Below are 288,358 nucleotides of genomic sequence, written 5' to 3' on the forward strand. Positions count from 1 at the left end.
TCGTGTGCTGGGAAAATTATTTTCACGCAATCAAATAAAAAGTTTATTAAGTGACTCAAAAAGGGTTAGATGGAGTAATGAAGACATTTGTAAATCAATTACTCTCCGTGCTATATCTCGGAAATGTTATAATTTTCAGAGGAAAAAAATCAGGTATCCTCTACCAGCTGTGCCGACGTTGAGGGCCTGGATAAACCGCTCTTTTAGTTGCAGTCCTGGCATTTTGAAAGATGTTTTGATTATGATGAAAATGCAGGCAGAAACATTCACTGACAGGCAACGTGTATGCGTTTTGTCCTTCGACGAAATGAACATCGACAGTAGGATTTGCTATGATCAACAAGAGGACAGGGTGTTAGGACCTCACAGTAATGTTTTAGTTGTTATGGTGTGTGGACTGTTTGCAAGATGAAACAACCTGTGTATTTTGATTTTGATGTTCGCATGACAGCTGCCCTCTTGCATGAAATTATTGTCGCCTTAGACAGTAATTCGTATAAGGTTGTAGCTTGTGTAGCAGACATGGGAACAAAAAACGCTTCTGTTTGGAATGAGCTTGGCGTGACGCACTTAAACAGTTGTTTCCCTCATCCTAGCGACACATGGAAACGTGTGTGGGTGTTCGCTGATGTCCCACATTTACTTAAGCTGTTAAGGAATCATCTGCTGGATGAAGGTATTATTGTAGAAAATTGCTTTAGACAGTGGGGAAATGAAAATGTGACCAAAGTTAACCCAGCAACACATCACTGTTAAGGGAAGAGACCGACAGAGAGTGCGTTTAGCAGCCGAATTGCTATCTCTCACAACTTCACAGGCCGTTCGGTATTTAATGCCAGAAGAAGGACACGCTAGTGACTTCATACAGCTGGTCGACGATACTTTAGATGTCCTCAATTCAAGGACCTCCGAAAGTAAGAAACCTCTGGCATGTGGATTCGGAATTCATTTTGAAGCACAAGAACAATGTCTGCGCAAGTTCTACAACTGCTGTGAGAGGATGCACGTTGGATCATCGACGCATTTGCTATCTTTTCAGAAAGGATTCATGAAGTGTATTCGGTCAATTTTAGGTCTATTCAGTGACTTAGAGAATACGATGTCAAATACATGTTTACTGCCAGGCTGAATCAGGACTGTCTCGAAAACTTCTTTTCTCTTATAAGGGGCCTGGGACATTTTTATGACCATCCAACTCCGATAGACGTAAAAAACCGAATCAGGCTATTATTGTTAAGTGAAAATGCTTCCGATATTCCTCTGTCTAATGCTTCTTTTGTTGAACCTGATGAAGAAAGAACATTTCTTTCTGCAGCAGTGTTCAGCAGCATTCTTCCTGATATGTCTGAAGCACTGTCGATGATTGAAGGGCAGAAAGAAATTGAGGGGATAGAACTGACAGCAGAAAATTATGAGAGTTCCTCAGCATCCGTGGGTTCGGACTGTAGCGTGGAGGGATTTCAGTACCTGGCCAGATATGTAGCCCATCGGTGCAGGCAGTACGACAGAACACTATCCACACCCACTGAAGAGCTAATGTCGGTCCCAGGGGGAAAGACCAGTCAGCTGGCTGTGTACGATTTCTGAGGGAAGCTTACCTGTGCCATCAGAAACTTGGCTTGAGACAATAAGCCAATCCGAGCTGACTTTTACTCAGCTCCATGGTAGTGAAAGTTTGTCTACAGAAAGAGGCATAATTAGTAAGCTGTGTGCAGCACTTAGTGAGCGGTTCCCCAATACACACAAAGAAATAATTAAAACATATGCTAGAACTCGCACATTTATTCGTCTGCGCTGGATTTCATCAAAAGAGAGAGCAAGAATATCTGAGGCAGCTCAGAGGAAAAAAGGGAGAAAATGGCATATGTCATCAAAGTAATCAATTCACTACATAGTGTAACTGTTTTGCAAATAAAAGTAGTGTATATAGGTACGTACATTTTTGACAGAACAATTGGATATAGAGTGTCGTTGCTTGTGATATTCTGTTTGTAAGCTTCTCCCTAAATTGTCATGGTGTTACAAGACATGTTACGAATGCTTTTGTATATTTGCAACACTGCTTCGCAGCTTCACTGCAGAGGAGAAATGGTGAGTAAACTTGTGTTTTTCTTTATATAATGATAATTTAAAGTAATTATGCTCTTAAGTAAATTCATTTCAATGCGATTAAATGAATAGCTTCTGATTTATTTGAGCCGAGGTTTCGAATTTCAAGTGTGTGTCGGTGTGGTTGTGATCTGATATTTTACCGATGTGTAAGGCATAAGCTGCGAAAGAATATAACTCATCAGTTTTAACTGTAATATTTTAGCAGCAGAAAAGCAGTTTAGACATCTCAATTCTGGTATAAACAAAATCTTACGCAAAAAACTTGACGTAAAAGTGCATGCCGTGTCGTCTGCTTGTGAGCGCTTGCTTCCACGCTGACGTCACTAGGCCAGCCAATGGCAGAGCAGAGCGCTTACTGCCCAACCTTACTATTTAGTAACCTTGGCAAGGCCCCAGTTCTCTCCAGACGCTGAATAGCACACCAACTGTGTCGGGAGTCGCGTCGCGTCGGTATCATTGCTATAAACAGCCTCGGATGCCGTATTAAGTTACTCGGGTTACGCGTAACCATGAAATCATTTTCAAGTGAAGTGTTGATTCTGGGATGACTTTAATGATCTATCTTCAGTTTGCGTATGTCGTATTTTCACGTGCCGTCGCGGGACAAACATTCTACCATTATTTAGCGTGGCGTTTGATGAACATTATCATCAAATTATGGCGAGCATTCACTTACACATTTAATTTGGACAGTTATAGTTGCATCAGCGCATTAAACTCTGAACTGCTCTGTTAGTCAGATTGTGTGGATTCTTTTTTTTCATCTTTGACTTTCAGAATATAGCGAACGTTTTTTCACGATCGTTTTTGATTATGAATCCCAGACAATCTCCTAATTCCTCAGAGCTATAAGCTGTAGCTATAAGTGTATTTCTCAGATGAAGTGGGCACTAGGAATTCTAATTACAGGCTTCACGTTTTGCTAATCACTTTCTGGTTGCCAAAATTGTAGTTAGAGAGCCAATGTTGAGAACGGCAAAAGACAGCATAAATAATAGGAACATTTTATATTAACAGCATAAAACCACCTGCCGCCCCACATATGGTTAATCGGCCGGGAAAAACAAACAAAACATTATTTCATTTATATAATAAGCAATTCATACCACCAGCCGCCCCACACACTTACACAATGTTCGGCCGTTTGTGCTGTTTCCAACAGCCCGGTGAGAGAATCTCGAAAAATCTCGTTCGTACTTGGAGAGTTTGTGCGACAGCCTAACGGTTTAGTGGTGTGGAGTTCACCATTACTGGTACTTTCTTGTTATTGTAATTGTACTTTAGTTTTGTTTCCTCCTATCCCCTAATATCATGGATCTTGTGTTCTCTCCCTCCACTCCCCCCGCTCTGTCTTCCCCTTTACTTCGCCACTTTCTTCATGTAAATATTGGATAAGTACTGTAGCACGGTTTTAGAGCCGTACAGTAAACAACACGTAAAACAACAAAAATATTTACGCTTTTCAAATAACACACTACTGGAAAAAAGATAGAGTACCTCGAAAGACGACGTCGACTTTGATCTGATGACCAGAGATGCCATCTATGGGATAGTGAAAAATGGAAATGATGTCCCATGCTTCTTTACAGAGCGTAGGGGAACGATGCGGGAGACCCGCACCGCCTTACTAGGCAGGGTCCTAATGCAGGTGGTTTGCCGTCGCCTTCCTCCGACCGTAATGGGGATGAATGATGATGATGACGACACAACACCACCCAGTCATCTCGAGGCAGGAAAAATCCCTGACCCCTCCGGGAATCGAACCCGGGACCCCCTGCTCGGGAAGCGAGAACGCTACCGCGAGACCATAATGGTTTCAACGTCGTCCGCCAACAGACAGCGCAGTGGCACAGTTACCAGAGCGCCATCTGTGTCTACTGTTTAACGGGGAATGCTGACAGCGAGAAGGTTCAGTGTGAAGCAAAATATGGTTCAAATGGCTCTGAGCGCTATGGGTCATCTGAGGTCATCAGTCCCCTAGAACTTAGAACTACTTAAACCTAACTAACCTAAGGACATCACACACATCCATGCCCGAGGCAGGATTCGAACCTGCGACCGTAGCGGTCGCGCGGTTCCAGAATGTAGCGCCTAGAACCGCTCGGCCATCCCGGCCGGCATCATCAGGTGTAATTTGTCTTAATATGTGCTTTATTTTTTCTCTTGATTGAAGTGAAATGCATGACAGGAATAGGCATTTCAACTCATTCAAGAGAAAATATAAAGCATGTATTAAGACAACTTACGCCTGATGATGGACTCACGGGGTCCGAAATGCACCGTTACGTAATAAAACATGAAAAGTTGTAACTGAAGGAGTTTTTTAATTCATGCATCCAGAGTCCGGTATGTTCAGAATATTGTCAGTGCCGTTCTTTTCCCGTTCTTCCAACAGAAAGGTTATGTGGTTGTTCCAACGGGATAATGCTCGCCGACACACTGCCCGTGATACTCAACAAGCTGTCCAAGACGTGCAGCAACTTTCCTGGCCAGCACGATCTCCAGACTTGTCTCCAACCGAGCACCTGTAGGATATGGTAGGAGGAGATTTGACTCGTGTGATTCGTCAACCAACAGCTGTTACAGGACTACGTCAACAGATCGAGCAAGCGTTGTATAACGCATCCCAGGATAGTATTCACCATCTGTACGATCGACTGGATGTCAGAGTCAGCGCCTGCATTGTCGCCCATGGAGGCTACACCAAGCACTCATTTGGTTGTTTTAAGGAACCATTTACACTCGAGCACAGACGATATTTAATTTACTGAACTTAGATTATATGTATCGATTTTTAAGACAAAAGAAAGCAAAACGAAGGACTTAACACCGCTCTCTTCTCGCAGCCAGTAGGCTCAGCACTCTTATGTCATTCGTTGTCCTAGAAGGACGTAATATTTTGTGTGGCTCCACAGTTAGACTTATTGGTACTTATTTGCAGAAAAGAGGCGCAGAATTAATAAGTCGCTCTCATTTGTGAATTATCTGCAATTATTTACCTAGAATTTTACGTGAATGTCATTCATATCGTAATGTATATGTTGAAATGAATACGTTTCATTTAATCGTATGTTTTTCTCTGTTTTAGTAGTTTTAGACACCCCATTGTCATGATTGAAGCTGAGGTCAGATATCAGACTTTGTCTACAAAAAATATATAATGAGCCCTGGCTACGTTCCGTACATCTTCGGACGTGCGAAGCTCAATAAATTCAAGGCGTAAATTGCATTTACTTTATTGTGTGACCTCAATGAACAATGCTACGTAAGATTTTATGAAACATTAAGAAATTCAATTTCAATCTTAAAGGCGAAAGAAACTTTAACCTCTCAATTACTTATCCAAACAATTATTATTATTATTGCAATTTATTATTATTTTATTTTTATTTGTTAAAGTGTTTCAGCATTGGTCGACGCCTGGTACCTCAGAATCACGTGAGATAATGATCTGTGCATGTAATCACTATATGTACTCGATATGCACTGTCGCAGCAATAAATCTTGAGAGAAATGGAAACCTCTAAAAGGGGGTACTACTTTTTTCTGGCAGTGTATTAATAATGGCAAACGCTAAGACACACACTCCTCACCTGTTCACTTGCTACAAGTAACTTGCTCCAATTACTTGGTTAATTTAATAATCCATTGATCATTAAGCCATTCTTTTTATCGAAATGATGTGTAAGGAGTCAGTTTACAACACACAGACGATGAGTTTCAGTTGATGGCTACGTACTTGGCATTCGTATAGGGCCCAGTGGCCTAAATTTAACATTAATGAGCATATTATTTATCAATGCTTCTATAACCGCACTTAAAACATGTTTATTTTTAGAGACTATTAGTTTTTATAATAAAAATTCATGGATAAAATATAAGTTCTCGGGAAGAAACGATTCTAAGTTAGATTTATAACTGGATTTAGCACGGTACCTGTCAACCTTATTATATTACTGGGCAAATAATCAAAGAATTTTGTTGATCCATATTCAACTCTTTTCTGAGAAACAAACAGTTTTAATAATGAGCAATAGAAGTACTTCTTTTTCTTCTAGTGTTGTAGATGTAGATAATCCTATTCTTCTCAAACTGTCATGAATTATTCATGGCGAATTTCATTAGCGAACTTGTTTACCGTGAAGGTGCAGTTAAAATGCCTTACTCCTTGAACGGGTAACTACGAGATACCTGCACCTGAACATCACATATTATTATTGTCTTCGCCTTTGGGCAATCAATAATTCCTTTCTAAATGATGATTTATCTCAGAAAATTATTCCATAAGATATTATTGAGAGGAAATATGCAAAACACATTAGGAGGTCGATTCGTTTCTTTTCAAAGCTAGCAATAACACGAAGAGCAAAAATAGCTGGACTTAATTATCCGAGCAACTAAGTAATATGTTTCTTCCAGTTCAAGTTTCCATCAATATTTCATTTGACAGGAAATCAGCTACAATCGCTAAATAATGGAAAGGCATCAGGACCAGGTGAGATACCTGTAACATTCTGCACAGATTATGCGAAAGAACTTTCTCTCATTTTGACAGCAGTTTATTGTAGTTAGCTGGAGAAACGAAGAATACTTAGCGATTGGAAAAAAGTGCAGGTCATTCCCCAAGAATAGTAGAACAGACGCACATAATTATAGACCTGTATCGCTGACGCCAATTTGTTGTAGAATTATGGATCATGTCTTAACATTAGGTATTAAGACCTTTTTTTGGAGAATGCAAATTTCATTCATTAAAACCAACACAGAATCAGTGATCAGAGATCTTGCGAAACTCAGCTTGCTCTGTTCTTTCATCAGATCCATAGCGCTGTAGACAATGGGGCGCAGTTCGATGCCGTGTTCCTTGACTTCAAGAAAGCGCTTGACAGTGTACCGCACTGTCATTTTTGGAAAAAACAATTCCGAGCTTATTGAGTATATTTGGTCCAATTCAGGGCTTCCTTGCAGATTACACGTCGCTCTTAACGAAACAAAATCGACAGATGTCAACGTAATTTCAGCAGTACCCCATGTAAGTGTGATGGGACTGTTACTATTTACATTGCATATAAATGAAACAGTTTCTGCCTGAGTCACTTGTTTATTTTGCTGCTACGGGTGTCAATAGTTCATACCATCATCTTCAGGTGGAGAATTGTTTATTTACGTGGCTGATGTTGCTCAAGAGTAAAGACGTATATTCACAGTCGCAGACCAAGGGCATGAAGGTTATTTTGCGTCTTTTTCTAATGAAGCACAAACTGCCAGTTTACGATTGATGATCCATAGGGCTCTAAAAATCCCACTGACTGATGAAAGCCTCCAGAATAAAATTGTAAAACAAATAGTTGCAGCCAATGAGTATAAATCCACACTTATAGACAATTTAGTTAAAAAGTAAAAACCACCAAGAACCAAGAAAATAAACTAACAACTTGCGTCCTCTTCCTTTTTTGCAAAAAATTGCCAATATGTTCAAGCGGCATAAAATAAGAATTGCACTCCAAACAAGTAATAAAATTTGCCAAAGACTTCCTCACAACTTAAAAAGCAGGCAAGATAAATTTTCATCCACTGGCATATAAGAAGTGATATGCAGTAAATGCCCAGCTCAGTACGTATGCCAAACAGACTGTAACCCCCACAGCAGATTCAAAGAACACATCAACGCCTTCCGATACGAAACACCACACAATTCTGCAATAGCCTCAGGTAGAAAAGATATAGGATATCCATCTGACAATGCAGAAAGCAAACTTGAAGTACTACATACACTGAAAAAAGGCCACAGAATGTTTCTAATCAAACACTAGACATATGTATACATCTAAAGAAATCTGGCGAACATTCAGTCAATGGCAAAAGTGAAACAGGCTCTGCCAACTTTTTCAAAGGCTTTGAGAAAGTACTTAAAGCATTCTCACAATTTACAGTTTCAATGCACGGCAATTAATGTAACCACTCCCATTATCCCTCAATAAGTTCAACCCACAATACATATGTGTGAACTGTTGTAATATTTTTATATACACGAAATTAATATAATAACTGAAGTGTGCACGTATTTATATTCTAGTGCAGCTCATTCGCATTTTTTTAAGCAAAAGGAAAACATATTTAGTATATAACCATTCAATGATTATTTTTGTACCCAATGCTACAGCACATTCATATTAAAGAAATGTATATGTAGCTGCCTAATATAATAATTGGATTGTTGCCCATGTCAAAATTCTGCTACAGCGCATTCATATTTTTAAAAAAAAGAAACATGTTTATAAAAAAACCAGTTAATATTTTTCTTTGTATCCAATGTAAACAAACATATCGGTAAGATGAACGTCTGTGAAGTGACAGTATAAATGTAATATGCAGTAAAGAAGACATACATCATGTAACAATATGCAGACGTTTTACAATTCGACCCTGCCTTTAAGTACAATTCACTGTCAGAAACTCATGTTTTTGTAACCTATAAAATGTCTTTTCTAAACATGCAGTTTTTGTCGTTACCTGAAGAATCAAAATAACCTACATTGGCCTGGGTCTGCGACTGTGAAAAGATATCTGTACCCTCCTCCAACACCAGACATGTAAATAAACGATGATGATTGTGTGAACCATCCAAACTTGCAGTGGAAAAATAAATAAGTGGCTGACGCAGAAATTTTTCATTTCTGTTTATCGACGTACCTTATGGACGAAATATTATGATCTAGTAGAAAACGTCGGAAGCCGCAGTTGTGCGGTTTGTATGAGAAGCTAGTAACGCCAGAAGATTGTGGCGAACTGCAGGAAAACCAACAGAACAGTGGTGACTGGTGCATGGACCGTCACTGCTGATCGATTAAATCAATGGAAACAGTAGCTAAAGTGAAATACCGAGAAGCAAGCATCCGGATCGACCTGCAGTGGAATGACGACATTAAACAAATACACACATCAACCAAAGTTTTGCTTCACCCCGGTTCCCAGAACTCCTGAAGATAGACGTTGACTGTGGTGGATATTGTATCACAGACACAGTACCTTTCACTGTTCAGAGTGTCAATAAACCCGCCCAAAGATGTAAACTATCATGCATGAGCAGCCTCTATTAGACGGAGGGGGTTCGACGTCCGATCAGTTCCAGTCAGTCCACCAGGAAGGAGGTACATAGCTCGTGTTGTCTGTAGTTCAACCATACCTAGACGGTCAATACCGCGGTTCGATCGCGTCCGCATATTAATTTGTGCCAGGAAGGGCTATCAACAAGGAAAGTGCCCAGGCTTCTCGGAGTGAACCAAAGCGATGTTGTTCGGACATGTAGGAGATGCAGAGAGACAGGAACTGTCGATGACATGCCTCGCTCAGACCGCGCAAGGGCTACTACTGCAGTGGATGACCGCTATCTATGAATTATGGCTCGGAGGAACCCTGACAGCAACGCCACCATGTTGAATAATGTTTTTCGTGCAGCCACAGGACGCCGTGTTACGACTCAAACTGTGCGCAATAGGCTGCATGATGCGCAGCTTCACTCCCGACGTCCATTGCGTGGTCCATCTTTGCAACCACGACACCATGCAGCGCAGTACAGATGGGCCCAAGAACTTGCCGAATTGACCGCTAAGGGTTGGCATCACGTTCTCTTCACCGAGGAGTGTCGCATATGCCTTCAACCAGACAATCGCCGGAGACCTGTTTGGAGGCAACCCGGTCAGACTAAACGCCATAGACACACTGTCCAGTGAGTGCAGCAAGGTGGAGGTTCCCTGCTGTTTTGGAGTGGCATAATGTGGGGCCGAGATACGCCGCTGGTGGTCATGGAAGGCGCCGGAACGGCTGTGCGATAAGTGAATGCCATCCTCCGACCGATAGTGCCACCATAATGGCAGCATTTTGGCGAGGCATCAATGCAAAAGGACGTGCTACTGAGTATTAGAGATACCTATGTGTACAGCATTCTGGACCACCACCTCTAAAGGTCTCGCTGTATGGTGGTACAACATGCAATGTGTGGTTTTTATGAGCAATAAAAATGGCAGAAATGATGTTTAGGTTGATCTCTATTCCAATTTTCTGTACAGGTTCCGAAACTCTCGGAACCGAGGTGATGCAAAACTTTTTTTGATGTGTTTAGTAAGAGAAGCAAATGTCAGTCTGAGATTCACTGGGAGAATTATAAGGAAATGTAATTCACTCCCGTAAAAAGGGCTTTCAAAACACTTGTTTGACTTCTTTTTGAGTACTGATCAGCAATTACGAAATAGTTCGGACGGTGCAAGAGCATTGCGGAGATACACAATAGACTTCAGCGACCGACGATTTATCACTGAAATTTCGAGAGAATACCTATCCGTAACACGTATTACTTCCTCCTGCATCCATTTTGCGAAATGACCACAACGCGAGCAAATCAGAGAAATTACAGCCAATATCGAAATTTACCGGCATTCGTAACACGTATTATTCGCGAGTGGAACAAAGGAAGGGAGCAATAGATAGCGGTACAAGAAGTACCCTTCGGCACACACAGTAAGGTGCCTTGCGGAATACAGACGTAGCACACTGGTGTGCAAAACCTAAGGATGAAAGCAACTTTCGCATCACGCAACACAGTTCGGTTAAACGTGGACCATACGTTGAAAGAACTGCAACAGTGTAATGCAGAAGACTTGATCAAGTGAACAACCGCAGCTGGGGAACAGACAACGGTATTTACAGAGTAAAAATCCATCCCACTTGCCAGTGATTTCTTAATTTATTCTACGTCTAGTTTCTGGGCATAAAGCTTCATCCTCAGGTACCATCAATTATTTACGGGAACGTAAATGTCTGGCTGGTCCGATCGCCACACATTTATGCTCCAATCATAATTATTTGTTGGCACCTGCAGATGAAGCTTTATGCTTCGAAACCAGATGTGGAATAAATTAAGAAATTACTGGCAACTGAAGCGGATTTTTATTCGATAAATGGTACAGAAGATAACTCAAAGAAATACGCAATGGGATGAACAGAAATGACACTGTTATTCAAAGACAATAATTATACTGAAGTCACTGCTATACATGACGGCCTCTGGACAATACAAAAGGTGGGACATGGTTCTTGATAGAGTGTGTAATCACCACGGACAGCGATGCATGCCCTGCAACGTTGGGGCGACATATCGCAGCACGTCCACATGCACCACAGAACTTCCAGAAGTCGTCAGTCGCGCTGATGGAGGAATGGAAGGCCCTACCACAGGAACTCCTTACGAACCTTGTGGCCAGCATGGGACCACTTGCAGAGCATGCATTGTAGTCGGTGGTGATCAGGGACGCTATAAAGAACGACGTCCTGCCATTCTGTAATGTCTAAGCGGCATGGGCCATCGGCCTTTCCGCAGTGGTAACACCGGTTCCCTCAGATTACCGAAGTTAATCGCTGTCGGGCTGGGCTATCACTTGGATGGGTGACCATCCGGTCTGCCGAGCGCTGTTGGCAAGCGGGGTGCACTCAGCCCTTGTGAGGCAAACTGGGGAGTTACTTGATTGTGAAGTAGCGGCTCCGGCCTCGGAAACTGACATACGGCCGGGAGAGCGGTGCGCTGACCACACGCCCTCCATATCCGCATCCGGTGACGCCTGCGATCTGAGGATGACATGGCGGCCGGTCGGTACCTTTGGGCCAGCATAGCCTGTTCGGGAAGAGTTTAGTTTTAGTTTTTAAGGGACATGGACTGTGGGAAAACCACAGCAGAAGAGAATCGAAGGATTTGAGATTCAGTGCTATAGACGAATGTTGAAAATTAGATAGATAAAGTAAGGATACTGAAAGGGTAATACAGTACGTAAAGAGAGATGGAAAGCTAATAGCCGTGGGTGGCTGCAATGTCGTTCTAGGGGAAGGAGTAGGTTACCAGAGAATATGGGCTTGGGACAAGGAATGAGAGAGGAGAATGACTAATTGAGTTCTGCAGTGAATTTCAGCTATTAAGCCAATACTCTGTTCAAGAATCACAAGAGGAGGAGTTACACTAGGCAAAGCCCAGGTGATATGGGAAGATTTTATTTAGATTACGTCATGGTCAGACAGAGATTCCGAAATCAGATACTGGATTGCAAGGCGTACACAGGAGCAGATATGGACTCGGATAACAATGTAGCAGTGATGAAGAGTAGGCTGAAGTTTGAGAGATTAGTGAGGAAGAATGAATAGGAAAAGAAGTGAGATACGGAAGTACTAAGGAATGATGAGGTACGCTTGAAGTTCTCTAAGGCTATAGACACACCAATAAGGAATACTTCAGCAGGCAGTACAGTTGAAGAGACATGGACATCTCTAAAAAGGGCGATCACAGAAGTTGGATATAGAAACGTAGCTACAAGGAAGGTAACTGCGAAGAAATCATGTGTAACACAAGAAATACCTCAGCTGACCGATGAAAGAAGGAAGTACAAAAATGTTCAGGAAAATTCAGGAATACCGAGATACAAGTCGTAGTGGAATGAAACAAACAGAAAATGCAGGGAAGCTAAGACGAAATGCCTGCATGAAAAGTGTGAAGAAATCGAAAAGGAAGTGACTGTGGGAAGGACTGACTCAGCATATATATGAAAGTCAAATCAACCTCCAGTGAAATTGAACGCAAGGTTGGTAACATTAAAATTACAATGGGAATTTCACTGTTAAAAGCAGATGAGAGAGCGGATAGGTGGAAAGAGGACACTGAATGACTCTATGAGAAGGAAGATTTGTCTGATGTGATAGAAGAAGAAAAAGGAGTCGATGTAGAAGAGATAGGGGATCCAGTATTAGAATCAGAATTTAAAAGAGCTTTGGAAGACATGAGATCACTTAAGACAGAAGGGATAGATAAAATTCTACCAGAAGTTCTAAAATTTTGGAGGTTAGATGCAACAACACCACTATTCATGTTGGTGTGTAGAATGTGTGAGTCTGACGACATACCATCTGACTTCCGGAAAAATATCTTCCATACAATTCCCAATTATCGCACAATCAGCTTAACAGCTCATGTATCCAAATTTGTGACAAGACTAATATACAGAAGAATGAAGAGGAAAATAGAGGATGTGTTAGATGACGATCAGTTTGGCTTTAGGAAAGGTAAAGGCACCAAACAGGCAGTTCTGATGTTGCAGCTGATAATGGAAGCAAGACTAAAAAATAATCAAGGCACGGTCATAGGATTTGCCGACCCGGAGAAAGCGTTCGTCAGTGTGAAATGGTGCAAAACGTTCGAAATTCTGAGAAAAACGGGGGTAAGCTATATGGAGAGACGGCTGATATGCAATATGTGCGAGAGCGAAGAGCGAATAATAAGAATGGACGACCAAGAACGCAGTGCTGAGGGTGTAAGACAGGGATGCAGTCTTTCGCCCCTCTTGTTCAGTCTGTACATTGAGGAAGTAATGATGGAAATAAAAGAAAGGTTCAGGAGTCGAATTAAAATTCATTGTGAAAGGATATCTATGATACTACGATTCGTTGATTACCTTGCTATCCCTAGTGAAAGTGAACAATTATTATATGATATGCTGAATACAATGAAGTGTCTAAGGAGTGCCAAATATGGACTGAGAGTAAATCGAAGAAAGAGGAAAGTAATCAGAAGTAGTAGAACTGTGAACAGCAAGAAGCGCAGCATCATGATAGATGGTCACAAACTAGATGAAGTTGAGGAATTCTACTACCTAGGCAGCAAAATAACCAATGATAGACGGAGCAAGGAAGAGATCAAAAGCAGACCAGCACTGGCAAGAAGCGCATTCCTGGCCAAGGGAAGTCTACTAACATAAAATATTGGCCTTAATTTGAGGAAGAAATTTCTGAGAATCTAGGTTTGGAGTACAGCATTGTATGGTAGGGAACTTGGACTGTGGGAAAACCGAAACAGAAGAGAATGGAAGCATTTGGGATGTAGTGCTACAGAAGAATGTTGAAAATCAAGTGGACTGATAAGGTAAGGAATGAGGAGGTTCTGCGCAGAATCGGAGAGGAAATGAATATATGGAAAACACTGACAAGGAGAAGGGAGACCCACCAGATTAGCCGAGAGCGCTAATGCCCTGCTTCCTGGGCTGGTGTGCTGGCCAGCCTGGATGTGGTTTTTGGGCTGTTTCCCACATCCCCCTAGTTGAATACCAGGCTGGTCCGCACATCCCGCCTCAATTACACCACTCGCAAGACATTTGAAACACGTTCGCACTATTTCATGGTTACACTAAATGCTGACAGCTGGGATACACTGATTCCGTCCTGGGGGGTATGGGGTGGCGGCAGGAAGGGCATCTGCCCACCCCTTTCCATTAACCACGCCAAATCCGATTGTAACAGAGCCGACCCTGTGTAAACTGCGGGACTAAGCCTCCAACGAAAGTAAGCGAAACAACTGACAAGGAGAAGGGACAGGATGGTAGGACATCTGTTAAGACATCGGTACGAGAGGGAGCTATAGATGGCTAAAACGATAGAGGAAGACGGAGATTGTAATACGAGGTGCAGTCAAGTTCTAAGGCCTCCGATTTTTTTTCTCTGGACTGGAAAGAGATAGAAACATGCGCATTGTTTTAAAATGAGGCCGCGTTCATTGTCAATACGTTCCAGAGATGGCAGCACCATACGGCAGATGGAATTTAACCACCAGCGGCGAGAATGAGAACTGTTTTAAATACTTAAAATGGCGACGTTTTCCTTACTTGAACAGCATGCAATCATTCGTTTTCTGAATTTGCATGGTGTGAAACCAATTGAAATTCATCGACAGTGGAAGGACACATGTGGTGATGGAGTTATGAATGTGTCGAAAGTGCGTTCGTGGGTGCGACAGTTTAATGAAGGCAGAACATCGTGTGACAACAAACCGAAACAACCTCGGGCTCGCACAAGCCGGTCTGAAGACAAGATCGAGAAAGTGGAGATAATTGTTTTGGGAGATCGCCGAATGACTGTTGAACAGATCGCCTCCAGAGTTGGCATTTCTGTGGGTTCTGTGCACACAATCCTGCATGACGACGTGAAAATGCGAAAAGTGTCATTCAGGTGGGTGCCACGAATGCTGACGGACGACCACACGGCTGCCCGTGTGGCATGTTGCCGAGCAATGTTGACGCGCAACGACAGCATGAATGGGACTTTCTTTTCGTCGGTTGTGACAATGGATGAGACGTGGATGCCATTTTTCAATCCAGAAACAAAGCGCTAGTCAACTCAATGGAAGCACGCAGATTCACCGCCACCAAAAAAATTTCGGGTAACCGCCAATGCTGAAAAAATGATGGTGTCCATGTTCTGGGACAGCGAGGGCGTAATCCTTACCCATTGCGTTCCAAAGGGCACTACGGTAACAGGTGCATCCTACGATAATGTTTTGAAGAACAAATTCCTTCCTGCACTGTAACAAAAACGTCCGGGAAGGGCTGCGCGTGTGCTGTTTCACCAAGACGACGCACCCGCACATCGAGCTAACGTTACGCAACAGTTTCTTCGTGATAACAACTTTGAAGTGATTCCTAATGCTCCCTACTCACCTGACCTGACTCCTAGTGACTTTTGGCTGTTTCCAACAGTGAAAGACACTCTCCGTGGCCGTACATTCACCAGCCGTGCTGCTACTGCCTCAACGATTTTCCATTGGTCAAAACAGACTCCTAAAGAAGCCTTCGCCGCTGCCATGGAATCATGGCGTCAGCGTTGTGAAAAATGTGTACGTCTGCAGGGCGATTACGTCGAGAAGTAACGCCAGTTTCATCGATTTCGGGTGAGTAGTTAATTAGAAAAAAAATCGGAGGCCTTAGAACTTGAATGCACCTCGTACATCCAGCAGATAATTGAGGACGCAGGTTGAAAGTGCTCCTTTGAGATGATGAGGAATTCGTGGCGGGCCGCATCAAACCAGTCAGAAAACTGATGACATGAGGCAAGTTGGAATTTTTGATCAAAACGCTTCCACCAAAAACGTCTGGGGCAGCTGACATGGCGGACGTCAGACTCAAGTTTATGACGTCGCCACAAGTCCCCTTATTATTCCGCCATGCAAAGACGAATATAGAACGAGCCGTCGGACCGTCGGGGCAGTAGGATAGGGAGGATGCTAAGTTCACCCAACCTGGATAAGATGTGACGTCATTATGACGTATATACGCTTTAGTCGATTAACACACCTATCGACTTTTACGAACGTCCGAGATTCTAAACTGTCGTCAGCTAGTGGTTTGTTATGACACATGCGATTCTGATAACAGCTCAGTGTGGCAGCGTATATGTATTTCGCCAAAATAAAAGTAAAAGAGCTGGATATTAATAGAAATATTCCTGACCCTGGCCTTGCAAACACGTTTCGTAAAAAAGTGAAGTCTTCTTATGTCCCGACCAGATTAGATTGTGTGATTGTTGTATTTAACGCTTACGCCGAAAATATTATTTATTTATGATCAATATTTTTGTATGGTTTCATACAATTGGTCTTGTCAGTACATATTAGATCGTAGCAGCATACTCTTGCTGACTTTTTTTTCTTAATTTATATAGCTGAAAGAGAACTCGTGCAAGTTTGTTAGCTAAGTAATTTATATGTCCATCCCAAGATAGTCTTTCATCAACCATAATTCCAAGTAATTTTACACTCGGACCGCAGAGACAGGTACCTTAGTGTCCAGTAATGACTGGTGTGTAGAATGATTGAATTTCGATCTTAAAAAGAAAAATATGAGGCATTGTTGAAGAAAAATCGTTGACCGGAGATGAAATACGAGGGGAAGTGGATTTCTCAATGTAATCTTAACCAAAGGTTAGTGTCCTGACGCATCTAAAGATTTTGGCTGCTGAGTGCTTCTTCTCACCGAGTACAAATAACCGACGCACTTCAGCTGGGTCAGAAATACATCAATTTCTGCTTGAGATTCACAACCACCACGCAATTGCCCGTCGTCATCGATGCTGAACTCGTTCAGCTTTTCTCTCATTGGTCTCTCGAATGCTGAACATATAATTAGAGACGAGCAAACGAAAAACAACGCACAGAACACAAACACAGTACAATACACGATTTAAACGCAAGGAACGCAAAACACGTTTAAACGAACGTCGCAGAGCACAGCGCTACCCTGTCACAACCTTCCGAAAGTTCACAAAAGTCGAATAGTCGATATACGGTTTCTATCATTTTCGATGTAGCGTGTATACGTCATAATGACGTCACATCGTATCCAAGTCCGATGAACTTAGCATCCTCCGTAGGATAGCGGCTACGGACGCGCGCGCTGTAGCCGGCACGTGTACGTGGCTGATGGCAGAGGCACGCCCCCTGCCGCGATTCCTGGCGCCAGAGAGCGTTCCCCTTCCAGGCGTGGCTCAGCTCTGCCGTGGCGCGGTACCCGGCATTCCCAGCACGCGAGCCTACCAATTGAGGGAGCTCTACACCCCGCTCGCGCACGTACGAGCATCCGGCCACAGTGGTTTCTCACGATGAGGCCGCCGCTCACGTTTCAAGCGAGCAGACGTGCCAGATTACGAAGAAACATGGCGTGACATGTACTGTCGTGACCGAGGCCCCATTCTAATAACACAGGTGGCTACGCCGCCGCGTATTTTAAGCCAACTGGAAACACATCGTGCTGAGTGATACGGACCGTCTGCTAGCACGAAATCGTATGTTTTCATTTGCCGCTGCGACCAGCGAGGTTTCTTCACTTATCGCCCGCAGGACGCGTTACGAGAAATAACTCCCAAGATGAAGTGCATCTTTCGTGTGGTGTGGCATCCCAAGAGTGATATTTGCGGCGGGCGAACTGCTCAGTTATTCAATTGACTATACTACAAAGTAAACAAGCACATATCTGTAATTAGCAATGTACCTAACCCGTAGATCAGTGGTCACCAAACTGCAGTCCCCGGGCCGCATGGGGCTTGACTCAAGTAATTCGTGTCGCCCACGGTTCTCAGCCTAATTTTACAGTAACACTAGTTGACAAACTGGACATCGCCTGGATATTCGTTTTGCCAATTTCTATTAGAAACAAAAACAACAAAAGCAGTTGTACAAAGAGATGTGCCTAATCTTCAGATGTACATGTTCAGCTGGTTCACGTGTCTACAACACGATTTTGTAAACGGCTCTGTGAGAACGCCTCGTCCTAGCACTATAGATGGCTATTGTGTCCGCCTGCGGCCGTTTGCACTTCGCAGTTGAAAGCTGTCAAAAGCGCTGCCAGGTGACGGGGATTTCTCTGAGTAGACTCACCTGAAACACTGTCTTAGAAGTGAAGAATAAATGTATCAAAACTCCATGCATGTTGCGGCAGTTTTTCGCGCATCTCAGTTTTTATGACATATCTTCTGAAATGTGCGTTTTACCACGCTATAATTTTGTGGATGCATTTGGCAGCGCATGAGAACACTTGAAACATCCCCTTAGAAAAATTAATGAATTACTGTGCTGATAAACCTCTACGTTATTTGATTTTCAAACAGCTGACATTTCTCTCTTTACTTATCCTGATCATCACTAAACTGGCACATAAACCTTTTTTTAGCGCAACGCAATCTGACTTTCAGTAATCCCTACAAAAGAATGGCCCTGAATAACAATAACCTGTACCTTTCATGAATCACTTACCTCACAAAAATCTTCGTTACTCAAACTACTGCAATAAAGCGTGCGCCAATACTGCCTGCTGCATAAAAGATTCTAACTACTGAAGGCACTAAGTACTGATAGGCATAGTTAGCAAATGAAAGATTTTGATAGAGAACAAACAATGTATTTACCTTAATAGTGTTCAAAAGTCATAATATATATATATATATATATATATATATCAGTTCATCCAGTCTTACAAATTTACTCCTTCTGACGGACACACGTCCAGATCGTCCGCTCTCAAAATTCTGCCATTTCTCTCCCCACATCCACCACTGCTGGCGGCTCATCTCTAACTCCACAACGCTACGTGCTGTTCACATCCAACTGCCCAACACTACACAAGCGAATATTACAACCATGAGTCCAACCAGCCACAGACTGTACACAGCACAGCCAGTGATTTTCATACAGAGCGCTACTTGACGTTACCAACATAAAAACCTAAACAGCCTACTTACACACTGTATGCGAAATATATTGTGAATAGAGCTACTAGCATAGAAGTAATAAATTTAAACGTCATGCGCGATGCGGCTGATTTTCGCGCAGCTTACTATCTGTTGTTGTGGTCGTCAGTCCGAAGACTGGTTTGATGCAGCTCTCCATGCTACTCTATCCTGTGTGAGCCCCTTCATCTCCGAATAACTACTGCAACCTACATCCTTCTGAATCTGCTTAGTGTATTCATCTCTTGGTCTCCCTCTACAGTTTTTACCCCCAACCCCTCCCCACACTTCCTTCCAATACTAAATTGCTGATCCCTTACGTGTCTCAGAATGTGTCGTATCAACCGATCCCTTCTTTTGGTGAAGTTGTCCCAAAAATTTCTTGTCTCCCCTGTTCTGCTGCTCAGTATCTTCCTATTAGTTACGTGATCTACCCATCTAATCTTCCGTATTCTTCTGCAGCACTACATTTCAAAAGCTTTTATTCTCGTATAAACTGTTTATCGCCCATTTCACTCATATTCATGGCCACGCTCCACACAAAGAAAGACTCCCTAACACTTAAATCTATTCTCGATGTTAACAAATTTTTCTTCTTCACAGATGCTTTTCTTGCCCGCCAGCCCACGTTTTATATCCTCTACTTCTGCCATCATCAATTATTTTGCTGCCCAAACAGCAAGACTCGTCTACTGCTTTAAGTATCTCGTTTCCTAACCTAATTTCCCCAGCATCACCTGATTTAATTCTATCACATTGTATTATTATTGTTTTGCTTTTGTTGATGTTCATCTTATATCTTCCTTTCAAGAAATTGTCCATTTCGTTCAACCGGTCTCACAAGTCCTTTGCTGTCTCTGACAGAATTACAGTGTCATCGGCACACCTCGAAGTTTTTATATCTTTTCCGTGGACTATAATTCCTACCCCAAACTTTTATTTGATTTCCTATACTGCTTGTTCGATGTACAGATTTTATGACGTCATACCTCCTAAATTGTGGTAGGCAGATGGTTCTTGCTCGAACAACGATTGTTCCTAATAGTAAGAGATCTGTACACCAAGTTTGGTTTAAATCAATTCAGTGATTTAGGAGTACGTACATTTTTATAATATGTCTGAATGCACTAGTAACTTGCAGTCGAATCGAAAAACATCAACTAATGTTAACAGCTTATGAAGAGTATAGTATTATTGTTCAGTAAAAGTACTAACAGGGACTGTGATAATTTAAAATGTGTTTGGTTTTAATTCACGTTGGTCAGCTAAGTAAATCTGGCCGCTTACGTCACGCGCAGAAGAGTAAGTGGCCAGGCACTATGGGGTACAGGATGTGAGAAGTGGGAGGGCGGGGGGAAGTTTGTTTGTCTTCAGGTACTGACGACTCACGGGCGTGCGTGGCTCGTATCAATCAACTGTTACGTTATAAATTTTGACATGAAAGTAGCATCGATTCTTTGATGCGTGTGAGAGAGATGGTCATCTTTAAATGCGCTACTTATTTGTAGCAAGGAACATTACATTAACCAGGGGTGTTGTAATAAAAAGCAGTGAGCAGAAGGAAACTGACATTTAAATCATGTATCAAATTTCTGTTATGGTATTTCATATTCAATATTGCATTTCAATACTATTACTAATCAGAGTTTTTCGCACACACAGAAAAACAACTACACTTATTACGCAACTGTTAGATAGTTGGCAGTAATCTGAAACAGACCAGCCAACAAGAAGTGTTCCGAATGGCGACGAATTTCAGCGATGAGTACTTGGGGCGGTGGTTCAAAATGGTTCAAATGGCTCTGAGCAGTATGGGACTTAACAGCTGTGGTCATCAGTCCCCTAGAGCTACATAAACCTAACTAACCTAAGGACATCACACACATCCATGCCCGAGGCAGGATTCGAATCAGCGACCGTAGCGGTCACGCGGTTCCAGAGTGAAGCGCCTAGAACCGCTCGGCCACACCGGCCGTCCGGCTCATAACATACTAATTTATGTTCTTTACCAGTTAATAATAATATCAGTACATATGCGGCACAATGTGTTGTCCCAAAATATCGGTTTTGGCTCTTGGGAAAAAACCTTTGACGACCAATGACGTAGATACTCTCGATTTTCTTTATAACGTTTATTTATAGTTGTGACACCTCTGACTTGACATTTTAGGAAATTCTGCCTCATCACAGGGATGTATTTATACAGGTCTTTGATAGTTAACAGAGAAAAAAAACGACAGTAGACATAATTACATATTTTAACACGTCATTCGAAGGCTTTATTATCGTTGCTTTTGAGGAGAATTTCAGATTTGTGGGCTAGAGTATTTTTTGTTCTAGCGTGTGCACTTCACCATTTCTAACAGGAGGTGGAACTGTCAGTTTTCAGGTCATATTGCGTTACCATTTTCGGTTGTCGGAAAACAGCAGTTACCAGAACCTCTGAGATAAGAAAAGCATAAACAGGGGGTGGACAAAAATATCGAAACACCACGAACACAACTCATTACCACGCCTAATACGATGTGGCAAAACCGTTCGCTTTCAAAACAGCTTCCAGTCGTCTGAAAACTGATACAGGTACTGTGTGGATTTCAAGGAAATATTATACAATTCTTCCCTTAAAAGAATGGCACGTGCAGGAAACGGGGGTGGAATAAGGTCACGCTCTCTTCCATCCGAAGTAGTCGAAAAGGGCTCAATGATATTCAGTAATGGTTACTGTTGTGGCCATGGGAAATGCGGTAATTCATCCTCGTGCTCACAATACCAGTTCTGGACTATGCGAGCTGTGCGAAGAGGGGCCCTGTCATCTTGGAATACGTCACCAATTTGGGAACAAACATCGTACCGTGAAATGGACCCGATCAGCCAAAATGGTCAAATGGTTCAAATGGCTCTAAGCACTATGGGACGTAACATCTGAGGTCATCAGTCCCCTAGAACTTGGAACTACTTAAACCTAACTAACCTAAGGACATCACACACATCCATGACCGAGGCAGGATTCGAACCTATAACCGTAGCAGCAGCGCGGTTCCGGCTGAAGCGCCTAGAACCGCACGGGTACAACGGCCGGCCAAATTGATCACATAAACACTGGCAGTAATACGAGCCTGCAGAACAACTACTGGGCGCGTGGAATACCACGATATGGCTGGTTAAATCGTCACCGAATCCCAGCCATGTTTCACCCTTGAGGTGTAAACTCGACCAGAAGTGGGAATCAGTGTGAAGCAAGCTATCACTTAAAACTTTCGAGCTGATAGACTGTGGTCGATGTGTAAAACTTTTTCCTACAGTTTGAGGTGGTGGCTGTGGGTAGTCTTTTCAGTCCGGTTGTGGCCTGTTTGTTTGTGGAGAATTTTAAACAGCGGGCGTTGCGGACTGCCAGCAAAAGACGAGCCAGATGGTACTTCTACGTCGATGATAGTTTCGTAGTATGGACACTTGGTGTAGAGGAATTGGATACCTTACTATTGCAGCAGTCCAAAAATACAGTTTACTATGGAGACGGAGAACAATGTCCAACTGAATTTCTTGGACCATAGGGTTATAGAAACGCCGCGAGTACTGACCGTTACCTACACACAGATTCTAACCACCACCCTGGACAAAAAAGGGGTGTGATTAAAATATGTGAACAAAATATGTGAACCGACTTATTTAAAAGACGAATATCTACGGTCGAGCCTCGTGATGACTGGGTGTTGTGTGATGTCAAATGGTTCAAATGGCTCTGAGTACTATGGGACTTAACTTCTAAGGTCATCAGTCCCCTAGAACTTAGAACTACTTAAACCTAACTAACCTAAGGACATCACACACATCCATGCCCGAGGCAGGATTCGAACCTGTGACCGTAGCGGTCGCGCGGTTCCAGACTGCAGCGCCTTTAACCGCACAGCCACCCTGGCCGGCTGTGTGATGTCCTTAGGTTAGTTAGGTTTAAGTAGTTCTAAGTGTTATGGGACTGATGACCATAGATGTTATGTCCCATAGTGCTCAGAGCCGTTTGAACCATTTTTCTACGGTCGATATTCAATAAGAATGATCATTCTAATGAGGGGATAGATCGAGCGCCTCGTCCTACGGAGAGAATCAGAATCGACGAGGAACGACGGTCGCCCAAAGGAAAAGTTTTCCTTCCGTTCATCAGTACAATTACAGATCGCACTGTGAAAGTGTTGAGCAAGTGTGATGTGGAAACTACGTTCATATCCACCAGGAAGATGAAACACTGTTTAGGATCGGCAAAATATATACGACTTCCTTTGGCTATACCAGGTGTATATAAAATTCCTTGTAGCTGTGGACTGCTTTATATTGGTACCACAAAAAGAAATGTTAGCACCTGTCTCGTTGAACACAAGAGGAACTGCCGCCTAGCAAATACGGATAAATCGGCCGTACGGAACATTTTTACCAAGAGGGTGACCATGAAATAAAATTCGCTGCAACGAGTGTCATGTCTAAAACATTCCGTTATCATGCCCGAATGTTTAGAGAGGCTATTTAGACTGACAAACGCCGTAACAATTTTAACAGAAAAGAGGAAGGTGTTAAATTAGACAAAATTTGGATGAAACATTACAAGGTAAAAATGATGATCAATTACCTCCAATCGAGAATGTTGTCACTACCAGAGATAATCACGTAGCCGACGTCACGTGACGGACTGTGGTGCCCTCTACACTGCCCACATATTTGCCACTCCCTCGAGTTCTGGTTGGAGTTCGCCACTTTACCCCTGAAGGTATCTCCCGCAATCGGAGAGGAAACGTTAGGAGAAAGTTTTATCCATCGACAATGGGTTATTAGGCCAGAAGGTTTAAGTGAAGTTAATACAGCTGTGAATGTTTACATCGTATGATCAGCGTGAAACACGATTCATCCGACCACTTGACATTCTTCCACTGCTCCATTTTGTCGAGGTTTTATGGATTCGGAACTACGTTTTCCCGTCTGGAGCACTTGGTTTACTGCTGAGTTGTTTTGTAATTCCCTGCGTTTCCCTATTACGGACTTCCGTTCTTGTTGTTTTGGTGCTGACAGTTCGCGAGTGCGACATTCAGTTCTGCAGTGATTCCTGCAGCTGTCGTGTTCTTATTTTTGATCAAAACCCTCAACAATGACTATCACCAGCACTCTATTCACTTTGCGATTTAACGAACGATATTGTTCCGCTTTCGCTATATTGAGCAGAAAAAATTCCGTACTGCGCTTCTTGTAACACCAAGCTCTTCTGCTGCTTTTGGCTAAGGAAGCACAAAACGAGTACCAACAATTTGCCCACGCTCGAATTCACTTGGCTACGCCATAACGCACTCTCAACTACAGAGAACACTGTCCTGACCACTACTAACGCTCGCAACGCGTTCAGGAAACTACGCAGGTCCCATTTGTGTTCAGATACAATCGTGCAACCTGCTATCTTGGCATTTCAATTTTTTGACCCCTCCCCCGCCCTATATGACCCAAAGGCAAAGAACACGTAAGAATATTTCATTCCGCTCTCTCTGTCCGCCTGCTTAGCTGGGTGGTAACGTACTTGCCTCCCATGCAGCAGACCCGGATTCGATTCCCGGGTGGGTTGGAGATATTCTCCGCTAATTGACTGGTTGTCTTGTTGTCCTCAACATCGTTTTATCCTCAGCACCGCCACGCAAGTCGCCCAATGTGGCGTCGACTTAAATAAGACTTGCACTCGGCGGCCCAACTTTCCCGGATGGGGCCTCCTGGCCAACAATGCCGTGCTCACTGAATGCATAGCTCATACGAGGTGCGGCTAGAAAAAAACCGGCTGATGCTGGAAAAAACATTTATTTACAATTATTTACAATTTCATGTTATCTCCTTCAATGTACTCTCCTCCTCGGTCTCTACACACCGCTCCATACGAATTTTCCACTGTTCATAGCAATGCTGTAGATCATTTTCGGTAAGTCCATACATTACTTCCGTCGCTTTTTCTTTTACTGCTTCAACAGTCTCAAATCTAGTTCCTTTCAAAGCTGACTTGACTTTAGGGAAAAGAAAAAAGTCACAGGGGGCCAAATCAGGTGAGTAGGGTGGATGATCTAAGATGGGAATGTTGTGTTTTGCCAAAAACGTCTTCACTGACAACGCACTGTGAGCTGGGGCATTGTCTTGGTGAAGGAGCCATGACTTTTTTCTCCACAAATCGTTCCGTTTTCTCCGTACTCCGTACTCGCTCACGTAGGGTAGCCAGGACGCTAATGTAGTAATGCTGATTCACTGTTTGTCCCTCTGGTACCCAATCAATGTGCACAATCCCTTTGATGTAAAAAAAAAAAAAAAAAAAAAAAAAAAAAAAAAAAAAAAAAAAAAAAAAAAAAAAAACAATCATCATTGCCTTGAATTTCGATTTTGACATTCGTGCTTTTTTTGTCGTGGAGAACCAGGAGTTTTCCAATGCATCGATTGGCGTTTAGTTTCGGGATCGTAAGTAAAAAACCACGATTCATCGCAAGTGATAACATTTTGTAAGAAGGTGGGATCACTTTCAATGTTTTCCAGGATGTCAGAACAAATCATTCTTCGGCGTTCCTTCTGTTCAATTGTGAGACACTTTGGAACCATTTTTGAACACACTTTGTTCATGTTGAAACTTTCATGAAGAATCTGCCTAGCACTTTCCTTGTCAACTCCTGTTAACTCAGACACTGCTCTGATTGTTAAACGGCGATCTTGTCGAACAAGTTTACCGATTTTTTCAATGTTTGCATCAGTTTTTGCTGACAATGGTCTGCCAGTGCGAGTGTCATCACTGGTGTCTTCGCGGCCATCTTTAAATCGTTTAAACCACTCAAACACTTGTGTTCGCGATAAACAATCATCGCCGTACACTTGTTGTAACATTACAAACGTTTCACTTGCAGATTTTCCTAGTTTGAAACAAAATTTGATGTTAACACGCTGTTCTTTCTGTACACTCAACATTTTCCGACGCACAGACAAAACGTCAACTACTTAAAACAGACGCCACGGGCAGACTGAGTGCAGGAGGCAGATGAAACTCGAGCAGTAGGCGGAGCGAGAGTCACGTGACAGGCCACGCGACTTTCAGCCTTATTGCACTCGTTTTATTGTTTCACCAGTACTAGTCCGGGTTTTTTCTAGCCACACCTCGTAGACGGTTGCGGGAAAAGAGGGAAATGCTGAACACGAGCCGGCCGCGGTGGCCGTGCGGTTCTGGCGCTGCAGTCCGAAACCGCAGGACTACTTCGGTCGCAGGTTCGAATCCTGCCTCGGACATGGGTGTGTGTGATGTTCTTAGGTTAGTTAGGTTTAAGTAGTTCTAAGTTCTAGGGGACTTAGTACCTAAGATGTTGAGTCCCATAGGGCTCAGAGCCATTTGAATTTGAGCTGAACATGAGTTGTTTAGCATCCAGCCGCTGACACTTGCTGACCTTCAGAAGCGTAATGAAATAAAGGCAAATGAAGTCGTAACAACAAAGGAGTGCACGCTGGGTGTTTGAGCTTCGAAAGCAGTGACAACAAAGGCACGCGCACTGCGCATTTCACCTTCACCAGCAGTGACAGCCATTATTAGATAACGCGTGATTCATAACGATGTTTGATCAGCGAGAAACGGCGAGGGAATACCGCGCTTGGTAGACGGACAGAACGACAGCCAGGCGGTTATACGAGCAGTCCCGTCCAGGTCGGGAAAGTCCGTAACCGCAGACCTGTTCCCGAACCGACGCTGCCGGAGGCTGTGTTACGATCTCTCGCTGCTTTAACGACCTCGTATTATATCAAAATAATCTCGAAATTTAATGACAACAAAACTGCTACTAAAATTGAACCTAAACTTGGAACATCTGAAAAACATCGTATTACACCAGCGAAAGCTATTTAATGAACTATGTTTTACCTGTCGTGGGTAATGAAATGTTACGCTGACGATCGTGTTCATCGAAAATAGCATCACTTATTGTTCATTCGACAAATTTTTCTTGGTTTACTACGATTCTCTTCAAACATTTGCAAATTATAGGGCACCGTCCAGATTACGAAGTCTGAAACTTGACGTGGACGCTACTTGTTGTTGTGGTCTTTAGTCCGAATGCTAGTTTGGTGCTGTTCTCCTCACTAATTTATCCTGAGCAAGCCTCTTCATCTCTGAATAACCCCCCATACTTCCTGTAACGGACAGTCAAATGAAAAAGACAGATAAATAAAGAAAGTAAAGTCTCTGTTATTTAAATAGTAATCGTCATAACTGTTAATACTTTTACCCCAGGGTGAGACAAGACGGTAAATGCTTCGTGTAAAAATGTTTGTGGTTGCTTACGGAACACGGACGTGCCTACAGGTTGTCAAAAATGGTTCAAATGGCTCTGCGCACTATGGGACTTAACATCTATGGTCATCAGTCCCCTAGAACTTAGAACTACTTAAACCTAACTAACCTAAGGACATCACACAACACCCAGCCATCACGAGGCAGAGAAAATCCCTGACCCCGCCGGGAATCGAACCCGGGAACCCGGGGGTGGGAAGCGAGAACGCTACCGCACGACCACGAGATGCGGGCTACAGGTTGTCAAGTGAGTTTGGACTACGGTGCTTATGTTTCGCTGGGAACCCCTTACTCATCATCCAAGCAGTCCCGATGCTGCCCAGTACGATTTCCACATTTTTGGAGCCCTGAAGAAAGACATTCGTGGCAGTCGATTTGCTTCGGACGAAGAGGTGCACGAATCGGTACAATCATGGCAACCCAGGGTCTACGATATTTCTGAAGCAGTGCAAAAACTTTATAGTGACGCCACCCCGCTCCTCCCGCTCGAGTGTTTGAGATAGGACATCAAAAATTTAATAAAAAGATTTTTCAAAAATGTGTTCAATTCGTAGCGCACATCTTTCTGAAGAGGTTGATATATAAAACATATATGTTCGAGAAAATGTAAGGCATGTTATTTGTTCTTCAATGTGCCAAAGTGCAGTGCCACGCCTTTTCACAGAGCATTTTTCTCTTGCAAGTCACTGCATTTTCCGCCTCTTCTTCTCCCAGTCAGCCCGTTTGACATCCTACATCCCTTTAAAAAAACTCACAATTAATACTGGTTGGAATTAAATGTAACCGGGAGAGTAAGAACACTTCAGAAAATTTGCACCCTTTATTGCCTATTAGTTAATAACGTTTTCTTTTGCTTGATATAAAAGTAAATGTAGGAAACATAAAACCAGTAAAGACAGGAGACAAGGAGGGTAGTACACATTTCTTCAGTCCTTAGGTCCCAGCATTTTTTCCCTCAAATCTTACTACAGTTTTACACGGTGTCCTTTCCTTCCTGCGAAAGAATCTGTTAAGTCGTCAAAGTTCGTCAAACGTTTTGCTAGATGAAAAATCAAAATGTCGTTTTCTAATACTGTTAATGCGAATAGTACTCAGACTGGTGTGGTTTTTCGATTTAATTATGTCTGTTTTGTTATTGTCTGCTAGATAAAACGAAATAGGCCTTCCTAATATTGCAGCAATTGTAATATACGCCAAATAAGGAGACTGTATTATCACAAATGGTAATTCTTATCTACCTCATTTACATAAACAACACGACAGAATATAACTGACGAAGTACCAGCATCAAATGTCTATCGTGCCTACTACAAGCCAAAAGTTTTATGTTAGGAAATGGTTCCACATTTGATTCATAGGTTCCAGTTCCTCGAGCACGAGATCGAAAAGTAATACTAGTAGTACGAAATTTTTGTACAAATCTGGAATCGTCATATTCTTCCATATAATTTGTGTGATGTACCCGTTTGTTTCCCTTCCTCGTTCTAATAAACAATCTCGTCATCACTAATTCTGCAACTATTCCTGCCATTGTCAAAACTTATTCTCCGGTTAACTTCACTAATCCTGCCAGACCCAGTGGTTCAGCTACCCCGCGTTTGTTCTCCAGTTAGGCATTATTACATGTTCGTACAACGCGTTTTTCGCGCTATTCCGTGAACAGAACATAAGAAGCTGCTAATCAGGGACTGTACAATCTGCCCATAGTAGTGTAGCGTTCTGGCAAAAAGTTTCTGTGAAAATTTCATTTTCTTCGATACACCGAGAAGACAATACGTAAATCTTCCTTCCCTGTAATTCCTGTTGGTCGTTTATTTAAACTTTGGTAGTCCGGATCTATGAATTTCACTAATTATTATAACAACGCTGGTCATTCGCACATCCAGTCAACCACATAAACAAACAGCAATTGGCTTTGACCTGTTCGGGTTTATTCGGCTCAGCTCGTATAGCCCCGTCCTCTTCCGTCCAAGGGAAAGGTTTTTACTTTTTTTTTTCATTTCTAGATGCGACGGCGATTCCCATGGCAGAGACATCACGAACACTAAGCACGCATTTAAAAGTCAACTTACGATTAGTTCAGAAAAAAACTTAGAATGTGTTGAAAAACGTTCAAAAACCAGCAGGGATGCATTTCAAAATCATACGAATAATCGATAGATAATGGCTCTAAGCACTATGGAACTTAACATCTGAGCTCATCAGTCCCCTAGACGTAGAACTACTGAAACCTAACTAACCTAAGGACATCACAAACATCCATGCCCAAGGCAGGATTCGAACCTGCGACCGTAGCAGCGCCTAGAACGACTCGGCCACAGCGGCCGGCTAATAATCGATAGACCAATGTGCACTGGATGCTAGGTGCTTTGTGAAACACGGTTTTTTTCTTCAAGAATATGAATTTGGTGCCCCCTGAAACTGCCGCCCGGGCAGATACCCCTGTTTGCCCCCCACCCCAACCCACATCCCGCCCCGCAGTAGATCCGGGCTTGAATCATGGTTGTGTAAGCAACCGCAAACATTTTCCCGTAAAAGCACAGATCGTCTTGTCTTATATTGGCGTGTGTTAATGTGTTAACAGTTGTGGTGCCGGCTGCGGTGGACGAGCGGTTCTAGGCGCTTCAATCTGGAACGGCGCTACCGCTACGGTCGTAGGTTCGAATTCTGCCTCGGGCATGGATGTGTGAGATGTCCTCAGGTTAGTTAGGTTTAAGTAGTTCTACGTTCTAGGGGAGTGATGACCTCAAAAAAATGGCTCTGAGCACTATGGGACTTAACATATGTGGTCATCAGTCTCCTAGAACTTAGAACTACTTAAACCTACCTAACCTAAGGACAACACACAACACCCAGTCATCACGAGGCCGAGAAAATCCCTGACCCCGACGGGAATCGAACCTGGGAACCCGGGCGTGGGAAGCGAGAACGCTACCGCACGACCACGAGCTGCTGACTGATGACCTCAGCTGTTAAGTTCCATTGTGCTCAGAGCCATTTGAACCATTTTGTTAACAGTTGTGGCAATTCCTTTTGATATAATTGACAGTTTACTTACTGTTGTCTGTCTGTTTTCATTTGATCGCTCCTTACAGGAAAGGAAGTTGAGGATTTCTCGGACGAGGATCAGCTCGGCTTTAGAAAAGGTAAAGGCACCACAGAGGCATTCCTGACACTGTGCTTAATTATGTAAGCAAGGTGTAAGAAGGAAACTGACATACGACCAGGAGAGCGGTGTGGTGACCACATGCCTCTCATCCTGTGACGCCTGTGGGCTGAGGATTACACGGCGGCCGGTCGGTACCGTTGGTCCTTCATGGCCTGTTCAGGCGGACTGCGGTTTGTAAGGTGTAAGAAAAATCAACACCCTTCACAGGATTTGTTGACCTAGAAAAAGCGTCCGCGAGTGTAAAGTCGTTTGAAGTTCTAAGAAACGTAAGAGTACTGTCACGACCTCAAAGTGCAATAACCACTTTCAGACGGGAGATGACAGCACTAGCAGTGGAGGATATATAAAGCCTGTCAGGGGGACGCGTTGCAGGCGTTGCCGCAATACAGAAAAGGGGCGATTTGATTGACATCCAAAACGGGATGATCACTGTATTTCGGGCCAACGGTGGAAGCATTTCCGAAACGGCTAAGTTTGTAAACGGTTAAAGTATTTCCTTGGTTAAAGTACACCATGCATAGCAAAATGGCGTTATGCAATGTCCGCAAAAACAAGTTGTTTTTTCCCCTCCAGAAATTCTTAAGCTGGTCGTACTGTAATGTCCGCAGCTCGTGGTCGTGCGGTAGCGTTCTCGCTTCCCGCGCCCGGGTTCCCGGCGAGGTCAGGGATTTTCTCTGCCTAGTGATGACTGGGTGTTGTGTGATGTCCTTAGGTTAGTTAGGTTTAAGTAGTTCTAAGTTCTAGGGGACTGATGACAATAGATGTTAAGTCCCATAGTGCTCAGAGCCATTTGAACCATCCTACTGTTACTAAAATTAAAATTACAAGCATGTATGGCGTATTAGAACATCGGTTAAGGTCAGGTTTGTTGCGAAAGGAGGAGGAGAGAGGGAGAGAGAGGGAGAGAGAGGGAGAGAGAGAGAGAGAGAGAGAGAGAGAGAGGAGTTATGGAGACGATGGATAATCTACAGTGTTCGTACATACTGAACAGCAGTAGAAAGCTGATTGTGGTCTCCCGGACAGCCAGTGGAGCTGTGGTTTCCATTTCTTGCACAATATTTCGATGACAAACGCAACCATCTTCTTCAGGTGCGGTGAGTTCTGCTGATAGATATACTAGGGGCCCAGGCTCCAACCAGACTGTCCGCTGTTATTGATCTCACACCGCTACTTTTACCTCTGCTCGAAGATGCTGCTTCATTTTTATGAACCCGCACTCCGTTCCGCGAAACGCAAAAGTAACTCTGGGCAGAGTTTAGTCGTCACTGTCGACCACTCCTCTCAAGAGGGACGTCAGTGATGAAAAGCTTTGCCGTAAATAGTAGACCAGCTACGTCCGCCGTTAGTCCGTCCCTGTCCACTGTGCGGCGGCTGTGAGGTCAGCGGCTGGCGCTGGCTACACTCTGCTGGGCGGCGCTAGGAGGGACGCAGTGCGTGGCGGAGGCTGGCTGGGAAAACCCCAACAGTCGCGCCGTGCGCCGGGCTGGCCCACACTGAGTCGCATTCTCCTCTCTCAAGAGCGACTGTCCAGCCAGCCAGACAGTAAGGCGGGCGGTGACAGCCTGCCCACTTCGAGAGGTGCTTCCTGCGCGTGTTTCCCAAACGGGCTGACCAGACGTCAAACGAGCGGCCCACAAGCAGGAAGGGGACTTCCTTCCACTCGCCTAATCCCAATAATGCGAGTCATCAACTGTAGGGTGCCCACTTCTTGTTCTCAAACTGAAATACTCCAAGCAAATTCATCTGCAGCCACGTAGTAGTGGTCTTCAGGCCGAAGAACAGTTTGATGCAGGCAGCTCTCCACTATACTGTGGAAGCCTCTTCACCTATGCATAATTGCCGCAACCTACATTAGTTTGATCCGTGTTCAAGCCTTCGTCTTCTTCTACTATTCTTATCTCTAAAATTTCTCTCCGTTACAAAACATGATTTCTTTAGTGCCCGAGAACGTGTCTTGTCAATTGACGTCTTACATTTGTGAGGCTCTGCCATAAATTTCTTTTTTCCCAAATTCGACTCACTACCTTCTCATCTGTTATTGTATCTACCGGACCAATCTTCAGCATCGTTTTACAGCACGAAATTTCAGAAGCTCCTTTTCTAGTCTGAGCTGCTATCGTCCTCATTTCACTTCCGTACAAGTCTACTCTCCATACAAAAGATTTCCTAACAGCAGGCCCCTCAGTTCCTAATCTAACTGCCGTACCTATGCCTGGTTTAATTCGATTACACTCCATTTCCCTTGGTTTACATTTGTTGATGTTCCGCTTTTCAAGATTCTATCCATTCCGATCAACTGATCTTCCAGGTATTTTGCCGTCGCTGACAGAACTGCAGAATTACGGGCAAATGTTGAAATTTTGGTTACTTCTGTCTGAACTTGAATTCCATTTCCAAATATCTCCTTGGTTTCCTTTCACTGTTTGATTTATATAAAAATTGAACAACATTGGGAATAGGCTACAACCCAGTCCGACTCCCTTGTCAACCACTGTTCTCCTTAAAAAAAAAAAAAAAAAAAAAAAAAAATGACACTACTTAACTAACAGAAGTGATAGGTTGAGAAGGCACGTCCTGAGGCTGTAAGTAGGCTGTTTATGTTTTCTTATTGGCAACGTTACGTAGCGCTCTGTATGAAAATCACTGGCTGTGCTGTGTGCAGTCTGTGGCTAGTTTGCATTGTTGTCTGCCATTGTAGTGTTGGGCAGCTGGAGTGAACAGCGCGTAGCGTTGCACAGTTGGAGGTGAGCCGCCAGCAGTGGTGGATGTGGGGAGAGAAATGGCGGAGTTTTGAAATTTGTAAGACTGGATGTCATGAACTGCTATGTATATTATGATTTTTCAACACTATTAAGGTAAATACATTGTTTGTTCTCTATCAAAATCTTTCATTTGCTAACTATGCCTATCAGTAGTTAGTGCCTTCAGTAGTTTGAATCTTTTATTTAGCTGGCAGTAGTGGCACTCGCTGTATTGCAGTAGTTCGAGTAACGAAGATTTTTGGTGAGGTAAGTGATTTGTGAAAGGTATAGGTTAATGTTAGTCAGGACCATTCTTTTGTAGGGATTTTTGAAAGTCAGATTGCGTTGCGCTAAAAATATTGTGTGTCACTTTAGTGAATATTTGAGTACGTTCAGTTTTGCTCAGCTGTTTGAAAAGCAAATAATGTAAGAGGTTTATCAGCACAGTAATTCAGAAATTTTTCCAAGGGGACGTTTCAAGGCTTTAAGGAATAGTCAATTTGACAAGGAAGTTTGTGTGTGTGTGTGTGTGTGTGTGCGAGGGGGTGGGTGGGGGAGGGGGAACACGGGGGGGGGGGGGGGGAGGAGGGGAGTTTGCACAGTTGAGGTGACTGATAAAAATTGTTGAGAGAGACCAACATGTGAACATGCAAGCAGATTGAAATTGATGTAAGTTGCGGTAGTTATTTGGAGACGAAGAGGTTAAAGGTTTGCACAGGATAGACTAGCATCGAGAGCTGCATCAAACCAATCTTTGGCCTGAAAACCACAACACCATTCACGATATCTGCCATGCGCGAATCTGTGTTATACTGGTATTGCACAAAGTAGAAAGTATCACACAGTTCTGTTTTATACGCACATCAAAATGTACATTGTTGTTTGGCCCTCGTTTGTTTTTGGTGTAAAATGACAGAAAAAAGAATTTAGGTAGCTGTGTCCACGAACAAATAATTAGATGCACTGCTCCATAGGCTGGCAAAGTTAGAACTGTTGAAAAATATTGCTGCTGAATCTGATGTTTAAGCATTTTCAAAGGGTTCAGAATACACAGACGTACGTGTTATATACGTAAACGACTAGGAGCGAAAACATAATGATACTGCCTACACTACGATTCCTTATGACGAAATCACGTCGTTTGTATATCTGCAGACAATGAAGATGACGGTGACGAAGTAGCTGAGAAATTCGATCTCAAGACACCACGACACATTCACAGGCAACAACGCAACTGGACAAAATAATGGTTTATTGTGAACGCCTGCGTAATCGTCTTGCATGTAAACGACATCTACATCTACATGATTATTCTGCAATTAACACTAAGGTTTTGTAGGGAGCACATTGTGTTCATGTGGAAGCGATCTAGATGCTTGTAACACAATAAACTGGTAGCCAAGATCGCAGCAATTCTTTTTATTCCATGATTACCGGCTTCGCGAAACTAAAGCCGCCATCATCGGATCTTAGGACACATACAGGTTACAACATCAAGGCAAACAATGATGATATTAATAGTTGCCTATAAGACGCAGGCCTTACAAAATTGTCGTGAGTAGGACATACAAGCGTACGCTAGGTACTAAATGGTTCAAATGGCTCTGAGCACTATGGGACTTAACATCTGAGGTTATCAGTCCCCTAGAGCTTAGAACTACTTAAACCTAACTAACCTAAGGACATCAGACACATCCATGCCAGAGGCAGGATTCGAACCTGCGACCGCAGCAGTCGCGCGGTTCCAGACTACAGCGCCTAGAACCGCATGGCCACCACGGCCGGCGCTAGGTACTACTCACAAGGGAACCTCCCCATCGCACCCCCCTCAGATTTAGTTATAACTTGGCACAGTGGATAGGCCTTGATAAACTGAACACAGATCAATTGAGGAAACAGGAAGAAGTTGTGTGGAACTGTGAAAAAATAAGCAAAATATGCAAACTGAGTAGTCCATTGGCCACATAGGTAAAATCAAGGAGAACGTGAGCTCAGGAGCGCCATGGTCCCGTGGTAGCGTGAGCAGCTGCAGAAAGAGAGGTCCTTGGTTCAAGACTTCCCTCGAGTGAAAATTTTACTTTCTTTATTTTTGCATAGTTATCATCTGTCTGTTCGTTCATTGACGTCTCTGTTCACTGTAATAAGTTTAGTGTCTGTGTTTTGCGACCGCATCTCAAAACCGTGCGATTAGTAGACGAAAGGACGTGCCTCTCCAATCGGAACCGAAAACATTTGATCGCAAGGTCATAGGTCAACCGATTCCTCCACAGGAAAACACATCTGATATATTAAATACGACACTGGTGACGGCATGTGCGTCACATGACAGGAATATGTTGTCGACCCACCTAACTTGTACACTTGGCGAATGGGTAAAAAGATTTTTCTACCATGTCCGATTTAGGTTTTCTTGTGGACGTGATAATCACTACCAAAAAAGTGATGAAAACATAAGAGTTTGTCACATAAACTGAAAATAAAAAAAACTCTTCACTCGATGGAAGATTTGAACCAAGAACCTTTCGTTCCGCAGCTGCTCACGTTACCACGAGACCACGGCGCTCCTGCGTTCCCAGTCTCCTTGATGTTGCCTATCTTGCCATGAACTACTCAGTTTGTACATTTTGCTTATTTTTTCACAGTTCCACACAACTTCTTCCTGTTTTCTCGATTGATCTGTGTTCAGTTTTTCAAGGCCTATCCACTGTGCCAACTTATAACTAAATCTGAGGGGGGTGCGATGGGGAGGTTCCCTTGTCAGTACTAGTAGTACCTAGCGTGCGCTTGTATGTGACGGAGACAATTAACATTTATAATCTCATCTCTCTTGGACGCCTACGTGCTACTTACGGCAATTTTGTAAGGCCTGCGTGTTATAGGCAACTATTAATATCACCATTGTTTGCCTTGGTGCTGTAACCTGTATGTGTCCTAAGATCCAATGATGGCGGCTTTAGTTTCGCGCCGGCCGGTGCGGCTGTGCGGTTAAAGGGGCTTCAGTCTGGAACCGCGTGACCGCTACGGTCGCAGGTTCGAATCCTGACTCGTGCATGAATGTGTGTGATGTCCTTAGGTTAGTTAGGTTTAAGTAGTTCTAAGTTCTAGGGGACTTATGACCACAGATGTTGAGTCCCATAGTGCTCAGAGCCATTTTTTTAGTTTCGCCGAAGCCGGTAATCATGGAATAAAAAGAATTCCTGCGATCTTGGCTACCAGTTTATTGTGTTAGTAGTGACATTAAAATGCCGGAGAGGGTTCTTCGAAGTGTCTTCAGACTATGTCTCTGCCGCTCCACCATAACAACGTGTAGGAAAAATGAACCCTTAGATCTTTCTGTACAGGCACTGATTTCTCTTATTTTATTACGTCGATCATTTGTACCTATGTAGGCTGGCGACAATAAAATATTTTCACATTCAGAGGACACAGGTTATGACGGAACTTCCGTGAAAAGGTCTCGCCGCAACGAAAAAGGCCTTTGTTTTAACGTTTGCCAGTCCAGCTCGCTTATTATAATTCTTGACACTCTCTCCCCTATTTCGCGATAGTAAAAAACGAGCTTCCCTTCTTTGGACTTTTCCGATTTCCTCCGTCAGTCCTATTTGCTAAGGATCCCACACTGCACAGCACTACTCCAGCAAAAGACGGACAAGCATGGTGTAGGCACTCTTTTTAGCAGACCTGTTGCTTCTACTCCCGCCAACGAAATGCAGTCTTTCGTTTGCCGTCCCCACATCATTATCGATTTGGTCATTCCAATTTAAGTTCTTCGTAATTTTAATTCCTAATTATTTAGTTGAACCGACAGCCTTTAAAAGTAAGGGATTTCTTTTGATGTGGACTGACAATGCAGCCAGTCCACAGTGACGGGTAGCCGAAAGAAAGGCACGCGTACACACACGCCGACTGGCGTGAAGTCTGGAACAGGCTAACTGTTGAATGCTAATAAGAAAAGTATGCAGCTCCTCGAATACTTAACTTTATTCTTTGTTGGTTTACAACGTTCTTCTTGAGACATTTATACGATAACTATCAAACTATGTAAGGCTAATGGCGCCTTGCTAGGTCGTAGCCATTGACTCAGCTGAAGGCTATTCTAACTGTCTCTCGGCAAATGAGAGCAAAGGCCTCGTCCGTATAGTCGCTAGCAATGTCGTCGTACAACTGGGGCGAGTGCTCGTCCGTATCTCGAGACCTGCCTTGTGGTGGCGCTCGGTCTGCGATCACACAGTGGCGACACGCGGGTCCGACATGTACTAAATGGACCGCGGCCGATTTAAGCTACCACCTAGCAAGTGTGGTGTCTGGCGGTGACACCACATCTTTTTGTATTTATGTTGATGAACTCACAGTTAGCCTTATCAGAACAATTACCACTGTATTCATCATACATATATTTTGTCTAAATCATTTTGTAATTCGTTTTGATCTTCTAATGACATTACTGTATGGTAAACGTCAGCGTCATGTGTAAGCAATCTAAGTGAGCTGCTCACATTGCTTCCTAAGTCGTTTAGGTAGATTACGAACAACACTTCCTTGGCGAACGCCGGATGCGACGTCTTTTTTACTTCATAATTTTCCCTCGATTACTATGTACTGTGACATTTCTGACAGCAAATCACGAATCCAGCTGCACAACTGAAGCGCTACTCTATGGGCATACAATTTGATTACAAGTTTCTTATCAGGAGCGGTGTCAAAATCCTTCTGGAAATCTAGAAATATGGAATCAATTTGAGATCCCCGTCCATAGCACTCATTACATTGAGTGAATAAACAGTTAAATGCATTTCACAAGAACGATATTTTCTGAATCCGTGCTATGCCAGTAAGCCCATTTTCTTTAAGATAATTCATAATGTTCAAACATAGTATATGTTCCATAATCCTCCTGCAAATCGACGTCAGTGATATGGGTCCGTAATTCATCGGATAACTCCTACTTTCTTTCTTCAGTTCTGGTGTAGACATCTGGACCAGAAGACTTGCCTTTATTAAGTGATTTCAGCTGTTTCGCTGCACCGAGGGTACTCGTGTTGGCAGCTGTTCTTGATTCGAATACTGAAATATTTACTTCGCCTTCCATGGTGAATTGATAATATTATATTACGGGCTTCACGCAACCGCTGTTATACTTCACATACAACCAAAATGTCTCTGGATTTCCTGTCAGAGTTCGAGACAGAGTTTCATTGTGGAAACTATTAAAAGAATGTCGCGTTATAGTTTCGATCGCCAATCTCAGAGCTTTTGTCTTCTTTTAAATTTGACATTCTTTTTTCTGTGCAACAGTGTTCCCAACTTTTTTGTATAAAAGGAAGATCAGTACCATCTTTTATTAATTAGTTATAAACCTCTCAACTTCCGTAGATGAAATTTCCTTGAATTTAAGGCACGTCTGATGTCCTTTACATAGTTAGTTGGAACGGAGTGGAGACTATCTGAAAGGAAGGCATCAACCGAATTTTTATCTTTCTTTTTCTTTGAATAAACATATTTTTCTTTTACTTTTAGTGGATTTAGATGTTGTGGTAGTCAGACACGCTACAATGACCTTGTGGTCAGTAGTCTGTATCCGTCGTAATGCCCCCAATATGCTCAGGGTTATATATTTCTAAGAAATCTAGCATGCTGTCGCAACCATTACACTTCGAGTGGGCTAGTAAATGGCGCACGAATCTGGCTTAAAAGTAACCAACCGATTATTTCAGTGAATAAACTCACTGTTTTCGTCAATAACTGGTCAACATTTATACAAAAATGCTTGGTATGTGTCTTTGCGTTAAAATGAATAGAACGTGGACGTTTATGGTATTTACCTCACGTTTTTCTATTTTTACCTGTATTCAGGAAATGAATGACCTAGGCTCCCATCTAATACGGAATACGGGTAAACGAGGTTCCAATATAGTGTACGTCGTTGTGTGTGTGTGTGTGTGTGTGTGTGCGAGAGAGAGAGGGGAGGGGGGGGGCGAGACAGAGAGCGAGAGACAGAACTATGCAACACTTTCGACTTTAGAAAATGTCATTCTGAATGAGGTTTTCTCTGTCTGTTGATACGAAAAGTTTTCAGCTTACATTTTTCTAGATGAGGGATGAATCACTGCTGTGCTTTCGCCCTGTCACAAAAATGTCTCTACGGCACTGTGGGTGCCCCACGCTGCACGTGTCGAGAAATCTTGTCGTTAGAAGACGGTTCTGTGATGACTGCCAGCTTTCCTATTTTTTTTTGCTTTCCATGCCTTCTATGCGCGCCTCAGGCGTGGGGATAACCCTGACTCAGTGTTAGTCATAATTTTTTTCAGCCATTATCGATATACACCCTACACACGTTGGTTTTTAACGAGGGCCCTGTAACTGAAACAAAATGATGGATGTAGTTCGCACCAGAATAATAGTAATAAAAAACGGTAAAGCATTTACAAAAATACTAGGATATGTCACAAACACTAACTTTTTTTGAAATTTTTAAACAGTGCTTAAAGGATGTCAAACAGTGCCTACAGACAATTCTGCAATACACTCAGAAAATCGGACAGAAGCAGGTAATTATATAAATCTTCTGAACATAACAGCGAATAAAAATGGTAAAAATCGATGAAAAATAAAAATTAATTCCAGTTAAAAATGCAACAAAATATAGTGAAACTCAACTAGCTTAAATAACGCGAGTTAGTAAATTTAAATATGTTGGAGGAACTATACAGCAGAATGGAGTAGAAAAGTCTGCAGTAGATGTAAGGGTTAATAAAACAGAACGAGCATATGGTTTGATAAAAAGTTATGTACAGCAAGAGTGAATATCTAGAAAATCAGATCTAAAATACTGTACCACAGTGATAAGACCAGCATGCTTTTTGTGCTTGCGAGTTCTTAACGATGAACTAGTAGTTTGGCAGGACAGAGGTTGTGGCACCGTTTTTAGAATCGTTAAATAATTTGAGAAAGATATTCATTTTTCAAGTCATTTTACGTATATACGAAGAAAATAAGTGTAGCTTACAGGGTTAACAAATTATGTAGAATGTTATGTTTGCCTAAGAATAAGCATACAATATCGAGCTAGCACTCGTGGCTTGTTTTATATTTTACTGTAGATACTAGTACACGACAATGAGTCGTCCATCGTAATTGCATTATCTTAACTGGTCTGAGCTTATGCTGGTCTGTACGACTGTCGCTTTATCCTGATGAATGTGAGTATAACTTCTGATTGAAGTAATAATTAGTGTAAAGTTTCAGCAAAACCCTCTTTACGGCTATTCCTGTACTTTATTATCCTGCTATACCTAAAGTTAAGTGCGGAAACTGGAAATTGGTGGTAAGATCTTATGGGATCAAACTGGTGAGGTCATCGGTCCCTAAGCTTACACACTACTTAATCTAATCTAACTCACTGTAAGGTCAACACACACACCCATGCCCGAGGCAGGGCTCTCAACCTCCGACGGGACGCCTGACACCACGCGGCTATGAAATGGTGTCACTGTGATTCTACTAGCGGAACCTGGTATAGTCTTGCGTAACGGTGTTATACAGTGAAAAGCCAGAGAAACTGATACACCTTCCTATTATAGTGAAGGGTCCCCGCGAGCACGCAGAAGTGCCGCAACACGACGTGGCATGGACTCGACTAATGTCTGCCGTAGTCCTGGAGGGAATTGACACCATGAATCCTGCAGGGCGGGTGGAGATCTCTTCTTAACAGCACGTTGCAAGACATCCCAGATATGGTCAATGATGTTCATGTCTGGTGAGTTTGGTGGCCATCAGAAGCGTTTAAACTCAGAAAAGTGTTCCTGGAACCAATCTGTAGCAGTTCTGGACGAGTTGGGTGTCGCATTGTCCTGCTGGAATTGCCCAAGTCTGTTGGAATGCACAATGGACGTGAGTGGATGCAGGTGATCAGACAGGATGCTTACGTATGTGTCACATGTCAGAGTCGTATCTAGACGTATCAGGGGTCCCACATCACTGCAACTGCACACGCCCCACGCCATTACAGACCGTCCACCAGCTTGAACAGTGCCCTGCTGACATACAGGGTCAATGGATTCATTAGGTGTCCCCATAACCGTACACCCATCCGCTCGACACAATTTGCAACGAGACTGGGCCGTTCAGGCAACATGTTTCCAGTCATCAACATTCCAGTGTTGGTGTTGACGGGATCAGGCGGGGGGGGGGGGGGGGGGGGGGGGGGTAAAACTTCGTGTCGTGCAGTCATGAAGGGGAAGGGTACACGAGTGGGCCTACGGCTCCGAAAGCCCACACCGATGATGTTTCGTTGAGTGGTTTTCGAACACTGACCCTTGCTAATAGCCCAGCATTGAAATCTGCAGCAAGTTGCGGAAGGGTTGCACTTCTGTCACGTTGAACGATTCTCTTCAGTCGCCGTTGGTCCCGTTCTTGCAGGATCTTTCTCCGGCCGCAGAGTTGTCGGAGATTTTATGTTTTACCGGATACTTGATATTCATGTTACACTTGTCAGATGGTCGTACGGGAAAATTCCCACTTCATCGCTACCTCGGATATGCTGTGTGCCATTGCTCCTGCGCCGAGTGTAACACCATGTTCAAGCTCACTTAAATTTTGATAATCTGCCATTGTAGCAGCAGTAACCGATCTGATAACTGCAGCAGACACTTGTCTTATGTAGGCGTTCTCGACCGCAGCGCCATAGTCTCCCTCTTTACATATCTCTGTAATTGCATACGTATGCGTATACAGATTTCTTCGGCGCTTCAGTGTATTTTCTCCAGCTTTAATAGTAGTTAATTGTATCTTCTGTTTAACAGAACCTGCACAGAGTTTATTTGTTAACGAAGTCCGATGTTCCGTAAGTTATGCGGTGTAGTTTATTTACACAGTAAATGTATTTTAAACGCAACCACACAATCGGAAACTACTCGGTAACTTTGGCTCGAACAGAAATTACTAAGTTTTTTTAAATAGAGAAATTAATTAATCCTGGTATGAGTGAGAAGCGAATTATAATGTACAGAATTTGCCCATAATATAAGGAACCGCACTGATATTGTTTAAGTCTGCTGACATTTCTGTCTGTTGCGACAATTCTATAGCTGACGCTCTTGAAAAGTTAATACAAGCGAGGAAGAAAGTTACATGACGTAATTTTACTGGTCAGTTATAAGGTACTTGAAAGGCAGATTATGAAATGAGAAATAACTAGGAGATTTACGAAAATACACTACCGGCCATTAAAATTGCTACACCACGAAGATGACGTGCTACGGACACGAAATTTAACCGACAGGAAGAAGATGCTGTGATATGCAAATGATTAGCTTTTCTGAGCATTCACACAAGGTTGGCGCCGGTGGTGACACCTACAACGTGCTGACATGAGGAAAGTTTCCAACCGATTTCTCATACACAAACAGCAGTTGACCGACGTTGCCTGGTGAAACGTTGTTGTGATACCTCGTGTAAGGAGGAGAAATGCGTACCATCACGTTTCTGACTTTGATAAAGGTCAGATTGTAGCCTACACCGATTGCAGTTTATCCTATCGCGACATTGCTGCCCGCGTTTGTCGAGATCCAATAACTGTTAGCAGAATATGGAATCGGTGGGTTCAGGAGGGTAATACGGAACGCCGTGCTGGATCCCAACGGCCTCGTATCACTAGCAGTCGAGATGACAGGCGTCTTATCCGCATGGCTGTAACGGATCGTGCAGCCACGTCTCGATCCCTGAGTCAACAGATGGGGACGTTTGTAAGACAACAACCATCTGCACGAACAGTTCGACGACGTTTGCATCAGCATGGACTATCAGCTCGGAGACCATGGCTGCGCTTTGCCTTGACGCTGCATCACAGACAGGAGCGTCTGCGATGGTGTACTCAACGACGAAGCAGGGTGCACGAATGGCAAAACGTAATTTTTTCGGATGAATCCAGGTTCTGTTTACAGCATCACGATGGTCGCATCCGTGTTTGTTCACATCGCGGTGAACGCACATTGGAATCGTGCATTCGTCATCGCCGTACTGTCGTATCACCCGGCGTGATGGTATGGGGTGCCATTGGTTACACGTCTCGGTCACCTCTTGTTCGCACTGACGGCACTTTGAACAGTGTACGCCACATTTCAGATGTGTAACGATCCGAGGCTCTACCGTTCATTCGATCCCTGCGTAACCCTACATTTCAGCAGGATAATGCACGACTGTCTGTTACAGGACCTGTACGGGCCTTTCTGGATACAGAAACCTGTACTGGCCAGCACATTCTCCAGATCTCTCACCAATTGAAAACGTCTAGTCAATGGTGGCCGAGCAACTGGCTCGTCACATTACGCCAGTCACTACTCTTGATTAATTGTGGTATCGTGTTGAAGCTGCAGGGGCAGCTGTACCTGTACTCGCCATCCAAGCTCTGTTTGACTCAATGCCCAGGCGTATCAAGGCCGTTATTACGGCCAGAGGTGGTTGTTCTGGGTAGTGATTTTTCAGGGTCTATGCACCCAAACTGCGTGAAAATGTAATCACATGTCAGGTCTAGTGTAATATATTTGTGCCATGAATACCCATTTATCATCTGCATTTCTTCTTGGTGTAGCAATTCCAATGGCCAGTAGTGTATAAAGAAAATAACAGAAGTAGTGGCAAAGGGAGAATTAATCCTCTTTGGACACTTCCAGAGAATGAATGAGAGCAGGCTAACGAAACAAATATTCCTGTACTTCTGGAAAAGGAAATGGACAATAGGACGGGTTGCATACATAAGAGAAGAAATAGAAAGAAACAACGTCGAAGAATCGGAATTAACAGGAAGCAACATTGTTAAGAATAAGATCTTGAAATTAAAAGGTTTTCAAGGCACAAAAAGTAAGAATTGAGAACGACTTAGACAGAAGAAAGTAGAAGGCGACATGGAGAAAAGATGGAGGAGAAATGGCAAGGCAAGCAACAAAGAAGAAGAGGAAGCACTTAATGTGTTACACCGTCCATGTTGGAAAATACGAAGATAAGAAAAAGCATTTACTGTGAGTGCAGCGACCGACGACTGCAGCCGCAGTAGACTAATCGGACAAAGCTGGGGTAAGCCTGTACTCTGGACGGTAAACACAGAGGCGATCAGCGGACGCCCCGCTGGAGCTGGAATGGGATAATGACGTCAGCCAGGGGCCGGCATATCCACGCTGGAAACTGCTGGCTGGCTTTCTTCTGTCGCCCTACGGCGGGCAGCGGCGGATGTGCAAGTATCGATATTCAAATATTTGCCGTGCGGGCGGCCGCTGCCGACTCGGGCAGAACATTCAGCCGAGGTCGCTTGCCACCCGCTGACCTGCGTATCCGAAATCAATTCTCCGGTTTGCACAGTTGTTGCCGCGCCGCGCTGGAATCGGCCCGGAGACTCCGACTTCGCGCTTTCACCTAATAATGCCATTTTTTCCCCTCGAGGCAAATTAATATGCAGATGTTCCAGGTGGGATATACAGGGTGGTCTACTGATCGTGACTGGGCCAAATATCTCACGAAATAAGCGTCAAACGAAAAAACTACAAAGAACGAAACTTGTCTAGATTGAAGGGGGGAACCAGCTGGCGCTATGGTTGGCCCGCTAGATGGCGCTGCCATAGGTCAAACTGATGTCAACTGCGTTTTTTTAAATAGGAACCCCCATTTCTTGTTACATATTCCTGTAGTACGTAAAGAAATATGAAAGTTTTAGTTGGACCACTTTTTTCGCTTTGTGATAGATGGCGCTGTAATAGTCACAAACATATGGCTCACAATTTTAGACGAACAATTGGTAACAGGTAGTTTTTTTAAATTAAAATACAGAACGTAGGTACCTTTGAACATTTTATTTCGGTTGTTCCAATGTGATACATGTACCTTTGTGAACTTATCATTTCTGAGAACGCATGCTGTTACCGCTTGATTACCTGTAAATGCCACATTAATGCAATAAATGCTCAAAATGATGTCCGTCAACCTCAATGCATTTGGCAATACGTGTAATGACATTCCTCTCAACAGCGAGTAGTTCGCCTTCCGTAATGTTCGCACCTGGATTGACAATGCGCTGACGCACGTTGTCAGGCGTTGTCGGTGGATCACGATAGCGAATATCCTTCAACTTTCCCCACAGAAAGAAATCCGGGGACGTCAGATTCGGTGAACGTGCGGGCCATGGTATGGTGCTTCGACGACCAATCCTCCTGTCATGAAATATTCTATTCAATACCGCATCAACCGCACGCGAGCTATGTGCCAGACATCCATCATGTTGGAAGTACATCGCCATTCTGTCACGCAGTGAAACATCTTGTAGTAACACCGGTAGAACATTACGTAGGAAATCAGCATACATTGCACCATTTAGATTGCCGTCGATAAAATGGGGGCCAATTATCCTTCCTCCCATAATGCCGCACCATACATTAAGCCGCCAAGATCGCTGATGTTCCACTTGTCGCAGCCATCGTGGATTTTCCGCTGCCCAATAGTGCATATTATGCCGGTTTACGTTACCGCTGTTGGTGAATGACGCTTCGTCGCTAAATAGAACGCGTGCAAAAAATCTCTCATCGTCCCGTAATTTCTCTTGTGCGTAGTGGCAAAACTGTACAAGACGTTCAAATTCGTCACCATGCAATTCCTGGTGCATAGAAATATGGTACGGGCGCAGTCGATGTTGATGTAGCATTCTCAACACCGACGTTTTTGAGATTCCCGATTCTCGCGCAGTTTGTCTGCTACTTATTTGCGGATTAGCAGCGACAGCAGCTAAAACACCTACTTGGGCATCAATAATTTGTTGCAGGTCGTGGTTGATGTTTCACATGTGGCTGAACACTTCCTGTTTCCTTAAATAACGTAACTATCCGTCGAACGGTCCCTTACATTTGGATGATGTCGTCCAGGATACCGAGCAGCATACATAGCACACGCCCGTTGGGCATTTTGCTCACAATAGCCTTACATCAACATGACATCGACCTTTTCCGCATGTGGTAAACGGTTTGTGAGTTAAAAACACGGGTAATGTATCACGAAGCATATACCGTCCGCACAGGCGGAATGTTACGTGATATCACGTATTTATACGTTTGTGACTATTACAGCGCCAGCTATCGCAAAGCGAAAAAAGTGGTCCAACTAAAACATGCATATTTCTTTACGTACTACACTAATATACAATAAAAAAACGGGGCTTCCTATTTAAAAAAAACGCAGTTGATATCCTTTTGATCTATGGCAGCGCGATGTAGCGGGCCAACCATAGCGCCATCTGGTGTCCCCCTTCAAGGAAGACGAGTTTCGGTCTTTGTAGTTTTTTCGTTTGATGCTTATTTCGTGAGATATTTGGCCCGGTCACGATCAATGGACCACCCTGTACACCCGAATGTACGAAACAGCTTGAAGGAGATTCGCATCGTTAGAGATACGAAAAAGCGGTCAGAGAAAATCAGGAGTGGCACCAATAAGTTTCTAAAATCTACGTGTAACATGTGTGCACAAGAAAGATTAGAAAACTTTGGTGGGGTAAAATTGAAAACGGAAGACAATCGTAAGCAGTTAACTTACTTTACTGATCCACATCCTCAGTGACACAAGTGTGTGGACTTATTGATCCACAGGGATGAAAAAAGTCTTCTCTATGAAAACTTGCACCTTGCAAAAGTTTGTGGCCCTTGGTCTCAGCTACCTTTTTTTTTTCATTCTTCTGACTGGTCTGATGCGGAATTTATCTCCTGTGCCAGCCTCTTCATGTCAGAACAGCACTTGCAACCCCACGTACATTCTCAGAAATTTATTCCTCAAATAAAACGCCAATGATTTGACATTAGCAATTTATTTTGTCCAGGACTGCCATAATCTGGTCTGACGAATTTGTATATGAATATGTGAGTGCCTCGGGAAACTTTCGTAATCAATTTATATTACTTTATGCCAACGGCCTTGCCGCAGTGGTAACACCGGTTCCCGTCAGATTAAACGAACGAACGAACCGGGCTTCAGCAGGGGCCCCCCGGCCCCTGGTCGGCGGAGTCCTAGTAGGCTTGCCCTACTTTGCCTCCAAGTCTTCTTTCTTTTGGAGTGGTTAATTCTTCTCTTTTGATTTGTGTCTACTTGTGGCCCTTCTCAGGTTGGTTAAACTTCTTGGCGTCTGCACTGCTGACACTGGGTGGGCGCATGACAGGCCGTCTTCGCTGCTCCCGGCGCGGACGGCGTAGGGAGCGCCTTGTTTCGACGGCTGTCGGAACAGCCGCCGGTGCGGCGGTCATCACTACTTCAGCAACTCTCTGCAGCGTGTCGGCAAGGTGTGTTACCTTGTCGATTGCCGCAGAGAGTGCGGAAATTGCTGCAGCCAGCCCTCCTTCTTGCGCTGTTGTAGTGGCGCCTTGGCTGGTTGCTGGTGGGTGACGTGAGGCGGCTGGCGCGTTACCACGCCTTTCGCCTCCCGTCGGTGCGAGGTCTTCTCTGCGCGCCTTCCCTTGGACGTGGTAGGCGCGCTGGTCTTCGGGTGTGCGCTCGCGCGCACGTTTTCTGACGCGGGTGCGCCAGCTTCTGTTGCCCCCTTCAGTGGGGACGGAGATGGCAGCATTGGCTGCCGGCGTCTGTCTTGCGTGTGCCGTACCTCGCCGTACCGTGTGAATCACGTGCAATTCCCTGCACGATTTGTAGCAGGTTAAGCAGATCAACTGCTGTTCCTGCGTAGTGGAATCTCTTGATAGATGTGGTCCTCACTTTGTTGTATGTCTTCTCGTAGTCACGGATTGCAGGTCAACCTCTCTGGCTGCATGGAGTTATTCCAGCAACCGGTCCGGCCATCTGGTCGCTGGACGCCAGTGGAGTTGGTTTCTCAGTCCACTGACCAGCGGGTTTCTAGACGTCCTCGCCGACTCGTAGAAGTTCCTTGCGAGCGCGCAGAAGCGGCGCTTCAGCATCGGAACTCCCGCGATGTCGTGGAGCATCCGAGTGTCGTAGTCCCTTGGCAGGTGGAGCGCCAGCCGAAGGGCTTTGTTCTGCACTCGTTGCAGCGTCTGGACGTGAGTGTCGGCGGCATTTCCCCACACCACGGCCGCGTACTCCAGCACTGGCCTGATTAGTGCTAGGTAGAGCGTGAGGCCGCAGTGGGGTGGCAGTGTCGTCGTGGGGTTGAGGAGGGGGTAGAGCGAGCGCATCCGTCCACAGCGCCCGGCCCCTCAGCTCCCTGATGTTTGGACCCCAGGTCAGGCGTCGGTCCATTGTGACGCCGAGGTACTTTACAGTACGCGACCACGGGATGGGGCGTCCCATGATCCGTACTTGCGCAAGCGCGTCGGGTATGCGGCGACGCGTAAACACCACCGCCTGGCTCTTGCGTGTGCCGGCCGCCTAGCCGGTTTTGCGCCTGGGCACGGACGGCGGAGGGAGCGGTCGGCAGTCGTCGTGGCCTGCTGCCCGTTTTGGCGAGCTATTGCAGCTTTGAAAACTTCGCAGCCGCGGTAGCTCGTCACGTGGGGGCCGCTGCAGTTCGCACACTTGGGCGCGTGCGACCTCGGTAGCGGACACAGTCTGCTGGCATGGTCCCCGGCACACTTCACGCACTTCTCGGGGAAGGAGGAGTGGCGAGCCACGTGCCCCATCCCCTGGCAGTGGAAGCATTGTACCAGGCCCCTCTTCTGCTTCAGGTTTTCGACGGTGACCTTTGTATTGGCCACCCTCGTCACCTGGTAGAGCCGCCTGTTTTCCGGTGTATCGGTGGCGATCACCAGAAGTGACGGAGACTCTTTGTGACTGACGTGCGACTTCACGCACGTCACATTGCGCACGCAGAAGTCGAGCTCCGTCAGTTCTTCATGTAGCAGCTCGGGTTGAGCTGCCATGGATAGTCCTTTGAAGACTATCTTCAGCAGTCGCTCGGGGACGGCGTCGTGTATGTACCAATGGAGGCCCTGATTTGACGCCTCGCTCGTCACCCGGATGTAGTCTTCGGTGTTGGCGACCTGTAGCCGCACAAGGTTCCTTGTCGCAGCTCGCAAGGTGAAGTCAGCAGTCGTCCACTGCCTCACGAGCTGCAGGAAACCCTTGTAGTCCTCTGCCACCTCGAAGACTATGGGCGGCGGCCTCCGGTGTGACCGTTCGGTGGTGGGGACGGCTACTTCATCGTCTTCTTCCTTCGAGCGGCCTGCTTGGGCAGCGGCCGTGGGCGCCGACCGAAGTTAAGGACTGTCGGGCTGGGCTAACACTTGGATCGGTGACCATCCGGTCTGCTGAGCGCTGTTGGCAAGCGGGGTGCACTCAGCCCTTGTGAGGCAAACTGAGGAGCTACTTGATTTGAGAAGTAGCGGCTCCGGTCTCGGAAACTGATATACGGCCGGGAGAGCGGTGTGCTAAACACGTGCCCCTCCGCATCCGCGTTCAGTGACGCCTGTGGGCTGAGGATGACACGGAGTTCGGTCTGTACCGTTGGGCCTTCATGGCCTGTTCGGGAAGAGTTTAGTTTTATGTATATTACTTTATAGGATTTCACGACCTGCAAAATCGACAGTGGATTATCGTACAATGTGTTCTAAATTGTCAGGAGAATAGTCGAAAGCAATAGCAAAGACGGGTAATATAGATTATGTGCAAGAATCAAGAAGGAACAATAAGAATGGAATACAAAGAAAGAAATGCTCGAATTAAAAAGGACTATAAAACAGGAATGTAATCTTTGTCGTTACCGATCTGCGTACACATCGAAGAACAAATTGACGGAAAGGAAAGAAAGGTTCGGGAGAGAAATTGAAATTCGTGGTGAAGGTATATCACTGATAAGATTCGCCGATGACATTGCTGTGCCCAGTGGGAAATGCAGTAGAACTACAGGACCTGTTGAATGGGCTGAACTGACTAAGGAGCACACACTGTCGATTGAGAGTATACCGAAGGAAGAAGAAAGTAATAATAGAGGACATATTGTTGTGGGAGACCCCACAACTGTATGTTTTTAATAAATATTTATTTTAGCACTCTCAACTGTAAACTGTCACAAATGATTACTAATTTCGATGACTTCATATTCATCTCGGGGTCTCATTAATTTTGAATTGTGAATAATATTGTTTTTGAGAAGGCTTACGACTGTGTTATTTTATGAAAATACTTCATTTTTCACTACTCGTCATTAATCAGAACTGATCGACAGTAGTAATCATTTTTGACAATTTGAACTCAGGCTGTTGTTCAGTTATGAGAAGCTGAAATGAGAGTAGCGATAGTCTTAATGTCAAAATTGCGGACCGCAAAATAGACTAAGTAAAGCAATTCTACCGACTTCTAAGCACGATATCCCACGACATTCAAAGCAGACTAGCACAGCCAAAGAGGGCATCCCTGGCCAACAGAAGTCTACTAGTATCAGACATACTACAGCACTATCGTGGTGACTCATGGACTGTGAGAAAACCGGAACGGAAGACAATCGATGCGTTTCAGATGTGCTGCTTCACACACACCAAAAAGTTGGCTAAATTCTGATACGTATTATTCGACACCGCTTTTACCTTCGATACGATTAACACGTAATTTCTAAATACCTGACAAATGTTTTCTAATCAAGTATGTAATATATGACCCTTTTTGACGACAACGTTTTTCTTACCTGTTTACAATAATGTGATCATGTTTGTCAGTCACATGTTACGGTAATATTTCTCAAAGGTTGTCATCCTATCCTTTCATAGTTTCGAAGAAACTGCACTACTGGCCATTAAAATTACTACACCAAGAAGAAATGCAGATCATAAACGGGTATTCATTGGACAAATATATTATACTAGAACTGACATGTGCTTACGTTTTCACACAGTTTGAGTGCATAGATCCCGAGAAATCAGTATCCAGAACAACCAACTCTAGACGTAATAACGGCCTTGATACGCCTGGGCATTGAATCAAACAGAGCTTGGATAGCGTGTACAGGTACAGCTGTCCATGCAGCTTCAACATGATACCACAGTTCATCAAGAGTAGTGAGTGGCGTATTGTGACTAGCCAGTTACTCGGCCACCATTGACCAGACGTTTTCAATTGGTGAGAGATCTGGAGAATGTGCTGGCCAGGGCAGCACCCGAACATTTTCTGTATCCATAAAGGCCCGTACAGGACCTGTAACATGCGGTCGTACATTATCCTGCTGGAATGTAGGATTTCGCAGGGATCGAATGAAGGGTAGAACCACGGGTCGTAACACATCTGAAATGTAACGTCCACTGTTCAAAGCGCCGTCAATGCGAACAAGAGGTGACCGAGGCGGGTAACCAATGGCATCCCATACCATCACGCCGGGTGATACGCCAGTATGGCGATGACGAATACACGCTTCCAATGTGCGTTCACCGCGATGTCGCCAGACACGTATGCGACCATCATGATGCTGTAAACAGAACCTCGATTCATCCGAAGGAATGACGTTTTGCCATTCGTGCACCCAGGTTCGTCGTTGAGTTCATCATCGCAGGCGCTCCTGTCTGTGATGCAGCGTCAAGGGTAACAGCAGCCATGGTCTCCGAGCTGATAGTCCATGCTGCTGCAAACGTCGTCGAACTGTTCGTGCAGATGGTTGTTGTCTTACAAACGTCCCCATCTGTTGACTCAGGGATCGAGACGCGGCTGCACGATCCGTTACAGCCATGCGGATAAGATGCCTGTCATCTCGACTGCTAGCCTTACGAGTCCGTTGGGATCCAGCACGGCGTTCCGTATTACCCTCCTGAACCCACCGATTCCATATTCTGCTAACAGTCATTGGATCTCGACCAACGGGAGCAGCAATGTCGCGATAGGATAAACCGCAATCGGTGTAGGCTACAATCCGACCTTTATCAAAGTCGGAAACGTGATAGTACGCATTTTTCCTCCTTACACGATGCATCACAACAACAATTCACCAGACAACGCCGGTCAACTGCTGTTTGTGTATGAGAAATCGGTTGGAAACTTTCCTCATGTCAGCACGTTGTAGGTGGCGCCACCAGCGCCAAACTTGTGTGAATGCTCTGAAAAGCAAATCATTTGCATATCACAGCATATTCTTCCTGTCGGTTAAATATCGCGTCTGTAGCACGTCATCTCCGTGGTGTCGCAATTTTAATGGCCAGTAGTGTATGATGGACAAATGTATTAATTAACAATCGTCGCAGGAAAATGCGAGGTTATTTAACCCTTATCTCACGAGGAGTGGTCTCTCGGACAGCGCCAGAATTTTCTCTGTCGCTCTCGTAGGTCATTTATGGCGAAATGGTTTTAAACACCACCTACACTCTTTTAATGAGTTGCGTTATCGGCTCATTTGATTGTTGTTGACATTTGATGGGGTCTCCAAGACCGCGCCTCGTGAACTAGTCATCTGCATTCGTCAGTTCAGTACAAAATGTGTTCGCAAGAATGTGACAATTTTACGCATTCTAAGTCCGCGGAAAGTTTTGGTGAGTGGATGGAGAATGATGTCAATGACAAGAACAAGAAGTAGATAAAGAAGGTAATGATTTTTCCAATAGCCAGTGATCAGAATTCTGCTAGCGAACAAAAGGCTCATTCAGAGGAAGAACTTCAGGACAATGGTGACGAGCACCTTCCTGTTTCTCCAATAAAATAGTTAGTGTGCTAGTTAAAATTACACGTGTTCTGAGTGATGATAAGAAAAAATGTAGATGTCAGTACTGAATATTAATTTTGCAGCTTTTCTTTTTCTGACTATCGAGTTCAGTTTTTATATGCAAGTTGAAACCTCAGAAATTAGTTTTATGTGAAAATTTGCTTTCTACTGAGATATAATAACTTTTTAGAACGCAAAATTCAGTTCTCTAACAGTTGGTTTATGTGTACTATTTAAAAATCTTCCCACAAATTTGTTATGCTTGAGTGATACAAGGATAAAATACTGCTGGATTTATTTAGTGCAATAAAATCAACAAGGAGTATTTTTTTAACAACACTTATATAGTCGTAACCATAAATGTTATATAACATAAATTAAATTTTAAAATGGCTTACAGCTTAAAACTTGGTTTAAAGATAGGGGTCTCAGAGACCACACCTCGTAGTATACTTTACAGAAAAGTCACCTCGTGAGTTATGGGTTAAGACCGAACGGAACCCCACTGATAATTCATTTGTTTACCAGAAACCAGTTGGTTCATAGCAGTGGAATGCGCAAAGTCTATGCTATTCTGCAGCTTGACAAATGGTTCAAATGGCCCTAAGCACTATGGGACTTAACATCTGAGGTCATCAGTCCCCTAGAACTTAGAACTACTTAAACCTAACTATCCTAAGGACATCACACACATCCATGGCCGATGCAGGATTCGAACCTGCGACCGTAGCAGCATCGCGGTTCCAGACTGAAGCGCTTAGAACAGCTAGGCCACAGCGGCCGGCGCAGCTTGACACCTGCATTTTATTTGTTTCTTACATTGTGACTTCTTTTAACAAGTACTTTGTGTATACTGTTCGGGTGAACTGTTTGTAAACAGTTATGATAAATGAAATCGTCATAATAAAAGATGATAAACAGGAATCATTTGAGTACTGAGTCTATCTACAAAAAGGACTCTGATGTTAAATGTTATTAATTAAGGAGCTGAATGACACTTTCTGTTGGACGCTGAAGCCTGAGCAAAAGATATGTAGTTTCCATTATAAGTTACATCACTCCTTTCGAGAAAATCGTAATTCATATGTAAAAGTGGTGTATACCACTAAAACTACATGCAAATGTTATGTATTATCTATTCAAATCACTCATGTTACACAAGGACCTTGAAAACTAAGTATAAAGTAGGAGGCCTAAATTTCGTCACGTTACTAGGTTAGGGCTTGTATAAGACCTGAAAGGTTATGGAAAAGGCTACATGTTGGTGTATATATATATATATATATATATATATATATATATATTCCCGAATTTATGATCCACTTCTAGGCTAGTTACAATTAAAGAGTCGTAACATACTAAAGCCAGGATTTGTCATAGACGTTACCACTGAAAAATCAGAAATACAATAAAGGTATTCGTAATACCGACTCCCATAAAAGTTTTCAAAAATACAATTACTTTAAATATTTCCAGAATGATACTTTAAATGTGTTTTTCCATTCTAACATTGCCATCACTTGAAGGCCATAAAGGAAGGTATTTTCAGCCTTCTAAAGACATGTCACATACTGTATGTCTGTCCAGATGAAAAGCATGTTTTCGTATTTCGATACCAGTGTCGTAAAGGAGAGTGACTGAATGAAATTTAGAACGTTTATTTGACACCACAAGCGGTCGTCAAGCCACAGTCACTAAAACAGTGAAATTTTTAAAATTTTCAAATGTTTATTTGACAACACAAACGGTCGTCAAGCAACAGTCACTAAATATTGAAAATTTTTAAAGGTTACATAAATAGTTTCGACGCAATGAGTCATCATTTTCAAATGTAATCACAAACCTGGAAAAGTGCATTAATAATTGCAACCACACTTCTTTCGAATGTTGTATAAGGTGTGAAGTGACTGATCAATATAAATTGTCATGAAGTCTTTTGCTGCCTTTGCTCCAGTTTACTGGTTCTCGAGTATTTTTCGCAATATTAATAATTGCAACCACAGAGGTGTAGTAGCAATTATTAATAGAGTTTTCCAGGTTTTTTGGTTACATTTGGAAATGATTACTCACTGCTTCGAAACTAGTTATGCAATCATTCAAAAATTTCATTATTTAGTAACTGTTGCTTGACGACCGTTTGTGTTGTCAAATAAACATTCGAAAAACATGTTTCCTGATAAGAAACCAAGCATTTCGAGCAACGAATCCATTTCTCTTCCCTTGCGTTTGCATTTTCCCACACGAAAAACATAAAGCTATCATTAAAAATAGCAAATAAAATCAATTTTCGATAACAGTTCCAAATTTCGTCCAGGAGATTAACACAGGGACTGCACAGGGAACGAAATCTGTAGCATCCCCAGATTTATTGTAATGGCAGCTACGCCAACATAGGCCAAACCCTTGACTGTGGCGAATACATAGCAGAAACCACAGCACGCGACTGAACTACAGCGAAAGATGTGAACACAAATCAATGGTCGCACCAGAAATAACAAGCTATTGAAAGGTCTCTGATGGATTCCTTTCATGTTAATTTCTTAAATCTGTTGTCATTTATGGCATAAATTCCTCTTCTAAATTTAATGTGTTGTTTCTGACTCCATCTGGGAGGAGACTGTGAAGTGGAACGCGTTACTTTTACACATAAACATGAACGATCTGTCACACTACTACACTTTAAAACGCAGTTTATATGTAATTCATGTCAGACAGTCTCTTACAGAACCTACATCTGCTTTCTTTTATATACTGTATATGATAAGATACTGTCATCCCCCTTCCCTTCTGTGTGAAAGGATGAATGAGCAGATGTATTTCTAGTTGCATGCTTGATGGTAGCAGACAAGCCTGTCTGCTGGAGAACAGTAGGACCAATGTCGGAACAGGTAGCTACGCTTTCTAAAAGCAAAGAGCTTTCTATTCTTGGTATGATCCTGTCCGTCCCTTGTCATGTTGGTATAGGAAGCTGCCTCTCTGGTCACTTCCGTTTGTATCTGTGAGGTACTCTCGGTAGGGGCCCAGGTCAGTCGGTCCGCGGCGAGTGTCTGAAGTGGTAAGATCTCCGGCTAAGCACGTCTCTGCTAAGTCCGTAGGACAATGGATTTCTTAAGTTCAGCCAAACTGAAAATTGAGTCACCTTTATTTCAGGTTTAGATCTAAAATATCTAATGTTATTTTAAATTGCAACACAGTGTAATTCGAGTGTGAAGTTCAGAATATCTTCCAGTAGTTGCTTTGTCACTACTTTGTGAGTAAAGTGGAACAACGTGTTGATGATCCTTAACTCTAACTAAGATCATCAATCTTAAATGCGATGTGCGTGAGATTATAACGTCTTGTCTTGACAATATTTTTCAATATAGCAACTTTTCTTTATGTTCAACCCACGTGGGGTGTACTTTGTGAGACCAGTACCAATTGCTTATACAATTGTTTGACCCATCAGGTTAAAAGTAAGACGATAGTAACCAGTTCGAGGTTTTTCTTTTGTAAATTGCGTTTCGATGTAATTTATTTTAATTATCAAAATTATTGTGGAGTTACACTCTTGGTGTAAACCAAGTTGACCATGTGAAGCATGTGGTGTAATCACCAAAGTAGCTCTCAGCTATTCTTTTCGGGAAGATTTCACAGAGAGTTAGTATGAATTTAGTATACCAGTGTGTGGTAATTTCATGATGGACAGGATTGCGCTACGAACGTAACTTCTTTGGGTGAAAATTGAATCGGTTGGTTGTGGTTAATTTCCTCTTGAATATGTTTCAATGTTCTTCGTGTGTTATTTTATGAATGCAGTGTTGTATGCAGTCTCCCAATCTTGGCTCCATATTTGATGTGTTCCGTAAGATTACAAACTCACATTTTCACAATCCTAAATAAGGCACCAGTTTAGTTATGAATCAAGTTTAATATGCTGAAATTTTAACATAACAATGATCAATGTTAAAATAAATGTCCAAATATAAACAGATTTATTTCTTTTTATTTAAATTCTCTTTTTGTATATATATATCATCGGTTGTTGTAAGATGACTATTAAAAGATTATAATTAATGTTAGTCTGCTTGGGAATTTGGTAAGCTAGACTGGATACCTGGTGAAACAGTTGCTCAGTAATACAAAGTTAACTTCCCCAGATAGCTCACAGCTTTTAACCCGCTTTCTTTAATATCAGCACCGCTTTCAGAACCACTTAATGCATCAACATTACACTACGAATTTGACAGTTGCACTAGATCATCTCAGCACAAAAATTAAATCATCTTGTACACGGAAGCTAACAGTACTGCACACAATAGACTCCCTCAAGAAAACAACGGACTGAAGCCACGCATGCGCGCGCAGCTAAACATTCATTACCAACTGAGGGACAGGAAATTCCTAGGGGGACGAAATTAGGAGCGGGGACAATATTACATCGGTGGTTTCATTTGAGAGTAGGGGACCAAACAGCGAGGTTCGCCCTTTCATAGGAACCATCCTGGCATTTGCCTGAAGCGAATCAGGGAAATCAAGGAAAACCTAAATCAGGATGGCCGGACGCAGGGTTTGAACCGTCGTCCTCCAGTACGCGTGTCCGGGGTGATAACTATTGCACCCCCTTGCTCGGTAATGATATTAGGGTGCTTCACCTTATACACTGGAGCGCCAGAGAAACCGGTATATGCGTATTCAAATACAGAGATATGTAAACAGGCAGAATAGTGCGCTGCGGTCGGCCACACCTATATAAGTCAAGTATCTGGCGCAATTTTTAGATCGGTTACTGCTACTACAATAGCAGGTTATCAAGTGAGTTTGATCGTGATGTTATAGTCGGCGCATGAGTGATAGGGCACAGTGTCTCCGAGGTAGTGATGACCTGGGGATTTTCCTGTACGACCATTTCAGGAGTGTATCGTGAATATCAGGAATCCGGTAAAACAGCAAATCTCCGACATCGCTGCGGCCGGAAAAAGATCCTGAAAGAACGGAACCAACGATGACTGAAAAGAGCCGTTCAGCGTGACAAAAGCGCAACCCTTCAGCAGATTGCTGCAGATTTCAGTGCGGGCCATAAATAATCGTCAGCGTGAGAATTATTTAACGAAATATCATCGATATGGGCTTTTGGAGCCGAAGGGCCACTCGTGTACCCTTGATGACTGCACGACACAATGTTGTACGCCTCACCTGGACCCTTCAATACCGACATTGCACTGTTGATGAATGAAAACATGTTACCTGGTCGGACGAGTCTCGTTTCAAATTGTATTGAGCGGATGGATGTGTACGGGTATGGAGACAACCTCATGAACCCATGGATCCTGCATGTCAGCAGGGGACTGTTCAAGCCTGTGGAGGCTCTGTAATGGTGCGGAGCGTCTGCAGTTGGAGTGATATGGGACCCCTGATACCTCTAGATACCATTGTGATAGGTGACACGTTCGTAAGCATCCTATCAGATCACCTGCATTAATTCAGGTCCATTGTGCCTTCCGACGGACTTGGGCAATTCCAACAGGACAATGCGACACCCCACACGTCCAGAATTGCTACAGAGTGCCTCCAGGAACACTCTTCTGAGTTTAAACACTTCCGCTGGACACCAAACACCCTAGACATTAACATTACTGAGCATAACTGGGATGCCTTACAATGTGCTTTTGTTCGGAAGAGATCACCCCCCCCCCCCCCCCCCCTCCCGGTACTTCTACCGATTTATGGACAGCCCTGCAGGATTCATAGTGTCCGTTCCCTCCAGACCTACTTGAGACATCATTCGAGTCCATGCTACGTCGTGTGGCGGCACGTCTGCTAGCTCGCGGGGGCCTTTCACTAATTTAGGCAGGTGTACCAACTTTTTTGGCTCTTGAGTGTAGATTGGTATATATCCAACAACGGGGTACGAAGGACGTTGGGTATAAGTTCTACTCTAAGATGAAGAGGTTGACGCAGGAGAACTTTCGTGGCTGGCCGCATCAAACCAGTCAAACATTAGTGGGAACTGCTGTTTCCTTCTAGACCTGACACAGAAACAGCGGAGTGTGTCTCCTGTAGAATCCTCTCTGGCGAGGGGAAGTAAAGCGTGTAACGAAGAGGCTCAGCGAGCGACACCAGAGTGGTGGTGCAGTAAGCAGTCCGCATTGTTTATGCAGCTACTGGCGTTAAGCGGACGTCATCTCCAAGTTTGCAGCAAGTGGGTCGCTGCGAGGCGGCTAGAGTTGCGCACAGTGGCGGGGACACGGACGCCATTGCGACCTCCGCCTGCACAAGTGGCTGTAGCGCGATCTGCAGCCGGCTCAGGGAACTTAGGACCCGCCACAGCGCGCGGCAGGAAGCGAAGTGCTCCTACAGCGGCGCATCGAGGGCTCTGTGTACCACAATGTTTGCATATGGTGGCGCTGTGGCAGCGGGATACAAGTTGAACGTCATCTACTATGAACGAGGTGCATGTTGAGAAACAAGTCGTTGTCTGGGTATTTATTAACTCCAGTTTTCTATTAGTCACTCTCCTCATGCCCCCTCTCTCCGTCCATCTCCTTCTCCCTTCTTATCTGTTCATTTCCTGTTCTCTTCCTCTCTGTCCATTTTCTCTTCCCACCGCTCTCTCTGTCCATTTCTTCCTCCTTTCACTCTCACTGTCCATCTTCTTCTGTCTCCTCTGTCCAGCTTCTCCTCCCCTCCTCTCTCCTCCATTTCCTCCTCCTCAATTTCTTTGTCTATCTCCTCCTCCAACCCTTGTCTATCCATCACCCTTCTACCACTCTCACTCCAATGCGAGTTTGCTGGTTTTTACCTCCTCTGTCTTTCTTTCCAGTTAATAAATAACATATAAAACTTCGACTGAAATAACTGTAGGGGCTTGTTGAACACAAGCATATGTGAAATATACACTAGGGTGACAAAAGTCATGGGATAGTACCTAATATCGTCTCGAAACTCCTCCCCAGAGTGCGGCAGCAACTCGACGTGACATGGACTCAACAAGTCATCGGAAGTCCCCAGCGGAGATACTGAACCATTCTGCCTCTGCAGCCGTCCATAACTGCGAATGTGTTTCTAGTGCAGAATGTTGTGCACGAGCTGACCTGACGCTTATGTCCCATAAATCTTTTATGGAATTCGTGTTAGGCGATCTGCCTGAACAAATCATTCCCCCGAATTATCCAGAATTTTCTTCAAAGAAGTCGCTAACGACCGAGGCCCAGTGACATGACGTCATTGTTTGGCAACACGAAATACATGACTGGCCGCAAGTGTTCTCCAAGTAGCCGAACTTAACCATTTCCAGACAATGATCGGTTTATTTGGACCAGAGGGACCAGTCCATTCCATGTAAACATAGCCCACACAATTTTGGATCCACCTCTGGCTTGCACAATGCCTTGTTGAAAACTTGCGGCTAAGGCTTTGTGGGGTCTGCGCCATACACGAAACTTATCATCAGCTCTTAACAAATGTAATCAAGACTTGTCTCATCATATCAAGGTTTTCCCGTCGTGTAGAGTCCAACCGATATGGTCACGAACCCAGGAGAGGCACTGCAGGCGTTGTCGTGCTGTTAGCAATGTTGGTCACCTGCTGCCATAGCCCTTTAACGGCAGATTTTGTTGCTCTTTCCTAACAGATACGTTCGTCGTACGTCCACATTGATTTCTGCAAGCAGTGTTGATTTCCTGTTAGCAGTGACAGCTCTACGCAAACGCCGTTGTTGTCGGTCGTTGAGAGAGGGCCGTCGGCCACTGCTTTGTCCGTGGTGAGAGGTAATGCCTGAAATTTAGTGTTCTTGGCACACTCTTGACACAGTGGATCTCTGAATACTGCATTCCCTAACGATTTCCGGAATGGGATGTCCTATGCATCTAGCTCCAACCACCATCCGCTTCCAATATCTATTAATTCCTTCGTACGTCCATAATCACGTCGGAAAGCTTTCACATGGATCATCTGAGTACAAATGACAGCTCCGCCAGTGCAGTGTTCTTTTATATCTTGTCTACGCAATACCACCGCCATCTGTTTATGTGCATATCGGTATCCCATGACTTCCCTCACCTCAGTGTGTGGCACACACTACTCCAGAGAGGGTCTTAAATTTACATCTACATCTACATATATACTCCGCTAGCCACCAAGCGGTGTGTGGCGGAGGGCAATATTCGCGCCAAAGCCATATCCCCCCCGCCCCTGTGTTCCACTCGCGGATCGCGCGAGGGAGAAACGACTGTCTGAACGCCTCGGTACGAGCTCTACTTTCCATTGTCTCAGACTGGTGATCATTGCGCGGTATGAAAGTTGGTGTTTCAAAAAATGGCTCTGAGCACTATGGGACTTAACATCTGAGGTCATCAGTCCCCTAGAGTTAGAACTACTTAAACCTAACTAACCTAAGGACATCACACACATCCATGCCCGAGGCAGGATTCGAACCTGTGACAGTAGCAACAGCGCGGATACGGACTGAAGCGCCTAGAAACGCTCGGCCACAGCGGCCGGTGAAAGTTGGTGGTAATGATATGTGATCTACATCCTCGCCGAAGATCGGATTTCGGAATTTAGTGAGCTGCCCCTTCCGTTTAGCGCGTCGTCTATCTGCAAGTGTGTCCCACTTCAAACTTTATATGAGATTTGTAACGCTCTCGCGATGGCTAAATGTACCAGTCACGATTATTACCGCTCTTCTTTGGACCCTCTCAATCTCTTGAATCAGACCCAACTGGTAAGGGCCCCACAAAGACGAACAATACTCTAAGACTGGACGAACTAAAATATTGTAAGCAATTTCCTTTTTTGAAGGACTGCATCGCTTCAGGATTCTACCAATAAACCGCAATCCAGAGTTCGCCTTACCTGTTACTTGTGGAATCTGATCATTCCATTTGAGATCATTTCGAATAGTCACGCCCAGATACATGACGGATGCTACCGCTTGCAAAGACTGGGCATTTATTTTGTACTCGTACATTAATGGGGATTTTCGCTTTGTTATATGCAGCAGGTTACACTTACTAATATTGAAAGATAACTGACAATCATTACACCACATATTTATTTGTGGTGTTCAGCCATAGATCCCGAAACACAGTGGCCTCCTACAGTGCTCATTACTGCACCTGGTTGAGACACTGAACAGCAGGAGTAAGACACAAATTGAAGGGATCAGGCCCTTCTCTCCATCTCACTCCTTCCATCTCCCCTCCCAAAGGAACTTCGAGCGACCCAGATTATGTCCTTCACCCTGATATTTATCCTTCCTTCCAACTCTGACCCTCCTCTTCCCCTCCTTTCCTCCCTTGTGCTCCCTTTCCTTCCCCTCCCCCCTCTGCTGTTTCCTACCTCTTCCCCCTGTCCTTCTCACTTCTCCTTTCCCACTCCTTGCGCTCCCTCCCCATCTCCTGGCCTTTGCTGTGCTTCCAACTCCACCTCTTCCCCCCCCCCCCCCTTCCTGCCCCCCCCCCTCGTCTGTCCACACTCATTTCTCTTTCCTCTCTCCCTCCCCTCCGACCTCCCCTCCCCTTCAAATTTTGCTGCAGTTACTTTGTCGTGTTTTGGTGCTCGCCATCTATGTAACATCAGGGCAGTGTGTGTTCAGTGTCGTCGTCCCATACTGAGAACGCTGGTTTCGATTGTGCTGTTCGTGCCACCAGTGTTAACGTGCTACATCTTCATTGAGTGCCATTTTAACTGTATGTTTCTTTTATGTAAATGTGCCTCGTCCAACTACCTCCTTTTTTGTATATTTTAACTAAAATTGCTTTCCCCTTCTCATGTGTACATTTCATCTGTTATCCCCCTATTTTGTATATGTAATGCGCTCCTGTGGTATTTTATGTAATCTCTTGGCTGAATAGCGGCGAATTGTGCCGCTGCCCAGTGGGGCAGGGGAATGAAATAACAATAAAGGGAAAAAAAAGGGGGGGGGACTGGAAGCAAAACTGAAGTTAAAGTTCACAAGGTTTCAGAATTGTCTTGAGTTTACAAAATGGAACTTCAATTTTTGTGTGTATTAGACAAGAAAATACTTTGTAGCACGTTCTGTGTGCATGTTGGAGTAACAGTTTAATATGATGATTTACATCACAATTTGTAAAAGTCTGCATGCACTTGAATTCCTTTGCTTCCAGTGTATCGTGATTTAAGAAGAATGTGACTGATGTTTTTTCTACAATTCTTTATTATTGGTTGTTATTAATTCAGTCACCAAAATATTGCTGTTTAGGGATATAACAAAATATTTATGCAGTGCTACATGAACAGCGTGCCTTTCACGGCTTCCAATAGTGCTACAAAATAAGAAAAAATACTGTTCAATGCATTTTCATATCTGAAAGTGTTTCGCACCGCATTGGTCATTTCCTTCTTCTGATGTATCATAAAAAGTCATTCAGTTAACACACTACATAAAAAAATCAGTATAACCCTACATGAAAGGAAACAGCTAGGTACAAGACTCCCTCCGCCACTCACCGTATGGTGGCCTACGGTGTACGTATGTAGCTGTAGATGAAGATGAACTTAACCGTTTCGTGACATCTTGTAATTAGTTTTTGTTTCGTTCACCAGGCGGCAGCACATAGTGGCATTTCGGTTGCATCCCTTTGTCACAGAAATTTTACATGTCTTACCATGCTCTAGATGCTCTTGTCTCATTTTTTGGGGAAATGTCACTTTTACCCCTTTGTTTCTGACTCCTTCAATTGCACTTCATACTTTTGAGAGTATTCCAAGTGAACTAAATACCAAAAATAAATACCAACAGGTAATCGAACATTTTTACGTTAGTCCAACATTCTCATCCACACCTCCCACCCTCATGTCATACAGGAGGTTCTTAACAGCGCTGGGCTTCTTTACAGGTAGTAAACAACCAGTAAACCCCCGTTTCTTTAAAGAGTCTATCTCGCCTGCATAAAGCAGATTTAAACTTACAATGGCCTTACAAACGATTTAAAGTGTTAAATATTTCGCGTTAAGGTTGTAACAGAGAAAAATTTAGAAAATGTTTCAAATTATGCCTAAAGTTCATTGGACGTCGCTAAACGCTCTCATTATCAAACACTGGATGGGTACAGTCTTGGTAGTATTTGCGTCCCAATTTAAGAAGAGCTAATTTTTCATGCCTCTCAGTATATTACGTCATGTAACCTGAAGTAGATGCCGCACAGGGATATAATTCTAAAATTACATACAGTGGTATATGTGGATACTGTCTGCGTAGTGTGTTGCGAATAGAATCAGTAGTAAAAGAGTAATAAATTAAAACGTTATGCTTGATACGGAGTTTTACTGCATTAACAGCGAAAACGTGGTTAAGCGGTAATTTTTTTTTCCAAAGATACAAAGGAATTACAGACACTGGCTGCGAGTGGGCATCGATTTTTATCAGTGCGGGAGGTTGAAGATTTGTGCCGCGCCAGGATTCGAACTTGGACTTCCTACTTATTAGGCACACGCGCTGACCACTACACCACTCGGACGCAATGGTCAACACTCAAATTGGCAACTTACCCACGCACTACTGGCACAGTGCACCTTGCCCGATATTTTCATTACTCGCGGCATTTCGCCTGTTCACTCAAGAGTTCGAGCCTGGTTTGCATCCCTACTTAAGAGATCATTGGGCGTCCTTTCCTTAACTATCTATATAATTTTTTCCTTTCATCGTTATGTAATGGCTGTCAGTGAGAAAAAAATCCGCAAGGGTTTGAAATTACGTGTAAAGTTTCTCGCAAGACGTTCTCCTTCTTTGCAGACAGCAAGCGATATGTGCATAAAGTTTGGTTGAAATCGATGCAGTAGTATAAGAAGAGATGTTGAATATACGTACATACATCCTATGTACATACATACATTTTTATAAGATGTAGAGATTCGTGCGCGACTTGGTAACCATTCATGTGAATCATTTACAAGTAGAAAAACAGTGGAGTAACTACGTCAGCTCAATCGAAATGTAGAACAGGCCTAGTAGTACATAAAAAATGTTAACTTGGCTAGCAGCCATGCATACCAACCATACATACTATAAAATATTCTGATGTAGGTATCAACATCAAAAGCTGTATATTTAGGTACACAGCAAGTGCTGGTGATGGCGTGAACACGCCCAGAGTTCATACAAGTAGGTAACTTTAATCTATGACTACGCATACTGCATTTTAAGTAGGGAATTTACGATACTGGTTACTCATGAACTTTAGCGGTAGTATCCTGTACTGCCACCAGTTAATTGTGTAAATACTCGACGTATCTGGGCCGTCACCAGCACTTACTACGCACCTAGATATATAGATTTTGACGTTCACACGTACATAAGAATATGTTGTGGTACGTATGGCTGGTATGTACGGTTCTTAATCATGTTAACATTTTTTACGTATCACTCGACATGTTGCAGATCTTGCTTCAGCTAACTGAACTTAGTTAGTTATTCCACAGTTCTTCTTCTTGTAACAGATCTGAAGATGGCAATGGCCGACACCTCTAATTGTGAAATGTACGATTTATGTGATCTAGACGGACTTTTACAAATAAAATGCCTTAACATGATCGAGGATTCATCTACATACTTTATGTCTTCGGCTGACCGAGTCCATATAGTCGATATTTTCGTCTGCTAAGAGTAGCCTTATCTTTGGTCGGGCAATGCAAAGCACGTCTGAATGCACTTTGAATGCTGAGTCCAGAAATCCAATTATACTGCTTGGCGCCGTTGTTTGAATTCGCCAGAGCAGCGTGCACCGACAGAAAAAGAGCTCTTTATTTCCACTTGGAGCGGTGGATATCTTCTATCTGCTGCCTGCTTGTTAAGTACAGACATTCATCTTGTGATACTGAAACGGGAATTTAGAAGCTGCGTCGTCCAAAATTATTGGTGTGACGGTTGCTTGATCGCGTTGCGCTGACATAATTTTCTGTTACTGATGTTTCAGGTTTATTTATGGGATGTGATTTGCACTTGTGTTTGACGTGGGATATGGAGCAATGTTAGCCCTTTGTTCGATTCGCCTCTTCGTTAGAATACGTGGCAATCAGATCTACTTTTCTGTGAAGCATTCGAGCATACCAATAGCTTATCATATTACTTACAACTCATTAAATCATGTTGTGGGATTATTATGAATATGGGGCTACTTTTCTGTCTTTGTAAATGTGTGGTTCTGCACAGATAACTGGTCCGTTGGGGGACATTTGTATGTATTATTCATGTCTACTTTCTGACTGATAAGTGCGTTTAAGTAATATTGAGGATATTCAGCCCAGTTTTTCGGAACAACATTATCCCATTTTCAAGTGCTGAAAACAAGGAAAGCCAGATAAAACAGCCATCCTTATACCGACAGACGCCCTAAGTTATAACTCCCCCCCATGAACCATGGACCTTGCCGTTGGTGGGGAGGCTTGCGTGCCTCAGCGATACAGATGGGCGTACCGTAGGTGCAACCACAACGGAGGGGTATCTGTTGAGAGGCCAGACAAACATGTGGTTCCTGAAGAGGGGCAGCAGCCTTTTCAGTAGTTGCAGGGGCAACAGTCTGGATGATTGACTGATCTGGCCTTGTAACATTAACCAAAAGGGCCTTGCTGTGCTGGTACTGCGAACGGCTGAAAGCAAGGGGAAACTACAGCCGTAATTTTTCCCGAGGACATGCAGCTTTACTGTATGATTAAATGATGATGGCGCCCTCTTGGGTAAAATATTCCGGAGGTAAAATAGTCCCCCATTCGGATCTCCGGGCGGGGACTAATCAAGAGGACGTCGTTATCAGGAGAAAGAAAACTGGCGTTCTACGGATCGGAGCGTGGAATGTCAGATCCCTTAATCGGGCAGGTAGGTTAGAAAATTTAAAAAGGGAAATGGATAGGTTAAAGTTAGATATAGTGGGAATTAGTAAAGTTCGGTGGCAGGAGGAACAAGACTTTTGGTCAGGTGAGTACAGGGTTATAAATACAAAATCAAATAGGGGTAATGCAGGAGTAGGTTTAATAATGAATAAAATAATAGGAGTGCAGGTTAGCTACTACAAACAGCATAGTGAACGCATTATTGTGGCCAAGATAGACACAAAGCCCATGCCTACTACAGTAGTACAAGTTTATATGCCAACTAGCTCTGCAAATGATGAAGAAATAGATGAAATGTATGACGAGATAAAAGAAATTCTTCACGTAGTGAAGGGAGACGAAAATTTAATAGTCATGGGTGACTGGAATTCGTCAGTAGGAAAAGGGAGAGGAGGAAACATAGTAGGTGAATATGGATTGTGGGGAAGAAATGAAAGAGGAAGCCGCCTTGTAGAATTTTGCGCAGAGCATAACTTAATCATAGCTAACACTTGGTTCAAGAATCATAAAAGAAGATTGTATACCTGGAAGAATCCTGGAGATACTAAAAGGTATCAGATAGATTATATAATGGTAAGACAGAGATTTAGGAACCAGGTTTTAAATTGTAAGACATTTCCAGGGGCAGATGTGGATTCTGACCACAATCTATTGGTTATGAACTGCAGATTGAAACTGAAGAAACTGCAAAAAAGTGGGAATCTAAGGAGATGGGACCTGGATAAACTGAAAGAACCATAGGTTGTAGAGAGTTTTAGGGAGAGCATAAGGGAACAATTGACAGGAATGGGGGAAAGAAATACAGTAGAAGGAGAATGGGTAGCTCTGAGAGATGAAGTAGTGAAGGCAGCAGACGATCAAGTAGGTAAAAAGGCGAGGGCTGATAGAAATCCTTGGGTAACAGAAGAAATATTGAATTTAATTGATGAAAGGAGAAAATATAAAAATGCAGTAAATGAAGCAGGCAAAAAGGAATACAAACGTCTCAAAAATGAGATTGACAGGAAGTGCAAAATGGCTAAGCAGGGATGGCTAGAGGACAAATGTAAGGATGTAGAGGCTTGTCTCACTAGGGGTAAGATGGATACTGCCTACAGGAAAATTAAAGAGACCTTTGGAGAGAAGAGAACCACTTGTATGAATATCAAGAGCTCAGATGGCAACCCAGTTCTAAGCAAAGAAAGGAAGGCAGAAAGGTGGAAGGAGTATATAGAGGGTTTATACAAGGGCGATGTACTTGAGGACAATATTATGGAAATGGAAGAGGATGTAGATGAAGACGAAATGGGAGATAAGATACTGCGTGAAGAGTTTGACAGAGCACTGAAAGACCTGAGTCGAAACAAGGCCCCGGGAGTAGACAACATTTCATTAGAACTACTGATGGCCTTGGGAGAGCCAGTCATGACAAAACTCTACCATCTGGTGAGAAAGATGTATGAGACAGGCGAAATACCCTCAGACTTCAAGAAGAATATAATAATTCCAATCCCAAAGAAAGCAGGTGTTGGCAGATGTGAAAATTACCGAACTATCAGTTTAATAAGTCACAGCTGCAAAATACTAACGCGAATTCTTTACAGACGAATGGAAAAACTGGTAGAAGCGGACCTCGGGGAAGATCAGTTTGGATTCCGTAGAAATGTTGGAACACGTGAGGCAATACTAACCTTACGACATATCTTAGAAGAAAGATTAAGAAAAGGCAAACCTACGTTTCTAGCATTTGTAGACTTAGAGAAAGCTTTTGACAATGTTGACTGGAATACTCTCTTTCAAATTCTGAAGGTGGCAGGTATAAAACGCAGGGAGCGAAAGGCTATTTACAATTTGTACAGAAATCAGATGGCAGTTACAAGAGTCGAGGGGCATGAAAGGGAAGCAGTGGTTGGGAAAGGAGTGAGACAGGGTTGTAGCCTCTCCCCGATGTTATTCAATCTGTATATTGAGCAAGCAGTAAAGGAAACAAAAGAAAAATTCGGAGTAGGTATTAAAATTCATGGAGAAGAAGTAAAAACTTTGAGGTTCGCCGATGACATTGTAATTCTGTCAGAGACAGCAAAGGACTTGGAAGAGCAGTTGACCGGAATGGACAGTGTCTTGAAAGGAGGATATAAGATGAACATCAACAAAAGCAAATCGAGGATAATGAAATGTAGTCAAATTAAATCGGGTGATGCTGAGGGAATTAGATTAGGAAATGAGACACTTAAAGTAGTAAAGGAGTTTTGCTATTTAGGGAGTAAAATAACTGATGATGGTCGAAGTAGAGAGGATATAAAATGTACACTGGCAATGGCAAGGATATCGTTTCTGAAGAAGAGAAATTTGTTAACATCGAGTATAGATTTAAGTGTCAGGAAGTCGTTTCTGAAAGTATTTGTATGGAGTGTAGCCATGTATGGAAGTGAAACATGGACGATAACTAGTTTGGACAAGAAGAGAATAGAAGCTTTCGAAATGTGGTGCTACAGAAGAATGCTGAAGATAAGGTGGGTAGATCACGTAACTAATGAGGAGGTATTGAATAGGATTGGGGAGAAGAGAAGTTTGTGGCACAACTTGACTAGAAGAAGGGATCGGTTGGTAGGACATGTTTTGAGGCATCAAGGGATCACAAATTTAGCATTGGAGGGCAGGCATGGAGGGTAAAAATCGTAGAGGGAGACCAAGAGATGAATACACTAAGCAGATTCAGAAGGATGTAGGTTGCAGTAGGTACTGGGAGATGAAGAAGCTTGCACAGGATAGAGTAGCATGGGGAGCTGCATCAAACCAGTCTCAGGACTGAAGACCACAACAACAACAACAAGTTATAACTTACCTGAAAAAAGTTTTATGCCATTGGGCCACATCACAACTTAAATACAAGATGGACAAGAGCATTGTCAACTGAAACCATAAAACATAACAATATCACAAGCCGCTGCATCCACCTATTCCGAGATACAGTCGCAAACTGAAAGCCTCTGCCATCACCTACCAACGATAATATTTGCTTGAAGCCTATTGCTGAGCACCAACAACACTAGTGTCTGTCATAACATCTTTGGGAAATGCCTGTCTGGTTGTATCCCATTCTAACTTACCTCCACGCTACAATTCCAAAGATGTTACGACACACAGTCGTGTCGTTGGTGGTGAGCATTAGGCTTTAAGTAAATATTATCGTTGGTAGGTGGTAGCAGCGGCTTTCAGTCTGCAACTGTACCTCCGAAACGGTGGATGCAGCTACTTGTGTTGTTATGTTTATGGTTTGAGTTGACAATGCACTTGTCTTGTGTTTAAGTTAATTTTCGGCTTTTATGTCATCATCAGGTAGTAAACTGAGACAGTTGATTTGTCGTCAAGCCATTCATTTCAGTCCCTAATTAAGAGGCTAATGATGATGCTCGCTGTGCACGGCCAAAATACAGCGGCTTTTAAAAATATTGTCAACGAGGAGACCAGGTTTGAGAATATTTTACTACACAGAGGTTGTGTTTTTGATAAACAGTTGGAAATCAGATCTGCCTAGTTCCTTATAGTAAATTAACAACAAAACTCATTATAAACAAAATAAACATACTAATACTATTATTACTAGAAAAAATAAATTTAAAATTTTGATTACAAAACCTAAAATAACTGTAAAATCAAATATAAAGAAAGGAAATAACACCTAACCTTAAGGATAGCTGACTCAAACGTTACTGTAATATACAAAATTAACTAAATTATGTTGATAAAAAGTTCTCGGTTACTTTCCTCGACAAATTCAGATAAAATTCTAAGTATCCGATGACTGCCTCCATCATCATCGTCTGGGTTGGTAAAACTGTCAGTTTTATCGCAATTTAGTGCGGCAAGTACACCTAGAAGTTTTTATGCAAGGACTCCTTGGGGATAATTTCGTAGTTAACTAAATTATATGTTTTTAACTTTAGAGCTAATCCGTAAAGTATAAATAAGTGAATATTTTTACCTAAATATCAAATTTATAAATCAGCAAAACATGTGGCTCTGAAATTTTTTGTAGGATCACAGATTTTAAACTCGTGCAGCTAGGGAGTATGTCAGCTTGTTTCCAAAGATAACGACTGTTATTATTGGATTTTGGACTAAAGCGCGAGGAATTACTAAATGAAAATGGGCTATAACGGTATTCGTCTTTGATAAAATATGTGACACGTTAAACAATGAAATATATAAGAAATTATAACCATTGCTCTCAGAAAAATATAAATTCTCAGAACAATCTTAACTTCTTATATAGTTCATTATTTAACGTGTCACATATTTTATCAATATCCAGGAGCTTTAAATCTCGTTTTCATTGAATTAATTCCTCGCGTTTTACTTCAACATCGAACATTAAGAGTTGTTATCTTTGGAAACCAACTGGGATACTTTGTAGCTGCCCTAGTATGAAATCTGTGATACTACGAAAAATTTCAGAGCCACAAGTATTTAGCTTCGTACCTGATGATGGCGTAACAATTGGAAACCAGTTCGTAAATTAAGATAATCTAAAAAATGTCGTGTGACTAGGGCCTCCCATCGAGTTGACCGTTGGCCGGGTGCAAGTCTTTCGATTTGACGCCACTTCGGTGACTTGCGCGTCGATGGAGATGAAATGATGATGGTTAGGACAACACAACACCCAGGCCCTGAGTGGAGAATATCTCCGACCCAGTCGGGAATCGAACTCTGGCCCTAAGGATTGACAGTCTGTCGCGCTGACCACTCACCTACCGGGGCGGTCATTAAGATAATAAATATTATAGAATAGTGCGCGAGTGCCGTGTGTGTTTTCCTTCATAATCCGCTTTACATTGTTGAACGATTTGCTCTAGGTCGACTGTGATCCTTCTGACAGGTAGTAACGAATCAAGTGGCACTGCTGAGACGGTACTCCGTAGGTACTCCCTTCTGTGTACGGTCCAAGCATGCGGTGACCACGGTATGGACGGAATCCTGCCACCTGGAAGTCGTAACTCTCCAGCGAGATGGATGTGCCGGATCACCGCCCCACATTAATCCTACGCGCCTGTCTGCGTGTGGCAGTTGCGCGGTGGCTCACGGCTGGCCAGTTCCGCGTCCGCCTGGACTCCAGTTCCGGTCGCATGGAGTCCAGCGGCGGACGCCCAACCTCGGTGCATGTCAAGGTTCCGGGCTTTCCCGGACGCGGTCGGCCGCCTCTGGAACGATCTCCAGAACTGGTTTAAACGGAGCTACGCCTTGCCACTTGTCGCGAAACGACGTCTGTTATTCCGTCAATGTTCCAGGCTGAACTAGCCCTCTATAGGCTAATGCCGACAACTGGCGCTCAGCACCCACGGTATTCCCACCAAGTCCACGATGTCGTTCATGAAGGCAGACATCGAGATAAGCGATCGTGGCGTAGAAGATCAACTACGCTCAGCAATGGAAAGGAAAGTGGATCGGATGGGACACATCTACATCTGCATCCGTACTCTGGAAACAACTCTCAAGTGTATTCACACAAGCAGCAGAGATAGATTGATGGCTTACACGCTTCTGTGCGCACTGTAATTAGTCTAATATTTGCTTCGTGACGCTTACGGGACCAGTGCGTACAGAAATGTAGTACATTCCTAGATTCACCTCTGACAGCTGGTTCTTCCAGCTTTGTATAAATACACTTTCTAAGGATAGTTTGGGTCTATTTTCAAATGTCTACAAGTTCAGTTTCTTCAGAAACTCTGTGACACAGTGTCACGGGTGACAGAAGCCTGTGACATTTCGTGCTACTCTTCTCTCTATAACTTCAATATCCCCTGTCATTCCTATTTAGTACGGTCACACACACTTGAGGAAAATTCTAGGAATGGTACTACGATACTTTATAAGTAGTCTCCCTTGTAGACTGATTGCACTTCCCCAGTCTTCCACCACTAAACTAGGAATGGTACTACGATACTTTATAAGCAGTCTCTTTTGTAGACTGATTCCACTTCCCCATTATTCTACCACTAAACTTCAGTCTGTCACCTGCTTTTTCTACGACTGAGCCTATGTGATCGTTTCATTTCATATTCCTACAAAATTTTACACCAAGGCATTTTTACGAGTTGATGGATTCCAACTGGGACTCACTGATTTTGTAATCATAAGATATCAATCTTTGTGCCACTTTGATATCTCATAAATTAAGGATAATGCTGATAGATGGTGAAACAACGCTCTGGTGGGCGGTTTGCGGGTTTAAATCACCTCGGAGTATGACCATGCGGTGCATCTGACCTGCGGTCGTCGCACGGTGGCGCTGGCAGCAGTCCACATACGCAGAGGTGTGTTGGTGCATGTCAGAGTACGGTGTAGCGAGTAAGTGTGTTTTCAGACGTGGCAAAGGTGACTGTGTGTTGAAAATGGCTCAAAGAACACATATTGATGACGTTATGAGGGGTGGAATACTGGGGCGACGGGAGGCTGGTCAAACACAGCAGGTCGTAGCACGGGCCCTCCGTGTGCCACAAAGTGTGATCTCAAGATTATGGCAACGATTCCAGCAGACAGGAAACGTGTCCAGGCGCTACAGTACGGGACGTCCACAGTGTACAACATCACAAGAATACCGATATGTCACCGTCAGTGCCTGCAGACAGCACGGAGTACTATAGGTAGTTTTGCTCTGGACCTTACCGCAGCCACTGGAACAGGTGTCTCCAGACACACAGTCTACAGACGACTGAACAGACATGGTTTATTTTCCCGGAGAATTGCAAAGTGCGTTCCACTAACCGCTGGTCACAGGAGAGCCCTTTAAGCCAGGTGTCAAGAACACAGTACATGGTCATTGGAGCAGTGGTCCCAGGTTATGTTCACGGACGTGTCCAGTTATAGTGTGAACAGTGATTCTTGCCGGGTTTTCATCTGGCGTGAACCAGGAACCAGACACCAACCCCTTAATGTCCTTGAAAGGGACCTGCATGGAGGTCGTGGTTCGATGGTGTGGGGTGGGATTATGATTGGTGCAAGTACACTCCTGCATGTCTTTGACAGAGGAACTGTAACAGGTCAGGTGTATCGGGACGTCATTTTGCACCAGTATGTCCACCTTTTCAGGGGTGCAGTGGGTCCCACCTTCCTCCTGATGGATGATAACGCACGGCCCCACCGAGCTGCCATCGTGGAGGAGTACCTTGAAACAAAAGTTATCAGGCGAATGGAGTTGCCTGCCTCTTCTCCAGATCTGTGTTTCGGGTCGGTTTTCTCAACTTATCACACTTACAGATCTGTGTTGTGTGTGTTCCCTATGTGCCTATGCTATTAGCGCCAGTTTTGCATAGTGTCACGTTATCTGTCACCACATTCTGAAATTATCCTTAATTTATGAGCATGAGTGTAGGTGCACCTTTCTTTCAGACAGCACTTGATTATAGACAGTTGCATCATAAGTGAAAAGCCTAAGTTTACAGTCAGTATTGTCTGCAAGGTCACTGACAAACAACGTAAACTGTAAGCGTCGCAACACACTTCCATGGGGCTTATGAGAGGTTACTTCTGCATCTGTCGATGGCTCCATCCAAATACCTGCCAGATTCTACATTTATCAAGCGAAACAACTTGCTCCACATCTAGCTGTGGTTTATAGCAGATAGCTGGAGCAACGAAGGATACCTATTTCATTGCTTTAGACGTGATGTCCTTGAAGGGGTCTGCCACCATGTGTTACTGAAATGAATTTATTCTTGCCTTGGTCACCAATATTTCTTTATTTTCCACTACTTATGATCCTTTTCGCTTTACAGAATCATCATGGCTTGGTGGGTTCATAGTATCTAGTCACTATTCAACATTCTTGCACATCATCAGTGGTTAAACTCATACCTAGTGACTGGAAAGAAAACAGCAGGGCATTCCCGTTTTCGAGAAGGTTCGTCGGACAGGTGGGTTTACCTACAGGCTGACATCGCCGACGTTATGGAACATATTTTATGGTCACGCATATGGAGAGAGAGAAGATCTGTCCTGTAAAAATCAGCATGGAATATGCAAATAGTGATCTGGCGCTATGGACAACGGCGCTCAGGTTGATACCGTGTTCCTTGATTCCAGGAAGGCATTCGATACAGTTTAGCACTGACGTTCAATGAACAAAATAGAGCCTATTTCAAATACGACAAAGAAGTCATGTTTGAGGTTTGGCACCGTACTGACACTTATAAAAATTAAAACCAATGCTGATAGGTCGCTAATACCAGTCAAAAGATGTTACCCTATTTGAAATTTTTGTATTGCATCACATGTTTCGGGCGTATACCATCACTAGATCATCAGTCAAAAAAATAATTATATAATCATGAGCGCAACGGTAACCCACACCACTCAGTAATACAAAAAATATGTAACCCATGACAATAGCGGATGTACAAACGATACATACCAGCAGGGTGAGTCAGAAGGAAAGGTACATGCTTTGAGGGGTGGTAGTATTAGTAATTCTGAACAAAGAACTTCATATAGACGTATGCCCTATTGCGAATGATTTCCAAGATTGAATAACTCGAAAACCGCACCCTCCAGCGAAAACGTGTCGCAGTACAAAATTATACTATATTAAATTTCCTATAAAAAGGTCCTATTCATTTTTTCTCTAGAACTAATGGTCTGTACGAAGAGAGCGCGAGAATGTTGAAAAATACGTTCGACGCGCATGCCCTGTAGCTTACGTAGTTTTGTAGTTCAAATTGAGGTTGTTTCCCGACTTGATAGACCACAAGTGTCCCGTATCAAACTGTTCGTCTCAACTTGCTACCTCAACATGCTACCTCAAATTGGCCTACAAAAACGGAGCGCCACTTGTCCCGACTTTACTCACGCTGTGTTTGATAATGAGAGCACTCGTTGACTTCCACTAAACTAAGGAAACAAACAAAACTACGGTTTTGCCATAGAGTTTTTACGTGCTTAACATCAGGTGTCTACCACATTACCTTATTTGTAGGAAGACATCCAAAAGTGCAACACTAGAAACTTCTACAAACTTTTAAACAAAACCCGCAAACTTACTGACACCTATCTTTTGCTACAAAACTAAAGGTGGAAGATTAACCCTAAGCAACCAACAAAAATGTGAAGTATTAGCAACCTATTTCAAGAACTTGTTAAACTGTGAGGAACCATGACCAAATTTATTGAAAAAAGCATCAGGATGGACTTGTAAAAACTCAGAACGCATGAAATCCAAAATATCGTATAAGATTTGAAGAATGATAAGGTCCTCGAGGAAGATTCAGCAACTGCTGAAATTTAGAAGTTTGCAAATGTCAATAAGGAACGTAGAGTCTTTCTAAAAGTCTGGAAATCAGAAGCTATACCAGTTTTAATTCACCAAATCGAAAAAAGGAGATAAGACTGGTCCCAACAACTACAGAGGGAGAATCCCTTTCAAAAACATCATAGAACAGGCTGGAAAGTCAACTGGATCAGTAATTAGGAGAGTACCTACGAGATTTTAGAAAAGGACGATCCTGTCTCGAACAAATTTTAAATCTGAAATTCATTATCAGGTGCAGAAGATTGAGAACCAAAAGCATTTACATAACGTTTGTACTCTTCAAAAAATCATATGATTCAGTTCACAGGGAAACATTATTCAAAACCCAAGACCTTGTGGCAATCATGGAAGACAGTAACAAATATAAAATTCAAAATCAAATTTTTAGGTTAAATATTTAAGTTTTCTGAGATGAGTACTGTTGTAAGACAAGGAGATGGATTATCCTCACTGCTGTCCAATTGTGTACTAGAAAAGACAATCAGGAAATAGAGGAAAAAGAACAGAAGTAAAATGAAGGTAAAAGAAAAAAATCACACACACACACAACTGGGAGCAAAGGGGTTGAACCCAGTGTTGATGTTTGGGTTTTGCAGATGCTCTTTTCATCTTAACAGAAACTATAGAAGATGAAATAATGCAGATATATGACCTACAGGAGACAGCTTCAAATGCAGGCCGGTGTACACCTTCCGAAAACAAAAAGAGGCATCCAGATACATGGAAACTCTTTATCGAAAAATAAGAAAGACTACAAAATTTAGATATACAGGTGAAATAACAAACCCAGTTGCTTTCGACAAATAAGTTAACTAATCAAGGGCAACGTAACTGTAGGTGGCTTTTAAGTTAACAAAAGACGATAACTAGTTTGGACAAGAACAGAATAGAAGCTTTCGAAATGTGGTGCTACAGAAGAATGCTGAAGATTAGATGGGTAGATCATATAACTAATGAGGAGGTACTGAATAGGACTGGGGAGAAGAGAAGTTTGTGGCACAACTTAACTAGAAGAAGGGATCGGTTGGTAGGACATGTTCTGAGGCATCAAGGGATCACCAATTTAGCACTGGAGGGCAGCGTGGAGGGTAAAAACCGTAGAGGAAGACCAAGAGATGAATACACTACACAGATTCAGTAGGATGTAGGTTGCAGTAGGTACTGGGAGAAGAAGAAGCTTGCACAGGATAGAGTAGCATGGAGAGCTGCATCAAACCAGTCTCAGGACTGAAGACCACAACAATAACAAAAGACCTATAGAACAATAAATCTACTACCATAAATGAAAAAATCCGGTACTACAACACTGTTAGTAAGCCAGAACGCCTTTATGGTTCAGAATACCTTCGTTAAATATAGCCAAACACAATTAGGTGAAACAGGAAATAAGCATCGAAACCTTAGGACCAAAATATGAGAATGGGAAATGGAAATTAAGAGGTAGTAAAGAATTTATGAAATAACAGAACGAACACTAGACACAATGAGAAACAGAAGAGTTGTATTCTATGGACATTAAAGTCACTAAAGAATAATAAAAATAATTTTTAACTTATTCGACATAAAACCAAGAACATCAATGATGTGAACCAAATAAGTTAAAGGAGACTTGAGGGAAAGGGAAATAATGGAGGAAGAAATAAGAGGGAGAGAAAAGTTCAGAGCAAAAGTAAAAAGTTTCAAGGGATTCTAGGAGAAAAAGAAAAAGACAGGCGCAATGTGGACAGAAGATAGAAGGGAAAATCATAGAAGGGAATGAAAAACTACTGAAAGAAAGAAGAGGAGAAAAGAAAGAACACACAAATTTATCATGTGGTCTTTAGAAGAGAGAGAGATAGAGACAGAGAGACTAAATAAGCAGGCACATTGCGTGCGTACTAAATAAATGAACGCGTCAGCTGTTTTCTAGCATTGCACATAACTCGCTTTGCTCGTCGTTTGAGCAGCGGGAAGAATTTAATGCCTTGCTGTTATCTCTCGCCTCCTTGGGAAAACCCTGCCTCTGACTGCTGAGAATGATACCACGCTCAATTCCGACTACGTCTTATGTCAACAGCGCGTGTTTAATCAAAAATCCTGTTACACAGCTCGTGACACGTTTCCCAGTTCCAGGAAATGATGCTATCGTTAAGCGCGAACTGATGAAGTAACTGGAGCATCAACGGCCCGGAGTCTGTATCGACCTCAGCGATTATGTAGGCAGCCATTGATAACTGCAGCATCGCGCATTACCGCCACTGAAATTCTTTTTCATGTGCACTCTAGCTCGGATCTGAGGCCAGCAGAAAGTTTCATTTCTCCTTTTCGTTTGTTCTTGTATTTTCATTTATCGTGATGCTATCTTGTGGGAAGGTACGGATTTGCTTTCTAGATCTATACGTATGCTCCGCACGCTACCTGTGTATTCCATTAGTATATAGCGTGAGGGCTCCTGTTGATAGTCTTTATAAAAGCTCTAAATTCTTTTAATTTCCCTTCATGTTCGTTTCACAAGATATGTTGAGATTATATGAGACCATGTTATCTGTTCTCTGTGACATGTCCAAAAGAACGGACACCATGCATTCATGTGGCTGAGTCGCCTCGATGGGCGATGAATCCACTAGCTTAAGTGCGAAAGCACAGTCACTCTCTACCTCCTGTGGGAATCCCGAAGTAGCGAGCATGGAAGCCATAGACAGAGACTGCAGATAGTTGGCCCTAGGTGGGAGCTTAATATATACTGTAGGATCTTAATATACACTGTTCTTCTACAAGCTTATCCCACGATAAGTAATTCCACAATAAGTAATTCCGGACGCAAACTGTTTACTGTGTGTACAGTTTCTCGTGATTTACCGCCAGTAATGGAATTGAACAGCGATGTTTCTTCGCGCCTACTTATGTTCAGTACGTTACAGTTAATAAATCATCATCATTACCATAATCATGATCATCATGATCATGATCATCATCATCATGAACAGTTTCCAGCCCCAGGTTGGCTCTGTTTGGAATACAGGCCTCTCCATCTAGTCCTGTATTCCCACCGTCTTTCTGTGTTCACTCTGGCCCAGTCCTCGCCTCTTTTTCATCACACTCCTCCACATCCATCAGCCATCTACCCATCGGTCTTCCTCTTAGTCGTTTCCTTCGCACCTTCATTTCCTGTATCTCGTAGGGAATCCTCTTGTTTTCCAATCTATTTAAGTGCGCATACCATCTTAGCCTTGATGTTTCTATCCTGTTCTGCAAGAGTTCCTCTTTCACTATTTCACTTACCGTTTCATTCCTGATCCTATCCTCCTTGTTACTCCTATTCAACTTCTGAGAAACTTCATTTCAGATGCCTGTAATCTGCTTACATCTCTTTTCTTCATTACCCATGTTTCAGATGCGTACGTCAGTATTGGGATGTAGTAACATCTATCTATTACTTCTTTGCTTTTTTGTGGGACTTCTTTGTTCCAAAATAGGCTCCTAGCATTCCGCAGGAATGCTTCTGTCTGTCTCACATGTTCACAGGTCTCTTTCTCATTTCTTCCATTTTCCTCAATCACACTTCCCAAGTACCTGACACTTCCCCCTTTTTTCAGTTGCTCACGTCCAATCCTCATGCCGTTAGTTGGATTATCTCTCTTCCCAGTTGTAACGATGACGTCACATCTGTTTACTTGAAATATCATCCCACACTGATTGATTGAGTTTAACAGGGAAGCTGAAACAGCTTATGTCTGACCCTCCACTGCCCGCACCGAAACGAAGTTTATTGTGCGGTATCGCTCGCTGTATATCTAGTAAAGCCAACCAGTGCCCTTAAATAGTGCAAGGAGTCCCTCTACCAGTTTTTTGTTAGACACAATTTCTTCAGGTCTAGTTGTCCCGTAGATTCTGTATCTTTTACTCTCCAATGCCATGCATTCGAAGGTTAGATGTGATGCAGTTTCTTCACCCTCATCACAGATCCTACATTTAGGGTCCTCTTCCGTTATACCCATTGTCTGTAGGTGTTTTTTTTAATTCTCATGGCCGGTCATCAGTCCAGTCATGAGCTTGAGCTCTTTCCTGTTCAGTCCCACGATTACAGAGCTTCTTTTAAAACATGGCTTGGGCATCATTATCTTACCATCTTTTCATTTATGGACCTTGGTCCAATCCCACACTGTCTCACAGTTTCTTCCCAGGCATCCAGCTGTTCCTGAATCTCCTCCTCCATGTTTCCCCAGATCATCAAGTCGTCTACGAACAGCATTGAGTTCATGTTCTTTTCACTAGTTTGTCTGCCATATTAGTCATTATCTCATCTAAGAGCACAATGAAGAGGGAGGTGACAATGAACTTCCCTATTTCACACCACTTGTTTGTTGTAACCAATCAGTCCTCTCATTTCCCACCTTCAACAACTCAGACTATATCTTCTCCACTCTGCTTGTTGTCTCTTTATCCACATTCTTCTTTTCTAGTGCTTCCCAGACCTTTCTTCTACAGAAGCTATCAAACATCTTTTCTATATCGAGAAAGGCCATCAAATGTCTTCCCCAAATTCATGGTAGTGCTCCTGGAGCTGCCTTACTGCGAATATGAGGTCAACAGTTGACCTCCCGGTCTGAAGCAATGCTGTTCCTCTCTCAGTTTGTTCTCGACAATTATTTGGATTCTGTTCAGCAGGATCTTTTCATATAGCTTGGAACAGTGTGGTATCTGAGAGTGACTCCCCTACAATTTCTACAATCCTTCTTATTTTCTTTCTTGGATATAGGGACATTTAGTGCCGTCTAGTCTTCTTCTCATTCTAGACCGCCTTCATCACACGATGCAATCACTGTTTCCCAACGTCCCTGCTGGATTCTCAATTTCTACATTGCCATTTCCATTTCTTTCTACCTCAGGTCCTTTCCTCACCCCTCACCCCCCCCCCCCCCTCCCACCTTCCCACCCCTCTCAAACTTTAGTTCTACCTCATTTATCTTCATCTCCAAGTATGTTACGATTTTTCCGATTTACAAGTGTTCAAAATACTCTTCCCACACTACCTTGGTGTCTCTTTGTGGCGAGCGAGCGAGGTGGCGCAGTGGTTAGACACTGGACTCGCATTCGGGAGGACGACGGTTCAACCCCGCGTCCGGCCATCCTGATTTAGGTTTTCCGTGATTACCCTAAATCGCTCCAGACAAATGCCGGGATGGTTCCTTACAAAGGGCACGGCCGACTTCCTTCCCCGTCCTTCCCTAATCCGATGAGACCGATGACCTTGCTGTCAACAACATCTCTTTGTTATTAACCTCCTTTCTGTTTTTATCCATCACTGTTGCATCCTCTCTCAACCCTCTCCTCTTACTTTTGACCATTCCATATAATACTTTCTTACTTCCTCTGCTATCTTGGCCATTCTTCATCCACTTTCTCAATCCTCAGGCAGTGTTTTATTTGTCTCTTTCTTTTTTCTCTTATACTTCGCGCTTGCTTGGAAAATACTGACACAAATGGAAGACTAGAAAAATTGGTAGCAGCCGATCTCGAGGAAGATGAGTTTGCGTTCCAGAGAAATGCGGCGCGAAGCAATACTGGCTCCGTGACGTAGCACACAGACTGAAGAGAGGTTTAAGTTTATAGTTGTGTACACAACTTTTGACTGTCTTGACTGGACTGCACTCAGTGAAATTCCGAAGGTAGTAGGGACAAGATATAGGGAGCGAAACGTTCTTTACAACACAAAAACAGACTGCAGTTATAAAGGATGGATGGGAAGCAATGGCTGAGAAGGGAGTGAGACATGATTGTAGCCTATCCCAGCTATATTCCCTGTGTACATTGAGAAAGTTATGGAGGAAATGAAGAGAAATTTGAAAAATGATTTAAAGTTCATGGAGAAGGCGTAAAAACTCGGAGGATTGCCGATTACATTAGTTCTGTCAAAGACGCAAAGGCCTTGGAATAGCAGCTGAACGAATGGACAGTGCCTAGAAAAGAGATTATTAAAACAGTCATCTCCGCGTTGATATCTGTTTGTACTATTTGTACTAAATTCCACACGAAAGATTTGGTATACTTAATTTTAAAAAATATTTTTGTTTAAGTCGTGTAAACCGACGTCCAGCAGCGACATCTAGCGTGCAAGAATACCGGCGCGCTTGTTTCCTCAAAGCGTCAACTCGTATGTCGCAAGTGTATTCAAGGTACTCAGAATCTGTAACTTGGTAACGAAGCTGCTGCTTCTTCTTTCTGCGAATTTTCTACACCATGTGGCGTCTCTCCCATCCAAGTTTCCGTCCCCTTGTACCCTGCCAGTCTTCTTCCTGCAGGCCCTGTTCTGCATCGCACGCCTCACTCCATCATTTGAATGTAGTCGGAATCTTCCTCTTTTCCTGTGTCGGGTGTGGTCTCCAGTGCCGTATTTTAGAGAACCATCTTACCTCTGGCATTCTTCTAAGATGTCCATACCATGTTAACCGTTAATTTTACAATATCTTTTATAGCACTTCATTTATAATTTTGTCTTGTAACGAAGCTTGCATGGGTAATTATTATGACTGTACCATCTACATGCGCAATGACACGAGATAGCCGGCCGGAGTGGCCGAGCGGTTCTAGGCGCTACAGTCTGGTGCCGTGCGACCGCTACGGCATGGATGTGTGTGATGTGTGTGATATCCTTAGGTTAGTTAGGTTTAAGTAGTTCTAAGTTCTAGGGGACTGATGACCTCAGAAGTTAAGTCTCATAGTGCTCAGAGCCATTTGAACCAATTTTGACACGAGATATGTAGTATGCTGCACCTATTCAGTTATGTAAATGATGTCATATTTGCATCAAATCATTTCTGACCGCAACTAAACAACGATACATTTACACTGACAAAAATGGAAGTGATACACTAACTACAACTTGAGTGGACGCTACTCCAGCTTTTTTATTCATTCCTGTGGGTTACGCCGATTAAAATTTCGCCATTCTGCTAGTTTATTTGCAGAATTTTTGTTACAGGGAACAGCTGTCACACAGATGATTAATGTATAACGTAACGATTACACTCAACGTAATTACACTGCAAATTTTTGAAATGTTTCATGAAGCTGTAAATCGTAAAATATCGATATTGTCATGATGGAAAACGTTAGTGTCTTTGAAACTACATAACTGAATGTTTATCAAAAAACGTTGAAAGAAACTGGAATATGATAGAATCAATTATTATAAAAGTGGAAATGACTGTAACTCTCTCAGGGAACTATATATATATACAGGGCTATTACAAATGATTGAAGCGATTTCATAAATTCACTGTAGCTCCATTCATTGACATATGGTCACGACACACTACAGATATGTAGAAAAACTCATAAACTATATATGACGGTAGTATCTGTTCCCGAAAGAACAGTTACCGTCAATGACCATGCAGCTTTGCTAGAAATGAAATGATAATTAAATGGACACCCTAGCTGCAAGCAGGCGTTGATACACTTCATTGGGGACATGTTGAAAATGTCTGCCCCGGTCGGGGCACACATTTTCAACATGTCCCCAATGAAGTGTATCAACGCCTGCTTGCAGCTAGGGTGTCCATTTAATTATCATTTCAAAACTCATAACGTTTTGTTCGGCTGAAGCCGCACTTCAGGTTTCTGCCGCCAGAGCGCTCGAGAGCGCAGTGAGACAAAATGGCGACAGGAGCCGAGAAAGCGTATGTCGTGCTTGAAATGCACTCACATCAGTCAGTCATAACAGTGCAGCGACACTTCAGGACGAAGTTCAACAAAGATCCACCAACTGCTAACTCCATTCGGCGATGGATTGCGCAGTTTAAAGCTTCTGGATGCCTCTGTAAGGGGAAATCAACGGGTCGGCCTGCAGTGAGCGAAGAAACAGTTGAACGCGTGCGGGCAAGTTTCACGCATAGTGATGTGAAAGATTCAGTGTTTAAACCTCCTCTACCAAGAAATGTGCCAGAACTGCGAGCTCGCATCAACAATGCTTTCGAACTCATTGTTGGGGACATGCTGCGCCGAGTGTGGGAGGAACTTGATTATCGGCTTGATGTCTGCCGAATCACTAAAGGGGCACATATCGAACATTTGTGAATGCCTAAAAAAACTTTTTGAGTTTTTGTATGTGTGTGCAAAGCATTGTGAAAATATCTCAAATAATAAAGTTATTGTAGAGCTGTGAAATCGCTTCAATCATTTGTAATAGCCCTGTATATATATATATATTTTAAATTCCACTTTCAAACAGTCATGTATGTAAGCAGGAGATCTACGGTGGGTTTTTGGGTGACGTCGATGTGCTTAGGAACGTGTGCAGTAGGAAGCAGGCAGGGAAACGGGACAGGGCATGGAAATGTTGTCGATGTCGGGAGATGTGAATTTAAAATTGTGCACCGAAACATTTATAAAGTGATACAGCTATAGCTGAGGCACTTATAAGTCGTCTCTAAAATTAATTGGGCTTGGGAGCAAAAAATTCCGAGACATACAATGTACCAAAGTGGGTGGCCCACTGCTACAGTTGGAACAATGGCTGCGGAAGCCTCCGTGGTCTGCAGTGTTAACTCACTTTCCCAGAAACATGAAGAAAATGTGTACCATTGTTTGCCACTACAAATTACTAGAGCACATCACCCACAAGGCTATTGTATTATTTTAATTAACCACTTATAGGGAACTACAGTCACCTCAGTTGACGTGTTGACCGTTTGATTTATTTGAACAGTATAGTTTTTATATTCTCAAATGTCCTAGATTTCATTTATGACTAACGAAATTTTGTGATTCTATTTCCTTTGTCAAGTTTTAAATTAAGATTTGTGTTAAAACTACGAGTTCATAAATCGTACTTACACAGTACGACAAAGTGTCGTAGCCACTCAAATGAGGTGCTTACAAGCTTTATCAGCCAAAACTGAATGTTAATAAATTGCAGTTGGTTGCCTTTTTTACTTGCTAATGTTAAATTCACTTGATGTTAATCCTAAAGTTAGTGTAAATAATTTCTATTAACTATTTAGTCTCAGTTTTCAAACAATGCAGCCAAGGTCCTACGTAAGAAACAACACACCTTGCAGTCCTCTTGGTTCCAAGTATAATTGCATCGATAAAAGAAATTTTGATTCTCGGTTATTCAGCAAATTCAAAAGAAATAAGCAAAATTGGATCCCTCGGAGCTCGCCGACCGTCAGTACATAGTTTAGTATTTATTTAAAAGGGATTGTCATTCGGTAAGATAAAAGTTGCTATGACCGTTGATTTGGTGCATATTACCGAGTTATCAAAACAATAACGCAGGTAGAAAATGATATTATGAAGTGAAGTATATTTTATGTTTGTAGGTTAGGTATACAATCGATCCCCATATCCACCTTTCGCCTTGGAAATTAATAATCGATTGCCTCAAACAATGGTTTGTTTAGTTTACACACTGTTAAAACTGATCAAAATAATTATTAGTAATGTGCTTGCTTAGCGCCATAACAATTCATACGCTCATATGAGTCTTGGAAGAAATTTCATTTCAGCTGACGGTATGCTGTGAGAGTAGAAATTCGCAATATACTTCGCAGTCAACGTCCTGCGCCGGGATCTCGCGCCCGAATGCACGAACAGCCGTTTTCGAGCGTAACAGTTTAATAGATTCACAAACTGCGCCTTACGTAGCTTCTTGCAAAAGTTTTGGTTACACGTGGCATTTACGCACGACATTAACTGAGTAAACAAAAAGTAGACAATGTCACACGTTTCATAACGTAGCTGTTGCTACGCAGTGATTCGGTTACACGTGATTTGTTACTGTGGAAAGTGGCAAATTAATAGTAACGAGCAGTCGAGGGCTCGGTTACAAATGGTGTACCTATATGATAGGTACCAGTGTGCCTAACCTTACTGGAAGTCTTCAGTTGAAGACAGCGATACATCGGGTTCGCAGGACATGTGTACGTAGCTTATCGACATATTTCGGACATGAAGAAAAGTCGAATCATGGCTCTGGGGACAATAGCGACAGATCACGCAAACAGTTCGTTGTAGTGCGACAACCACGGCATGAGAGGTGACGACATAGACTCAGGACGAGAAGAGTGGGCGTGCGTCATTGCAGGAATGGGAACACACACGACGTGATGGTAGGATTGTTGGACTAGCTCTGGCGAACAGACCGATGACAACAGCTGGAATTCAGTAGAGGGTACGGGCAGAAGAGTGTCACCAAGTATCGTTTGAGATAAGATTACTGGAAGCTGGGTTGAGATCTACCGTGCATCGTTTCCCGCTTCCACCATACCGCGGACAACAAGGACTAGCATCGTGCAGTGGCAGAGTCAACTGGGATACAAAGTGGCGTTCTGTGGTGTTCCAAGATGGGTCTCGCTTCTGCCTGTGGCAGTCAGACCGACGCCAACGTTTCAATAGACGTCTAGGTGAAGAGGTCACAGCAAACGGCGAATTTCGAGACCCGTGACTCTGCAACTCCTCGAACCGTGGTACTAGATACGACAACAAGTCTGATTTGACAACCAATGCTCGCCAGTAAGTGGCAATAATAGCTTGTTATCATTCTTTTCCTGAACAGGGTACCAATTGGCACACTTCAACAGGATAACGCCACTCTCCAAGCACAGTTCGGCCCACCAATGCCTTGAAGAACGAGCAAATCCTAGACTAATCTGCCCACTCTCTTCGTTTGTCGCCCACAGAGTTTGTATGCTGCGATCCCTAGCAATCCAGTCCGCAGCTCGTGGTCGTGCGGTAGCGTTCTCGCTTCCCGCGCCCGGGTTCCCGGGTTCGATTCCCGGCGGGGTCAGGTATTTTCTCTGCCTCGTGATGACTGGGTGTTGTGTGATGTCCTTAGGTTACTTAGGGGACTGATGACCATAGATGTTAAGTCCCATAGTGGTCAGAACCATTTTGATCCTAGCAATCCTAACGTGTGTCTTTCAGGTGTTCGGAAGTTGCTTGCTATCCTGCCAGTGAAATGGTAAACCACGTTTATTTTCTAAAATATTCTCTGTGTTTGGCCATGTTTTTCATATTTCATGGTACACAGACACATTTGACATATACTGAAAACCCAATGCAACCTCAAACCACCCGCAAATTCAGAAACAGGCTGCGATCAGATACACGTTAAACAGACTTAACAGGATCCCCCTAAGCACTTACGCCGGTCGGAGTGGCCGTGCGGTTCTAGGCGCTACAGCCTGGAGCCGAGCGACCGCTACGCTCGCAGGTTCAAATCCTGCCTCGGGCATGGGTGTGTGTGATGTCCTTAGGTTAGTTAGGTTTAATTAGTTCTAGTTCTAGGCGACTGATGACCTCAGAAGTTAACTCGCGTAGTGCTCAGAGCCATTTGAACCATTTAAGCACTTCCGATATACAGAAAGATCTAGCCATTTTAAAATAAATAGCATTAGGAATGCACACAAATAAACATTGGTAGGCAAAACAAACGGAAAAATAAAGACACAAATAATGAAAGAAACGTAACCAAACCACATCAATACATACGACCTGCACTACTACAAACAATGGCATACAATGACCTACCACAACAAATTCACACATTAAGTAGGTAACGTATTGAGAAAAACTGGGCATAAACATTGGTCACAAAATAAACAACTCAGTACAAAAGCACATCCCAAAACTGAAATCAAAACCGGACAGATACCAACAATCTGGTATCATCAGCTCAGTTGCAGAGAGAAAAAATAAAAAAGAAACAAATAAAAAACATTAGAATGACTGTCAGGACATTCGACAAGAGATATAAAGAACACATCAGAGAACTGAAATACGGTACAAACCATTCAGCATTGCTACGTCATCTAAAACAAGAATACAATAGACCAGGCAATACTGAAAAAGATACGAACGTCATAAGAACCAACACAGACACCTCCGCCCTTTCCAAGAAAACTTCCACAAATAGAGAGAGTTAACACAAGACAAACAGTTGCTCAATGACCAAATAAATATTAGAAACCAGTCAGGTACTTCGGAAAATATCTGCATCTGCGCGTACGCTCTGCAAGCCACCGTAAACCTTAAGGTATGTGGCGGCGTGTGCTTGTCGTACCATTATCTGCTCCCGCCTTTGCCTGATCCAATCGCGAATCTTTCGTGGAACAAATGATTGTCAGGAAACCTCATTATCAGCACTAATTTATCGTATTTTCTCGTTCTGGTCATTTCGCTAGATGTACGTGGGTTGGAAGTAATGCGTTGTCCGACTCTTTCCGGAATCTACTGTGTTGGAATTTCAGTAGTAAACCTCTAAGTGATGTACAATGCCTCTCTTGTAACATCTGCCTCTGGAGATAATTGAGCATCACCGTAATGCGTCTACAGCCGAATAAACGATCCCGTGATGAAACACACCGTTCTTCGTTGGATCTTGATTATCTCATCTATTAATCCAATCCGGTGTATCAATACCTAAAATATCTCGACTGAAAATCGCTGATAAGTTCAAAACCGGTTTATCCACTGGAATATTTTTCGCCTATATCCGACTGCATGGAATATTTTTCGTAGTATTTTGTATAGGAGATTATTTGTTTGAGTAGTTTCCCTAATTCAATTATACGACACACCGCTGCTGAAAAAAACGCAGCCTGATGTTCCCGTATGACAGCGATGACAGATATAATATTTTTTTTTCGCTACGCAGTTTTAGCTTTTGTTAAACAATGTAATTACATAACTTTTGTTCTTTGGGCCCTGTGTCTTTTAATGACATGATTATTAAGAAAAAAAGCCGGCTACACTGCTGTGTAAATTGTTTGTATTTTATATAATTCACGATGATTACATTTCGGCAAATTGTCGTCGTCTGGTGCTCTGTAAGCACGTAAGTAAGCGATAGTCTTAATATAATGGTGGTCTGAAAAGTTATAATACACCATTAGGTGGATTAGGTGCTTTTACCTTACATGTAACATCGTTGGTGTCATGTCCTGTCTGTTTTAGAATTATTACTTTCTCCCAGGTGTACACTGGAGATGTACATCAGATTTTACTTGTTTTCCTTTTTAATTTTTTCGTAATAACAACACGAGTAGTGTAAAACAGAGACATAACACCAACATAAATCATAGACAACAACCATTATTACGAAAAAATTCAAAACATAAAATAAAAATCTCAAATAAAAGTAAAACAAAACCTAGGCAAAAACATAGTTACAAACAAACCTATAAAAATAATTTAAAAAACTGAATTTCACACATCACTTATTTATAATGGTAACTATGTGAACATGTAATACCGCTAACCCACTGTTAACCAAGCTGTCAGAAAAGTAGCATACATGGAAAACAAGTAAAATCTGATACATGATCTTCAGTGTTCACCTGGGAGAAGGTAATAATTCTAAAACAGATGGGATATGACACCAACGATGTTACATGTAAGGTAAAAACACCTAATGATGCATTATAGCTTTTCAGATCATAGTTACAAAACCATTGTACAGGGTGACACACGGGAGAAGGACGGTTTATAACTGCGCAGTACTGAGGTCGCGGTGGTGGGAGGTGGTCGTGGTGGGGATAGATATGATCCACACAAGACGCCATTTCATTTACTCAGTCACTATGGAGCAGTGGGACTTGCAACGTCGAGTGTTTGTCTATGACTGTTTCGTGAAAAGTTGTGAGTCTATTATTGCTATGCAGCGATTGTTTCGTGCGCGGTTTAATGTCGGTCGACATGGAGCTGTTCCGAGCCGTAACACAATCCTCAGATGGGTGAAAAACTTTAGATCAACTGGAAACATACTGGATAAGAAGCATCCTGGCCCGAGACGCAGAGTAACGACACCAGAAAATGTTGAAAGGGTAAGGCAAGCGGCAGTCAGAAGCCCAGGACGGCCAGCTAGACGTCATGCTAGTGAGTTACGAATCAATCGTGAATCGGTTAGACAAATTTGCATAAAGAAATAAAATTCCATGCCTACAAAATGCTCATTGTCCAACAACTTAAGGAAACTGATTCTGCTGTACGAGAAGACTTCGCTTACAGAATGCAAGTGATATTGGGATCGAATGAAAATGAAATTTTATTGATGAGCGATGAAGCTCGTTTCCATTTAAACGGGACCGTGAATAAGCGAAACCTACGTTACTGGGCTCCAGAGCACACACACCTTATCCACCAGCGTCCTCTACAATCAGAAAAAGTAACACTCTGGTGTGCTCTGTTGGCATTATTGGACGTTATTTTTTTGAAGAGAACGGGGACACAGTTACTGTCAATTCGGTTCGTCACATTCGTATGCTCGAAACATTCTTGAAACCAGAACTAAGAAGACGACGAATCCATTTAAAATGCGATTGGTTCCAGCTGGATGGGGCAACATCGCACACCGCAAACACTTCAATGACAGTTCTTAAACGCATGTTTCCTGGTCGGATTATCTTAAGATTTGGCAATGTCCCTTGGCCTCCCAGGTCCCCCGACTTATCAGTTTGTGACTTTTATCTGTGGGGGTACCTTAAGAACTGTGTCTATAACCACAAACCACGAAATTTGGACGATTTGAATAATGCAATCGTTTAAGAAATTGCTGCTATCCCTGCAGAGATTTTAGTCCGTGTGATGGAGGATTTTGAGAAGAGATTTGAGTCCTGCATTCGAAATGACGGACATCACCTTGACGACATTATTTTTCACAAATACACTACTGGCCATTAAAATTACAACACCACGAAGATGACGTGCTACAGACGCGACATTTAACCGACAGGAAGAAGATGCTGTGATATGCAAATTATTAGCTTTTCAGAGCATTCACACAAGGGTGGCACCGGTGGCGAGACCTACAACGTGCTGACATCAGGAAAGTTTTCAACCGATTTCTCATACACAAACAGCAGTTGACCGGCGTTGCCTGGTGAAACGTTGTTGTGATGCCTCGTGTAAGGAGGAAAAATGCGTACCATCACGTTTCCGACTTTGATAAAGGTCGGACTGTAGCCTATCGCGATTGCGGTTTATCGTAACGCGACATTGCTGCTCGCGTTGGTCGAGATCCAATGACTGTTAGCAGAGTATGGAATCGGTGGGTTCAGGATGGTAATACGGAACGCCGTGCTGGATCCCAATGGCCTCGTATCACTAGCAGTCGAGGTGACAGGCATCTTATCTGCGTGGCTGCAACGGATCGTGCAGCCACGTCCCGATACCTGAGTCAACAGATGGGGACGTTTGCAAGACAACAACCATCTGCACGAACAGTTCGACGACGTTTGCAGCAGCATGGACTATCAGCTCGGAGACCGTGGCTGCGGTTACCCTTGACGCTGCATCACAGACAGGAGCGCCTGTGATGGTGTACTCAACGACGAACCTGGGTGCACAAATGGCAAAACATCATTTTTTCGGATGAATCCAGGTTCTGTTTACAGCATCATGATGGTAGCATCCGTGTTTGGCAACATCGCGGTGAACGCACATTGAAAGCGTGTATTCGTCATCGCCATACTGGCGTATCATCCGTCGTGATGGTAAGGGGTGGCATTGGTTACACGTCTCGGTCACCTCTTGTTCGCGTTGACGGCACATTCAACAGTGGACGTTACATTTCAGATGTGTTACGACCCGTGGTTCTACCCTTCATTCGATCCCTGCGAAATCCTACATTTCAGCAGGATAATGCACGACCGCATGTTGCAGGTCCTGTACGGGCCCTTCTGGATACGGAAAATGTTCGAATGCTGCCCTGGCCAGCACATTCTCCAGATTTCTTACCAACTGAAAACGTCTGGACAATGGTGGCCATGCAACTGGCTCGTCACAATACGCCAGTCACTACTCTTGATGAACTGTGGTATCGTGTTGAAGCTGCATGGGCAGCTGTACCTGTACACGCCATCCAAGCTGTGTTTGACTCAATGCCCAGGCGTGTCAAGGCCGTTATTACGGCCAGAGGTGGTTGTTCTGCGTATGATTTCTCAGGATCTATGCACCCAAACTGCGTGAAAATGTAATCACATCTCAGTTCTAGTATAATATGTTTGTCCAATGAATACCCATTTATCATCTACATTTCTTCTTGGTGTAGCAATTTTAATGGACAGTAGTGTAACTTTGTTAACTAAAATGGCAAATAATGAGCTTTGATTTTGTGTAAATAAACATGCATTAATTTTAAAGTTGGCCGAAAATTATTTCATTAAAAAGCGTCCGTCTCCCGTGTGTCACCCTGTATTATGACCATCCTTTATGTATTTACAGAGCACCTGACGATAGCAATTTGCCGAAATGATCTCGTTGTGAATGATATAAAATATAAGCAATATACAGAGCAGTGTAGCTGAATATTATCCATAATAATGTAGTTACAGTCTCGTCTCCTTTACAGTTTGCATCACTGAGAGGACCAATCGGCCACAGAGTCGGCGCGTGGCGTGTCAACTCAGCTTTAGATAAGGGCGCGACTGACAGAGAATTAAGCCGATTTACGACTGCCTCCCCCTCCCTGCGCGTCCGTCTGACGAAATTACTCCTCCCCGTGCGGCTGGGCTGCCGGTGACGTTTGCGACAAATGAGTGTCGCGGACGGCCCGGAGTGGCGGAGATGAGTGAGGGGAGTCGAGATGAAAGGCGCCGCCGCGGGGGGCGCAGTGGCACAGTGGCACAGAGCCGGCAGGGGTGCCAAAGGGAGCGCCCCTAATTGCCTTGATCCCTGCTCACCTACTGACTGGCACAAACTTTTACTCCCTGTGATTTGCTTTTTCTTTGCCTCGCGCCCAATCTCCATTATAGTTCCCGCTAACAGTTTCTCGCCAAGTTACATCATTAGCCGTCTTGTAAGAACACCTGCAATGGCTCTGTCATCTCCGTATTGAAAGTAAAACGCATAACGTCTTTTAACTTACCTAGGGCACAATGGAAGGAGACGAGTATTTTCGTGCAGCACATAATATACTCAACACCAAAAATTACCACTAATGGAAAAAGGATGGATTTTTTAATTTTTTTCCGATCGTGTTACAGATGCTCACTTATTGGGCCGCCCTGATACTTGCTTCGGGCAGCCTCGGGTTGGACACCCCTGGTCTAAAGCTACATCTATCGACATCTAGTATAAACGAAGGATAGTTAGCGTTTAACGTGCTGTCGACGATGAGGTCATTAGGGACGAAGCACAACCCTGGATTGGGGATGGATCTGGAAGGAAAGGCCCTGCGCAATATGCCTTGAATGATGTAAGGAGGTTCGAGTCCTCCCTCGGGCATGGGTGAGTGTGTGTGTCCTTAGGATAATTTTGGTTAAGTAGTGTGTAAGCTTAGGTACTAATGACCTTAGCAGTTAGGTCGCATAAGATTTCACACACATTTGCACATTTTTTTTGAGGTAAGGACGTCACCCAAAACCTACAACTGTGTGGCGGGACCAGGTTTTGAATCGCTGTTCTTCCGAATATGAGTACAGCGCCTTCAAACGCGCCATCTCAACCGTTACTGCTTGTAAATGCAGGCAGTGAACCAAGGGTAGATTTGGAGAGGCAATTCAAAGTCGGGGAGAGGAAATGAAATCTACGAGGTTTGCCAGAGACTTTGTAATTCTTTCAATTGATATAGCACATGGACAGCAGTCAATAAATAGAATACATTGCTCGAAATTTGCGGGTGTACATATCGATGAAAACTTGAAGCATTTTACTTAGCTTCTAAAGCAATTAAGTTTATCTACTTTTGCGCTTCGTATAATATTGTCAGTCTTGGAAACTAACGGATATGCTTCCTGACATATTTTGCATATTTCCACTCAATAATGCCTTATGGAATAAATTTCGGGTTAACTCATCACTGCACTGAGTGCACAAAAGCGAGCATTAAAAATAATATGTGGTATCCGCAGTCGCCCTATAGGTACCTCTTCAAAGAGTTTTGAATTTTTACTGCACCATCACAGCAAATATATTTGGTAATGAAATACCTCACAAATAACCCATCACAGTTTGAGAAAAATGTTCATATCCATAGCTATATCAGCTATATTACAGTCAGCTGAAAGCCCGAAGTACGGGAGCAGTTCTTTCGATCTCCGATACGGGCAGTAAGTAAAATAAGTAAAAAAAAAAAAAAAAAATGGTATTCGCTTAAATGCGACAAATGTGTATTATTTTTCGGCAGGATCACCTAGGTGGCTGAGCTTGTGTACCATATTTTCTATTCACTATACTAGTAGATGAGTAAGAATGAAGCCTTTCGTGACTACACTGCTGTATAAAATATCCGTCGGACATCATTTTACCACGTCAGTTCAGCGTAAAATCTCGAGCTTTCGACGATTACCTCCATCGTCTTCGTCAGGAGCGACTGACTTCCAAAACTGCTCCTGTAGTGACCTTGTATAGACCATAGGCGAATTCTGATTCGTCGGAAATTACGTAATGCTGAAGCAGATGGTATCAACGTGTGCATAGGCGCCGTCAGCGCTCCCGCAGCAGCGAGGAATGTCTCTGACTCTCTTCCGAATCGAGAACTCGCTTCCATGCACAGCTAAGATTGTATCACGGCTGAAGTTCTTCTCGCACAAGATTCTTTAGAAATAAGTAAGAGCGAGAATAGCTTCAACCGTGGCAGTGGAACAATCTTACGGTGCATGGGTGCGAGTTCTCGGTGCAGCGAGGAGGCAGAGATATTCATCGCAATATTTACGCTACTACGGGAGCGATGGCGCCACCAGCGCAGACGTCGACACCATCTGCAACAGCATCACGTAACTGCCGGCCAATCAGAAGCCGCCTGTGGTCTATATAACACGACCATAGCAGTAGTTTTGACAGCTAGTTGCTACTGACGAAGACGATGGAGGTAATCGTCAAAGCTCGAGGTTTTATCATGAACTGACGCGGCAAGAAATCAGAGGAGGTTTTATACTACTTGTAGCAGGTCGATGGTGCCCTAGACGTGCCACACACGAGCGGGTTTGCAGACGCCGATGTCCTCGCTCCTTTTATTGGTGTTGAATGCCGCTAATTATACGACTGCCATTAGTGGCCTGAGGAGGGTGGAGACGACCACCGATACTGGTCGCAATTAAGTAGTAAACAGACGCACATGTGACGGTTTTATTTATTGCTTCACATAGGTTGTATCTTTTACTATTACTGTTTCTTTCCCCTCCTTTTTTTCATCCCTTGAAAATATCGGACACGGTGGGAAATACCTTTAATGTCGGATTCTGAAAGGAGGGATACTTTTAAACTGCACCTCATCGTTGTAAAGTCGGAAAAACGCCTAATGTGGCAAACGTATAAGAAGTATACCTATTTTTTACACAGTTCCAACTACATCGAGCTATGAACAAAAAGATCCAGAATAAGACTCACGTACAGTCATATCTTTTACTAATTTTATTATTTTATGTATACTGCATTTAGCTGGAGCCCAGTCTTTACTATTCACCATTTTGCCACAATTTCGCGAACAAGTGATCGTTGCCACTTGTTAACGTATCAAGTATGAGTGTCAAAGGCGATGTAAGAACATGATAATATTAATAATAATAATCCTATTTTTGAAATTTGAAATCGTCATATGAATGAAAATAGAACCTGAAGTTAGCTATGTCACAAACAAATGAATTTCTAAAACAGTGAAATGATACAGGTAATTGAAATATTACTTATTATTTAATGAAGTCGAAAATCAAGGACGAAAGTTTTGGTTGAAACAGGTTATACGTCGGCGTAACTTAACTGTTACTACAGAAAAGGATTTGTATTTTTCAAAATTTAATAATGATGAATCTTAATGAGTGATTTTATGTCGAACATCACAGATACTTTTGGTCTTACTAAACAACGACCTGGATCACAAATAATAGTTGCCTGATTTGTTTTAGGTAAATTATCGAAACAATCCCGACGATGTCGCTTTTCAGGAATTAAGTTCCAAAGAAATGTGGAAAAAGAGATAAGAAAACATAATGCCCATATAAAATTCCGAGGCATCTCGTTCATTTCTTCCTCGACCGAACACTATAAAGAGACAGTGGAAGACCAAGGCGTTACGTAATCAGTGATGTAACTGTTACATACCGGATGACTCCCTTTCTAGAAAACAACCGGAAAAACGTAATTTTTCGTTTCGTGTGATCGCAGCACACACTCTCTACTATTTCAGAGGTGCGAGACTCAAGAAAGGGCGGTGAGGTTTATCGATGTACCATAAGAGCGAACTTCTCTTCGCTTCTAACAACTGATACACATATCACTACAGTGAAAGTATTACAAAGGGACTTTTCAGGTAGAGAAATGATGTTCTTCGCTCGAAAGCCACCTGGGTAAATTTAGAGAAGCGGTTTTCGAGGAATGTGCGACAATCTTGGTGTCAATGTTACATATCTCGTGGATGAATCGTGGGGATAAGAGGTTATGGTGAGTACAGAGAAAGGTAGACAGAAATTTTCCCGTTAATACACGACGGGATAAACTGCACACTACTTCTCTTATCAGGAAAGTACTTGGGCTCGAACAAACAGATCTGTATGAACGTTTGGTTACAGTACCATTATGTACCTCTGAATGTGCTGGTGGGTGTCGTTTTTCTGCAAAACTCTGCAGTCATGCTCTAGATATCACTGTGGATGTAATTGTAGACGCCATACGCAATGCAGTGATCTTAACTATAAATGTAAATGCGGAATGTCAATAAAATGCTCCGAGCAATACGAATGACTGCAAAACGCACAGTGAAGAAATGCAAGTTGATCGCATGGCGTATTTGCACATTCTATAATATCAGTGTTGAACGCCAAGTCAATGACACTTTTGAAGTTGTTCACTGGTTCACCAGTATCGTAGCCAGCGTTCTGCCACGCGTAACGAAGCATTGGTCTGTATCCTCCCGCAGATAACTGATTGTAAATGACAGAAAGCATATTCATGATAAAGAATCTGTCGTGAAATTTCGGCTGCATATTACTGGAACGTAGTTTAATGAAGTCTGTTATTCTCTTGGCATATATTTTATATTGCCTGAAGAAATACAAATCCAGAGGTTGTGCATATTTTGTAGTTTTAGGCGGAATGAATTTTAAATCTACATGTTTTCCGCTAGATGCTTCCAGTAGTACTCGTTCATCCTTATGTCCAGACCAGGAGTCACAAAGTACTAATGACTTTCTCGACAAATGTGGATTCAAAACAGACAGAAAAAACGTCTTCAGATATTGTTTCGTCATCTTCCCACTCATACTTGCATCGACAATGACATTTGGAGGGCACCGCGTTTCTATTTCCCTTGACACGCGGGGTCCAAACTTTCCAGTGGATTCTTGGAAGCAAATATAGAGTTTGTCTGCCAATCGTCCGTCCATTGATATAGCAACATCGATCGTGTAACTATGTGTTGCACAGTTAACTGATTGCAACATCGCGACAGTGTTTCTCTCCCCTTTCATGGATAGTGTTCTGTCACAAGAAAGTTCATAGTTGAACTGACTCTGATCACAGTTCCATACAGAACTAATATCGATGTTTTCTCTTGTGATGTGCTCATTGACGTCAGCAACAAACGTTTGAGCTCTTTCAATGAGCTCTTCTTCGTCATCCTTATCTTTTCGTGCTTGGAGAATAGGGCGTGATGTTATCCTAAACTCCTTTTTCAAATTAGTAATAAATCCTAGTGAAGCTGTAAAGTTTGTACACCCGAGATTTCTGGCTACGTCCAGTGCCCAATGTTGTAAATGCCAATAATGAACGGCGGAACCGCATTCTCGGGCTTCATCGAATTTCGCCATTGCACGTTCCTTGATGGTCTTTAACAGCAGTGTACTATTTCCTTTGAAAACTGTATTTCCTTCTCTTTTCTTTACCACGTAATCCAATATGTTTTTAATATTGCTTTTAGACTTCAGTTTAGGGTATCTTTTCAGAAGCTTGTCGTATGTGCCGGAACCTCTTACGTAATAATCATCGTAAATGTTCTCCAGTGTGTTGTCATCAAACGCCGTGATGATACTTGCAACTTGAACCTTCTTTTTGGGAGACGGTTGGTATTCACTGTCACTGCTTCCATCGCCTCTTCCCGCGCTTGCCGTAGCACTACCGTTTGCAATGAGTTGTTCGTCATTATCATCCCTATCATCATCATCATTATGTGTTAGTGTTACAACAGTATCTGTTTCTAACTTATGCTCATATTTCTGCACTATAATAGAACCAGAAAACATGCGAATGATTCGTTTTCTACACCAATACCATCTTCACGAAGAAGGGTTCTTCGTAACTTCATCTCAATCAATCGCAATACATTAGCAGGATTGATTACGAATCGCCGAGCCATCTGACGCTTCAATACACAAATAATGTCACAAAACGCAACTTCAGAGGCACACTGCACCGTCCCTACTGGTCCCGACTGGCGTACCGGCAGGTCAGTGTGCAATGCGGCATGGCTTACGCAGAGGCCTCTAACGGAAGACTGCAGACTTTTGCAGATGCGGGAGTATCACTAGTGCAATACGAGACCTTTACATTATTTCTCACACGATTTTGGTGTATTTGTGTTTGTTCGAGCCCAGGTACTTTCCTGGTTAGTAATAGTCCTAGTACCTCGTCGTTTCGTATTTTGTACTAGCACTTTTAACATCCTTCTTTCACACTGCGGATGCTTCAGTCAGTATCAATATGGGATGCGTGTCCGTATATTTCACTTTGCAGCCAAAACTATTCACTGCAGACCAATGGCGTTTAAACGTGGGAGTAGCCTTAAGTCTCACATTGTGCACCATGGTGGTTTGGTCGCAGTGGGTGGAAATGGGTGGTTCTGCGTGGCAAAAATTGTAATGTCAAGTTAATTAAGACTCAGCGATGCCAACACAAAGTGCGTGGTGTAATCTGTGCCTAGAGTTTTCATTCAGTGATATAACGAGATCTTCGGCGCGTGGTAAACTTTTAAGGCTTTGCAATTTGATTATATACGACGAATGTATAGCGGCCCTTAAAAATGTCTTGCGGCACTCAATACAACATTACAAGATCTTCGAAAAACAACAGATTAATGGGAGCAGTTTTACTGTTACTATCAGGAGACTTTCGGCAAACATTACCGGCAATTCCAAAGTCAACACCGGCAGAGGAAATAAACGCAAGCTTAAAGAGATTCCTATTTTGGGATAAGGTCCAAAAGTTATCTTTGAAAGAAAATATGCACGCAATTATGACAGGAGATCAAAAAGCTCACATATTTGCCGAAAATTTATTGAAAATTGGAAATGGTACTTACCCTCTTCATCGACACACTGATAAGCCCATTATAACACAAGAATTATGCAATGTAGCAGAAACCGAGGAACAACTTATTGAAAAAGTGTATCCATCGACAGAAATGAACTACCTAAATAAAGACTGGTTCTGTGAGCGAACAATTTTAACATCAAGGAGTAACGTAGTGCAAAAAATAAGTCAGTAAATACGGAAGACGATTCTAGGACCAGAAATAATATGTAAATGGATAGATACAATAATGGATCAAGAAGAAAGCGTCAACTTTACAATCGTATTTTTAACCTCATTAAATCTTCAGTACGTCTCTGCTTGTTCTGAAGCTGAAAACTGGATTATCAGTAACGCTATTACGAAATATTAACTCACCCAAATTATGTAATGGCACTCGATAGTGTGCCAAACAACTACTTCATAATATTATTGAAGCAAAAAGGAGAATCGGCATTCATAGCAAGAGTCCGATTGATCTCAACTCATATGGCGTTTTCTTTTACAAGATAACAATTTCCTGTGAAATAAGCTTATAGTATAACAGTCAATAAGGTTCAGGGCCAAACATTTCACTACTGTGGACGAACGATGTTCTTTATGTTGACGTACTGGGGCCGATTCTTCAGCACGCTCCTTCAAAATTGGTATTAGTTCCTCAAGATTATCGGTTACTGTTGTACTTTGCATGGTTTTCTGATATGCGTCTGTGGGTAAATAAATATACAAATCTTGAAAATATTTCATTTTTACAAATGTACTTTTTGTTTACCTTTACTTGCGATAAGATGCATTATTCATCTCTAAAAATAGTTGACAACCCTTGTGGGCTCATGTACAACTGAAAATGCAGAACAAGTATTAAGTGAAAACTCTCGCACCCGGAGACTGAGCGAAAACATTCATATAACTGACGTAACAGCCAGATACTCGCATTGGTCGGTTGCCCCTCAAACCCGGAGAGTGTCTCAGAAACATTCATGTAACTGGCGTCGTCGAAAAGACTAATTCAGTTGTTTCATTCGACTGAAAGGCCGACTGAATGAAAGGGAGTCGAATAGCCAACTAATTCTTAAAACCATTCTATCGTTCGCATCGCTGCTGACTGGTGACCGATGGCACTACACGTTTAAGGGTTTGACGGAGATATGTGAAGTGTGTAACGTGCGGAGACATTTGAGCCACACTTGCTACATTCACGTCCACATCTACACTCCGCAAGCTACTTTGCGGTGTGTGGCGGAGAGTACTTTGTGTACCACTGTCTCTCCCCGCTTTGCTGTTGAAGCTGTGACCAGTGTGCGGAAAGAAAGACTGCCGATAAGCCACCGTGTGGTCTCGAATCTCTCTCATCTCTTCTTCATGGACATTCCGCGACGTGTAAGTAGGAGGGCGACTCTTCTAGTAATGTACGATCTCGGAACTTTAAACCACTGTGATGCAGAACGCTTCTCCTGCATTGTCTGCCACTGAAGTTGGCAGATCATTTTCGTGACGCTTTCGCGCTTGCTACATGACTCTGTACTGAAATGTATTTCTCTTCTTTAGATCTTCCCTTTATCAATCCTGTCCGGTACGAAGCGCATACTGAGGAGTAATATCCAAGTATTGGTCGAAAGAGTATTTTGTAAGCTACCCTCTGTGTTTACAGACTATATTTCCTGAGGATTCTTCCGAGGAAGCTCAATCTAATTATAAAATGTAAGCCTTCACGGCAAGAAAAGTCACAATTAATAAAATATTCCAGGCTAATATGCCTTGGTCGAATGGTTCAAATAGCTCTGAGCACTATGGGACTTAACTACTGAGGTCATCAGTCCCCTAGAACTTAGAACTACTTAAACCTAACTAACCTACGGACATCACACACATCCATGCACGAGGCAGGATTCGAACTTGCGACCGTAGCGGTCGCGCGGTTCCAGACTGTAGTTCCTAGAACCACTCGGCCACTCCGGCCGGCTTGGTCGAATGGATTTCACATTAATCTGAAATCCATTCGACCACGGCGTAACAGCCCGGAACATTTTATTAATTGTGCGCCTCAGTCTGGCATCTACCTTTCCGTAGATATTTTATGGAAGTAACTGCTTCCAGCTATTCTCCCGCAATTGTATGATCATAGGGTAAAGAGTCCTGCTGACTATTTATTCGTAATGCCTAGCATTTGTTTACGTTGAGCGTCAATTGCCACTTATTGAGCCAAGCGTCGACCTTGTGCAGATTTCCTCGATTCCTCTGCAATTTTCTATCGTCGCTAGTCCTCTGTATACAACAGAATCATCCGCGAAAAGCCTCATGTAACTTCAGTCTTGATCTACTAAGTCATTTATATCAAAGTGCAAAGTGACGGTCCTATCACACTGCCCTAGGGCACACTCGAAGTTACTTTGCCGGCCGATGTGACCGAGCGGTTCTAGGCACTTCAGTCTGGAACTGCGCGCCGCTACGGTCGCAGGTTCGAATCCTGCCTCGGGCATGGATGTGTGTGATGTCCTTAGGTTAGTTAGGTTTAAGTAGTTCTTAGTTCAAGGGGACTGATGACCTCAGACGTTAAGTCCCATAGTGCTCAGAGCCATTTTTGAAATTACTTTTACGAATGAAGACTCCTCTCCGTTGACAGTTACATGCTGTATTCTGTTTGCTAGTCACTCTTTAATCCAATCACACAGCTGGTCTGATATTCCGTAGGTTCCTATTTTGTTCATTAGGTGGGTGCGCTCAACTGTGCCGAACGCCTTCCGGAAGTCGAGGAACACAGTAGCTACCTGGGCGGCTGTATCTATCGCCTTCTGGGCCACGTGGACGAACAAAGCGAGCTGGGATTCACGTGATCGTTGTTTCCGGGACTCATGTTTGTTGACGCTGAGGAGATTTTCAGCCTCCATAAATGTCATAATACACGAGCATAAAATAAGTTCGAGAATTCTACAACAGACCAACGTCAGAGATACTAGGGTAACTCAAATATTATCCGCAAAGTAATTATAAAATTTTATTGTAATCAAATAGGAAACTTACAAGAACAACATTTTTGGACATAGTCTCCTTGCGTTTCACCGCACTTGGTCCATCGTTGTACAGGCTTCCTGATGTCCTCATAAAAGAACGTTCGTGGTTGAGCTGCGAGCCAGGAATGCACCGCTTCTTTCACTGCTTCGTTCGAGGCAAATCGACGGCTCCTTAATGCCTGTCTGAGTGGACCAATCAAGTCATAGTTAGAAGGGGCAAGATCGGGACTGTATGGAGGATGATCCAGTACTTCAACTTTGAGTTTCTGGAGCGTTTCAGCAGTGTGGGCAGCAGTATTCGGACGGGCACTGTCGTGCAACAACAAACACCTTTTGACAGCAATTCTTGCTCCGAATTCCAGGCTTTAGCCTGGCAGTAAGCGTCTCACTGTAACGTACACTGTTTATTGTTGTGCCCCTTCCCCATAATGTTCCAGTACTGGACCTTGTGTGTCCCAAAAAACCGTAAGCATCCGTTTTCCTGCGGACGGTTGCGTCTTGAATTTTTTCTTGCACGGTGAATTTGGATGTTCCCATTCCGTACTATGCCGTTTACTCTCCGGCTCGTAATGATGGACCCATGTTTCATCACCAGTAAACATCCAGTCAAAGAAGTTGTCCCCTTCGTTATCATAGCGATCCAAATGTTTTTTGCAGATGTCCAAGCGCGTTTTCTTATGCCACTGTGTGAGTTGTTTTGCGACCCATATTGCACAAACTTTATGAAACCCAAGTCTGTTGTGGATGATTTCGTAGGCAGAACCGTGACTAATTTGCAGATGATGTGCCACTTCGTCAATAGTTAATCATCTGTCCAAGAGAATCATTTCACGTGAATGCTCAATGGTTTCTTCATCTGTGGTGGTAAACGGTCGTCCAGCTTCTTCATCGTGCGTAACACTTGTGCGACCATTTCGCAACTTTTCAATCCATTCGTAGACACTTCGTTGTGCCAAAACACTGTTCCCGTAATGTACCGAAAGTCTTTGATGAATTTCCGCCCCTGATACGCCTTCCGATCACAGAAAACGGATCACTGAACGTTGCTCTTCTTTGGTGCAAATAGACAGCGGAGCAACCATGATTAACAGCACGGCAGCGATAACGAAACTAACCTAGCAGCTTGAAAACTGCAAACAACAAATAAACAAAGCATGCGTCATTAACGTAAAACTACAGAATTACCAAAATAAACAAAAATATAACTAAATTGCGGATAATAATTGACTTAACCTCGTATAAACGCTTCTCGAAAATGGAAATGTCAAAAAAGAAAAAAAAAGAAAGGCTCTGAGCACTATGGGACTTAACTTCTGAGGTCATCAGTACCCTAGAACTTAGAACTACTTAAACCTAACCTAAGAACATCGCACACATCCATGCCCGAGGCAGGATTCGAACCTGCGACCGTAGCGGTCGCTCGGTTCCAGACTGTAGCGCCTAGAACCGCTCGGCCACTCCGGCCGGCTATGGAAATTTCCTGTGATTTTTTCCAATCAATAGGAGCACTTTGCTCCTCCGAAGACCCACGGTACAATGCTGCTAGAAAATGCGATAGGTCCAGTGGACTTCCCTCTGTTGAGAGATATCAGTTGCTTTTCTATCCCATAGTCAGTTAGTTTGATATCAGCCATTTCGTAGTTCGTGCGGCGATTTAATGTACGCACGACAGTGAAACCGTTTTTGAAAAAGACGTTTAGTGTTTCGGTCTTGTCTGTGTCGTCCTCTGTTTGAGTGCCATTATGGTCACGGAGTGTCCGGACTGACGTAATAAACGACCAAACCTTTTTAGCATTTTTTGTCAAGTTGGTAGACGGACTTTCACTTTCGAATTCGTACACGTATCACTTGTTGTTGTTGTGGACTTCAGTCCAGAGCCTGGTTTGATGCAGGTCTCCATGCTACTCTATCCTGTGCAAGCTTCTTCATCTCCCAGTACCTACTGCAACCTACATCGTTCTGAATCTGTTTAGTGTATTCATCTCCTGGTCTCCCTCTACGACTTTTACTCTCCACTACTAAATTGGTGATCCCTTGATGCCTCAGAATATGCCCTACCAACCGGCCTCTTCTTCTTGTCAAGTTGTGCCACAAACTCCGCTTCTCCCCAATTCTATTCAATACCTCCTCATTAGTTATGTGATCTACCCATCTAATCTTCAGCATTCTTCTGTAGCACCACATTTCGGAAGCTTCTATTTTCTTCTTGTTCAAACTATTTATCGTCCATGTTTCTCTTCCATACATGAATACACTCCATACAAATACTTTCAGAAATGACTTCCTGACACTTAAATCTATACTCGATGTTAACAAATTTCTCTTCTTCAGAATCGCTTCCCCTGCCACTGCCAGTCTACGTTTTATATCCTCTGTACTTCGACCATCATCAGTTATTTTGCTCCCCAAATAGCAAAACTCCTTCACTACTTTAAGTGTCTCATTTCCTAATCTAATTCCCGCAGCATCACCCGATGTAATTCGACTACATTCCAATATCCTCGTTTTGCTTCTGTTGATGTTCATCTTATATCCTCCTTTCAAGACACTTTCCATTCCGTTCAGTTGCTCTTCCAGGTCCTTTGCTGTCTCTGTCAGAATTAGAATGTTATCGGCGAACCTCAAAGTTTTTATTTCTTCTCCATGGATTTTAATACCTATTCTGAATTTTTCTTTTGTTTCCTTTACTGCTTGCTCAATATGCAGATTGAATGACATCGGTTATAGGCTAAAACCCTGTCTCACTCCCTTCCCAACCACTGCTTCCCTTTCGTGCCCCATGACTCTTATAACTGCCATCTGGTTTCTGTACAAATTGTAAATAGCCTTTCGCTCGCTGTATTTTACCCCTGCCACTTCCAGAATTTGAAAGACAGTATTCCAGTCAACATTGTCAAAAGCTTTCTCTAAGTCACTTACTTTATGGAAAAACACTACAGGGAAGACTTACCTAGGATAGCCGTGTAGGAATGCAGTTGGGGGGACACTTGACAAAATTAAACCAGCGGAAAAGTGCTCCTATGGGAGCACAAAAAATTGGAGTACGTTCCTGTTCATTTAAAAGACTCTGAAGAGTGGGGTATCTCATGTTTCACTCTACCTGGCCCAGCGGCTTTAAAAATTTTCTCAACAATTATGGTTTCCGAACGTATTCGCGCTTTTTTTTAACGTGCAGTTCACCTCAAACTCCCACAAGTTCCTCTAACTCACTCACACCCAGTAATCCATCGCTGTAAGTCGCTCATAGCTATCCAACCCCAGTTGCCCTTTCTCACTCACTCATGCAGCCCAACTCATTACCATTATCTGTTTGTGTCCTGTCACTGTCTCCTGTGTCACAACCACAGTCTCCTTCATACTACCACTTTCTCCTCTCTTTCTCTCTCACTGTCTCCCTCTTGCTCTCTCCCACTCCTACCATCTCATTCATTCCTTTCTATTGCTGCTGTCTCTTTTCACTGTAACAATCCCTCTCTTCCTCTTCGTCATTGACATATGCTATGTCTCTAATTATCACTGGCTCTCATTCAATTTCACTTTCTCCTCTTTATTCCTCGCCTCCTAGCACTGCCAGACTTGTGCAGTTCTGTCATTTTCAAATATATTATACTGCCACTGTGTCCCTCTCTTTCTTTCACACTGCCATTGTCTCCTTCGCTCTTTCTATAGCATAACCGCTGTCTGCTACCTTCAAGTTCTTCTACTTTTCCGTCTTTTTGCCATTCCAGATGTCTTATTCTCTCTTGCACAAAAAAGCGCGAATATGTTCGCATGCCACAATTTTGGGGAAAACTTGCTGAGTAAGATTGATGAGGAAACTGGTACCGCACTTTTGAGTCAGATTCTTTTGAATAACCAAGAGCATAGCCGCATTTTTTTTTTTTTTTTTTTGCTCCGATAGGAGCGTTTTTCCACTTTTCCCTTGTTTTTCCTGCTGCAGCTTTGCATGTAACTCATCTGAAGAGAAATGAATTGGTCAGCAAAACTTAGATAATTTACTTATGTGGAATTGTAATAACGCATAAGTAATTTTACACCTCAGACCAGATTTTCTGTGCAAAAATAATTTTCATGTCTTTGAATACTGCAACATGGATTTCCCAGATGATAACAGTGACACTTTACAGCGTATTTATAAACTAGGTTTTCGCCTCACACCAGATTTTACGTGTATGAGTATGCTAATTTTGAACCTCTGTATCTTGAAAACGGATGAAGATATCAAGAAAATTTTGAAGGATTTTCGAGATCGGGATCTTAGGAATATGCCGTAAAAGTTTCAGACATTTGCTGTCCATAGCCGTTTTGGAATCCTAAACTGGATTTTGATCCGCTGGTAATGGCGAAAATATAGTAAAAAAAACCTTTTTTTCGATTTTCCGAGGAACCGTCCATGAAATTGGTGCCTCTGTAAGTCTCATCGCCGGCCGCTGGTCGCCGAGCGGTTCTAGGCGCTTCAGTTTGAAACCGCGCTACCGCTACGGTCGCAGGTTCTAATCCTGCCTCGGGCATGGATGTGTGTGACGTCCTTAGGTTAGTTAGGTTTAAGTAGTTCTATGTTCTAGGGGACTGATGACCTGAGATGTTAAGTCCCATGGTGCTCAGAGCCATTTTTTGTAAGTCCCATCAAGCACACCATAGACCACATCCAATGCAAAAAGAACCAACCAATTTGTTCCATTTGCCTAAGCAATAGGATGTGTGTATACTGTAGGATAGTGATTAACAAAATCGTTCTATTGGGTATAGAAATGATCCCTAGCCCAAGGGCTACCCAAAACACTTGATCCTACCTATTGTCGCCAATAGAACCAGAGTATCCCCCAGGAAATCCCGTTTTTATGCTGTTTGGAACGTCTAAGGTACGCATGCTGTCTCAAGCATACCGACAGCCGGACGACGCAGGGTATATATGTGGAAGCGTCCCGTGTCCAGAAGGGGGTGGGAATATTCGCCTCAGGCCCGACGGCAGTGGCACTGTGGAGTGATTAACGGCGATGACTGCGAAAAACATGAGTGTCGCGTTCGTTAAACGGCCGCGGCTGCGAACACACACTTGACGCTGACGGCTGATCTCTGTTAACAAGGCCGTATCGTGGGCTGTGGGAATCTACAGACCGCACACCGGGCGGCGTCCCGGGGAAGTGGAGAGAGTGAGGTGGAGGGAGTTTCCCGGAGGGGGCCGCTGCCGTGGCGGCCGGTCCGTCTGCGACTCTGCGGTCAGTCACAGCTGGTCCGCCGCTGCAGAAGGTCGCCCGGTCCACGCGTTCACCCCACTTGGTGAGTACCTGCGGAACGCGCGCGCTCTACACGGAGGTGGTGCGGGTCTGCCTTACACTGCAGCCAACCAGAGTCCTTTCTGGTGTGAATGGTACGCGAGAGAACTGCATTCGGTCATGTTCCGTTCGCATTCGCCGTAATAGTGTTCCGCTGGTTGTCGGTCTTCGAACTGTATGACAATGTAAAGGGGCTCTCACACGCTCAATAATACTTTAAATGCGAACATTTTAGGTTAGGCTTTACCGTGACTGCTACTGACATTAAATGAAACAACAAGCTTACTGTTACCAGTCACTATACATTTATCTCCACGATGCGTTTCTAAGGTTTAAACCTCCATCATCAGGTGGATTTACTATGGTTAGTACGAGATATATGTGTGTCCCTGTTGTGTTACGATTTTTTGGAGGAACTTATGGCACTGTCTACTGGAGAAACAAAACACTATTTCAGAACATGATTTTCGGCTTCTTTTGACAAAAAAACAAATTACATCTGACGGTAAAAATAAAATAAGTGAAATGGAGCACCTCCACTGGTCACAGGTTACTTTCACTGTCGTACCTCTATTTTACTTACTCTATATTTACCGTTAGATATAATTTTAGTTTTTTGTCAGAAGAAACCCAAAACCATGTTTTTAACTAGTGTATTGTTTCTCCACTAGACCACGCTGTAAGTTCCTCCAAAAATCGTAACATAAAACACACACACATACGTGTCGTACTAACAAATGTAAAACCACCTGATGATAGAGGTTTAAACTTCTGAAACGCGTCGTGGTGATAAATAAACAGTGAATAGTAAGAGTAAATTTGTTGTTTCATTTAAACCCTGTAATACTGTCGAACCATCAGTATATTGGCCCTCTAATGGCGTCTATTGACAACACTAGGAGTACTGACGAGTAATAGTGATGGCTCTCAAAACGTTCTCAATACATACTGGATGTGCGAGGTCAGGTACTGGCGATTTGACGATCTTCTCCATTCAGATGCTGACAGTGCTTCATGGACTAGCCACACAACGTTTATGTGCACTGTTTTTGTTTTCAGTTCGCCTTTTTGCATATCATAGGTTGGATTAAGGTTCTTAATAGGCCTATTTGCAAAGGTGAACACTACATGTACCACTTTAGCATGGCCAACGGAGGATTCACTATGACACTGCCTACTCTTTTAATTTGAAAATATAGTTTGGTGAATTACAGAGGGGTGTGGAAACACACTTGCACTTCGGAAAGTACGTCATATATCTGCAGTGACTACCAAGAGGTCTCCGAAATGCGTGTCAATTTCACTGAATTATCAAAAAACGTAATAAAAAAGTTCTACGTTAATTGTCTGAACATATCCTCGTCAAGCAGATATAACTGCTTCACAGGTTTCTTTAGAATTTTATTTATTGTCTTTTCTAAAAAAAAGTCATATGACTAGGGTCTGTAGACCGTTCGCCGGGCTGATATTACAGAACCAAGACTTCGAGCGTTCGGATGACCTGCCTGTCACAGGAAATCTCAAACTTACTCCTAATCTCTTGTCAACTGCGACTGGCTCTCTCTTTAACTTGTTTTCCCTTTCTATTTCATCTCGTATCAACATTAATATGTAATTTGTCGTATTATGCACGACTCATCGGAAAATAATTTATGAAGTTTCTAGGATCCGTGATTTCCATTCCAGTCCTTGTCTTTCAATCACTGTCGGACACATTCCTTCCTTTTCGTTGTTTTCTGTTGCTTGCGAGCTATTGTTACCACAACTGCTGCAGATGCTTCATTTTCGATGTTTGACATCTTAACCGCGTAACAGCGCGTTCTCAGCTGACAATTTTCGTCAGTCTTATTGACGGTGTGTGGTCGCTTTACCATACTGAAGGGTTGACAAACTAGTGTTTTCAGTAAATGTTGAACGGTTACAGACCCCCTTAAAAGATCCTTTATCAAAGCCTTCGGTCGGATCTTTAACAGTGAATTACGGAAGCTTTTATCAAAAGTACCTTTTTACAATTGTCGCCGTGCTTTAGGAAACCGTGTTCTCTGTTCTTATAGTAAATAGACAAGCACGGTGTGTATTACTTCTTTTTTACCGACTACAGGTTTCAGTCTGCGCTGCAGACCATCTTCGTGTCTAAGGCCGCACTTGACCTGAAGATGGTCTGCGTGCGGACTGAAACCAATAGTCGGTACAAGAAAGAAGTAATCCACACGGTGCCTGTTTGTTTATTTATTATAGAGATATAGTTTATTAAACATGTTTGATAAAACGAACGAAGGCCTAGCTTCTATCAAAGTTCGTTGTTGTATACACGTCGCTTCGCTTGCTTTACTGTCTTTAAACTACAAAATGATACCGAAGCATGTTAGTGAGGCGGAAAGCGAAAAAGGAGCTCCTGTCGAAAATTTTTAATTCTAAGTTATTATAATTTTCACGTCCACAATCAAATTCTGAACAATTTTATATATATAATTTTAGAGTGAGTTATGACAAGCTGACTATCTGTGATGGAAAAGAGGTATTCTGAGGTAAAGCTTTTTAAAGTTGTGCTTTGTCAAATGGTACAGTGTTTTTTAAATTAGCATTGTACGTTATGCGATTAATCCTTTCAGATCGATAGCACATCACAGTGTACATAAATTTAAAACCAAGTAAACTGGCCCCAAATTTGGCAAAAATGGGTGGACCCTATGCTGCTTTTTTTGACGGAATATTAGTATTTTTATTCTATGTTATGGTCAACTGCAAAATGACAACAGATATATGCATTTATAGCTGTTATATAAAGAGGCTCTAATTGTCTAGTCTACTATTATTGTAATCACAAATTGTTCTTCTTTTATACAAACTACTTTGAAATGCCTCGAAAAATTAGGAGATTCTATTTTGTGCAGCATTATATACGCAGCTGCTAGATTTCGTAGGAGCCTCTTGCCAGGCCAAAGTTATTTCCCCATAACGACAAGAGGTCCGTTTTCAGGCGACTGACGTCCATTGCTTGTAATGCTATTATTGACTCTTGTTGGAGTCATATAGCTTTCAAATTCGCACGAGCACGTACAAAGTGAAATAAATTATTATGATACACAAAAAATTAAATTGGACATTTTTTGATTTTGCTTCTACTGAAAATTTAGCTTCTCCGGCAAGAAGTCTCTTTTCGCTTTTTCTTCTCACGTTTTGTGCGTGGCTACCACTATAGTGTTCACTGCGAAGTACGAAGAATACAAAAGTCGCCACAACACAAAGCACACTGACTACAATAACCGCAGTAAGGAAGTAGATGCAGCAATCAGCTGCATTCTAAGTGACTGTGATTTATTCACAGAGGATGTCGAAGGCGATGTGGAAAGTCAAGCGTTGTCAAGAGTACACAAGTGAAACAAATTTATCTGTTTATACTGTAAGTAACGTAGTCTAACCTTCATTAATTCCTCCTTGAGCGATTTATGTACTCGATCACATATCTTAGAGACATTATGTAATAAAATTCAGATTACTGCTACAGTAGTTTAATGCTTTTACTGTGATGGATCCATTTCAGCTAGATTGCCTTCTTCAGACAACCTGCAAAAGTTACACAATATCTTTTGTAATTTTGTTATAATATTGGTTTCTCGTACTTTCGGCTATACATATCAGTGGTCACTGTCTCTCTATTGTATTACAACGTCGTATAAATGTAGGACCGTTATGCCATGAGCTGTTTTGTGGTTTGCTGCTGCTGCTAATCGCTCTTTCTCGTAATTTTCATAATTTAAAGATTTGTCGTGAGCAGCAAACCGCGTAACAAATTATAGCATAAGAGCGCTAAATCTACACCACGTTGTAATACAACACAGACTGACAGTGATCACTGATGATATATGGACGTAAATTACAAATCTGTATAGACGAAAATACGAGTAACCAACATTACAGTGAAATAAAAAAAAAAAAAAAAAATGTAACATCCGCACATGGTCTGAAGATGGCAGCTTAGCTGAAAGGGATCCACCACAATAAAAACATTAAACAACTGTAGCAGCAGACTGGATTTCATTACATAATGTCTCTCGGAGATATCTTCTATGCTGCGGGCCCACTTGATCGTAAATGGTTCAAATGATTCTGGAATGATACGTGAAACGGTACACTGTGGGATTCGAATGCTGTATTGCAATCTGGAATAGCTTTCGCCTGTTGCTAAATGTCTTAACCTAACCGTGAACGATCTTCAGTCGAAATGGCATTCATGATTTATATAATGAAACACTGCACTAGTTATAAATTTTTCCACGCTTAGCACGACACTTTGCAAAAATGTATTCTCATTATCAAGTGCAAATATCTACGTGACTATTTAATGTGATGTTTCGGAAAATCGGACAAAAGAAATCGGTCCGACTGCAGTAAACCGTAAAATAGTGACAGAAAAACACAGATACAACCACCACATAAAATGCCTACGTAAATATTTCCTCTTGATAATGAGAATAAATTCTGAAAGCGTTTTATATTGAGCCTTAAAAAATGAGTGACTAGTGCAGTGATTCATTACTTAAATGACACAGTTGCAGACTTTCCAGCAACAACAGTTATGATGTGTCAGATTAAGAAATGGAGTTCCTTAAATGAGTACTGTATACGCGGTATTTTCATACGGACAAACGGAAATGTTTGATCTTCTATTCTAAAAATAATGTTGGTTTTTCTGCATGTCCTCGTGCTGCAATTCACGAAGCAAATCCTGGTGAACACTTTGGCCTTCTCTTCTTGCTGTCCACGGTTTCAACCACAATCGTTTCCATTACGCTTTCTTCATAAGCAAAGCACTCGCCCCGAATACATGCTTTTATACAGGTGACCAATTATTCGGCGTCCATTCCCGAGGGCGAAAAATTTTACAATGGTTCAAAATGGATCTGAGCACTATGGGACTTAATATCTGAGGTCATCAGTCCCCTAGAACTTAGAACTACTAAAACCTAACTAACCTAGGGAAATCACACACATCCATGCCCGAGGCAGGATTCGAACCTGCGACCGTAGCGGTCGCGCGGTTCCAGAGTGAAGCGCCTAGAACCGCTCGGCAACGCTGTCCGGCTTTACGATGGTGTAATAGCTTCAGTGAAGTAGTTTGGTCGAAGGAGTTTGAGGAAATATTTAACCAAGAACTTTTTCAAAGATCTTGTACAGTGTAATATAATCCTTTTACCGAACCATCGAAAGAAATATTCGCGTTCTCGGCAACAGCGGTACGGAAAGCTTCCGTCAGCTATTTTGTCTGCTTCTGTAGTTGACATGTGTTGCACGAGCTATGGATTGTGTTACTCGACAAAATAGCATATTATTTCTTCCTTTTTGTGGAATCGCCTACGTACCGAATATCGATAGGACTATCAGCTGTTATTCTTTTTTTGCAAAGATGTTGGGCATAGCAGCGATCACAATGAACAGTAATAAAATATCATATAGAACATGAGTGGTACCCACAGTTACTGCTGTTTGCCGTCGTCTCTACACGTCGTCACTGGAGTATGGTCCGAAGATGATCCACTTCGGATCGAAACAGCTCACCGCTTACGGATAAAAGTTTTTACGTGATTAAGACTGTTCTCTATATTATTTTATTAATGTTATTCATTTACTTCACTGAAGGTTAATTTCCTTGCGGCTGATATTTTATTTTATTGTGATGTTTATCTCGTTTTATTTTGATGTTTATCTCGTACATGTACAGTCGATTGAAGACAATATTGCCTCATCTTGAGGTGCTTGTTGAACGTCCTTCAGAAATCGTAACTGCTGTAACCATCTTTCCATCAAGCGAGGCTGTTATGATGCGTCTGCTACAGAGTTACATAAATCGTGCAGGAACAGAGGCTGTTTGACACAAAATATCCAGCTGTGTGGCAGGCGCGTTTTCCGTGATGGAAAGACAGTTGCAGGAGTTCACAGAGCACGCCCAACAGGTACTTCAAGACCAGACACTATAGTCCTGATATCATCGATATGGTTTTTTACTTCAAATGAGCGTTCCTGTCATATTCTTGAATATTCAACATTCCTCCTGGGATACCCTGCACACCGAAGTGCTGTTTGAGTACTGAAACATATGATCGGTGGTTTTGAGAATGACATATAATGCAGCTAGCAAATATTGGATAAGAGATGAACACAAAAAATAAAATACTAATCGAGCATGGAAATCGACTTCCTTTCGAATAAACAGTAGGACTTGAATTAAACAGATCCCCGGCTGTGGAACAGTATTTATACAGGGTATATTAGGAAAAATGTTCAGTATTCAGGAATATGACGGGTACTTTCATTTGAAGCGAAAATTTTCACATGGAGAAATGCTCTATTCCGAAGCAGAACACATTTCGTCTACATTGTTGTTTATGGAACTGAGGGATTTACAAACTAGTCGTTTGAATCGCACTTACGGGACTGAATGCAAGATTGGAAAGGTAGGAAATTACAGTGACGGGGGAGACATCACAAAGACAGTTCCACAGGGTTCAAGTTTGGGTCAATTCTTATTCCTATGGGAGAAAGACATTCAGAGGGAAGAAACTGAAATCAGCGAGATAATTTGCTATAGAATGAAAAGTCAAAGGGGTGGGGCGGATAAGACACATACATTCGTGCCACTAGCCTAAAATCAAATGTAAGTAAAATGTGTTCTGTTTCTCAAAACCATTAGGAATAGGGCAAATGCCCAGAGGTGGTTTTTTTGCTTCAAATGAGCGTTCCTGTCATATTCTTGAATATTCAACATTCCTCCTGGGATACCCTGTACACCGAAGTGCTGTTTGAGTAGTGAAACATATGATCGGTGGTTTTGAGAATGACATATAATGCAGCTAGCAAATATTGGATTTTCTTTGGCAACAAAATTTTGAAGTACGCGGAGACCCACAATTTACAAGTATTTAGCGTCATGATTGTCAGGATAATCTGCTGCTGTAAAAAAAAAAACCTTTAAGCAAAGGATGTTTAAAGGTAAACAATGTAAAAGTAAAATATGATACTCGCGAAAATAACCAAGAGAGTAAGTATAAACATTACTTGTTTCACTTACATAGATCAGGGCCATGTTCTGCAAAGGATGTAATAAAATATTTTCGACTTGGATTAAAAAAGAAAACCTCATCCTTAGAGCAATCCTTGTTATAAAATAATTCGTATTTATGGATTCTTCTCTTACTTCTTTGTAGAACAATGCCATTATAGGGTTGAATAACAAGTGCACTGTTTTTGTTCTACTGTGTTGTTCAGCCTTAAATAACTCGCATGTTTAGATGATAAGCGGCTTCCAGATGTAACATAAACTAGCAATCACATACATTTGAATAGATTTTGCAGCCCCAGACTACTTAGTAACAACCTGTTATTGACACACTGGCTGATGTTTTCCTTGTGGAATAAAAAGTCTACCTTTTGTAATGAGACAATATTACATTTTTAACTCCCTAATAGAATCACGTTCACATTTTCGTAATAATTACAGCTAAAATGAGGACCTCGTGTTGCCACTAATTTCACAGAGATATTCACAATGTATGTTATTATCGAAATTGAGGCCACTAATGTGAAGTAATTTTATCCATTTTGGTTGGAGAATACCACAGCTGTTTTCGTAAATTACACTGTAGGAAGTATTGCAACCAGCCACAAGTTTTCTTGAAATGATTTGACTATACCGTTAATAGTTTCAGACCTGAGGCCATCGTCAGGTGGTAGCGTTGAATTCATGCAACTTTTACATTTGTGTATTAAAATATAATCAAATTTTTGTGATGAATGGTTTACAAGAGATTTTTCATTTTACATTTGCGTCCTAAAATTTAAGAAAGTTTTGTGATTACACAGTGTTACTCTTATATACACTATGTGATCGAAAGTATCCGGACACCTGGCTGAAAATGACGTACACGTTCGTGGCGCCCTCCATCGGTAATGTAGGAATTCAATATGATGTTGGACCACCCTTAGCCTCAATGAGAGTTTCCATTCTGGCAGCCGGCCGGTGTGGCCCAGCGGTTCTAGGCACTTCAATCTGGAACTGCGCGACCGCTACGGTCACAGGTTCGAATCCTGCCTCGGGCATGGATGTGTGTGATGTCGTTAGGTTAGTCAGGTTTAAGTAGTTCTAAGTTCTGGGGGACCGATGACCTCAGATGTTAAGTCCCATAGTGCTCAGAGCCATTTGAACCACTCTGGCAGGCATACGCTCAGTCAGGTGCTGGAAGGTTTCTTGGGGCACGGCAGTCCATACTTCACGGAGTGCTGCACTGAGGAGAGGTATCGATGTTGGCCGCTGAGGCCTGGCACGAAGTCGGCGTTCCATAACATCCCAAAGGTGTTCTATAAGATTCAGGTCAGGACTCTGTACAGGCCAGTCCATTACAGGGATGTTATTGTCGTATAACCACTCCGCCACAGGCAGTGCATTATGAATAGGTGCTCGATCGTGTTGAAAAACGCAATCGCCATCCCCGAATTGCTCTTCAACAGTGGGAAGCAATAATATGCTTAAAAGATCAATGTAGGTCAGAGCTGTGATAGTGCCACGCAAAACAACAAGGGGTGCAAACCCCTTCCATGAAAATCACGACCACAACATAACACCACCGCCTCCGAATTTTACTGTTGGCAGTACATACGCTGACAGATGGCGTTCACCGGGCATTCGGCATACCCACACCCTGCTATCGGATCGCCACGTTGTGTACCGTGATTCGTCTCTCCACACAACGTTTTTCCACTGTTTAGTCGTCCACTATTTACGCTCCTTACACCAAGCAAGGCGTCGTTTGCCATTTACTGGCGTGATGTGTGGCTTATGATCAGCCGCTCGACCATGAAATCCAAGTTTTATCACCTCCCGCCCAACTGTCATAGTACTTGCAGCGGATCCTGATGCAGTCTGGAATTAATTTGTGATGGTCTGGATAGATGTCTGCCTATTACACATTACGACCCTCTTCAAATGTTGGTGTTCTCTGTCAACAGACGAGGTCGGCCTGTACGCTTTTGTGCTGTACGTGTCCCTTCACGTTTCCACTTCACTATCACATCGTAAACAGTGGACTTAGGGATGCTTAGGAGTGTGTAAATCTCGTGTACAGACGTATGACCCCATCACTTGACCACGTTCGAAGTCCGTGAGTTCCGTGGAGCGTCCCATTCTGCTTTCTCACGATATGTAATGACTACTGAGGTCGCTGGTATGGAGTACCTGGCAGTAGGTGGCAGCAAAATGCACGTAATATGAAAAACGTATGTTTTTGGGGGTGTCCGGATACTTTTGATGACATAGTGTATGACCCATACATTGTAAGTAAATAAAGTCCAGTAGTTGCCCCATCGTCTGTGGTTCTACGCCTTCACTGTAATTGTTACTCATTGGCAAATGGCATTTGTGGACATTACACCTGGATTTTTCAGCTCCAGAACGAAGACGATTGAGTGATCTACACAGATGAGGGTTTCCAAAGGAGAGGCTACGTACAGTTAGTCTCAAGTGGAGAAATACACAATTGTTTCCTCTCTATAACTACTGTTGTTTGTAAGACTGAAGTGTTCTTGGGAAAATTTATTCTGAGCCTCAACTTTGGGCCTGCTGGAATGTGTCCATCTAATGGATTGTTTTCCTGATGAGCTTGGTTTGTTCTCTCCGCGTCGGCAGCTACTTCAAGACGAATATCTGGTGAGGGTATGCCAGCGAGTTGGTAGAGTTTTACAAGGTGTAAGGTTTCAAACACACTGTAATAAACAACCACGTTTCGTTTAGAGCCTGGACAACCGTATTTGCGTGGGTGAATTGATGCCAGAATGGTCACGCATGTCCTGCAGTTCTGTAACATATTGCTAGCCCCGTCGTTCTCAGGGTTTGTGATCGAGAGTTCTGCGGATAACTATTTCTGGCTTTCAGCTTCACTCTCGCATTATCGCAATGCTGTTTGTACGTCAGAGTACGATACAGAGTGACTCAGATATTTCGGATGGGTCTTATTTACTAATGGTATCCCGTAATATGTGATTTCAACTTCGTGACGTGTCTAATTGTGCTTAACATGGCACCTGATTTATAAATTCAGGTACTGAATATTACTCCAAAAGCAATTCAATGATAAACATGGTAAATGAGAGCTATTCCCGTACTGTTAATGATATGATATTTCTGGAACCCTTCAGACTACAAGCATATCCATTGTTTTCCGATGACATTGTGTGACTGGTGTGCCCGCAGCAGGAGCTATTTATATCTTCCAAATGGGAAATCTTCAGGAGGGATTTAAGGGGAACCCCTTCTTTCCCTCACCCTCTGGCCCTCGGTATTCGCAAGGAAGAGAGAAGTCATCACAGGCGAAACAAAATGCGCCATTTAGGAAGGATGGAGGAAGAAACCAGTCGTGTACTTTTGAGGGGAACTATTACCCTCGGGGAATTCACCTTTGAAGATTGGAAACCGCTCGTCCAGAATGCGACACGCATGTCTCACCTCTGCCTCATTTCATTTGCGATTTGGTATCGAAGTCACCTCACTGACTTGGAATATATTACCGCAGTTATTACATACATTACATATGTGAAAACATAATTTTGTACAAACTTTCATATAGTTTTCGTTTTCTGTGTGTGGTTTAGGTTGAAAAGACTCCCAGCTCAGATATTCCTAGTTTATTAGCATTCACCTTGCTGTGGATGGAGGCTCCTATTGACGGATTTTTCTCTGTGTTCTCAGAGTTTGTATATAAAAAATAACTCTTTCAGCAAATGCTTACGATTGTTTTGCAGAAGACGTGCCATCAAGCCATAAAAAGGCTTTAAAAAGGCAAGCCAACCTGTGCAAATCTTCTTCAGAATTTGCGTACTTTCATGTGAACAACCAAAGCAAAGTAAGAAAATGCGCATATTGTAGTTTGTAGGCCTAAAATGAAATAAACAATCATGAACCTCGTATAATGTTCTAATGAAAATAACTTGAGATGCACCGAAGATGACACACAGGTATCGAATCATGTTTGGGTCAACTGAAAAGGAGAAATGCATTGTGATTTTTCAGATGGCGGAGTTCAAAAGACACAAAATTTATTAACCATATAGTGGAGATGTTTAGTCGTAGACAGGAACAACAAAAAGATTGCTAAACAAGTAAGCTTTCGGCCAAACGGGCTTCTTCATAATTGCACAAAGTACACACACACACATTCACGCAAAAGCAACTCACACATACATACGGCAACTGTTTCGGGAGCCAGAGACAGTGGACATGTGTGTGTGTGTGTGTGTGTGTGTGTGTGTGTGTGTATGATGCGTAATTCAGAAGAAGAGGTTTTGGCAGAAAGCTCACTTGTTTACCTGCCTTTTTGTTGTGCCTCTCTTCTTCTTCTTAAGTTGCCAATCCTAAGATTGATTTGCAGCAGCTCTCCATTCAGTGCGATTGTCGGCCAGCCTCTTCAATTCCGTGAAACTTCCGCATCCTAGGTCCTGCATTATCTGGCTTATGTACTTTCTTCTGGGTCTGCCTCTTGCCCTTTTGCCCTCCACAAGGCCTTCCGTTATAGTGTGGAGAAGACTTTCATGTCTCAGAATGTGTCCCATCCATATATCTCTCCTCTTCTTGACCGTCTTCCAAAGAACTGGAACTTCCTCCGCTCTCTGCAGGACTTCTTCATTTGTCATCCTGGCCGTCCATGGAATTTTTAACATCCTTCGCAGACACCACATTTCGAATCCTTCAATCCTTCTTCTTTCGTCCTCTCCAAGTGTCCAGGTTTCGCTGCCGTAGAGAAGCACACTCCCAACAAAGGTCTTCATTAACCGCTTCCTTAACGACAGACTTATCATATTTGATGTGAGGAGTCCTTTCCTTTTATAGAATGCAATCTTTGCCTGATTTATTCTACTTATTACATCTTTCCTACTACGACCATCTGATGTTATTCTGCTTCCCAAGTAGACAAAGTCTTGTATTTCTTTCAGCTTCTCTCCATTCAGCTTTATATTCGTAATTGCTTGATTATTTTGTTTGCTTGCAACTAAGATTTTTGTTTTTGACTTATTAATTTTCATGTTGTACCGTGTAGCAAGAGTGTTTTCCATTTCCTCCAACACTACTTGTAATTCTTCCTCATTTTCCGCTAGGACAGCAATGTCATCCGCAAAACGCAGCATATCAACTATTTTTCCCTGGATCCTGATTCCATTAGCTTGTCCTAACTTTTCTCTGACCTCGTCCATTGCTTTCTGTATGTACATATTAAAGAGGACAGGGGAGAGTGCACATCCCTGTCTCACACCCTGTTTAATTTTTGCTTGTTGTTGATGTTCCCCACATCTCACTATTGCCACCTCTTCTTTGTATATGTTCCATATCGTTCTCCTGTCCTTGTACTTAGCTCCAGTTTCCCTCAATATCTGGAATAATTTTTTCCATTCAACCTTATCAAAGGCTTTTTCGAGGTCAATAAATGCTATGTAGGTGTCCTTTCCTTTTTCCATTCTATTTTCTATTATGAGCCTTAGGGCCATAATGGCTTCTCGCGTACCTCTCCCTCTTCTAAAGCCAAACTGGTCTTCTGTGAGCATGCATTTCACGTTCCCTTCAATTCTTCTGAGGAGGATGGTCGTCAAAATTTTTGATGCATGTGATGTTAGGCTGAGGGTTCTGTATTGTGCACACGATTTTGCTGGCATTTTCTTTGGTAATGGAACAATAATACACTTTTTGAAGTCCTCAGGGAGCTCTCCAGTATCATATATTTGGCAGATTAATTTATACAACTTATCTTTTATTTCTGTTCCAGCTGCTTTGATGATTTCTGCAGGCAATGAGTCAATTCCTGGTGCTTTTCCGTGCTTAAGTGCCTGTAGTGCCTGATCAAATTCAGACCTTAGTATGCTGTCTCCTAGTTCATCTTTATCTACTTCGTCCTCACTTTCAATCATGTCATCTTGTACGTTGCCTCCATATAATTTCTCTAGGTATTCCTTCCACGTAAGTGCTATATCTTCATGATTATACACCATCTTATTATCCTCTCTTATTAGGGCATTACATCTAATCCTTTGTCCTCCTGAGAAGAAGCGTTTCACTGTTTTGTATGCTAATTCAAGGTTCCCTTTCTTCAGAAGGTCTTCAACTTCTTTGTTGCATCTGTCTTCAAGGAATCTTTCTTTTACTTGCTTCAACTTCCTGTTGATTTTGTTCCTAAGCACTCGGTATGCCGTTTTCCCTTCTTCCGTTTCATTATTTTTGGGCCTCCTTCTTTCCTCAAACATATTATTTCATCAGTTATCCACTCCTTCCTCTTTTCAGGTTTTTGTTTTCCAATTATCTCTTCAGCTGCTTTTATTAGGCCATCTCTCATATTTTCCCAATGTTGTTCTACATTCTCTATAGGATGCTGTTGAATTAGATCCTTAGCCCTTTCTTGGAACTCCTTCTGCGTCTCACGGTTTCCAAGCTTCCCTATATCCAGTTTTCCATTTCCTATTTTCTTCCTTATGCATTTGAACTTGAGTCGGCATTCCGCAACAACCATGTTGTGATCACTCACAATATCTGGGCTTGCGTATGCTCTAGAGTCTTTTAGTTGATTTCTAAATCTATTTTTGACTAGAATGTAATCAATTTGGTATCGTTCTCTATCCCCTGGTGACTTCTAGGTGTATCTTCTACGGGGGTGATGTTGAAACCACGTGTTCGATATTATCAGTTGATTCCTGTTACAAAATTCTATAAGTCGGTCTCCTCTATCATTCCTTTTACCAAGGCCGTAGCGTCCAACAGCTGACTGTACCTCTTTATCTCCTACTATTGCGTTCCAGTCTCCCATGATTATTAAATTTGTTTCTCCTTTGATTCCTCTCAAGGCTCCATTTAACTCTTCATATACAGCTTCAACTTCCTCATCCTCCTGGTTTGTGGTAGGCATATAGACCTGTATCACAACCGTCTCTGTAGGTTTGGTATCCAGACTGACAAGTATTATCCTTCCTCCATATTGTATATATCCCTTCACTCTCTGCCCCAATTTTCGACTCATAACTACTCCAACCCCACCTGCTCCAGGTCTATCTTCTATCGTTCCTGTGTGAATTATCCTGTACTCATCACTCCAGAAATCTCCGCAGTTTGGCCATCTCATTTCAGACACTCCTGGTATATCCAACTTCATTTTCGTCATTTCTTGCTTAAGGTTTTCGAGCTTCCCCATCTGCAGTAAGGTGCGGACGTTCCACGTTCCAATTCTACTATAGCTCTTTTTATTCCCTTTCTTCCTATGAACTGTTGAAACGAGATCTCTGGTAGTCCCCTCCCGGAGAACCGAATGAGGGGCTATTACTCCGGATTGCATTTTTACTAGAGCTTGTTTCATATTCATATTATGGCTGCTGATACTTCAGAAATCTAATTAGATCTTTAATGAAGTGCCGGCCGAAGTGGCCGTGCGGTTAAAGGCGCTGCAGTCTGGAACCGCAAGACCGCTACGGTCGCAGGTTCGAATCCTGCCTCGGGCATGGATGTTTGAGATGTCCTTAGGTTAGTTAGGTTTAACTAGTTCTAAGTTCTAGGGGACTAATGACCACAGCAGTTGAGTCCCATAGTGCTCAGAGCCATTTGAACCTTTAATGAAGTGGTTTCTCCTTGCCTTCTTCATTCTATGCCGTTGGCCATCATGTGGCTCTTCCGCCTTTAGGGACAGTTTCCCATCCCAAGGACAAGAGAGTGCTCTGCCTCTACCTGCTCATCCGCCCTCCTAGGAGGCCGTTTCGCTTGGTAGAGGGTGTCTCCTTATTCCGGGAGATACTCGGTCGCCATATCCTCGTTAGTGGTAACAGGGTGTACCGTGCAGCAATCCTTGGCTGCAACTCGTGAAGGTGAGGTCTACGACTCAACATCTCCAATATATGGCGAGAAGCATCTTAACTTTTTCATAATATTGTCGTTATTCCATTTTGAATTTTCCATTGTTCCAAAATTTACTAACCTTCATTTAATTTCACTTACTATTTTTGATTGAAAATATTATTTGCACTCTAAAATACAGGTTCAAGCCGAATACAACAGAAAAGATCATATGTAGCTCAAAATTACGTCTACATATCTTTTACAAATATTGCTTACCGGCGCGAATAAAAACCTTTGAACGCGATGCGAAAATAAAGTAATGATCAAGCATCCAGATACTATTTAAAAGCCCTTGAATGGAGACATTCATTCGGTAGCTTCAAAGCTCTGCAACGAAAGACACATCTGTAACGGTAATACATTGTACTGGAAGTCTCGTAGCCATTTCCCTCGTAACGTGCCGGTAGCTCGCAGTCACATCAGTCACGCTACGGCAGTGGGAGGCGGGGATAAGTACTTCGCGTTCCCAGAAGCCACATTTGAATTTCATCGAAGAAACTACTCGGAACAGTACGTTTCCTGGATAGTTTTTCCCTCTCTGTTTATCTCTAGAATATCGTGCTGTAAAATTATGCGGAGGCACGTCGAAAACTCTCGAAGAGAATATGGTTCTGTTCGTGAGAAAGAATGGCTTTTGTGGAAACTAAAATATCAGTTAAACGTGTTCGCTTGAAAAGATTCTAGCAAGTAAATGTAACATTTCGTTCTTCACGGATAGAAATTTTTTGAAGTAAAAATAACTTTGAGCGTACCAATGCACTGTTACATTTTAGTGATTCCAAAATCGAGTGAAATTTACGAACAACTTGACGATGTGAGTGCACGTATCACTACGACGTTGCACTCCCTCTGGTTTAGACCCATGCATTGATTCGCTTGGGAAGCGTCTCACCAAGCCTTTTCGTCCCATTCCTGAGGCAATGTGGCCCCCTTCTGTTGTTAACTAGTCCTTTACATTCTGAATACTGGCACTCGGTTGCACCCTTTTTCTACTGGGGACGGATCTGGAGATCTTTCTGGCCACGAGAACGCTTCAACATCAAACACACAGTTCATAGACAGTTCCGAAAATTTAAAAGGTCAAAAGATATTTTAAAAAGATCAATCGCCGAAAAAATTTGATTTTGCGAAACAAGGTTCAGTGTCAGTATTAAAATCTATTTCTAATCGGGGCGACAGCTAACGACTGGTTTGAAAATTGCACAAAGAGGTAAGTCTTCAGTTTCAGCATTTTGTTGACATGAAACAGCAACCTTATTTAAATTAAAAAAAATGTTCAAATGTGTGTGAAATGTTATGGGACTTAACTGCTAAGGTCATCAGTCCCTAAGCTTACACACTACTTAACCTAAATTATCCTAAGGACAAACACACACACCCATGCCCGACGAAGGACTCGAACCTTCGCCGGGACCAGCCGTATTTAAATTCCTTAAAGCGTTTATTAATGGTTCTGTCAGCAGTTGCAATATTTATTAGGCGACTAGTTTCGAATCCTTGGAAGTTCATTTTCACACCTGACCTAATGGGGCTGCACTGGCAGTGCCCGATCTTAATAATAAACATCAAAAGTGGCAACACGTATTCTATAAATGTTTGCAGGATCAGTGTCAAAAACCAGACCTTGATTGTGATTTGGTAACAGACATGTGCGGATTGATTTATTGCGCATGAGTTACTACACAATGTTTATTATTAATATCCGGCACTGTCAGTGCAGCTTCAGTAGGCCGGGCTTGAAAATGAACCTGTAAGGTTCGAAACTAGTCGCCTAATAAGTACTACTGCAACTGTTGACAGAACCATTAAAAACGCTTTAAGGAAAGACATAAGTTCTAGCCGACAGGTGGCAATAGCGTGGGGGACACTGCCTTCAAATTTCACTTTTATTTCATTGTCATTCTGTTTTCCACTTGCACTTACACTTATAAAAAAACATATTTTTAAATTACTAATATACACAGTCAAACTATAAAACATGATCAAAATTAGTATGACTATATATTAATGCAGCAACTTTCCAGGTGAGGACATTTAGTCCATGTGGAGTTGGCCTAGACTTCAATACAAGTATGCACTGAACCTGTTAATAATGTCTATACAACAGCCACATGATGCTTTATACAACTGTACTCATTTTACTCATGTTTTACAATTTGACTTTGTTCTTTTCTGAAGAAGAGAAATTTGATAACATCGAGTATAGATTTAACTGTCAGGAAGTCTTTTCTGAAACTATTTGTATGGAGTGTAGCCATGTACGGAAGTGAAACACGGACGATAAACAGTTTAGACAAGAAGAGAATAGAAGCTTTTGAAATGTGGTGCTGCAGAAGAACGCTGAAGATTACATGGGTAGATCACATAATTAATGAGAAGATACTGAACAGAATTGGGGAGAAGATAAATTAGTGGTATAATCTGACACATTCTGAGGCATCAAGGCTCACCAGTTTAGTTCTGGAGTGAAGCGTGGGAGGGGTGGGGTGGTGGGGGGGGGGGGGGTAAAATCGTAGAGGGAGACCAAGACATGAATACAGTAAGCAGATTCAGGGGGATGTATGTTGCATTAGTTACTCGTCGATGAAGAGGCTTCCACAGGATAGAGTAGCATGAAGAGCTGCATCAAACCAGTCTTTAGACTGCAGACCACAACAATAACAACATATTTGTAAAGCATGTTTTTTATACGTGTAGTGCAAAGGAAAAATAGAATAAAGATAAAATAAAAACTGGAATCTGAAGGTAACATCCCTTAGTCCAGCGCCGTCTGTTGGCTAGATCTTACATCTTTGTGTAATTTTAAACAAGTTGCTAGTTGACGCACCGTTTAGGAACAGATTTTAACATTGACACTGTACCTTCTTCTGCAAGTCCACAGTGTTTTTAAATATTTTTTAAATTTTTGGAGCTTGATTCCGTATGACAAACGCCCGACAGTCTTTACGTTCCTTTCCTGTTCATTAAGACATCGGCTGATAATGATGATAGATCCCGAAACGTCGTAATAAATTCAGACATTTTATTTAGCGGTATAGACGATTTTATTCATAAAATAGTTGGAAGACGTGTGTCTGCCACCTTTGTTGTACACTAGGTAACGTCTAACAGACTGATAGAGACACTATCAACAGAAGAACTGCTTATTTTAGAGAAGCATCGAGCAATCAGTCGGCCGTACCTTTTTGAGTCAGTATTGCCACTTTAAGAAAATGATTTATAGTTTTTTGGAAATTGGCTTGACGATCTACAAAATACGTGACGAGTGTTCATCGCTGTATCAGCCTCTCAACAAATGCTGTTCGACCAGTAGGACGAAAAACCAGTCCAAGTTGCAAATTTTTACTTTTTATTCATTCGAGGACTAGTTTCTGGCCGAGACCCATTTTTAAATCATCATAAGAAAGTCGAAAATGGCATGATCCCAAGATGTCATCAGTATGCACTGTAAATGTTCATTGCACATTTTTGGCATCTTCGGAAAAGACATTTTCGGTTTTGTTACGATGATATGAAAATGGATCTCGGCGCGAAACTAGTTAAAAAATGGTTCAAATGGCTCTAAGCACTATGGGACTTAACATCGGAGGTCATCAGTCCCCTAAACTTAGAGCTACTGAAATCTATCTAATCTAAGGACATCACACGCATCCATGCCCGAGGCAGGATTCGAACTTGCGACCGTAGCAATAGCGCGGTTCCGTGCTGAAGCGCCTAAAACCGCTCGTCCACAGCGGCCAGCTGCTAAACTAGTCATCGAATGAATAAAAAGTGAAAAAATTTGGAAGTAGGGCTGGCTTTTCTTTCTACTGATTAACAGCAGTTGCTGATCCAGACTTCTCCAGCGTACTGGAAATTCGTAAATGAGGTTCGAGTTTAGGGGGAGTACCAAGTGGGCTGAGGAGGGAATGGAAATTTGGATTGAGGAGGGAGGCGTGCCAGGGTAGTCTGTGCAGTTGAGCAAAGCCACTGCGCCAGGGTGGCGTAGTGGTTAGCGCATCTGTCTACTGAGCGGGACACCTGGGTTCGAATCCCAGCCTTGGTATCAATTTTCTTTCGACGCTTCATTCTGCATGTATACTCTCTGTAGACACCTGAATGTGCATGGTTGCTCTGCAATTTGAAATATGTAAGGAGAATGAAATTCTGAAATTTATAAGTAAATAAGAGGGGAGTTCAAAAAGTAAGTTACTTATTATTATTATGGCAAACCAAGTAATTTTTATTGAATGCTACACTGCATTTTAAAGTGATGCAGATACATGACATTGTTTGTCAAAACGGTCACGAAGTCTGTGTGAATTATGGGCGCATCGATCTACGTGTCGTCCAATTCTTCGACTACAGAAATCTGCTACTCGGTCACTGAACCTTCCAGGAACCACTGTCTGAACGTCCTCAACGCTAGAAAATCTCCCCCCCCCCCCCCCCCCCCGATGCATCTTCATACAGAAATAGCATAGTACAAGCTCTGTATTCCCGATCAGCACTGTGAACATCTTTGTGGACCTACTCAAATTGTTGGCACCGTTTCACTACGACTCGGCATGTCATTGCATTTGCTCCGTGTATCGACTGAATTTCCTGGTGAATCTGTGTAGATTTTATACGTTTTGCCCACAAGAATCGTATAGCCTCGCGTTACTTAGACTTGAGTACATTTCGAGTTGCCGCGCCATTTCTCTCCACACTGTGGTGCGCCTGTTATCCGTACCGCAGCAGAGGTCTACATGCAGGAAACCGAGAACATATATACTCTCTTCTGACAACGAGCCAGTCTTTGTGCGTAGTGGTCTTAGCGTGGGACGACATGTGTACCATACTTTTTGAAGTACCTACGTACAAACTACCATTTAACGGAAACAATTGATTCTAAGAACATATTAAGTACGGATTTCAGTTGGGCGAACTTAGTATTATAAAAAAGGCTCCTGGAGAATGAGACTTTTCTAACGTAACCCTATATTCTGACAAGCTTCGAAGTGACAAATCCTTTCAGAATTATGTTACAAATAGTGGGTATCAATTTCTTGTGCATTTCATTGCAACCATCCGAATATGACGGCTACAGATATCCTGTACAAAAGCAGACTGACGTAAGGTAATGATGACAAGCGAAGTTTTCTTTTACTTCTCTTACTGATACATGAATACGTTAAACGCCTTAAAAAGTAGCTGTAGCGATGATCCACTACTGCATCTTATAGATCAGCTGTACACTGCTTCTTTTCCTTGATTTCACACTTATTCGAATTAAAAATTTGGACTTTTTTCATATGACGTGTAACGCTCAGTGTTTGAATTGCAAAGGATCTACCATTGGACATCTTATACTGGTTTACACTTTCATTTGATGGCACTCCTTGGCATGTCGGATCTCGCGTATTCGTTCATGCCGTACGTCTGCAACGTGAATGCATAGCGCCTAGAATTTCTGCCCATGTGATGTGCGACTTCATCGGAAGGCTGGACCTCAAGTAACTGAATGTCTCAACTTCGGTTAAAACAACATTTGAGATCGTAATAATATTTGTTTATTACGACGAAGAGCCGCCAGCACCAGCCATAGGAGGCCCGAAAAATTTGAGGATGGCTTTAACATAAACAGAAACCAATCATAATAAACAAATGTTGTTGCTATCTCGACTGTTGTTTTAACCAAAGTACAGCACCAGGTCGCTGCACTTCACAGACAATGTTTTCTAAATTTAAGAATATTTCAAGTTCACTGCCACGGATAAAATAACCTCAACTGATATATTGATATATGGGCAAGCTATTAACACAGCAAATCGACTAATGACCACATTAGTGTTCTACTGCCTCAAGTCCAGACTTCGGGGTAAACTCAGAACTACTTGACAGTGAGCTGGAAAAAGACACGGGGTGTCAATGTTTACTAGTGCAGCTACTTCGAACGCCTGTTTCTTTAGTGACTCCTATGCAGAAAGTAATGCCACACAGTAAAGCGTATTGTACTTGAAACTCTATATATTTTTACGTTTTCCTCTCCGTAGCTGTTGATATTGCAATACTAGTATTTAAGCACAAACAGTTGAATAATGATGAGTATAATAGCGACGTTTTAGGTTAGGCTTTACCGTGATTTTTATTGACATTATGTGAAACAACAAGTTTACTGCTACTAGTCACTGTTTATTTGTCTCCACGGCGAGTTTCAAAGGTTTCAACCCCCATCATCAGGTGGATTTACATTTGTTAGCATGACATTTCTGCGTGTGTGTTGTGTTGCGATTTTTCGGAGGAACTTGTGGCACTGTCTAGTGGAGAAAAAAAAACACTATTTCAGAACATGGTTTTGGGTTTCTTTTGACAAAAAATAAACCTGAAATAAGTAAAATAGAGTACCTCCAGTGGTGACAGGTTCCTTTCACTGTCGTAACACATCACATGTTGTATGATCCTTGCACCTTATAGTATATAGACGCCATATTTATTTACAAAAATGACAGTATACATGTGATGTGTTATGACAGTAAAAGGAACCTGTGACCACTGAAGGTACTCTATTTTACTTATTTTATGGTTCAAATGGCTCTAAGCACTATGGGACTTAACATTTTAAGTCATCAATCCCCTAGACGTAGAACTACTTAAACCTAACTAACCTAAGGACATCACACACATCCATGCCCGAGGCAGGATTCGAACCTGCGACCTTAGCGGTCGCGCGCTTCCCGACTGAAGCGCCTAGAACCGCTCGGACACAGCGACCGTTAGGTATACGTTTATTTTTTGTCAAAAGGAACCCCAAACCATGTTCTGAAATAGTGTTTTATTTCTCCACTTGACAGAACCACAAGTTCCTCCAAAAAATCGTAACACAACACACACACACAAATGTAATTCTAACAAATGTAGATCCACCTGATGATGGAGGTTTAAAGCTTTGAAACGCTTCGTGGAGATAAATTAACAGTGACTGGTAACAGTTAACCTGTTGTTTCATTTAATGGGTTGTAAGAAGTTACACACAGATATTTTAGTACTTAGAGCTCAAAGTAAATAATTCAAGCAAAAAGTAAATAATCCAAATAAAAGCAGATGTCTACATCCATAGGCTGAATACCACAGTGAGGTGCGTTGAGGAGGGTACTTCCCACTGTACTAGTTATTGACGCCTTTTCCCGTTACATTTACGTAGGAAGCAGGGGAAGAATAACTGTTTAAATGCCTCTGTGCGCGCTGTAATTAGTCTGATCTTGCCCTCATGGTCCCTATGTGAGCGATACATAAGAGGTTGTAGTATATTCCTAGAGTCATTATTCAAAACCGGCTCCTGAAACTTTGTAAGCAGGCTGTCTCGGGATAGTTTGCGTTTATCTTTAGGTGCCTGCCTGTTCAGCTTCTTCAGCATCTGTACGACACTCTTCCACGGGTCAACAAGCCTGTGACCATTCGTGCTGCCCTTCTCTGTATACAATCAATAACATCTGTTAGTACTATCTGGTACGGGTCCCACACACTTGAGCAATATTCTAGGATGGGACGGGCGAGTGATTTTTAAGTAATCTGCTTTTTAGACTGCATTTGCCAAGTATTCTACCACTAAACAAAAGTCTGCTACCTGCTTTGCCCACGACCAAGCCGTTGCGATAGTTCCATTTCATGTCCCCACAGTATGTTTCACTCAGGTATGTACACTCCTGGAAATGGAAAAAAGAACACATTGACACCGGTGTGTCAGACCCACCATACTTGCTCCGGACACTGCGAGAGGGCTGTACAAGCAATGATCACACGCACGGCACAGCGGACACACCAGGAACCGCAGTGTTGGCCGTCGAATGGCGCTAGCTGCGCAGCATTTGTGCACCGCCGCCGTCAGTGTCAGCCAGTTTGCCGTGGCATACGGAGCTCCATCGCAGTCTTTAACACTGGTAGCATGCCGCGACAGCGTGGACGTGAACCGTATGTGCAGTTGACGGACTTTGAGCGAGGGCGTATAGTGGGCATGCGGGAGGCCGGGTGGACGTACCGCCGAATTGCTCAACACGTGGGGCGTGAGGTCTCCACAGTACATCGATGTTGTCGCCAGTGGTCGGCGGAAGGTGCACGTGCCCGTCGACCTGGGACCGGACCGCAGCGACGCACGGATGCACGCCAAGACCGTAGGATCCTACGCAGTGCCGTAGGGGACCGCACCGCCACTTCCCAGCAAATTAGGGACACTGTTGCTCCTGGGGTATCGGCGAGGACCATTTGCAACCGTCTCCATGAAACTGGGCTACGGTCCCGCACACCGTTAGGCCGTCTTCCGCTCACGCCCCAACATCGTGCAGCCCGCCTCCAGTGGTGTCGCGACAGGCGTGAATGGAGGGACGAATGGAGACGTGTCGTCTTCAGCGATGAGAGTCGCTTCTGCCTTGGTGCCAATGATGGTCGTATGCGTGTTTGGCGCCGTGCAGGTGAGCGCCACAATCAGGACTGCATACGACCGAGGCACACAGGGCCAACACCCGGCATCGTGGTGTGGGGAGCGATCTCCTACACTGGCCGTACACCACTGGTGATCGTCGAGGGGACACTGAATAGTGCACGGTACATCCAAACCGTCATCGAACCCATCGTTCTACCATTCCTAGACCGGCAAGGGAACTTGCTGTTCCAACAGGACAATGCACGTCCGCATGTATCCCGTGCCACCCAACGTGCTCTAGAAGGTGTAAGTCAACTACCCTGGCGAGCAAGATCTCCGGATCTGTCCCCCATTGAGCATGTTTGGGACTGGATGAAGCGTCGTCTCACGCGGTGTGCACGTCCAGCACGAACGCTGGTCCAACTGAGGCGCCAGGTGGAAATGGCATGGCAAGCCGTTCCACAGGACTACATCCAGCATCTCTACGATCGTCTCCATGGGAGAATAGCAGCCTGCATTGCTGCGAAAGGTGGATATACACTGTACTAGTGCCGACATTGTGCATGCTCTGTTGCCTGTGTCTATGTGCCTGTGGTTCTGTCAGTGTGATCATGTGATGTATCTGACCCCAGGAATGTGTCAATAAAGTTTCCCCTTCCTGGGACAATGAATTCACGGTGTTCTTATTTCAATTTCCAGGAGTGTATGTGAGTTTACCATTCCAGTTCTCATTCACTGGTATTATTCTCATAGGATACTACTTTTTTTTTCTTTTTGTGACGTAAACTATTTTACATTACTGAACATTTAAAACAATTTACCGATTTTTGCACCACTTTGAAGTTTTATCAAGATCTGATGGTGATGATGTTTGGTTTGTGGGGCGCTCAACTGCGCAGTCATCAGCTCCCGTACAAAGTCCCAATTTGTACACAGTCCAATTTGTACACAATCCAATTGTGTCATGAATGATGATGATGATGATGACATGATGTGGACAACACAAACACCCAGTCCCCGGGCAGAGTAAAACCCCAACACGGTTGGGAATCGAACTCGGGACTCCCTGATCCAGAGGCAGCGACACTAGCCACCTACACCACGAGCTGCGGACTTAAGTTCTGACTGAATATTTGTGCAGCTTCTTTCATGCTGTAATTGATTACAGATAACCGCATCATTTGTGGAAAGTCTGAGATTACTATGAATATTGTCCGCTAGGTCATTGATGTATAACATAAGTAGCAAGGGACACAATATAATTCCCTGGTGCATACCCAAAGTTACTTCTACATCTGACGATGACTCTACATCCAAGATAATATGGCGCATTTTCCCTGTCGAGAAATACTCAGTCCACTCACAAATTTTACTTAATACTTCATAAAATCGTATTTTTATTGATAATAAACGTTAAGTGTGGAAGTAGAAGTCTCACTTCCGCAGATACTTTTTCACCTAATCGAGGTTTGCTTTCGTAGTGCGAGCGAGGAGGAGGCGCAGAAAACCCGTTTTGCTGGCGGGGATATCACAAGGACGGCCGATGCAAAGCAAGCTGTCTGCAGGCGTCTCTGCCGCGCCCGCTGCTCGCGAAGAATTTAAATCAGCTGCCCCGCGTGGGGAAAGTAGAATCTTCCTCGAGTAAACGGAACTGGATGCGCCAGGAGATGAAGGTCGCATCATGCGGAGATGAACACATTCACGAAGCGGGCATAAACAAACGCAGGTTCCTTTATGTCGTGTAACATGCAGTGTAACGATCTGGAAACAACATTCGCGAGAGGTAACCGTTAAATATTCCCGCCGAAATTATTCACCTTATTGTTCTTTGTACGGTGAATGATTTCCACTTCATGAATTATGCGCGCACTTTTACATCTACATCTACATCATACTCCGCAAGCCGCTTGTGGTGTGTGGCGGAGGGTGCTTTCGGTACCACTATCTGATCCCTCCAGCCCTGTTCCTCTCGCGAAGACTGCGTGGGAAGAACCATTGTCGGTAAGCCTCTGTATTGGCTTCAATTTCTCGAATTTCCTCCCCGTGGTCAATACGCGCGATGTATGTGGAGGTAAGTTAATATGTTGTCCGACACCTCCTGAAAAGTGTTGTCCCGAAATTTCAATAGTAAATCTCTCCGTGATACACAACGCCTCTCTTGTAACGTCTGCCAGTGGAGTTTGTTTAGCATCTCCGTAACGCTCTCTCGCCAGCTAAACGATCCCGTGACGAAACGCGCCGCTCTTCGTTGGATCTTCCCTATCTCCTTTATCAGTCCTACTTGATAGGGATCCCAGATAGATGAACGATGCTCAAGAATAGGGCGAAGAAGCACCTTATGCGCCGCTTCTTTCGTGGATGAGTTACATTTCCATAAGACTCTTTCGATGAATCTGAGTCTGGTGTCTGCTTTTCCCACTATCTGTTTTACGTGGTCATTTCACTTAAGGTCGCTCTGGATAGTTACGCCTAGATATTTTAGGCAGACGCTATCTCCAGCTGTTTGTCATCAGTAGTGTAGCTGTACGATAGTGGAATTCCTTTTCTATGTATGCGCAATATATTACATTTATTTACGTTCAGGGTCAAATGCGAGAGCCTACACCATTCATCAATTCTCTGCAGGTCGTTCTGCAAATTCTTACTGTACTCTGGCGTTGCTAATTTGGAATGGACAACTGAATCATCTGCGAATAGCTTTGAAAAGCATCCGACGCCTTCTACTACATCATTTATATATACTACAAACAGCAACGGTCCTATCACACTTCCCTGTCGTCCTCCGGACATTACCTTTACATCTGTCGATTTTTTTCCGTTAAGAGCGACGTGTTGAGTTCTATGTACAAGAAAGTCTTGAATCCAATCGCTAGTCTGCTCCGATACTCCGTAAGCTCGTCTTTTTTTCATGAAACGGCAATGCGGGACGTTGTCAAATGCCTAACTGTAATGAAGGAACACGGCATCAACCTGAGCGCCGTTCTCCACTGCGTGTGGGTCTCATGGAGGAACAGAGCGAGCTGAGTTTCGCAGGACCTCTGTTTGAGAAATCCATGTTGATTTTTATACAGGAGATGTTCATTTTCAAAAAAGTCATAATTCTTGAGCATTAAACACGTTCCGTAATTCTACAACAGATTGACGTCAACACTGTAGGTCTATAACTGTGTGGATCTGTCTTACGACCTTTCTTAAAAACGGGGATGACCTGCGCTTTTTTCCAGTCGTTAGATACCTTTCGTTGCTCAAGCGATCTGCGATAAATTACTGCTAGAAGGGGAGCAAGTTCTTACGCATAATCTTTATAGAACCTTATAGGTATCTCATCTGGTCCTGAAGCCTTTCCACTACTAAGCGGTTGTAGCTGCTTTTCAGTTCCGCTATCGGTTATGTCAATATCTGCCATTTCGACGTTGGCACGACGATTGAAAGGAGGGACAGTGTTACGATCGTCCGCTGTGTAACAACTTCGGAAGACCGAATTCAGTATTTCGGCCTTCTCTCTGTTATCTTCCGTTTCGGTGCCGGTGTGGTCGCTGAGAGAATGAATAGACGATTTTGACCCACTTACTGATTTTACATACGACCAAAACTCATAGGGTTTTTGCCGGCCGGGGTGGCCGAGCGGTTCTAAGCGCTACAGTTTGGAACCGCACAATCGCTATGGTCGCAGGTTCGAATCCTGTCTCGGGCATGGATGTGTGTGATGTCCTTAGGTTAGGTTTAAGTAGTTCTAAGTTCTAGGGGACTTATGACCTCCTATGTTAAGTCCCATAGTGCTCAGAGCCATTTGAACCATTTTTTTCATAGGGTTTTTACTCAGGTCGGTTGACAACATCTTACTTTCAAAATCATCAAACGGTTCTCTCATTGCTCTCCTTACGCTCATTTTAGCTTCGTTCAGCTTTTGTTTGGGAGCTAGGTATTTACTTCTCTTAAATCTGAGTGAAGTGCTCTTTGTGTACATAGCGCTTTCGTAACACGGCTATTAAAACCTGGTGGATCAGTCCCATCACTTAAAACCATACTCGGAACGTAGTTGTCTAGGGCATATTGAACGGTGCCTTTGAATTTTTTCCATTTTTTCTCCACTTTTACGACGAAGTCTTTCACTGTTTAGAGTACCGAACTGCTTATTTGGCTAGTGCCTTTAGCGTTAATCGAGTGGGGAAGTGTTGTCAACTTTTCATCTGTTAATTTATTTTCTCTTCCTTCTATAATAATTTTCTTTCATTCTTCTTCTCATATCACTCTTAATTCTACCCTTTAAAATATTTTATGACCATATAGTCTTCCATTCTCTGGTCTGGGACCATAATTATTATAAACAAATGTACGTCGTTGACGAAAGCAGTAATGGAACAAAAATTTACAGACGGTACGGAATAAATTTTTAACGTTACCTTTAGTTTATTGTGTATCTTACCTGTTAGGTATGCGACTGGATATTAATAATTTCGTATAAATCTTAATAAACTTGCACATAATGGCCATTTATAATTTCGTACATCGTTAGACTGACAAAGGCGCATCTTTTACTGAAGTCTGACTTTGGCGAGGTAAGATGGCGACGCCAGGAAGTTTGTGTACGATTTTCTTAAACGAAACGACATTGTAAGCTTCACGAGTTTGTCCAAACAAGTTCTGCAGTGGAGGAAATCTTTGCGAACTACTCGTGTTTAAGAAATACATTGTAGAATCATGTTATGAGATCAAGTTACATTTACACATGTTTAAAGAAGACTGTAGCCAAAGCGCAAGTTCTACTTATAGGAGCAGTTTCATACCGAGCACACTATTCGAAGAAACGCCGAAGTTGATCAAAAGCGGTTAAGAACACACCATTAAGCTACGCACATTAATACTAGATCATTTAAACACCTTAAAATATAAATAAGCTATTTAAAAACAGTCGGTATTTCAGCTGAGACAAACTGTATTGCAATTACACTCCTGGAAATGGAAAAAAGAACACATGGACACCGGTGTGTCAGACCCACCATACTTACTCCGGACACTGCGAGAGGGCTGTACAAGCAATGATCACACGCACGGCACAGCGGACACACCAGAAACTGCGGTGTTGGCCGTCGAATGGCGCTAGCTGCGCAGCATTTGTGCACCGCCGCCGTCAGTGTCAGCCAGTTTGCCGTGGCATACGGAGCCCCATCGCAGTCTTTAACACTGGTAGCATGCCGCGACAGCGTGGACGTGAACCGTATGTGCAGCTGACGGACTTTGAGCGAGGGCGTATAATGGGCATGCGGGAGGCCGGGTGGACGTACCGCCGAATTGCTCAACACGTGGGGCGTGAGGTCTCCACAGTACATCGATGTTGTCGCCAATGGTCGGCGGAAGGTGCACGTGCCCGTCGACCTGGGACCGGACCGCAGCGACGCACGGATGCACGCCAAGACCGTAGGATCCTACGCAGTGCCGTACGGGACCGCACCGCCACTTCCCAGCAAATTAGGGACACTGTTGCTCCTGGGGTATCGGCGAGGACCATTCGCAACCGTCTCCATGAAGCTGGGCTACGGTCCCGCACACCGTTAGGCCGTCTTCCGCTCACGCCCCAACATCGTGCAGCCCGCCTCCAGTGGTGTCGCGACAGGCGTAAATGGAGGGACGAATGGAGACGTGTCGTCTTCAGCGATGAGAGTCGCTTCTGCCTTGGTGCCAATGATGGTCGTATGCGTGTTTGGCGCCGTGCAGGTGAGCGCCACAATCAGGACTGCATACGACCGAGGCACACAGGGCTAACACCCGGCATCATGGTGTGGGGAGCGATCTCCTACACTGGCCGTACACCACTGGTGATCGTCGAGGGGACACTGAATAGTGCACGGTACATCCAAACCGTCATCGAACCCATCGTTCTACCATTCCTAGACCGTCAAGGGAACTTGCTGTTCCAATAGGACAATGCACGTCCGCATGTATCCCGTGCCACCCAACGTGCTCTAGAAGGTGTAAGTCAACTACCCTGGCGAGCAAGATCTCCGGATCTGTCCCCCATTGAGCATGTTTGGGACTGGATGAAGCGTCGTCTCACGCGGTGTGCACGTCCAGCACGAACGCTGGTCCAACTGAGGCGCCAGGTGGAAATGGCATGGCAAGCCGTTCCACAGGACTACATCTAGCACCTCTACGATCGTCTCCATGGGAGAATAGCAGCCTGCATTGCTGCGACAGGTGGATATACACTGTACTAGTGCCGACATTGTGCATGCTCTGTTGCCTGTGTCTATGTGCCTGTGGTTCTGTCAGTGTGATCATGTGATGTATCTGACCCCAGGAATGTGTCAATAAAGTTTCCCCTTCCTGGGACAATGAATTCACGGTGTTCTTATTTCAATTTCCAGGAGTGTATTTAGGCTTACATTGAATACAAAAGCAAGAATACGTCATGTGCTTCCAGCTACGCTTTCATTGAGTCATCGTCCTTTCCTTGTTTCTTTGGACTGCTGTACGAAAGATTGCAGCCAAACACGGCTCCTGTATTGACCATTAGGACAAAACTCTAAAGGTAACGTGGTAATATGAGTTTATCCCCACTTCTTACGACGTTTTTATCAGTAAATAAACGTGTTTACACGTCCTTTGCGCTCGCCGCCATATTGCAATTCTAAAATGTGGGCTTCAGTAACACCAATGATACTGTATACGTTATTTCCCATGGAATTAAAAAAGTTATCATTACGTCGCAAATCTGAAGCCGTGATACATAGCCCTAAACATCAGGTTCACCACATGTAACTTCCTTGGTTCACCGCGGTGTTACTTATCCGTGATGTCACTCCGATGTGCCTCTGCCCAGCTTCGACCGTTGGGGATGCTATCGACTTTCGTGGTTGTATCCCAAATACCATCTGGTGCCATGACTGTGCGGAGACATAGTTGTTTCATCAAAAATGCAACCTTGCATCGTTTACAGACGTACTAATCCATCCGATCGTAATTTAAAGTTTAAGACAATCAGATTTCATTCGTAAGTGGAACCATTCAAGCAATATTTTCCTTTGTATACATGAATTACTACTCGTATTGTCGTTGTTTTATTTCTATCATTTGACTTTACATTTCCTATCGGTCCAACTCACAAAGCTTTCTGGGTGAACGCTATGGGAAGGAAAGACTGGGAACCAACCAGATTTAGCAAAGTACTTTAACAACATTCCTAAAAAAAGACTCACATTCATGTTAAAGCAAAATATCTGTTTTATAGGGTCTAAGCGTTTGAGGTCATTTCCTTAATCACATTTGTTGCATTGCACAGTGCTGGAACATGTTTAAAAATATTATATCGTTCTTTTTATCCTGTAAATTGCTGTTATTGGCCACACACTGAATGACGCGACATATGTAAGATTTCAAAGTGAGAAGATGTGTAAACTACAGTGAGACTAATCCAGTAAATAATAAAACAAATACTTTATTCTGCATGGAGGTACACCCGTGTACAGTCCTGTTTCTTCGATATTTCAATAATCGTTCACTTTGCTGACATGCACAAAATACGATAGCATGCCTTGCTTCTTTCCTCATTGGACACAGTTGTGGGTAACAAAGAACACGTAGGTACGGTTTTTTTGCAAACGTGAACATTAAAAGTGTTGTGCATGCGAATTAAAAGTTGAAAATGTAACGAGCAAGATGCAGTACGAGTAAGCAAACAAGCACTCGTTTCGAAATTCCAGCTTCATTCGTTATCGATACAATTACAGTAGAAGTACAATTAAATGGATTAAGAAAGCATGCTTTGCACACCATTTCCTTCTTTTCTTGGTTATTCGAAATATATCAACAAAAACTAAGTTACTTTAACGAGGTAAAATGTGTCGTATTACCGGAGCAAACACGCATCTAAGAACAGAAAAACGTTCAAAATTGCCCTCCTGACCCTGTGTTATTCATGTAAGCTCTATAATTTTCAGTATTTAAAACAGTTTTTGCGTGCACACGAGAGAAGTAATGAACAGGAAAGAATCATATACATTACTGTGGGCTGTTTAAGATGGCGGCTGGCCCCGCCCACTCTGGCTTCAAAACAGCGTCCACCGTGAATCCGTAGTGGCTTCTCCATTTTTTTTTTACCTCCACGATACTGCCTGTCTAATGATGTTTGTCTGTGTGACAAAATAAACGAATCCAGAGATAAATATTATTACGAACTGTGGCGTATGTAATCCACGGAGGTAAAAAAGTAAGGGAGGTGGCATTACGTCACAAACTTGAAGCCGATGTCCGACATCTTAACTAGCCCAAGACATTAGGTTCACCGCATTACATACCCCCATAGTTCACCGCGATGACACCTTCCCGTGAGGCACTCTGTGTAGTATTACTAAAGCAAATACGCATTCAAGAACAGGAAAACGTTCGAAATTGTTTTCCTGACAGTATGTTATTCGTGTAAGCACTGTAATTTCTAGTATTTAAAACAGTCGTTGCGAGTACACGACAGAAATGTTGAACAAGAAGCACTCGTAAACAGCTAATGTTTTGAGCTACTTAAAATGGCGACAGGCCCCACCCACTCTGGCTTCAAAACAATGTACAGCGTAAGCCTGTTGTGCCGCCACCTTTTTTTACTTCCATGATATAATCTTAAGTTGTATTTACTCGTTGCTAATAGTTTTATTTATTTTAAAATTACTGATTCGAGTCGTAATCAAGTTGGAGGAGGAAACTAAAGAGATTTTAAAATATGTTCCAAGCGAACATTCTTGCAAATTTTTCCTCAAATTAACGCCGATATTTGATACTAGCAGAATTCTTTTGCCCAGGAAAGCCCTCTTTGCTCTTGCTAGTATGCATTCTATGTAGTTCTTGCTCTGTCCGTTTTATGTTACTTTGCTAACAAGGTAGCAGAGTTCCTTCACTTTGACCATTTTCAGTTCTTCAATTTTAATCTTATATGTACCATTAATTTCATTTCTGCCACTCCTTATTACTTAAGTCTTATTGCGACATCATTCCTTTCACCATAGACTGTAATTCTTCCTCTCTTTCATCGAGAATAGCAACGTTATCAGCGAACCTTATGATTAGTATACTTTCACCCAGAATTTTAATCCCGCTTCTGAGCCTTTTACTTCCGTCAACAGTAGGGATGAAAGATTAATCATTGTCTTACACCCTTTTCAATTTGAGAAATTCGTTCTTCGTTTTCTATTCTTCTTGTTCCTTCTCTGTTATTTTACATACTGCGCATTAGTCGTCTTTCTCTATGGGTTACAGCTATTTTTCTGGGTATTGCCAACATCTTCCACTATTTTACACTGTACAGAGCTTTTACCATGACGACAAACACTACGAATGTGATTTGATTCTTCTTATGTCCTGCATTCGTTATCAACCGCAACGTCAGAACTGCCTCTCTGGTTCCTTTACCTCTCCTACTGGCAAACTGATCGTTATCTAACAGATCCGTAATTGTCCTTGCCATTCTTGTGTATATTATTCTTGTCAGCATCATGGATAGAGGGCAGTTAAGATGATTGTGCCGTAGAGCTCGCCGTAGATCCCTAAGTCGTTCCAGACAAATATCGGAATGGTAAAGGACACGACCGATTTCCTCCTCCATCCGAGCTTCTGCTAAATGTCTAATGACCTCGATGTCAACGGGACTTTAAACCCTAATCTTCCTTCTACATCTACATCTACATCTACTCACTCCGCAAGCAACCGCATGGGGCGTGGCAGAGGGTGCCCTGTACCACTACCATTCGGAAGGAGAGGCACACAGCAATCATTCGCAATCCCATTAGTTTTTATTATTGTTGCAAATCTGGACTTCGGCTATAAATAGCCATCTTCAGTGTATTTAAGTTGCAGTTCAACAGACTTTCGGCAGCACATGTCACTACATATTCTTATACGTGTATAGGTAGTTTCCTTCTGCCTATACTCCTGTAAGCACATATGGTGGTGCCATCTACTGCCGCGATTCTGTTGAACTGTAACTCAGATGCACTGACGATGACTATTTATAGCCGAAGTCTAGTTTTTCAAGAAGAATAAAAACAAATGGCATTGCAACTCATAGCTGTGAACCTCTCCTTTCTTATAATCTACGGTCACTGTGCACAACGGTTCCTTACGAAATCAAAGTTGGTTAAAAGTAGACCACTACTGTTCGTTTCGTTTCCTGTTCAACTCGCAAACACAGCGGGCAAAAATGAATATCTATATGCCTCCGTATGAGTCCTAATGTGTCCCCCCACTCGCCCCTAGCTTCCAGTACTTGGATCGGCTACCCCCCTCCGACATCAACACTCCCATCACCATGCAAGACATCACACTCATCCTCCGCTCCAAACGAAACACCGCCCCTGGTCATGATGGTGTCACCTACCGTCACCTCAAGGAATCCCCTCCATCCTTCCTGTCTGTCCTTGCTACCCTGTACAATGTCCTCCTCTCCACTGGATTTTACCCTGACCTGTGGCAGACTTCCCGTGTCCTGCTGTTCCCTAAGCCTAACAAACCCCCTCTGCTACCTCTTCCTATCGTCCCATCTGCCTCACCTCCGTGTTCAGTAAGGTCTTTGAGGCCATCCTCTCTCGCCGTATCCACCGCCACCTTAACCAGCACCGCCTCCTTCCTCTTACCCATCCGGCCTTCCTTCTCTGCTGACGACCAGCTCCTTAACCTTACCCATCTTCTTTCCCTCCAACTTAACTCCCGTCGCTCTGCTATCTTTGTTTCCCTTGATCTCCAGAACGCCTATGACCGTCTCTGGCATCCCGGGCTCCTTTTCAAACTCCAGACCTATGCTCTCCCCATCAACTTCGTCCGTCTCGTTGCTTCCTTCCTCTCCCATCGTTCCTCCTATGTGACTATCCACAATTCCAACTCCCGTACTTTCTACCCCTCTGCCGGCATGCCCCAAGGTTCTGTCCTTTCCCCTCTCCTCTATCTCCTGTACACTGCTGATATGCCCAAACCTCCCCCTCCTGTTCATCTTCTCCAGTTCGCTGATGACACCGCCTTCCTAGCCCTTTATCCTACCCTTCAACGGTCCCAACGTACCCTCCAAACCCACCTTGACCAATTCACCGCTTGGTGCAACCAGTGGTTCCTCCGTGTTAATCCCTCCAAGACCCAGGCGATCATCATAGGCCGCACCACCCGCTCCTTCCGCCTCCATGATTTCTACCTCACCATTTACGGCTATCCTATCCACCTCACTCCTACCCTCAAATACCTTGACCTCACACTCGACCGCCACCTCACCTGGACTCCCCATCTCCTTACCATCCAAAACAAGGCTCACAACCGCCTCCGCCTCCTGAAACTCCTGTCCGGCCAGATGTGAGGTCTGCATCCTTCCACCATCCTTCACACCTACAAATCCATGATCCGCCCCATCCTTTGTTATGCCAGCATCGCTTGGATTTCCGCCCCTCCCCGGTTCTATAAAGCCCTCCAAATCCTCGAACGCCATGCACTCCGCCTCGCCTTCCGCATCTGCCTTCCGTCCCCCACGCGCATCCTCTATGACCTCATCCCCTTCCCCCACCTTCTCCTTTTCCTTGAACGCATCCGCACACTATATATTGTCCGCCGCCTTGATCCCCCTCACCCCCTGATGTCTCCCTTCCTCTCCACTCCCAACCAGTTGCCGCGCCTTTACCGTTGTGTCCCTCTCTCTCTCCATCTCCACACCCTCCATCTCCTTTCCCAACACAACTTCCACCGTCTACAACTCCCGGATGATGAGCTTCGCCCTGACATCTACCCTTCCTACCAACTCTAGCCCCCTCTTCCTGCCTCCTCCTCAGGGCTCCCTCTCCTCCCCCTCCCTCCTTCTGAGCGGATTTCCCCTCCTACTCCCCGTCCATCTCTTGTGCCTTCTTTCAGTGTCTCTGCGCTCCCTCCTGCCCTGTCTTCCCTTTTCCTCTCCCACCCCATGTGTCTCCTGCCTCTTTGTGAACCCACAGTTGCCCCTCCTCTCTTCATCCCGCCGCTTCCCCAGCTGCCCCATGCTCTCCCCTCCTTTTCCATCCTCTCTGCCCTTTCCCTCGGCAGGTCCTGCCTGGTAGTTTTATTCTTCGTCGTGTGTGCTCCAAGTGGGTTTTAAGTGTGTTGTTTCGGAGTGTTTTTAATACTGTGGCCAACTTTTAACCTGTGCATGCGCATCCAGTGTCTTCTGTGTTTTAAGAATCGCCAACTGCGTTTTTTAACTTTCTGGTGACTTTTTTAACTGTCCCCAATGAACTTCTACATGTCAGTGTATTTTTACCTCCATTTTCTCCCCTTACTCTGTTTTATGTTCCCCTTTTTTACCTCCTTATGTATTTATTATTTTCTTCTTGTTTTAGTTGTCATTCACTCGGCTGAAGAGCGGCGGATTGTGCTGCTGACAGCCCTCCCCTGCCCGTATGGGGCAGGGGCATGAAATCACAATAAAGAAAAAAAAAAAGAGTCCTAATGTCTCGTATCTTATCTTCATGGTCCTTACGCGAAATGTTCGTTGGTGGCAGCAGAATCGTCTGCAGTCAGCCTCAAATACAGGCCCTATAAATTTTCTCAATAGTTTTCCTCAAAAAGAACGTCGTCTTCCCTCCAGGGATTCCCTGGAAGCTGATGATGATGATGAGGTCCCATACTCCGAGGAGCGTAGGGGACGATGTGGGAGACCCGCACCGCTGACTAGGCAAGGTCCTAGCGGAGCTAGTTTGCCGTTGCCTTCCTCCGACCGTAAGGGGGATGAATGACGATGATGAAGACGATACAACAACACCTAGCCATCTCGAGGCAGGGAAAACCCCTGACCCGACAGGGAATCGAACCCGGGACCCCATGCGTGGGAAGCGAGAACGCTACCGCAAGATCACGAGCTACGGAAGCTACTGGTAACAAATCTAACAGCTCGCATCTGAATTGCTTCGATGTCTTCTTTTAAGTCGACCTGGTGGGGGCCCCAAACAATCTAGCAGTATTTAACAATGGTTTTCCCTCGTGACCTGTAAGCGGTCTTCTTCACAGTTGTACCATAATTTCCTAAAATTGTCCCAGTACATCGAAATCGACCATCCGACTTACCTACTACCATCCTTACATGCACATTCCATTTCACATCGCTTTGCAACGCTACGCCTAGATATTTAATCGACGCCGCGCGGAGTGGCAACGCGGTTAGAGGCGCCATTTCACGGATTGCGCGGTCTCTCCCGCCGGAGGACATGTCCTCCCTCGGGCATGTGTGTGTGTGTGAAAGTCTAGGGACCGATGACCTCAGTACTTTGATCCCTTAGGAATTCACACACATTTGAACATTTATTTAACCGATGAGACTGTGTCAAGCAGGACACTACTAATGCAGTATTTCAATGTTATGGGTTTGTTTCTCCTACTCATCCGCATTGACTTACATTTTTATGCTTTTAGTGCTAGCTGCTATTCATCAAAACATGTAGAAATTTTGTTTAAGGCGTCTTGTATCCTCTTTCAGTCTCTCAACGCTGGCACCTTACCGTACACCAAAGCATTATCAGCAAAAAACTGGAGACTGTTGCCCACCCTCTCCTCCAAAACATTTATATATATAGAAAATAATAGCGGCCCTGTCACGCTTCCCAGGGGCACAGCTCTGACGATACCCTTGTTCTGATGAACACTCACTGTCGGGGACAACATACTGGGTTCTGTTAGTTAAGAAGTGTTCGAGCCACTCGCATATCTGGGAACCTATTCCATACGCTTGTACTTCCTTTACAAATCTAGGACTATGAAAACCGCCTGTAGCCCTTCATCTATAATTCGCAGGGTAACGTATGAGAATAGGACATGCTGAGTTTCGCACGAACAATGATTTTTAAAAGCGTGCTGATTTGTGGACAGAAGCTTTTCCGTCTCAAGGAAATCTATTATATTAGAACTACGAGTATGTTCAAGGATTCTGAGCGAACCGATTGTAAGGGGATTGGCCAGTAATTTTGCGGGTACGTTCTTTTACCCTTCCTATATACTGGAGTCACCTACGCTTTTATCCAGTCGCTTGGGACTTTGCACTGGACGATAAATGCAAGCTAAGCGAGGGTGCAGTGCCGTGGAGTACTCTGTGTACAACCGAACTGGGATTCCATCAGCACCTGGCGACTTATTCGCTGTCAACTCTTTGAGTTGTTTGTCTACGCCAAAGATGTTTATTACTGTGTCCTCCATACAGGATTCCCTGTGTCGGTCAACCGTCGGTACGTTTGTACAATTCTCCCGCGTGAACAATTTCTTAAATTGCTGCCTCCTACAGCCACTTTAGATCGGTCAACCGATGAGTGGATGTATATAGAAAATAATAGCTGTTCTGTCACGCTTCTCTGGGGAACACCCCTGACGGTACCCTTGTCTCTGATGAACACTCACTGTCGCGGATAACATACTGGGTTCTGCTTAGCAATTTTACGTAGGACCAGAATTTTTGTCGGGTTCTCGGTCAGATCTTTTGTTAAGGTATGACGGTGGTAGTTGTTGTAAGCTTGGCACATCGATCTTTAAACAGACGCACGAATCTCAAATAACTTTCGCCTGTCGACACTTGCGTGTTCTCTTTTTAGCCGAGAGTGCAACAGTCTTTGCTTTCTCAGTATTTTTAAATTCCGTCGTTTAACCACGGTGGGTATTTTCTGTTCTTAATCCACATACTCGTCACGTACTTCTCCAGACTCTGATGTACAGTTCACCTAAACTTTGCCCATAATTCGTCTGCAGCCATCTTACTGGGTCTAAGTGATGTCAGTTCTTTGTCTGAGTTGGATGCTAACAATTATCTATCTGTTATTTGTAGCAGAAATACTGTGCTTGTGTTCTCCGTAAGTTAGATGGAATGCATTCATACTCGTAGGTTCGACACAAACAGCTAATGGTCCTATGGTTGGTACTTCCCTCAGTGATTTTAGAAATTCGGGAGGCAAGTTTTCTATGTCTTCTGCCTTATGATCGCAGTTCTTCGAAATCTCGGGTAAACTGTGAATCTGAATACATGTCTTTTACGTCGACTTGAGGCGTAGCGCCGTTCCATCGCTCTTATAGAAGTCGAACGATAGCAGATAAAGGAAATTAGATTTCCTGATAGATACGGCCGGAAGATATCACTGCCTTAGACACTACGAAATGTAAGTAGCCAAAACGATATATTTTGGAAATGAAAGTTTATCTTCTGTTAATATTATGACTTCTAGTAATCGTTGCTGATTTAGTACGTTTAGCTATTAGTGTGAGTGAATGTGTGAATGCAAAGTAGTACAATAAATGAATATTGTTATAGGCCCCATATCTATCAAACTAGTGTGAGAACTATGTCTAGACAGCATTAGTGAGCCAAAAGGCCAGGGGAACCTTTGTAAACTGCAGTTGGCCACTTTATGGTATCGGAGAAACAAGAAATATATTACAGTGATTCATGTATTTGAAGAGAGAAATACTCTTAATATTTGTGGATTTTCTAAACTTGTGCATGTAATATGTTAGTCAATAAAGCTATTAAGTTACGATTGCTGCACTGTAAAAGACGCAGGATAGGCTGGCTTTACATAGACATTTCACTGGCTGTAATGTGTCTCAGCCAGCGAGAAGAGAGTATATTCGTGCGTCTTATGTGGGCAAAACATTGCTTTGGAAAGGCTACAGGAGGTTCGAAGCTCGGCCTTTATCAGGTTCGGATGCATGTATTATGAACTCTTCTCGCTTCCCGCGCCCGGGTTCCCGGGTTCGATTCCCGGCGGGGTCAGGGATTTTCTCTGCCTCGTGATGACTGGGTGTTGTTTGATGTCCTTAGGTTAGTTAGGTTTAAGTAGTTCTAAGTTCTAGGGGACTGATGACCATAGATGCTAAGTCCCGTAGTGCTCAGAGCCATTTGAACCATTTTTGAACGAACTAAATGTGGTAACTTTGCGAGATTATGATTTAAATTTGTCCTTAGACTGCCGCAAAGTAATCGCGGGCGAGTGATAAGGACGAACACGCAAAATTCAGGTTAATCTGTGTAAACTATGACCCTGGAATTAGTTAAAAAAGCCTCTTGGCACGTTGTACAATCGTGACAGAGGACTGAACATTCTAAGTGGTCAGTTTGTGTTACATTAGAGCAATCATTGTGTCACAAACAGTCCGTTTTGTAATCTTACTGCTATCAGGTTCGGTTAAATGTCATAACCCGACTGCTACGGATTACTGTGATTGTGTGTGAGTGACGGAACTGTAACTTAAAACCAGCACTGACTTGGCTGTGTTGCGTAAAAGAGGTAACAATAGACAAATTCACCCCAAAACTAGCTATACCTCACGTTGTGTACGATTTCGTATACAACGGTGGGGAGGGGAGGGCTACAGAGTGCTTCGGCAACTGCCAGCGTAGGGAAATGATTAGCAAAGTTAACACAGTAAACAGAAGATTTATTTAACTGGTTCAAATGGCTCTAAGCACTATGGGATTTAACATCTGAGGTCATCAGTCCCCTAGACTTAGAACTACTTAAACGTAACTAACCTAAGGACATCACACACATCCATACCCGAGGCAGGATTCGAACCTGCAACCGTAGCAGCCACGTGGTTCCAGACTGAGACGCCTAGAACCGCTCGACCACAGCGGCCGGCACTTAACTGGTACTTCTCCGCATAACCGAAAACACATTAAAAACAGTGCAGCAAGAAACACTGTTCTGCTGCCAATATCAACAAGGAAAAGGCTCGTTGTACTAGGCACGAACGATGATATTGTAGCAAAGAGGCTCCAAGTGCAAGTGGAATGGATGTCTGGCTACTGTCGGCAGTCCTACATTGCGGCGGCAGAGGGCGCCCATGGTACGGATCCACTTGTGGTGTGGCTCAGTGGGCGTGTATCATTGGTTCTGCTGCATTCTGTACAACGGCCGAATGAGGTTTGAACCGTCATCTTCCTCAACGCGAGGTATTGTAGCAAAGAGGCTCCAAGTGCAAGTGGAATAGATGTCTGGCTACTGCCGGCCGTCCTACAATGCTGTAGCAGAGGGCGCTAATGGTATGGATCCACTTGTGGCATGGCTGAGTGGGTGTGTATGACTGGTTCTGCTACATTCTGTACGATCGCTATTGGAGCCTCATGACACTCGCTGTTTCTTTGCCAACTGTGAGGCCCATCGGGTAGTACTGAAATGAAATATCACACTTTAACAGTCCATTAACCCTGAAAGTGGAACAATTTAATGCGACCCTTTATATACAGCCAGTGCAACTGGTTCTACTACTTGTCCAGTCGAGCAACATTGATTTGTTTTCTAGCAGGAAACGCATGTGAGCGAGCTGCAGAATACGAAGATATAACAGCCAGTTGAGTGGAAGTGCTTTTTGTAGGAGAAATAAATAAACCACACTGCCGCACATACATTTTTTTGTCCCACCTGGACGTTAGTTCCTACCTGTGGTCAGTGCTTTCAGTGTGCTACGTAATGCGTAGAAAGGGATAAAAAGTACTGCAGCCTGTTACACGGAACGCGCCGGCAGCCGGACGAGTTGGGATCGAAGTCGCAGCAGTAATATTGCGCCTTGACCTCAATAGCCCGGCGCCCACCGAGTCCGCCGCTTTCCTGGAGCGTGGCGTGCAGACTTAAGTACTCCTCCCGAGGGGAAGGGGATTCCCCCAGCCCCGCAGCGCCTGTTAATGAAGACGGCTCGCTGCGGCCGCGGAGTGCGGCTGAATTATTAATTAGGCAAAAATAATCACCGGCATCGCCGTCCGAGCGGCAGGATCAAAGGGGTCGCGGCGATAGCGGCGTCGCCACACTTGTTGACGGCGCCCGCCGTAAATGCGTCCTCTGGGGGCGTGCAGTGGATAATAGTTAGGAGGTGAACTACTCACGTATCAGTTACGGCATTTGCTGCATGTGCTCCAAGTTTGTCATAACAAATCTTAAAAGATTTTTTTAGCTATTAAAAATTCACGATCAGAAATTTTCAGCACAACCTACATAGGGTTAGGAATCTGTATGAGGCTAGGAGAAATTACTTTATGCTTTTTAGTCTCATTTAAAGCGTTTGATATTAAAAATCGTTTTTATTTAAGTACTTTTTTTTCCTTTTAGTCTTGCTTCTGGCGGATACCACAGCCCTGTTGCCCCTCATGAGCATCAACAAAATCGGTAAGTATAGTAGAATGTAGTCCAATTAAACCAGGCGGTCCTTAGGAAATAAGATTAGGAAATGAGACAAGTTTTGTTATTTGGGCAGAAAATAATTCAGGAAGGCCAAGGTACAGAGTATATAAAATGTTGTAGTAAGGAAAGCTTTTCTGAAGGAGAAATTAGTCAACTTGGAATAAAGATTTAATTGGTAGGAAGTGTACTCTGAAGGTGTTTGTCTGGAATGTAGCCCTCTAGGGAAGTGAAATATGAACTGTAAACAGTTTAGGCAAGAAGAGATTAGATTTTGAATATGGTGCTACAGAGGAATGCTAAAGATTAGATGGATAGATCATGTAACAAATGAGGAGGTATTGAATAGATTGGGGGAGAAAAGAAACTTGTGGCACAACCTCAGTCGAAGAAGGGATTGGCTGATAGGGCACATTCTCAGACACCAAGGGATCACCAGTTTAGTATTGGAGGCAAGCGTGGGGGATAAAAATCATTGAGGGAGACCATAAGACGAATACAGTAAGCAGATTCAGAAGCATTTAAGTTGCAGCAGTTATTCAGAGATGAAGAGGCCTACATAGGACAGAGTAGCGTGCACAGATGTATCAGACAAGTCTTCAGACTGGTAACATGGCAGCTCTTGTCACAAAAGGAATAGGGAACGGGGGTCAGTTAATGTTATGAGAAGAACCCTTCGCCACACACTGTCAGATGCCTTGCGGAGTACTGATGTAGATGTAGATGAAAAAAAGTTTAAGTTTGACTGAAAATCTGCCTCATCAGCTACTCATTGGGCATAGATTTCGTGTTGACATCGCCGTCTGGCTTCATGTCCTGACTTGTCTCTCTAGCTCCTAATTCAGAGTGTCTCAGTGGATTTGATTACAGATGAGACATACGCGCGTCAGTAGTATCAGTCACTCTTCTTTTAGCGTGGTAAAGTGTATCACTGGCAACACTAGATATGTGGTCTTCAGCTGCTTCATTTGGTCTTGCTTGAGTGTGTCACTGCAGTTTATCGGCAAGCTGAGACGTATGTGTGCCCACTGTCTCAATCGATATCACTTGAGTCGGTTGCTTCTTCGCATTTGGATGTTTGACAGAGCCGGAGGCTGAGCTGTGGCGCAGCTGGCATTATAGTGATGCTGCGAGCACTAATTAGCCAGCCAGGTGGGCATGGCCCTGTGGTATTCCTGAGCCCGGCACGGCAGAGGAGCTACTAGCGCTCACAGATGTAGCTATGTCGTCTGGTGGGCGTCATCGACTTCCATGTGTACTGCCTGGAATGCGTTCTGATACTACCTGCACAACAGCATACTCCTGCAGGGCAGCCGAGGTGTCTGGCATTACCAACACTTTTCACCCTCACCCAACATATAGTAGCTAGGTAGCTAGGTGGATCAGACAGACAACAAAGCCACTGAATAGTGCATCATCATCCAGTTCTGAGGTAAGTTTAAACTTAAAAGTATTTGGTTAACTGGGAAGTTTATAATTGATTTTAGACAGCTAGACGGACAGACAAGGAAGTGACCGAAACACGTTAAATCGGTATTCATGCACATCAGAGAAACTACTGCAAATATATTAGTACCAATAAAATGGCATTTTAGACTAGTGTTATATAAATTACCAGTGTCACTTGAAGGGTTAAAGGTAAGAGAAATCTTACAACCTCAAATGACAGTATCAGCAGTGTACAGAAATTATCATGTACCATCAGTTGAGGCAATTGGCAGTCAGGGTGTTAAATAAAAACCTTTAATTTTTTTCAACATTACCCTTGAAAGAAATGGTTGTTGAGTTCAACAAGAAATGAAAGAAAAAATTGTGGTAATTTCACCTTGCAACAAGAACAATTATTTAAATAAAATACATTTTTAAATCACACTAAAAAGTACAAAATAACTTCTCCTGGATCCATATAGATACCTAACTCCATGCAGATAGTTTTGAAAATAAGTACTCATGAATTTTTAGTAGCTGTGACAATACTTGTAAGGTTTATAATGGAAAACAAGGGGCACATATCACAGATAACAGAAAGGAGATGAACTATTCATGTATCAGTTAGTGTGTAGTGTAATAGCAAGGAGGTGAACTAGTCATGCATCAGTCATGTGCTGCATGCATCCCACGATTCTCTTTTTAAATCTTGTGTTTTCATAGGTATTAAAAATTTACAGTCAGAAATTTACAGAACTCTCTGTATGGGGCTTAGGAATCCCATATGAGTTTAGAAGAAATTATTCTATAACTTTTTATTGCAATATGAAAAGTGGCATATTAAAAATTTATTTTGATTTAAAAAAAATATTTTCAGCTTTTTTGGAGTCTGTATAACATTTTTCAATTGACTTCAAACATTTTCATGAGGATACATCAGAGACAGGTGTTAACTTTCACGTTTATTTCAGTATTTTCTCAACTGATAATATCTGAATTACAATGGTAGTATATCTACCTTCTAATAGTATATCAATTTATTTCATTGTTTTTTCCTAAAAAATAAAATAAAAAATATGGTTTTTACGTCAATACTTTCATACCTATAGGTTTGCTCATGTATGTACATGTCCTATCTTTTGCAAACATCTTCTCCGCGTTCCCTCTCTCTCTCTCTCTCTCTCTCTCTCTCTCTCTCTCTCTCTCTCTCTCTGTGTGTGTGTGTGTGTGTGTTTGTTTCCTTGTCACATGCCGAGCGGTTCTCGGCACTTCAGTCTGGAACCGCGCGACCGCTACGGTCGCAGGTTCAAATCCTGCTTCGGGCATAGATGTGTGTGATGTACTTAGGTTAGTTAGGTTTAAGTAGTTCTAAGTTCTAGGGGACTGATGACCTAAGATGTTAAGTCCCATTTGAACCTTCTCACACACTATGAATTTCCTCCTCCCTCCCTCCCTCTCTGCTTCTCCTCCTTGCCCTTCTGAATATCTCCTCCCCACCTCTCTCTGTTCGTCTCTTCCTATCTCTTCCCACGCTCTCTGTCACCCATGTCCTCCTGTAACCTCTGTCTCTATCTTCCTTCACAGTGTCTCTCTCTCTCTGTCCATACACCCTCTACTCTTTCTGTCCATATCCTGCTTCCTGCCGTCTTTGTCCACATCCTCCGCCACTACTCTCTGTCAATATCCTTCTGCACACACTCAATGTCTATTTCGTCCTCCCTCTCTCTCTATCCATTTCCTCCTCCCCTTCTCTGTCCATCTCGTCCTCCTTCTCTCTCTGCATCCCACCACCTCTATCAGTCCCTCTCCTCCTTCCTTTGTCTGCCCATCTCATGAGGCCCCATCTCACTAACCACCTCTTTGCTCTAATCAGCAGTGCCCTTGTACTCCCATACCGCCTGGGACACTTTCCTATACTACCAGTAGAACACACCACTTGTGCAGGGCAGCCTAGATGTCAGGTGCTACGAAATCTTTTTCACCCCCACGCTACCGGGACAAACCTACAAGAAAGCGAGTTAATATTACATTATCATCCCTGAGCTACTTCGAGACTCTAGGTCATCAGTTGTGTTCAACAGAGAGACAGACAAGAAAATGAAATAATAAAAGCGTGTTGTATTAGCCGTGTGGGAGATGGTCTCTACCAGAGGACGAGGCCGAGCTGGAGAACACTTGTTAGGACCGCGCACGGCGGACGTCCTAATCTGTTGAGCAGCGGGCCGTTCGTGCGGAGCCGGCCTCGTTAGCAGTCGTCACGGAAGCGGAAGCGCTTCGCCCGCTCGCGTGTCTGCCTGGCCCCAGGCCACCTGCGCCTGTCCCAGAAGCCAGACCGCGCCTGTTGCCTCCCTTCTTGTCTGCCACAGCCACACCACCACCACCACCAACTTAACCCAGTTGTCTCGCGTCCGGCAGTGCGGTGCTGGACTCTGCCGCTATATCGCGCCACTGCCACGGCGCGTAACCCAGTTCTGCAGCGTCCCACGAGCGCTCCGCGCTGCGCTGCGCTGCGAGGCGAGATATGCCGGCCTCACTTCGCCACTCCGGCAGAGTTCTTATCTCGCGTCGCGTCCCCGCGGGACCTGCCCAACTTCCTGCCACACCGTGCAGCCGCCGCCGCAGCGCCAACCTCGGCGACCACGCACGGTCGTTCGTCGAGGACAGCTTAACCGGCCACGGAAGTGCTCTGCTGGGCCAAGTCTGCGACGAAGTGGCAGCGGTAATCTCGTAACAGACACTACTTTGCCAGACCGGCCCAGCGACTTCTCGCGATCTCGTGTAACTTCTTCCAAGTATTTACCGCCTCACTCGTGAAATACATTGCAGCAGAACGGCATGAGACATTCCACTCGTCTTTGTTTGGACCGGTGCCGGCATTTAGTTAAAGGCTCTGAGACAGAGCAATCCCGAAAGAACTTATCTCTGCTATTGTTCTTGTCTTCAGATGCAGCTCTCCGCGTCTCTTTGACCTGTGCTAGCCGCTTTATCTCCGAATAAACATTTTGACCTGCTTGCTATATTTACTTCTTCGTCTTCCTCTAGGATTCTCATCCCCCACACTTCCCTCCTATGCTAAACTGACGATTCCTTCATTTCTCAGACCGTGACATATCAATCGATGCCTTCTTTTAGTCAAGTTGTGCCACAAATTTATTTTCTCCCCAAATCTGTGCAGTACTTCCTCATCAGTTACGTGATCTACGCACCTAATCTTCAGCAATCTTCTGTAATAGCACATTTCAAACCTTCTTATTCTTCAATATTGTACAACGCTTCACTCCAAATACCTTCGGAAAGACTTCCTAACCCTTACATTTGTGTTTCATGTCAACAAATGCTTGAATTGCCATTGCAAGTCTATATTTTATGTCCTCCCTACTTCAGCCATCATCCGCTACTTTCAGTGTCTCATTTCTTAATCTATTTCCTGAGCATCACCTGATTTACTTCGACTACATTCCATTATCCTTTTTTGGCTTTTGTTCATCTTATATCCTCTGTTCAAAACGCTGTCTACTCCTTTCAACTGTTCTTCCAAGTCCTTCACTGTCTCTGACAGAATCACGTCATCGCCAAACCACCTCAAAGTTCTTGTTTCTTCTCCGTGAACTTTAATTCCTTTCCTAAATTTTTGTTTGATTCCTTCACGACTTGTTCGCTGTACAGATTGAATAACATCAAGGATAGATTAAAACCATATCTCACAGCTTTCTCAGCCTTTGTTTGCCTTTCATACCCTTCAAATCCTAAACTAAGAACTGGCTTTTGAACAAGTTGTATACGAGTATAACTTTTCTTTCCCTGTATTTTATCCCTGCGAGATTCAGCATTATTGTCGAAAGCTTTCTCTAAGTCTACAAATGCTATAAACGTAGGTTTGCCTTTCTTAAACCTATCTTATAAGCCATGGGATCAGTATTGGTTCAAACGGCTCTGAGCACTATGGGACTTAACTTCTGAGGTCATCAGTCCCCTAGAACTTAGAACTACTTAAACCTAACTAACCTAAGGACATCACACACATTCATGCCCGAGGTAGGATTCGAACCTGCGACCGTAGCGGTCGCACGGTTCCAGACTGTAGCGACTAGAACCGCTCGGCCACCCCGGCCGGCGGATCAGTATTGCCTCGCATGTTCCTTCATTTCTCCGGACTTTCCCGAGGTCGGCTTCTAGTTGTTTTACCTTTTTTCTGCGTTACTAAACGGATACAGCAGTGCGGGTTGCTTAACTAGAGGCTTCCAAGGCAACAAATTCGGTACTGGGGTGCAACTGCCAATTCGCTCGATGGTTGAACTTTCTTGTGTGACAAGGTACTGTCAAATGTGAATCCTTCTTAATTACTAGTAATGCGTAAACAGTTTTTGATCCCACAACCCGATAGATCATGTCTGTGCGTATTTGTCGCTCAGTAGTAACTGTTTTTCCTCTGACGTCATTGTAGCAGTATAGAACCATGGCCCGTGACTGTTACGAATTAGCTTTTCCTAACGTTATAAATTGGTGCAGCGTGGAAATGCGTTTTGCTAGGACCCTGATTCTGTGTCATTGTGAGGAGCTTCCGGAAATCTGTTAGCACTCCAAGTGAGACCATAAAAATATTCGCCGCAATGTAAATGACTATCGCTGTTACATTGAAAATTACAAAACAATGAAAAGTGTCGTCTCATATGGCTCGTAAATATGCTTCGAATTTTAGAAAACGCAAGTCAGAGGAAACGTCACGTCAAAAGTAATCCAGAAAGCCTAAAAAGTCCAGTGCCGAACGAATGCGAGAGCTATGGCAGCGTCAAAAGGTAAAACGGGGCAAACCGATTACGTATCTGCACCAACGACAGTCCAAACTTGTGACTTATCTGTTGTGTATGCACTGTTCTACTCTATGTAACCATTGAACGGAATAGGTTGATAATTAAATTACATATTAACAGGAAACGCTTCCAATGATTCTATCTCGACGTTTTCACGAAAAGTTCGTAATATAGAACTGAACTGCGCACCACGCATTTTTTTCATACAATTATTGATGGAATTTAAAAATTTAAAATGCTTTCATAATGTGCTTATCAAGAGGTATAATCCTATGTTAAAATTTAACACAAGAAGACAAGTATTGCAGGCAGAAACTGTATGCTTGCCTTCAGGCAGCCTAACTGACAGTAGGCAAATACCGTGACTTTATTCATCCAGTATTTGAGAATGACAGCACTAGGCGGATTCCAACAAACCTTACACATAATTTGAAACCCTTAGGAAACTTCCTTTCATTGGCACCCCTCACAACATCATGAAAGAAAGAAGTTTATCGCTTACCATATTTTTACTGTTCATGCAATAAAACTACAGCATTAGCCTACGCACGATTTTAATTTATTGGTTAGTACTTACTCTACACAGATCACATTTTGCAGGTTTTATTCAAATAAACCACTAAAAATAGTTGGAAAATTGTTTCGTCGAACTACTCATGATTCAGATTACGTGATAAACAATGCGATGTCAGAAAAAAACTAGCTTTTTTTTTTTTTTTTTTTTTAACGGAGAGCAAACTATCCAGACTATACTCATTAGGTATTTAATTGTGACAGCAGTCAGCGGCTTTGCAAAAAACTTTAAACATTATTTCAAACATTTCTAAGCTTTTTCATTAGATGAATAACGCGAAGATAGTAAAGTTAATTTCGTTAGGTTTCGCGTCTTCAATCATAAGGTCTTTTCACGATTTACGTCAGATATTTAACACATTAACTCTTTCTTAAAGTGATCAGACGTGTGAAGCCGTTTCATACATCGGGGCTCGATAACAATCGAGACAGGAGGGAGGTTACTTTATAAAATACATTTCTCAATAATGTATTACAGAAAGTGGATGAGGGAGGATTTCTAATAATTACTTCTTGACGCAATTTATTATTCTAAAGAGTAAGTGGAAAAACTACCGTACGTATGTGGCAAAACGGACGTATTGCGAATACATCATAGAAAGACCATTTACTGTATGATTCCACGATTGCAGAACGATCTTTGGAAGCAATTACTTTCTCAACGGAGTATGCGTTCGGAGCGATTTGAAGTGGAACGACCACATAAAATTAATCACCAGCAAGGCGGATGCCAGACTGAGACTGAGTGGGCGAATTATGAGGAAAGCAGTCGAACAACAAAGTAAGTAGCTTCGAACTCGAGCCGTTCGGCCAACACTTCAATATTGCTCGTCAGTACTCGTATGAGATCGGTAACAGACAGGACTGATAGAGGAGACAAATAAGATCCAAAGAAGAGCAGCAAGTTTCGATACAGGTTCATTCAGAAAGCTCGAAAGCACCACGGAGATGCTCAGTCACCTCCCTTGGCAGACACTGCAAGAGAGGCATTCTGCAACACGTCGTTGTCCACTGTTAAAGTTGCGAGAGCGCACGTTCGCAGATGACTCAACCAACATTCCTCCAACGAATATCTCGCCAAAAGATCGTGAAGGTAAAAACTAAGAAAGGGTTGCCAGCAGTGAATCATAAGCTGGTCGAACAGGAAAAGGGGGAATTGAAATGATCCACAAAGTACCCTCCTCCACCCACCCTAGGGTTGCTTGCGGAGTATGGATGAAAACAGAACGTCAAATCAAACCCCTTTCAGCCGTCTAAATTGTTGTTTTATTGGGCTAACAGCGTCGGCGATATACCACCCCATCTTCAGGCCCCCCACCGGTGTTTAGGAGGACTCTCATCTTTGTTCCATTCAAAATAGGAACCAGCATTCAATGCCTGGTGTCCGTAGGTTTATGAGACAGCCATCACTTCTAGCATCGGCTCCTGTTTTGACTAGACCAAAGGTGTGAATCCTCCTAAACATCGGTCAAAATGGCTCTGAGCACTATGGGACTTAACATCTCTGGTCATCAGTCCCCTAGAACTTAGAACTACTTAAACCTAGCTAACCTAAGGACATCACACACATCCATGCCCGAGGCAGGATTCGAACCTGCGACCGCAGCAGTCGCGCGGCTCCGGACTGAGCGCCTAGAACCGCTAGACCACCGCGGCCGGCAAACATCGGTCAAGGGGCCTATAGATGGTGTAATACAGGGTGATTATTATTAAACTGTTGAATCGCTGTAGAAATAACACCACCGGTCAGAATGACGCAACGGTATATTATCAGAGAAGGGGGAAAACGTATGGCAGAAGAAAAAAATAATGTGGAAATTGACAAATAGATGGCGCTGTGTGTGTCAGGATACGTAAATAAAAACATGTGTCATGCGCACGACCCAATGAAGTTGGTATGAACACGCCGGGTACACGGCTTTTCCTCCTTTCGCGTCTACGACGTTCCCCATGACCGTCTCAATGCAGGATCGCTCTCTGCTTGTAATGCTGTATTACAAGAATAATGACTGTGCACACGTCGCTCTGCAGAAGTTCCGGACATTGAAGGGTTTGAAAGAAAAAGGCGTTGGTTCGGTGACGGCCGTGGGTCTGGAGAAAATGATTCCGAAATTCGAAAAGACGGGTTCTTTTGGTGTGCAACCTGGTAGAGGGAGGAAACGAATTGATTCGACGTCAGTGGAAGCAGTGACCACAGAAATGTAGGAGGAGACGAGAGGTGGTGTGCAAACGTGTAGTGCACGGAGAATTGCCCGAACATTGGACATACCCGTGAGCACGGTGCGTAAAATCCTACGAAACATCCTTCTTTAGCCGGCCGGTGTGACCGTGCGGTTAAAGGCGCTTCAGTCTGGAACCGCGTGACCGCCACGGTCGCAGGTTCGAATCCTGCCTCGGGCATGGATGTGTGGGATGTCCTTAGGTTAGTTAGGTTTAATTAGTTCTAAGTTCTAGGCGACTGATGACCTCAGAAGTTAAGTCGCATAGTGCTCAGAGCCATTTGAACCATCCTTCTTTGCTATCGATTCAAAATTATCCGTGTGCACGATTACCTTCCTGTTGACCTGCCAGCAAGAGAAACCTTTACCTTAGAATTTCGTGCTCCCGTGGAAGTGGACAATAATTGGCCGTGGAAGATTTTGTGGACAGACGAGGCCCACCTCCATCTGACAGGATGGGCAATCCACAGAATTGTCTAATATAGGCAACGGAAAATCCATAAGCAAATCAACCAATACCACTTCATCCTGAAAAGATCACTGTGTGGTGCGGGTTTACGGCATCATTTACCATAGGGCCATATTTTTTCGAACAGACAGTTGTTTCCGGTCCTGCTAACTGTACCGTCACTGGTAAGCGCTATGAGTGTCTTTTGCGTAACCACGTCATTCCAGCCCCCCAACAGCGTGGATGTGTGGATGGGATTATTTTTATGCAAAGGGGCGCACCTCCACACATTGCAAATCCAGTTAAGCAGCTGCTGAAGCGCCGTTTCGGAAATTCTAGAATTATCAGCCGCCATTACCCTACAGCCTGGCCGTCCCGATCATCAGATCTTAATCCGTGTGACTTCTGGCTGTGGGGCTATCTGAAATGTTGCAAATTTAGCTGCACTGAAGGCACGCATTTCCGCAACACATTCTGAAAGTGACCCCCGAAACACTTCTATCAGTTGTGGAACAAGCTGTTTCTCGATTTCAAATTGTAGCAGAAAACGGTGGACAGCATACTGAACATGTTTTGCGTCAGTCACACGGAAATTAATAATCCGATCTGATTTTGAATGATGATTTTTAAGCGATTTTTGGCCTCAGGACAATTAAAAAACGATTTTTCCCATCCGATGTGATATGACCTTGCCGTAGTTGATGAGCTTAGGTAATTAACAGTACACACCTGTACACCCATGCGCACTGAGCAGTACAGTTTGTTTAAGGTCAAACGTGCACCTTAAGCATTGTTGTACGATTCATTTGTCATTTGTAGTCGACCACTATTAACTTATGATGCTTACAGCGCCATCTATTGCTACATTTTGTAACTATTTATTTTTCTTGTGCCACACTTTTTCCCCCTTCTCCGATAATATTCCGTTGCAATTTGACGTCATTCTGAGCAGTGGTGTTATTTCCACAGCAACTTGAAAGTTTAACTTCAATTGTAATCACCCTGTATATCGCCGAAACTGGTAGCTCAATGAAATAACAATTTAGACGGCTGAAAGGTGTTGGATTTGACATCCTGTACTGAACAGCCGAGGTCCCACAACCGTCTGTAGAAAAATGGACATCAGAGCCTTTCCGAAAATGTGACATACATTTGTTTATGGATCCGTCTTACACAGTGGCGATTATAAAATTTCGACCTGTCGTTCGTCTTCATTAGATTCTCCGTTCTTACAGGAGCACTCTTTAAAAAGTATCCCATGTGTCTTATGTCTATGTTGCACGCAGACTTGTATCTATGTAACTCTCTGTAATTTGGTGCGAAGTTGGAATTTCGTAACATTCAATAGGTATTGATAAATATTCAGATCATAATTATGAGGAACCCAATCTGTAACCGAGACTTTTTTCTCGAAATAATTCCTCTTTAACAGATGTAATGGCCTCTTTTTTATTAAGAATTTTTCCGTTTTGTAAAATGTATCTGCCATCCTATTGGTCACTGCAATGAAGCTATATGTCTAATATTAGACTACCTTAATGAAATGAAATAATTAATACTTAAACACACATATTTAGAACTGTGCGTGGAAACACACACACACACACACACACCTGTTTCCTCTCGAGTGCAGGTGAGCAGACATCAAATATTGGAAACAACCTCATGCGCACGGAAGCAACTGATTTCTATAAGTGAAATATTACATTCTAAAGAAATGACAAGTTGTATACACACTACATATGTAATTTGATAAGTGTGGTAGGGTAAAAATTACACAGGGAGACAGAGGATCTACTATGATAGCCACATTCAGCAGGATGTAGGTTGCAGCAGTCACGCTGGAATGGATTTGCACGAAGTAGATAGACTAGCCTGAGGAGTTGCATCAAACGAGTTTTCGAACTGAAGACCACAACAACAACAAAAACACGTGAAAGATGGACTTATAAAGGCTAGCGATGCTTGCTGTTGCGCTCCGTGGTAATGCAGTGTCAAAATCTGTAAAAGAAAATGAATATATATATATATATATATATATATATATATATATGAAACAATATTTGCAGACAATGTGTGTATGTGTGTGTGTGTGTGTGTGTGTGTGTGTGTGTGTGTGTACATCTTTCGTACATCACAGCTATTGCTGGAAAATGATGTTTTTATTGTTACATTTCGTGAAGGCAGTCCTTGAAAATCTCATTATATATAAAAGAGAGAGGGGATAGAGGGGTGGAGGACACGGAGAGCGACAGAAACAAATAAAAATAATAATATATGCCAGGAAAAAAGGGTTCTACAAGTTTCTCTCCTCAGGGAACCGCGCATTTAAAATGAATGTATTTAATTTTCTTCCCTCTCCCGAGAGACTCCCTGGCCACATAACAACTAACCGAAATGTCAGTCCCTGGAAACAGACGACAAAATAATTGTTCGAGCGCTCTGATACCGAAATACTCAGAAGCCATAGTAACTATTTTACAGATAACTGCAGACATTACTTGTAAAAGACAAGGTGACAGATAATGGCGGAGTATTTCAAAATTTAAGCATATAAAAAATGAACAATGTACATAGAGAAAATAGAAAAAACAAATTGCGCCTACGCATAAGGGTTATGCGCAAAGGACACGACAAGTGAACACCGAGATTACAGCAATAATGGTAGTACTAAGGACTATATTGTTAAATATTGCTAAACTGCATCTCGAATGTTCCTTGCCTTTTACGCACTCTGTAACGACGCTAATTATCAAATTGTTTTCCACCATGTGCAGCTACATCATAGTTGCATACGTTGAGCTAATTCTGTCGCTCCGCAAACTGGTAAAAAAAATTGCATAGATTTACTTCGTGCTGTTGATTTTAATGGATCTCGAGAAACATAATAGAATCTATAACGTCGCCTGTTTAAATCAGCGTTAACTTTTAAGTCACCTCTTTACCTACAAAAAAATCTGCAGTTACAACAGTGTAGTATAAAACATCATTTCATTTTGGCCGTATCGGTTTAAAAAGTTGAATATACTTCAGTGTAAAGGGTACCGCATATAGAATAATAGTGAGACCTTTCTTGAGGACTGCTGGGGTGTTTGGCCTCCACAACGAGTCGGATTGAAGGAAGACATGGAAGCAATTCAGAGGTTGCTAGATCTGTTATCGGTAGCTCAGTTGGGAATCCCTGGAGGGAAGATAACTTTGTTTTCATGGAGCTCTATTGAGAATATATAGAGAACAGGCATTTGAAGCTGAGTGTAGAATTACTATACTGCCCGCAACGTACATTTTGCATAAGGACCACGAAGGTAGGATAAGAAAAATTAGGGCTCATACGGAGGTATATGGACAGTTGCATTTCCCTCACTATTTGCAAGTGAACAAGAAAGGTGGGTACAAGGTACCCTCCGCCACGCACCGTACGATGGCCTGCTGAGCTTGCATGTAAATGTAGGTTTAAAAGGATACATGAATTAAGCTATCAGACATCATCTAACTGTGAACAAATTACATGCGCTTTCCCACAAGGCTCCACCATAGGGCCCTTGCTCTTTCTTGTGTATTTCAATGACCTTTCATCTGAAAGATTACCAGGATGGAGCCTAGCTTTTCCTAGTGTATATCAGTGACCTTTCCACTGTAGCATTACCAGATGCTTTGATTTCTTTGCAGATGATAGAAAAAATTTGCAATAAATAACAAATCAATTATAAACTTAGAAAGATCCGCTAATGAAATTTTTGTGGACATTAATAAATGGTTCTTAGCCAAGTTTTTGTCAGTAAATTTGGAAAAACAGCACTGCATCCAGTTTAAGATTTGTAAGAGGTTTCCCGGCTGTATATGCCTAAAATATGACGTCAAAGAGATAGAAGACGTTTACAGTGTTAAATTCTTCTGGTTACCGCCTGATAATAAATCCAACTGGGAAGAGCCTACCACAAAACTACTCAATCGCCTAAACAAATCTCTATTTGCAATGCGAATGTTGCCAGACGTAGGTGAAATAAAAGTGAAGGTAGCATAATATGCTTACTTTCATTCCATAATGTCATACGGGATTATTTTATTGGTGTAACTCATCAAGCCAAGATAAAGTTGTCCTGTTCAAAAATATGTAATAAGAATTATTTGCGCCGGCCGCTGTGACCGAGCGGTTCTAGGCGCTTCAGTCCGGACTCGCGCTGCTGCTACGATTGCAGGTTCGAATTCTGTCTCAGGCATGGATGTGTGTGATGTCCTTAGGTTAGTTAGGTTTAAGTAGTTCTAAGTGTAGAAGACTGTCCCATAGTGCTTAGCGCCATTTGAACCATTTTTTAAAGAATTATTATCTGTTAGGGAACTCGGGATACTGATTACGGCTTGTCAGTTATTTAAACCTTGATGAAAGCTGTCATTAAAAATACATTTCTTTCAGAAACAGATACCTCATATCATGGAATCAATGTTATAAATCAGAATAATATTCAGAAAGATAGAAAGTCACTTATGTTGGCGAAGAGAGGTACCCACTATTAAGGAAAAACTATTCCCACTAACCTTCCAGCACCCGTAAAAAGTGTAACTACTTACGATCTATGGCGACTACTAGTACACTGTGACTTCTGTACAAATTTGGAGCAGTAATGCGACCATTGTAAATAAATGTTATGAAATAATTTTTCTATTTGATGATGCATGGCTACAGTATCCTTAAGGATTACCATATACACCACAGTTTCTGGAGCTTTTACATGTTTTGTGAAAAGTTTGCTATTATCATTTAAATGAAAATATGTTTTTTTTTTTACTTATTCCACATCCATAAGGACCATTTTACTTGATACATGTGGAAGGTGCAGTAGCATATTCGTTTTTGTTTGTAAATATTTATTGTGCGTTCTTGTTTTTGTGACATTTTCTGCATGGTGGAGGATTTCTTCACCATAGATCTCTGGTAACGAAATGTACATCTGATCTGATCTAATCTTAAGAGTTAAGTATCGGGTCCTTTGGTATCACACCACGTAAGTGATTACACACCCACATTTTTCCCTTTTTTCACAGTTGCTACGCACAATAAGTGATATCTGCTGCGATTTTTCTTTCTAGATAGTCTGCCACTCAACAACAAAGACTCTCAGGAATTGAAAGACACATAGCTTCTGAAACTACTTTAATTTCTCGATGAGAGTCAGATTTTGTATCAGTACAGCATTTTTAAGTGTTAAATGGAGTGGCAAGATACACAGGGAGCGTAAAATTCTTACGCAAATGTTAAAAATTTATGAATTAAAGTTTAACAGTGCAAGTGATACCGAAATATACCACTTTCAAACAGGCCTCTATGTGGCTGTATTTGTTTGCCAAGAGAGTTCTGGGCATATTCGTACACATTTAGAAGTGTATGTCAAACGTTTCACACCTGGAATTTGTCCAGATTTGGCCTACGATGCCGGCGTCAGTCTGTCGCTGTCTTCTGGAACACGATTATAAATAGGTGTTACGGTATTTTTGGAGACGGGAAAATGACATGGATTCCGCAAATAGCAGTACTGCAAACCTCAGCTCGCTCTGTTCATCCACGAGATCCAAGGAGTTGTAAGAAACGGCGCACAGGTTGATGCCGTACTGGTTTTCTTTGGAAAGATGTTCAGTGCAATTCCGCCAGGACGCCTAGAAAACTACATACGAGGTTACCGACTACGAAGACAGTTTTTTGGTCGTCAGCAAGATTTTCGTGCAACATGTCGTTTTAACGGAAAACATCTGTCAGATTTCAAGTAACTTATGGTGTCGCCAAGTGAGAGTTAGAGATCGGTTATCTTCAACTATATATACACTGTCATCTTCTCATTTCTGTAAATAATTCGTGTCAATATTTTGCAGCCATGATTTGTTGAAATGGCTGTTTAGTAGCACCCACACTTATCAGCTTTCTTTGGTATTGGACTTGGTATTGGAATATTATGCTCGTATTCTTCATTATTCTTGAAGTCTGAGAATATTTCGCCTGTCTCATAACTCAGAATGGTATGGTAATGTAATTCATACGCGAAAGAGGTTATTAAAATCCTCGTTCGACAGTTTATTAGTTATTTGCCATCGGTCTGAATTCGTTACAAGGTGGGGTTGACAGAACGGATATAGAAAATTCAAAGACAACCTACCCCAATCGTGGCGAGTTTGTTTAGTAATTTTGGGAGTGTGCTGGAATTGGTCGTCAACTACAGGAACAGACGCTTCAAGACGGAATGGAGATTACCGTTTAATGTACCATCGACGACTTGGTCATTAGAGACTGAGCATTTGCTCGGCTCGGAGAAAGTTAGGGAGGAAAATGGGCCGCTCAAAGGAATCTTGACTGTTGTTCAAAGGAATCATCACAGCATATGCCTCCAGAGATTTAGTGAAATCATGGGCAAGCAGCATGAGGATGACTAGGCATACTGAATTCGAGTGTGCTGTCTGACCACTGCTCGGTATACGCTGCAAGAGAGGCGTTGTGCAACATGCAGGGATTTGGTGCAAAAATTTCGGGACCGTTCATTACACGAAGAGACGGGCAACGTATTACTTACTCCCTCAGACAACAGACGAAACGAACATGACCTTTAGAAATGTAAATGTTCGGCGCTTGTTTTGTCCGAGCCCTCGCTTCGAGACATTGTTTTTAGCTGTGCAGCTGACGCAAGTACTGTGTCACCGCTAAGGACCTTTCCAAGTAGCACATTAGGTCTTTCCCCGTTAAGGTCAACAGCGTGGGGAGATACGCTGCGACAAAATGACCACACATTCGTAGATCCCTTCGCTCCAACTCGCGACAGTGAATGACCGGCAAATAAAGGCACAGCAAGTTGTGTACATCTGTTCATCGACCATTGTTTCTTTCTCAATATCAGTGATTTCATCTCTTTGTGGAGGAACTGTGTCCTCAAATTTACAGCAATGCTCTCAACTAGGATACTGGAAACCTTTGTGTATTTGTCTTCTAATGGGATTCCGGGCAATATGTTGGATTTTCCCGTTGAAACTATCAGTTACCTCACTGGGAAGTCTTTCCCCATCAAGATGCGCTGTTGAACTCTCAATAGTCACAATACCTCTCTTGGGAATTCACGCCTGCATATCCTAGTAGAAGGGAAAGAAAATAATTTCTCCGTACATAGGAGGATAAGTCATTTATTATCTGCAATTTAGTTATATTTTTGTTTATTTAGATAGTACTGTCGTTTTACGTTGTTGACGCATAGTTTGTTTATTTGTTGTTATATCTTTGCAATTTTCAGCTGCCGTGCTGTTAATCATGGCTGCTCCGCTGTCTATTTGCACCAAAGAAGAGCAACGTTCAGTGATCTTTTTTTGTGGCCGGAAGGCGTATCAGGGGCGGAAATTCAGCGAAGACTTTCGGCACAGTACGGGAACAGTGTTTTGCCACAACACAGTGTCTACGAATGAATTGGAAAATTCCGAAATGGACGCACAAGTGTTACGCACGATGAAGGAGCCGGACGACCATTTACCGCCACAAATGAAGAAACCATTGAGCGTTCACGTGAAATGATTCTCTTAGTCAGACGATTAACTATTGACGAAGTGGCACATCGTCTGCAAATTAGTCACGGTTCTGCCTACGAAATCATCCACAGCAGACTTGTGTTTCATAAAGTTTGTGCAAGATGGGTCCCAAAACAACTCACACAGTTGCATAAACAAACGCGCTTGGACATGTGCAAAAAACATTTGAATCGCTACGGTAACGAAGGGTACAACTTCTTGACTGGATGATTACTGATGACGAAACACGGAGCCATCATTACGAGCCGGAGAGTAAACGGCAGAGTATGGAATGGAAACATTCAAATTCGTCGTGCAACAAAAAGTTCAAGACCCAACCGTCCGCAGGAAAACTGATGCTTACGGTTTTTTCGGACGCCCAAGGTCCAGTACAGTAACATTATGGGGAAAGGGGCACAACAATAAACAGTGTACGTTACAGTGAGATTCTTACTACCAGGCTTAAAGCCTGCGATTCGAAGCAAACGCCGAGGCTTGCTGTCAAAAGGCGTTGTGTTGTGCGACAATGGCCGTCCGCATAGTGCTGCCCACACTTCTGAAGCGCTCCAGAAACTCAAATTTTGAGTACTGGATCATCTCTATTTTTACATGGAGAAATCTGAACAATTAGCGTTGAATAAAGCAAATAAGAAACCATGTTGTTGGTATCGTTATGTGGACGACACATTCGTGGTTTGGACACACGGTAAAAGAGCCTTAGACGAATTTTTTGATTATCTTAATAGCATAAACCCTAAAATTCAGTTTACCATTGAAGTGGAAAAAGACCAGGCTATTTCGTTTCTCGATGTGTTAGTCATGAGACAGGCCGGTGGCAGTCTAAAACATAAAGTGTTTCGGAAGAGCTCACATACTGATAGATACTTACATAAGAAATCTAGTCATCATCCACAACAAAAAAGAGGTGTAATCAAAAGTTTAGTGGACGGGGCAAACCGGATTTGTACGCCGGAACATCTGGATACGGAACTGAACCACCTGAAACAGGCCTTCGAAAAGAATGGGTACTCAAGCAAAGAAATTAATAGAGTTTTAAAACCTAATTACAGCAGGCCAAAGGACAAGGATGGTACACAACAATGGAAGAACACGGTGTCTTTACCTTTCATTAGTAAGGTTACAGATCGAATAGGCAAAATTTTGCTGAAACATAACCGGTATTCAAACCTACCAGAAAAATAGGACATGTATTTCGTTCTGTTGAAGATAGAATGTCACCATTATCATCTAGCGGTGTGTATAAAATTCCGTGTACCTGTGGCAAGGTCTATATTGGTACTACGAAAAGAAGTGTGAATACGAGGGTAAAGGAGCATAAAAGTCTTTGCCGACTGGGTAAAATAGATAAATCGGCCGTTGCGGAACATGCACTTCAGTCCGGTGGCCATGTAGTTAAGTTTTCTGAAACTACAGTGCTACCACGAACTATTATCCACGACTGTATAGGGAGGAATAGAAGTATTCCATGGACCACGGCCATATAACCCGGAAGAATTATCAACAACTAGTCCCGATCTTGCCACTTCTATCACTTGCTTGGTCGACTGAGACAGGCATTAAGAGGCCGTCGGTTTGCCTCGGACGAAGCAGTGAAAGAAGCGGTGCATTCCTGCTCGCAGCTCAACCGAGAACCTTCTTTTATGAGGGCGTCAGGAAGCTTGTATAACAATGGAGCAAGTGCGTTGAAATGCAAGGAGACTAGGGCGAAAAATGAAGTTCTTGTAAGTTTCCTATTTAATTACAATAAAATTTTATAACTACTTTGCGGCTGATAATTGACTTTCCCTCGTATATAAATCTCTTAAGCCGATTTAAGAAAATCGGGGTCACCTTGCTCGTTACCTTACAAACAATGTACAGTTAGTTGACAAGATCCTAAGATATAGTAGGCAAATCTGCGTTTCTCTTTTTTTAGGCGTGACCAAAATGTTACCCGTTGACTGATGAGACTCTCTTCATGCGCGTCTTACAGTGTGTCATCTGACAATGAAGATCGTACAACGAAACGTATTTTGATTAATGGAAACATCAACAAGACTTCCTGATTACAAAATTACATTTTCTACACGAAACACTCATTTTTTGCCCTTTGCCTCAATTGCTCACTACTAAAACAAAATATCTTTACCATTATGCCGACACAAGTACTGAGAAATTTAAGGGAACAAACCTCTATTAAAATGTCCTATTTCAGTTTTTTTTTTATTTTGAAAATACAGAAAAACAATCTGCGGACTGAAATTGGGCTTTTTTTGTATAATTAATGGCGCCGCACACTCCCTAATAATGAACATCTCTACTATTCAGGAAGACTGAGTCTAGATTTTAATATTTCGTCGTTTTCTTAAGCGGTTCAAGGCAAATGCCGGGATGGTTCCCTGGAAAAGACACGTCCGGATTCCTCCCGTCCTTCCCTGATCAGACTTGTATTCCTAACCTAATGGTCCTGACGCCAGCGGTTCTTTAAACTCTAGCCTCCATTCCTTTTCCTTAATAGTCACATTTCCCCTACCGAGCGAGGTGGTTAGCACATGGGATTCGTATTCGGGAGGACGACGGTTCAAACCGGCGTCCGGCCATCCTGATTTAGGTTTTCCGTGATTTCGCTAAATCACTTCAGGCAAATGCCGGGTCGATTCGTTTGAAAGGGCCTGGCTGACTTCCTTCCCTAATCCGATGGGACCGACGACCCCGCTGTTTGATTCTCTTCTCCAAATCAACCAACCAAACAACTATTTTCCCTTCTGGTAAAATATGGAGACTAGGTCAAGATTAATATCCCCTAATCATTTAATTATCTTCTGTTAATGTGTCACAAAGATTCCACCGTGTCAGAAGAAGGCCGCACTTTCTAGAAAACTAAACACCGCATTTCGTTAACTGATAACTGATCCATTACGTCGTAAGGAAGACGACTCGTAGTCATTCATTTCACCGTAACTCACACCTAGAATCATTCTGTTACTAGAAGAGACAGTCACATATGATTTTGTCTATCATAAATGCTTTTGAAAGCATGCGACTATAAAAACAATGAATTTGTTTATAAATAACTTTTCTGCTACCAGCAACGATTTTCTTTTATTCATATTTTACAAGACGCGTTTCGGGAAATGCTTCCCATTTTCAAGTGTGTTTTCAATTTATACTATGCCATTTTTACATAATGTTCTCCATTTGTGGGTTTCTGCTTTGTTTCGTTAACTTTACTGCAATATATAAAAAACGTCCAATTTTTAGTCACTTATCGGTTTTTATGTGTAATTAGTGGCGAAAAATGGAAGAACTTGCACTTACAGTTTTCTTATGGTTCATTTGTGCAGAGTCTCACACATGTTAAACATCACACACAACTTTCAGGCGCACAGTTTCCGTCAAGAATAACTTACATAAGCAAACAGTCACAAAGATGTTTTCAGGAGTTGATAGAGATCATGGTACAGGTCTTCCACTGAGTATTTTGTGCTTTTGTACAGAAGGTATTTACCCTAACAATATGGATTATAATTTGCTGATATCTATTTCGCAATGGTTATTTTTCTATTTTTATTTAAGTATATTGTCGAAAAATACTCTTTGAAACACTTGTACTATTATCTCTATCAGCTTCTAAAAACAGCTTTGTAACTATTTGTTTGTGTAAGTTATTCTCGAAGTATATTGTACACTGAAAGTTGTGTGTGATGTTTAACATGTGTGAGGCTCTGCACAAATGGGTCATAAGAAGACTGTTAGTACAAGTTATTCCAAATTTCGTCACTAACTACATACAAAAATCGAAAACTAACTAAAAATGCGCATTTTATATATTGCAGTAAAGTCAATAAAACAAAGAAGAAACTCACACATCGAAAACATTACATAAAAATGGCGTAGTACAAAGAGAAAACACACCTGAAAATTGAAATCATTTCCCGAAGCGCGCAGTGTAAAATATGAATAAAAGAAAACCGTTAGTGACAGCAAAAAAAGTAATTTATAAACAAACAACAATTACACCGATTGAGAATTTGGTGGCCGTAGCAAATTGGAGTCTCTCATTTAAACCGTAGGTCATTCCCAGAAGCCCATAAAATATTTAATTACCTTCCCTTCTTGCTACCACGCCGTGTCAGCTGATGCAATAATCAGCACGAAAATTATTTTAGGCAAGAATATCATGTTAAGTGTAGTTATGAGGTTGTTTGAGGAATCCTACATTAACTTCGATTAATTTAGTTGGCTTCCGTAATACGATTCCCTGGTAAGTGTCGTTTATTGACAACGGAAATAAATCGCTTCTGTAGGCAACTGTGATGCTTCCTGTTTATTATAAATGCCTCAATATTTAGAAGTTTAGCTGCAAACACTGTTGAAACTTGTTGATTCCAGAGAATTGTGACAAGCTGAGACGCAGGCGGCAACTAAATACAGACCTGAAATTGTACTTTGTACGGCGTGGTGTAGAACTTGAGGTAGCGGCGTAGTTGTAGGCGCAACATTTAGATGGTAAACTTCTTCTGAGATCCTGAACACAGGGTGTTTATAAATGAATATCGGGGTTTTAACGCTTTACAATATTTATTACATTAAACGTACAGTTATAAATGACATGTCAAATGAAAGAGCAACTCAAACAGTTTTACCAAGAACCTTATAAATGTTCGATATGAGCACAATTTGTCACACGGCACACATTAAGTCTATAGCCGAATTTTTCCCAAACGTTGATAAGTGAGTCTACAGTGATTGTAGCAACAGCTGCTTCAATCCGGCTTCTTAATTCAGGGAGGTCTGCTAGTAGCGGAGGCATGAAGCCCCAAAAGAAAAAATCGCATGGCGTTTGGTCAGATGAACGTGGAGGCCATGCAAAGCAAGCCCTGTCATTGGGGCCGGCCGGAGTTCAGATGGTTCAAATGGCTCTGAGCACTATGGGACTTAACATCTACGGTCATCAGTCCCCTAGAACTTAGAACTACTTAAACCTAACTAACCTAAGGACAGCACACAACACCCAGTCATCACGAGGCAGAGAAAATCCCTGACCCCGCCGGGAATCGAACCCGGGAACCCGGGCGTGGGAAGCGAGAACGTTACCGCACGACCACGAGCTGCCGGCCGGAGTGGCCGAGCGGTTCTAGGCGCTACAGTCTGGAACCGCGAGACTGCTACGGTCGCAGGTTCGAATCCTGCCTCGGGCATGGATGTGTGTGATTTCCTTAGGTTAGTTAGGTTTAAGTAGTCCTAAGTTCTAGGGGACTGATGACCTCAGAAGTTAAGTCCCATAGAGCTCAGAGTCATTTTGAACCCTGTACAGTGAAGTTCCAGCAATCGCGTACTTCGCTATGCCTGTGAGCATTTATAAGGTTCTTCGTAAAAATGTTTGAGTTGCTCTTTCATTTGACATATCATTTACAACTGTAAGATTAACGTAATAAATATTATAAAGCATTAAAATCCCGATATTCATTTATAAACACCCTGTATAAACTTAAGTGTATAGATTCCTATCAAACGTGAGGAAAGGAGGTAGACACACGAATCTGTAATTTACTTTAGCGCCTTAAGTACTTATCGTACGTCCCAAAATGGATATCCAAAGCTAAATCTAGTAGTATCACAGCAGCTAATATAATATTTGCAGATATACACTCACAAGAAATATTTCAGCTTTACAGGCTGTTATTTACCGTGTCCGACTTGATGTATTGTTATAGATGCTTCGTTAAAGAAAACGTTTTCAATGACTGTACGGTGCATTTCATTTGCATGTTTATAATCTTTATTTTGCTTCACTGGTCGGAGTAGTCATGGATTTTATTGTTAGTAAAATTCCCTAAATAGAGTCAAGACAGGCGTTGGGTGCTCTCGAGTGTACTCCGCTGGACCCAGATATCCTTCGCAACATACATTCTTAGTAACGTCATTCCGACATAGCGTGCTGTTTAGTACAAAGAAGGTAAACTAAACTCTCTAGTGTGAAGATGGTGAACATTATTGTGGCACTCTACCCCTTCCCCATGTGAGTCTTTCCAGGGGTGCATTCGGACCCGACTTCATTTTTGTGGATAACAATGCGCGACCGCATTGAACAGATGGGGGAGCTGTTGGAAGGAACGAACTGGCCTGCTTGCTCCACCGTCTTAAATCCCACCGATTCCGTGTGAGATGTATTGTGGAGACGTACTACGGCACGTCCACATTCACCAATGACCATCGAGGAGTAGTCAGCCGCGATGATGGTGGAATGCAACGCCCTACAACAAGAGCTCCTTACGGACCTTGATGTCAGCACGGACGCACGAACGTTGCAGAGCATGCATTGCCGTGCTAAGAACAATGTCCCGCCTTTTGTTACGTCCATGGGACCATCAAGAAACGCTATAACTCTAGTGTAACAATGTAATTATTGTTTTTGGATAAAAGTGTGGTTTCCGTTCGTCTAATTGCTCATTTCAGTTAGTTAATCTTCTGTACTACGCTGTAGTAGTTCTTCCTGCGCGTGGTATAAGTTCCATCGGCCTGTGTTACTTGGCGCGGACAGATCACGCTGAAGTTACTTTGTTCTTAAGGGGCCTGCACATGTCCAATATTTATTGTAGTACTAGTTAGTGAAACGCAACCCACACACCATCAATGTTGTCAGATGGCAACCGGATTTTACAAGGTTAAGACGTGGAATACCCTAAAAAAAGCGTGTGCCGCAATTATATTAGCTGTAACAGCGCCAAACAACGAAAAAGATGAAATCGGTCGGAAAATGGCAGAAAATGAGGAGTGACTTGTCGCACATTAATTTACTAACTAAGATCAGAATCATGTTCCCGAAAGATTTCATAAACTATTTTCTGATCGGTGGCGCATCTTTATTACGAATTATTTATGTCGATACGTAATTAAATAGAGAAGAAAGTGCGTGAATGAGGAATAAAATCGATGTAGACAAAAGATTAGGACTAATTTCGAGATTTCAGGCGACGGGCAGGTCATTCGAATGCTTCAAGTTTTAGTTCTGTAATATCAGCAAACAGAATTAGTGGAGCTATATCGGAACCTGTGAACCAATTTTATCTGCCTGGTAGGGATCTATTCAGACAAGCAACGTATAACATCTTTTTTTAAGAGCCGACTGCTGTGGCCGAGCGGTTCAAGGCGCATCAGTCCGGAGGTGCGCTTCTGCTACGGTCACAGGCTTGAATCCTGCCTCGGGAATAGATGTGTGTGATGTCCTTAGGTTAGTTAGGTTTAAGTAGTTCTAAGTCTAGGGGACTGATGACCTCAGATGTTAAGTCCCATAGTGCTTGGAGCCTCTTTCTTAAGTTATGTGATCATTTGGTGAAACTGTCACATATTTGGCAGACCTCTTATTAGTCATTGCAGTTATATGAGGTATGTTTGGAAGCGGAAGTATTTTTCCAATCTGCTATGTGATTCACCAAGCTACATTTTCAAATTAATAAAGGAAGCAGTGTGATAGAGAATCCTCCGTCTACCATTCTGATCTGGTATACACGATTATCACCCCCGCATAGACCTATTACGATTATTGTGTGTTAAGTGAGAACTTGGAAAATTGAATCTGAGTTTTGATATGGAGAAAGGCGAACTGAAAAAATAAACAGCGGACACTAGCGTCGTGTGGGCGGTTCATGAAACTGTCAATACTTCACCTCACACGTTCATTATCTATTGACAATACCACGTACAGCGCACTCCGGTGTTTCTAGTATTGACAGTATCTCAGTACGCGCACTCAGGCGGTCAATGTAGAGACGGTTTCACAATACACTGATGCGCCAAAGGAAGTGGTATAGGCACGCGTATTCAAATACAGAGCTATGCAAATAGGCAGAATACGGCGCTGCGGTCGGCAACGCCTACAGAAGACAACAAGTGTCTGGTGCAGTTGTTAGATCGATTACTGCTGCTACAAGGCCAGGTTATCAAGATTTAAGGGAGTTTGAACGTGGTGTTATAGTCGGCGCACGAGCATCTATGTACGACCATTCCACAAATGGTTCAAATGGCTCTGAGCACTATGAGACTTAACTACTGAGGTCATCAGTCGCCTAAAACTGATAACTACTTCAACCTAACTAACCTAAGGACATCACACACATCCAAGCCCGAAGCAGGATTCGAACCTGCGACCGTAGCGGTCGCGCGGTTTCAGACTGTAGCTCCTAGAACCGCTCGCCCACTCCGGCCGTCGCCATTTCACAAGTGTACCGTGAATATCAGGAATCCGGTAACACATCAAATCTCCGACACAGCTACGACAGGAAAAAGATCCTACGAGAACGGGACCAACGGCGACTGAAAAGAATCGTTCAACGTGACTGAAGTGCACCCCTTCTGCAAATTGCTGCAGATTTCAATTTCATCAACAAGTGTCAGCGTGCGAACTAGTCAACGAAACATCATCGACATAGGCTCTCGGAGCCGAAGGCCCACTAGTGCACCCTTGATGACTGCATGACACAAAGCTTTACTCCTCGTCTGGGCCCGTAAAGACCGATATTGGACCGTTGATGACTGGAAACATATTGCCTGGTCGGACGAGTCTCGTTTCAAATTGTATAGAGTGGATGGACGTGCAGGGCTATGGAGACAACCGCATGAATCCATGGACCCTGCATGTCAGCAGGGGACTGTTCATAAGTTGGTAGAGGCTCTGTAATGGTGTGGAGCGTGTGCACTTGGAGCGATATGGGACCCCCAATGCGTCGAGATATGACTCTGATGGGTGACACGTGCGCAAAAAAAAATTGTTCAAATGGCTCTGAGCACTTTGGGACTGAACATCTGTGGTCATCAGTCAGAACTGCTACGGAGTGGCTCCAGGAACACTTTTCTGAGTTTAAACACTTCAGCTGGCCATCAAACTGCCCAGACGTGAACATTAATGTGCATATCTGGGATGCCTTGGAAGTGCTGTCCAGAAGAGATCTCTACACCCCCATATTATTTATGGACAGCCCTGCAGGATTCATGGTGTAAATTTCCTCCAGCACTGCTTCAGACATTAGTCGAGACCATGCCACCGTCGTGTCACGGCTCTTCGGCGTGCTCGCTGGGGCCATGCACGGTATTAGACAGGTGTACCAGTTTCCTTGGCTCTTGACTGTGGTATTAAACGTGTGAGGACCCAGTTAGGTTTTGCACACTGGTGTACTAAAAAAAGCGTAAGGCAGGAAGAGGGATCTAGAACGTCAAGACAGGCGTGGAGGCCTTGCAGCCTCCAGACAATACGTGGGCCTCTTGTGCGCGTGCTGCTGATGCCTTGTGGCGGACACCGGAAGATTTCCGGCTCGCAGTCAGAATTCCCGCAAAGCCTTTCCGGCCGGAAGTATCGGAAGTGTATGGAGACGTCGGCCAGCTGCGCGCTGCGGACGGAAGAGGGGGATGTTCTTCTTATAACTGGCGAGACGGACGGCAGCTGGGTGACTTGAAGGGCAGCGCGGGAGCTGCCGCCGGCGTGGGAAGTTCCGCCGCGCGACCTTCACGCACAGTGAATGGAGCGGCGGGAAACCCGCAGTGACGTAACCGCGGCCTGCCCTGGCTCTGCGCTGCGCGCATCGGCCGCCCCGGGTCGCTGACAGCCGCGGGCGGCGAAGCAGCCGGGAGCAACGACGACTCAAAGGAAGGCGTCGGCGCTTGTTGGTGACGTCACGTGAGCTAGGCACGACGAACGCCAGGTCTGTTGCAGGCAGAAACGCCTGGACGTGCTTATCACTATAAATCTTTCTTTTTGGACAAACTGTTTTGGATTCTGCAGTTTTATTTAGATGAAAGATTTTCTTACTATCGTAAAGCTACAAATGAAGATCATAGTCCTGTATTACTGAATCATGTCGAAACAAACGTAGATCAATACGAGAAGATGCTTTACCCCACTGCAAGCTTCGGAAATTTTACATTCAAGAAACTATATTTACTTGATCCATTTTGTTATCGAAACTTACCCCAAACCCCTTACAATGAACTAGTTTCTTTTATTTATTTATTTATTTATTTTCGTTTGACATCGTCGCTGGAAATGTGAACTAATTTACATGTGTAAATGTCCAACTGTTGCCAGTCTTTAGATTACAGTCGTTTTCAACGAAAGGAATTCTAAACAGGAAACAAAATAGCTTCATACATCGAAAATACTGCTGAGCTTAAACTTTTTTAAACATGCACATTAGAAAAGATAAATATTCCCCTCTTGCAACTGAAAGGAGAAACTTTACAAGATAAAAAAATTTTATTTGATAAAACAAGTATATCTCTTTTGCCTCTTCTTCTGTCCCCCACTCCCTCCCCCAACGTGTACAATCGCAAGATATTTCATTAACATTCAGTGCTCCTCACCCCATAGTGAACCAAGATAGCTAAAGAAGAGCACCAATATGTTAACAGTTTCTTGTAAAAGCAACCCAGTACAAACGTAACTGCCTCAGATTTACAAATAAGGTAAAGAAGCACGAATTCTGTTGCTGCTGGACCATGAAGTTGTTTTTGTATGTCAGTCCTTAAAACAGGTGGGAAAAAATGGTTCAAATGGCTCTGAGCACTATGGGACTCAACTGCTGAGGTCATTAATCCCCTAGAACTTAGAACTAGTTAAACCTAACTAACCTAAGGACATCACAAACATCCATGCCCGAGGCAGGATTCGAACCTGCGACCGTAGCGGTCTTGCGGTTCCAGACTGCAGCACCTTTAACCGCACGGCCGCTTCGGCCGGCTAAAACAGGTGGAAATTTAAGTTCAGGAGTACACTATTTGTTAAGAAGTGTAATGAATTGTTAAATTAATTGATTGCAGAAATCTCTAAGAACAATGTGTGTTGGTCAACTACCGCCAATAGTTTCACATTTTCCTGTGTCAGAGAGGGAGACACCACCATTACGAGTATGCCTGCAACAGACCTGGCGTTCGCCGTGCCTAGCTGACGTGACGTCACGAACGAGCGTCGAGGCCTTCCTTTGAGTCGGTGTTGACGGGAGACGGCGGTGGTCTCTGCTGCCGGGACCCCGCATCAGCTGACCGCTGTCCGCTGGCGGATGTTTATAGCGGCGAGCGGTCGGCCGCGCAGTGGAAACCTCCCGCCTGCAAGGCGCGCGCCGGTAACCATTAACAACCCGTAAACACTCCCTTCTTGTTATTCCCAAAGCCGCACTGCACTGGCAGACAACGTCTCCCGTAAAATATCTCCGTAACACACTACCGGCGCCTTTTTCTCGTATTTACGAACTGCACCACGAACTCCTGTCACTGTCTCTAAAGACCTGCAAAGCTCCCCATTACACAATTTTCGAACGTGTTAGATTTCTCGGGAATGATTATGCCTTACGATCGCTATGTAATCCAGGACAGAAAGAAGGTCAGCATAGGTCGTAACCTCAACTGTATTTTTTTGTTACGTTGTAGGTCAACATTTCAACTGACAGTGCTGATATCACCAACAGAGGTTGCCCCTCAGTCTGCAAGATCCGGGCAGTTGCAGAGGGTGGGCTTACTGGTAGTTGGGAGCTCCAACGTCAGGCGCGTAATGGGGCCCCTTAGGGAAATGGCAGCAAGAGAGGGGAAGAAAACCAATGTGCACTCCGTGTGCATACCGGGGGGAGTCATTCCAGATGTGGAAAGGGTCCTTCCGGATGCCATGAAGGGTACAGGGTGCACCCATCTGCAGGTGGTCGCTCATGTCGGCACCAATGATGTGTGTCGCTATGGATCGGAGGAAATCCTCTCTAGCTTCCGGCGGCTATCTGATTTGGTGAAGACTGCCAGTCTCGCTAGCGGGATGAAAGCAGAGCTCACCATCTGCAGCATCGTCGACAGGACTGACTGCGGACCTTTGGTACAGAGCCGAGTGGAGGGTCTGAATCAGAGGCTGAGACGGTTCTGCGACCGTGTGGGCTGCAGATTCCTCGACTTGCGCCATAGGGTGGTGGGGTTTCGGGTTCCGCTGGATAGGTCAGGAGTCCACTACATGCAACAAGCGGCTACACGGGTAGCAGGGGTTGTGTGGCGTGGGCTGGGCGGTTTTTTAGGTTAGATGGCCTTGGGCAAGTACAGAAAGGGCAACAGCCTCAACGGGTGCGGGGCAAAGTCAGGACATGCGGGGACCAAGCGGCAATCGGTATTGTAATTGTCAACTGTCGAAGCTGCGTTGGTAAAGTACCGGAACTTCAAGCGCTGATAGAAAGCACCGAAGCTGAAATCGTTATAGGTACAGAAAGCTGGCTTAAGCCAGAGATAAATTCTGCCGAAATTTTTACAAAGGTACAGACGGTGTTTAGAAAGGATAGATTGCATGCAACCGGTGGTGGAGTGTTCGTCGCTGTTAGTAGTAGTTTATCCTGTAGTGAAGCAGAAGTGGATAGTTCCTGTGAATTATTATGGGTGGAGGTTACACTAAACAACCGAACTAGGTTAATAATTGGCTCCTTTTACCGACCTCCCGACTCAGCAGCATTAGTGGCAGAACAACTGAGAGAAAATTTGGAATACATTTCACATAAATTTTCTCAGCATGTTATAGTCTTAGGTGGAGATTTCAATTTACCAGATATAGACTGGGACAGAACAGGGAATCAGTGACCATAAGGCCGTTGCAGCATCCCTGAATATGGAAGTTAATAGGAATATAAAAAAAGGGAGGAAGGTTTATCTGTTTAGCAAGAGTAATAGAAGGCAGATTTCAGACTACCTAACAGATCAAAACGAAAATTTCTGTTCCGACACTGACAATGTTGAGTGTTTATGGAAAAAGTTCAAGGCAATCGTAAAATGCGTTTTAGACAGGTACGTGCCGAGTAAAACTGTGAGGGACGGGAAAAACCCACCGTGGTACAACATCAAAGTTAGGAAACTACTGCGAAAGCAAAGAGAGCTCCACTCCAAGTTTAAACGCAGCCAAAACCTCTCAGACAAACAGAAGCTAAACGATGTCAAAGTTAGCGTAAGGAGGGCTATGCGTGAAGCGTTCATTGAATTCGAAAGTAAAATTCTATGTACCGACTTGACAGAAAATCCTAGGAAGTTCTGGTCTTACGTTAAATCAGTAAGTGGCTCGAAACAGCATATGCAGACACTACGGGATGATGATGGCATTGAAACAGAGGATGACACGCGTAAAGCTGAAATACTAAACACCTTTTTCCAAAGCTGTTTCACAGAGGAAGACCGCACTGCAGTTCCTTCTCTAAATCCTCGCACAAACGAAAAAATGGCTGACATCGAAATAAGTGTCCAAGGAATAGAAAAGCAACTGGAATCACTCAATAGAGGAAAGTCCACTGGACCTGACGGGATACCAATTCGATTCTACACAGAGTACGCGAAAGAACTTTCCCCCCTTCTAACAGCCGTGTACCGCAAGTCTCTAGAGGAACGGAGGGTTCCAAATGATTGGAAAAGAGCAGATAGTCCCAGTCTTCAAGAAGGGTCGTCGAGCTGATGCGCAAAACTATAGACCTATATCTCTTACGTCGATCTCTTGTAGAATTTTAGAACATGTTTTTTGCTCGCTATCATGTCATTTCTGGAAACCCAGAATCTACTATGTAGGAATCAACATGGATTCCGGAAACAGCGATCGTGTGAGACCAAACTCGCCTTATTTGTTCATGAGACCCAGAAAATATTAGATACAGGCTCCCAGGTAGATGCTATTTTTCTTGACTTCCGGAAGGCGTTCGATACAGTTCCGCACTGTCGCCTGATAAACAAAGTAAGAGCCTACGGAATATCAGACCAGCTGTGTGGCTGGATTGAAGAGTTTTTAGCAAACAGAACACAGCATGTTGTTATCAATGGAGTGACGGTTACAGACGTTAAAGTAACCTCTGGCGTGCCACAGGGGAGTGTTATGGGACCATTGCTTTTCACAATATATATAAATGACTTAGTAGATAGTGTCGGAAGTTCCATGCGGCTTTTCGCGGATGATGCTGTAGTATACAGAGAAGTTGCAGCATTAGAAAATTGTAGCGAAATGCAGGAAGATCTGCAGCGGATAGGCACTTGGTGCAGGGAGTGGCAACTGACCCTTAACATAGACAAATGTAATGTATTGCGAATGCAAAGAAAGAAGGATCCTTTATTGTATGATTATATGATAGCGGAACAAACACTGGTAGCAGTTACTTCTGTAAAATATCTGGGAGTATGCGTGCGGAACGATTTGAAGTGGAATGATCATATAAAATTAATTGTTGGTAAGGCGGGTACCAGGTTGAGATTCATTGGGAGAGTGCTTAGAAAATGTAGTCCATCAACAAAGGAGGTGGCTTACAAAACACTCGTTCGACCTATACTTGAGTATTGCTCATCAGTGTGGGATCCGTACCAGGTCGGGTTGACGGAGGAGATAGAGAAGATCCAAAGAAGAGCGGCGCGTTTCGTTACCGGGTTATTTGGTAACCGTGATAGCGTTACGGAGATGTTTAATAAGCTCAAGTGGCAGACTCTGCAAGAGAGGCGCTCTGCATAGCGGTGTAACTTGCTCGCCAGGTTTCGAGAGGGTGCGTTTCTGGATGAGGTATCGAATATATTGCTTCCCCCTACTTATACCTCCCGAGGAGATCACGAATGTAAAATTAGAGAGATTAGAGCGCGCACGGAGGCTTTGAGACAGTCGTTCTTCCCGCGAACCATACGCGACTGGAACAGGAAAGGGAGGTAATGACAGTGGCACGTAAAGTGCCCTCCGCCACACACCGTTGGGTGGCTTGCGGAGTATCAATGTAGATGTAGATGTAGAATGATACAGGAATCGTCGGCCGGTGTGGCCGTGCGGTTCTACGCGCTTCAGTCTGGAACAGCGTGACCGCTACGGTTGCAGGTTCGAATCCTGCCTCGGGCATGGAAGTGTGATGTCCTTAGGTTAGTTAGGTTTAAGTAGTTCTAAGTTCTAGGCGACTGATGACCTCAGAAGTTAAGTCGCATAGTGCTCAGAGCCATTTGAACCAATTTCATACAGGAATCAGACATATAAACAACGCACTGATCAAACGTCATGTCACATTTGCACCCAATCACAAGTCTATAATTAAAATACCGCTATAAGCAATTATGTGGACTAAACATAATTATAGCGATACACTATCCAATCAGTCTCAGGTATGTGCAAGCATTAATCCAACTGAAGCCTCTGTTTACAAATCCATATAGCTAATATAAATTGACTCTTACGTAGAAGATAACAACAACCAGCCACTTTTTAAAATGCTATTTATTTTTCGAAAGGACAGGTTCATCTTCAGACGGCTAGTTCACGTTGATATAAGCATTCGCTTTTTGTTTTCCAAAGCTAATGTGAAATGTATCTTAACGTGTACTAGGCGTCGGAACCGGTAACGGCGCTATTTAAATAAACAAATAGCATTATAATTAGTGGCTGGTTGATGTTATCTTCTGTGTAAGAGTCAACCTATACTTTGTACACAGCCACGGGCTCAGCATGTCAGTTTTCGACAAAATAGCATGTAGGTAACCTCAGTTTACGTAATACTAGATAGCCAATGTTCAAAAGTGGTTCAAATGGCTCTGAGCACTATGGGACTCAACTGCTGAGGTCATTAGTCCCCTAGAACTTAGAACTAGTTAAACCTAACTAACCTAAGGACATCACAAACATCCATACCCGAGGCAGGATTCGAACCTGCGACCGGAGCGGTCTAGCGGTTCCAGACTGCAGCGCCTTTAACCGCACGGCCACTTCGGCCGGCAGATAGCCAATGTCCTCTACTGTTATTGATCATATGTAAAAGAACGGGTTAATACAAATTTTTATATATACATAAAAATACCCATGAACTCAAATTGCAATTATAATAAAATGCCGATATGTCTCCGTACAACACTGTATTTTACTATAATTGCTGTTTCAATTCACAGTATTACGATGCAACGTAACACTTATCATAATGACTTTTGGAATTTATATCCCTCCAGAATTTGAGATGGAGTGTTAGAGAAGAATTTTGAAAACTGGGTGGACCCATCAGGTAAGGAGTGAGGAGGTTCTCCGGAGAATCGGCTAGGAAAGGAATATGTGGGAAACACTGATAGGGAGAAGGTTCAAAATGGCTCTGAGCACTATGCGACTTAACTTCTGAGGTCATCAGTCGCCTAGAACTTAGAACTACTTAAACCTAACTAACCTAAGGACATCACACACATCCATGCCCGAGGCAGGATTCGAACCTGCGACCGGAGCGGTCTAGCGGTCCCAGACTGAAGCGCCTAGAACCTCTCGGCCACTCCGGCCGGCTGTGCTGTTTGTAGGTCTGATTCTTGTATCATTTGTATTATAACACTAATGATAGTTGCACTTTAAGTTGAAATCTGGATATGCGATGCAGTTGAAAATGCAGATGACATTACGAGCGATGGTGACCTCCCTTCTGACCTTGACAGTTCTTGAACCTAACTATCATTCCACGACAGAACACTTCTCTACTCTGCATCCGTACTTACCAAATAACTGAAGTGGATGGCACAGGGTACTTCCCATTGCACAAGTTATTAGGATTTTCCCCCTTCTGTTCACGTATGGGACGCGGTAACATCGACTATTTAAAGGTCTCTGAGGGAGTCGTAATCCTGACCTCGCGATCTCTACAGAAGCGATACTTAGGGGTCGTTGTACGAGGGATGCCCAGAAAGTAATGCACCGCATTTTTTTCTTCGACAATTCTTTATTGAACGTAATGAGAATTACACACACGAAAGAATGGTGTTTTATCTGCACACTTTATTTTTCCACGTAACCTCCATCCCGTTCTAAGGCCTTCCGCCGGCGCGAAACAAGGGCCTGTATACCCTGTCGGTACCAATCCTTGTCCTGTGAACTTCCTCTGTCGATTGACAGATTCAGCGCCAATTGCCGAGTCGCTGTGCGTCTCTCCTCGTGAATGACAACATCAGCTCTCTGCAACATGTCAGGTGTGACAGCCGTGGATGGTCTCAGCGACCGTTGCAAATCGTGGAGCTCCGCCGAACCTCCTTCTGATGACCTCACCCTCCGTGCCCAGTGACTAACTGTACTTCTGCCGACAGCAGATGCTCCACAGACTTAGCACTATCGTTTGTGAATATTCCCCACAGTTTCTTTCTGCGCAGTGAGAAATCCAGTAACGGCACGCAGCTTGTAACGTACATCACCTGCAGACGCCATTTTGAAACTGTCCCGCAGATACGCTATCTGTCGGAAGCGGCGGTAACTTGGCGCGCTGTCAGGAGATTTGAAATAATTCATACGTAACTTTCGCATTCGTAGCATTGCTTTAAGCTGAGAAAAAAAAAATTGTGGTGCATTACTTTCTGGTGAACTTCGTATATTTCTATATCCATGATTCAAAGTTAGTTTTTGAACCTTTGCAAGTAGGTTTTCTCGGGATAGTTTGCAATTAATCTGCTAGGTAAGTTTCTTGAGCATTTCCATGACACTCCCCCAAGGGTCAGACAAATCAGTGACCATTCGTGCTGTCCTTATCTGCGTGCGTTCAATGTCCCTGGAAGACCTATTTGGCACAGTTCCCACACACTTCAGAAATATTTCACGGTGCACTGTACACGTGATCCGTAAGCAATCTTCTTCGAAGACTGATTGGATTTTCCTACTGTTCTGTCACGAACTGAAGTCTGACATTTACATTACCTACAATTGAGCCTATCTACAGTACATCTACATCTGCTATGTCTACATGATTACTCTGCAATTCAAATGTTAAATGGCTGACAGAGGCTTCGTCGCACCTCTTACACTTTACTTTTCTACCGCTCCACTAGCGAACTGCGTGCATAAAAAACGAACACTTAAATTTTTCCGTGTGATCTCTGATTTCTCCTCTTTTGTTACTATGATCATTTCTCGATATCCTGATGGGCGCCAAGAAAATGCTTTCACATTCGAAGGAAAAAGTCGGTAGACGAAATTTCGTTAAAGGAAATCACCGCAACAAAAAATCATTGGCAACTCCACTCGCGTGTCATATCCGTCACACTTTCTCCCCTGCATCGCGATAATACAAAACTAGCAGATCTTCGAATTATTTGGATCCTCCGTCAGTCCTATTTGGTAAGGCTCCCACACTGCCCAGCAACACTCCAGAAGACGGACAATCGTAGTGTAGGCACTACGTATAGTGAATTTGTTGCAGGTTCTAAGTGTTACGGCAAAAAAATCGTAGACGTTCTTCCGCTTCCCACAATATTTGATCCAATTTAAGTTATTCGTAATTCTAATCCCTAAGTATCTAGCTGAAACGACAGCCTTTAGATTTGTGTTATTTAACTGTAATTTAACTTATTCCTTTTAGGGACGCATGTGGATGAGCCCACACTTTTCATTATTTAGACTCAACTGTCACTTTCCGCAATCAAACAAATTTCTTGTCTAAATCATTTTGCTTGTGGTTTCGATCTTGTGATAACTTCACTAGACTTTAAATGAAAACATCACCTGCAAACATTCTTAAACGGTTCGTCAAATCGTCTCCCAAATCGTTTATGTAGATCAGGAACAGTAGAGGGCCTGTAAACATTCTTGTGCAACACAAGATATCACTTCTGTCTTACTCGATGATTTTGCGTGAATTGTGACTTTTCTGACAGGAAATTACGAATCCAATCGAAGAACTGAGATCATGCTCCTCTTACAGGCAATTTGATTAGAAGTGTCTTGTGTCAAAAGCATTCTGAAAATCTAGAAATATGGAACGAATTTGAGGTCCCTTGTCGATAGCGCTCAGTACTTCGTGCGAATGGAGAGTTAGTTGTGTTTCACGACAACGATATTTTCCGAATCTGTGCTGTTTGTCAATAGATCATTTTCCTAGAGGTTATTCATAATGTTCGAACAAAGTATATGTTCCAAATCCTACTGCAAATTGACGTCATTGATGTGGGCTTGTAATTCAGTAGATTACTTCTACTTCCTTTCTTGAGTGGTAGTGTGACCTGTGAAACTTTTGAAACTTCCCAGTCATTACGTAGGGATGGCCTCGCGAATTACGATTATGGTTCCTTATCAGCTGCAGAATTTTCATGTTGTTTTTGTTGTGATCTTGAGTCCGAAGACTGGTTTCGTGCAGCTCTCCATGCTACTCTATGCTGTGGGAGCCTCTTTACCTCCGAATAACTACTGCAACCTACATACTTCTCAATCCGCTCACTGTATTCATCGCTTGGTCTCCCTCGAATTTTACCCTCCCTCCTTCCCCCCCCCTGCCCCCCCCCCGCCCCCCCCCACCCCTCCACACACACTTCCCTCCAGTACGAAGTTGGTGATCCCTTGATGTCTCAGAGTGGGTCCTGTCAACCGATTTCTTCTTTTGGTGAAGCTGCGCCACAAATTTCTTGTCTCCCCAATTATGTTCACTACCTCCTCATTAGTTACGTGATCTACCTATATAATCTTCAAAATTCTTCTGCAGCATCACATTTCGAAAGATTCTATTCTCTTTTCGCCTAAACAGTTTACCGCCCATGTTTCACTTCCATACATGACTACACTCCGTAACAAATGAAAATCTGCGCCGAACCGGGACTCGAAACCAGAATTCCTGATTATCGATAGCGGTCGGCGTAACCACTCCGGTTATCGTAGCGCTCCTCCAGGGGCGGCCCAAACCTCCGTAACACTCCCTTGTGCTCGCACTGTATTAATATGATTCCCACAGAGTGAGGGATGCTATTTTCTCTGATCAGCGTCTCCATTGCACTACAGTATTTCATGCCACAGCAAGGCAACTTGTAAGAAGAACTAATAATGTAACCGGACAGCACGTTTCCTAGCTTCAGTAGAGTCTTCCTATTTACTCGTGAATGGAATGTTCTAGAATACTGTAATATTCCTTTAAAATTTTATTCCCAGAACTCTCCAGGAACCGCAAAAGTTCCTTTATTATCGGTCTTCTGACTCGTTTGATGCGGCCCGCCACAAATTCCTCTCCTGTGCCAACCTCTTCATCTCAGAGTAGCAATTTCAGCCCGTGTCCTCAATGAATTGTGTCTCCCGCCACAGTTTCTACATGTACAACTCCCTCCACTACCATGGAAATTATTCCTTGACGTTTTAATACATGTCTCGGACTACGGCTGTGGTTGCCCGGGATACTGCCCGCATTGAGGCTGATCCCTCACCTGTGGTAGAGTGGGAGGTCGTTTCAAGGTGTGGCAGGGGGCGAAAGACATTCCGGAGGGCTGAACGGAAAGCCTCTCCAGTTTGTCTGACGAACCGGTTTCAGGCTCTGTCTCAGGCTGATACTGATCTTCGGCCTGACATGGCTGCTTGTCCTGTTCCAGAGGTTGCCCCTCAGTCTGCAAGATCCGGGCAGTTGCAGAGGGTGGGCTTACTGGTAGTTGGGAGCTCCAACGTCAGGCGCGTAATGGGGCCCCTTAGGGAAATGGCAGCAAGAGAGGGGAAGAAAACCAATGTGCACTCCGTGTGCATACCGGGGGGAGTCATTCCAGATGTGGAAAGGGTCCTTCCGGATGCCATGAAGGGTACAGGGTGCACCCATCTGCAGGTGGTCGCTCATGTCGGCACCAATGATGTGTGTCGCTATGGATCGGAGGAAATCCTCTCTGGCTTCCGGCGGCTATCTGATTTGGTGAAGACTGCCAGTCTCGCTAGCGGGATGAAAGCAGAGCTCACCATCTGCAGCATCGTCGACAGGACTGACTGCGGACCTTTGGTACAGAGCCGAGTGGAGGGTCTGAATCAGAGGCTGAGACGGTTCTGCGACCGTGTGGGCTGCAGATTCCTCGACTTGCGCCATAGGGTGGTGGGGTTTCGGGTTCCGCTGGATAGGTCAGGAGTCCACTACATGCAACAAGCGGCTACACGGGTAGCAGGGGTTGTGTGGCGTGGGCTGGGCGGTTTTTTAGGTTAGATGGCCTTGGGCAAGTACAGAAAGGGCAACAGCCTCAACGGGTGCGGGGCAAAGTCAGGACATGCGGGGACCAAGCAGCAATCGGTATTGTAATTGTCAACTGTCGAAGCTGCGTTGGTAAAGTACCGGAACTTCAAGCGCTGATAGAAAGCACCGAAGCTGAAATCGTTATAGGTACAGAAAGCTGGCTTAAGCCAGAGATAAATTCTGCCGAAATTTTTACAAAGGTACAGACGGTGTTTAGAAAGGATAGATTGCATGCAACCGGTGGTGGAGTGTTCGTCGCTGTTAGTAGTAGTTTATCCTGTAGTGAAGTAGAAGTGGATAGTTCCTGTGAATTATTATGGGTGGAGGTTACACTAAACAACCGAACTAGGTTAATAATTGGCTCCTTTTACCGACCTCCCGACTCAGCAGCATTAGTGGCAGAACAACTGAGAGAAAATTTGGAATACATTTCACATAAATTTTCTCAGCATGTTATAGTCTTAGGTGGAGATTTCAATTTACCAGATATAGACTGGGACACTCAGATGTTTAGGACGGGTGGTAGGGACAGAGCATCGAGTGACATTATACTGAGTGCACTATCCGAAAATTACCTCGAGCAATTAAACAGAGAACCGACTCGTGGAGATAACATATTGGACCTACTGATAACAAACAGGCCCGAACTTTTCGACTCTGTATGTACAGAACAGGGAATCAGTGATCATAAGGCCGTTGCAGCATCCCTGAATATGGAAGTTAATAGGAATAAAAAAAAAGGGAGGAAGGTTTATCTGTTTAGCAAGAGTAATAGAAGGCAGATTTCAGACTACCTAACAGATCAAAGCAAAAATTTCTGTTCCGACACTGACAATGTTGAGTGTTTATGGAAAAAGTTCAAGGCAATCGTAAAATGCGTTTTAGACAGGTACGTGCCGAGTAAAACTGTGAGGGACGGGAAAAACCCACCGTGGTACAACATCAAAGTTAGGAAACTACTGCGAAAGCAAAGAGAGCTCCACTCCAAGTTTAAACGCAGCCAAAACCTCTCAAACAAACAGAAGCTAAACGACGTCAAAGTTAGCGTAAGGAGGGCTATGCGTGAAGCGTTCATTGAATTCGAAAGTAAAATTCTATGTACCGACTTGACAGAAAATCCTAGGAAGTTCTGGTCTTACGTTAAATCAGTAAGTGGCTCGAAACAGCATATCCAGACACTACGGGATGATGATGGCATTGAAACAGAGGATGACACGCGTAAAGCTGAAATACTAAACACCTTTTTCCAAAGCTGTTTCACAGAGGAAGACCGCACTGCAGTTCCTTCTCTAAATCCTCGCACAAACGAAAAAATGGCTGACATCGAAATAAGTGTCCAAGGAATAGAAAAGCAACTGGAATCACTCAGTAGAGGAAAGTCCACTGGACCTGACGGGATATCAATTCGATTCTACACAGAGTACGCGAAAGAACTTTCCCCCCTTCTAACAGCCTTGTACCGCAAGTCTCTAGAGGAACGGAGGGTTCCAAATGATTGGAAAAGAGCACAGATAGTCCCTGTCTTCAAGAAGGGACGTCGAGCTGATGCGCAAAACTATAGACCTATATCTCTTACGTCGATCTCTTGTAGAATTTTAGAACATGTCTTTTGCTCGAGTATCATGTCATTTCTGGAAACCCAGAATCTACTATGTAGGAATCAACATGGATTCCGGAAACAGCGATCGTGTGAGACCAAACTCGCCTTATTTGTTCATGAGACCCAGAAAATATTAGATACAGGCTCCCAGGTAGATGCTATTTTTCTTGACTTCCGGAAGGCGTTCGATGCAGTTCCGCACTGTCGCCTGATAAACAAAGTAAGAGCCTACGGAATATCAGACCAGCTGTGTGGCTGGATTGAAGAGTTTTTAGCAAACAGAACACAGCATGTTGTTATCAATGGAGTGACGGTTACAGACGTTAAAGTAACCTCTGGCGTGCCACAGGGGAGTGTTATGGGACCATTGCTTTTCACAATATATATAAATGACCTAGTAGATAGTGTCGGAAGTTCCATGCGGCTTTTCGCGGATGATGCTGTAGTATACAGAGAAGTTGCTGCATTAGAAAATTGTAGCGAAATACAGGAAGATCTGCAGCGGATAGGCACTTGGTGCAGGGAGTGGCAACTGACCCTTAGCATAGACAAATGTAATGTATTGCGAATACATAGAAAGAAGGATCCTTTATTGTATGATTATATGATAGCGGAACAAACACTGGTAGCAGTTACTTCTGTAAAATATCTGGGAGTATGCGTACGGAACGATTTGAAGTGGAATGATCATATAAAATTAATTGTTGGTAAGCCAGGTACCAGGTTGAGATTCATTGGGAGAGTGCTTAGAAAATGTAGTCCATCAACAAAGGAGGTGGCTTACAAAACACTCGTTCGACCTATACTTGAGTATTGCTCATCAGTGTGGGATCCGTACCAGGTCGGGTTGACGGAGGAGATAGAGAAGATCCAAAGAAGAGCGGCGCGTTTCGTCACCGGGATATCTGGTAACCGTGATAGCGTTACGGAGATGTTTAATAAACTCAAGTGGCAGACTCTGCAAGAGAGGCGCTCTGCATCGCGGTGTAGCTTGCTCGCCAGGTTTCGAGAGGGTGCGTTTCTGGATGAGGTATCGAATATATTGCTTCCCCGAATGTAAAATTAGAGAGATTAGAGCGCGCACGGAGGCTTTCAGACAGTCGTTCTTCCCGCGAACCATACGCGACTGGAACAGGAAAGGGAGGTAATGACAGTGGCACGTAAAGTGCCCTCCGCCACACACCGTTGGGTGGCTTGCGGAGTATCAATGTAGATGTAGATGTAGATGTCTCGTTATCTCGTCCCCTCTCATTGTCAATATTTTCACGAGCTCCTCACCTCGCCAGTTCTACGGATTCTAGTTCAAATGGTTCTGAGCACTATGGGACTTAACATCTGAGGTCATCAGTCCAGTAGAACTTAGAACTACTTAAACCTAACTAACCTAAGGTCATCACACATCCATGCCCGAGGCAGGATTCGAACCTGCGACCGTAGCGGTCGCGCGGTTCCAGACTGAAGCGCCTATTACCGCTCGGCCACAGCGGCCGCCACCGATTCTAGTAAGTGGATAAAAGATGAAAAGGACCCACCATGATTTAATAACGAAAGTGAAAAAAGACTGAGGAAGCAAAGGGTGATGCACTCTCAATTGAAAAGAGAACGCACAAATGACAACAAGCAAAGTTTAGTAGAAATTCGTGCGTCTGTGAAAAGATTAATGATCGAAGCATACATCGATTTCCACAGTCACACCTTAGCAAAAATTGTTTCGGAGAACACAAGAATTCTCTGGTCCTATGTAAAACCTTTAAGAGAGTTTAACGCTTCCATTCAGTCCCTTGTTGACCCGTCTGATGTGGCAGGTGAAGGTAGAAAAGCGAAATACGAAGTTTTAAATTTCACATTCAAGAAATCATTCACACAAGAGAATCGTAAAGGCATAACGTCATTTGACCATCGGATAGACTCCCGTATGGACGATACAGAAATTAGAATCCCTGACGTAGAGAAGCAGCTGCAAGATTTGAAAGCAAATAAATCATCAGTTCCGAATGGAATCCCAGTTCGCTTTTACAACGAGTCCTCTACAGCATTGGCGCCTTAACTAGCTGGGCCGGCCGAAGTGGCCGAGCGGTTCTAGGCGCTACAGTCTGGAACCGCACCATGGCTACGGTCTTATGTTCGAATCCTGCCTCGGGCATGGATGTGTGTGATGTCCTTAGGTTAGTTAGGTGTAAGTAGTTCTAAGTTCTAGGGAACTGATGACCTTAGAAGTTAAGTCCCATAGTGCTCAGAGCCACTTTTGAACCTTACCTAGCTTGCATTTATCGTGAATCTCTTGCTCAGCACGCAGTCCTAAGTGACTGAAAAAAAGAGTGCAGGTGACTGCAGTATATGAGAAGGGTAAAAGAACGGACCCACAAAATTGCAACACTGGACTCGCATTCGGGAGGACGACGGTTCAATCCCGTCTCCAGCCATCCTGATTTAGGTTTTCCGTGATTTCCCTAAATCGTTTCAGGCAAATGCCGGGATGGTTCCTTTCAAAGGGCACGGCCGATTTCCTTCCCCATCCTTCCCTAATCCGAGCTAGCGCTCCGTCTCTAATGACCTCGTTGTCGACGGGACGTTAAACAACACTAACCTAACTAACCTAACCACAAAATTGCAGACCAATATCCCTAACTTCTTTTCGCTACAGAATCCTTAAAGACAATAAATTTTCTTGAGACCCATAAGATTATGTCCACGAATCAGCATGGTTTTAGAAAGCACGGATCGTGCAAAACTCATCTTGCCCTTTTCTCACATGATATACTGAGAACTATGGATGAAGGGCAACAGGCAGATTCCATATTTCTAGATTTCCGGAAAGTATTTGACCAGGTGCCCCATTTCAGGCTGTTAACGAAGGTATGAGCATATCGAATAAGTTCAAAGATTTCTAGATTTCCGGAAAGTATTTGACCAGGTGCCCCATTTCAGGCTGTTAAAGAAGGTATGAGCATATCGAATAAGTTCAAAGATATGTGAGTGGCTCGAAGACAGCGAGTGTTCACCAGAGACAATAATACCGTCAGGAGTGCCCCAGGGAAGTGCGATAGGACCGCTGTTGCTCTCTATACGGACAAATGCTCTGCAAACAGGTTGGGCAGTAATCTACGGTTGTTTACTGGTGATGCTGTGCTGTACGGTAAGGAGTCGAAGTTGAGTGACTGTAGGAAACACAAGATGACTTAGATAAAAACTCCAGTTGGTGTGATGAATGGCAGCTCGCCCTAAAAGTGGGAACATGTGAGTTAATGTGGATGAATAGGAAGAACAAACCTGTAATGTTCCGATAGAGTACCACCAGTGTCCTGCTAGACACAGTCAAGTCGTTGCAAAGCGATATGAGGTGGAACGGGCGTGTGAGAACTGTGGTAGGTAAGGCGAATGGTCGACTTCAGTTTATTGGGAGAACTTTAGGAAGGAGTGGTGCACCCGTAAAGGAGACCTCATATAGGACGCTAATGCGACCTAGTCTCGAGTATTGCTCGAGTGTATGGGATCCGTACCAGGTCGGATTGAAGGAAGACATCGAGGTAATTCAGAGGTGTGCTGCTAGATTTGTTACCGCTTGGTTCATACAACAAGTAAGTGTTACGGAGATACTTCGGAAACCCAAATGGGAATCCCTGGAGGAAAGGCGACATTATTTTTGAGAAATACTGTTGAAAAAATTTACATAACCAGCATTTGGAGCTGACTGCAGAACGGTTCCACTACGATCAACATACATTGCGCGTAAGGACCACGAAGATAAACGAGAAATTAGGGCCTATACCGAGGCATATAGATAGTCGTTTTTCCCTCGCTCTATTTATGGGTGGAACAGGAAAGGAAATGACTAGCATTGGTAGGGGGTACCCACCGCCACACACCGTACGTACATTGTGGAGTCTCTATGTAGATATAGAACCTACTCATTTCTTATCCTTTCCCCTAGTTTTCAACGTCCTTCCATTGCATCACGTCTCAGACGCTTCGATTCTCTTCTGTTCCCGTTTTCCCACAGTAGAAGCGTCGCTTCCACACAATGCACTTGTGCAGACGTAAATTCTTAGAAATTTATTCAACGAATTAGTGCCAACGTGTGATACTAGTACTTTTCTTTTGGCCACGAAAGCCATTTTTGCATGTCCAGTTGTATCCCCGTTACTTTCATTTAACGCTGTATGGTGTATTAGCAGACCGTTAAGGGATTAAGTACTACTGACACGCAGAAAATTTCTTTGATTCTCGTCTCAGATATTCAAATGGTTCAAATGGCTCTGAGCACTATGGGACTTAACATCTGAGGTCATCAGTCCCCTAGAAATTAGAACTACTTAAATCTAACTAACCTAAGGACATCACACACATTCATGCCCGAGGTTTCGAGCCTGTGACCGTAGCAGTCGCGCGGTTCAGGACTGAAGCGCCTAGAACCGCTCGGCCACACCGGCTGGCTCTCAGATATTCGGTAGACCTTTGGTTTAATGATTGTAGGCTCATGGCTGAATAGCGCGTCACGAGACAGACAATAGCATATCGCGTCTTCCATAAATAGTACATTTTCGTAGCACAGAGGATACAAAAAAGGCCTTTTAGTCTGCAGTTGATCAAGCCAAACCTTTCAAATATATGTTCTCACAGCTGGTCACTTTCACCTTCTGTATCTCTCACCATTAAAAAAATAGCCTACGAAGAAAACGTAATTGTTTATGTAGAGCTGAGTAAAGCGCACGAAGCTAACTCGGAATTTCCGTACTTCATTCGACAATATTACGGCACGTTTGAATCTTTATGAATACTGAATCGAGCCTTTCTTTTCTTTCCTCCGTAGGCAGATTACGTAGCCGAGAAATGGAAGAAAAATACCATTGTTCACACCCGCTATCTTGAATTATCTTTTTTTTTTTTTCTTTCCGGAGAAAGTAGCGCGCTCGCGTGCTGCGATATGAAACAGCGCAATATACAGTCTGGTGTAGTCGTGGAGAGCGAAAACAGTACTTCAGATGGCGGGGTATAGCGCTACAACAAGGCAAGCTGAAAAGAAAGAAATTTCTGCTAAAAATCGTATTTCTGTCATGATACGCCTTTACTTCCACGTGAAACGGCAACATTAAAACACTTTTCTAAAAAATAGTATCAGTTAAACTCTACAGCACAGGAGATTTAGGGCAAAGATCTCAACGTGCATTACACGACTCTCACTATGATGTTATTAGTATCTTCTTCTTAGATTTCACGATAACTTTTTGAGAAGTGCACAGGTTTCTCCCGAAAATATCGCAAACTGAGTAGCTGCGCTTAGCAAGCATAAGTAGCACTCTCTGTTACCGGTAGCCACATCGTAATAAATCCGACGAGGTTAGTTCAGGTTTTATTGTTAGCCAATCCAGACCAAGTGAAAATTCAGCCTGGATATCTTCGGTGTCCTGATTATATACAGTACATGGAGTGTTAACACCGAGTGAAGTGGCGCAGTGGTTAGCACACTGGACTCCCGTTGAGGAAGATGCGTGATGACTGGGTGTTGTGTGGTGTCCTTAGGTTAGTTAGGTTGAAGTAGTTCTAAGTTCTAGGGGACTGATGACCATAGCTGTTAAGTCCCACAGTGCTCAGAGCCATTTGAACCATTTGAGGAAGATGACGCTTCAAACCCCTTCCGGCCGCTTCAATCCCGCGTCTGGCCATCATGATTTAGGTTTTCCGTGATTTCCCTAAATCGCTCCAGGCAAATTCCGGGATGGTTCCTTTAAAAGGGCACGGCCGACTTCCTTCCCCATCCTTCCCTAATCCAATGAGACCGATGACCTCGCTGTCTGGTCTCTTGCTCCGAAACAACCCAACCCAAATCCGTCCGGCCACCCCGATTTACTTTTTCCGTGATTTGCCTAAGCGGCTTCAGGGAAATGTTGGGATCGTTCCGTTAAAAGAGGAGGGCTGATTTCCTTCCCCATCCTTCCCTAAGGTGCTAGATTCGTTACCGATAGGTTCGAACAACACGTAAATATTATGGAGATGCTTCGAGCACTGACACGGGAATTCTTGGAGGGAAGATCATACTCTTTTCGACCAACACTGTTGAGAAAACTTAGAGTTGTGGAATTTGAAGCTGACTGCCAAACGATTCTACTGCCACTAACACACATTGCGGGTAAGGACCACGAAGATAAGAAACGAGAAATTAGGGCCCATACGGAGGCATATAGATATTCGTTTTCCCCTCGTAGTTTCATGAATTGGATCAACACTTTCTATTGTAAGAATTATTATATTTATTGTAATCATATGAGAAAGAATGGTTACAAACCGAGCAATCATATTTAGAGCTAATATAAGTAGATCAACAGAATGGTTACAAAATAATCCACCTGCAGAACATAGTTACTCAGAATTACCATTAATTTCTAGGTTCTAATATGGCAGATTAGTGCATCAGTGGTACAACGTACCCTCATCCATACTCCGTAGGTATCTTGCGGATAATCTATGTAGATGTAGATGTGTCTGACAGTAGCGACGTTGAACAAGTGCTCATAGGTTTTGAGGTATGCACTTTACAGTCAATGTTTACTGGACTTTTTTTCTCGTTTTGGCCGGTACTACCACCTATCAAAGTATGGAAAGCAAAGACCTTTCTGTAGAAGAGATTCGCCTTGCAGTAGCGAATATGAATAAGTGCTCATAGCTATTACAGCATGCATTTTAGAATCCATGTCTGCTACACCTTTCTGCTTAGAGTGATCGATCGTGTCACATGCCTGAATATTGACACCCTGTATGGCAGTGAGTGTCTCCGAAAAATTATATTATTGTACGACATACGTGTCAGGAGATACGTTATCCGATATATAAGAAACTAGCATTTGCTTAAAACAGAGCCCAAATTACGCAGACTATATTCATCCAGAGATCAATACTGGGAGCACTATGCGAGTTCCAAGAAACATAATTTCAGACTAAAGTAATCTGAAGTTTGAAGCACTTTTATACATGGGAGCACGATACTTTACAGAATCATCAGCTTACTGGGCCGGCCGTTGTGGCCGAGCGGTTCTAGGCGCTTCAGCCCGGATCCGCGCTGCTGCTACGGTCGCACGTTCGAATCCTGCCTCGGGCATGGATGTGTGTGACGTCCTTAGGTTAGTTAGGTTTAAGTAGTTCTAAGTCTAGGGGACTGATAACCTCAGATGTTAAGTCCCATAGTGCTCAGAGCCATTTGAGCTTGCTGGTTTTACGTATCACTTAACGCAGCGGAAACAAACGCTCAGGTTTACTAGAGACGTGTTCCTAATTCCCCCGGAACGTCCCAGACCTCTGACAAGAAGCGGGACTAGTGATGCGCCGCTTGAAAATACACTATGTGATCAAAAGTATCCGGACACCTGGCTGAGAATCACTTGCAAGTTCGTGGCGCCCTCCATTGGTAATGACGGAATTCAATACGGTGTTGGCCCACCCTTAGCCTTGATGACAGCATCCACTTTCACAGGCCTACGTTCAATCAGGTGCTGGAAGGTTTCTTGGGGAATGGTAGCCCATTCTTCACGGAGTGCTGCACTGAGGAGAGGCATCGATGTTGGTCGGTGAGGCCTGGAACGAAGTCGGCGTTCCAAAATATCCCAGAGGTGTTCTACGGGATGCAGGTCAGGGCTCTGTGCAGGTCAGTCAATTACAGGGATGTTATTGTCGTATAACCACTCCGCCACAGGCCGTGCTTTATGAACAGGTGCTCGATCGTGTTAAAAGATGCAATCACTATACCCGAATTGCTCTTCAAGAGCGAGAAGCAAGACGGTGCTTAAACATGAATGTAGGCCTGTGCTGTGATAATGCCACGAAAACAACAAGGGGTGCAAGCCCCCTCCATGAAAAACACGACCACAACAAAACACCGAATTTTACTGTTGGCACTACACACGCTTGCAGATGACGTTCACCGGACATTCGCTATACCCACACCCTGCCATCGGATCGCCAGATTTTGTACCGTGATTCGTCACTCCACACAACGTTTTTCCACTGTTCAATCGTCCAATGCTTACGCTCCTTACACCAAGCGAGGCATCGTTTGGCATTTACTGGCGTGATGTGTGGCTTATGAGCGACCATTGGACCATGAAATCCAAGTTTTCTCACCTTCCGCCTGACTGTCATAGTACTTACAGTGGATCCTGATGCAGTTTGGAATTCCTGTGTGATGATCTGGATAGATGTCTGCCTATTGCACATTAGACCCTCTTCAGCTGTCGGCCATCTCTGCCACTCAAAAGACGAGGTCGCCCTGTACGCTTTTGTGCTGTACGTGTCCTTTCACGTTTCCACTTCAGTATCACATCGGAAACAGTGCAATTTGCGATGTTTAGGCGTGTTGAAATCTCGCGTACAGACATATGACACCCAATCACGTGAGCACGTTCGTAGTCCGTGAGTTCCGCGGAGGGCCCCATTCTGCTCTCCCACGATGTCTAATGACTACTGAGGTCGCTGATATGGAGTACCTGGCAGTAGGTGGCAAAACAATGCACCTAATATGAAAAACGTTTCTTTTTGGATGTGTCCAGATATTTGATCACATAGTGTATGTTTACGCTGTCGCAATCGTCTTCAAAACGGGACCTATTTCGCCTCTTATTGAGGCTTCACGAGGTCTCCGTCCCTTCTGCCTTTTGGAAGAATCCGACAACTAGTGTACTGTAACCTGCTGTCCGTTGCCACTGAGCTGATGGATTTTCGCCAAACTTGTCCCAGTTTATGGTCGCACACTAATACGTCCTGACAAATATGAGGAGTTTTATCATCTCTAAAAATAAAATTGTATTATTATTTGTTTGTTTGTTTGCAGTTATACGTCTGCGGTCCCTGTAGACAGTGAAATACCGCGCCACAGTGCGGTGCCATGTCGCTAGAGCTGTGAAAACCGGTTGACGCGTCTCATCTCCGCTTTGCAAGTGCCCTTGGCCATTTGCTTCATTTGATTTCGGCCCCTCTGGCGGCGTGCTGCCGTACTGTGGAGCGGAGATTTCACTTTGTAGCAGGACTACAGTACAGGGTGACCCGAAAGTCTTTTAACAAAATGGCTCAAATGGCTCTAAGCACTATGGGACTCAACATCTGAGGTCATCAGCCCCATAGACTTCGAACTAGTTAAACCTGACTAACCTAAGGACATCACACACATCCATGCCCGAGGCAGGATTCGAACCTGCGACCGTAGCAGCCGCTTGGTTCCGCACTGAAGCGCCTAGAACCGCTCGACCACTAGGCCGGCAGTCCGTTACCATTTGAAAATGCACTGATTCATGAAATAATATAGCTAGAGAGGTAAGAATTGACACACATTCCTGAAATGGCTTGGGATTTTACTAAAGCCGAAAACGAGTGCAAGAGCTGGCCAACGGATGGCGCTGGACGGAGGATTTCAGTATGAACCAGAGTTGCAGACATGTATCTACAAATAAACAAATAATTAGTTGAATTCATTTTTCGAGGTGACAAATCTTTACGACATCTCCCTTTATTGCGAACAGTCAGCAACACATCAGTTACGCTGCTTGAGGATCGAGATTAAAGTGAGCTGTACGTACGCCGGTACGTTACATATCACCTGCTGGAAGGTACTACTTTTACACAAGATAGTGTAAACGCGTACAGCTGAAATTGCACCATACTAGAATAAAAATTTCAGTAAATGTACGCCCGCTCGTTAAATTCAAACGAATTGAACGAACGGGAATACAGTGTCCTCCCGTTTCGTTAGCATATTGAGCGCCGGAAGAAATTCTTAGATGCTCCTATGCGCGCTTTGATTAGCGTAATTTTGTCCTCGCGATCCATTCGGAAATGATACGTACGTCACTGTAGTGTATCTTTTCATTCCTCACTTAATATTGATTCATGGACCTTAGTAAATGAATTACGTGAGATGATTGGCAACTACGTTTAATAGTCTGCCACTTCAGGTTATTATTTTGTTGACCCTCTTCCACTAGTTAAAGAAACCTGTTACCAATCGTATTCTGAGCAGTCATCCTACCGGTGCTGCATACGCAAGCGAAACTGGAGGAAACTGTATTTCCATTCGTCCAGTTAGTTGTAATTTAAAGGGTCGGATAAGGTGCTCCCACCAACAACACACCCATGGGAGCCGTACTTGCATTGTAGGCTAACAAGGTGTTACCACTTCGGCTGCAAAAACTACTATGCCTGCCACTTATCAAGTAGGGATCTTTTCCCGCACGCAAAAATTTGCAGGTACTTCAAGACAAAAGCTATGGTCTCAGTTGAAAGAAAAACGAGATTTTTTGATGCTTAACGACACTATAGAGTTCCTTACTAAGACAGAATTTCATGTTTTTTTTGGATACACAGACTCTAAAACGATTTCTATTTATTGTGGGGGAGACGGAAGTGCTGTGGCAGTTGTTCGCAGACAGTACTTCGGACCCTAAACGTCAGATTCCATAATCTTAAAATTAACCAAGTGTTCAAATGTGTGTGAATTCCTATGGGACCAAACTGCTGAGGTCATCGGTCCCTAGACTTACACACTACTTAAACTAATGTACGCTGAAGACAACACACACACCCGTGCCCGAGGGAGGACTCGAACCTTCGGCGGGAGTGGCCGCCCGATTCGTAACGTGGCGCCTCTAACCGCGCGGCCACTCGGCACGGCCTAAAATTAACTTTTGCAGTGTGTTAAGTAATATGTGAGAAACTTCTGGGGAATGGATAGAGGACTTAAACAGAAACGAAAAAGCTTGGACATACATATGGTATTTTTTTAGTTACACACTCTTTTTCGCTCTTACATGTTTGTTTGCTTTCTCTGAATTCGTTTTCAAGTTACCATCTTCCTTCTACATGTATTTTCTCTTTTCGAATGATGTCTTCTACTGGCTAAATGAAATGTTCAAAAAATCTACCATTAGTTCTGACATAAAACTCTGAGCATCGCGATATGACGCTGGCTCCCATTTTCCAAGTGTCTGCTGCATCTGCTCAAAGCCTTTTTCAAGATGCTGGCGTAGAATGCCAACGTTTGCAATAGATACTGAATACACTATTTCCTTTAAATGTTCCAAAAAAGTAAAAATGCAGTGGATTGAGACCAGAGTAAGAACAAACCAACATGTTGCCGTCCCACGATCTATGCATTTATTTGTGAATCACTGATCTAAAATTGATGTTGCTTGCAGACCAAATTGGCTTTTCGAATGTAAACATTCTTCACCATCGTGTTTCATGAAGGAATGCAGTAGATACAGCAGACAGCTCTAACATACATTTCTAAAAGTCGTATCATAGACTAACGGTAGCCGGCCGGTGTGGCCGAGCGGTTCTAGGCGCTTCAGTCCGGAACCGCGCTGCTGCTACAGTCGCAGGTTCGAATCCTACCTCGGGCATAGATGTGTATGATGTCCTTAGGTTAGTTAGGTTTAAGTAGTTCTAAGTCTAGGGGACTGATGACCTCAGATGTTAAGTACCATAGTGCTTAGAGCCATTTGAACCATTTTTGAAATAACGGTTGAAGTTCTGATCACTGCATTTAGCCATCAGAAGACAACATTTGAGAAAAAGAAAAAATACAGAACCAAGCTGGACATTTTAAAACAAGGAGACAGAATCGAAGCAAACGTGTAACAACAAAACGTGTCTGCAACTAAAGACAATAAAAGAATTGAACATGCATGTATCTGAACTTTCTCGCTTCTTTGTAAGTTCTCTATTCATTTCCCAGGATTTTCCCTAATATTACTTAACACCTTGTATAACATGGTATATTGAGAAGTACCTTCTGACTCGCACTTCACAGTGGCGTTCAGAGCATGGATGTGGGTGTAAATGAAAAGAGCCGCAGAACAATGCAGTGCCTTCTCTCTTGTGCGAAGATCGCGCCTACTTTGGTAAGTCGACGCCGCAATAACTCGAGAAGCATATACTGTTAGGAAAGGTAATGACGAGGACGAGGAGGGGGTGGGGCCGTGGCTCAGCAATCCCGCAGCGAGAGGGCTGATGGCGCCTATAGCGCGCGACCATCGGCTCCGCGTGACGTCATGAAAGCAAAGTGGCGCTCGCCGAATCCCGGTTTACGGGCGGCTGGAAGCCGCGACTGCGCGTGCGCTGCGCCTGCCGCTGTCTTGTGCGGCCGTATTGCGTCCGCACCTCCGCGCTGGCAACCCTCAGAGGCTCGACCGAGGTTTCTGCTCCAATCCCGCATCCAATTCAGAGAGTACGTGCACGGCGTTCTCTGCTGTTCCTGAGGGCGTCCTTATTTTCACACGTTCTCCTGCAATGGTATCACACGGATGCCTCGTCTTAGACAGAGGTCTGTGCGTATAAGAAAAATGCCATCCGCACCACATCTTTATCCGCATCCAATGTTAACCCATTCTCTGAATAAAACTGCCCAGATCCCTCGATATTTGTCTGTATTTGTAACGCTGTTTCGGCTAGTTCCATCATCAGTACACGACTTAGAAAGGTTGAAAACTCATTATAGCGGTCACCTGTATTGGTTAAAATGGTTCAAATGGCTCTGAGCACTATGGGACTTAACAGCTGAGGTCATCAGTCCTCTAGAACTTAGAACTACTTAAATCTAACCAACATAAGGACATCACACACATCCATGCCCGAGGCAGGATTCGAACCTGCAACCGTAGCGGTCCCGCGGTTCTAAACTGAAGCGCCTAGAACGGCTCGGCCACACCGGCCGGCACAGCTGTATTACTCCAATGTTTATTACATAACCGCTTTCAGTCGTCAACAAACCGTCTTCTGGTGTATGCATACAACAGAAACCGAAAATAAATCACAATGCCTCACCAGAAATACAATCGCAAATATGGTAGTCAAAAAATAAGTTTCTTGAGAACTTACACTTACAAACAGCAATCACATCTGATGAAACTCATAACCAGCACAAATAATAATAGTACAAACTACCATATCTATTTTACTCTAAGGTAAAAGTGCGTATAACGTAATTCGGTGGCGAATTACTTGAAAAAATTGAATTAGCATGCTGCATTTCATACATACCACATTGTCAAAGATGTTAAATAGGTAGGAAGACATCCTACAGCACAGATCTGATTAAACTCATAACCAGCACAAATTATAATAGCAAAAGCTAACATCTCTATTTTACTCTAAGGTAAAAACAGGTATATAGTAACTCGGCGACGAATCACTTGACAAAATTGAATTAGCATGCTGTATTCCATACAGACCAAATCGTCAAAGATGTTAGATAGGTAGGAAAACAGCCTACACCACACCAAAGAGCAGTCATAAACTTTCAAAACACAGCTAACACTCGACCCATGGTACCTTAGCGTTATTCACTCAACGATGAAATACAAAAGCATAAGTGGAAAACAAGAAGACATAAATTATTTTGGATATGACCTCTGGCCACAGGAGATAACAACATTGTATAAAATAAGGTAGAAAGTTATTTTACATCGTCATACACAAACATAAAAAAGAATAAGTCATGTCTCAAGAAATTGCTGAACTTCCCATATTGTCAAAATATAAACAACATTTTCTCCACAGTCATTTGTCATAGTAGAGTACAACGTTGTATAAAGTAAAATATTTAGAAAAATGGAGCCGGCCGCTGTGGTCGAGCGGTTCTAGGCGCTTCAGTCTGGAACCGCGCGACTGCTACGGTCGCAGGTTCGAATCCTGCCTCGGGTATGGACGTGTGTGATGTCCTTAGATTAGTTAGGTTTAAGTAGTTCTAAGTTCTAGGGGACTGATGACATCAAATGTTAAGTGCCATAGTGCTCAGAGCCATTTGAACCATTTTTTTAAAAGTGGCATACGCATCTTGATAACCAAAAAATACGTTTAGTAGACAAATTTAAGAGGCATCATGTTTTCTCATGCGTATAACACAATCGGTATATGTATGCATATAAATCGTAATGCTCATTAGAGACCTAACATAAAAAGAAAATTCTAAAATCTGTGGAAAATGGGAGTGGAGAAGTCATGATTTACCATCAAGAGTGGGTGATAAAATTTCTATATTGAACAGCCACCTTTCGGTCCACAAGGCCATCATCAGATTCGTAGAAGTTTTTAGAACCTCATACTATGCGATAAATCACTGTGTTAAATAATAAAATTTCCGAATTCGTCACTCCTGTCAAATAGCAAAAGAAATTCATTTACACGGAACGCGTGTCCTGTAGTGACTAACGCTTTAATTTAGTGAACAGCTCCGTGTCGCTCTGGTGAAGACAACTCCTTTTGAATCCTCTCCGTCTCCTCTACCTGTTCTAACTTGTGAGGGGTCCCCGACAAGCAGTATTCAAGGATGCGTTGAATAGAGAATTTGCAGGTACTTCTTTCCTAGGTTGATTTCATTTCCTTAAGCTGTTTCAAATGGCCGGCCCCTGTGGCCGTGCGGTTCTAGGCGCTTCAGTATGGAACCGCGCGACCGCTACAGTCGCAGGTTCGAATCCTGCCTCGGGCATAGATGTGTGTCTTGTTGTTAGGTTAGTTAGGATTAAGTAGTTCTAAGTTCAAAGGGACTGATGACCTCAGATGTTAAGTGCTCAGAGCCATTCTTTTTTCAACTAGTACGAATTAGGACGTAATATAATTTCAGCTAGTAAATGGGCAGGTTGGTACCTCCATTCAGGAAGCATAGGGTGTGACAGAGGATGATAGTTGTCAGTTATCCTTTCCTTTTGTTACTGTTCCGTTTTCTCATCTTGACGCGTGGCGGTGGGTAATCAGCGATACATTCGCCGCCGTATAGCAAAAATATTTTAAAAATACTTCTTTTTAAAATATCTCAAATTATCAAAAAGGTACTATTGTGTATCGATAATGTCAAAATCGTTTTATAAAATAATGTAAATCCTTAAAAGGAGAATAAAGCACTTCATTAAACCACACTGAAACCAATAGGGAGAGTAAAAGTGGGTACCAGGACGTGAGATTAGGTAGAGGAATAGCTAGGATGGCAACCATGTCACTATAAACGAGAGGCATGAAAAGGATTAGATGTGAAATGAGGAGGGAACCTTTATGTCTTGTGAGAAAAGGTAGGGAGGGTTGTTGTTGTTGTTGTTGTGGTCTTCAGTCCTGAGACTGGTTTGATGCAGCTCTCCATGCTACTCTATCCTGTGCAAGCTTTTTCATCTCCCAGTACCTACTGCAACCTACATCCTTCTGAATCTGCTTAGTGTATTCATCTCTTGGTCTTCCTCTACGATTTTTACCCTCCACGCTGCCCTCCAATACTAAATTGGTGATCCCTTGATGCCTCAGAACATGTCCTACTAACCGATCCCTTCTTCTGGTCAAGTTGTGCCACAAACTTCTCTTCTCCCCAATCCTATTCAATACTTCCTCATTAGTTATGTGATCTACCCATCTAATCTTCAGCATTCTTCTGTAGCACCACATTTCGAAAGCTTCTATTCTCTTCTTGTCCAAACTATTTATCGTCCATGTTTCACTTCCATACATGGCTACACTCCATACGAATACTTTCAGAAATGACTTCCTGACACTTAAATCAATACTGGATGTTAACAAATTTCTCTTCTTCAGAAACGCTTTCCTTGCCATTGCCAGCCTACATTTTATATCTTCTCTACTTCGACCATCATCAGTTATTTTGCTCCCCAAATAGCAAAACTCCTTTACTACTTTAAGTGCCTCATTTCCTAATCTAATTCCCTCAGCATCACCCGACTTAATTAGACTACATTCCACTATCCTTGTTTTGCTTTTGTTGATGTTCATCTTATATCCTCCTTTCAAGACACTGTCCATTCCATTCAACTGCTCTTCCAAGTCCTTTGCTGTCTCTGACAGAATTACAATGTCATCGGCGAACCTCAAAGTTTTTATTTCTTCTCCATGAATTTTAATACCTACTCCGAATTTTTCTTTTGTTTCCTTTACTGCTTGCTCAATATACAGATCGAACAACATCGGGGAGAGGCTACAACCCTGTCTTACTCCCTTCCCAACCACTGCTTCCCTTTCATGTCCCTCGACTCTTATAACTGCCATCTGGTTTCTGTACAAATTGTAAATAGCCTTTCGCTCCCTGTATTTTACCCCTGCCACCTTTAGAATTTGAAAGAGAGTATTCCAGTCAACATTGTCAAAAGCTTTCTCTAAGTCTACAAATGCTAGAAACGTAGGTTTGCCTCTCCTTAATCTTTCTTCTAAGATAAGTCGTAAGGTCAGTATTGCCTCACGTGTTCCAGTGTTTCTACGGAATCCAAACTGATCTTCCCCGAGGTTGGCTTCTACTAGTTTTTCCATTCGTCTGTAAAGAATTCGTGTTAGTATTTTGCAGCTGTGACTTATTAAGCTGATAGCTCGGTAATTTTCACATCTGTCAACACCTGCTTTCTTTGGGATTGGAATTATTATATTCTTCTTGAAGTCTGAGGGTATTTCGCCTGTTTCATACATCTTGCTCACCAGATGGTAGAGTTTTGTCAGGACTGGCTCTCCCACGGCCGTCAGTAGTTCCAATGGAATATTGTCTACTCCGGAGGCCTTGTTTCGTCTCAGGTCTTTCAGTGCTGCTTATCATCTGCTACTTTCCGGAAACAAACCGAAATGCTTGGAAGAAATTTCAGTGCATATTATTATTGATACCATGGATAAATGTCGGGGAGGGTTTTGTTTCTTGAAAAGGGGTGAATGTTGCAGTTGCGTCAGGAAATGGTGTGGAGAATGTATTGGTGTAGGTAATGCATTCTGAAAGATTCCAGGATAGTTAAAAAGGAAGGGAAAGACAGAGCTGTTCGAATTGATTTTTCGGGATGTTCAGGATATACGGCGATATTCAGCGCGAAGGAGATTAGAAAGGAATTTGATGAATTTTTAAAGAATTAATCTCAACATGTCCACCTGTCTATAGGGTGCCGGAGCATGAGTACCATACGTCGTTTCTGTCATGTTCTCCCCTTCTCTCCCCCCCCCCCCCCCGCCCCAAAAAAAAGAAAAAAAAACTTTCCTAACTAACGCCAGTATCGACCAAGAAAAGGTGTTATAACATAACCACGAAGTTTATCATTATAGCTGAGATATTTGTCGCGAGAACCGCAGAAAATGTTGTGATATTTAAAATTTATCTTTTAGTTTGGACGTCTCAGTTGCACAAAATAAAGGTTCAAATGTGTGTGAAATCTTATGGGACTTAACTGCTAAGGTCATCAGTCCCTAAGCTTACACACTACTTAACCTAAATTATCCTAAGGACAAACACACACACCCATGCCCGAGGGAGGACTCGAGCCTCAGTTGCACATTTATTCTTTTTTGGTACTACGGTTATCGGTCAAAGTCAATCATCGTCAAAGCTATGATTTGCGTAAGTAATCGGCGCGACCGTATGCACCTACATGTAACGAAACTGACAGCATTCTTACGTACGGTTCAGTATGCATATGCCAGCGTTATGGAGATGATCAACGAACTTCAGTCGCGGCCACTAAGAGAGAGGTTTATTATCGAAATTTCGAGAGCGCACATTGCAGGAAGAGTCGGACAAGATGTTACTACCTCTCACCTAACCTCTTGCGAAATGATCACGAACGACAGCTTGCAAAAAAATCTCATTCACTGTCTCAAGTCCACTGTTGCTCCGATACACAACTCAGGAGTGTATCAAACAAGATCTGATGTGTGTCCCGTTTATTATTAGCACAAACTGGAAGGTCTTTTAGTGTCAGGTACAAGGAACATTTGTTGGGAAAAGGAGGCACTAATGTACACAATTCCACTTCTGCTTATCATCTGCTAATTTCCGGAAACAAACTGAAATGCATGGAAGAAATTTCAGTTTTGTGTAGAGAAAAGAAACGTCATAGGCTCGATGTACTCGAAGAGTTGGAGATTTTCTAGATTATTTCTAAGAACGATGGCCTCATCCTCAAAGGACAGTTACAACTACATAACAAACATTTTTGCAATTGTTTCAATCCACTGCTCGCGGTATTTTGATTTCTCTATTTTTTTACTATATTATCCCTGTTTCTGGCTCGGACACATCATTTTCTTCGAGTCTCATAGATATGTGCTGCTTAAGTTACCTTCATCTAATTATTTCCTGGATTTTAGAGCTGTTTGTAAAATTTTTTCTGTATCATTCTGTCCTTTACGTAATACACTACTGGTCATTAAAATTGCTACACCACGAGATGACGTGCTACAGATGTAAAATTTAACCGACAGGAAGAAGATGGTGTGATTTGCAAATGAGTAGCTTTTCAGAGCATTCACACAAGGTTGGCGTCGGTGGCCTACACCTACAACATGCTGACATGAGGGAAGCTTCCAACCGATTTCTCATACACAAACAGCAGTTGACCGGCGTTGCCTGGTGAAACGTTGTTGTGATGCCTCGTGTAAGGAGGAGAAATACGTACCATCACGTTTCCGACTCTGATATAGGTCGGATTATAGCCTATCGCGACTTCGGTTTGTCGTATCGCGACATTGCTGCTCGCGTTGGTCGAGATCCAGTGACTGTTAGCAGAATATAGAATCGGCGGGTTCAGAAGGGTAATACGGAACGCCGTGCTGGATCCCAACGGCCTCGTATCACTGGCAGTCGAGATGACAGGCATCTGATCCGCATGGCTGTAACGGATCGTGCAGCCACGTCTCGATCCCTGAGTCAACAGATGGGGACGTTTGCAAGACAACAACCATCTGCACGAACAGTACGACGACGTTTGCAGTAGCAAGGTCTATCAGCTCGCAACCATGGCTGCGGTTACCCTTGACGCTGCATCACAGACAGGAGCGCCTGTGATGGTGTATTCAACGACGAACCTGGGGGCACGAAGGGTGAAAAGTCTTTTCTCGGATGAATCCAGGTTCTGTTTACAGCATCATGATGGTCGCATCCGTGTTTGGCGACATCGCGGTGAACGCACATTGGAAGCGTGTATTCGTCATCGCCATACTGGCGTAACACCCGGAGTGATGGTATGGAGTGACATTGGTTACACGTCTCGGCCACCTCTTGTTCGCATTGACGGCACGTTGAACAGTGGACGTTACATTTCAGAAGTATTACGACCCGTGGCTCTACCCTTCATTCGATCCCCGCGAAAGCCTACATTTCAGCAGGATAATGCACGACCGCATGTTGCAGGTCCTGTACGGGCCTTTCTGGATACAGAAAATGTTCGACTGCTGCCCTGGCCAGCACATTCTCCAGATCTCTCACCAATTGAAAACGTGTGCTCTATGTTGGCCGAAAAACTGGCTCGTCACAATACGCCAGTCACTACTCTTGATGAACTGTGGTATCGTGTTGGAGCTGCATGGGCAGCTGTACCTGTACACGCCATCCAAGCTCTGTTTGACTGCATGCCCAGTCGTATCAAGGCCGTTATTACGGCGAGAGGTGGTTGTTCTGGTTACTGATTTCTCCGGATCTATGCACCAAAATTGCGTGAAAATGTAATCACATGTCAGTTGTAGTATAATATATTTGTCCAATGAATACCCGTTCATCATCTGCATTTCTTCTTGGTGTAGCAATTTTAATGGCCAGTAGTGTAGTAATTTCTGTAAAGCCTAACAGGTGGCTCCATTAAACTTAATCTGCTTCACTTCTGTGTATTTTCAAAAGATATTAACTTCGCTTTCTTTATGTTTCGTTTTTAAAATTAACTGTCCTTTTTTCAATTATTTCTGTTACAATGTTTCAAATGGGCACATAACATTGTCCGGGCCTGATAGGCGGCGCAGCTCGTATTGTCTCCTTGGCAGCAATGTAGGCCACTGGGCCGAACAGTCTGGTGTCCCCAACTGGGCACACGTGGCGAAGGCTACAACGTCTTATTTCACTTTTTACTTGAGCATAGCTGCTCCAAATTATGACCATTGCTTTTTAGCGTTGTAATTTTGCCTAAGTAACCTCAGTACGTCATGAAAATTGTCGTGTTGGTTGCTGTGTTGTTTTTCATACCTGCTTTTCTAGGTATTATTTTATAAGGTATATCATAAGTTCATTCTGACGAAGCCACGCCTAGTAGGTGTCGAAACCTAGGTCAATGTACCTACCAGTTATGTGCAACCGTTTGGATGTGTAATCCTACGTTGAATCTAGTACATGGTTGCTGAGTACGAGCCATGTTTAAAACTGGAAAATCAGAGAAATTATATGTTGCACGGAGCTTTACAAGCAATCTCCCAAGTTGCCATTCGTGAATGGATCCAGGAAAGGGGGAAAGATGAAGGTAGCAGAAGTATCATTCGCCACACACCGTAAGGTGTCAAAAAAATTATATATATTCAGACATCACTGTGCAAGACAAGAAAGTTTCGCTGGCGGCAGCCATACGCACATGTGAACGACAGTAAGCCGCCCGCTACTGGGAGAGATGTAACGTCAAACTGATGTTTCTCTCGATGTGGTGATGAAAGTCGATAGCAGTTGAGCCAATAAGCCGCGAGTTGCACTAGCTTCTCTCACGTGCGAGTGAACCTTCGATAATCGCGAGGGAAGAAAACAGCTAAATATTTGTGACAAGAATATAACTGCCACTTGCTATGATCTTTGGTTTATGCCTGAACACACACTCGGAAATCGCGACGTTTTCGGAAAAAGGCCAATTATTTGTGACAAGCATGTCTACAAATGCCGCTGCTGGTCATTTCACTCACAGCAATTGATCATTCGTTTCTTTAATGAGACTGAAGTCAGAAAATTGAAGAAACTTATTCACGAGAGAATGCAGTCCTACACGAAAACAATGTCGAATATTGCAGAACACACTACTATTATTTTGATAAAGAAGTCCAACAATCTGTTACAATGACGAAGAAGCATACAGCAGTACATGAAATTTGTACCTTCGTCTTCATAACACCACACCTCTAACAACAAGTCCACGCTGAACTCAAGCAACTTTCAACAGTATTAATAGTTACCTTCCTCCTTGATGGCTTTTATCGTTGATGTGTCATTAACTGACATTTACTTATAACAAATAATGCTAAGAGTAACGTGCTTGTGATAAATCTTCAATGCGCTGTTGGCTTGAATCGGTCTACTACTGTAAATGCAAGTTATAATGCAGAAATAACGAAATACCACGAAATCCAATATGGCGTCTCCGAAGCCGTTCATTTCTACATCTACATCCATACTCCGCAAGCCACCTGACGGTGTGTGGCGGAGGGTACTTTGAGTACCTCTATCGGTCTACATCTACATCTACATCTACATTGATACTCCACAAGCCACCCAACGGTGTGTGGCGGAGGGCACTTTACGTGCCACTGTCATTACCTCCCTTTCCTGTTCCAGTCGCGTATGGTTCGCGGGAAGAACGACTGTCTGAAAGCCTCCGTGCGCGCTCTAATCTCTCTAATTTTACATTCGTGATCTCCTCGGGAAGTATAAGTAGGGGGAAGCAATATATTCGATACCTCATCCAGAAACGCACTCTGTCGAAACCTGGCGAGCAAGCTACACCGCGATGCAGAGCGCCTCTCTTGCAGAGTCTGCCACTTGAGTTTATTAAACATCTCCGTAACGCTATCACGGTTACCAAATAACCCAGTGACGAAACGCGCCGCTCTTCTTTGGATCTTCTCTATCTCCTCCGTCAACCCGACCTGGTACGGATCCCACACTGATGAGCAATACTCAAGTATAGGTCGAACGAGTGTTTTGTAAGCCACCTCCTTTGTTGATGGACTACATTTTCTAAGCACTCTCCCAATGAATCTCAACCTGGTACCCGCCTTACCAACAATTAATTTTATATGATCATTCCACTTCAAATCGTTCCGTACGCATACTCCCAGATATTTTACAGAAGTAACTGCTACCAGTGTTTGTTCCGCTATCATATAATCATACAATAAAGGATCCTTCTTTCTATGTATTCGCAATACATTACATTTGTCTATGTTAAGGGTCAATTGCCACTCCCTGCACCAAGTGCCTATCCGCTGCAGATCTTCCTGTATTTCGCTACAATTTTCTAATGCAGCAACTTCTCTGTATACTACAGCATCATCCGCGAAAAGCCGCATGGAACTTCCGACACTATCTACTAAGTCATTTATATATATTGTGAAAAGCAATGGTCCCATAACACTCCCCTGTGGCACGCCAGAGGTTACTTTAACGTCTGTAGACGTCTCTCCATTGATAACAACATGCTGTGTTCTGTTTGCTAAAAACTCTTCAATCCAGCCACACAGCTGGTCTGATATTCCGTAGGCTCTTACTTTGTTTATCAGGCGACAGTGCGGAACTGTATCGAACGCCTTCCGGAAGTCAAGAAAAATAGCATCTACCTGGGAGCCTGTATCTAATATTTTCTGGGTCTCATGAACAAATAAGGCGAGTTGGGTCTCACACGATCGCTGTTTCCGGAATCCATGTTGATTCCTACATAGTAGATTCTGGGTTTCCAGAAATGACATGATACGCGAGCAAAAAACATGTTCTAAAATTCTACAAGAGATCGACGTAAGAGATATAGGTCTATAGTTTTGCGCATCTGCTCGACGACCCTTCTTGAAGACTGGGACTATCTGTGCTCTTTTCCAATCATTTGGAACCCTCCGTTCCTCTAGAGACTTGCGGTACACGGCTGTTAGAAGGGGAGCAAGTTCTTTCGCGTACTCTGTGTAGAATCGAATTAGTATCCCGTCAGGTCCAGTGGACTTTCCTCTATTGAGTGATTCCAGTTGCTTTTCTATTCCTTGGACACTTATTTCGATGTCAGCCATTTTTTCGTTTGTGCGAGGATTTAGAGAAGGAACTGCAGTGCGGTCTTCCTCTGTGAAACAGCTTTGGAAAAAGGTGTTTAGTATTTCAGCTTTACGCGTGTCATCCTCTGTTTCAATGCCATCATCATCCCGTAGTGTCTGGATATGCTGCTTCGAGCCACTTACTGATTTAACGTAAGACCAGAACTTCCTAGGATTTTCTGTCAAGTCGGTACATAGAATTTTACTTTCGAATTCAATGAACGCTTCACGCATAGCCCTCCTTACGCTAACTTTGACATCGTTTAGCTTCTGTTTGTCTGAGAGGTTTTGGCTGCGTTTAAACTTGGAGTGGAGCTCTCTTTGCTTTCGCAGTAGTTTCCTAACTTTGTTGTTGTACCACGGTGGGTTTTTCCCGTCCCTCACAGTTTTACTCGGCACGTACCTGTCTAAAACGCATTTTACGATTGCCTTGAACTTTTTCCATAAACACTCAACATTGTCAGTGTCGGAACAGAAATTTTCGTTTTGATCTGTTAGGTAGTCTGAAATCTGCCTTCTATTACTCTTGCTAAACAGATAAACCTTCCTCCCTTTTTTTATATTCCTATTAACTTCCATATTCAGGGATGCTGCAACGGCCTTATGATCACTGATTCCCTGTTCTGTACATACAGATTCGAAAAGTTCGGGTCTGTTTGTTATCAGTAGGTCCAATATGTTATCTCCACGAGTCGGTTCTCTGTTTAATTGCTCGAGGTAATTTTCGGATAGTGCACTCAGTATAATGTCACTCGATGCTCTGTCCCTACCACCCGTCCTAAACATCTGAGTGTCCCAGTCTATATCTGGTAAATTGAAATCTCCACCTAAGACTATAACATGCTGAGAAAATTCCCCCTTCTATTCCAGTCTCGTATTGTTCGTGGAAAGAAAGATTATCGGTATACCTCTGTGTGGCCTCTAATCTCTCTGATTTTATCCTCATGGTCTCTTCGCGAGATATACGTAGGAGGGAGTAATATACTGCTTGACTCCTCGGTGAAGGTATGTTCTCGAAACTTTAAAAAAAGCTCGTACCGAGCTACTGAGCGTCTCTCCTGCAGAGTCTTCCACTGGAGTTTATCTATCATCTACGTAACGGTTTCTCGATTACTAAATGATCCTGTAACGAAGCGCGCTGTTCTCCGTTGGATCTTCTCTACCTCTTCCATCAAGCCTATCTGGTACGGATCCCACACTGGTGAGCAATACTGAAGCAGTGGGCGACCCAGTGTACTGTAACCTGCTTCCTTTGTTTTCGGATTGCATTTCCTTAGGATTCTGTCAATGAATCTCAGTCTGGCATCTGCTTTACCGACGATCAACTTTATATAATCATTCCGTTTTAAATCACTTCTAATGCCTACTCCCCACCGAGTGAGGTGGCGCAGTGGTTAGCACACTGGACTCGGATTCGGGAGGACGACGGTTCAATCCCGTCTCCGGCCATCCTGATTTAGGTTTTCCGTGATTTCCCTAAATCCTTTCAGGCAAATTCCTGGATGGTTCCTTTGAAAGGGCATGGGCAATTTCCTTCCCCGTCCTTCCCTAACCCGAGCTTGCGCTCCGTCTCTAATGATCTCGTTGTCGACGGGACGTTAAACACTAATCTCCTCCTCCTACTCCCAGATAATTTATGGATTTAACTGCTTCCAGTTGCTGACCTGCTATATTGTAGCTAAATGATAAGGGATCTTTCTTTCTATGTATTCGCAGCACATTACACTTGTCTACATTGAGATTCAATTGCCATTCTCTGCACCAAGCGTGAATTCGTTGCAGATCCTCCTGCATTTCAGTACAATTTTCTATTGTTACAACTCCTGGATACACTACAGCATCATCTGCGAAGAGCCTCAGTGAACTTCCGATGTTATCCACGAGGTCATTTATGTATATTGTGATTAGCAACGGTCCTACGACCCTCCCCTGCAGCACACTGAAATCGCTACACTTCTGAAGACTTCTCTTCATTGAGAATGACATGCTGCGTTCTGTTATCTAGGAACTCTTCAATCCAATCACACAATTGGTCTGGCCGGCTGCAGTGGTGTAGCGGTTCTAAGTGCTCAGTCCGGCACCGCGCGACTGCTACGGTCGCAGGGTCGAATCCTGCCTCGGGCATGGATGTGTGTGATGTCCTTAGGTTAGTTAGGTTTAAGTAGTTCTAAGTTCTAGGGGACTGATGACCACAGATGTTAAGTCCCATAGTGCTCAGAGCCATTTGAACCATTTTGAACACAATTGGTCTGATAGTCCATACGCTCTTACTTTGTTCATTAAACGACTGTGGGGAACTGTATCCAGCGCCTTGCGAAAGTCATGAAACACGGCATCTACCTGGGAACCCGTGTTTACGGCCCTCTGCGTCTCGTGGACGAATAGCGCGAGCTGGGTTTCACACGATCGTCTTTTTCGAATCCCATGCTGATTCCTACAAAGTAGATTTCTAGTCTCCAGAAAAGTCATTATACTCGAACACAATACGTGTTCCAAAATTCTACAACTGATCGACGTTAGAGATATAGGTCTATAGTTCTGCACATCTGTTCGACGTCCCTTCTTGAAAACGCGGATCACCTGTGCCCTTTTCCAATCTCCTCCGATTTGTCAACTGCAGTCGACTTTCGCGGTCGCATCAAGAGACACGTCACTTTGACGTCACTCGAAGTGGCAATAGCTTGTCCCGTCCTAGGCTGGCTGAGCTACAGCGTGGCCACGTCACAGAGAGGGGGCGTGGCTCGGCGGCGACATCTGGCGGCGACGCGCTGACGTAGAGCCGCGTGGCCCGCCCCGGCCATTACGGGCGTCAGGCGGCCACGAGCGCAATATACAGCGACCGGAGGCCACGCCACACCACAGCCGGCCGGGGCCGGGGCCGGGCTGGGATTAATCTCCTCCGGCCGCGTCGCCCGCTGCTGACGCACGCCACTTTTTACAGCAGACAGACAGAGAGCAATAAATACTACCGTCTTTAATTAGCCCCAGGCGAGCGCTGCTGGTTAGCCACTGTGCGAGTAGCAAATCTGCCCAGTGTCGTCTCTGTTGCGGCCTCGCGAGTCGCTGATGGCGCATTTCATCACGTGTATCACCATAAAATGGAATGAAACGTGTTCCAACATTCTACAGCAGACTGACATCAGAAAAGTAGACCTGCAGTTTTGTGCGTCGGTTCGACGGCCCTTCTTGAAAACTGGGATGACTCGTACTGTTTTCGGATCATTATGAAAGCTTCGCCCCTCCAGAGACTTAAGCAACCCTGCTGCTAGAAGAGGGACAAGTTCTTTCACAAGCTTTGTCCATAATCGATATGGTATCCCGTCTGGTATAGCGGACGTTTCTCTACGAGGGATCTCACCTGCTTTTCTATCCCTTGATGACTTATCTGTCATTTAGTCTCTGTTGATCCATCATAGACAGGGGGTATCAGCTGTTCAACTAATTATCAATGAAATTCGCCAACAGCCTTGTAGTTGCGATGTTATTTTATCTCCACATGATATTTCAGTCACCATTTTTCTCCTCCGATTGCGAAAACATTCTGTTGGCACGCACCTACTTAGGGAGAAATGATCATCACGATAAAATAAGAGAAATCAGGGCTTGCACAGAAAAATTTGAGAGGTTCCATGCCCTCTTTTGCATGTCGCCTCTCATTTTCATCAATTTTATTAATGTTCTATGTCATAGCACGGTAGTAACAGAGTGAATAACGTTATTGTAATGCGAGTATTTGTACTGAGAGCTCAAAAAATACTTATCACTCGATTCCTAAACTTGTTGTTTTACTTCCCTGGGTGGCCTGTGTGAGGCGAGCTTTGGAGGGCGCGGCACACTGCGTTTCCGGTTGGGGGCTGCAATTCCCTGAATTCTGAGGGGTTCGTACAATAGGCTTAAGCGTCTGGCGGAACGACTGACGTCGGTCGAGTTTCCCTTATTGTATGCAGGGCGAAACGACCTGCGAGACGTCTGAGTGTAGCCGCAGTTTATGTGTTTACCGCTCCGGCGCGTCTGGGACGAAGATTCCTGGCACCGACTGACTGCATTGTCCTCTTGATTCGGAGAAAACTTGTGGACTGTGCCCTGCTGGGTGCGATAGTCTGGCACCGGATGGTGGCTCTGAGCACTATGGGACTTAACATCTGAGGTCATCAGTCCCCTAGAACTTAGAACTACTTAAACCTAACTAACCTAAGGACAGCACACAACACCCAGCCATCACGAGGCAGAGAAAATCCCTGACCCCGCCGTGGCACCGGATGGCCGGTGGTCTAGGCAGGTTGTTTTCGTAGCCAGTCAGTGCCCTCAGCTGAATAGCAGAGGCATGATTGGTCAACTTAAACTGAGGCTAGTTGACGTCATAAAGCCCTGCTCGAAATTGGAGGGAACAGTCGCTATTGGCGCGAATAATGTTATGAGACAGTGTGGAGGAATTTTGGAACCAGAACTGAATGCTGATTCGCGGTTTTTCGAGGAGAGTAGGGAGTAGAGCAATGTTGGCTTCACTCTTGCGTTGCGTGGGCAGTGGATTCGGGATCTGATCTTCGTTGGGGTCGGACAGTCTTGCTACTTGGTCGCTCTTTTTCGAAGTAGCTTAGAATTCTCGGACAGCCTTCACGGCCAGGGATTGACACAGAGTTGCTGCATGGCAGAAGTCGGCGCCTACATCATCAGGACGCTGCCTACCGACGATGTGCTGCAGATTTCAGTACCGGTGCAGTATTTTGCGGCTCTAGCAAATGGACCTTATCAATTTTATACTGAATCCCTCAGCAGCACGCGCGCTCGCTTTGCTACAAGTCCACCTTGCTTGTTTCTCCATGTGATCCCATTTGAGCTTTCACTACTAATTGCGATACTGCTATATAGTCGGGAGATTAATATTTGATTCATTAGGACCTCCAGTCATTATCGTCAATCTATTGCATCACAGAGAGTAGAAGCACCTTGTTCTCGAGCCAACTCTTATTCTCATAATATTTCAGTATACCCTGTCCTTTAACCCACTGTTTGTGTCGATAATCATGTACATTTATGTTATGATATATAATAAATGTCATTGTAATATTTAGTCCGCATATCGTTTCGTCGATATATGCAGAATCCCATTTCCTGTTGTTTATTATGATAAAGCTCCCCTTCTTTTCTGAGTAGATTACGATTTTTATTAAATTATTGTGAGTGTGCACTCCTTATTTTACCAACTAGCAGGGTCCACCATCATTTTCTTCCGTTACCGTTGCGCACATAACCAATTAGGTGATATGTAAGGAAGGGTCGAGTGCATGTCCACTTCTCATGTGAAATTCGTCTGAATTAAAGAGGTACATACTCTTCTCCACCCCGGCTCCTCGCAAATTTACGAGCTCGAATGAAGCACTTGTCATACAACGCCACATATTCCCGGATGTCGTGAATTCGAAACCGTATCCCAACATCGTTTATTTCTGAGAGATGCATACGGGGCCTGAAGATGACACAGTGGAATGCCGAAACTGGTCGTCAAAATAAATTAAAATAACATCTCAGTTACATGGCTGTTGGCGAATTTCATTGATAAATATCTGTCATTTTGTCGTTATTATGACTTTTTAAAGGAGGAATTGTGCGATCTCCCTTTGTAAAACAGCTTTGGGAAAAGACGTTTATTAGTTTTGCCTTTACTGCGTCATCCCCCGTTTCAATGCCATTATGATTACAGACTGTCTCGAGTGATGGTTCGGTTCGGTTACTGACTTAACATAAGACGAAAACTTCTTAGCATTTTTTGTCAATTCGGTAAATAGAACTTTGTTTTCGAATTCGTTGAGCGCTTCACGCATGGCCTCTCTTACGCTAATTTTGGCTTTTGGTTTCTTTTCAGTTTCACGTTAATCTGTTGCTCTTTCAAAACTTTTCGGCGGCAGCGGAGACACTCACTTCCCGTCGCGTCTGATACGCTGGGCGGGAGGCCGCAGATGACGAAAGGAGGGCCCCGCGCGTGGCGTTCCTTCTGGTCCAGAGAGGCAGCCGCTTGCCGTCAAAGTGTGGGACGACAGTAAAACTGGAGCGGCCTCGCTAGCTCCGCGTCTCGAGAAGGGCGGCGGGCGCCGAATTTTACAGTGGAGCCGAATTTTACTGTGTCGCTCTGGCCGGGAATGGGGGGAAGGGTCGGGTCTGCGACCTCGCAGTAGCTTTTTATGGCGTCGCGCGCCCGACTGGTCTACCGTCCCGTCTGGGAGGGCTACACCAAAAGGCGAATTGAACTGCGCAGTGTGACAGCCGGTCCGAGGTGCAGACAACACAGTGGTCGCAATGCCCGATCTCTTGCCAGTGAGGTCGAGCTAAGACAGCGAACAACGCACACTGGATTTTATTCCCAAGTCTGTATTCCGAAAAAATTATGTACTGAGTTGGTTGTGCGTGTTGTTGTTTGGGAAGGGCCGTTTCTATAACTTACACTACTGGCCATTAAAATTGCTACACCAAGAAGAAATGCAGATGATAAACGGGTATTCATTGGACATATATATTATACAAGAACTGACATGTGATTACATTTTCACGCAATTTGGATGCACAGATTCTGAGAAATGAGTACCCAGAACAAACACCTCTGGCCGTAATAACGGCGTTGATACGCCTGGGCATTGAGTTAAACAGAGCTTGGATGTCGTGTACAGGTACAGCTGCCCATGAAGCTTCAACATGACATCAAGAGTAGTGACTGGCGTATTGTGACGAACCAGTTGCTCGGTCACCATTGACCAGACGTTTTCAGTTGGTGAGAGATCAGGAGAGTGTGTTGACCAGGGCAGCAGTCGAACATTTTCTGTATCCAGAAAGGCCCGTACAGGACCTGCAACATGCGGTCGTGCATTATCCTGCTGAAACGTAGGGTTTCGCCGGGATCGAATGAAGGGTAGAGCCACGGGTCGTAACACATCTGAAATGTAACGTCCACTGTTCAATGTGCCGTCATTGCGAACAAGAGGTGACAGAGACGTATAACCAATGGCATTCTATACCATCACGCCGGTGATACTCCAGTATGGCGATGACGAATACACGCTTCCAATGTGCGTTCACCGCGATGTCGCCAAATACGCCAAATACGGATGCGACCATCATGATACTGTAAACAGAACCTGGATTTATCCGAAAAAATGTCATTTTGCCATTCGTGCATCCAGGTTCGTCGTTGAGTACACCATCCCAGGCGCTCCTGTTTGTGATGCAGCGTGAAGGATAACCGCAGCCATGGTCTCCGAGCTGATAGTCCATGCTGTTGCAAACGTCGTCGAACTGTTCGTGCAGATGGTTGTCGTCTTGCAAACGTCCGCATCTGTTGACTCAGGGATCGAGACGTGGCTGCCCGATCCCTTACAGCCATGCGGATAAGATGCCTGTCATCTCGACTGCTAGTGATACGAGGCCGTTGGGGTCAAGCACGGCGTTCCGTATTACCCTCCTGAACCCACCGATTCCATATTCTGCTAAAAGTCATTGGATCTCGACAAACGCGAGCAGAAATGTCGCGATACGATAAAACGCAATCGCGATAGGCTACAATCCGACCTTTATCAAAGTCTGAAACGTGATGGTACGCGTTTCTCCTCCTTACACGAAGCATCACAACAACGTTTCACCAGGCAACGCCGGTCAACTGCTGTTTCATCATCATCATTATCATCATCATTTAAGACTGATTATGCCTTTCAGCGTTCAGTCTGGAGCATAGCCCCCCTTATACAGTTCCTCCATGATCCCCTATTCAGTGCTAACATCGGTGCCTCTTCTGATGTTAAACCTATTACTTCAAAATCATTCTTAACCGAATCCAGGTACCTGCTCCTCGGTCTGCCCCGACTCCTCCTACCCTCTACTGCTGAACCCATGAGTCTCTTGGGTAACCTTGCTTCTCCCATGCGTGTAACATGACCCCACCATCTAAGCCTGTTCGCCCTGACTGCTACATCTATAGAGTTCATTCCCAGTTTTTCTTTGATTTCCTCGTTGTGGACACCCTCCTGCCATTCTTCTCATCTACTAGTACCTGCAATCATCCTAGCTACTTTCATATCCGTAACCTCAACCTTGTTGATAAGGTAACCTGAATCCACCCAGGTTTCGCTCCCGTACAACAAAGTTGGTCGAAAGATTGAACGGTGCACAGATAACTTAGTCTTGGTACTGATTTCCTTCTTGCAGAAGAGCGTAGATCGTAGCTGAGCGCTCACTGCATTAGCTTTGCTACACCTCGCTTCCAGTTCTTTCACTATGTTGCCATCCTGTGAGAACATGCATCCTAAGTACTTGAAACCGTCCACCTGTTCTAACTTTGTTCCTCCTATTTGGCACTCAATCTGTTTATATTTCTTTCCCACTGACATTACTTTCGTTTTGGAGATGCTAATCTTGATACCATAGTCCTTACATTTCTGATCTAGCTCTGAAATATTTCTTTGCAAACTTTCAATCGAATCTGCCATCACAACTAAGTCATCCGCATATGCAAGACTGCTTATTTTGTCTATTGTCTATTGGTTTCAACATATGATCCATAAATAATATGAACAACAGTGGAGACAGGTTGCAGCCTTGTCTTACCCCTGAAACTACTCTGAACCATGAACTCAATTTACCGTCAACTCTAACTGCTGCCTGACTATCCATGTAAAGACCTTTAATTGCTTGCAAAAGTTTGCCTCCTATTCCATTATCTTGTAGAACAGACAATAACTTCCTCCTAGGAACCCGGTCATATGCCTTTTCTAGATCTATAAAGCATAGATACAATTCCCCGTTCCACTCATAATACTTCTCCATTATTTGCCGTAAGCTAAAGATCTGGTCCTGACAACCTCTAAGAGGCCTAAACCCACACTGATTTTCAACCAATTGGTCCTCAACTAATACTCGCACTTTCTTTTCAACAATATCTGAGAAGATTTTACCCACAACGCTGATTAAACAGATACCTCTGTAGTTGTTACAATCTTTTCTGTTTCCATGTTTAAAATCTTTTCTGTTTCCATGTTTAAAGACTGGTGTGATTACTGCTTTTGTCCAGTCTGATGGAACCTGTCCCGACTCCCAGGCCATTTCAATTATCCTGTGTAGCCATTTAAGATCTGACATTCCACTGTATTTGATGAGTTCCGACTTAATTTCATCCACCCCAGCCGCTTTATTGCACTGCAATCTATTGACCATTTTTTCCACTTCCTCAAATGTGATCCTATTTCCATCATCATTCCTATCCCATTCTACCTCGAAATGTGAAACATTAATGATCGCATTTTCACCTACATTGAGCAACTCTTCAAAATATTCCCTCCATATGCCCAAGGCATCCACAGGATTCACCAGCAGTTTCCCTGACCTGTCCAAAATACTTGTCATTTCCTTCTTACCTCCCTTTCGAAGACTGCTAATTACACTCCAGAATGGTTTTCTAGCAGCTTGACCCATAGTCTCCAACCTGTTTCCAAAGTCTTCCCACGATTTCTTCTTGGATGCTGCAATTATCTGTTTGGCTTTGTTTCTTTCTTCAACATAACTTTCTCTGTCTACCTGGGTTCTGGTATGTAGCCATTTTTGATACGCCTTCTTTTTCCTTTTACAGGCGGCCTTGACTGTATCATTCCACCAAGCTGTTTGCTTCATCCTACTTTTACACAGTACTGTTCCAAGACATTCTTTAGCCACTTCGAGTACTGTGTCCCTGTACCTTGTCCATTCCTTTTCCAATGACTGTAATTGACTACATTCAACTAACTGGTACCTTTCTGAGATCGCTGTTATGTACTTGTGCCTGATTTCCTTATCCTGAAGTTTCTCCACTCTTATCCTCCTACATATGGCCCTGACCTCCTGCACTTTCGGCCTCACAATCCCAATTTCACTGCAGATTAAATAATGATCAGTGTCATCAAAGAATCCCCTGAATACACGTGTGTCCCTCACAGCCTTCCTGAATTCCTGATCTGTTATTATATAGTCAATGACAGATCTGGTTCCCCTGCCTTCCCAAGTATACCGGTGAATGTTCTTATGTTTAAAAAAGGAGTTTGTGATTACTAAGCCCATACTGGCACAGAAATCCAAGAGTTGTTTCCCGTTCCTGTTGGCCTCCATATCCTCTCCAAATTTACCCATGACCTTTTCATACCCTTCTGTTCGATTTCCAATCCTGGCGTTAAAATCACCCATGAGCAGAACACTGTCCTTGTCCTTTACTCTAACAACTACATCACTGAGTGCCTCATAAAAACTATCTATCTTATCTTGATCTGTCCCTTCACAATGCGAATATACTGACACAATCCTAATTTTCTTGCTAGACACTGTCAAATCTACCCACATCAGTCGTTCGTTTACATACCTTATTGCAACTACGCTGGGTTCCATTTCTTTCCTGATGTAAAGCCCTACACCCCATTGTGCTATTCCTGCTTTGACTCCTGACAGGTAGACCTTGTATTCTCCCACTTCCTCTTCTTTCTCACCCCTTACCCGAATGTCACTAACAGCTAAAACGTCCAGCCCCATCTTACTTGCAGCCTCTGCCAGCTCTACCTTCTTCCCAGAGTAGCCCCCATTGATATTAATAGCTCCCCATTTGCATATCTTTCGGTGTTAATGCCTGTGTCAGTGTGATATGATACGCATGATGGTTATGTGCCTTCAAAATCCTCAAAACAGTTGAGTTCGGTCTTCCAGTTTGTCTCTGAATCGCACGACTACTCATTTCGGGATCCAGTTGAACACAGGCGAGAACGATAAGGGTACGAGCGTCAATTTCATTGCTTTCGCGATGACGAGGTGGACGGTGCACGTATCCATTTCGAGCTCGTCGAGTGCAATTTCGAATAATGTTTTCACTCGGATGTCGTCTGGTTGGGAAACGATCCACATACAATTGCGTAGCTGCAGCGTAATTGTTATGGAATTCCCCTAAAATTAACATCATATCAACAACCCCTGTAAGAGGACAGTGAACCATGTTTCGCTAAAGAATAATTTACTTTCGTCAGTTGTTATTTACTGTTCACAATCTGAAAGTGAAGTGACGTCTGATAGCATTGTATACTGAGCCATAGTTCGCAGGTTGGCCACGGTAGCGCGACAGTCGGGTGAATAATGCCATTGTGAAGAGTTCCCTAATAAGATTGTAATACCATTCCGCATCCCTCCATCAAAAACAGTGGCGGGTGGGATACATTTTGTACAGAAGTAACTTAATTTGGCGTAATGAAAGAATTGGTGCACATTTTGTATCGATTTGATGCGTCCTTTTCGGATCATTCTAAATAAATCGGAGTTCTTCCCCAATTTTAATTCTTCTCGATTTCAGCGTCATCTGTCAATGGTTTAAAAAATGTTTCAGACAAAACTTGATTACTTTTTTTATGGAGAATCCTAATCTGCAATAAAAATGGATCTTCCCATTTAAGATTTATAAGTTGCCCCCCGACCCACCCAAGGGGGAGGGGGCTGGAGGTCACGTGTAGTATCATTTTATGTCCCCCTTTCGGCTTACGAACTTGTCTTACCCACTATTTTTACCCAATGTATAGTTTTTGAGATAATCTCATCCGAAATTTCAGATGGACCACCCTGTATATTCCCGTACGGGGAGACATTGCATCGTATTTCTCAGCAACACAGGCAATGCAATATCGAATTTATGCATCGACACCGAGCAAGCGGCTTCCAATTGAACGTTGCGGATGTACGAGAGCAAACTGCAGATGCGTTGTTGCGAAATGTGAAACTTTGAGGCTTGCTGCGGCGCGTGTTCGGATAGCCTAAATGTAAGGCGACCGCTAGCGATAAGCGGGGAATCTGCATTTGAGTCCCGATCCGGCACTAATTTTCATTATCTTCATTCCATTATACAACTGATGGTTGTCCATATTCGCAACTGCGAATACATTTCATGTATTTCATAACAGCTGTAGTCGTCACAGTACCTAATTTTTTTCCGGACTGGGATTCAGTCTCGTTTGCAAGGTATATATTGCATTACTATGTATTAATAGAGCTATCCAGTCACCCTTTTCAGTCTTCCGTACGTGTGTGACATTTTTCAATCGACTTTGAACATTTTGATCAGATGACAACAGTTTGTTTCGGTTTCCTTTCACCTGACTTAGCAAAAATAATTATTACTCCTCATGTTTGTATTTCGCTAAAAGGCTGTGAAGGCTGTGAAGTTAAAAATTAGAGTCACAATAAAAATGTTTCGGAATATTATGCCGTGGTCGCATGGATTATACGTTAAAACACTTTCGTACCCATATGCAGAGGTCATTTTCAAGGGTGATCATAGCTACCTTGAATGCCCGACCCACACCCTTGCTCGTTACTGATTACAACAAAGTTCTACTTCCGCGTGCATCCGCCCAATGGCATGACGTCACATGTTTTGAATGTGCTAGCGTAATTGGCCGTTGTCGGCTGCCGTCGTCCGCTGTTGCTGTCACCCCGTTGTGGAAGATTGGCATACGTTTTCTAGAGTACCGAAACCCAGATGTTATTCAGTTCCACGCCCGCCTCCTTCTACTGAAATTCCTGAAGTGTTTTATAATAGGAAGGAGAAGGGTGAGAAATTGGATGACACCTCCCAAAGCTATCTGTAGCTCTGACAGAATGTCATCTACTCCTGGAGCATTGTCTCCACGGGTCTTTCGGTGCTCTGCCAGACTCTTCTCGAAGTATCGTATTTACCACCTCGTTTTCATCGACGTCCTGTTTCATTCCTATAGTACTGCCTGCAAGTTCATTTCCCTTGTACAGACCGACTATTACTTCTTCCACCTTTCAGCTTTCCCTTCCTTGCTTACGACAGGTTTTCCATCTGAGATTTCGGTAGTCATATAACTGCTTCGCCGGCCGGTGTGGCCGTGCGGTTAAAGGCGCTTCAGTTTGGAACCGCGTGACAGCTACGGTCGCAGGTTCGAATCCTGCCTCGGGCATGGATGTGTGTGATGTCCTTAGGTTAGTTAGGTTTAATTAGTTCTAAGTTCTAGGCGACTGATGACCTCAGAAGTTAAGTCGCATAGTGCTCAGAGCCATTTGAACCATTTTATAACTGCTTCTGTTTTCTCCAAAGGCCTCCTTAATTTTTTTTGAGTTGGTAGCTATCTTCCTCCCAGTGAGGTATGCTTCTAAATCTTTACATTTGTCCTCTAACCATTGCCCTCAAGCCATTTTGCACTTACCGTCGATTTCATTTTCTAGTCTTTTGTTTTCCCTTTTGCCAGCTTCATTTGATACATTTTTATATTTTCTCTTTCCATGAGTTAATTTCATCATCTCCTGTGTAACTACTACTCATCAGTTACCTTTCTTGCCATTATCAATAAGTGACATGTAAACTGAACATTATAAGTCTATATAACCTTCAACATGAAAGATGGTAGTCTGATGTGTATTTTTTCATCTGTGGGTTTTATTTGCCAACGTTTGAACGTACAAAACAGTACTGTAGTATTCGATACACTCCCAAACAGTAATTAAGTATACGATACAAGGCCCATTACTATACAAAATAGTATTGTAGTATCTGATACGCGTCAAAAACAGTATTTTGCTATGCGATGCAAGGCCTTTTAAGTTACAGCTATAAGGAAAGTTCAACGAGAGGAGGTGGGACGCTTTAGCGACGTAGGCCCTATCTGACTCCACCCAGTGTGAAGGCTTGCCGGGTTTCTGAGAGAAGACTGCCTCCGCTGTTGCAGGTCTTTTTGCAATGACGCCGCTGACGCTGCTATGGCTGACGGCGCTGACGGGCGGTCTGGTGGCCGGGCAGCCGACGCCGCCCCCGCCGCCGTCGCTGCGGCCACTGGCGCTGCTGCTGCAGCCGCCGCCCGCCGCCGCCAACCTCATCCCCGGCGGCAGGTACGCCGCCTCCCGCCCCGGACTCAGCGTCGGCGCCCACGGAAACAACGGCCGCAGCCACGATAAGCCCGCGGCCTTCTCAGGTGAGCGGACCGCCTCCGCCACCCAGTGCGGGTACTGGCTGAAGCCTCGTTTGGACTGGACCGAACACGAGAAAGGCTAGCATTCTGTCTCGTGTAAATGATACGCGAGTGTGAGCGAACTGTGTTGAGTCATGCTCTGTTATCTGCTGGTCTTCGCTCGTGTTCCTCTGGCTGTCGGGCTTTCAGTAAACCACTGAAGGAAATACGCGTCCTCTCCACTTCGGCGTCAGCAGTCACAAAGCTTTTCTCTGCTATCGTGTCTACATCTGTTGTTGACATGAGTTGAGTGATCGATGGGATGATGTTTAGAGAATGTAATGTTGCTGATAGAAGAATATAGATATCAGTGCACAAATGTCGAAAGAGAAAAATATATGAACAAATATGTACCTCCTAGCCTTTTACCTGCTGCTTTGCCTGCCTATGCCTATGGCACACATCTCCTGCTCCCATCCCTCCCTGTCCACCTCTTCCTCCCCTTCTCTGTTTGTCCATATCATCCTCCCATCTCTACCTGTCCATTTCCTCCTTCCCCCTCTCTGTCCATTTCCTTGTCACTCCTTTATCACTGTATTTCGTTGTTCCCTCTCAATTTATCCGTCTCCTCCTCCTTCCCTTTTTCCCTATTAAGCCACACACATTTGCTCATATAGCCCCTGGAATGCATCGCAATACTATCCACAAACGTGCCTGTCATATAGTCCAGCTTAGCTGACTGGGGTTACCAAACCTACTCACCCCTGTCCCACGACTATGGGAGGTGGGTGGTTCTTACCCCTGCAGTTCTACCTCCCCAGACAATAACTAGTATGTTTACCAAATTTGGCTCAAACTGATTCAGTGTTTCAGAAGGAGATGTGACATGTACACACATACACACACACACACACACACACACACACATACATACACACACAAACACACACACACTGGCTTTTCCACACAGCTTCACCTGTTTAAGCATTTGACACATATATCAAACACATCTCTTCCCACCTTCTTGCTCTCTACCTCCATCTGTCTGTCCAAAACATCCTCCCTCCTCTGTCTACCTCCTCCTCCCCTGTCAATCTGTCTCTTCATATCTTACTCCCCCTCTCCCTACCATATCTTTCTCCCCTCCCTCTGTCCATATCCTCCTCCTCCTCTTCCATTTCCCACCTACGTGGCTCATGCAATCCCTTCCTCCCCTCTCTCTTTCCTCCCTTCACTCTGTTTATACCATCCTCTATCCATCTTAAACTGTCCCCAGCCACCATTTGGCAACTGTATCCCCTGCAGTACAGTTCAATAGAGCAGGTCTCTGCTACTTCCACAACATGCCTGTCATTCAGGGAAGGCTACAAATCAGGGGCCTGAAATTCATTTCCTTCCCCCTGACATACTGACCACCACCAAAAACAGGTAGATAAAACAGGCTAATATTACTTCAACACAACATGCATGTCATTCTTGTAGTCTAGTCTACATGTCAGGGACTGGAAAACTGTTTCTTGCCCCTGATATGTATATTGCCCTGCATAGCAAATTGATTGGGCAGGCCAATACTGCTCCCACACAGCATGTCTTTCAAGCAGAGCATGGGTGCGGAGAAACACTTTTTACCCAGTATTTTCACTTTTGTTGGAGCTAACAGATCGAAGTGCTGATAACCAGAAGACCTGCTGTTTCTGTCCCAAATTTGGTTGAAGTCGATCCAGGGATTTGGGAGGAGATTCCAGACATACACACATAAATATACTTTGGTTTATATGTAAAACTGATGATAATGTGGAATAAAACTAAAGAGATAGTAAAGACTTGGTCATTATTGTTGCTTATGTTTGTGGTAACTGATGTTGTACTGTTATCATAGGGATTTTTGATGACAAGTAAAATTAGTCTACCTGGTATGTAGTCCCCTATACAGCAGATTTTATTAACACAAACCATTTTATTAGGTAGCTTATGTCATTCCCTTAATCATATTTTATTCACAATATGTTTCTTATATGTACTTTAGTAAAATCACTGAACTGCTTTGCATATACTATTGCAGGCATTAGAAACTATCTGAGACACAGCAGCTATTTAGATCGGAAAACATCACCAATGTATACGTCTGAGGATGGTAATGACCAGAGTGTAAATACTAGCCTTCCTTTAGGTTATGTTGCTCGTCGGTAATTAACGTTCTGTTAGGTGTGCCCAAATGAAAATGAGATTTCAGTTGTATGTTAAGAAATTTTAATAACAAAATTACAATCCCAGCACGTAGGAAGTGAGTGGAGGGCTTCGTTGTACAAACTCCAGAGTTACTGATGGATCTAGTTGCCCGCGGTTTCCTGCACTTCCGCGTCACCCTCTTGACGTTTTAGAGACTGTTTTAAGGGGCCGAAGATGTGCGAATCACCTGGGGAGATATCAGGGCTGTAAGGAGGATGTGCCAGTGGCGGCAGGAAGGGAATTCGGCCACCCTTGACCCCGCGTTGGCGTGGGACAAGGCCCAAAGAAAGATAGAAAAGGGAGAATGTTGCAGGCCGTCCGGAAATTTCTGAAGGAGCTTTATGATATCGTCTACACTTCTCGCCTCATAACGCTGACACCATAGGAATGTTGTGAAACATGCAAGACACTTCTCTCGATACACCTCTTTCACCTTATGATAAATTTGTGAAGCGTGCTCCGCTCCTGCTAGAAGAAATTGGCTAACCGTTCCTTGTGCTGATTTGGAGGAATCCATCATACAACGAACGGTGGCAAAAACTCTCCAGAAATGAGAAAATTGCTGCGAAGCCGTTAACTCTGCTTGTGCAACTGGGAATACCGTCACACCGTCTCCCGGTAAACAAGTTCTACTACTGTGATTACGTACAACGCCGCTACAGTGAAGGTCTCCTTTTCAGTTGTGCATAAATTCTAGTTTTAAATTTCCTCGACTGTAATGGCGAGCCAAGGAAGTGCTTGAACGACGTGTGTGCAAAGCTTTGGAATAAAAGCTAAGGAAAGTTGGAGTTGCAATTAATGCTCTACCTCCACGTATTTCACGTTTATGTACAAAATGAGGTTCCTCACCTCTTTTTTTCTCATGCCATGTTTTTTGCTTCAACAAAAACACTGCGTCCGCCATGCAAAATGTTCGTCCCTGAGTGTCAAAATTTTGCATAGTATCTCTAAGGGTATAGTGTTGTATCGTGAAAAAAAAAAAAAAAAACAGCAACGCAGCGTTCGAATGCTATGTTCGTTATACCGTGGTCTCCTCCAACCCACCTAGTGTAAACACTTGTTTACAGATACAAGCGAATTGTAGTCAACACTGGCGAGTTGTCTACAAATGCTCATTCGCTAGCTTTTACATACGAGGGCTGTTCGGAAAGTAAGGTCCGATTGGTCGCGAAACGGAAAACATAGTGAAAACCAAAATTTTTTTTATTCGCAACAGTTAGCCTTACCTTCCGAGTACCTCTCTACATAGTCGCCTCTCCGACTTATAGATTTGTTGTGGGGCTGTACAAACTTTCCACTACCCTCGTCACAGAAAGCAGCCGCCTGTGCTTTTCGCCAATTCTGTACGCCTGTCTGCCTTTCGTTGTTTGCTTCAAAATGTTTTCTTCGTAACCAGCGGTTCTTGTGAACAGAGATGAACAATGGAGAGAGCCAATTAAGGGCTATACTGTGGGCGATCAAACACTTCGCATCGAAAACGCTGCAGGAGCGTCTTCATTGCCCCTGCAGAGTGCGGCTGAAAATCGTCTTGAAGAAAGAAACTCATGACATTTATGTTGTGTGGGCTGCATAGCTTCAGGCAAAATCTCTCACCATACCCACATACCTGGCGGGAGACACTGTTGTTTTAGTCATTTCTACATGATCACTTTGCGCTCTGAACTGAAAGAGCGACGTGAAGCCATCGGCAGGTACACTTCAGACACTGCCCAACACATCTGTGCAAAGTTTCATTGGATTTTCACAGTGGTTTCATTTCGCGCCTAATCGGACCTTATTTTCCGAATACGCCTAGTACATTCGCTCCGGTCTAAACCAGGTTTTAGTTATCGGCGGCTATCCGCGGTAATATTTCCTTGAATATCCACAGTTGTACCAGCAATTACTTTTTGGTTAAAAGTGGCAGGACAGCGTCAACATTATTGTTTTTGTCTATTTCCATCTACAAATGATCTGTTATAAGTCTCTACACCACTATTAGTATCCACGACTGAGTGGCACTGTGTTACCTTTCAGGTAACTGGCCGTTCGTGTTTCCGTCTTCCGGGAAGGCTGCGACGAAGGCGTCGACGCCGACGACGACGAGCGCGCCTCCAGCGGCTACTAAGAGCACTACCAAGGAGGCACCCCCGGCGCCTTCGGAGACTATTTTGCCGCTGCGTTCTGGGCCGGCACCCGACAGGGCCGCCGACATCACAGCCGTCGACGGTTTTTCTCAGGTGACTGTCAGAACAGGTACCCATTAGCGCTCCCGTCTCTACCAAAGCTGGAAACGTCTCCAGGAAGGCATCATTAAAGGCCTTCTGAGATACTTAACGTTAATGTGCTACGCTACCATCACCAGATAAAACGGAAAAACAAGTACTTCTTCCATCAGTATCTGTTTGAATGATAGAACATATTTCAACTAAATTCGTTCTAGCAGATATCAAATTCACTGTTTCTTCGCTCTCCCTCGGCTTATTCTTCCAAGCAGGTATCAGACATTGAAAGGTCTCTGTTAGATTCCTTTCATGCTATTTTCCTCGATCTGTTTTTGTTTACGTCATACATTCCACCTCTGCAATTTACTGCGGTATTTCTAAATTTATCTGGGAGGAGACTGAGCAATGGAATATGTTATATTGACACATAAATACGAACAACTTGTCATACAACACTTTCAAAGACATTTTTTTATGTAATTGGTATCATACAGTTTCATATGGAACCCACAGCCGCCACCGCCTCCTTTACATAGTGAATATGATGTCTTGAGATACTGTCATCTCCTTCCCTTCTGGTGTGAAAGGATGAGTAAGTGAGAGTATTTGTAGTCGCATGCTCGGTGGTAGCAGAGATGTCTGTCTGCTAGAGAACAGTATGACCAACGTCTGAGTAGGCAGCTACGATTTCTAAGGCAAAGACGTTTGTCTCCTTGGTGTGGTTCTGTTCGTCCCTCGTCAAGTTGGTACAGGAAGCCGCCTCTCTGGTCACTTCCCATTGTATCTGTGGGACACCTTCGGAAGGGGCCCACCCTGGTCAGTCTGTAGCCTATTCCTGAAGTGGTAAGATCTCCGGGTAAGCGCGTGCCTGGTGAGTCCGAAGGACAACGGAATTCTTAAGTTCAGCCTAACTGAAAAATTAATCACTTTTGTTACAGGTCTACATCGAAAATGTTTTTATATTATTTTAAATCGTGACGCAGTGCAGTTTCAGTGTTAGTTTCAGAATGTATTTCGGTAGTGGCTTTGTCTCCACTCGAATAAAGGAAAGTGGAAGCACGTGGTTTTGAGGCGTAATTGTAATTAAGATAATCGGTCTTTAGTGAGAATGTGCGTGCGATTGTAAGCTTTCCTCTCGATAAAATTTTTCAAATTACTAATTTTCTTTATGTTCAATCCACGTGGTGTGTGCTTTGTGGTACCAGTACCACGTGCTCGTAAAATTGTTTGATCCATCAGGTTAATACTACGGCGTTAGTAACGCAGTTCGGAAGTTTCTCTTGTAACTGATGTTTCCATTTAATTTCTTTTATTATTAAAATTATTGTGGAATTACACATTTCTGTAAATATAGTTGACCACGTGGAGCTTGTGGTGTAGTAATAAAACTGGCCCTCAGCTACTCTTTTGGATAATACGTCTGGTATTCAAACGTAATTAATCGGTACTACGAGCAGTTCTTCCTGTTTCACATCCCTTTTGAAAGATTTCATAGACCATTTGGTAAGACTGTGGATATATCTCACCACGTTTTCTTTATATAAACTTGCTATACCAGTCTGTGGTTATCCATTAGGAACAGGACTACGGCACGAGCCGAATTTCTTTGTCTTAAATAGAATCGATTGGTTGTGGTTCATTTACTTTTGATACCCTTCAACGATCTTTGTGTGTTAGTTTTGAATGTGGTATTGCACCCTGTTTTCCATTCTTTGTTTCCTATTCCTTGTTTCCTATTTTTTTTGTTTCCTGTTCTTAGAAAGTCACGTTTTCCTAACATTAAATAAGGCACCAGCTTTGAGTCGGGCTTACCATGTTGTACCTTTCATTGAACACTGATAAACTTTAAAATAAATATCAAAGTTTAAACTTACTTTATTTTTCTTTAGTTTAATTTTCCCTGTCATCTGTTTAGTTAAAATAATAATTAAAATTTTATAAAAATGAGCTAAAAGTGTACGTGACTATTCCGGAAAATAAAAAATTCATAACAGTAGTAAAAATTTGTCAGTCACGCACGGATACTTTCCACACTAGGTGCGAACGCTTTTTAAAAACATTAGGCTCATTATAATATTCGTACGAATTTAATAACAGACAATAAAAGTAGCTGACGTTCCTGGAGTTCGTAACGCCTGCTGCTTTCTCCGCCGGCACTTACCATCGTGGTCTGATGTCTGATGATGGTCAGTAACTGACCGAAACCAGTATCCACGAAAGTAAAGGTTTCTTGCCGTCTAGATTGTCTACGGTCATTTAAAAGATGTTTACGTGTTGCCTATTCAGTGCTTTCTGCGTGTCGTCTGGGTGAGTGCTTTGGCCTTCGACAGCAGAAAGTGCAAGGTGCCTGCCGCACTTGCCAGCTCAACATAGTCTATTTAATATTACGCCTTGTAGGCAAAATAACACAAGAAACCACAGTGGCAATGAGAGATCGCTCATATTGCTCTGTGCACTTTCAGGTAACGATCAGTTACCCAAAATAATAATAAAGAATTATATCAATCTCTCTCCACTTGGGAATGTTTCAAATGATGACATCTGTTTTACAAAGAAAAATACCGTCACGGGAAGACCTCAGTTCAGAAATGTAGAAACGTACTGACGATATTTGTTAATTATGGGACAACCAGTTAGTTGCAAGGAAGAGAAGGAGACACGAAAAGCATTCATATTAAATTAAAATATTCTCTCAGCACAGTTACAAATCATTGGGTACGAGATAATAAAAATAGTCTCGATCGCGTTTTCAGATTTTTATTATTCGTTAACAACCGGTTTTGGCCCTTTCCTCATACCATCTTCCGGCGTTATTAGTCAGACACGCCCATTACACTGGAGAACTGTATATCTGCTCACTGCTGTCAGTTCCATGTCACTTTGATAACAACGATTTCATGCAACGTTATCTTTATGAATGTCATGTGAGTGAAATGAATTCAGTTCATACATGTACCCATGGTGGCAGGAGAGACAAAAACCCCCACTAAATCCATTCCCCTGGAGGTCTCATTCCATTTACACAGGTTGGGCAACGCAACTTCTATCTGCTCCTGGACCTGATGATGTAAGTTGGTTTGCCTATCTTAGGGTGGGTTAAATACACTACTGGCCATTACAATTGCTACACCATGAAGATGATGTGCTACAGACGCGAAATTTAATCGACAGGAAGAAGATGCTGTGATATGCAAATGATTATCTTCTCAGAGCATTCACACCTACAACGTGCTGAGATGAGGAAAGTTTCCAACCGATTTCTCATACACAAACAACAGTTGACCGGCGTTGCCTGGTGAAACGTTGTTGTGATGACTCGTGAAAGGAGGAGAAATACGTACCATCACGTTTCCGACTTTGATAAAGGTCAGATTGTAACCTATCGCGATTACGGTATATCGTATCGCGACATTGCTGCTCGCGTTGGTCGAGATCCAATGACTGTTAGCAGAATATGGAATCGGCTTCAGGAGGCTAACAGGAAACGCTGTGCTGGATCCCAACGGCCTCGTATCACTAGCAGTCGAGATGACAGGAATCTTATCCGCATGGCTATAACGGATCGTGCAGCCACGTCTCGATCCCTGAGTCAACAGATGGGGACATTTCAAGACAACAACAATCTGCACGAACAATTCGATGACGTTTGCAGCAGCATGGACTATTAGCTCGGAGACCATGGCTGCGGTTACCCATGACGCTGCATCACAGACAGGAGCGCCTGCAATGGTGTACTCAACCTCGAACCTGGGGGCACTAATGGCAAAACGTCATTTTTTCGGATGAATAAAGGTTCTGTTTACAGCATCATAATGGTCGCATCAGTGTTTGGCGACATTGCAGTGAACGCACATGGGAAGCGTGTATTCGTCATCGCCATACTGGCGTATCACCCGGCGTGATGGTAAGGGGTGCTATTGGTTACACGTCTCAGTCAGCTCCTGTTCGCATTGACTGCACTTTGAACAGTAGACGTTACATTTCAGATGGGTTACGACCCGTCGCTCTACCCTTCATTCAAACCCTGCGAAACCCTACATTTCAGTAGGATAATGCACGACCGCATGTTGCGGGTCCTGTATGGGCCTTTCTGGATACAGAAAATATTCGACTTCTGCCCTGGCCAGCACATTCTCCAGATCTCTCACCAATGGAAAACGTCTGGTCAATGGTGGCCGAGCAACTTGCTCGTCACAATTCGCCAGTCACTACTCTTGATGAACTGTGGTATCGTGTTGAAGCTGCATGGGCAGCTGTACCTGTACACGCCATCCCAGCTCTGTTTGACTCAATGCCCAGGCGTATCAAGGCCGTTATTACGGCTAGAGGTGGTTGTTCTGGGTACTGATTTCTCAGGATCCATGCACCCAAATTGCGTGAAAATGTGTTCACATGTCAGTTCTAGTATAATATATTTGTCCAATGAATACCCGTTTATCATCTGCATTTCTTCTTGGTGTAGCAATTTTAATGGCCAGTAGTGTAATTTCCGGCCAGTTTTGTTTTGCTCACCCTCTCCTTCTGATGTGTAGTTGAAGTATACATCAAGATATCCTTTGGAATAAAATTTTCACTCTGCAGTGGAGTGTGCACTGATAAGAAATTTCCCTGCAGATTAAAACTGTGTGCCGGACCGAGACTCGAATTCGGTACCTTTGCCTTTCGCAGGCAAGTGCTCTGTCAGCTGACCTACCCAAGCACGACTCACGACCCGTCCTCACAGCTGTTATTCCACCAGTACCTCGTCTCCTACCTTGCCCGCGAAAGGCAAAGGTCCCGAGTTCGATTCTCGGTCCGGCACACAGTTTTAATCTGATCTGCAAAGAAGTTTCGAGATGTCCTTTATCAGTTACATGCATGCTGTAGAGCATCCAGTAGTTGAGCACTGATTGTGTCTCCCAGATATGTGCTGTATGTGCTGTATGTAGTTAGCATGTGCGATTACACCAAGTGATATTTCATTGGTGTAGTTGAACTGCCAAATGACACGTTCATCTCTGATCACATACACAGACAGCTTTGCTGGATCCCTCACCAGCTCATTGTAAACGTTGTTCAGTAAATGTAGTACACACAGGCCAAGCTAAGAGGTCTGATCCCAGAATCCTCAAGTAACGCTCATCTTTTCAAAAATGGTTCAAATGGCTCTGAGCACTATGGGACTTAACATCTGTGGTCATCAGTCCCCTAGAACTTAGAACTACTTAAACCTAACTAACCTAAGGACAACACATACATCCATGCCCGAGGCAGGATTCGAACCTGCGACCGTAGCAGTCGCGCGGTTCCGGACTGAGCGCCTAGAACCGCTAGACCACCGCGGCCGGCTCATCTTTTCACCCTCTCGATGTCTTAGTTAGACACAATCATTCCTTCTCGCGTTCACGAGATTTCGACAGTTCAGTGCCGTTACTAATTCACTATTCGAAGTCTCAGCTGTCAATAGTGAGGCAAAGCGACGTAGGTCAAGGCAGGACAAATTTTCTTATGATTCTGTCATTCTCGATGGAGAGAAATCTTATCATGTAAAAATAACTTCGGTCATACACCGGGGGACTGTTATGAGACCATTACATTTTCACAATATATACGCCGCGCGGGATTAGCCGAGCGGTAGCGGGCGCTGCAGTCATGGACTGTGCGGCTGGTCCCAGCGGAGGTTCGAGTCCTCCCTCGGGCATGGGTGTGTGTGTTTGTCCTTAGGATAATTTAGGTTAAGTAGTGTGTAAGCTTAGGGACTGATGACCTTAGCAGTTAAGTCCCATAAGATTTCACACACATTGGAACAATATATCCAAACGACCCAGAGGATATACTCAGAAGTCCCGTGGGGTTTTACGACTCAGAAGTCCCGTGGGGTTTTACGAGGATGATGCTGTTATATACAGAGAAGTCGCGACGGTATCGAGACGCAAGGACACCTGCAGAGGATCGACATTAATTGCTGGGGGTTGGAAGTTGGCCCTGAACAGAACAAATTTCACGCACTGCGCACAAATATGCAGAAAAGTCCACTTAAAATTTTAGAAAGCATTCTTGGAATACAGGAATCGGTATAAAATGCTAAAAATCAAATACAAACAGTCTCGATCGCAATTGTCAGATTCGTTATTTGTTACAACTGGTTTCGGCCTTTTCCTCAAACCATTTTCAGGCTTTTCCCCGCCGTCGCCATTACAGCTGCTGCTGGCGGCAGACGGAGCGGGATGCATCGAAGTAAGGATGTCCCTAAGTAACGGTGTCAATAAGTAACTACGTCAGTGACATCCTTACTTCTACGGATCTCGCTCCGTCCGAAACCAGTTTCCAACAAATAAAAAGTCTGAAAACGCGCTTATTTGATTTTTAGAAAAATCCATTATGTGATTACATGACTGCAAGAAAATCACTGTAAGCAATCGTATCCGTTAAATATATGGAAATAAGCATGAGCATCGATTTTAAGTGGAACGACCGCATGAAACTAATCGCAGATGAGGCAGATACCAGACTGAGGTAAATTACAAAAATCCTCGGAAAGTGTAGTCTATCTTTGTTCAACCAATAATTGAACATTGTGCGTCACTCTGGGATCAGGTACAAATGATAAAAATAGAGGAAAGTAGGGAAGATGCAAAGAAGAGTAGCGCCTCTCGTCGGGGGAGGGGGGAGGGGGGGGGGGGGCACGAAAGCGTCCTGGTGACGCCAACTGCAGTGGCAGACGCTGCAGGAGAGGCGTTTTGCATCGCATCCCGATGTGGCCTACTGATAGAATTCCGAGTACGTTCTCGTATAAAAAGAGTTCTTTTCTCTACGTTCTCGCGGAAAGGCCACGAAGGTAAAATTAGAGATATTCGAGTTCAAACGGATTCTAACCAACAATCTTTCTTTCCGCGAGCCATTCGTGACTGGAACAGGAAATGAGCGAGACGTTAGAGTGGTATACAAAGTACCCTCCGCCATACGTCATGAAGTGACTTGCGTAGTATAGAATATCTGGTCATTCTTATTGGCGATATACATCCCAGCAAATTAGCTTACCACGCCTGTTTTCATTCTCTGCTTTCATATGACATCATATTCTGGGGTAACTCGCCATTGAGTAAAAGAGTGTTCATTGCAAAAAAGCGTGTAATCAGAATAATTGCTGAAGCTTATCCAAGATCATCCTGCAGACACTTCTTTGAAGAGCTAGGGATCCTCACTGTAGCCTCCCAATATATATATACTCACTTATGAAATTTGGTATTAACAATCCGAACGAATTCAAAAGTAATAGCAATGTTCTTGTCTACAACACTAGGAGAAAGGATGATATTCACTACTGAAGGTTAAATCTAACTTTGGCTCAGAAGGGAGTAAATTATGCTGCCACAAAAGTCTTTGGTCACTTACCTAATAGCATCAAAAGTCTGACAGATAGCCATATAGCATTTAAAAGGAAATTAAAAGAATTTCTAAATGGCAACTCCTTCTACTCATTAGATGAATTTTTGGATATAGTAAGTGGGTAATTTCCCCATTAAAAAAGTATTAAGTGTCATGTAATATTTTGTGTAATGTAATATCTTGCATAGACACCTTTTATTAACCTGACACGTTCCACATCATTACGAAGTGTTGCATTCATGATCTATGGAACAATTACTAATCTAATGTAATCTCTAATCAAAAGTATCCGGACGCTCATCGCCTTCATAACGGCTTGAACTCTGCCAAGAATACCTTGAATGAGATGTTGGAATGCCTATGGAGGAATAGGAGCCCACTCTTTTTCAACAGTCGAAACCAGAGAAAGTAACGATGTTGGACCCTAGGGTCTGGAGCAAAGTCGACGTTCTGACTCATATCAAAGGTGTTCCATTGGGTTCATGTCTAGGCCACTGACAGGCCAGTCCATTTTATGGATGTTATTGTCCATAAACAATGCTTTTTTATGGCAGGGTGCATTGTCATACCGATACGACCAACCACCGTCTCGAAACTGTTCCTCAACTGCGCATTACCCTGCTGTAAAATTCTGGATTTAGCGCTTCATTGAGCTTAATGTGAGTACCACAGTCTAACCACGGTAAACGCCCCCCCTTTCCATGACACCACCGTCTCCGTATTTCGCCATTGGCACTGTATACTATGGTAGATAACGCCCTCCATGCGTTTGCCAAACCCAAAATCTTCCATTGGATTGCCACAAGATATAACGTGATTCATCACTCCAAATCAATAGTTTCCAGTCATCCACCGTCCAGTAGTGTCGCTCTTAGCACCACCTCAAGCATCGCTTAGCACTGAGACCAGAAATGTGTGGATCTGAATGAGTTGCTTGACCATTGTACTCCATTCTTCTTAACTGCCTGCACAGAGTCATTGTGCTAGCTGAACTACTGTATTTTGGAACTCTCGAGTGATTCCTTCCGTTGTTTTTATCCTATTGTCTTTACTACCAGCCTTTGCAATACTCGGCGGTCGCTGAGATCTACGTGGCCTTCGTTTGGTTTTGATTGCCACAGGGCGTGCCACAGGGGAGTGTTATGGGACCATTGCTTTTCACAATATATATAAATGACTTAGTATATAGTGTCGGATGTTCCATGCGGCTTTTCGCGGATGATGCTGTAGTATACAGAGAAGTTGCAGCATTAGAAAATTGTAGCGAAATGCAGGAAGATCTGCAGCGGATAGGCACTTGGTGCAGGGAGTGGCAACTGACCCTTAACATAGACAAATGTAATGTATTGCAAATACATAGAAAGAAGGATCCTTTATTGTATGATTATATGATAGCGGAACAAACACTGGTAGCAGTTACTTCTGTAAAATATCTGGGAGTATGCGTACGGAACGATTTGAAGTGGAATGATCATATAAAATTAATTGTTGGTAAGGCGGGTACCAGGTTGAGATTCATTGGGAGAGTCCTTAGAAAATGTAGTCCATCAACAAAGGAGGTGGCTTACAAAACACTCGTTCGACCTATACTTGAGTATTGCTCATCAGTGTGGGATCCGTACCATATCGGTCTGACAGAGGAGATAGAGAAGATCCAAAGAAGAGCGGCGCGTTTCGTCACAGGGTTATTTGGTAACCGTGAAAGCGTTACGGAGATGTTTAATAAACTCAAGTGGCAGACTCTGCAAGAGAGGCGCTCTGCATCGCGGTGTAGATTGCTCGCCAGGTTTCGAGAGGGTGCGTTTCTGGATGAGGTATCGAATATATTGCTTCCCCCTACTTATACCTCCCGAGGAGATCACGAATGTAAAATTAGAGAGATTAGAGCGCGCATGGAGGCTTTCAGACAGTCGTTCTTCCCGCGAACCATACGCGACTGGAACAGGAAAGGGAGGTAATGACAGTGGCACGTAAAGTGCCCTCCGCCACACACCGTTGGGTGGCTTGCGGAGTATCAATGTAGATGTAGATGTAGATTGTTCCTTCGCGTTTCCACTTCACAATCACATCACGAACTTGATTTGGACACTTGCAGAAGGGTTGATATGTCCCCAATGGATCTGTAGCTCAGGTGACATCTAATGAGTATCCCACGTTGGAAGTGACTGAGCACCCTTTGACCCACCCATTATTTTACTGTTACTGTTCCTGTACTAACACTTACTCCCCACCTCCATTTATACTTGCAGATATTGAAATAACCGATCTCGGAATTGAAAAGTAGCTACAATCACTTAGTAGTGGAAAGGCGTCAGCAACAGATGCGATACCTATAAGATTCTATAAAGATTATGTGAAAGAACGTGCTCCCCTTTTAGCACTAATTTGTCATAGATCGCTTGAGCAACGAAAAAGTACAGGTCATTCCCGTTTTTAAGAAAGGCCGGAAGGCAGATCCGCACATTTATAGACCTATATCGTTGACGTCAATCTGTTGTAGAACTATGGAACATGTTTTATGCTCAAGAATTATGACTTTTTTGAAAATGAACATCTGTTCTATAAAAATCAAATACAGATCCTTCTGAAACTAGCTCGCTCTGTTCCTCCATGAGATCCACAGCACAGTGGACAACGGCGCTCTGGTTGATGCCGTGTTCCTTGATTTCAGTAAGGCATATGACACCCCCATTGCCGTTTAATGAAGAAAAAATACGAGCTTACGGAGTATCCGAGCAGACTTGCCATTGGATTCAACAAGGCTTTCTTGCACATAGAACTCAACACGTCGCTCTTAACGGAACAAAATCGACAGATGTAAAGGTAATATCCGGAGTACCACAGGGAAGTGTGATAGGACCTTTGCTGTTTGCAATATATATATATAAATGGTCTAGTAGAAAGCGTCAGATGCACTTCAAGATTATTCGCAGATGATGCAGTTGTTTATGCCAGAGTAGTAACGCTAAAAGACAGTAAGAATTTGCAGAACGACCTGTAGAGAACTGATGAACTTTGTAGACTCTGGCAGTTGATCCTGAACGTAAATAAAAGTAACATTGCGCACACATAGGAAAAGAAATCCACTGTTGTACAGCTACACTATTGATGACGAACAGCTGGAGACAGCGTCTGCCGTAAAATTTCTAGGAGTAACTATACAGAGAGACCGTAAGTGGAATGACCACATAAAACAGACAGTGGGGAAAGCTGTTACCAGACTCAGACTCATCGGAAGAGTCTTAAGGAAATGTAACACACCCACAAAAGAAGTGGCTTATAAGGCGCTTATTCGCCAGATTCTTGAGTATTGTTCATGTATCTGGCATCCCTATCAGGTAGGACTGACAGAGAAGATCCAACGAAGAGTGGCACCTTTCGTCACGGGATCGTTTAGCTGGTGAGAGAGCGTTACGGAGATGTTAAACAAACCCCACTAGCAGACGTTACAAGGAAGGCGTTGTGCACCACAGAGAGAGTTATTATTGAAATTTTGGGACAGCACTTTTCAGAAGGTGTCGGAGAACATATTACTTCCCCCCACATACATCTCGCGTATTGACCACGAGGAGAAAATTCGAGAAATTAGAGCCAATACAACGAACTATCCGCAAGTGGAACAGGGTTGGAGGAATCAGATAGCGGTCCTGAAAGTACCCTCCATCACACACCGTTTGGTGGCTTTTTGAGTATGATGTAGATCTGTTCCTCAGGTGACATTCCACGTTGGAAGTGACTGAACTCCCTCTGACCCGCCCATTTGACTCATACTGCTTCTGTACCAACATCTAGTCCCCATCTTCTTTTATACTGGTGGGTCCACCTGTCGTGACATCTGGTGGTCAGTTCGTCGAGTAGAGATGTCCAGATGCTTTTGATATGGTAGTGCAGGTGTGGATGTGCGGTGAGCCATATGACAGTGTTTTTGCTCTACTAGGGGCATCCCAGAGGTGACGTATGCCACTGTGTTCGCAGGTGTTTGGGAGGGGCAACTCCGTGCTGGACGAGCCGCAGATATCTCGCTGCGTGTGGGCCATCGTGACCTGCTGCAGCCCCAACTCGAAGGCGGTGCGCTACGGTTGCTTCGAGCAGTCCGGCTGCCACGGCGCCTTCTGGGACACCAGCCCCTGCGAGCGGCACATCACCAGCTCTGCGCTCGAGGCCGCCCTCCACTTCTACCTCTAGACGGACCCACCACCGTCCCAGACTGCTCAGCAGCGGCGCTTCATCTCTCTTCGTCTATTGTGTGCACCAGAGCGGCAGGTTCTGTTTGCCGCTGGCCAAATGAAGGAGTGACGGGGAACTGGCGAAGAGCTAAACACCTCGTGTACCTGTCCTGCTGCACCCACAAATTTACACTTTCTCTCAGTTCTCTGCACTGTAGGGTAATGTCTACTGTTTAGTCTTCGGCTGCATCCACCGAATGACGGATGCCAGAGGCAGATTTGGAGAAGGGAAGTAGAACTCACGCAAAGTAATCGGGCCTATGTTCAGAAACATAATCTCAGGCCTGGGCGACTCCATCTCTTTGTGCCAAAGACGCTTTGCACATCCTTCTTTCCTTCACTGTGTGCTTCAGCCATTAGGAGCAGCCCAGTGTCCTTTTTAGTTTTTTTTTTTGTTTTCTACTCTGGCGCTAATGATTTTAAACGTCTGTACTTGTCAAACTGTTGGCTGTACTGATATAAGATGCTAAAACGAACACTTACCGGCTGTAGCTTAGAAGTTCCGATATGGAAGACTTTGTGTATAGCTTTCAGCTGATCTGCACCTCCCCTCCTCTTACCTACTGTGCCGTGGCCATTTACGAAGGGACGCTCTCCCACCACTACCGCTGTCACCTCCCCAGTCATGCCGCTCGCACAAGTAGAATCCGAGTTATTCTGCGCGCACCTTAGCTTAGTAGTTCATGTGTTCCTATTTCTGCTGAGGTCTCTTTGTTTTTTACCATTTTAAAACTTTTCATTCCCCACCTAGGGCCAGTTGTTCGAGTAATGATATGGCGTTGCGGCAGAGAGAGTCCCCATTGGGAATATTTGGAAGGAGATTCCTAGCTCTCACAGTGGCCTTAGAATCAAAGGAAATGGCAGATGGAGATTGATTTTAGTTAGTTTCGGCACAAACTGTACAAGATAAACAGTATGAACACCTCATGAATGTGCCGCAAAATTGATCGCTTTATTGTTACAAGGCTTCTGATATAAACTACTCCAAAAGTAGCATGTTATGTACAGTAAGACTGCGAGAAACACGGTAGTAAATGGACCGAGTCTCATTTCTGGCAAAAGCCGTCAAATTCCCTCTATACTTTTCACGAACTACTTCTACTGAGCCCAGTTCAAAGGAATGAAACTCGGCATAGAGGAAGCAGCAGTATTACGCCAATTCGATTGTATGGTTTTGCAAAAAACATCACTTCGAAATCTTACTGGTACACTAGTTATATGTTTTCAAAGCACGATCTGGCGCACAATTGTAGCTTGTTATCTGCGTTTTTCTCATTCTATTGATTCTATCGTCCTCATTCTTCTTGCCCTTCTGTAAATGCTTCCTCTGAAAGATTATATGAGCAGCTCTATGTTGCATAGTCAAAATCAGTATCTGTAATGGCAGTGGATGACATATTGTAATCTCAGTGATACATGCGTTCACATGGGCGATCAGAAACTTACTGCAATTAGTTTCTTTCTCTAGTGCTCTCACTTTATTATTGACGTTTGACGAAGTTTCTACTTTCTTGTAATGGTTTTCGCCAAAATCTTGAAAAAAAAAAGGTCAACCGGTGGAAAGCAAAAGGTCACGTTGAATCGGGCTGGTCTTGTGAGCAGAGACGAAGTCAAGATTCGATGCCTGTACAGACTCGCTGCTTTGTGGGTTTCAGTGACTGTGAAAGTTCTCCTTCTGCTTGCTTGTGCTAAGTATCTGTAAGGAGAATGCCACAAAGGCGTCTGCCAACAAATTCTCTGTGCTCGCTAGATGCTGAAATATACCTGTTCTTTCACAGAATATATATAACGTTTCTTCATAATAGTTCTTCTGAAACAATTTTTTTCCGAAACTTTTTCTGACCAAGTAAATACAAAGGAGTCTAGTGAGTATGAAGAATACAACTGTTGTGTTGCCAATATCGATATTTTTGTAACAAAATCAAAATTTTCTGCTGTAAATCATTTCCTTAACGCACTCATTTCAAAATGAAATGAACACAATTTGGACTGCATAGTAATATTTTATAGGTTAAAATCCTATCCTAAGCTCTAATACAAGTAGCTTTTACATTTTTTGTCTTCCACATTAATTTTTAGTAACATATGAACATCTCATTGAAAATAATTGTTGCTTTCTCACATATTAAGGTTGCTCTAGTCTTGTTTTGTAGCAGCTTTTGTTTCAGCTGAAGAAAATAAGATTATTTGGCTACAAGTTTGATGATATGTCTTCGTAGTGAGTGCAGCAAACATTTGTATTACTGACACTTATATTGAATTATATACTTCAGGAAAAGACAGTTCAACGCTTTTACAACGGTAAAATTCAATGCTGAGCGTTGTTGTTTGTTAAACCTTCAGCAATTTAATTTGATGGTAAATTTATTGTTATACTGTTTGACGCAAAGACATTAAGACGCAGAAATAGTCTTAATTTATTTATGTGCAAACTTTTGTTGTATTTTTAAAATTTATTGATAAACAGTGCCAGTTAAGGAAATATGAGATACACACCAACTGATTAATTCTATGGCACCCAGTGGAATTAAATAATTCAGTAGAATTAAATAATTTAGTTTTGTTAAGAATCTAAACTGACATAAGTCCGTGTTTTGGGAGCCATAAATTGCCAAAGCTAATAATAGATAACAGTCCACAAGACAATGAATGTCTGAATTATCAGAAGTTTGAGTAGTAAATTAGTTTTTATTATTAAGACTAAATAAATAAATTCAGACCTGTAGTACATATCAAATATATTCCTGTTCCTTAACTAGTACAAATTTTTATCTTTTTTGTGACACTCTGTAAGAGCTGTGATATTATTTACGATTACAACGGTGAGAGCAAAAAATGTTTTTTGTGCGAGATCATGCCTGTAAGAATTAAAAGCGCTTTCTTTTTAAGTGATTATTTCGTTAGTTTGTAAGTAAGTTCGTAATAAAACGATACTCTATCCTCTAAATAAAATTGTGTTTTAATTCCCACTACCGTTTCAACTCAAAATCATTTACATTCGCATAGAAGGATTAATTAGTAGTGGTCGTGCTGAACATATATAGTGTGAAAAGTTCAAAATTTCGTAGATATAACAACTAGACTTTTATGTATGGCATACTAAAATTCAGAAAGTAGTAGCTGGAGCAGAAAATAAGATATGAAAATTAAATAATGGTAACGTCAAGATCATTGTCTTCAGAAAATACCAATTTAGCAATGCCTACACAATAAAGTGTAGTATGTTGGCTCAGCTGTTACAGGAAACCACTTTTATATTGAGGGGTTAAGTGAATAGTGGGTTGTTGTTTATGTATTTACTTAACACAGTACAACTTCCTTTATTAGCTTAGCACTTGCATTTCATTTCTGCACTGACCCACAGGTTTTAGGTTCAGTTTATCTAAGGACCAGTTACAAGTCGTCTGCTAACTCTGAAATATGACAAAAATAGGTTAAATGTTGTGTACTAGGGCCACCATCGGGCTTCACTACTTAGTAAATATAGAAGGTAGTTCTGCTGCTCTTTATGTGAAAGCCAGACACGCCATATCAACTACAGGATCTCACAAGTTGTGATGATATTTTCGAATCGTGAGCGAAGTTAAATATTATTTGACATTTAATTTAGTTAGTTCGTTAGTTACTTATCGAAATGACGTGGATGCCGTGAAGAGCACAGGGTGCAGCCAACTGCAGATGGTGGCTCACGTCGGTACCAATGACGTGTGTCGCTTTGGATCGGAAGAGATTCTCTCTGGTTTCGAGCGGCTATTACAAGTGGTAAAGGCCGGCAGTCTGGAATGCGAGACGAAAGCAGAGCTCATCATTTGCAACATAGTCGACAGGAGCGATTGCGGACCTCTGGTACAGAGCCGAGTGGAGGGTCTGAATCTGAGGCTCAGACGGTTCTGTGACCGCGTAGGCTGCAGATTCCTCGACTTGCGCCATGGGGTGGTGGGGTTTCGGGTTCCGCTGAATAGGTCAGGAGTCCACTACACGCAACAGGCGGCTACAGTGGTAGCAGGGGCTGTGTGGCGTGGACCGGGCGGTTTTTTAGGTTAGAGGGTGTAGGAAAAACACAAAAAGGACTTCAGTCACAAAGGGTGCAGGCTGAACACAGGAAGAACGTAGATACAGGAACCATGGGTATAACTGCATTAGCCGTATTGGGGAAGTATCGGAGCTCGAAAAGCACTGATGCTCAGATCGTTATAGGCACAGGAAGCTGGCTGAAGCCGGTGGTAAATTCAACCGAAATTTGTGCGGAGAACCAAGTGGTGTTCAGAAAGGAAAAGCTAAACACAGTTGGCGGTGGCGTGTTTGTTGCTGTCAAAAGTAGTTTATCTTGATGCGAAATTGAAGAGTATAGTTCCTGTGAGTTAGTATGAATACAAATAATTCTTGGCAACAGGAATAAAATAATAGTTGGATCATTTTACCGACCTCCCAACTCAGATGATACAGTTGCTTAAAGGTTCAAAGAAAACTTGAGTTTAATTTCAAACATGTACACAACTCGTGCAATTATAGTTGCTAGTGACTTCAATTTACCTTCGATATGTTGGAGAAAATACATGTTTAAATCCGGGAGTATGCATAGAACACCAATCGTAATTGTGCTAAACACATTCTCTGAAAATTATTGCCGGCCGCGGTGGTCTAGCGGTTCAGGCGCTCAGCTCGGAACCACGAGACTGCTACGGTTGCAGGTTCGAATCCCGCCTCGGGCATGGATGTGTGTGATGTCTTTAGGTTAAATGGCCCTGAGCACTATGGGACTCAACTGCTGAGGTCATAAGTCCCCTAGAACTTAGAACTAGTTAAACCTAACTAACCTAAGGACATTACAAACATCCATGCCCGAGGCAGGATTCGAACCTGCGACCGTAGCGGTCTTGCGGTTCCAGACTGCAGCGCCTTTAACCGCACGGCCACTTCGGCCGGCTGTCTTTAGGTTAGTTAGGTTTAAGTAGTTCTAAGTTCTAGGGGACTGATGACCTCAGATGTTAAGTCCCATAGTGCTCAGAGCCATTTGAACCATTTTTGAAAATTATTTCGAGCAGTTAGTTCATGAGCTCGCTCGAATAGTAAACGGTTGCGAAAACACAATTGATCTCTTAGCAGCAAATTATCCTGAGCTAATAAAGAGCACCAAAACGGTTACAGGCATTAGTGAACAGAGGGTTGTCGTAGCGAGACTGAATATTGTAATTCTAAAATCTTCCACAAATAAATGAAAAATATACCCGTTCAAACAAGTAGATAAAAACTCAGTTGACGCCTTCCTGAGAGACAATCTCCATCCTTTCAAATGAACACTGTAAATATAGACCAAATGTGGCTTGAATTCAAAGATATGGTATCGGCAGCAATTGAGAGATTTGTGCAAAATTACCAAGATGGCGATCTTTTACAGAAGCTGGAAATTTAGCGCGGATTTATATTCGAGATGCTTATACTAGTTACCATTACGTAACTTTTTTTCGAGCCGGCCGCGGTGACAGAGAGATTCTAGGCGCTTCAGTCCGGAACCGCGCGACTGCTACGGTCACAGGTTCTAATCCTGCCTCGGGCATGGATGTGTGTGATGTCCTTAGGTTAGTTAGGTTTAAATAATTCTAAGTTCTAGGGGACTGATGACCTCAGATGTTAACTCCCATAGTGTTCAGAGCCATTTGAACAATTTTTTTCTCGAAACCTGACAGAAAATCTAAAGAGATTCTGGTCGGCAAGACATAGTCAATGCATTCTCTGAACGATAGCAATGGAAATACTACCGATAACAGTGCTGGCAAAGCAGAGTTACTAAACACAGTCTTCTGAAATTCCTTCACCAAAGAAGACAAAGTAAATATTCCAGAATTTGAATCAGGAACGACTGCCAACATGAGAAACTAAAAAATAGTAGAAGAAGTAGTGAAGCAACTTAAATAGCTTAACAAAAGCAAGTCTTGAGGTCCAATCTCTATACCAATTAGGTTTATTTTGGAGTATGCTAATCCAATAGCTCCATACTTCACAATCATATACAACCGCTCGTGTGACGAAAGATCCGTACCCAATGACTGGAAAGTTGCACAGGTCACACCAATTGCACAGGTCACTCCAACAGCCAAGAAAGGCAATAGGAGTAATCTACTAAATTACAAGTCCATATCATTGATGTCGATATGCAGCAAGATTTTGGAACATATACTGTGCTCCAATATTATGAATTAACTCGAACAAAACGGTCTCTTGGCACAGTCAACACTGATTTAGAAAACATCGTTCTTGTGGAACACAACTAGCTCTTCACTCACACGAATTGTAGTGCTATCTACAAGGGACTTCAAATTGATTCCGTATTTATAGATTTCAAGAAGGCTTTTGACATCTACATGGATACTCTGCAAATCACACTTAAGTGCCTGGCAGAGAGTCCATCGAACCACCTCCACAATAATTCTCTATTATTTCAATCTCGAACAGCGCCAGGAAGAAACGAGCACCTATATCTTTCCGTGCGAGCTCTTATTCCCTTTATTTTATTGTGATGAACGTTTTTCCCTGTGTAGGTCGGCGTCAGTAAAATATTTTCTCATTTGTAAGTGAAAGTTTGTGATCAAAATTTCGTGAGAGGATCCCGCCGCATCAAGAAACGCCTTTGTTTTAATTAAGTGCATCCAGAATCTTGTATCATGGCAGTAACACTCTCTCCCCTATTTCTCAATAATAAAAAACGTGCTGCCCTTCTTTGAACTTTCTCGATGTACTCTGTTAATCCTATCTGGTAAGGATCCCACACGGCGCAGCAGTATTCTAAAAGAGGACGGACAAGCGTAGTGTAGGCAGTCTCTTTAGTTGATCAGTTGCATCTTTTAGGTGTTCTGCCAATAAAATGCATTCTTTGGTTGACATTTTCCACGACATTTTCTATGTCTTCTTTCCAATTTAAGTTGTTCCTTATGTAATTTCTAATTACTTAATTGAATTTAAGGCCTTCAGATTTAAATTATGTATCGTGTAAGTGAAGTTTAACGGATTCTTTTTACCGCTCATGTGGATGGCCTCACATTTTTCATTATTTAGGGTCAACTGCCAATTTTCGCACCCTACAGATACCTTTTCTAATTCGGTTTGCAATTTGTTTTGATCTTATGCTGACTTTAATAGTCGATAAACGACAACTTCATCTGCAAACAACCTAAGATGGCTGCTCATATTGTCTCCTACATCACTTATATGGATAAGGAACCGCAAAGAGCCTGTAATAATACCTTGGAGACCACCATAAATCACTTCTGCTTTAGTCGATGACTTTCCATCAGTTTCTACGAACTATGACCTCTCTCACAACAAATCACAAATCCGTTTACGTAATTGAGACAATATTCCATTAGCACGAAATTTGATTACAACCCGCTTGTGAGGTACAGTGTCAAAAGCTTTCTGGAAATCTATAAATACGGAATCAGTTTACAATCCTTTGTCAACAGCACTTAACACTTCATGTGAGTAAAGACCTAGTTGTGTTTCACAAGAACGAGTTCCTTAAATCTGTGTTGACTGTGTGTCTATAGACCGTTTCCTTAGAGGTAATTCATAACGTTCGAACACCGTATACGTTCCAAAATCCTGCTGCTTATCAACGTTAATGATACGGATCTGTAATTTAGTAGATTACTCCTGCTACTTTCCTTGAATATTGGTGTGACCTGTGCAAATTACCAGTATGTGGGTACGGATCTTTCGTCGAGCGAGCGGTTGTATGTTATTGTTAAGTGTGGAGCTATTGCGTCAGCATAGTCTGATGAAAGGAACCTAACTGGTATACGGTTTGGACCTGGAGACTTGCTTCACTAATCCGAGGACATTTACCTCTACATTACTCATGTTGGCAGCTGTTGTTGATTCGAAATCTGGGATATTTACTTCATCTTATTTGGTGAAGGAATTTCGGGATGCTATGTTAAATAACTGCTTTAGCAGCACTATCATCGATAGTGTTTCCATCGGTATCGCTCAGAGAAGGCACTGACTGTGTCTTATCGCTAACATACACTTTATATACGACCAGAATCTCTTTGGATTTTCTGCAGGTTTCGAGACAAAGTTTCGTTGTGGAAACTATTACAAGCATCTCGCATTGAAGTCCGCGCAAAATTTCGAGCTTCTATAAAAGATTACCAATCTTGGGGATTTTTCCTTCATTTAAATTTGGCATGCTTCTTTCGTTGTTTCTGCAACAGTGTTCAGACCTGTTTTACGCTCCACGGGAGATAAGCTTTTTCGTTTGTTAATTTATTTGGTATAAATCTCTCAATTGCCTTCGATACTATTTCTTGGCGTTTGCTGGGATTACTATTACTCATAATTGTGACGGACTATTTAGGACGAATGTACTAGCAAATATGTGTATTCTGATACTGCAGATTAGACCTTGAAGAGGTACCTACATGACAACCGCGGGTGAACACTACGTATTATTCTTACTGCTCGCTTTCGTTCAGTCAGTACTTTCCTTCCGAGTGATGCCTGTCCCAGAAACGTATTCCATAACGAATGATTTGGGTGGAAATATGGAAAATTTATCAGATTAATTCATTTATTTACAGTACCAGCAATTATAAAAAGAGCAGAAGTAGTCGACCTGTGCCGTCTGAGGACGTCTGACGTGAACCACTAGATAGGTGCTCGGGACGTTCAAACTGCCCGGTTGGGCCGCGGGGCATGTTGGGATTTAGTACGCGCTGAATGGTTAGGTTTAGCGACGAAGCCCACTTATATTTGGATGGGTTTCTCAAAAAGCAAAACTGGCGAATTTGCGGGACTGAGAACCCGCATTTCGCGATCTAGAAGTCTCTTCACCCTAAACAGGTGACTGTGGTGTGCAGTGTCCAGTCGCGGAATAACCGGTGCGATATTGCTTGATGGCACTGTGACTACTGAATGGTATGTGAAGGTTTTGGAAGATGATTTCGTCCCCATTATCAGAATTGAACCTGATTTCGACAAGAATTGGTTCATGCAAGATGGAGCACGACCCCATCGAAGCAGGAGAGTGTATTATGTCCTGGAAATACATTTTGGGGACCGCATTGTGGCGCTGGGGTACCCAGAAGCCACTGGTTTAGGCCTCGATTGGCCGCCATATTCTCCGCATCTGCTCACATGTGACCCCTTTTTGTGGGTCTACATTAAAGGAAAGGTGTACACCAATAAACCCAAAACCATCGCTAAGCTGAAAACAGCCATCCAGGTCATTTGCCTTTTCACAAACAACCTGTTTCTCGGAATTGTTCATGCCATCGTCTAATGCTCAGTGTTGTAGGAGGATCCTCACCCACACCTAGCACGAAAGGAACGCTGAACAGTTATTACTGACCCGCAAAACTAACTGCACAAAACGTAGAACACAAAACGCTTTCTGTTGTCCCGACACCATTTTTAGTAGAACTGAAGTGGTCGAAGACTGCTGGAACCATGTAAAACTCGCGAGATTGTTCTTTCCAACAGTACGTTGTGCACTCACATATCTCAAATGACATAATAGTTAGGATTTTTTAACTATATGTCTTTCAGAATCCCACAAAATAGGTTTTTTATCAGCACAACTGTAACATATACTGACGTTCGATCTAATTTTGCTGTATAGTGAGTGACCTGGAATATCTGAGGAGTATGCAACCGTCTAGCGGAATTTAAGCCAAGCAGTATGCTACACCTAGTGGCACTGACATAAACTTGTAGTTGTGCAGTAAGGCCTAAATGTACAAACCGTGAACGGTGCACATTGTGTACCAAATCACCATGTATTTGGCCGGTAAGGCAATTACGTCACACCAGTTCCGCATACGCAAAAGATCTTTAAAACGTGCACATGTAAAGCTGTGCTCACGGCCCAGATACCAAGTTTCACGGAGTAACAACGTAGCATAGTGCGGTAGATTTATTGTCATGTATTTGAGATTAGGGGCATCTACACTATGTGATCAGATGTATCCGGACACCTGGCTGAAAATGACTTACAACTTCGTGGCGCTCTCCGTTGATAACGCTGGAATTCTATGTGGTGTTGGTCCACCCTTAAACTTGATGACAGCATCCACTCTGGCAGGCATACATTCAGTCAGGTGCTGGAAGGTTTCGTCCGGAATGGCAGCCCATTCTTCACGGAGTGCTGCTCTGAGGAGAGTAATCGATATCGGCCGGTGAGGCCTGACACGAAGTCGGTTTCCAAAACATCCCAAAGGTATTCTATAGGATTCAGGTCAGGACTCTGTGCAAGCCAGTCCATTACAGGGATGTTATTGTCTTGTGACCCCTCCGCCACAGGCCATGCATTACGAACAGGCGCTCGATCGTGCTGAAAGATGCAATCGCCATCCCCGAATTGTTCTTGAACAGTGGAAAGCGAGAAGCTGCTTAAAACGTCAGTGTATGCCTCTGCTGTGATAGTGCGGCGCAAAACAACAAGGAGTGCAAGCCCCCTCCGTGAAAAACACGACCACACCACAAGACCATCGCCTCCTAATTTTACTGTTGGCACTACACACGCAGGCAATGACGTTCACCGGGCATTCACCATACCCACACCCTGCCATCGGATCGCCACACTGTGTACCGTGATTCGTCACTCCACACAATGTTTTCCACTGTTCAGTCGTCCAATGTTTACGCTGCTTACACCAAGCGACGCGTCGTTTAGCGTTTACTGGCGTGATGTGTGGCTTATGAGCAGCCACTGGACCATTAAAGCCAAGTTTTCTCACCTCCTGCCTTACTTTCATAGTACTTGTAGTGGCTCCTGACGCTCCTGTGTGATGGTCTGGATAGATCTCTGCCTATTACACATTACGACCCTGTTCAACTATCGGTGGTCTCTGTCAGTCAACAGACGAGGTCGTCCTGTACGATTTTGTGCTGTACGTGTCCCTTCACGTTTCCACTTCACTATCACATCGGAAACAGTGGACCTAGGGATGTTTAGCAGTGTGGAAATCTCGTCTACAGACGTATGACACAAGTGACACCCGATCACCTGACCACGTTCGAAGTCCGTGAGTTCCGCGGAGCGCCCCATTCTGCTCTCTCACGATGTCTAGTGACTACTGAGGTCGCTGATACGGAGTACCTGGCAGTAGGTGGTAGGACAACCTCTAACATGAAAAAGTATGTGTTTGGGGGTGTGCGCAGACTTTTGATCACATAGTGTGCGTTAAGTTTAACAACATTTAAAGAAAAATAACCAATAAATCCGCAACGTGTCAAAAGTTAGGATGTTCACGTGCTCTTGTACTCTTACATAAGAGCCGCCACTGATTTTAACCCGTATAGAAAAATTCTCTGTGCTAGTGTTGCACCACTTATATTACTAAGGATATTACTCATTAAGTTAGAAGAGCTTCTCAGAAACATGTTTTAAATTCCATCAACACCATACGAGCTTTTTTTAAAATTTTTTATAATTGTATTAATTTCAGTGAAATCCTGCTGCTGGGTTGGAATATTACTGAAACAGCATGGTGCAAGACGCCACTCCACAGCAGTGGTGAAATGAATTTCCTCACGCTGTGACCCTGTCACAATGAAACTGGGCAGACGATCTGTAAATAGGCCTTCGACTATGGCCGATGCTACTCCACCCTAGGCGTCCGTGCCGCGCGGGCGACTCGGTTTCGTTTACGTGTTACAGTATCATCCACCAGTTGCTGATCTATGAGCCTCTAGTAGACACGATCATTCCAGGTCTCGAGCCTGTGCCATGAAGAGCGCACCACTACCAGGGTAACTTCTATGGATCTCTGGACGCTTGCACGAGGGGTCCTCGAATGTTTCAAATGGCTCTGAGCACTATGGCACTTAACATCTGAGGTTATCAGTCTCCTAGAACTTAGAGCTTCTTAAACCTAACTAACCTAAGGACATCACACACATCCACGCACGAGGCAGGAGTCGAACCTGTGACCGTAGCAGCCTCGTGGTTCCGGACTGAAGCGTCTAGAACCGCTCGACCACAGCGACCGGCGAGGGGTCCTCGGTTCGGCACCTGCGTACTGTCGGAGTATTCGGCTGTCCGGCACACCTGCCTGCCACCTGTCAGATGGCTGATGTCAGTGTTGCATCTGCGAGGTCTCAACGGCCAGTGCTAAACCCCTGAGGCGGCCCCACAGCTACATACACATCTACATACATACATACTCCGCAAGCCACACGTGCCTGGAACCGTCACACTACCGCCACCAAGCACGCTGCCGCGTGTTCTGCTAACGGCTGCTGCCTGAAGGGGTTCATGGATGCCACCCATTTCTTACTAAATAAAGAATGATACTAATCGAGCTCTTCTGATTCCAAGACTACCGCAAAGTGGGTAGTGTGCAACTCACCGTTCCGCACCCGCCATCGTAAATTTAGGTCAGCATTCTTTCATTGGAGAGTGGGCAGTGATCAATGTAAAATACTTTAGAAATTTAGTAAAACAGTCTCGATCGCAACATCTGATTATTTTGGTTGGCTACTGGTTTCGCCTATAATTTAGGCCATCGTCAGGCCCCATGACGGCGGCAGGTGATGGTGGACGGAACGACTGCAGTTGACGTCCGTGTTATTGTGAATCTTTCTCCGCCCTCGTCATGGTGCCTACGGCCTGATGGTCTCGTTATAGACCGAAACCGGTTGCCAACCAAAATAAACATCCAGTCTCTGTTCGTCCACCATGGACAGGGTACATCGGCTGGTTGGGTAATTGACAATGTCAATGAAATTCACCAACAGGTGTGTATCTTAAGATATTACTTTATTTTATTTTGAAGGCTCCCAGTTTCACCATTTCGCTATGCCATCTTCAGTCCATCTCTTCAAGTAAACCAAAATGTCATATAGAGTTATAAATCTCTGAATGCCGTGGTTAAAATGGCTCTGAGCGCTATGGGACTTAACATCTGAGGTCATCAGTTCCCTAGAGCTTAAAACTACTTAAACCTAACTAACTTAAGGACATACACACATCCATGCCCGAGGCAGGATTCGAACCTGCGACCGTAGCGGTCGCGCGGTTCCAGACTGAAGCGCCTAGAACCGCTCGGCCACACAGGCCGGCTGAATTCAATTGATAAAGTAGTGTTTCATTCGAAGACTTGAGTTGCTATCAAATCTTCCAAAGAAGCAATAGTGTAACGATCGAGTTCACTACATCCGGAGATCTATGGCTCTATATGACATTTTGATTTGCTTGTAGAGACGCATATGGGACCTGAAGATGGCATAATGAAATTCTGAGACTGGTAGCCTCCAAAGTAAAATAAATTTACATCTTAAGATACAGGATGTTGGTGAATTTCATTGACATTGACAAAATAAACATCAGTTGCAATGAAGACTGTTCTGCTAAATGATTAAAAAAATTCTAAATCACGCCATTCCGACAACCATCCTTCATCTACATTTACATGGATACCCTGCAAATCACATTTAAGTGTCTGGCAGAGGGTTCATCGAACCACCTTCACAATTCTCTATTATTCCAATCTCGTATAGTGCGCGGAAAGAACGAACACCTATGTCTTTCCGTACGAGCTCTGATTTCCCTTATTTTATGATGATCATCGTTTCTCCCTATGTAGGTCGGCGTCAACAAAATATTTTCGTATTCGGTAGAGAAAGTTGGCGATTGAAATTTTTTGAGAAGATTCCTCCGCAGCGAAAAACATCTTTGTATTGATGATGTCAACCCCAAATCCTGTATCATTTCTGTGTTAATGGTGTCGCCTCCACCGAACCAGTTACATTAGCAAAACACTCGACGCAGTAACTGATGCGCATTCTCAACTGAACTAACAGCGGTACCTGAGCAATGAAACAAATGTGAAAATGACATAAAAGTGGTTCAAATGGCTCTAACATCTGAGGTCATCAGTCCCCTAGACGTAGAACTACTGAAACCTAACTAACCTAAGGACATCACACACATCCATGCCCGAGGCAAGATTCGAACCTGCGACCGTAGCAGCAGCGCTGTTCTGGACTGATGCGCCTAGAACCGCTCGGCCACAGCGGCCGGCGAAAATGGCATAAAGTAGACATCGTGTTGCGGAAAAAGTAAACTGCTATGTCTGAATTTGCATTTTAGGTGGGTGTATAAGTCCATAGAGTATTTCCATAAGTTTAATAGACAAAACAGATATACATAAGAGAGATTTTATTCATGAATAATATATTCTCCTTAATTAAATTAATTCTGTTCTGAAATAGTGTCTTGAATCTCCCCTAGGCAGTGCCATAACTTCCTCCAAAAAATCGTAACACACCACACACACAAATGTCATACTAACTAATGTAAATCCACCCGATGATGGAGGTTTAAATCTTTGAAACGCGTCGTGGAAATAAATAAAATGGTGACTGGTAACAGTAAACTTGTTGTTTCATTTAATGTCAATAACAGTCACGGTAAAGCCTAACCTAAAATGTTCACATTTTAAATATATTCTCCTCCCGACAATGTAGAAATCACGTAGTTTTGACGCGAAGAACTAGTTCAGCCATTTTCGATAGAGAGCGGAAAATGTGAGTGCACAAGATCAGGTGAATAAGGTGGATGCGGAAATGATCTTCGAATCCAACTCCTGTGTAGCGTTTTTTGGCAGTCTAGCAGAATACAGGCGGACATTGTAGTGGAGTTGCATCACTTCACGCTGTCTTCCTGGTCGTTGTTCTTGGACTGCTTCTTGAAGACGTCTCAGTTGATGACAATAAATGTCAGAAGTGTTGGTTATACCTCGGGGGAAGCAATTCGTAGTATACCACACAGTCGCCGTTCCACCAGATGCATAATATTGTCTTTTATCAATGCGCACAGGTCTTTTTACGGTGAGCTGCTGTTTTGTTTGGGCTCAACCGTTCCTTTCTTTTCCTTATGTTAACACAAAGACATAATTACTCGTTAGCAGTGACGACACAGGATGGGAATGGTCGCTGTTGTTCACGAGCCAATCCATGACGAGCAAGCAGAGATTCATATATGGCCAGCCATTAGTTTTTGTGATTTCAGCTTAGGGCATGCGGTACCCATACAACCGATTTTTGAACCTTCCCCATTGCTTGGAAGTGTTGCAAGATGGTGGTATGATCATAGTTTATCACATCTGCCACTTCTGGAGTACACTGTTATGGATCATTGTGGATTAATACGTTTAAACGATCTTTCTGAACGTGGAGAGAGACTAATGTGAAAAAATACCCCTTAAAAGGAAAAAAAGCCATTTTCTCTCCAGTAGCACTATCCCCATAATCCCCATACAGGGCGCAAATGGTCCTGTCAGCCTCCGCTGCAGTCTCCCCTCTATTGAGCTGAATCAGAAGCGCATGTCGGCAATGTTCTGATTTCTCCATTTGGCACTCCATTTTCTAGCGCCCACAGCTCCACTCAGTATGTAAACTCAAATAGCAGGGAGCTACAAATAAAAAGTGACAATCGATAAATAAAGCGATAGTAATCAGAATATCAACATGAAAAACGCTACGAACTGAAGCACCAACATTATGCAATGTCTGTATTGTAATGGAAACATGAAATATATAAACGGGGTTCGGACGAAGTCCGCGTTCTCTAGAAAGTAACGATATGACGCCCCTTCTAGTGAGCTGTAATTTGAGAAATCGCGATCGTATTCAATAAGTGCAGGGTAATTATGAAGTCCACTGAACATTTTAAAAATCTGTATATGTAAGTGGCTTAACATAAATTAACAAATGAGGCGGTACATGGAAGTATTTGTTTTAATTTTATTCTTATTCTTATTTTTTTAACGTTGTGATGCCGGCGAGTTACTTTGGAAAACCGGTGAAACGGGCCCCACCAACGAGAGTTCCTGAATAAGGCGGTAAACCAGGCAGAGAAAGCAAATTTTGCGCTAGAATTCGCTCACTGTCAATCGGTAGTGAGTATGCAAACAGAGCTTTCCCTGGCAAGCTTCACAAGACACCACCGGTTTACTGTAACGTACTGAAGTAGTACAAGAAATTGGAGGAGATGATTGACCGTTCCATGCGTGTCTGTGCGGGCGTATCAGAATATGCAGTGGAACGACTGAGGGACTTGATGTTGCGAAGTCTCACGAAGTCTACCGACCGAGATACAAAAAACTTAATATGTCTGTTGTGCCGGAGCCAAGGTAGCCTCTGAGGCCGGCAACCCAAATTACACCACAGGGGACGGGGTTGTCTATGTTCAAGGCGTACCAAAAGCACTATGGTAAACACCGGCTATTTACATACAAGATAACGGAAACAGACATTTCGAGCACTACTTTCTGCAGGGAGAGCTCGAGCAACGGCCTGCAGGAAGTATCACTACGCCAAAGCCTGACTGGCTGGAGACAGCTATTTAGGGGCTAGAACCAGCCCCAAATTTTTTCTTGTGGGTTACATCAGGAATAGCGATTTGGTTCCACCTTCTAAAACCGAAAATGCAGATAAATGGATTTTGCGTCGCAGATTCTGAATCTGTAAGCTTTATTACAGAAATTATATTTAATACGTTATCGATATAATAGTGTATTTATTTTTGACTATGCATAATTGATTGTAATTATAATGGAAATAATGTAAACTGCTGCGTAATGGGTGAGGGAACTTTATTTAAATGTATCGATAGCAATGACGAAATGGCAGTAGCTGTGCCGTTGTTTATCTTTGTGTATGGAGAGTCTTTGTCACGTTGCGAGCAGAGAGGAGGCAGAGCAGCTTGAGTGATGAAAGAGTATGGTGTGCACCTATGCTCGCGCCAGTGTAGGCGCGCCTGATTTGTTAACCCGCGAATATTGAGAGCACGGTATTTGAGTGGACAGGCGGAGGAAGTTGCAGCTCCAGCTACTGCCTGTCCCGTAATTATCCGTGGCTTTGGAGACGACGCGGGGTTCTCAAACACCAGCAGCAACAACGACAGCTCAGCATTGTCGTCGGCTACATTCTTCGTCTTTCGCACAGCTACAGCATCGTAAGACTATTAACTGACTAATATATGAATGTAAAGGCCTTATCCAGAGGCGTTTCTTTCACCAGGTGTGACTAACTTGAATGATAATCTGCAATAGTTGAAACTTACAGGGCACCTGTATCGTTATTGTCCTCAAACATTATCAATAAGGGTGCCTTTCCGTTCCAGCTAGTCACCGAGTGTCGTAAAATTATGAAAGTTGATTAACTATTTTCTGCCGGTTTTGCGTGTTTGCTACTGACCAGTTTCAGTCTAAATTTTCTTCCTCAGTAAATGTTCATTCTTGTATTGCATAACAGAGGCTTAAATAATTTGTAATGTTGAATATTAACTTAATTCACTTAAAGTAACTTAAAATTTCTCTGGCAAAACTAATAACAAAGCATACAGCACAAATTAAGACTACACAATGTCATTTATTCTGTACTTAGTTCAACGAGTGACTTCTGCTGTCTCGGAATGTATTTTATTGTTGTTATACTTAAAGTATGTTCGTTTGCTTGATCGAAATTCAGTTGAGTCTTTCAATAATCAAAAGTACATTGCTCGCCTCTTTCTAAATTTTGCATTACGTAACACTGAGGTTACTGAAAGTAATTTTTTTTTTACATAAGAAACACTTAGTTCCATTTATTTAACCGGCAGTTTCATTTAACTTTACTTCCAAAATTTAGTATTTCAGAATGAGTAACTGCAAACTCAGTTCTTTCTGGCCGGTTGGTGTGGCCGAGCGGTTCTAGGCGCTACAGTCTGGAACCGCGCGACTGCTACGGTCGCAGGTTCGAATCCTGCCTCGGAGATGGATGTGTGTGATGTCCTCAGGTTAGTTAGTTTTAAGTCGTCCTAAGTTCTAGGGGACTGATCACCTCAGAAGTTAAGTCCCATAGTGCTCAGAGCCATTTGAACCATTTTTGAAGTTCTTTCTGATTCATTTATTTTCTCGTGAACTGTTGTGCCGTGGAAAAGCGTGACAACCTTCTGTTGCCATGCCAGTGATTATTTGCTTCAATTTCTTTGCCATTACCTTTCTTAAGATTCTGGAGATTAATTGCCCTAGCGGGCTGGCGACCGTTTAATTATCCCCTTTTTAGCTAAGCAGTGTTTTCTTTGTGTTATCAGTGATTTTTGTAGTATACATTACGTGGTACCCTTTTCTCTCTGTGTGGTTCGTGCGCGATTGCAGTATATTCCACTCATTTCAAAATTATCATCAGTAGTTAGATTAGTTTTATTATATATTCTTCCTTCAGAAGGGTCTGTTGTGCGCTTTCCTCTGAATACCCGGTCTTATTTTCCTTCGGCAACGATAGCCTTATTCGCTGTAAAATTTCATTAGGCATATGCAATCACGGTCAGTTATATCGCAGTCCAGTAGGCCGATTAGGAAGGGGGAGGCTACAACTTCTACCGCAGAACCACGAACACTTGCGAGACTGCATCGCAGAATCTTTTCTTGCTGTTACTCCTGCGTCCGGTGTGGGCAGAACTGGACTACCGATTAGTCTTTACCTAGTGACGAAGGGTGGACGCACAGAATGTTTATAAAACCTGTAAAAAAATTAAGAGTTTGTCTTTAGATGTCGGTTGCTGTGGTCGAGCGGTTCTAGGCGCTTCAGTTTGGAACTGTGCGACCGCTAATGTCGCAGGTTCGAATCCTGCCTCGGGCATGGATGTGTGTGATGTCCTTAGGTTAGTTTGGTTTAAGTAGTTCTAAGTTCTAGGGGACTGATAACCTCAGATGTTAAGTCACATAGTGCTCAGAGCCACTTGAACCATTTTTGTCTTTAGATAATGTCTCATTTATTGCGTTGTTCTTGTCTATTTATCTGTCCCGATTTTTTGAAGTGTTTCATCGACGTTATGATTACACGGAACATTTAATAACAGCCAAGGTAGAAAATTTTGTACGATCTGAAATGTACATAAAAGTGCTGTGTGAGTGGTGCAGTTGACCCCGCAGCCGTAGCTGTTGTTATATTTCCGCGAGCCTAAACTGGGCAAAAGAACTGCGCTTTAAAAACCGCAGCTCTACCTGTCAGAGAATGACACCGCTGCCCCCAGGGTGATTTACCGCTGTCAGCGGCGGCAGCTTCGCTGGAAACGATTTGTGCTGTGTGGTTGCAGTCGGAAAACGATTAACGACGAAAGTACAGGTGGTCTGTAAACAGACGGGCGGCACGTGGGTAAACAATAATAGCTGACAGCACACATCCTCAGGGGTTGCAAATATTGCAGTCAATATTGGCCGAGGCGTCACGTCCTCTGTTCAAAAGAGACGAAATAGCTTTCGTTTTGTGCCAATCGTTGGAAAAATCACAACTTCAATTCAGTACACAGAAAATACAAGCCCCCGAGGACATAAATAACTTCGGTTCAAATGGCTCTGAGCACTATGCGACTTAACTTCTGAGGTCATCAGTCGCCTAGAACTTAGAACTAATTAAACCTAACTAACCTAAGGACATCACACACATCCATGCCCGAGGCAGGATTCGAACCTGCGACCGTAGCGGTCACGCGGTTCCAGACTGAAGCGCCTTTAACCGCATGGCCACACCGGCCGGCTAAATAACTTCGGGCCTAATCGATTCTGAGAATAATAATTCAAAGTTAATACGGGGATCCTTATAGGTAAAGATTACTCTTTAATTTCAAGCGTCTTCAACATAGTAATGGCCTAAATGACAATGGCTCAGATGTGCTTGTCTCTGGTATGACTGTGAAGAAGACGGCTAGTACATACACTACTGGTTATTAAAATTGCTGCGCCATGAAGATGACGTGATACAGACGAGAAATTTAACCTACAGGTAGAAGATGCTGTGATATCCAAATGATTAGCTTTTCAGAACATTCACACAAGGTTGGCGCCGGTGGCGACACTTACAACGTGCTGACATGAGGAAAGTTTCCTACCGATTTCTAATACACAAACAGCAGTTGACCGGCGTTGCCTGGTATGTTGTTGTGATGCCTCGTGTAAGGAGGAGAAATGCGTACCATCACGTTTCCGACTTTGATAAAAGTCGGGTTGTAGCCTATCGGGATTGCGGTTTATCGTATCGCGACATTGCTGCTCGCGCTGGTCGAGATCCAATGACTGTTAGCAGAATATGGAACCGGTGGGCTCAGGAGGGTAATACGGAACGCCGTGCCGGATCCCAACGGCCTCGTATCACTAGCAGTCGAGATGACAGGCATCTTATCCGCATGGCTGTAAAGGATCGTGCAGCCACGTCTCGATCCCTGAGTCAACAGATGGGGACGTTTGCAAGACAACAACCATCTGCACGAACAGTTCGACTACGTTTGCAGCAGCATGGACTATCAGCTAGGAGACCATGTCTGCAGTTACCCTTGACGCTGCATCAGAGAAAGGAGCGCCTGCGATGGTGTACTCAACGACGAACCTGGGTGCACGAATGGCAAAAAGTCATTTTTTCAGATGAATCCAGGTTCTGTTTACAGCATCATGATGGTCGCACCCGTGTTTGGCGACATTGCGGTGAACGCACATTGGAAGCGTGTATTCGTCATCGCCATACTGGCGTATCACCCGGCGTGATGGTATGGGGTGCCATTTGTTACACGTCTCAGTCACCTCTTGTTCCCACTGACGGCAGTTTGAACACTGAACGTTACAATCGAGATTTGTTACGACCCGTGGCTCTACCCTTCATTCGATCCCTCCGAAACCCTACCTTTCAGCAGGATAATGCACGACCGCATGTTGCAGGTCCTGTACAGACCTTTCTGGATATAGAAAATGTTGGACTGCTGCCCTGGCCAGCACATTCTCCAGATCTCTCACCAACTGAAAACGTCTGGTCAATGGTGGCCGAGCAACTGGCCCGTCACAATACGCCAGGATTCCAGTACACCCTATTATTTCCCACTCTTTTGGTTACGAGAACTTATTTTTCAACTTAATCTTCGTTCAATGCGATGGCCTTACGGCACCTTATTGGGGGTGAGGATGGGGCTGTATGCCCGCATGTTATCGCTCCACTGGTCGACCTCGCTTCAATAACCTCCCAATCATCCAGATACTGCTTCTCTCTGAAAGCACTCTTCATTGTTCCAGGCAAATGGAAGTCGGAAGGTACGAAATCCAGATTGTTGGGTATATGACGTTGCACACTTGTGTGAGGCCTTGCGTTGTCACGGAGGAAAAGAATTTCGTTTGGACATTTTTGGCGACGGTGGCCCTGAAGTCGTTTCTTCCATTTCTTGAGTGTGGCAAAATACACTTTTTAGTTGACTGTTGCACTATGAGGGAGGACGTCAAACAGAATAACCCCTTCAGTCTCAGAAGATCGTCGCTATGACTTTACCGTCTGGAGGTCTGGCTTTGAACTTTTTCTTCGGAAATGGATTGCAATTTTGTTTCCGGTTCGAACTGACGCACCCATTCATCACCTATGGCGATGTTCGACAAAAAATTTTCATAATCAGCCTCGCAGCGGGAAGCAGTTCCGCACAGATTGTCTTTCGTCGCTCTTTATGGTATTCTGTTAGGTGGCGAGGAACACTGTGGACACACCTTTGAGTACCGTGCAACTGCGGAGCGAGGTGTTTCATTGCGATCAGTCGAGCACCTCGAATGAGACTGTCCGCACGTTCCAACATTACAGAAGTCTCAGCTGTGTGCGACCAACCGGCATGCGATAGATTGGACAGGTTTGCACGACCTTGTTGCGATGATAACGACAGAAGCCTCGCCCAACGACTCACCTTGCTTTTGTTCACTGTCATGTCTTCAATGACACAGTGCAAACGCCTACGAATGTCCACTGTGCTCTGGTTTTCCGGTGAAAGAAACTCATTGACAGCTTGGAACGCTGCTCCGTTTCAGACGCAATTTTGAAAGCTTCTTACAGCACCTCCACCTATCTGAGCCTTATGCAGCAAACGGGGCTGAAGGAGGAGTATTCCACGACGTCTCACAACAAATTCTGCATTTTTTCAACCGAAACTGACGGAAAAAAAGAGTGTGTTACATTACTTACTGAAGAGCCCCCTTATATCTACGTTACCATCGTTACTTTCGAAAAATTAGTGACAGCGCTCTCAGTCTTCCTAGCGTTTCTAGTGATGAGAAAAATACTCCGTCCATTCTGTCTGGCCTATTCCCCTCGTGACAAGCGAGAGAGCGACGTTCTGTGGCGCAAGTAATGCCTGCAGCGCGCCAGATACGGTCGTGGAACAGAGCAGAATGCAGACTTCAGCGACGGCTGCGCCCCTGCTGGAGCGTTCGCGGCGCGACTACCCTCAAATCACACGCCGCGAACGCACCGCTCAATGGTGCGGCAAAGCGCCCCCCTAACCCCCTCCCCCTTCCTCCCCGTCACCACAACTCCTCCAACAGACTGAGGGCGCAATTGAGCAGCGTGCGAGCTTCCAGACTGGCACTGGAATGTGGGAGCGAGGGACGTGGCAGCGACAGTGGTCTCCGGCGCGCTTCAACAACCCAAGTCCATGAACTCGCGGAAACAAATTTGCCTTTTATTTCTAACGTCACCAATTATGTCACAATGTAACGGGACCCCGTTGATAATGGCTGTTCCTTACCAGTTTTATCTGTGGCCATGTAATACGACAAGCTGCCCACGGCGAAATTCAATCTTCTTTTCTTTCTGCCAGTTTTCTTCTCAATGCGACCATCTCTTCCTATTTTGTCAGTCTTCTTCTTGCATGACTCTGTCCTGCATCGCACCCTCACCCCATCTATCCAGTGTCAAAAACAAGACTGAGGTGGTCATGTGATTCACTACAAGCACCGAGAACCACACGATCACAGCAGTACGCTGCATGAATATTGTTTTTGACACTCGCAAATAATTCGATAGTTATAACCTTATAAATAAGGGCACTAAGTGCCTGAAACCAGTCAAGGAAATAAAATTCATTTTATAGAAGTAGTTGCTGATTACTTATACAGGGTGATTCAAAAAGAATACCACAACTTTAAAAATGTGTATTTAATGAAAAAAACATAATATAACCTTCTGTTATACATCATTACAAAGAGTATTTAAAAAGGTTTTTTTTCACTCAAAAACAAGTTCAGAGATGTTCAATATGGCCCCCTCCAGACACACGAGCAATATCAACCCGATACTCCAACTCGTTCCACACTCTCTGTAGCATATCAGGCGTAACAGTTTGGATAGCTGCGGTTATTTCTCGTTTCAAATCATCAATGGTGGCTGGGAGAAGTGGCCGAAACACCATATCCTTAACATACCCCCATAAGAAAAACTCGCAGGGGTAAGATCAGGGCTTCTTGGAAGCCAGTGATGAAGTGCTCTGTCACGGGCTGCCTGGCGGCCGATCCATCGCCTCGGGTAGTTGACGTTCAGGTAGTTACGGACAGATAAGTGCCAATGTGGTGGCGCTCCATCCTGCTGAAATATGAATTGTTATGCTTCTTGTTCGAGCTGAGGGAACAGCCAATTCTCTAACACCTCCAGATACTGTAGTCCAGTTACAGTAGCACCTTCGAAGAAAAAGGGACCAAAAACTTTATTGGCTGAAATGGCACAGAAAACATTCACCTTAGGCGAGTCACGTTCATACTGAGTTGTTTCCCGCGGATTCTCAGTGCCCCATATACAGACATTGTGACGGTTGACTTTCCCGTTAGTGTGGAAAGTTGCTTCATCACTAAACACAATCTTTGAACCGAAAGATTCATCTGTTTCCATTTGAGCAAGGATAAAATCACAGAAATCGATTCTTTTAATCTTATCAGCTGCAGACAGTGCTTGAACCAATTTCAGACGATAAGGTTTCATAACTAACCTTTTTCGTAGGATTCTCCATACAGTTGATTGTGGAATTTGCAGCTCTCTGCTAGCTCTGCGAGTCGATTTTCCTGGGCTGCGAAAAAATGCTTGCTGGATGCGTGCTACATTTTCATCACTCGTTCTCGGCCGTCCAGAACTTTTCCCTTTGCACAAACACCCATTCTCTGTAAACTGTTTATACCAACGTTTAATACACCACCTATCAGGAGGTTTAACACCATACTTCTTTCGAAATGCACGCTGAACAACTGTCGTCGATTCACTTCTGCCGTGCTCAATAACACAAAAAGCTTTCTGTTGAGCGGTCGCCATCTTAGCATCAACTGACGCTGACGCCTAGTCAACAGCGCCTGAAGCGAACAAATGTACAACTAAATGAAACTTTATAGCTCCCTTAATTCGCCGACAGATAGTGCTTAGCTCTGCCTTTTGTCGTTGCAGAGTTTTAAATTCCTAAAGTTGTGCTATTCTTTTTGAATCACCCTGTATTTAACCCATCCTTTCAGGGATTGTACCTTTCGGCCTGTTCTGGCCTCAGACCAACTTTTCCTTGGTCTTCCTGGGCCTTTTCGGTCAATAGGTCTGTATGGCAGCGCTACTTTTCGGAATACTTGGATTATTCATTCTTTCTAAGCGTTGTTCCCACTTTGCTTTACATTCGTCTATCTTTTCCCGTGTTGCAAATATCTGTAACTGATCCCGTATGTCTTGGTTTGGTTTCTTACTTTATCAAGGCATGTGCGTCCCAGCAGAACTATAAGGAATTTAATTTCTGTGGCAGCTGTGTTGGTGTGGTGTTCCTGTCTTAGTGTCCGCGCTTCACTGTTGCGTAGGGTAACCGACACTGCCCTCATCTTGTACAGCTTCAACTGTGTTTCGGACCACGCCATTTCCAGCGTTCTTCGAATAGTTCTGCACATTGTCTGGTATCTTTCTAATCTACTATCTATGTCTCTATTACAAAATTGTTAAGGCTTTCGTGGCCACTTGTTGACAAACTGCCTATTGGCCTCTGCCTCGGGTTCCTCGGCCGACGTTCATCTAATGATTTTACTGACGTTTCGCCAACACGAGTGGCTGGCATTGTCAAAGCTTCACCACCGGCAATGGAGGGTGAAGCTTTGACAATGCCAGCCACTCGTGCTGGCTAAACGTCAGTACAATCATTAGATGAACGTCGGCCGAGGAACCCGAGGCAGAGGCCAATAGGCAGTTATATCCCTATTGTAATCACACGAGATATCATGGCCTAAATTACTAAAATTTTGAACCTGTTCTAGAATTCTGTCATCCAAAGTAATGTTTGGTCCTACTGAATGTGTGCCTTGGACTGCCATGATTATGGATTTTAGAAGTAGAAATTTGAAAGTTACATGCTTTACAAATCGTTTGTAGTAGATAAATACTTCTTTGAAAATTGTCTTCAGTGTTTAACACAATCACTATGTCATCAGCATTAGGTGGTACGTTTAAAATGGTCCCCCATTACTTAATTTCAGGTTGTACCTGAGATTCTTCAGATGTGTGGGATATCGCCCGTCCAAATGTTAAAAAGAGTGGGTGATAATACACGCACTTGGCTTACTCCCTGGTTAATAACTATATCCTCCTCCCCACCCACCCTAATTAGACATATTGAGTCTGAAGTATACGAAACCGCCTTTGTTAAAGTCAATCTTAACATTTATTATATTTCTCCCCACCCCCCTCCCCTCCTCCACTCTAATAAGACAAATTCATCTTAATGAAGACGAAACTGCCTTTACTAAGTTAATCTTAACCTTTATTAATCTTAATTAATTTATCATGACAAAGTAGCAGCCATTACTTTGCTGTGGAAGGACAAATTCGAATCAGTGATACTACTTGGCGCTGAAATTTACTTAAATTCATTTCTTGAAATCTTTCTGATTACCTTTTATTAGCTGCACAGCATAATAGTGTATTGTCATCGTCAATAACGCAGTTTGTATGAATAGGTGTGTGGATTATTAGTGTGCTATATTGGTGTTACGCAAATGCAGTATTGTAGAATATATCGTGTGAGCAAAAAAGTCATTTTTATTTTTCACTTTTAGTATCGTGGACCCAAAAGCGAAGTACTCCCTTTATTCGTGCATTATAAAATTTTTGTTGTAACGCAGCACTGGAGTCCGATACGTTCCTGATCACTAGGAATGATAATTAAACAGTAAATCTCGACGGCTGCGTTATAAGCACCAAAGGCGCGCTGCCCGAATAATCTCAGTGGCCCTCGTGTTTGCCAGTATTTCGTACTGGACACTTCCATCTAGGTAAAAGGCGGGCTGATCCCTCATTTCACACATATCAACTAAACACAGCAGTTAAAGCACAAAAATGCTCAGCAGAGAATTTAAGCTATTCGTATGTGGATATTGTACACGATTTTCTCTCTAACTTTAGCGTAGGTGACGATACGGCAACAGATATCGCATGAAGCCAGTGAAATACTCCAACTGCTAATCCTAGATAAGTGAGTGCCCATCATACGTGGGTCGCTGAAATGGGAGTAATACCAGGGAATAGAGAGAGCGAGGGAGAAATACACACAGAGAGAGAGAGAGAGAGAGAGCGGGGGGGGGGGGGGGGGGAGTTTTTCATACGCGATGGTGGCAGGTTTATCTGAACTGCGAGGCGAAGGTCGCTCCAGGTCGTTCAGTGCAATCAGCGCTCAGTACAGCGAGATACCATGTATGTCGTTAGGATGAGGCCGCGTGTTGAGCGCTTTTATGGTTCGCGATACGCTACAGGTATTACTCCCAGAATTGAGAGCTTAGCCTAACTGGATGATAGCGAGTGGGGTTTACTGACCACACTGCAAGTGTACTGAGATGGACACAGCAAGAATGTTGGTATACAAGGAACACATTTTACATTTTTATTTATTTTTGCAAAAACAATGCAAAAAAGCAGTTTTTGCCCTAAACTGATTATTATTTCTCAAAATAGTCGCCTTCAAATTTTACTCAGATTATTTCCACGCTGATGTTCGTATCTTGGAATCGTCGGTCCGGAAACGCATTTTCTGTTTTATGCGACGGAACAAAACCTTTTACCTTTTCCATCGAAGGACGAGAGAGATAAGTCGGTCACCTGGAAAACTATGAATACCGTAACCCCTACAACCATCAAAAAGAAACGCAAAGTACATCTATTTAAAAAAACTGATGAAAATGCTCTTAACACCTTTTTAAGAGACAGTCTTCACTCCTTCCGATCTCATCATGTAACTGAAGAAAATTAGTGGAGTGTTTTCAAAGAGATAATATCGAAAGCAATTGAGAGATATATACCACATAAATTAATAAGTAGTGGTAATGATCCCCCATGGTACACAAAACGGGTCAGATCGTTGTTGCAGAAGCAACGAAAAAAGCATGCCAAATTTAAAAAAAAGCAAAATCCCCAAGATTGGCAAAATTTTACAGAAATTCGAAATATAGCGCGTACTTCAATGCGAGATGCTTTTAATGATATCCAAAATGAAATTCTGTCTCGAAATCTGGCATAAAACCAAAAGAGATTCTGGTCATACACAAAGCACACCAGTGGCAAGCCGCAATCAATATCTTCACTGCGCAACAGTTATGTCACTGATGACAGTGCCACTAAAGCAGAGTTATTAAACACGGTTTTCCGAAACTCCTTCACCAAAGAAGACTAAGTAAATATTACTGAATTCCAATCAAGAACAACTGCCAAGATGAGAAACATAGAAGTAGATATCCTCGGAGTAACGCAGCAGCTTAAATCACTTAATAAAGGCAAGGCCTCCAGTCCAGATTGCATACCAGTCAGGTTCCTCTCAGAGTATGATGAAAATATAGCTCCATATTTACCAATTATATACAACCGCTCGCTCACAGAAAGATCGGTGCCTAAAGACTAGAAAATTGCTCAAGTCACACCAATACCCAAAAAGGGAAGTAGGAATAATCCACTGAATTTCAGGCCTATATCACTAACGTCGATTTGCAGTAGGGTTTTGGAACATATACTGTATTCGAACATTATGAAGTACCTCGAAGAAAACGATTTATTGACACATAGTCAGCACGGATTCAGAAAATATCGTTCTTGTGAAACACAACTAGCTCTTTATACTCATGAAGTAAAAAGTGCTATCAACAGGGGATGTCAAATTGATTCCTTGTTTCTAGATTTACAGAAGGCTTACGACACCGTTCCTCACAAGAGCCTTCTAACCAAACTGCGTGCTTACGGAGTATCGCCTTAGTTGTGCGACTGGATTCGTGATTTTCTGTCAGAAAGGTCACAGTTCGTAGTAATAGACCGAAAGTCATCGAGTAAATCAGAAGTGATGTCCGGCGTTCCCCATGGAAGTGCTTTAGGCCCTCTATGTATTAATGACATAGGAGACAATCTGAGTAGCCGTCTTAGATTGTTTGCAGATGATGCTGTCATTCACCATCTTATAAAGTCATCAGATAATCAAAACGACTTTCAAAATGATTTAGATAAGACATCTGTATGGTGCGAAAAGTGGCAGTTGGCCCGGAATAAAGAAAAGTGTGAAGTTATTCACATGAGTACTAAAAGAAATCAGCTGAATTTCGATTACGCGGTAAGTCACACAAATCTGAAGGCTGTAAATTCAACTAAATACTTAGGGATTACAATTAAAAACAACCTAAATTGGAACGATCACATAGATAATATTGTGGGTAGAGAAAACCAAAGACTGCGATTCATTGGCAGAGCACTTAGAAGGTGCAACAGGTCTACGAAAGAAACTGCTTACACCACGCTTGTCAGCCCTATTCTGGAGTATTGCTGTGCGATGTGGGATGCGCATCAAGTGGGACTGACGGATGATATCGAAAAAGTACAAAGAAGGGCAGCTCGTTTTGTATTAACGCGAAATAGGGGAGATAGTGTCACAGACATGATAAGTGAATAGGAGTGGAAATCATTAAAACAAAGGCGTTTTTCGTTGCGACGGGATCTTCTCATGAAATTTCAATCACCAGTTTTCTCCTCCGATTGCGAAAACATTCTGTTGGCACCCACCTACATAGGGAGAAATGACCATCACGATAAAATAAGAGAAATCAGGGCTCGCACAGAAAAATTTAAGTGCTCGTTTTTCCCGCGCGCCGTTTGAGGGTGGAACGGTAGAGAGACAGCTTGAAGGCAGTTCATTGAACCGTCTGCCAGGCACTTTATTGTGAATAGCAGAGTAATCACATAGATGTAGATGAAGATATATGAAGGTGGCGGTACGAATGGTCGCAGGGAGACTGGAAGTCACTTCTCAAACAGATTCTTGCCAGATACACTAAAGCCTTCCTTGCACGGAACTCGAAAGCGTTTGTGGACGTGGAGCTCGACGAGTTTTGTGATATAATAATGTGGAATTTTACTCATCACAGAATTCTGATGCGGGGAAGACTGAATAAGCCAGACTTTGCTTCATGGAGAGGAACGTCGCCAATCAGACACAAGGTCGCATTCTGTCACAAACAGAACTTGGAAGACGCCATATTGAATAACGTCGTTTGCAGTTGGAAGCCCATATTTGTTATGTTCTGTATTATATCTTCACCGCCTTAATGTGATATGCTGTTTCAAAGCTGCAGCGCTGTCAGGATCTCTCGAAAATGCACAGTTTCTGGTACGATTTGATGTAATAATATGACGGGAAACTACGTATTGGTAGTTAAAGAATTATCGTATTTGGATGTTTCTGTATTGTAAGTTGCATGTTATGAAAGTACCAGTAACAGTCCTCTCCCCATACCCCCTGTTTCTTGCAGAAATAGGAGTCCCACTTATAAAACAGCTTCGAACGTCTGATTACTTTACAAATGTTACTAATGGGTTGAATACTTAACGTTGAGAATGTGATACCTTTGTCACTGAAGACTGAAAACGCCTAATTATTTTCGTTTCATTAGTTTCGAAATATCCACCCAAAAAAATTAATGAAAATGTTTAGAAAAGATTTGAATTTGTGTGTAAGTGCTCTCACTCTCAAATACTGGGTAAATACAGGGTGACTTTTTCCACTGTGTACAAATTCTAGGGATTGATCGATGAGGGGACATGGAACAAAATACGTGAAATGAACTTATGTCCGGAAATGCATGGTTTCCATGTTAGAGACCATTTATTCAATCATACTCTGTTACAGAGACTGCGGCCTAAGACGCACTGTAGCACGCAACCACAGTTACATGTGCATGGTTCTAATGGCTCTCAGCACCATGGGACTTAACATCTGAGGTTAAAACCTAACTAATCTAAGGACATCACACACATCCATGCCCGAGGCAGGATTCGAACCTGCGACCGTAGCAGTCATGCGGTTCTGGACTGAATCGCCTAGAACCGCTCGACCACCGCGGCCGGTCACATGTGTATGGTTTCCTCCTAGAGGGTGGTACCGTTCCTCATACGTCACGCCCTAGCGCTCTCTCCTGCCACAGTAATTGGCTGATTCACCTTGAGGTGGATGTGATATAGCCTTGTGCATAATGGTTCTGTATTCACATAGAAAGCTTGGTGTTGACTTACACAAAGGCAAATGGCGATGGGCGGCGGCCAGCATGGTTGTATCAGGAGACCTATCCCCGCCGACAACTACCACAGCAATCAACATTTACTGCAGTGTTTCGCTGTTTGTCTGAGGAAGTAGGAAATCACGAAGGTCGTACCCGAAATGTTCGGACACCAGACTTAGATGAAAATGTGGTTAACACTGTGCAAGGCGGCCGCCGTGTCAATACCAGGCAGTGCAGGGTAGTCCAGGCGACAGTGTGGAACATTCTCCATGACAATTGTTACTACAGTTCCATTTACAGCGTGTGCAGGGCTTACTAGCGACAGACTTTTCGCATCGGGAGCAGTTTTGTCACTGGTTCCTTCACAAGGCAACCACGATTCGGGGATTTGCGTCATCCATCCTATTCACAGGTGAGGCTACCTTTACGCTTAACACTCATCTGTGAGACAGTATGCAGAACGCCCATTGTACGCTGACAGCGAATCATCAGCATCGGTGCAGCCGCATTGTGTGGGCCAGGGTAGTTGGCGACCATATTTGGGGGACCAGTCTTCTTTCCAAGTCGCCTAACAGGCCGGTACAATGGGCGGGTGACTTTGCCTCCCCTGCTGGAAGAAGAGCAACTGTTGATTCGAAGGGTTATGTGGCTGCTACATGACGGTGCTCCAGCCCACATCTCCGTTGACGTTCGGACGCAGCTCAGTCGTGTCTTGCCTGGTGGATGGATCGGACGAGGGGGCCCAGTTGCACGGCCTGCTCGTTCACCGGATCTCAACCATTGCGATTTCTGGTTATGGGGCCATCTCAAAAGTATCGTGTATGCAGAGCCCATTCCAGATGTCGAGACGCTAGGGCAACGTATTCTTACTGCCTTTGACACTGTTCGGATGCAGCCTGGCTGATGTGAACGTGTGAGGCAGAACGTGCTACGGCGTGTACGAGCGTTCATTGAGCCACATGGAAACCATTTTCAACACATACTGTAACTGTGGCTGCACGGTACAGCACTTATTAGACCGCAGTCTTTAGCTATGTATGATTGAATAATGGTCTCTAGCATGGAAACAATGCATTTCCGGACGTAAGTTCATTGCACGTTGAAACTTCCTGGCAGGTTAAAACTGTGTGCCAGACCGAGACTCGAACTCGGGACCTTTGCCTTTCGCGGGCAAGTCCACTACCAACTGAGCTACCCAAGCACGACTCACGCCCCGTCCTCACAGCTTTAATTCCGCCAGTACCTCGACTCCTATCTTCCAAACTTCACAGAAGCTCTCCTGCGAACCTTGCACAACTAGCACTCCTGGAAGAACGGATACTGCCGGAGACATGGCTTAGCCACAGCCTGGGGGTTGTTTCTAGAATGAAATTTTCACTTTACAGCGGAGTGTGCGCTGATATGAAACTTCCTGGCAGATTAAAACTGCGTGCCGAACCGAGATTCAAACTCGGGACCTTTGCCTTTTTCAGCCAAGTGCTATACCAACTGAGCTACCCAAGCACTACTCACGCCCCGGCCTCACAGCTTTAATTCCACCACTTGGTAGAGCACTTGCCCGCGAAAGGCAAAGGTCCCGAGTTCGAGTCTCGGTCCGGCACACAGTTTTCATCTGCCAGGAAGTTTCATATTAGCGCACACTCCGCTTTAGAGTGAAAATTTCATTCATAACACGTTGTTTGTTCCGTATCCTCTCATCGATCAATCGCTAGAGTTTGCACACGGTGGAAAAACTCACCCTGCATAGTGCGGGTAATTTGTGCGCTACGACTTATGCTGCCTCAAAATATATACACTTGCACACCAAAATTAAAAGATCACTTATTCGAAACCCCGTAATTGTCTCCCACTGAAATGCATCAGTTTGAAATTTGTGTCAAAGGTGACTGCAAATTTCCTCTGTAACGATGCAAAAGCTTGCTTGGTGGCACTTCAAACAGTAAGGTGTCAACACCCACGAAAAAAAAAAAAAAGCCAGAGCTAAGAAGTTCATGTGAGCTGCCAAGTCGGTTAATGATGTTGCAATCGCACCAAATTGCGCCTTAATTCTGCCTAATCCACTGTGTCACCGGTGGGAAGGTCTTACGCCCATTTCACCCCTTCTTTTAATGTCTCTACAGTGGACGTTAGAACCGCGACATCTAGCTTTGAAATCACGCGGTTTCTTTCCGCGTGGCCGAGGAAAACATTTTAGACGCACCGCCGCTCAGAATCGGTTAGGCAACGCCTTCGTTAATCTTAAGGAGGCCACACCCTGCCTATCTAACCCATGTTAATTTAGGCAAGTATTTCTGAAAAAACTATTTGATGCAGGACCTTAATACTTTTACTGTATGCTACATGATGCTAAGTCAAGTGGACTAATATCTACTTTATCCATTTTATAGTTCTTAAGAAATGCTTTTTTAAATTTATTAACAAAAATATTAAGTTTTTTCAGCAGAAAATATTTTTTGTTAACTTCCTAATTGAGGAATATTAATGAATATAGTACCAGACGTGGATTTTTATGTTATGCAGATTCTCTGAAAATTTCATTCATTTATCTGTGATAGTTTCTGATATAATGGTGCATATGTACTGAAAATTTTAGTTTGTGGGAAATTGACTTTGAAGAAAAAACTTTTGAAATTTGTTACTTACGGTTAACTAAAACTGTCCTGCTGCATATGATGGCCCTTCTTTGGCTTCTAGCAGGTCTTCCAGCTTCTTTCTCACCTTCCCGGATGTTTGTCTTGCTTTCTTGGCCATATTAGATGCAGACCTGTCTGCATCGGCTGTCCTCATTTTATCGCAATGTTGCAGCCCAGTGATCAGATTTTCACCAGGATTAATTCCCAGTTTTTTCAGTACCCAACACTTTCCAATATTACCGCAATTGAATATAATAACAGCGTCATGAACTCCTAGTTTCATTGTATGCATGCCTGCAAATACAGTTTTAGGAAGGCGGTTCCGAATTATGCTATTGAAACATTCATTTGGATTCTGTGTCTGCCCAGGCAGACATTTCCTGAGAAGGTCAAGATGAGCCAAGTCTCTGAAAATATGTTTAATTCTGTAATAACAGTAGCAGGAACAGAATAAGATTCTCCAGTTGCCTGGGCCCTATTGAATTGGCACCACGAATTTTCTCCTGATGGACACAAACCATGACATGGCTTATCATCAGTAGAGGACTTATGAAAGAATATGGCCCAAACATCTCTCGTCATTGCCTCTAGATTTTCTTTATTTCTCCTAATTGCCTGCCCATAGTATACCTGCAAGTTTTCTATTTCAATTTTGGCTAACCGACCCTGTGCAGTCAACAATTTTCCATTTTCTAATTCTTTTTCCTCTCATATCAACAGTTACTTTTCTAAGCCTTGTTCCCAAACGTTTTTGAACATGGCCTACACATTCTATTTTGCTAATAATGGCATCTCCATATGGCTTAGAGTTGACAGTGGGTGGGTTGACAGTGGGTGACAGAAAAGTGGGCGTGGCACATAAACACACGTGGTAGGAAAATGCTCTTTAAATGCTCGAAAAAAATTTTTTAAGCAAAATCCTTTTCAGAGTACCTAAATAAAACCTTAATCTATCGAAATATGATGAAAACCGAAAATCGATTTTTTTCGACCTGAACCACAGTGTGGTCCCCTTGAGTGATGTCTGGCTACCTTAAGGCGCTAGGGCAGCCGCGATACTGAATTGGTGTCAGAGTTTCTGAAAGGTACATTTTCAAATTGCTCAACAAAGGTGTCTGGATGGTATCGGTAATGTTGCCGAATTGTGGGGCTCTTAGAGGACACTTTTGCCGTTTTACTCACTCATATGACGATGCCGAGCCCTCCTGTGATGATGCTACAAGAGGGCGCGGAAAAGGAGGGGTGAAAACACTTTTCTGCTTCGGATCACATTTAAATTTCTTTGCATGGTTTTGAGCTGTCACTAGTGGTTCCACTGTGTATGGCACAGAGAAAGTGCTGTCACGCTATACTCCAAAGGAGTGAGAACACTTTGAGTGCAGTTGCAGCCCTTTGATGTCCTTAGGATGGACCGAACCGCCCAGGAGTTGGCAGCAATGACCGTATTTCTCAAGAACGTCGTCCTGTTGTTATCACACTGCCCTCTGTCGTTTCCGACCGCGAAATGTGTGGGAATCATTATCCCAAGTGAAGCGGTGGTTTCATTAACGTTCTTTTTTTTTGGTCATCAGTCTACTGACTGGTTTGATGCGGCCCGCCACGAATTCCTTTCCTGTGCTAACCTCTTCATCTCAGAGTAGCACTTGCAACCTACGTCCTCAATTATTTGCTTGAAGTATTCCAATCTCTGTCTTCCTCTACAGTTTTTGCCCTCTACACCTCCCTCTAGTACCATGGAAGTCATTCCCTCATGTCTTAGCAGATGTCCTGTCATCCTGTCCCTTCTCCTTATCAGTGTTTTCCATATATTCCTTTTCCTCTCCGATTCTGCGTAGAACCTCCTCATTCCTTACCTTATCAGTCCACCTAATTTTCAACATTCGTCTATAGCACCACATCTCAAATGCTTCGATTCTCTTCTGCTCCGGTTTTCCCACATTCCATGTTTCACTACCATACAATACTGTACTCCAGACGTACATCCTCAGAAATTTCTTCCTCAAATTAAGGCCGGTATTTGATATTAGTAGACTTCTCTTGGCCAGAAATGCCTTTTTTGCCATAGCGAGTCTGCTTTTGATGTCCTCCTTGCTCCGTCCGTCATTGGTTATTTTAGCGCCTAGGTAGCAGAATTCCTTAACTTCATTGACATCGTGACCATCAATCCTGATGTTAAGTTTCTCGCTGTTCTCATTTCTACTACTTCTCATTACCTTCGTCTTTCTCCGATTTCCTCATTAGACTGTTCATTCCGTTCAGCATATCATTTAATTCTTCTTCGCTTCCACTCAGGATAGCAATGTCACGTTCTTAGTCTTCCAAAATGCCAGAACTACCTCCTATTACGTTATTAATAGTCTAAAATACGTCAGTTACGACTGCTGCTTAAACGTCTTCTAAGAGCTGTCGGCTGCCACGTACTCCCTGTTCCTCGTGGACGAACTTCTCTTCGATCGCACGGTCCCTCCTCGGCGAGTAAGGAGGCAGAAACCAGGTGGGAGTACACAGCGGACGAAGGAAAGGGGGGGGGGGGGGGAAGGGAGGGGGGACGGCTCGCTCATTGGCAGTAAAAGCTAACTGGTAATGAAGTCACCTGGGATAAGCGCTGCGTCTAAAAGCGGTCTCTCAGCAGCGGCCGTGTCCCTGCTACTGTTGAAACTATCACCAGGGGGACGAAAGTATTCTCAGGTTTAATGTGGCGGACGGGTGAGCACGAGCCAGGCATTCGTAGTCTCGAGTTATCCCAACAAAAAGCTGTGCCAGAACAAAAGGGCTCATTTCAAGAATAGGTGTATGTGTCCTGTTAGCGAGTGGCTCCATGGATATTTATAAACGAACCAGAAGTTAACATAATCGCACAGCGTTGTGTGCACGGTGTCGTTGATTACATTAATGACAAAAGCCTTGAATGACCTTCAGACAACGCACACAAGAACGTCTCGCGGCAAAAATTTATCGTACCTGGTACACCAGCGATTTCTTTCGTGTATCTCCCGTCACTCAAAAACATTTCACTGACGCTAAAGTGCGCGTCATTTACGACGGCGGCCGACTTTAGGTTCGTTCAGCGCATCTGACGTTACAAAACGCAGTCAGCCAATGAAATGAGAACGACGTTGCCAGAGTTCGACTGCAGTGCAGAGCACGGACGAGTGTCTTCAGTTTTAGAAACGTTCAGTCATAAATAAAGTAATTGAACAAAAGCAATGTCTTGATAGCAGATTTTCTATAAAAGAATGTTTGGAAAAAGCATTCTTCGTACCAATTGCTTCGTATTCTATTAATTAATTAAACCAAACAAGCAATAAGCTTCCTAATTCAGGCGATAGCAAGGAAATTCATTCTCACAAACCGCTTTTTTGCAGTAAAGAACAGCGGTAATTGTTTATTTCCTAATGTACTTCGACGAAACGTGAGTAATTCATAGTCATACCAACAGTGTTTGTTGGTATACTGCGTGATTCTTTAAAGTCCTCAAGGAAGTCTGTTGAATGCTGAGCTGCATTAGCGTAATGGTGAAGCTGTTAGACTGCTAAGCAGAACGTTCTGAGTTCAAACACTATTCAGTGCTTAATATTTTCTTTACTTAAAAATAATATCGAAGTGTCTTACTTCATGAATTTTATTTTTTTTAATGTAATTTTTTGAAATTTCTAGTGGCAACTAAAATCGACCATACGGAAAGTATACGCTGTGGTCTTTTACCTCCGCAGACTCTTAAAAATGTCGTACAATGGATTACTACATTTAATACTGCACAATAACTGCGTTGAACATCGAAACAAAATTAAGTGTTTATGGGGGAAGGTATCAGTCAAGAAGATGTGTAAAAATCAATTTTTTGGGCCAAATAGTTTTTGTGAAATCCAATGATAACTGTGTCAAAGCAGTCGGAACACCATGTGTCTGCACAGGCGAGCAGTGCAGTGATGACAAAATGCGGGGAGCACGTCTCTGTAGCAGCGAAAGAGTTATTGCAACCGTGGTGGCTTTACTTCATAAACTGCGCGCTCCCCCCCCCCCCCCCCCCCCTAAACGTAAGTTTGCGAACTATACTATACTATGGCGCTGCTTCTCTTGGCGCGTGCAACTGGCAACACAGCAATCTCCCGCGTCTGGGCGGGCATGCGCGAGCCCCCAAGATAAAAGAATTTAACTATAATGTGATCTTACTTTTGATTAAGGCACATAACAAGTACCACGAAACACGTGAAGCTGTCAGAATACACGATCTAATGCCAGTGTAACATTGTACACGTACACAACCGTCGGCGCTTATGTTTACAGTTAGAGTAGCAGTTCTCTGTGACCTAGCCACGAGTGTGCACTATTTTTGTTCGTATTTAGTGTTGTTAACAGGCCTGGCAGAGTACAGACGGGGGCTGAACAGCATTAGACATTGACTGATCATTGTGGAGGACACGGAGATGCTGCGTACGCATGTGAGACAGCGTTATCATTAACCAGATTAGTGATGTGACAGCGACTCGCTATTGGACTTAACGGGAAATGAAGTGAAGTCATGCTCGTCGTCAAGGTTCCAGTAGAACACGTACGACAGCTGTAAGGCAGAATCGCCGTACTGTGCGCCAAGAACATGGTAAGCTCTTCACATTTTCTCCTGCAATCTGATTACAAGTAAATGGAGTTCAAAATGGTTCAAATGGCTCTGAGCACTATGGGACTTAACTTCTGAGGTCATCAGTCCCCTAGAACTTAGAACTTAAACCTAACTATCCTAAGGACATCACACACATCCATCCCCGAGGCAGGATTCGAATCTGTGACCGTAGCAGCAGCGCGGTTCCGGACTGTAGCGCCTAGAACCGCTCGGTCACCCCGGCCCGCAGTAAATGGAGTCCCTGAAATATTTTGCACCATTACTCTGAGACTAGCAGGAGACGGGCAAGGCAATCATGGTCCTATGAGGAGGCTGTCTTTAAGACCACTAGATAAACGGCTGCATCTGGAGTGGTGCCGTGACAGATTAGGATGGACTGCTGTTGAATGGAGTTGCATTGTTTTCACCGTGGTTTATAATCATCGGTAAGCGCAGCAGTGACCTGGAAAGAGGTCACATTCTTCCAGTGTTTTGTAGAGGCACAGCGGTCTTATCCCTGGTGTCGTAGTATGGAGAGCCATCAAGTATTAGGTCAGATCATAGCCGGCAGTGATGAAGTAACGCTGACAGCGCCCTGATGTGCTGATTCTCAATACGACAGTACCGTGGTGTCATTTTTCAAGAGGACAATGCTCATCCTCAGATGGCACTTGTCTCGATTAACTGTCTGCATGATGCTGAGGTACTCCAGTGGCCAGCAAGATCACCAGATCTGCCCCAGATAGAACTTGTGTGGGATTAGCTCAGACATCAACTCTGTCCCAGTTGAGGCTAGAGGGTATCGAGAACCAACTGCAGCAGTTGCAGACCAGTTGGTCTCTGGCTGTATTATATCCTCCCCAACCTTATCAGTGCATGCATCCAGACCAAAGAGGTTGTTACATCGTACTGATCAATGGGATCATACTGCCCAGCTCCTTGTAAATCTGGATCAATGTTGCAACCACTGAAGTAACACCACCTACACTCTCAATCTGTAAAGTCCGATCTAAGTGGATGATGAGACTGGGCTACGAGTAGCGAGTTACTCGTCAATGGGCTAATATGTGATATCGCAGGAGTAGCTTTTCGTCTCCTCACTGCTCACTGGGACCATTATCATCAATGTGAATCTGCCATGGTTGTACTAGCCAGATAATCCATTGGAGGTCTTTCCCGCCGGGAAACTAACTTACCTAAACGGCCCCTGAAAATTACATCACTCCATCTATTGGCTAATGGTACAGCAACCTTTTGAGATTTTCAATAAAGACAGGCAGTCGCGGGTGGAAAGTGGTTTCTTACTTATTTAATTAATGACGTGCAATTTTTCATGATCTTCGTCTTTCTGTATACTTTATGTAAGTCTGCAGTCTTTCGTGGTCGTTGTCACTGAAGTTAAAATCTTCTGGGTTGTTAGGCTGTGTCATATTTCTTCTAAAATGATGAACGTTGCGACTCCTCTGCTTAGATATTCCTCAGGATCTTCTGGTGTCCACTACTGCTAGGAGTAGTGGTTCTTGAGTTTTTTTACCAGGTGAGTTTGTCTTTGGTTACGATCTTTCCGAAATTCAGGTCGCGGTTTCCCAGTTGATTTATGTAACTGACAATGTAATTTTATAGCTGATTCCTGGCTTGTAAATTTGTACTGAGGAAACTTCCCCCCCCCCCTCCCCACCGTTGTTTGATGATGCTCCTGTGAGAGTGAAACTCGTCAGAAATTAATTAAATAAGAAACCATTTCGGAATCGAGATTTCTTAAGCAACGCCTTGGAACCTGACCTTCTCCATTCCCTGGATGAACTACCTGCAACGCAAAAATGATGCATCCATGGAGCAGATGCAGCAGCACGTGCAGTAGTACAATGACGATTGACGCAATAGCCATACCAATAAGTACCTCGCTTTCATGTGCCATTGTGCTTCAAAATGGTTCAGATGGCTCTGAACACTATGGGACTCAGCATCTGAGTTCATTAGTCCCCTAGAACTAAGGACATCACACAACTGCCCGAGGCAGGTTTCGAACCTGCGACCGTAGCGGCCGCGCGGTTCCAGACTGCAGCGCCGAGGACCGCTCGGCCACTCCAGCCGGCAGATAATATGCCGTATTCGGGAGGATGGTGAGCCATGGCTCCACTTGCTGAAGTGACGACTCAGCAAAGCGACGTCATAGGGAGTCCAACGCAGACCGTCTCCTTGCAAGAACACCCATTCGGTATGCACGAATCAGTATTCAACAAGCTGACAATGTGGAAGTCGTCGTACTGGACTTCTGAAAGGAGAAAATTACGACACCCTTACATTAATGCCAGGGATCTGAGGTTTCTTATACGACGGTATCCTCATTTACACGCTCGCAATGCCTACAGATCTTAGTTCACTGTCACAGTATTTATGGATATATTCATGATGCTGAGTGCACACTTTGAGTTAGACCACGTAAATTACGAAATCGTCGTTGCTATTAAATTTCCTAATTAATTGCATCACACATAAGCTTCTCCAATTTTCAGGTGAATTTTTTCCAAAAAATAATACTTTCTCTTACACACAGTTGAGCCCTGTCGGTTTGCTGCTTTCTCCTCTCTGTTTCACTGGCTACTTTGCATCTGATATTTCGAGGTGCTATGGCAGCAGATCGGGAAGTTACGTGGACAGGCTCGGGCATCCGGTGACGATCCCGAAAGTCTCATTTAAAGTGACGTCCGTTTGTCTGGAATGCTGGAGTGCCAAGACGCCTCCCATACTGGGCTGCATATTCTCCGCCTCCAAAATAAAGCTGATGATGATTAATAACTTCCGGCTGTGCTCCAGATGTTGATCTAGTCAGTTTGCTTTTACTATTGTTTGCTGGACATTTTTTTCCCTGTAAGTTCACTGCGGTCTTTTTTAAATGCCAGTGTACGGTCCAGGGTGGATTTCAAGTATTTCGGTTTGGTTCAGTAGTGTAGTCTAACTCCTCTCCATTCTATTTCCAATTGTCTAGTGTCTTCTCTAGTATGCAGGTGGAATGTGCACACTTGAATTTTTTTGAGGATTAGCTCTCAGGTGACATTCTTCATAGTAGTTCCCAAAGGTGTCCAAAGACTCTGCCAGTTTTGTTTCAACCTCTTCTCTGATCAGTAATGGCGGTGTCATCTGCATATATAAACTTTTTATTCTCGGCTGGTGTGATGGTACTTTTGCATATATGTTACACAGAATAGGTGAAATAACGCTCCCTTGTGCATGGAAGGAGCATCCACAAATCGCTATTGTAGAGAAAACACAATCGGGCGTACCCTGAAAACGTTGAGCTGATGTCAACCGCTAATCCCTCTACCGCCGGGGAAAACCAGAGAAGCCAACGAATAATTAGGTCGTGCATTGCGCACACTGATGGCCGCACATAAAACCGCCGGTTCGCTCATAGTAATGTTGTGTTAATGAGAAATGGGAACGTAGCCCAGAAAACGAGACAAAACACGAGAAACTCGTTGTTAAATTATACTAAATTCCTACGGAAATTAATGCCGGGGTAGTGGGTGCACAGAAACTCCGCAATTCGGAAAGTTAGAGAAAGGCTTGCTTCCACGCGAATTCAGCAAACTTACTCGCGGCGCAGAAGATCGCGTACGTACTCGTATATGTCGACAGACGAATCCTCTGCGTCTATGGAGAACCCACGATATCCTTAGAGAATGATTGAATCGTCCGGAGTGCGTCAGAAGTACCTTAAGGTTGTCAAGGACGGCGTTCTTTTGCACATTACGCTGGGAACTGTCGTTTTCGACAAAGAAATGTGTGTAAATGAACGCCTCAAAGTAAGGAGTGATTTCACTGATGCCGTCTATAGTATCCCGTGAGCCCATTTCCTATATATTCTGAGCGGCGGTGTGTCTGAAATGTTTTCCTCGGCCATCGATAAGAAAACTGCGTGATTCAAACGCTGGGTTTCTTTGTTCTGACCTCCGCCACAGAGGAGTCAAGAGAGAGGGTGAGATGCGAATAGGGGGTGGGGGGATGTGGGTGACGACCTTCGCGCCTTGTGACAAGCCCATGATTGTACTGGACGGAACTGTGGCGGAATTTGGTGCCTATGTGACGTCATTAACTCACCTCACATCTCACAAGAGACTTCTGAGACCCGGCCTTTTTCTCTCACGCGTTGAAACGTCGCTGTTTGAAGAGTCGCCGAAATCTAGGATGACGCCGCAGGGCGCGACGCTTTCGCATCGTTACAGACGAAGGTCGTAGGCACCTTCGAACCAAATTTCGAACTTCTGTGTCAAATGGGAAAAAAGAAAGTGTTTCAAAAATGACCATTTAATTGTGTTGCGCTCTGTATTAAACGTCTATTTTACGGCTTGTAACATTATTTGTTTATGGTTCATTTAAATTTTTGTAATTTTTTTGCTTTTAAAATTTTCGCATATTGGTACTATATTTTCTGCAGATGTAAAGTAAAGTTTGAGAACCTTTGCAATGTATGTGAGTAATGTATGTAAAAATACTATGCAAATTGTTTATTACGTTAAATAATTTTCTGATGACTTTTGTAATTAAAAATATTTGAGTGTGTAAATTGTTCATGTTGATGTAAATTTGACAATTTGAGAAATGGTCACGCTCAGAGACAATGTAAGAAAAAGTTGTTAGGTAAAAGTCAGTGTGCTTTTGTTTAAAATGAAAGTGGCTCTGGAGAGTGGAATAGGTGGAAAGGGTGAATTGGCCCGCTACCTAGAGCAAGAGTGGGAAGTAAGATACACAGTGCGTAGGCAGCCGTGATTGAGGCAACACCCTTGTGGAGCAGGAGAAGATTTGCCTGAAAATTTGCACAAAAATGCCTCCGGTGAAGACTGCAAACGGCTTACGGCATAGTTGCGAGTTTTTGGGCTACTGTACGTAAAACTGAACGACGCCCAGAAGAGAAATTGAGCCCACACAGCAAGATACTTGCAGGCCGTACTGTGGGTAGCGTAGCCGTCATAATTGTTCGTCACACCCAAGTCTACAGCCATCAGATAAGATTTTTTTGTATTTTCAGTTTTGTACAGCGTGAACCATTAATTTAAACTTTGTTTCAATAATCATTCTTGAACTTTAAAGAAACTGGTTCACCTTGTTATTTCATACAGGGTTCCTTCCTGGTTTTTGATTTATCCAAGAATCCTGTTTTACAGACTTACGAAGTGCCAAGTTAGTATAAAGAGGCACCATTTAGATTCTTTTTGTGTAAATAATAAAGTTTTCTTAACTATTGCAAAGTTTTATAGTAAAAGTTTGCTCACGTAAAATTCAATCAGGGCGAAGCCAAGTTACTAGAATCTGTTAAATGACTGTACAGAATTAGTTCATAGAGTAATAGCTTTTGAAAACAAATTTCGGAAAGAAAGAGGCTTTCTTGAAGTGAAATGTTCAGCATAAAAAGTGTGTGCTTTAGTATCTAAGTATTTTAGTATTTAAGTTTGTTGGTTATGGAAAGTGCTTTTCTAAAGGTGCCCCCTGGCCAAATTTTTTAGCTTTCTTGAAGTTATCAACAGGGCTTTTTCTCTTTTAAAAACGTAATGTATAAGGATGTAGTCCAACATTGTTTACATGCAGTTATATTTATTTGAAGAACCAATTTAAATAGTAGCAAGAAAGTAAGCAAAATTCATATATCTGCTTTCCATTACTTCACTGTTTCATTGCATGGATAGGCTGGCGACCATTAGTACTCATACATATTTTAAACCACCAGATGAACTTGGAACTGAGCATTCCTAGCTTCAATATTATAGTATTCATAATGCGTTTCTATCTAACCGCTGGGTAAGATCTTCGGAAAGGAAATGAATGGTCTGATTTACATATCGATTAGACACAACACACGGTCAAATCTTGTAAAAAGGGTAACTCTACTGATTCGCTTTTCCTATAAACGGGACTATCCTCCCGTAGTGTACTTTATTTGGAAGCTTAACTACATTTTAGTAAGAGGGTTATACGTGCCTTTCCCGTGTCAGGACTCTTTTTTTCTGTTGGGGTATAGCGCATCTGGCAACATAGAGACAGAGTTTATGTTATTTAGGTAAAAGCATACTAAATTACAATACTAATGGTAGGTTTACAGACTGTATAAGGTCGAAGTCTGAAAAGTGTTCCAAGGTCAACACTTTGCCCTACAAACAGACTCTTACAATCGATAATTACTATCGCCTCTGGTTCCTTGTTATATGTCTATAGGTTTACAGACTGTATAAGGTCGAAGTCTGAAAAGTGTTCCAAGGTCAACACTTTGCCCTACAAACAGACTCTTACAATCGATAATTACTATCGCTTCTGGTTCCTTGTTATATGTATATATATATATATATATATATATATATATATATATATATATATATATATATATATATAAAACCAAAAAAATCGCAAACATTTATCCAGAAAAAATTCGTACAATGGCAAAATATTGAACTGCACATATTGTAGTTACTTTGTACCACGATTAAATATTATCATTGGCTTAAAAATATGTCCTGAATGAAAGTACTTGCAACTGCAGGTCTTTCAATATTGGCCAACTAAGACCCACAACAGTCAACGATTGTGTTAAGAATGGGTTTTGGTGTTTCGCATCCTCTGGATGTATAGTTCCTTCCTCTCCTTTGTCCAAAAGGCTTCTGTCCTCTTTCTTGGTGATTTGTCCTGGAATGTCACGTACTTAAGCATTGTTCTGAGAGATGTCCATTCTCTTTGCATCTCAAAAAATGGTTCAAATGGTTCTGAGCACTATGGGACTCAACTGCTGAGGTCATTAGTCCCCTAGAACTTAGAACTAGTTAAACCTAACTAACCTAAGGACATCACAAACATCCATGCCCGAGGCAGGATTCGAACCTGCGACCGTAGCGGTCTTGCAGTTCCAGACTGCAGCGCCTTTAACCGCACGGCCACTTCGGCCGGCTTTTGCATCTCTTCCTGTATCTCGTAGTACCTGCAGATCATATACCACTTCCATCAACCATGGTGACTTGGTCTCAGTCTTCTGACAGTGTGCGAGAAGCCGACCGTTCAACCTGCTGGGATACACCCAATAGACATGTCCATACGGGACCAGACGTATCTCCCTAGCCGCATCCGTGACATTTTTACAGTGTTTGAAAGGCTCCTGGTTTGCTCGTCTTTTAATTCGTCACCTGATCCCACTATCTTCCTCGTTATCTTTATCTCCTGGGCTGCAAATCTGTGTGTATCTGTGATCAACACTCAGCACTTTGCTATAGGGCTTGAGGGTGAACGACGTAATATTTCAAGTTTGCGTTACAGCAGAGGAAATTCTTGTTACAGGTTGTTTGAGCCAGTTGGTACACCAGTTAGAGTTTGCTTACTCAAAAGGTATGGCCAAGAGAAGAAAGCTCAGGTATACAATGAATCTCAAGTTTATTTAGACAGAGCACAACAATCTCCGGTGTGATCAGCTTGTAACTGGTAACCAAACAAAACAAAACCTTGTAAATGTAATACTAAACAGTTACAGCGGCTGAAGGCAGTTGTTATTTCAAATAACCAAACAAAGTTCATAACTAAAAATCTTCACAAACAGAAAGTGCCAGAATTTAGAGTCCAGAATTGAGCAGGAAAGTCTCAGTCCAAAACTAAATTCGACGCAGTCGGTGGCAAAAAAGAACATAAATATAATCCGAAGGCAGAAGGGCTCTAGAGAGAAAAAAATACTGTTGGGAAAGGTTACTAACTAATTAGTACACAAAGCACTACGCTATAAAAAAGTTGAAGTACCGACAGCACGGTCCCAAGTTCAAATGTTGAGAAAGCTGACTCAGCTCAAGTTGAAGTACCCGAAGAATAGGCGAATACAAAAGTTCCATTATAATGAAAATACAGTCATGTGCAGTGTATCACTAATGAAAACAAAGACCAGAATTCTTACGAGGCTCTAGAGTTCCTGATTGATGGAATGAATGTAACTGCATTCGGCACCTGGCCCAGGAAACCCATCCAGAGTGAAATGGCTGAGCAGCGCCCGTGCACTTGCCTAAGTACAGCCCCGGGCTGCAAGATACAGCTGGTTCTCTTTCCAGTCACGTGGTCTGCGTGAGGAAAAGGTTCCTGGGGGCAGCGACCTCTGACGGCGCTTGGGTTGCCGTCTGCTGGCCGTTACAACGTCGCAGCCTTCGTGTGTCGCCTGCTTGGAAGGCGGCTGCCCGTGTAACTCCGCTGCAATGTGGGTTGCCGGCAGATTAGGCGTAAGACGCAATACAATAGTAATACTTTCGGAAAGGTTCGTGTCCAGCCATTCTCTCAGGTATTTAAACCTCTACTCATTAAGAGATGTAATCTTACGTTACAGATTTAACGCAGTGAGTCAAGTATTAAATTCAGAAGCTATGTACGTACATTGAGACAACGTATGACCCAGAATAATCATTCAGTATTTCAGAGTGAGAGCAATTAGTAACTTGCTACAAACCTTACACACAGTTTCAAACCTTTTAGCAACTTTTCGTCGCTGTCATCCACCATAAAATCTTGAAAGGATAAACGTTGATCACGTACCACTCCGAATGCAGTAAAACTCTAGCATCATGCATACTGTTTTAGTTTTTTTCTTCTTTGCAACTAATTAAATCCGCAAAATGTTTTGCAGACAGTATCCGTATATACCACTGAATGTATCTGTGAAATTATATAGCTGCACGACAAATAGTTAGGGAGGTATGACGTCATAAATGTTGAGATACGTGAGACACTAGCTTTTCTTAAAAAGCATCGCAAATTACCCAGACCATATTCATTCAGTATTTGAACGTATTTTCAGTTCGAATATAAAAACTTTCTTCTGGCTTAGAAGCTTATGAGCACGAGTCATCATGGTTTTAGAAAGCATCGCTCTTGTGAAACTCAACTTGACCTTTCCACACATAATAACTATGAACGAAGGGCAAAAGACAGATTCTATATTTCTAGATTTCCGGAAAGTTTTTGACATGGTGCCCCGTTGCAGGCTTTTAAATAAGGTACGAGCATACGGAATTAGTTCACAGGTAGGTGAGTCGCTCGAAGGCTTCTTAAGTAATAGAACCCGGTATGTTGTCCTCCGCGGCAAAGTTGAGTGAATGTAGGAAGATACAAGATGTCTTAAACAAAATTTCTAGTTGGTGTGATGAATGGCAGCTAGCCCTGCATTTGGAAAAATTTAAGTTAATGCGGATGAGTAGAATGATCAAACCTGTAATTTTTTGGTACAGTACTACTAGTGTCCTGCTTCACATAGTCAAGTCGTTTGAATATCTGGGCACAACGTTGCAAAACGACATGGTGTGGAACGAGCATGTCAGAATTGTGGTTGGGAAGGCGAATGGTCGACTCCGGTTTATTGGGAGAATTTTAGGAGAGAGAGGTTCACCTGTAAAGGAGACCGCATTTAGGGCGCTGATTCGACCTATTCTTGAGTACTGCTCGAGTGTTTGGGATCCTTACCTGGTCGGAC

General features: G+C 43.4%; 1 long non-coding RNA gene and 1 other non-coding gene across 2 annotated transcripts; both read left to right on the forward strand.

Annotated features, from left to right (window-relative positions):
- The first annotated feature begins 107,594 nt into the window (after positions 1-107,594).
- LOC124782245 lies at positions 107,595-225,171 on the forward strand. The gene is made up of 3 exons (XR_007015958.1): positions 107,595-107,645; positions 149,001-149,057; positions 225,088-225,171. It is a non-coding gene; the product is annotated as an uncharacterized LOC124782245 (long non-coding RNA).
- Trnas-acu lies at positions 126,526-126,597 on the forward strand. Its single transcript has one exon. It is a non-coding gene; the product is annotated as a tRNA-Ser (tRNA).
- Positions 225,172-288,358: the final 63,187 nt, after the last annotated feature.

Source organism: Schistocerca piceifrons, chromosome 1, assembly GCF_021461385.2.
Source record: "Schistocerca piceifrons isolate TAMUIC-IGC-003096 chromosome 1, iqSchPice1.1, whole genome shotgun sequence".
Taxonomy (NCBI): Eukaryota; Metazoa; Arthropoda; class Insecta; order Orthoptera; family Acrididae; genus Schistocerca; species Schistocerca piceifrons.